Source organism: Struthio camelus, chromosome 15 (assembly GCF_040807025.1).
Source record: "Struthio camelus isolate bStrCam1 chromosome 15, bStrCam1.hap1, whole genome shotgun sequence".
Lineage (NCBI taxonomy): Eukaryota > Metazoa > Chordata > Aves > Struthioniformes > Struthionidae > Struthio > Struthio camelus.
The window spans coordinates 3,189,559-3,420,849 of record NC_090956.1 but is presented as its reverse complement, the minus strand read 5'-3'; the positions used below and the strand labels follow the sequence as shown (position 1 = coordinate 3,420,849).

The 231,291-nt window shown below is 49.7% G+C and overlaps 1 protein-coding gene across 3 annotated transcripts; it reads right to left on the bottom strand.

The window, feature by feature from the left end:
* Positions 1–3,341: 3,341 nt before the first annotated feature.
* On the bottom strand, positions 3,342–136,174 carry CACNA1H (calcium voltage-gated channel subunit alpha1 H). Of its 3 annotated transcripts, none has more exons than XM_068908216.1 (34): positions 135,982–136,174; positions 132,732–132,865; positions 128,017–128,114; positions 122,910–123,069; positions 111,601–111,916; positions 98,508–98,600; positions 95,712–96,498; positions 90,908–91,320; positions 62,255–62,406; positions 61,516–61,701; positions 60,743–60,860; positions 58,873–59,028; positions 54,039–54,129; positions 51,552–51,760; positions 49,300–49,734; positions 48,480–48,580; positions 47,926–48,049; positions 47,717–47,785; positions 47,422–47,606; positions 44,864–44,990; positions 44,143–44,268; positions 43,381–43,470; positions 42,022–42,235; positions 33,938–34,089; positions 31,798–31,907; positions 30,538–30,671; positions 29,891–29,961; positions 20,210–20,288; positions 17,914–18,035; positions 17,036–17,368; positions 15,076–15,228; positions 10,308–10,491; positions 6,985–7,163; positions 3,342–6,411 (listed from the first exon to the last, which is right to left on the bottom strand). In XM_068908216.1, exons 1-34 carry the CDS (start codon positions 136,072–136,074, stop codon positions 5,233–5,235), a joined length of 7,173 nt encoding a protein of 2,390 aa, XP_068764317.1. In that variant the 5' UTR covers positions 136,075–136,174; the 3' UTR covers positions 3,342–5,232. The 3 variants fall into 3 exon arrangements, with proteins under 3 accessions (XP_068764317.1, XP_068764318.1, XP_068764319.1); XM_068908217.1 differs by having other exon boundaries at positions 42,043–42,235; XM_068908218.1 differs by lacking the exon at positions 15,076–15,228.
* Between the last annotated feature and the right edge of the window lie 95,117 nt (positions 136,175–231,291).

Sequence of the window (231,291 nt, the reverse complement as noted above, 5' to 3'; positions counted from 1 at the left end):
CAAATATTTACGATCAAGCCCTGCTCAAACGGCCAGGGAGATACGTTTTATGGTGTCGTTAATCCGCAATAAAAAACAAAAACCACCCAACGGCTTTGTTTTCAGGCTGTTTGCACAAGGAGGCCGGTCTGAGCCATCGCCGCCTGCTTCTCCTCGAGGTGCGGCCAGCGTCCTGCCCTTCAGGCGCCTCCTGCTGCTCTTGCCGCCCGCCGCCCCCCGACCGATGGCCGGAGCGCACGGACTACTGCTCAAATTCTTGCTAAAATATACTTGCCCCGAGATTTCTTTCGCTGGGGGGGGGGGGGGGGGACCCAGCACTTCCCCCTTCATTAGGCCGGGTAATTAGCAGGTGGGCGCTGGCCGCCTGCCCTTGGCGCTCCGGCCGGCGAGCCGCGCAGCGCCCGGTCTTGCACGAAGAATTAACTCGTATGGCAACGTGTTACCGTCCGTGAGATGTATTTATTTATTTTGCTGAATGAGGAAAATTAATTAGTGCCAGGTAGAATAACTCACACGCGGGCAGGAGAGGGTGAGGAAGCCTGGGGAAGCCGGCGGGGCGATCGGGTTCGGTACGGGCGTAAGGAACGACGAGCAATGAAGTTATTCCTGGGCCGCGGCGGGATTGCAACGGAGAGACCTGTCGAGCTGCTGGAAAAAAGCCCTGAGAGGGAGATTGCAGCCGCGCAGAGCGTGCTGAATGAGGCCCTGGCGGGATGCGCACAAATGTCTAATGAAGACCCCCCCCCCCCCGGCCGCCCCCATAAAGGAGCAGACAGGGCCCAGCCATCGAGGTACAGCCGTGTACTTAAAGCTTAATAGTGAAGGTTTAATGGATAAAGTCAATTTAATTACTCATCCTGTGAAAGCTCGTACAAATATCAAGTGCTTATTAGTATTCATGCCACCTGCATGGTCGCGCAACGATGACAGGTTAAAGGTTGTGTCGAACTGCACCTGGGATGGATTCAGATTTGGGGAACGGGCATCCCTGAAAGAGGAGGAAAAGTTTGTTACGGGAAAGACCTTGGGTAGGCTTTGAAGAACGGTTCTCTCAAGGAAACCACCACGGCCACGATTAAAAAAGGGCCAGGTTACAGCGAGGGCAGAGCAGCCGGCGCCGGAGGCGCTGCCGGGGCTGCACGCAAACCCCTGGCCGCCCTCCTGCCGGCGCAGCGGCCTCGCTGAGGCCAGAGCATTCGTTAGTTCCTTATTTCGGGTGTTTTCAAGCATCCCTCCCGCCCTGGCGCTGCCTGACCCGGCTCGGCGCAGACACCGAGCGGCCAGAGCCCGGCGCTCGCGGCACCGTCGCCGCCTCCCGGGCCCCGCGCTCAAATCGCTGCTTCGTCCTCCCGCGCCAGCCTTGGCCGATGCTCTGCTGCCCGGAGCCCCCGACGGCCCTGCGACCCTCCCCGGGGCGTCGAGCCGGTGAATCAGGCGCAGCAGCTCCCTCCTGGCCCCGCTCATCTGTGCAATGGCGAAAGCAGGGCTGGGGCTGGCGACGTCCGGGCTCAGGCTTCGGTGCACCATTTGGTGGGTTGTGACCAGCTGGGAACCTTCCATTTTTTGCAGAAATGCACCGAAATGCTAAAAGCAGCGGGCGGCACTCGGGCAGCGACGCCAGCCCCTTGCACCCCTCTCTGCCGCCTGCCAATAGCGATGCCGCGGCCGACGTAACGGGGCCCGTGCTGAAACCTCCCGCCCGGAGCTCGGCTGCCCTTAGGAAACCGCCACGGTGCCAGGGCCGGGCAGAAAACCGACATCTCTGCGAGCCAGAACTGCCGGGATATCGCCCCCGTGCCGAGTCCCTGATGCCGTAACCCTAGTTCACCGCCGCATCTAGGACAGGAGCGAAAACGCTTCGCGCCCGCCCGCAGCCAGCAGCCCGGTCTGGGGCTGGCGCGCTCCGTCGGCGAGCGAGCCCGCGGCACGTTTCGGGGGCGAGGGGCCGCGCGGAGCCGGCCGGCCGCCTCTGCACGGGCCGGGCCGGCGGTGGCCTGGCGGCTGCAGCGCGCACGGCTCCGCAGTTGCAGCTCCCAGAGGATGCTGGCGGTCAAAGGCGAAGACGCGGCTTGTTTCCCACGCTCGCGTCTGTGTCCTTCGAGCTAGCTCAGTCCCCCCCCAGCCCCCCGGGAGCCGGCGCGGCGGGAGGAGGCCGGTTCCCACAGCTGCGCCCGCCAGCGGCCGCGGCCGGGAGGGTCCCGAGGCCGCGGCGGCTCCCGGCACGCCGTGGCCGCCCCAGCGTGTGCACAGCAGGCGCCAGCCCGCTCCCCGGGCCCGACGTGCGGGGAAGACAGTCACGTCGGGCGAGACGCTCCTCCACATCCTCAGCTTTTCTCCGGAAAGCAGAGTGGGGCTTTGCAGCCAATAAACTGTGAATTAATAAAACAAAAAAAAAAGGAAAATAATCCACAGGGATGATGCACCGGCCACCGGTGAGGGCGCGCGCTGCCTGGCCGAGGGCTGGCGCCGGGCGCCGGCGTCGTTTGCCCCGGGCTCGTTAGGCTGCGCAGGGAGGTGTTGCCGCGTGCGGCTCCTCCGGGAGGAGGGCGCGGGGACAGGGCCGCCTGCGAGCGGCCCCCAGGGCCAGCTGGGCACGCGGAGGGGACAGCAGCGCTTCGGAAACGCCTTGTCCGTCCCACTCCTCCTGCTTGGCGGTAAAACGGGCCGATTTAGGATTTTTTTTTTTTTTTTGAAAGCCTCATAAAGACCAAGTTTTCCCCTTTGCAGCCAAAACCTTCTAACAGCAGCGGTTCCCGCCGCACACAGGCTTCGGGGCGCGGGCGAGGGCACGGGGGCCAGGGCGGACGCAGCACGGCTAAGGAGCTACGGCGCGGAGCAGCGGCGCGGCGAGGCCTCCCCCCGCCGCCGGCGGCCACTGCGTGCCCCAAGGCAGGGTGCTGAGCAGGCCGCTGAGCACACGGCGGCTGCCTCGCCGCCGGCCCGGGTGGGAGCTGCTGCGGGACCCCGCCAGGGCTCGGGGTGCCGCTGCTGCTGCTGCCGGGGCTCAGGGTGCTGCCGCCGCCACCAAGGCTCGGGGTGCTGCTGCCGCCGGGGCTCGGGGTGCCGCCGCTGCCAGGGCTCAGGGTGCTGCGCTGCTGCTGCCGGGGCTCGGGGTGCCGCCGCCACCAGGGCTCAGGGTGCCGCTGCCGCTGGGGCTCAGGGTGCCGCCGCTGCCACCAGGACTCGGGGTGCCGCTGCCGCCGGGGCTCAGGGTGCCGCCGCTGCCACCAGGGCTCGGGGTGCCGCTGCCGCCGGGGCTCAGGGTGCCGCCGCTGCCACCAGGGCTCGGGGTGCCAGCGGTAGCTCGCGCCGCGCCAGAAAGTCAAGCCACGCTTCCAGTTTATACAGTTTAATACATGTGAAACGAGATACATTTCCTTTTGAGTACTGAAGGCATAAATAACAGAAGATATATGTGAATGCATAAATATGAGGCGGCATGGAAGGAACCAAACCAAAACGATTTGGGGGAAAAAAAAAAAAGGTTTTTTTCTTTTTTTTTTTTTTTGCGTGCGTTTTGTGTTTTGTTTCTGTCTCTTCCGCGGGGCGGGCTGGCGGGGCGGCCGCTCGCACCGGGCAGCAGCTTTCCGCGGCGGAGCCGGGATGACGAGCGGGCCGGGGGAAGGAGGTGCGAGAGCGCAAATAAACCCCAAAAGCAAGGAAGAAAGAAAAAAAAAAGAAAGAAAAAAAAACCAAAAAACCCCCAAAAAACAAAAAAAGAAAAAAAAACAAAAAGAGAAGGAGCGGTGTGGACAGGTGACCTGAATTGCTCGAGCGGCTGCTCAGGCCGGCGCGGCCGCGGGGGCCGTCGGGAAGGCGGCGCGGCCGCGGCCGGGCGCAGGCGTGCGCGCAGGGACGATGAACGGAGAGGCCGCGGATGAGACGGTGCCTGGGGCCGCCTAGTTTTCGAAGGCGTTACGCTCCGAGGAGAACAAGCCACTAGCTTCAATGCTCACAAAGAACATCACCTAAGACAGCGCTTCATACCTTTACATAGTGTATCAATAATTTACTTTGAACTGTAGTAGACAAAATACATTTCTTAAATAATTTACTATTTATTTGTTTTGTTTTTTACCGCTCTGTAATTTTTCTCCTTTTTTTAATCTTTTTTTTTTTTTTTTGGTAACACAAGAAACCTTGTTTGTGCACGTTAGTTCAGATTATTGCAACATTTAACCTGCATTTCAGTTAAAAAAGGGAAAAAAAAGAAAAGAAAAAGGACAGTTGTACAGACGAGAAGAATGAACAACTTATTATTGCACTGGCTACAATTCAGTAGTGATTTGGTTTTTTTTCTGCAGTTAGGACAACCTCTCAATTACAAAAGAAAAATGAGAGAGACATCTAAAGCATCTGCTGTGAAAAGGAGCTGGCAGGATGATGGCGGAGGAAGGAGAGAAAAGAAAAATGAAAGCAAAGAAAGTAGAGAAACATTTGGAAAACGAATGGCCGTAATAATTAGTTCCACATAAAACCCAAGGAAACACCACCCAGTTGCGGAGTCACATGTAATGCAAAAAACAGTATAGTTTCTCTATAAAAATATGTGCATTATGAAGAGAGAGTTTTTGTGGGTATTTTTTTTTGTCTTTTTCCTTGTTTTGTATTTCACAAATACATTATTTCTATTTATATAGCTGCTGATATACAGACAATGTACAGCTCCCATCTCCTGGGCACTCCCACGTAACGTGACGTCTCTAAAAGGTGCCTTTTTAAAAGTTGAGCATGTTTAAAAAAAAAAAAAAAAAAGAGAACCCAACAAACCAACCAAACCCAAAGAGAATCCCCCAAATCCCAACCGCCACCACCTCGAACCCAAATCAATGTGATTGAGGCCACATCGGGGGGGGGGAACAAAGCAACCCCCCCGAACCGAAAACACCTTCCCTCTAAAAAAGAAACCCCCAAACCGCCCGCGACCCCGCTCCCCCTGCTCCGAAACCCGCCGCCGTTTCGCTCAGTCATTTGTTTGGTTTCTTTTTTCTTTCTTTTTAATTTTTTTTCTTTTTTGTTGTTGTTGTTGTTGTTTTTTTGCAAACCTCCACAGCGCTTAAGAACAAGTGACTGCGAAAAAGGAAAAAAAAAGAAAAAAACTAACCCCCCCCCCCCCCCCCCCCAAAACACGAGCTCGGCCACGGACCCGCGGCGGCTCAGTCCCTTCGGTTTTCCAAGCCCACGTTGGTGTCAAGCCCTTGAGCCCCCCCCCCGCGCCCCCCGCCCGCAGAGCTATACCGGCTCCTCTACAGCCTCCTCTGTCGCAACAGTCACCGGGACCAAGTCCTGCCTCCGAAGGGGGCTCTTGGCAACGCCCAGGAGCTCGTTGCTTTTCTCGGGGTTGCTCCACTGAGTTTTTAAGTGATCGGGCTTTTTGAGTTCGAGGGCCGCAGGGTCGGGCCGCGAGTCCGCGGAGGACGGCGTGGACCGGCCGCTGTCCAGCAGGAGATCCGAGAGGCTGCTCAAGGAGCTGCCGTCCGACTGCTCGAAGGAGAAGTTGGGGACGGTGAGGTGCTCCCCGCGGCACGGGGGCTGGCCCCGGCGCTCCGCTTTGGAGGCCGGGTCCCCCGGCTGGCTCTCTGCGAGCTCCAGGGACTCTCTGTAGGCCGGGAACTCGCAGGACGGGGTCCTTCGTCGCAGCATGCTGTTCTCGGAGGGTTTGGCGCGGGAGGCCGCCCCGCCGTCGTCCTCCATGGGAGGATCTATAGAAATGCAGGGCGGGCTCATCTTCTTCTTCCTCCGTGCTCCGTGGATGTACTCCGACTCCGGCTGGATGTGGGCAGGCGACCGCTGCTTTTCCTCCGCAGCCTCTTCAAAGCTACAGTCTCCATCGTCAACGGAGGGGCAGATCTCGATGGAGTGCCGCCTTTGGTTGTCTGCCCAGCTGGGCTTAGCTAGGAAGCCCTTCGTATCGATGCTGTAAAACTTCTTCAAGTCCTTCCCTTTGCTGCTGCCCCCGGACAGGCTAGTTGTGCTGCAGTTCTTGAGGGGCACTGGAGATGGGGCTGGGGAGATGAAGGGCGAAGTCGAGCAGCTCCCGGCGTCCGAGTGCTCACCCCAGTCTTTGGCGGAGCTGTTGATGTGGCTAACCTCCTCATCAGCCGGGTCGGAGGACTCGAGGAGGCCGCTCTCGGGGTTGGGCGGGCTGCTGGTGGGGCTGGGCGGCCGGCTGGCGACGCTGCGCTGGCTGAAGGTGTGCTTCCGCATGGGGATGCTGGAGTGCCGGTGCGGGGAGCATGGAGGGGAGTGCGGCGGGGTGCCCGGCAGGGAGGCAGCCGCGGGATGCAGTGGGCTTGAAGGGAAGGTGCTTTGAGACTGCTTTGCCAACGGTAGTGTCTCTCCAGGCTCCGCTTGCAGGCTGTACTTGGTGTCCGGAGTCTTCCCGTCCACGGAGTCTGTTGTAACGGCCTCCTGGAAGGTGAGGAGAGAGATGGGGCGAGAGCCTGGGGATCTCCCAGGCCAGCAGCAATGTGGCACTCAGTGATGAAACACGGCATGAGGCAGAATGGCTTGTGGGTCTAACGCGTACCTGGCCAGCCCATCCCTGCCCTGTCGTGCCAGCCATGGTTACACCTTCCCTGTCTTTCTGCAGAGTCTTGCTCTTGTTCTAAATTAGTGCCAAATCCTGCCTCGGTGCATCCAGTCTAAAGTGACACAGTGTAAGGCTGACACCAGGCTTCTCGCAGCACTAGCAAAATTGAATTGGCCATCTTCTCCCTATGCTTTGGCAATTCTTTAATAAAATAGGATATGCTCAAAGGTGAAAGCAGGCAGAAATGGCCTTTTCCATGTGTGTGACTTGTTGTCACTTAAGTATATTAAACTTTATGGCACCAGAATCAGAAACATTTTGTTCTAAAGGAGGGAATTCTGCTCTCAGCTCCAAGGAAACAAATCCTGGTGATAAGAGGGGATTGGAATACGAGAAAGGGACCCAGGTGCTTACAATGGAGACTTTACCTCTGCGGGGTCTTTGCCTCCTACCTGTCTGCACAGCAGCTTGTTGAGAGTAGGAGATCGAGGGGCGACATGCGGGGAAAGGATCTTCCACCGGTGGCGGCCTTCATGGTTGCGAGAACGAGCAGCCAGTTGGAAAGACTCTGTTGGGACTCTCAGAGAGGAGCACGTTCCCACGGGCTGGGAGCGGATGGAGGTGATGGATCCTAGGAAACAGAGACAGAACAGTCACCACCACCACTTTTGTGGCAGCCGTGAAGTTTTGAGGTAGAACTGGTGGCCACAGACTCCAGCGTAAATGCAGGAGGGGAAAGGAAAAGCCTATCCAGGCTTGCTGAAATCTCACACCTCACCATAAGCCTTGGGCAGTGCCTGGATTAAAACCTCCCTTGTCCCATCTCCTACTTTAAATGCTAGGCCATATCTCATGAATGGCAGGAAGGTTAAAATAAAGTGTCCCCTGCAATTTGGCTGCTCTGCCCTCTGGCAAATTGCCCATTAAAAACCTCATACCCGTAGGAGTGTCTGTTTTCTATTTCAGATGACAGGAATCTTCTCTTGCAACTGCTACGATGTTCCGGGTGGAGAGACGGCCACTAGGAGCACACGGCAGCAAATGCGGGGCAGGAGGTGCGGTTGCATTTGAAGCCCCGTAATTGCCACTTTCCCCGTAGCATTGACTTAGGGTGGATCTGTAAAGGGATGTGGCCTCTTTGAAGAATGTGGATCAGAGGAAGTCTGGTGGCTGGGCCAGGAGCCTCTGAGTCAGGACGCCTGGGTTCTCTTTCCAGCACTGCCAGCAACTGGCTAACTGGCTTGCAACCTTACACTGCTCTGTTGCAAATACCTTGGAGGCAATAAGAGCATCACTCACCTTCCTCAGAGCCTCCAGAGCTCGACTGACAGCTCCAACCTGGAGCCTTGTAAAGGCAGTGGGCACCCTGCCATTGACTTCTCCTGGAGGACACTCACTGCTAGTATGCCCAGGGCAGCTTTCCCTTTCGACCAGTACACTACCACTGCTGTCTCTCCACGAGTCAGACCTTGGCTGAACGTGTTGTGATCAGCAGCATGGAGACCACTTCAAGCGCTTTGACAATCCCCAAGCTCATGTATCAGGCAGGAATCACTCCTTCCCGAAGGCTCTCAGTCTCCTGGCTGAGTTTAAAGGTAATCCCTCCTCCCCAGCCCCTTTGGGGTGCTGCTTTACTGCAGTTCTGCTTTGTTTGAAAGATCTCTTGGTTTTTTATTTTTTTGGCTGTAGGATTTATTGTTCTCATTAGCTTGAAACCCAACGTCTGTTTCTACATTGCTGCTCCATGTTAAAAACATAGCTATCCATCACTTTAAGAGATCTTGCCCAGAGGTCAGGGAACTTGAACCTGTGACAAAAGCCATCCAGACAGTTTGCAGTCGCATTTCAGAAAGAGATTTGTTGTAGGAAAGAGAGAAAATTTAGCGTTTAATCATTTTTCTTTTGGAGCTTTTCTCCAGAACACCAGACAAAGAGCAGAACAGCGAGGTTTCCACCCCTTACCTGCCCCACTTCTTCCTATTTCATTTCCGGGCTCTCTGATAGCCAGAGTCTCAGTTTGAGTTTGTACCATCCATGTACCAATCGAGGCTTTAGGAAATGTTTCTTATGATGCAGAAAAAATTTGTCATAAAATTTGTCACAAGCATTGTCGTAAAATCAAAGCCCTATACTCTCCTCCCCATCCTGGGCTGGAATTTCCCTCTGTTGGAAACTTTCCATCTAGCACTCATATATGAAACCAGAAAGCCCTCTAAACTGCATAGTCAGGAACACTGAAAGAAGCCAAATGCCTCAGGATTTGTATATTTTTCTCTTGCTTTTCCAATAAGTCATGGAACCGAGTCTAAGACCAAAATAATACAAGATCTGGTCATCTCACACTATTTTCACTACGTAGATACCAAAATATCGGGAGAAGACTGGACATCCTTAAATGACATTGAAAAGACCGTGAAAGTACAAATGCCAATTCTAGTCTCTATGCATACTCAGTTTTACTTTCACTGCAACTTGTCACTTAACGTCACTTAAATCGGAGCTTGGTCTGGTCAGGAATAGCACAGCTCTAGGTGATGCTGATCGAATCAGGTCAGAAAATAGTAGCCCCACCACAGCCTTTTCTCAAATGTCCTTGGAGAGAAATTTGGGAAAGATAAGAAAATTCTTGGTCAGTTCTACCCACCCCTGCCAGCATCACAGCATTTTTATACTAGTATAAATCCTGATTTACATTCACTACAGAGATGAAAATCATCCCCAGTAGCCCAGCCATGAAACTCAACCTCTGTTTTCTTTGCTTAGCAAAGAATTTGCAGGTGAAATAATAATAAATACTGAGCAGAGAACATTAACTGGTATCCAGAGAGTTTTAACAAATATAGAGTTACTTCACCCAAGGAAATCAGAGCAGATCTTGCCAGCCCCACCAGGCTTTGCAAACCCACAACTCATCTGTCCAAGCAGTTCTTGCATTTCAGACAACATTGAATCAAAGGAAACCAGGCTGGTGAGTTCTTGGGAGCCATTCAAGAAGTACATGTGCTTTAAGGAGGGAGGCAGATATTTTCTTTCTTATTGATTTCTCCTTCAAATCAACTCACACAACAAAGCAGAAAGAAAGGGGTTTTAGGTGAAATGTATTTGGATGCAGTTGTGTAAACTTATACTCAAAGCCTTTGGGTAGCATGCAATTCCCTGACTGCAGGGTCTCTCCACAAGACTCATTATAAGGCCAAGCTACAGAGGCACTGGAGAGTGGTTTCTAATCTTTATGCTCCCAAAGAAACTCCTCCGTCTGCGAACTCAACATACTGTGCTAAAAAGACACTGCTCTGAGACTGAAGACTACCTGAAACAACAGCTGTAACAGAGCTCTATCAGGAAGTAATACCAACTCCAGAATTTCTTTAGGCTGATTTTATTGATTTGTGTTCATGATGTCATGGCTGATCGCTTCAGAAAAAATGTGCAGTTAATATCCTTTTGCTTGGCTAACAGCTTGTTCTCTATGCCTCTCATATTGCTTGGGTGCCCCAACTCTCCCCAATCAAACAACCAAACCACCAGCTTTTTCCTGAGAAAATGCAGTTACGTGATGAAAACACAAAATTCTGCAGCATGTGGGAAACCACAGTCCTTTGCATGGCACCAAACCAAACAAAGCAACCCCGGCGCACCCCACGGTTGGTGTGGGCTGCATGCCTCTCCTTCCCATCTAACCGGCACGTGTGGGGGTGTGGAGCTGTTGTACCTGCTGCCCCGAGGGTTTGGCTAGTGCCGCGTGAGGAGGAAGGGGATGCTCCAGGAACGGTACCTCTTTGAGATTTGCAGGGATAGGTCTCCATCTCCACTTCGTGGAGGGGGAAAGGGGCTTTCGCTGGCATCACAGGGCGGAACATATAGCTGTCGTTGGGCAAGGAGTGCATCCGGGAAACGGAGATCTTGCGGACTGTCAGCAGGTTCTGGGAGTCCTCTGGCCGCAGACAGGCTGCACTGCCCTGCAAAGCAAGGAGAGAAGGAAATACAGGTCATTCAGCATCTTGGTGGTGAATTTACAGCAAGCTCCCTCTCGTCTGCTTTTTGCTTTAAGACCTTGTGCAGATGTTCCTCTTGGCATCTTACAGAGTTTGTAGTCCTGGTGATTGCAATAGAAAACCACGCTACCTTGCGGAAGCTCAGTAAAGAGCTACAGTTATGCACTGAGTAAAAAAATGCATCAATGACCAACCACAGAGCTGACTCTTGGACACTGCAAGCTAAAAATAAGGTCCAGGAAAATGGGGCCTACCCTCTACATACATGAGAAAGCCAGCATTTTTCAGTTACATTCTGATTTTCCAGGGGGTGTTTTCAGCGTGCAGCCTGGCCTGTGCAGCAACTAACCCTTGTCCTCAGAGCCCCTCTGGGAGAGATGGCCAAATGGCGAGTCCCAGTCCGTGCTGACTGAGGGTACCAAGTGCTTCTGAAAATTCAGGTAGTATCCCCCCCGCACACACACATACATGGGCAGACATGTAGACAGACGTACACCCACATTAAAACCTCTACAAACACCAGGACCTCTCTCCTACAACACAGAGCATTTTGGGCACCAGTGACTCCAGGAGAAGGTAGCTACATGGCAGGAGGCGGAGGGAAGAAGACACACAGCATGGCACGGCAGCACGTGTGTGGGTGTGGGATAGATAAGGGATTTTTATGTCTCTGTGTGTGGTTGTCCAGCAGGGATTGGGCTGGAAGTGGCCAGACAGAGCATGTCCCCTAGCTGCTTCTCCGAGGCCCTCCTCACTTCTGCTAGGTCACCTCGACAGCACATATCTCACAGCACATTTATCCTGGGGGCTCAGAAAGCTTTAAGGACTCAAATGATGCTTTGCTGATGGAGCAGCCGTGAGAGGAGGTACTGTGACTTGGCCAAGCGCAGGGGAGTGGGAGCCCTTGGAACAGGACCTGCAACCTGGCGCCTTGCCCCGAGGTTTTAGTCCTAGACACATTCCCCTCACAATTTACCAAGTTATCTAAAGTACGACTAATCAATCTGGTTTTCCTTTAACGTCAGCCTCCCAGTGACTGATTGAAAACATTTTCCCAGCTGTGTGTCTTAAATTATATGTATTTTGCTTTGCTCCACCAGGCTGCTTTCCCTCTGTGCTAGCAAAATCCGGGCCTGAGATCTCTAGCTGGATAGTTTGGAGGTCACCAAGGATCTGGTTAAATCTGTTTTTTCCATGTAGTCCTAACTCAAAAATTTCTCTCCTCAGACCCCTAGAGAAGCACATGCTGAGATAAATTACTTGATGCTTTTACCCTGTTGCACTTGGCTGCGAAGACAGGGGGATCAGTAGCAGTTATTTACAGGTAGATGGCATCAAGCGCTAACTTCAGACTTGCCCAGCAGACCTACGGGTCCAACCCAGACCTTCTGTCTGCCATGTGAACGTGTTAGCAACGTGGGCTGTGCCAGTTGGCCTTTGGCCATCACAGCTAATAAGCTATCAGCTTTGCAACACCTGAATACAGACGTGCAATTGCTGAAACCTTTCTGCCATGAAGAGGAAAAAAGGCCTTGCTCCCCTTTGTCAGTAGTCTTTAACAGAAGGATCACAGTATTTTTCTACCAAATCTCAGTTCTTGCTTACAGCCTTTTAAAATGCTCTTTCCTGGCTGGGACTAATGATCAAAAACCTCCTCTTGACATAAGCAATTGTGATTTTTAAGATTTCAGTTACTGAGCCCCAATTAATGTAGGGACTCGGGCAAATTTCTGACAGTTTCAAAGGCACTACTAGAAATTCTTTGAACCATGGAAATATTAAGCATGTGCAAGAAGTCTGCTGGCTCACACCTGGCGTGCTGCTCTCGACAAATCGGAGGATTTGGGGAAACACCAAAAACACCTGCTTGGTGGGAAAGGCCTGATGCGCTCAGGAGCCTGATCCTGTGCCCTTGGAAATCAACGTGGTTCCCTCAAATCCCACGAATGCCCAATCTGAACTGGCACCGCCAGGAGTGCATTTGGGGAATGCTGCATGTCGGTGCCAACCCATGTGTCCCCCCCCTATGAGAGTGGGGCATCGCAGGCACTTGACAGAGACGTGCAAGGTGGGAGTCTACTTGCTGTGGGACCCCTCTCAGGGGGAGCAGAAAGGCAATAAATTGACTGCAGATGGTCTCGGTGATGCAGCTCAGAGATCTCAGTTAAACATCTTAAATCAGTGAGCCAAGCTCTTGCGCCTGGGAATCAATAATCTATTGGAGCTCTGATTTTGCTCTAGTGCAGAGGGAACACAAGAAAAATGGTCCTGCAAATACCTCAACAGGACATGACCCTTCCTGGGTGTTTAAAAGAGTCAGAAGTTACTCTGTAGGCAAAGGAGATTTGGAGGATATTCTGGAACAGGGAATGCTGTTACTTCTCAAGAGGCCTGGAGTGAACAGGCTGCAAACAAGTCGTGGGCATAATTCCTGGAGGAAGGGCTCCTCCTGACCCCTCTCACCCACGCTTGCCAAAGGCACGCATCTCCAGCACTGTGAGTGAGCTCAGCCGCATCCCGCAGCCTCTGTGATGGGGAAAGGAGAAGGTGAACAAGGGCAGGAGTTAAGTCTTAGCTGGTGCACGTCAACGGTGTGCGTCCCTGCACAAGCCGACTCTGGTGGCATAAGGGGTCGCTTCTGTCAGTCCCCGCAGAGATAACAAGCTTTCTGCTCGGCCAGCAGAAACCTTGGGACCCCTTGCAGTTGAATTTACAAAATCCCAGTTACTGCCTGTCTCTGAAAGATGCCTTTCGCCGAGCTCTCCCTTTCAAGCTAACACGAAGCCCCTCAGTTTCCTGGCAGTCAAGCTAACAGACACCTTGCGGGGCTACAAAGGGGGACTTCTTTGTGGATTATTCCTTCATATGGCTTGCTCCCTTTCTTGCACAGGGAAAACCTGCTTGGTCATCAAGAGCTGAAACTGAGCCCAGAATTTGCTTGGACATCTTGCTAGATACTTGCCATTAGACAGTGCCTTGATATTCATGATAGAAATCAGCAATAAAGGGGAAAACAGCCCAGCTCTAAAGCAGATTAATGCTGGGTGGCTGCTGCACGTTCTCTTTGATCACAGCAAATGTGCTCCCCCTTGCAACATGCACATCTTCTTGGCAAAGTGCTAGGTTGCCTCTAGCTCGCTCTTCCAGGCTCATTCGTTAGTGTTGCCAAACGACAGTGGCCAACTCTGAAGCCTGTTAATTTAGGGTGGGCATGTTCCAAGCAGTGTCCTGAGAGCTCCCCATCAACTGAGAGCTGGGACAGCTGCTCCTGTGGGAATATGCATTTGCTTCTGCATGGCCACAGCAAGAGCAAGTTCAAGTGCTAAGAGCACCTTCATCCTGGGGAAGGGGTCTTCAGGAGGCAGGATGAGCGAAGGAAGAGATGGAAAGGAAATGTTCACCAGGCTGCTCCAAAGGGCTTTTAAGCAGTGACTGAGTTACAGGGCAGATGAAGTGCAGCAGCCAGTGCAGGCATGATGCTGTGCTGCCTTTCACATGGCAATGTGATGGGACAGCGAGAAGTGCCCCCTCAGGGCAGCTGCTGATTCACCTCAACAGGCTTCTGCAGCTGCCCTGGGCTGACTGCAGAGACCCCCGTGCTCTGAGGCTTGCATCAAGGTCTGGTCACCTGGTGGTGGCCCAAGGCTGACCCTGGTTCTGAAGGAAAAGGACTGGAAGCAAAGAACGTCAGCGCAGGAAATCGCCCGCTGTTAGCACACGCTTCAAAGGTCATTTCTTTCGCAGCAAGCAGGAGACACTGCGGCTCAATGTGATTCACTGGCCCTCCTTGGTGCCCGTCTGAGGCTGAGAGCATGTTCTCACACCCACCTGAGGACATCTGGAGCTGATTCGCCCCAAAGAGCCGCCCGACAGCAGGGTAAATCTGAGCAATACCCTTACGTGATGTGAACGGGCATCAGTCCGTGGTGCAAACAGGAGGGATTGAGCACGGGGGCTTCCAGCCCAGCTGGGTGATCTCCCCAGAGCAGCTCCTGAATCCACAGCTCTGCTACTGGCTGAAAGCCTGCCCTAAGGTTGTGTATGGTGGGTAAATCAGGATGTTGACTGTCATCTCACAGATCCGTGGGCCCTGCAGTGCCCAGGCTGTGACGACGTGTGTTGATTTACTTATGCCTTTCTGTCTCCTCAATGCTATATTACAAACAGTTCTTACAGTAACAGTAAAAAACGCAAATGGTCTGTGTTTCTACTGCAAACCAAGAGAAGACTCTGCGTGGGCCTCCAGCTCTAGCTATACCACTTGAAGACAAACTGCTTAAATATCACATTACGCTTTAAATGCAATATTACTTTTGGCTAAAAAAAGTATTATTTCACTCATGTCCCATATAAGGCTGTTGGCAGAATCATTTAGAATATCCTTTTTACCCAGCTACTGAACACGTAAAGGCAGTACGAAGGACAGAGGACGGAAATGACTGTTCTGGCTGTGAAGCGACAGTTTAGGACAATTCACACACCACTGCTAGCTGCACAGCACCAAAGCACAATGCCACAATGCAGAAGCAACGGCGCGGCGTCGTTCACCTCAGCCTCGTGGCCTGGGATTTTGTGGGAAGGTGTCAGGACATGGTGGGAAACAGAGCAGAAGGTCGAGATTTCCATCATGGGAGTCTCTCCCCCCTCCAGCGTGTCTGAGTCTGGGATGGCTAAAGACACATTCTCACAGCTCAGCGTCTCCTTCAGGTACAAAATTAGGGAGATAAATAGCATCAGTAGCAGAGCAAGGCTGGGTCTTACGCTTCAAGCCCTGTGTTTGCTCTGCTTGCCCCACTCCGCCAGAGCAGGAAGGAAGAGAAAAGGAAATGCAAGCTGCAGAAACGGCAAGAAAATACAGAGCATCTTGTAACACCTTCTAGGGTACCCATGCCCACCATCACTGGCAGGATTAGCCATACTGAGCCCTAAGTATTCACCCTCTTCAGTGCAGCTAGTGGGGACCACGCTGCTGAGCTGCCAGCCACGCAGGCCTGCCTGGAGAAACCCATGTGTCAGAGATGCATCACCGCGAGCGACCCAGCCCTACTGAGCACAGTGCCAGGCAGGATGCTCCTGCTTCGCTGCCACGTAGGGGAGGAGAAGCCCCGGCTTGTAAATCCTCACCTGGATTCAAGCAATCTCATCCTCAGTGGGAAGTCTGCAGTCAGCTGTCTGCTCACTGCGTTCTCTGTCTGAGGAGCATTACCTCTGGCCACAGGGTTTCTATGGCTAAGAGGTGGCTCTGCACACAAAGTGAACAGCCCTGTGAAGAGCTCAGGGCTTCTGATTTGCTCAGGAGATATTGGCAGATCAGGGAAACTCAAGGAGACGGAGCCTATGCAGAAAGATGTGCCCTCTCTTCCCCCAAAGAGAAAGCAACCTGGCTGTTTGTGGTGCATTTTCCTGTAGAAATTTCGATTAGAAACTACATTCAAATAGTGAATTCCCCATTGCCATGTAACTAAATTCCTTTTTACTTAACTTAATAGAGTCTGATGGATTTTACAAAAAATCTAATTTAATGTAATTTAATCTCAAATACCCCATTGATTTTGTGGTAGATTTATTTGTGATCGCAGTCACAAAGCAATTCTCTATTCACTCCTAATCATATGCTGCTGACACGAGATGAGACAATCACCTCACGCCCCTCCTTCTCCCTGACTTCTGATTGCCCTATTTTTCTAGAGGACTAACAGAAATCAGATCGCAGACAGTGTCTGGAAAATAAACCCAGGGACCTCCAGCTTCTTGCTGAGGGAGTCTTACAATTCCCAGGGTCCAAGCTGGCCAGGCCCTAAGCAGAGCAGGAGCCAACGGCGAGCTGCGTGCTTACGTCAGGGCTGGACTGCCCCTCTGAGCTGTGTGCTGGGATTTTCAACACATGCAGAATTTCAGAGTGATTTGGGCTTCTGAAATACATGGCGCTTCTCTGGAAATCCCAATGTGTGATCAAAAAGAAGCTGAGTGGGGTTACTGTGTTGGTGTGAAAGGAATTTATGCCACCTCTTGCTATGTGGGAGAGGGCTGTCAGAGCCAGGGTGCCCAGGGCTTTATGAGATGCCTCCCAAGTGCTGCGGGCTATGCTAAAATGACAAGGACTGATGTGTCGGCTGGGGAAACAGGATGGGGACGTAGGGCTGCTGTGCCTCTGAACTTACAATCCACAACCTTTGATCCCCAACTTCTATTGGAAATGGCAAGAGATAGACTTTCAACCCTCCCTCACAAGGATGGGCAGGACAGTGTTAGCCGTGCAGGGCACGTGCCATGTGGCCTCCCACTTTGGGGAGCCCTCCTGAGATGACTCAAGATACGGAGGTGATGGTGACATCCCTGCTGTGGGGGGAGCTGGGAAAGCTGTCTTCCTCCCTCCCTGCCTTGTCTCCTGTCTCTTTGGCTCTGCGTCACTCGGATCTGACTGCTGGATGATGAGACAGCAGTGAATGGCAGGAACCGGTCCCCTGCCTGAGCAGAGGAGGAGCAGACGCCTCGTGGGAACTGTTACCAGCGCTTGATGCTTCGCCTGCACTGCTGACTCCGTCTTCATGGTCTCCTGACTTCTGACCTTGCCCTCTGGGGCCGCGGCACCTCCCCTGCTCCTGCTGGTGGCCGAGGTGGCTGCTCCTCTGGACATCTCCAGCTCGATCTCAGCATCCATCTCAGCATCCTCCTTGGCCTCCTTGTTGCTCTCCTCCAAGTGTTTCATCAGCACTGCCACCACCACGTTGACCAGGACAAACTGCGCGATGAGGACGAAGGTGACGAAGTAGACAGGAGAGATGACGGGCAGGTAACTGAGGCAGTGCTTGTCTTCCCGGGTGCATTCCCGGAGAGTGTCCTGAAACAGAGAGGGAGAGGCGAGGGTTTGAAAAGAGCTGGGGCTCTGTATACAGAAACCTCACACACCACCTGCTGAGGGCTGAAAAGTATACAACAACATATCCCAGACACAATGGCTTGTGGGTACAACAACCAAAACAGAAGAAAATGTGGGCCCTATGGATTACACCATCTGCAGCACAGTTCTTTAGCTCTGGACCCAAAGAGGAGGATTGTGTTATGTTCCAAAGGCACAGAGCACACGCTTAGTCTCATCAGCCACAGCAACTGGGGCAATTTCTCAGAAATATAATTTATACGCTGCAGAAGTATAATTTGAAGGCTAAAAAAAATGATGCTTCAGGTTGGGCAAGACTTATGCCAAGTGATCCCTTGAAAATAACGCTGGAGTTTAAATGTAAGAGTTTAATTTTGATATTTTAAAAGGAAACTAACTTTGTTTTTAAAGCCCTGTTTTGACACAAGGGGTGCCTAAATCTGTTTAAAATCTGTATTTGTGTTTCCACTGACAGAGGAAAGTACCCAGGCAGAGACTGCACACACCTTCATGATACCATTCCAGTTGTCCCCTGTTGACACCCTGAAGAGGGTGAGAAAGGCCATGCCGAAGTTGGTGAAAGTTGCGTGTCGGCTCAGACCTTCGCAGGGATTTTCTTCACTGCAATCTGCAGGAGAAAGAAGTGGAAGCAGGTCAGTGAAGACAGGTTTGCCAGCTCTCATTTACTTTCGGCCTTTTGGTTCACCAGCATTACAGTACGCAGTTGGGACACCTGATATCTGGGCTTTCTCCATGGCCGTGGCATTATGGCCTGTTGTATCCAGAGCTGCCTCCCTGCATCTGCCTGCACATCCCTGTGATCCACAGCGTCAGGGAAGACCCTGGCTGCTAACAGACAATCTCACCACAGTCTGCAACTCCTGAAGCCACTACTGAAACCAAAGAGCCAAACTTTTCCCAGCGGAGGCAGACAACATCCCACCTGCAGGATGATGCAGCCCTGGGACAGATCACCAGAGAGCTGGGGGAGCTTCATCCTTGGAGGTTTTCAAGATTTGGCTAGACACAGCCACAGCTGCCCTGATCTAGCAATGAGGCCTTCAGTGGGAAGTCGAACGGGGGTCTCCAGAGGTCCTTTCCACCAACATTTCTGTGATTCTATTGACTTTGCCCCAACAGGCAGAGTGAACACAAAGAGATTTAAAAGGAGGTGGAAACAAGCAAGGTGTTGCTGCACTGTCTCAACAAATACCGCTCTACAGTGTGCTTTGTCTATTACCTTCTTGATTATGTTCCTTGTCTTGATTATTTTTTACAGACACATCTACTGTAAGGGTTATTTCACTGGAATAAAGTAGAGCAATTTGACATTTTTTTCCCCTGAGAGTTAATATACTAATGAATGTAAATTGACCACATGAAATTCCCCTCTTTCCATAAAACATGGGCTCATTAAGTTTTCATTAGGACAGGCAGCAATGCCTCTTGCAAGGGCGTTTCTCTACCAGACATTTATTTCAGATGCAAATAGGAGGGAAAAGAAAACCAATAACAACAACAAAAAAGCAAAACAAACCCCACAAATGACCAGCCTTGTGGGGAGTGAGTGATTGTGGTTCTTGTGGCTGACATAGATCAGCAGTGATTTGGAAGAGGAAGAGAAAATGTTTCCCAATCAAAGTAGGGAAGGGAGGTGGTGTGCTGATTGCCTGCAGTTTGGGTGCTCACCCCAGAGGAGACGCAGTGGCTCGCACTGGCGAGGGGTGCGTGTGGAAACACAAAAAGCATTCAGAGCAGCAGAAAGTGCCTCTGTGAATGAGACATTCTTCATCTCAGTGGACAAACAAATGCATACGTATGTATTTATATGTGCAATATAAAAAATACACAGTATTTCATTTGGGGTGGATGCAGAGCTGATTTTTTCCAGAATGTGTAGAGACTGAAAAATAATTTGTCTTGGGTTGAAAGAAATATTTTGCTTTCAGGCATTTGTAATATGAGCAGAGGGCTGAACTCATAAAGGGGATTAATGACAGCAATAAAATCGCCGTGGAGGAAAGGCCTGTCTGATGCTCTTGAAGCCCTAATTAGGATGTGAGCATTGAGAGGGCTGCAAGACGGCAGACATGTCTCCTTCAAACAGCATGCTCAATGGCAGGGACTCCCTTGGCCTGGCTAAGCTGAGCACTGTAGGGCTACAGAGCCTTTCCTCTCTGACTCCACCTGATTTTCTTTTGAACGGTGGACATGTTCATGACCAGCTCTGCAGTACCCTTGAGCAGGAGTAATAAATGATTCTGCTGGACAATCAGGAAGCCAGTGGATGCTTCCTGATTTATCAGAACGGGGAAGGTGATGCTGAGAAGTACAATGGACAGATAAGACTTGGGCAGCTGGAAGAGCAATGTCAGCCAAGTGCAGAAAACTAATGGAGTGTGGTAGAAGCTCTGAGGAGGGACATGTTTATGGTGGCATATTTCCAACATGGATCTGATTACCATCCAGCTTTGCAGACTCATGCGCTGTCTTAAGTAGCAAACTTCCATCTTTGTGAACACGTCCATGCTGGACAATTATATTTAAACAGTAAATAGTTTCTCTACAGCCAACGGTGGTGTTGGACAAATCTCTAAAAGTGTGTGCGTGCACATTAGACAGGTTCTGTATTACATCCTCGTGTCATCTGTGACCCTGAGATCAAGAGAAAGCTTTAATCTTTAGAGTGCAAGCTGTGAAGCTAAGGAAGGCCCAAAGAATGAGAGAGAAAAGAAAGGGAACAGCTAGATACCAAATAAATATAAACCGGATGAAATAAATTGTGTTAGGCACATTACTCACCTAGCTTGCCAAACAATTCCACTCCCAGGGCAGCATAGATAAAAAACAGGAGCATAAAAAGAAGGCCAAGGTTCCCTACCTACACAAGGAAAAAGCAGAACAAGGGTCAGGCAAGTTGAGGTCACAAATGAAATTGCTCTATCGCATTTTAAATACAAGTAAAAGAGAGACACTGGTGGCCAGAGGTTAATCATTGTCTCCCCTGGCTTCCAACGCCCTGGCCCCCTTTCACGGTTCTGCTTCAACAGACCCAGAGAGGAGCCTCCCCTGCGGGTGAAGGACCAAACGTTCCCAGGAGCAAAGTTGCCTCTTCTGTGCATGGTGCCTCCCCATCCCCCTTCCACTTAGAGGGACGCCGCCTTCATCTACAATTTGGCCAAGCAGTAGCTGTAGCCTCAGGGGCACTTAGCACTGCACTCGAGTGCTGTGGTCATTTGAGAGACCTGATGCTCTGGTTTGAGTTTTAAGGGCCTTTCACTTCTGCTTGCCAGGCTGCAGATGGAGGCTGAGGGTTTCAAGACCAAGACGTTGACAGGAAACGGCTCAATCCACCAGGAGGAACTGGTGGGTTTTCAAAACTCTCGGTGGCCTGGAGAGGCATTCAGAAAAGGAGCATATGCCCCAGCAAGGGGGGAGTAAAGCTCTCCTTGTCTTGCCACAAACATTTGCAGATATTTCTCAACAAGAACTACCTGAATGTTAAGGCATGCAAAGCCTTCAGCGTCTAAAAAGAAAAGCCTTATACCATGCATCAACCCTTAGATGCAGGCAGCTCGCAGTATGAACATTGCACGGGGTGCTGCTATGAGGTATTAATATGCATTTACAAAGTGGCTGGAGAGGATGGTAATGGAAGTGGAATAATGCTAAAAAGAATATAAAGCTTATTAATAACAATGACATTACTGTTACCCACACCGGAGTGAATCACTACACGAGGTCTAAGACTACACCACTTCGCAGGGCAGATGCTGTTTGCGACTCAGAGAGCACGAAGGGCAGAAAACCCTGACCGGCTAACCACGTCGATTTGACCCGTGACTCTGGCCATGTTTACCTGTCCTGCCACTTTTAAACGCCTTGGGTCTATAGCTCTATAACAGAGAGAGAGCGACCAAGCTCTCCAGGCTGACGTATTGTCACAGGCATTACTTTATCTCTACATAAAAATGAGCTAGATGGTATTAAGATTTAGGTAGCCAGGCTGGGGGATTCGAGAGGCATCTTGTAATGAAATGCTTCAGTTTGACGGAGCTTTCTCCTTTGAGGCAGCATAGCCCCAGTGTTGCAGGATATTTTGAGCATGCTGCTTAATTTCATTAGAAAGCTGACCAGTATGATACCTGCTATCATAAAATTCCTTTTTAACAAAGCTAGCACTTATGAAGTAGGGCTTTTTTTGCATTAAAGAAACGGGTATAGTCAAAGCATCCAGTGATGACTGTAATTATTATAAGGCCTAAATCGGCTGCTACGTATAGAGCTTTGCGATTCCACTAACTTCATCACTGAACTCTAGGGAAGAATAGAGATAATACAGAGATGTGAATGGCTGCTCTGGATTATTTCATTGCATGTACTATCTTCTGGAATAGTTTTTCCTAACTTATGTCTGCTGGACTGCTGACGGTTTGTAAGACATTAGAAGGTACTCTGCAAAATGACTGCAAATCAAAGAAAACCTACAGGAGAACAGGCACATGCACACAAGTGCACACACACCCTGTCAGGGAGGCAAATGAGCAAATAATTAAAGGGAAGGAAAATAAAAGTGATAAACGAGTTTTCTAAGTTGAGCGTAAATTAAAGTCTGATGCTGTAGCACTGCAGAATAGGATCTTGGTTTTTTTTTTCAAAGAAGCCTATAAACCAAATATTTTACTGCTATTTTAATACCTCATAACTTAGCCTGCAAACTTTTCACTCTGATGAAATTCCAAAGAATTTACCTTAACAGCAAAGTTATTATTAGGTTACCAGTCAAAACAGTTATCTAGCTCTCAATACATAAAGCGTAACAGCCTTGCATGTGGAAGCACTGACGACTGGTAATTTTGAACTGATGTGGCATTTGTTGATAAACAAATTGCCCACTATCTAGTGTGCATTTGTAACAACATTGTGTGTTTACGACTGTTGGCTATTTCCGTTACTGAACTGTGTCTTGTAACCAGTCCTTCAAAGACTACTTCACACTCATAGAGTTGTTGCACATGCTCAGTGTATCACAGCCATGTGCATGCTCTAAAAATGCAAAGGGCAGTGTGTTCACTAACGTGCTGCTTGCTAGTGTCTACAGTGACATCTGCCCTGGGCTGAGAGCACTTAAATGGGCAGTTTCAAAGCTCAGCTGACATGCAGGATCCCTTGGGAAGTGACTGAACATCTGACGCTGATGTGGAGACGCAGTCACATGGAAACCGGCAGAGATAAGGGGGAGACAGAGCATGGGATGGCTGATGGCACCACCTTTACTGTTAAACTCCAGCCCACCCTGTGTCTAGAAGCACAAGAGCACCCTGCTGCCCTGACTACCCCCGGCAGACGTAATGTCCACAGGGACATGCGCTGGCCGCCAGACTGGCTCCTGGCATTGGAGAGGGCAAGAGATTCTCAACAGACCGAGAACGCTTGATGCTTGAGACAGTCGCTGAGCAAAATGGCTCACCTCTTGCTTAGCTCCTTCAGCACAACCACTTTGTCTACTTGTGCAGCTTCTGGCTGTGCTGCACCAAGACAAGCGAGTGGCAGATTGAGTATGTTGTCTGTGCTAGGCCAGGGCTCACTGGGGCAAGCCCCTCATGACAGGGAAGCTATGCAGCCCATGGCCTTCACCAGGACCGGAGCACAGAGAAGGAACTAAGGCGAGTTCTCACAGATGGGCTGGGGAGCAGGCAGCAAGGTCAGCCAGGGACTGCTGAGCAGCAGAGAAAGCAGACTGCATGTGCATCTGTGACCTTGAGTGAGTCATTCCTCTCCCGTAACTCCACGTACCCATTTACAATACCCTTGCAGGGAGGTAATTAATGTCTCTAAAGCACTTTGAGATCTACTGAGACCAGACAAGGAAAAGATCATGCATGAATCATGTTGCTGTGAGAACAAGAGGGGGAAAGTGCACACCCAGGCACTTTTCCCCAGCAGCCAAAGGCTCTGCTGGACTCTCCATCAGGGACAGAGATCCAACTCTGGTCAGCAATTGCATCTTTGGCAGCTCATCACCCAGGCCAACTCTGCAGAAGTGGTTCCGCTCTAGCAGCTCTGAGCAGCTCGGCCCATTCTCTATTTATCCATAGAACTCCCCCTGACTTGGGCCGGTTGCCTTTGGCTGGGCAGAGAAAACTACAACTCCCCACTCTCCAGCAGTGGGGACCATCCATCATTTGCTGTGGCTGCAGTGTCCAGGGGAGGCTGGAGCCTGTGGAGAGCGAAGCAGAGGGGAAGAACATCCTGGAGGTGCTCTTGGTGCCCTAAGGTACCTCAGAGAAGCCACAGAAGAAGATGGAGCCACTGGTGAACGTTTGCATTTCCTGGACCTTCACATCCTTGCACCCTGGCTTCACTTCACTGCTGGCCAAAGTATCTGTGTGTCCAACGGAGAGGGGTCAAGTCCTCCACCCCACCCAGAGGAGCAGGCAGGCCTTGGGTGATGAGGCATCATCCTTCCCCACAGAACGTATGGCAGATCACAGATCTAGCTGGGATCTACCTTTGCAGATCCCTGGACTAAACCTGCTCAGCAGCAAGGAAAGCAGTACACCTCTCCACACGTGTGACAAAACCCTTCCTCCACGGCCCCTGCGTGGCTTGGGAAAGCTGTCTCTCCTTCACCTATCGCAGACATCACTGTCATTAGCACTGTGTCTAGTTTTTTGCTTCTCCCTAAGGGAAACTGTGGTAGCTAAGCACTACTGTATGTCCAGCCATTAATTAGACCTCTGATCTATGTCACTAAGGAAAAAGCCTTTATCTGCAGGCACTGAGATGTAGAGCAACTACACCAGGTTGTGTTAGCTTGATATGCAAGTTGTTGTGAGGCAAACCAATGTCAGGCTATAGGGACTGTGATGCGTGCTCCCTTCTGGACCCAGGCCAGTCATGCTGTCAAAGGGACATAATGGACGCGATCTGCACAGTCCTCCCTTTTCTCAGTTTGCCTCTGTATTAGATCATACTGCTATCAGCAAAGTCATATCTTCGGGAAACTGCTGTGCCTCTACTCCTCATCTGCACATTACACGGGGATAGTGGTTTTCACCTGTTGCGGGAATGCTGAGATGCCAACTCCCACAGGCAAGTTATTACCACACTGATCATGTGCACCAGGACACAAGCCACTTGGGCACCATCATGTCTACGCTGCACTGCTGGCCTGTGTGATCCCACCAAAATCTCTCTGAAGCCTGCTGGCCTCGGCCTCTACATCTACCTCTCCCTGCTCCGGCTGAGGCACTGATGAAAGACAAGTCTTCCGCTCTCCTGCTCCTGTGATAGCTGGCTGAAACACACTACAGCTCCTCTTGCGTGTCTTGCTGCTCTGACATCAGTTATTTCTGCATCACTGGCCCACACCTACCCTGGCATTTCAGCTGTCCATGCAGGCAATGCACATGGCTCCCTGGGATGCCTGTCAAGAGCAATTTCTCATAAAACTAAGCCTTTGCCAATCCTTTCCAAGGACATGAGTCCACCTCGTCTTCCTTCCAGCACTATCCAGCCAAAGCAATAAGCCTTGAAGCGGGAAAACACAGGCTAATTTATGCACAAGACCCAAGAGAAAACGGACACGTTTGTCAGCTTGGAAAACGGATGCCATCTGTGTGGATTCCAGGACTAGTGGAAAAGGCCAGACTGACAGCCTTGGAGGCTTATTTGTGCAACCACAAGGCCACTAGCAGAACTGCATGAGCTCCCCTTTTTGTGCATCCACTCAGTCCCACAAGGAACAGTGCTAAGAGCCAGCAGAGGGGTGGTTTCTTTGCCTGATGTTTTCTGCTTTTCTACTGACATATCTCAGGCATCTATGCAAGGTTTTCTGGTATGCAGCATAGCACACACCTACCCATCTTCCAGAATCGGTCTCATCTGCAGGACTTGCCAGTAAGACATTTCTGTTCTTGCTGTCTGTGCTTTATAATCATCGCGGGTTTTCAGCATCTGGCAAAAGCAGGCTTTTGTTTATATCCCATAACTGCTGATAGACAATGCCAAAAACATCTTCAAAAGCTGAAGCTGAGGTAAGCACAGGAATTTTAACACCAAGAAGAGTTAAACTCTGGACAGGAGCAAACTACAGACTCTGTCCTTCAGGGGACTGATGGAACGAGTTGTTCTTCACGTTTTTCTTGGCACAGACTTTATCTGGGGGGAGTTCCAAGCTTTGAAGACAAGGAGGAGGTATACTGAACAATTCTCCATTTAATTAATGTGCCTTCCACAGACCAAGTGAAAAAAAAAAGAAGGAAAAAGAACTCAGATCTTTTAGACAGATGGGGCTGGATTTCACTCTTAGTCAGAGTGGTGCAAATCAGGAGTCATTGCAACAGAATTAGAGTGGAAAAAAATGAGCGTCAGGAAAGAGAAGTAGAAAAAACAGACCATCTTGCAAAACAGGACCCTTTAGGCGCTCAACTATGTCTTATATTTCTGTAAATGTATCATTCTCTGTAGACTTAAAAAAATCCCAGGTACTTTCTAAAGTGAAATCACTGCTTGAAAAAGGACCATGGAAAACCAGTAATCTTTTCTCTTTTTGTGTCTGTCACTATTCCTGCTGATAGGATTTGCCAGGAAAGTTCCACAATTAACTACTGCTGGCCCTGCAGAGCCAAGATGGCAGGTGGACTGCATTTCACTATGCTTCTCCATCGGGAACAGCACTGGCAGGTTAGCGTTGACTCCAGGCTTTCTTACGTGCAATCGATACTAGAAGTGCTATGCAACTGAGCTAGACTGCTTGATACGGCGGAGTCACTTACACAATGACAACTTTAACACAGCCAAGCGCAACGAGTAAAGTGCAGGCCATGGTACAGAGAGGGTGAACTGTACTTGGGAAAGCAGGGCATCTGGAAAGGACTACAGGATTACCCACCAAATGGGAGTCCTAAGGAAAAAACATTGCTTACAAAACTGATGCAACCACCAGATGTGTAAGCAAGAGAATATTCAGCTGAAGTACAGCAGTGGTATAATTCCTTATATAGCCTTAGTATAATTCATTAGATAGCCTTAATGGGACCAGAGATCATAAAGATGTGGAAAAACTGGAAACAGGTCTTGAAAACCTGAGAGACTAAAGCAGCTCAATGTTCTTCTGTTTGCCAGATTGTAAGAAATTATTTTATCTCTTATCTTCTTACTACCATAAAGGAGAAATTCCAGCAGAAAAAAAAATAATGAAATACAATGGAAAACCAAACTTCGCTAATGCAGACTAAAAATAAGACTTTTTTTTTTTTAGCAAACAGCGTAAACATCTATTGGAATAACTTATTTCCTAACACTTCCCATCCTTAAAACAAGACTGGTTGGCTTTTAAAAGACATGCTAAAGTTCAGACCTGAGCTATGTGGCTTGTTTTATGTAAGAAGCCAGTCTCTGAGATCACAGGGGAGTTTTGAGCCTGTGAACTGCAGCACAGAACTGGCTGAACTGGGACTGGCAATGTCTGAGCGATGAAGTCAGTTTTGGTCATGCTAGCCCAGTTCACTGTCTGGTTTTAGCCGCTCAGTTTAAAGCAGTGGATCTATTTCAAGTTTACATCAGTGTCTCACATTTTAGCATTTGATACTTTGGAGTCCACCACAGGTTGCTTTCATCTTCCAAAAGGGTATGCCATGGCTCAGAGCTGAGGTAGGCAGTGCCTTTCTAGGTGACCCTGGCCTAACTACTAGTTCAGCCTCTTGGTCTGTGCAACTGTGAAACTGGAAAACTCAGATTCTTCTTTGAAAAGGAGGTTCTGCCTTGAGACTGTACAGTAATGGGTAAAAGAGTCACCATTGCACAAGCACAGAGGTCGCGTGCCAATATCATGATGATTGATTCAATCTAGCTCCAGTGTTTGCTGGGGCTAAGAGGGTATGGTCGTGCTATGCAAAGAAAGTACTGTTTTGAGATCGGTCCCTGACTGTTCTTTCTGTCCCTCCTGCCTCTCCTCATTTTTTTCTACTCTAAACTTCTTTTTTTTTTCAGAGATCTGGTGGAGGGGAAGATGTCTGTGAGCAGGTTATGAGACAAGGAGGCTGCAGTAGGGTAGGAATTCCTCCTGCATTGAAAACAGAAGCTCAAGGTCAGCCGGAAGTTCCAGGAGAGGAGACTAAGTCTGCATCATGACAACTTCAATCTGGGATCAAAATGCTGACATCCCCCACGTCTGGGGACAGTCGGTCCTCTACGTGTACCTTAAGTTATCTCTAATGCCGAATAAAAACAAACAGGAAGCTGATGGAAATCATCAAAAAGGGAAGGGAAAAAAGTATATTGTAATGCCAATACCTTACTGTGCTAAGGCAATAAATGGACATTCAACATATTTTAAAGAATTTTCTCCCAAAATTTCATTGAAAAACATGGAATTAATTTTTCTTGTTACTTAGCAGACACATTCAATGAGTTTTTCTAGCTATGGTTTTAGGCTGCTTAATTAACTGGGGTAGGAACTCTTCCCCTGCCTTTGAAATGAAAGCTGTAGCTTTTGCTGCGGGAGAGGTCTCCCCAAACTTTCCTCCTTATTTTTTGAATTTCACTAGAGGGCAAAATGGCATTTTCATCCACACAAGATCTGCTTGGAAGATCTCTGGAGATTTCCCTTTAAAAGAGACTTTGGTTTGAATGTTAACTGCAAAAACACCCCAAAGAAACAAAGAAACTGGCCTCTAGCCATCCTATTGTTTAGGGGGGAAAAAAACACAGGAGAGGGAGAAAACATGCTCTGTAATCACAATGCTTTCGAAAGAAAACTAATAAGACACAAACCAACTGCTTTCTTGAAATGCCAAAACAGGGGTCAGGTTGGTAAATTCCATGCTTTAGTCTGAGCCAAAATCCTTCACTGAGAAGGAAATCTGAATACCAAAGGGCAAATGTCTTAGATTAGAAACATCTTTATGGCAGTGATGAAAAGTAGATGCGCCTTTCCAAGAAAAAGAAATTCCCCTTGTTTCCCAGGCCATTTTGAATAGACTATGGTCATCTTTGCACTCAGCAATTAACTCGTAGAGGTGTGTTTAGATATTATATATATTAGCTCTACTACTTCCCATATGGTCACCCCTATTCTGGAATAGATGTCTACATGAGATGTATTTTTGGCCAAGCCAGAGTGCTACCATCATGCCCTTGCAATGTGATCTCTCTGCAGAGAGCTGCAGCTGCTCAGGACAGGTCTGCCCTGGCTCTGTGCTGCCATCTCCCAGCGCAGGCAATCGCCTGCACAGCCGAGTCGAGGAGAGGGTGGCTCGACCCCCTACTCCATCCCAGGGCACACTGGTTATGCTGGCACAGAACTGGCTTTTAGACGAAACGGAGCAGGCTCGCTCGTGCAGTCCCTTCCAGCAACTCAGCCGTGGGATGGTTCACAGGGGTTCAAAACTAAGGATTTGTCTGTCCATCTTTGCAGATCCCAGCAGTGCTACTTCTGAATTGCCAGCTCCAAGGAGAACGCTGCCGGAGATCCCCTGCACCTCGTGTTGGCGCTCACTTCTGGGCAAAGTGTGGCATTAAATGCTTCCTTTCTGATCTCAGAGCCTCTTCACCTTGTTTTATACAGGGGTGAATGAGCCTACAAGAGCCTGGGCAATGGGAAAGTAAGTCTACAGTCCCTTTCCCCACCTCCAGTACTGTCTGGCGGTTTACATGATCCTGGTGATATGAAACAGGACTATGTAGGCAGCTGAGCTACCTCTGAGCACTGAAAGATTAGGAATCAGATCACCAAATCCACAAACTAGCAGAACACAGCTCAAATATCATATGACATAAGAAAACCAGAGAAATCCTAAACTACTTGGAATTCTTCTGATATGCCTTAGATCTTTTCAGGAGAGAAGTACAAGTCAGCAAAACATTTCTTTCTTTTTTCAAATGAAGTAATTGATGCATAAGAAAACGGTCCGAGGAACTGAGCATTTGAAGGATCCTATCAAACACCATTACAACGGGCAGCATCATTGTTTCTCTTGCAGCTCATGAGAATGCAGTGACTTGAAATCCCACTTTAAGGTTTTATCTTTCAGAAATGCCTCCCCTATTTGGCTTTTAAAGTCTGCAACTCCTCTGTCAATAAGTATCAATAAAAGTAGCTGCTTCTGCCTCACAAAAGAAAACCGCTAGGCTGGATGCTGTTTACTTCCAGGGCTTTCACCAACAGCTTCCTCTCTCTATCCTGGTGTTTCCTGACCTCCCCAGTGAATTCTGTGTTTTAGAACAGGTCTGCCTACAGCACTTAGCTCTCCGTTAACTCCTAACTCCTTTTATATGATCTGTTTCTCCCATGTAACACAGACTATGTGGGCAGGATTTACCCTGCACAGCTCCTCCACCAAGGCACTGGTGGCAGTGGAGAAAACTGACATTCTCGCCAGGCGCACCGAACGCAGCGGCACAGAGCTGTCCCCAGTCCCAAAAGGCACAGTCCACCAAGAGGAACAAACTGGGCACAAATAAAGTCTGGGGGCTTACCTGGGGAAGCGCCTGCACCACTGTGTCCAGGAGAGCTCGCATCCCAGTGGCCATTTTAAGCAGTTTCAGCACTACAATGAGAACCAGAGCCTAGTCAGGGGGATGGGATACATCTCAAGCAAAACCATAAAGAAAATCTAATTTTAGTTCTTGTAGGGAGGGTTCACATTTCTCTTGCATCCATTCACACATATGGCAAGCTCACTGCATCCTGCAAGGCCCATAAACGTCTGAGTGTCCTGACTCCATCCCTCACCAGCTGATGTTAAGAACTTCAGTAAAACAGACCAAAAGCCACAAAAACTCCAGTGTGCCCTCGCAAGAAAACGGGAGAGTGGTGAGGAGACACTTCCTCAGGGAACAGCACCATCTCAGGCTCTGATCCTCCCTTCTCTACTGGTTCCTGCTCTTGTTTGGTATCATTATAAAAAGCCTGGGATCCCCGGTTTGTATTAGAAACCAATCTGAGACCACTCTCCAAACACCCATGAAATCACACCTAGCTTGTTTCTGCATCGACATTCTGCAGCCTCATCTTGTAACTATTCTCAAATCTAACTGAGACAGCGGGACTAGAAGAACAAATAGCCAAACTGTTCCCTGATGCATCTGGAGGGATGGCTGAAGACCTACAGAGCAAGCCTTACCTCTGGCTATTCTCAGTACCCGCATGATGCGTATTATTGTGGGATTGATGGGCAGTGCAGCATTCATCTCGATCTCCTCCAGCGTGATTCCCACAATTGATAAAAGAACTATGGCCAAATCCAGCTGATTCCACCTAACAGACAAAGAAAGAAAGGACAAAAAAGGAAAATCCCACATGGGTAGACAGCTTACAAAGATGCCCAGGATAGAGAACGGTCTGTTAATAACAATCACAAGCAAATCCCAAACCCTTTCCTCTCTCACACCTGGGCCAGTGTTCCTCGGTTCTAGGAGGTACAAAATCAACTCACTGCAGCTGGCACAGAGCATCTCTGAGCCACACACTGCTGTAGGCTGGCATCTTATTCTGCTTCCCTGTCCTTACTGTCCTCCCCTGGCATCCACTTAGAGCCACTCTCAGAGACAGGATACTGGGCTAGAGGGACCAGCTGCTCCCATGTTATCTTTCTCGAGTTACCCCACTTGAGTGATTTGTAGCCTAACTCTTTCAGAGGACCTTCCACACCAGCACTGGAAAGCCAATAAGGTGTGAAGAAATGGAGTGCCTTTCCTAAGCAATTTCTCCAATAAGCAATATGGCTCATGGCAGGTTCCAGCCATCCAGTTAGGAAAAAGGAGGCAAACGAGCTAGTTTCCAGGACTGTGTGGAAAAGTGTCTGACCTCACCCTGCTCTTCAGCAGGTCTCCAAACCACAATGTGCTCTCACATACATTGGCTTCCGGCTGAATGTGCAGCAGAATGAGATCTGTGGGTCTCAGAAGCTGGGATCTGAAGGCAGTGGGGCTGAACACAATTATTTCTGTCTTTGCTAGGGGATTTAAAAACCAGCAGCCTACCAAAGGACTGGTGTGGACTGTAAAGGACATTTGTTCTATGGGGCTCCATGACTTTAGTTGCCGTGACTATTCTTTTGAGGTCTGGACTGAAGCGAACAGCTTGGCCTAGACCTCTAGGCTGAGCAGGTCATGCCTGGCAGAGTGGCAATTCATGAGATAAGGAACTTATCTACAGTTTTGCAAGATTCCCCGAATACCCTCTGCAAAGCAGGAACAGCAATTCTCAGGACTTCTAGCTCCTACACTATAAAGTCTGCACCTACGGAGAGATAGCCCTTCAGTCCTTGCACACGGCATGTGGTACTACTGGTACAGTGATGCTACATATACCCAGCATCTGGCTTCTAAACTGGGTCAGTACAGCTCTATCCCAAATACAAAGGAGTTTAAAATACTCTCACCTGTCCTTAAAGAACCTTCGAAAACCAAACGCCACCAACTTCAAAACTGCCTCGAACACAAAAACTATGGTGAACACATAGTTGCAGTACTTCAGAGCTTCATCCAGGGACTGCAAAGAGAGGCCCCAGTTAGTCCAGCCCAAGCTGTAATTTCCTAGACCCACTGCAGAGGGACTGGGAGACACAGGAGTGGCATAAGCACAGAGATGTAAGAAGCAATGTCATATTAGCTTGCAGAGCTCAGTTACAAAACACTACATTAAATCACACAGCAAAACTCAAATAAAGGATTAGACACCAATGCAAACAAGAAACTCATAAGCAGTAATAACTAGTTGTGCTAAAAGCGCCAAGAGCTATCAATCCTCCAGCTTCAGTGCACAAATTGCTCAGGATCTGGGACGGAGAGAAGATTCTACCCCTTCTCCATCTAATAAAGTTTACTTTTTCTGAACTGCCTATGGTTGGGTAGAATAAAAGACTTGATGGATCAGTTCTTTATTCCAGCATGGCAATCCTTAGGACAATGGCTTTGCTTAGCACACTCAGAAAAATAAATAATGTTGGAGACAGATTAAATCTTGCCTTCTTGAAAAATGTAACATCTCTAGCGCTGGGAAAAGTATATCCATATTTGGTGCAATGTTCACTCTCTCTATAGAGCTGCTCTCGGAAGTCAGGAATCCACAGTGTTTATACTCTAAGATGATGAGTGTTTATAACGGATTTCATTGGAATTGGAGGCCAACAATAGCAAAAGAATCTTACATGGACCTTAAAATAGATGTTGCAGAGTAAAACAGCTCTTTTGATTGGGTAGGGATTTGGGGAGAGGAGGGAGGGAAATCACATTTAGTTAAAAGTAGTATAGGTCTCTTGCAAATAAAAAAACGACAACAATGAACATCAAAACAGTCATAATTGGAAATAAAAGACGACAGAGGAGGGGAAAAGGGCTTTTTTGCTTTGGTAACAGAGGACACCTCAGGCCACAGGAAAACTCTTCCCTTCACATGTGTGATGGCTGTGCTTTGTTGACCCTAGATATGCAGGGTGAACATGCACTGATATTTTTGGAACAGGAGCTGAAAGTTTTTCAGATGTTGGCATTCCTCAAGGCACTACTCTCTATTTTTGTTCTAGTGCCTAAAATAAAATGGATACCTTCAAAGAATGTGGGACAATTTACTACGTCATACAAAGCTCACTGCCTGAGCTTAAACTCTTGCATTATTTGTGATGGTTTGCATTCAGATTTACGCGGCTGTGTTTTACCTGAACATAAAATAAGTGTAAATAAGATCTAATCTGGGTAAATAACATTTACATGTGAAACAGTCTGTTACGTAAAGGAATTATGGGGGCAGAAAAGTACACAGACTGCTAGCAAAAGACATACACACGTTACCCCTGTGGCTTGCTGCCCCCGTGGCTTAGTTTCCGGGAGGCATTTGCAGGTTACCTGGCAGACCGTGAAATATTAAAAAAGCAAACACTGAGCCTAGAGCTCTGTGAATGATGATAAATCCATGGGCTATAGGATTTATGCCACAGATTTTCTTGGGAAAATTGGATTTTAAGATACATTTAAAAAAAGCACTGTTCTTGGAGTTGGTTTACTTCAAATTCATTGAGGAAAAGAAACTTTTTGCTCTACTTGCGTTAGCTTCATATTTATATCCATTAATGGAATATTCTAACGCTCTGGACTGTTTTACAGCCTGAGGATAAATCATTGCTGAGATCAGGAGAGGAAATATTTGCTCTGGTCTTTTTTCTAGTAGAAATTTATTTCACTCTCCGTGAGCCTGATGCACTGTTTGTATGCAAGAGCAAATCACTGCCTTCAGAAGCTCTGGCCTTGACCTACGTGATAGGGGAGTCAAGTTTCTGGCTGTGGCAAGTGACTCTTCCCTGCATAGTAGAGCTGGCCCTAGAGGAAGGCAGATGTGCAACACGGAGCCTGAAGTCTGCTGAGGCTCTCAAGTGACAGGGAATGCTCCTAGGGAAGTGGGGCCAGCTGCAGACCTCATCAACATCACTGATCCTGGCATCCCATGGAAACAGCGTGTGGTCCTCAAGCCCGCTGCCACCCCTGCTGCTGTGTTTCACATCCCACGAATTGATGGGTGGCTCTTACCTTCGGCTGGTTGTAGTGCTCCATTGACATAGTGATGACATTGACCCCAATGATGAACGTGATGAAGAGGTCCAGATAGTGGCTGGTGCAGAGGGTGTGAATATACTTTCGTGCTGGGGAATAGTCAGCATAGTAAGGCCTGCGCTGGGCTTCTGCAGAAAAAGACAAAGAAAGGCAAGGCAATGAATGCAGGCCCTCCGGCTTGGCTAGGCAGCACGCTGGCATTCATCACAACCACAACAGGACCTGCTGGCAGTGTCTTACACACGCCTGGATGCAGGGGCAAAGTCCTTTGGAGAACTGATTCAAGCAAGCCACGTGAAACGGCCAAGTACTTCTACCTAGAAGTAAGGCCTTCAAAAACTGCAGTTAGATCATCCGACTGAGCCAAACCTCTTGGGCCTGCAGAAGGGACCCGTATAACTTTGACAACTTTTTTCTTGCAAGCGTTCTCTGCTCTTGCCGCTTCGTCTCAGGCTAGCGAACAACCTCTTCACTTAACAGGACTCCTTTATGAACTGGGAAGGATGAGAAGCAGAATGGAAATGAGACCTGAAGCCAAGAGAAAAGCTTCAAACCAAGCAAAGCTTCAACTCTAGTTAGGTGGAAAGGCCCAGGTCAGGTCTTGCTGGTGGGGACTCTAACATGCATCTCTTCTAATCCAGCTGACATCAGGCATGTTCCACATAAATAAGAACAAAATCTGAACTCAGCTTCAGTGAGAGCGGGCTTTTGGTGTACTATAAAGTTCTAAAGAGAACACAGCAACGCCTGTGGCAAAGTAGGACGCGTGTGAGGGTTACTAGCACACAGGATAGAGCCAGTGGCAATGGAGCGGGGTGCTCAGCATCTGTCTCTACAAAGACTGGCAGCACAAGCTCCTTCGGAAATATAAGAACAAGGGCTTGACTACACCTAAAAAAACATTCAGGCCGTGAACACATCAATTTTATATCTCTGCCTCTGGTCATGACTCCTCCTTTATTTTTTTCGAAATGAGGAAATTTCTGCACATGACAAAGCCCGCGGGGATGTTCCAAAGCAAGTTTTTGGACATTGCCCCGCGACTGACTTGTATTTACTGCCTGCGGCTCTCTAAAATTAGACTGTGACCACAGGATGGCTGTGGTCACTCTGATGGAGTCTAATTCTTTTCAGACTTAAGAAATGTAAATATTCAAAGAGTGTACTTAAGGCCAAACTCAGTATTGCTGTAGATTTTGTAAGTGGAAGAGACATCCCAGGTCATACCAAGTCAGAGCAGGACGGTTCTTAATAGTGGGTTTTTTTTTTTTTTTGCAAATGTTTCAGCAAATTTTGCTTTAAATGCAGGAGGACCTGGGAAAAAAGTTGCTTAGCCTTGTAAAGTTCAAAAGCACTCAGAGTTCTCCTGAAATATATCTTTCACTCCTCTTAGCATGCTGATATCTTTCAGATGGAGTGACTCTTGAAATGGGTCTTGGTAGCACAGCTGACGCCAGATTAGAGTCCAAAACTGTACAATAAATTTGATAAAAGGAAACTGAATCTGCTGCTCTCTTTCAACTACTATTTTTTCTGGTACTTAAAAGTGAAATGGAGACATCTAAAAAATATTTCCTTCCGAGTGGGGTCACCTAGACTTCTTTTTTTCTGCTAATGGAAGTGGAAAAAACAAGATGAAAGCAAACACAGTTATTTTTGAATGCATTTTGGTGTTGCTTATGTGCCTATATCCTATCAGTCATCTTGGACTGGAATGGTTGTCTTTGCTACTGAACTTGGCTAATCCTCTGGTGTGTCTAAAAAACAATAATAAAAATATTGCAGCAAAATATTTACTTAAGTCTGTACAACGTGCTTTCATATGTATTCAGGATTATAAAATACTCTCCCTCTCTTTTTTCTTTTTTGGAAATGTCTTCTTGGGAATGCAAGAAATCACCTTTTAGAAGATCCAAGAATATCTCAAAGAGTCGACTACTATATTAAGGGTCTATTTATTAACGACAAATGGCTGATTAATGGATCTCAGAAGCACATTAGCAGTGATGGACACTGGCTATCAGCACATAAAGAAAACAGGCTGTAGGTGATTGCAATTACTCTCTTAACTGTACAAAAACAGCCACTGATTAACTATTTAATAAAAAAAGGGGTGTTTATTACATTTTTATAAACTCTTTGCATAATTCTTAACATAAAGAATAATCCCAGGAAGACACCTTCCACTGTAAAGCTGCTGAACAGAAATTCTTCTAGGCAGCCTGTTAGCAAGACAGTGTTCTCTTTGCAAGGGCTGGATATCCAAACGGCAAAGAGGAGTCCCCCAGCTGTCCTGGAGGGTATCTGCTTGATGGCACGAAAGTGTCTCAGAGGTCTGTATCCATATCCTCTGACAGCGCTCAGTGCTGCCTAAGCCTGATCAACTGGTTGCTCAGAAAACTTACGCTAGGTTTAACCTGGGCTGGGATAAGGGAGCTCTAGGAAATGCCTTAAGCAGTTAGGAGGCTCTACATCCCTGATGCCAGCTCAACGGATGAAAAAGAAACTTTTCTTGGGGATACACATACAAGGACAGTCTGGAATAAAGTTGACAACGTTTGGAAGCACATGCAACAACGCTGTCATGCTCAGTGCAGTAACCCATGCAAAGTCCATTAGAGGAGATGCTGCTCATGCAAGGCTATGGGTAGTGCGCAGGGGTGTACAGGGAGGACAGGCCAGCTTCTGCTCTCGCCTATGCCGATGTTAGGCTGGGGCAATCCCCCTGAAGGCTGAGGGGCTGCGGCAGAGTGAAAGCAGCATGAGATCAGCCGCACGGTGCTCCGAAGTGCTCGCACGCCAGCAGCCTGCCTTTTGGAGCTCTGCGGCCCCCCCAGCCCCTGATCACTGCTCATTCCTGGTCCCTTCAGGAACAGGAATTTTATTTCAATCAACAGCACAGCAAGGGACTCTTTGCGATTCTCTGACCCCGTCAGCCCAATCACAGACACACATTTGTACCTCTTAATATACCAGCTTATTCCCCCTAGTTTGGGTGTAAGAGCTCACTGCACGCTCCCACCGCTGCAGCCTGCCCAGCTCAGAGCCGCGGGGGCCGCAGGAGAGCCTGCCCGAGGAGGACAGCGGGCTGCGGATGTGGCACAGCAAAAGGGGCAAACTGAGCACGTCGTTAATCACAGGAGGCAAAACGCAACCTGTGCCAGGTTTCTCCAGGGAAATGGTTTCTGGGATGAGACTCCAGTCAGCCAACAGGCAGACATATCAAACACAGTCAGCCACCCCATCAACTGCCAACTGCTGCTGATGGTTTGAGTTGCTGGAGACATGGGAGGGAGAGGAGACACCATCAAATGCAGACAAAAGGAAAATCATGCCCCTTTCTGGCCCCTGCTTCTGGATGTTGGCTACTACTTGAATCGCACCTCCCTGAAGAACATTTAAACTTCTTCACTTGAGATTCTGCTGACATGAAAATTAATGAAGCACTGTCTCCTAGCTAAAAGGCATTTCAGTTGGCATTACAATTGCTAGCTAAAGCTCCTCCATTATTCTCCTCTGCCTGAAACATTAGAAAGCCCTAATGGGTTTATGCGTGTGCTTCGCACAGAGCAGCTCTATACCTGCAGCTGCCCGGAAAAATAAGCAAGATGGTTTGATAATTCCCTAGTGCGGAATATTAAACACTCAGATATGCAGTGCCCAAATTTTTCATTACAGCTCAAATATTTCTGCAGGATACAGGATGGCTGAGGCACTGAGAGGATGGGCTAACGTTAAATACCTCTGTGCGCTGCCCACGATTGCTCATCCCCAGAGTGAACAGCTTACAGTCAGTGCTTCGAAAGACATCTCTGTTGGGTCTTAAAACAAAACCGCCTCTTCCTTCCACAAGCTGTGATGCCTAGACGTTCGTTCAGCGCTTTGCCGGGAAATGCCTCAGTCAGAGAAACACGGCTGCGGCCGCGCTCCTCGTGTGCAGAGAGCAAATCTGGCAACGGCAGCTTTTGGTTCTTCCGAGTTCTCAGCTTTCGCGGTCTGCCCAGGGAGCAGCGCCCTGGTCGCAGCCCTGAAACGCAATCTCTTCGCACCCGTTCGGACCTCCCCGGGCTGCCTCAGACGGCCGCTGCTTCCAGCGTGGCCTGCGCCCCTTTGGGCACGCGGTGTCCTCCAGACCTCGCTCGCCGCCTCTGAGGCCCCCGGTCCTGCCTGTGTCTGACCCGACATCACGATCCGCTTGGCGGACCAAGGGCTGCTGGCTTCGCAGTGCGTACGGGCGGGCTGCGTTTGGCCCCGTGTCCTAAGCACGGAGAAGATCAAGCCGATCCATGTGGTTTTAATCAAAAACTTTAATCTGGGGAGGCTGGTTTCAGTCTGTGTCTTCTGAGAACCCCATTAAAAGGTTAGAAGCCACAGGATTATTAAATTACAGTACACTTATTTACATAGTAGATCTATCTGATGGAGGTAGTGACTGTGTCAGGGAAATATTTAAGCTTATCTTGAATTTTTACCTTCACATGAAAAAGCACGCCCTGCCATTCTGCCTTTAAAAACACGTCCAATGCATTTCTAAGGCATATCCAACCCCCATCTTCTTTTTTCATTTCATTTTGGCAAATACGCCACCTTACTTCAGTGCCGGGGTACTATTACAGGCACTTCGCACGTGGCAGGTACTGCGGCACGTGGATTTCTAAAGCGTTCGCAAAGCGATGGTCTCATTACCGCCAGCTCACTGGCGAGGAAGAGGAGGGGTGCGCAGGGAGCAAGGGCACGCGCCGCCGTGCCGCTCCCCTTCTCCCCATGCACCGCGGACGGGGGATATGGCCGCCCAGCACCGTGGCAAGAGGAACCACAGCTCAGGCCCAGCTGTCCTCCCCCAGCCACGGCTCCAAGCCACAGCTTAGCCTTGAAAGAAAGGCTCCGGCGAGGTGGTGGCAGCGTCCCAAGCTGCGGTCCGCCCTCACCGGGAAGGAGGAGGGACGCAGGCAGGAGGGTGCTATTTGGCTGCGTAACAACGCTGAGAGGGCAGCGGGAGCCAAGCAGCAGAGCAACCGGCTGCGGCGAAAGACTGCTTGGCCAGGCTTGAGGAAGGCCCAGTACAGGCCTACAGGAGAAAGGAGGCTAAGCAAGATGGCTCTGCTATTTCTAAACAGTGCATTTCTGTGTCTGTAGGTCCTACTGATGTCCAGAGACCTCACACACAGAAACACACACAGATTTATGGAAACAGGGTTGCTGCACACAGAGGACATTGCAGACAGGTGACGGCACGCAAAGACAAGATGCCAGGCAGGCAGGGTGAGTGCCCAGTTGGATGGACACTGCTCAGGCGGTACGTTTGCTAGCTATGCTGGAATTTTTTTATTGCAAACAGCCTTAACTCTTCCTTCCTTTATGCTAGAAATAGCAGCTGAAGGAAAGGGTGGCTCTCTGCTGGCTTTCCAGTGCAGCCCCCTCGCTCCTCCGCACCAACGCCGGTCTCCCGCGCACCTTCCAGCCCCCCCAGGACCGATCTCTCTCTCACCCGCCTGTCAGTGCAGAGGAGAAACCCAGTGCCACCGGCAGGCAGAAAGCAGGCCAGCTCCCCCCGCGTCACTGCGCGGTGTCCCACGCAGGCATGCGCACACCGACACTCAGCACAGCCTCTCCGCTGCACGCCGCACCCACCACACCTCCCATCTTTCTGAGTCTGCCCTTTTTTGCCAAACTCCTCATCTTCTTTCACCTTCCCAAAAGGTGAAAACTCTGCCCATTTAAACAAAAAGATCCATTAAAACGTATAACAGTGATAACCACAAAAGATGAGTATCTGTTTTTTGATTTCACTTTGTTAACAATTCAAATTTGGATGCCAAGCTCTCCATGCTGAACAGGGGCAGGTAGGTGAACTCAGAGCCAGACGGTCATGGAGTAACCTCTTGGAAGGCCTAAACATGACCAAACGTTTAGACTCTCATTTGCTATATCGGACTTGATCCCCTTCCAGAAAGCTGTCCTCCTCCCTGTGTGCTCTCAGTGAAATGTTACACTCCACATCTGTGCAGTGCCTGGGTCTGCAGTCTGAAATATCTCCTTGACTCTGTCCTTCAAGATAGCGGGATAAAGACGGGCAACGTAACAATGTCCATCACTTTGACAGGGACTGGCTCTGTTTGGTGTCTGAGCAGTGAGCCACAAACAGGCTTGTAATAAGATTTACCTACTAATCAGGAACAGCAACTGGCTGTGATTAAACTGTCCCTCCTTACCTGTGCCTCAATCTATCTTCTCTAAATATGCTTTTACTCTTTGTCTTCTTTGTCTGTGTTTGAACTTTTTTTTTTCATATAACATCCGAGTTTATCTGAGCCTCTTCTTGGGTCAGTGCATTTGGGTAGAAGTTCTGCGCAAGCAGGAGGTCTCGCAAGAGCCCAACACTTATTTGCCTTACTGTGCTGGAAATGCTGTCTTCAGGATTTTCCACTTCTAATCCTAGCCAGAAGCTCAAACTCACAAACTGAAATGGGAAAAGAGAAATGAAACTGCATCTGAACTCCTAAATCTCTGACGAGATTCAACTGCTGGTTGAGGCTGGCTAGCTTGATTTAGGCAGGGTTTATTTTAACCCAGCTGCTTAACTCATGACTTGCTAAAATGAAATGGGCTTGGCTGTAGCGTCAGGTCAATCTGGCATTAAGGCCCTGTGGAGAGCACAGTGCAGACGCATAGTGCTGAGGTCTCCTGTGACTCTAATGAAAAGGAGCAGAAGAGCAGGAGAGGAGCCATGGGGAACACAGCTGCCTGCCTTCTCCTTCAAGAGTGGATGGATGGAGGAAATTGGCTGGGGCTGAGGTTTCTGCTAGCAAAGGCTCTAATTGCTATGTCATTACAGCCAGACAAAAGACTTTGATCTAACTGCAGTTTTCCCTATGGCTTGGTTTGGGGGACAACTAGCCTTTTGTCATGACGAGATATTAAGCCGTTACAGATCACACAGAGCAGACCAACTACAGGCAAAGAGCCACAGGGCTGCTGTGGTAAGTGGGGCTGAAAACTCTGATTCAGTGGCTCAGCTCTGATCACAGTGGCCAGGCCATGTTCCTTCACTTACTTCTGAATGACGCTGGCCAACGTCTAACACAGCCTTTCCCTGTTTGCACAAAACTGGCTGGGAAGTTGATATGGCTGGGTTCCCAGCGGTATCTCAAGGATACTCACCAGAGGCAGTGCTATAAGCAGCTTGTCCCTGGTGAAGCCTGCCAAGAAGCAGCGGAGATGAGAACTAATACGTGAGGACCCCTGGGAAGGCTTGGATCAAGAAATGAGACCTGGTCTGGTTTGACTGTCCCTGATGGACCCACTAGAATCAGATTTCATCTAAAGGTTTTCTGCTGCAGCATAATGGCCCTGCATCTGGCCAGCATTTCCATCTAGCTTGTTTGCAAGGACAGACCAAGTCCCAGCACACTGCTCAGCACTAAAGGGCTCCCCCAGCACATGAAGGGGCAAGCATCTCTTGTAATGGACATCTTCCAAAGAAGACTTTTCTGAACAGCCCCATCTCGGGGCTCCATTCCTCTCCCCAGGGCTGCTGGTTTGTTCATGCCCTCATGCAGCATGGTTGTGGCATGCAGGGCCATGCGCCAGCACGCTAAAAAGCATCGCAACTACTGGGTCTAAGAAAAAAACTAATAAATCAAACCACCACCATCATCAAATGCAAGCGACATGTTAAGCCACAGGGCTACCCTTGGGACTGGCCTTTACTTGCACAACAAGCATTGCAACTGTTTACTCAGTCACACCACGAGCTTCTGTCTGGTGCCTGGGAAACTTAGGAACACCTTTGCCTTGCAGAGTGTGCTAATCACTGACAGAGGACTCTGCTTTGAGGAGTGTATGCTTCCCAGCCAAGTAAACAGGTAATGCTTAACACTAGGCTTGTAGAGGACAATTCCAGGGCGTTGGCAACCCAAGACTTAAGGTATCGCTAAAGAGGTAATGAAACAAAACAGCCTCTTGAATCCCATGGAAACACAACCAAAAGAAAATGAAAGTCTTGCTTTGGGAGCAGGCAGGGCTCAGAAAGATTTTGGTTTGTAACGCAGTCTACCGACCAGACAGGTATATCTCCTTACTCCTGCGCTTTTTCTCCAAGCGTCTCAGCCGCTTCTCCTCCCGACGCCGGGCCTCCTCCGCCTCCTGGTGCTGCCGGCACTTGTGAAAGTTCTCCACTACCACCCCCACAAACATGTTGAGCACGAAGAAGCTGACGATGAGCAGGAAGGAGATGAAGTAGAGAAGCATCCAAGGGTTATGGTTCTGGATGGGCTGGTGAAGTGAGGAAGAGAAAAAGGAGAGAGAAGTAGCATAGACGCGATGTGTATAAGCTGGAATATCTGGTACCCTGCAGCAACAAGACAGCACAGTAGATTTCTCTGGGAAGGAGGAGAGGGCTGGGAGGAGTCAGGTGATTTTTCCCAGAATATTTTCCTCTCCTTCCTTTTCTCACTTACTAGAATTTTACTTTTGTTGTGGAATGCCCCCCTCCTCCCCCGATAATTTGGCTTATGAGATTTCATTATTTTGGTGTTTATTTTCTATAGCTTAAAATAAATCCCTTACAGGATCTCAGTGGCTGTGCATCATCCCACGTGGGAGATCATTTTAGATAAAGACAGGCTCCAGTTTATTCTTCTGTGGTACGTGCCCATGGTAATGTTTATTGTTTTCAGTTCTTCAGAAGCAGCAGAAAATTAAGTGCAAAGTGTTACTGCTGCTACAGTAAGTTACTACTCATCTAAGACTCTTGACTTTCCTTTGCTAATGCCTCACACCACACAAAGTTAGCAACGCCTCTTCATATATCCCTGGCGGTTTTCCATCTCATGTCAGTTTTGCTCATATTCATTGTACCTTCCATAAAGCCGTAGTGCAAAGACCCATGCTGCAATGAGTGGCTCTGGTCTGACCACAGTCAGCCCCAGGGCATTGTCCTCTGCCTCCCTGTTCAGTTTCTGTCCAACTGGAGGGCCCAGATCCCACTCCCGCTAGCTATTTAACGTGCATGTTTTAAAAGAAGAAGGAGCGGAGGCTGAGGTAAAACTTATTCTGCCCCCTTCTTCCATCCCAATCTATGCCTGTAGCTAGTGCAGCACTTCAACAGTGCATTTTTTTTTTCCCAGTAACTGTCTCAATGCCATCCTGATGAACTTGCATAATAAAGTCCCAGAAGTCTTTCTGGGGATGTCTGCTGACCGATGTCCCATCTCAAGTACTATCACTCTAAAAACTCCATCAGTGCTTGGCTGTGTACTACGTGGGCTGCAGCCACTATAAGAGATACTCCGTGGAAGACGGAAACCCTTGCCAGCCTGATCGACCTCCTTGAGGTCCTCCCTGGGATTTCAAACACCAGAGCCATCCAGGCATGGGATTCCTGGAAGTAACACTCCTGGCCTGTGCAGTATATCTACCTGTTGGTCAATACCCACAGCATCCAGACCATCGTACATGATGTTCACCCAGCCGTCTTTGGAAGAGAGGACAAACAAGGACATGAGAGCCTGTAAGAAAAAACAAATGCTTTGGTGCTGCATTTTAATCATCAGAGAAGAAAATAATAATAGACAATGCTCAATAAAACCAGTCCACAGCTCCTAACACATTGTCTGGCCTGGAGGTGGTGGAGAAACGCAACATAATGTGGCTTCCTTTCACCTATTTGCATATATGTCTTAAAAGTAAGGAAACTATGGTGAGTAACACTTCTTTTCCCTCACATATAGGCTTAATTTTGCTCAGCCACATCAGACTATCTGGTCACCAAAGCGTGATCAAAAATCAGTACGTCAGGCTGGCCAAATAACACGAGATTTAAAAAAATAAGAGATTTTTAAAAGTTTAAATATATCCCATTTCCTTCTAATGGCTAGGAGTCAAGGGATTAAAAATGACAATTGAGGTCCATACGCAAGAAACTGCATGCAAAAGCAGTGGCATTAAGATAACACTCCCCCATAAACAAGGAATTGTATACCCGAGGCTGGCTGCAAGATATCATAAGAGGTGAGCTGGTCTGTTCCTACTCCGAGTCAGGGTCACTTCTGACAGATGAATATCTGCACTGTTCTTGGAAACTTCCTATGGTGAAGGTTCCACAGCCTCCTCAAGGAATACATTTAAAGTGCTCATCCATTAAAACCTGGTACAGAAATCCCCTGCAGTGATGACTTTACCTGTCCCAAATTGTCAAAATTGTACTTCCTCCGAACCCATCTGTAGCGTGCATTAGTGCAGTCAGTCTTTGTAGTGATGTTTTTCACATCAGGACCATCACAGTAGTAGAATTTGCCTTTAAAAAGCTGCATTTGAGAAGAAAAGACAAAAAACAAACTTTGGAAAGCCTGTCCCTGATTTATATTTCTTTTCTCCTGGTAGAGCTGTTTGCTAAGTTCAATTCCTTTTCTTGTCTCCCAGCTCAGACACCTGTCTTAACACTCAAGGCAGGAAAACCATCTCTGCTGAAAACTCAGGTCCTGGGACATAGCTGCACGTTGCCTCAGACACAGCAGGAGGAAGGGGATCCTGAAGGCCTGATCTGTCTTGCCGGCAGGACAAGAACCTTCTCTCTAGAGGAAGAGCTATCATATACATCCTAGCACACAGAGCTGGGAGGGATCTTGAGAGTCTGTCCTTTCCTTCCCCTACCCTCCAGACAGGAACAGCTCTTCCTGCGTTGTTCCTAAGGGAGGTCTAAAGACCTTCAGTGGAGTAGATGCCACCCCCACCCAGAGCATCTGTTTTAAGACCTGGCTCTTTCTTCTTAACATCTATCTGAAATCTTCCTTTGATGAGATTTAAGCTCATTACCTCCACCGTAACCCCAGGTGGTGGGAAAAACAGCTTCTCTTTTGCAGCAGTCACTTGCAGATGGCGGAGGTGAGGGAAATACTGTACCTGCACCCCTAAAATCCCAAAGATAATGAAGAAAGCACAGCAGATGAGAACGATATTTCCAATAGGCCTCAAGGAGGAGATCAAGGTTTCTACCACCAGCTTCAGACCTGGGGCTCTGCTGATGACTCTGGAAAACACGGCAGAACAATAAAGCTTTTAGTTTTTATGCGTATCTTGTTACTACATGGTTCTTTTCCTCCTCAACTTGGGCTGCAGTAAAACTAATACCACCCTCCTCTATCTGCAGGCACTGCACAGAGATGATTAGTGACTTCTTTAGACAACCAGAATATTCACAGTTACATTAGATGGAATTAAAAGTGTAAGAGGTGTAAACCCTGTTGGCAGGGTTTTGGGCAATTGCTTACAGCGAACAGTGAGGAAGGATTAACTCTCCACAGGCAGGCTATCACACAGGTTCCCGTTGCAGGGTTATTTGCACCTTGCTCCAGAAAGCTGGTCCCCTCCGAGCCATCTCTGATCCTAGTGGAGGAGCACAGGCCAGGCAGGAGCCTGCTTTTAAGCATTACATCTATAAAGAGCTTTATATTGGCACTAGAGAACATGTCTTGGCCTCATTTTATAGAGGGAGAAACACAGGCACAAGCAAAGTTCTTGAGAAGGGCTCTTTGGAAAAGCGGGTGAATGCTCATTCTGCCAAGCACCCCAGTCCCCAAAAAACAAGGCTCTAAAGCATGTGCTTACCTTGCCATCAGTGGGACTCCCTGAGCTCTCAAAGGCAACACTTAAGTGCTCACCTGCCCTACCAGCCTGGGCCCTGTGACACCTTTTCAAATGGAGTCATTTCAGTTTGTTTCCTAATTAGTTCCTGAACTGACCCTTGGCCCACAGGGACTCGGGACCAACAGCTCCACAGCCAAAGGGTCATCCCGCTAAAGAGCAACATGGATTGCTTGCTGTGAGGTGACTGAAAGGCCAGGCATGCTCTAAGCAAGGCCTAAAGCAGGTTTTGGGTATTATGGAAAGCGAGTGTTTTCTTTTCTGTTTGAGTGCCTGGAGAACAGCTCTCCCTTGGGGTCTGAAAAATGTGTTTGCACACACCAGCATAACGAGCCTGAGTGAGCTTTTCCAGGAAGCTGGGTATTTTGACTGAAGAACATCAAGGCTTTTTTAGGAGGTGCCTATAGGGAGGAGAGGGTGAGAGTCCTTGCAGGTAGCCTGAGCTTGCATGGCTAATGATGCTTTCATACCTGCCAAATGCAGAGAAAAGAGCAGAGACCTATGCTGCAAGGATGTGGTGCAGACGGCTGAGGCTGTCAGCCTGCCGGTGCCCATCACTAGGTAACATCGGGCAGCTGATCCTTCCTCTAAAAGAAAAGCATTTCAACAGGGTCTTTTTGGCAGCAAATAATGTGACAGTCTGAACTGCACCTACAAAGTGTTAGGCATGGTCCCTGGAGTACACCTAGCAGAGGCCACAGTAAGCAGAGCCAGCATAAGGGGTGATTAATTCCTCTCTGTTAACAGGCTCTGGCCTAGCTATTTTCTGAGACTAATTCCCCCTTTTCCCCTTACTTGAGCTTATAAACTGCCCATGCCCTGATTTTTGTTCCTAATTATGTTTGTCAGATAGGTACCTGCCAGGTCAGGCAAAGGTGACCCTGAGAGGGTTCCTGATGAGCCTGCACTGCAAGGGGACCATGATGCCGCCAGCAAAAGAGGGCGTGGGAGCAAGCGAGGAGACAGAAACACTACCAAAGCTACTCTTCACCAAGGAAATACAGAGCAGCAGACAAACAGCTGTTGCTCTGGCAGTCATGGGCCTAAACAAGATTGCATCTTCTCGTAAGCAAGCAGCAAGCAGCTTTTCATCAGAAAGCCCACAGGTCTCTGGAGGTGCCTATCTTATTTCTAATGAAATTTCATGAAAAAAGGCTTGTGTTTCTTGCTGAGCAGGATGGAATTGGAGCAGGAGCCGTGAGCTGATAAGAATCCCCCAAGCATTAACACTCTCCTTTTCTCTTTATGATTGCATCATCGTAAACAAAATACAAATTGTCTTTATTCCTTTTCCCAAATACTGAAAGCATCTCCCTTCTTCCTAGCTGAGAGCTAAATTGTTTTGCAGTGAGGTTAGATACGCAGACACAGGAGAGCAGGTATAGATGCTGGAGCTTATCAAATTATTGTCAGCACCTGTTCAATTGCAAATTCACTCCTAGCCAATGCAACCTCCTTGCTCGGGAATGACTGTGTGGTTGTGCAGTTTAACAAGGAGCCTGACTGATTTGTAAAATGGTGATAAAAACGCAGAGCGGAGGAGGCATTCGCTGCGCTGACTGCCTGAGTCTGATAATACTTCTTCCTCCAAACTCCATCCGCTCTTCTCCATACTGGTGGAGATGAATTACACGAGGACTAATTTCAGTGTGTTCAAACACTTTCACTAGATAAGAGCTCCTCAAAGATGGTTCTACCTCTACTGTGTTTCAGGTTTTTATGTCATAAACAAAGCCTTGATGGCTCATATGCATTTTTTTCAAACTCCTTGGTCTATCAATACAAAACAAACCCAGCCACCCTGTTGCTGAAAGTACCGGAGAGGTCTCAAGGTCCGCAGAAGTCTCAACACTCGAAGGACACCCAGGATCTTAGCTCCGCCTGCCGATGCCATGGAGACAATAATGTCAATGATAGATACAAAGACCAGGACTCCATCTAGGACATTCCAGCTGCTCTGGAGATAGGTGTTCTCCCCAGAGAAGAAGCCAAGAGCTACCACCTAGAACCAGGAGAAGAGGGACATATAAATCCGCAACCTAATCACAGCTATGTCACATCTTCAGTCTTTGCCAGGTCTCACCAAGGATCACGAAATGGAGATGTAATTACCTTAACCATCATTTCAGCCACAAAGATTGCAGTGAAAATGTAATTGGAAACACTTAGGAATATCCTTTCCTGTAAAACATAGAGCAACAGAAAGCAGCAAGTTATTTGAAGAGATTAGAAAACAAACATCTTTCATCTCGCGGGGTCTTTCCCTGACAAGACTGAGATGTGAGTGTGGAATCAAGCAATAAAACGACTCAGATGCTCACCGTGCTGTGTGGGTCTATGTCTGGTCGCTCCAGTGCTATAGTGATGCAATTGAGAAATATGAAGACCAGCACTACATGATCAAACATTTTGTGGGCAATGACCTTCTGGCACATCACTCGGAACCTGCAGAAAGGGAGGGGAGAAAAACCTCCTTCAGATGGTTGGGTCAGCAAAGGATTCCCATCCGAATGGCCTGTCCTCAAAAGCCTTCCATGGCAGCTGTGCCACCAGCATCAGCCCAGGTGGTAAGCTAGTCTATCTACAAGCACAAACTGCTGAAGCCATTATTATCAAGGTAGAAAAACAGTTGAAGTAATGGCTATTATTAATGATGGCTAAACCACTCTTCTTCCTACACAGGCATGGAAAGACTCATGCAGTGATTCTGCCTACACGTAACAGAAATGTTACCTAAATATCAAGAGTCAAATTTCTAAAATTCTCAGTGCTTTTGCATCGCAAAGGATTTTTTCCCATGGAAAGGCTAGCTAAAAATGCAGTATTCAATTACCTCAAAAACCTGGTAGGCTGGCATTTCACTAGGATTCCTTACCGATTCTGTGGGGAAAACAAGTAGAGGGACCAGTCTTCGTGATTCTTGCACCACTCTGGTTTGTAGGGCTCTAGGACTTTACGAATCCGGTAGCAGTAACTCTGGATAGAAAAGGAGAAACACCTTTTTTCCTCTTTTATTTTCCTGCCTCTTCAGCCACCACAGTTCCCCGTGAAAGGGGGCAGCACCTGGCATTTCACAGCACGTGCAAGGAGTCCCAGCGTTTGTGAGAGAGCTGGGTTAGGTATGGGGAAGGGATGCCACATTCTTCCAAAAAAACAGAGAGGAAAGGGGTGGAAGAAAGGAACGGATTTACTGTGAGATACAAATATGACAAAGCCAGACTTCTGGGCAGGTACCATTTTGAGATTCAAAGTTCTGTCAAAATCAAAAGGACCTAAAACAACCAAAAAATCAAGTAACGGAAAGAACGCTCCTCTCTCTGGGTTTTCTAGCTTTGAGATGCTGAACAGTAAGCTCTTGTGAGCAAAGACACTAGCTAACTGTTGTGAACCAAACAGCTCATTATTGGAGGCATCCTGGGCCAGAGGTACAAACTCAGTCAGTCAAAATACCGGTCAAATGTGTGCACATCCCCGTGCAGTTTTACCTTGTTGGAGACCGCTGAAATGTAACAACGCACCCCATTAGCTAACTCAGCTCTCTGGGAAATGGAGGTTCATCCCTCAACTCTTCATTCATTTTGTCTACACCAGCTATTAGGCAGCAACATATCTGAGCCCAAACTGGTTTTTTAATCAGCCTTCCTGGAGTGGAAAAGCATCTTAATGCACGAGCACCCAATTCCCCCTAAACTCACATCCTCCATGTCATCCTCGTAGTCCAATGTATCATCCTTGTGGCTGTCGATGCGCAGGAAGAACTCGCTGGGGACATGCACCATCTTGCCGTTGCAGTCTTGGTACTCCGCAGGCAGAACAGCCACAGGGCTGATACTGAGCGAGTGGCGCATGGTAGGCAGCTGGAGCAGCTCGGGCAGGTCCAGGGAGCTGCGATAGTCCAGGGACTCTGCTCGGCGGTGCAGTGAGGCCCTGCTGACCGTGCTGGACTTGGCATCATCAGAGTCATCATCCGTGCTGCCTTTCCCCTCCCCGGAGAGCAAGGACTCTCTTTCTCCTGACTGGTTCTTCTTCTTGAGGCTCGGGGCTCTGCCCAGGCTGTTCCAGCTTGAGCGTCGGCTTCCCCAGTTGCTGCTGGTCCCCCAGTTGGCACAGGGGGAACTGCGGAGGCTAGACTGAGAGAGAAGAAAAGCATTTGATGTTTCATTTGCAGGAGAATGCCAAAGGGAATGGCATTTTGCCAAGATCGGAGGACCCTTCCTGTTGCAAGTGATGTCTTCCCCTTCCAGCTTTCCTTATAGCTCTGATTTTATCGCGCCAGTGCCTCAAGAATGGAGCCAACCACCCAGCTGAGCCCACACTGAAAACACTCTTTAAACTACATCTGCAGCACACCTACCAACTCTCTATGCTGCATGATTTCCTACAGTACTGGTAACAATAATTACGCATAAAAACGGAACCCAAAGACACTCTTGACAAAGTGGCATTTTCTTTCCTCATGACAAAGTGGTTTCAGCACATATCTCCTCCAGCTTCCAAAGGGGTGCCAGTACCCAAGTCACCCAAGTGCCTGTTGGAAATTGTGCCCGCATTCCCATTACTTTCTCTTCAATTTGCTGCATAAGGAGGTGTAATGAATGTCTCCCTCACAGCAAATTTCTGCTCGCGATGGGTGTGTCACTGCACTTTGGCTAGCAGGTGGTTGCCAGGGTGAGAGCACTTAAGGTCAGAGTAGAAAAACTAGAAGAAAAACTCCTTTTCCCTCTATGGCTTCCTCCTGGCACAGAAACAAAGTAAACTATCCTCCTCTTCCTCCTCATCACTGTTGGCCAGCTCTCCTCTGACTGATTCATCTTCCTTTGGCTGGTGCCACTGACATGCTCTCAGAGAAAGGATTCAAACCATAAGCAACCTTTTCCAGCAACTCACAATCCCATGAAACCTCAAGGCAAACAACAGAGTCATCTCTATTTTCTTTTCAAAAGCATTACCTTGACTAAGCAGCTTACCAAAGGGGATAGTGGCTCTGCCTCTGTGTGAAGTGCCTTCACGGTCTGCTGCCTTGATTTGAACACGATATTGCAGTTACAGAGCAGAGGAACGGGACAGATAAGCAGCAGCAGAAATTCATTTTGTCTATTAACTCTGCTCCCTTTGTTTTCATAGACCTGCCCTCCTGCTCCCCTGTTGTAGGCAAAATGAAATCATTTGCCAAAGCAGTCAACTCCAGCCAGTTCTCTCCCCTCCGTGAGCACCCAGTTGCAATACGTCAGCTCACACCTCATTTCCTCTGTTTCCCTTCTGAAAGGGTTGCTGTACCATAACTGGAGCTCAGCTGCTGTGCTGGTGAGGACAAATGCTTCATTCCCCTTGTGCCCGAGTGAGTTCTGGCTGCAACCCTAAAACAATGTGGGGGGAACCAAGCCTCCTCCTGCTCCACAGGACCACCTGACACAGCTTCTCCAAGACACCACAGCACGACCAGTGCGGTCAGCAGAAGGCACCTGCTTCTTCTCAGAGGGGTTTGCTGGGACAATTGCATGAATGTGTCTTGTCTCAGGTCACTTTACTCCAGTGAGGCAGGCTAACATGGACTCCCAACCCAACACTGGGCAGGAAAACCCCTGAATCCCTGGACATCCGTGTTTCCCCTCTCCACATACTCGCTGTCCTTGACTGTCACGTTGTCACTGTCTTGCTATCACATACCACTCCCCTTCATTTCTCCCTCCTAAATCTGTTCTCCTCCTCCCATTCCTCATACTTGTCACCTCTCGCCACTCCTCTCCGTTTTCTAGCAATGTACGCACAGCAGGAAACACATCAGCTGGCATTGCTGAGTTGTGGCAGCACCAGAAGCACCAGGGAACAGAGACACATAACGGGAAATACCAGACAATTTTCTTCAACAAGAACTGACTATAAATACACACATCAATTGTGCTGCTTGCAAGCGCTTGAAGGAGTGCTGTTAGCACTGGGAACCTACCAAGGACTTCTGGTCATAGCTCAAGGGGTCTAGAGAAGCATTGCTCCCTCTCCTTGAGTCCATGAAAGTGTGCACCGAATCCATGTGTGGGGAACACTTCGGCGTTGGCATAGGTGTGGCAGCAGTGCGCATAATTATAGGAGGTGGCATGCTCCCCCTGCCCTCCACGTGTCCGTTTGGGGTGACAGCGAGCGAATACATCTTCATCTCTGGAACGAGAAAGAGAATACAAGGTGGCTCAGCTACAGAAATCACTATTCAAAACAGACATTGTTCCTTGGGCTTTCTACAGACTTTGCTGAATGGAGATCAAATTTTGTGTGCAATGCTGAGATCACCCACCCACTTTGACAGGAGACAACGAGGCAAATGTCAAGACCTTTTAAGAGGCCTTCAGCACTGGCTGAGCTTGGAACTCATTAGCTTCCAAAGAAGTTTCCTTTGCTCAGTGTTTCTTGAGATTTGGAGAGTGGAGTCACAATTTTTTGGTGTTGGGAGAGACCAGGGAAAAGACACTGAGGACTGCCAAAATCCAATCTGGTAAACTAATCTCTTCTCAGAGAGGTTTTTATGCGGTTCTGATCTGCTTCGAGTTCCTTCATCAGGAAGAAACTAAGCAAACATTAGTCATTGTCTTTAGTCATCTCTTTGGGGGACAGGAAATGGAAATGGCTTCTAAATATCCACACACCTGGAAGAGTAAACCTCCTGTAACAGAGAAATCTAATGACACATCTCTGTGGTAATTGTAGAAAGCATCTGTTTTAGCTGTGCAGCAAGTAAAAAGCCCTCTACAGAGAGATGTCGCAGCAACACTATGTTAGACCCATGCAGTAAGCTGTTTCATCCTCGCTACAGACTGCAGCAACCATATTCACAACGCAGACTAACCAGAGACTATATAGAACATACCGCCTCCAGCACTGCTGAGTGCAGTAACACCCAAAACCAAAAGCCATGATAAATACAAAAGTTAAGCTGAACAAACTCCTTTTTTACTGGGCTTAGTGGATTCTGGTTTAATGACTACAGAACCAGGGTGTTGGGAAGGGGGAAGAATGGGACCATCTGCCATCAGCAGGAGAGAAGGACAAGCCTGTACTTACACAGGGAGCATGGGAAGTGATCCCACCTCCTCCTTGTTTGGTTACTGCAATGAGAAATTCAAGCGACTGCATTATCCCTGCTATTTTTCCTCCACTGGCTGCTTTTGTAATGTGGTATTACTTCTTTGTATCATCTGTTTACTTGCTGGCTTGGGCACAAAGTAGTACATGGGAACTTTGTCACACCCTTTGAGGGGTGGAATATCAAAATCAAAATTTGTTAATCTGCAATACACAAGTTTCCCTTGCCGGTCCATCTGTTTACAGACCAATAGCTTTGCAATAGAATTGTTAATGTCCTTATGCTGTTTAGCCGCTGGTTGGCACCTAGAAGGCTTATAAAGATGTACAATTATTCATGGACTTTGACTGACAAAGAGTTTAGCCCTGTTTCCTGTTCCTGTATTACCTGAGAAGCAGTGACAATGTGTCCTCCGCTAGAAATCTCTTTTTACTTGACACTGCCCAGTAAACAGTTGGTGCAAAGGAAATGCAAGCTGCAGCTTCCTTGCCAATTGTTTGCAATGGAGATTCATTTGATTGCTCGGTGTTTGGAATATGTTGCTTGATCTGCAGGCCGGACAGCTCCGTCACCTCACTCTGATCCAGCTCTGTCTCCTTAGCTTCTCTGACAAACTACTTATGCTCCTTCCTCAGCTGAATTCCATCTGCTGACCACAATCAATATCATTTCCTTAGCTGAAATGAATCCTGGTTTAGAGGCATTTAAAGGAATCTTAACAAAAGCCCAAGCTGAGAATAAAAATGCAGAGGAACTAAGCCAGCTCCTGTTTACCATCATTCTATTCACTGTGCTTAAATATCTGATCCCTTCCCATCCTATCTGCAAACTCTGCAGGGTGAAGACTGTCTCCTACAATCCCATGCTTATACTGCACTAGTACAACGTAGCCTTATTTCAAATCAGTTGCAATGACCTCCTATAACACAAATAAGCAGCAACATTTCCATCAATCAAACCTCACTTAGATGCGTTTCTGTGAGAAACCAAAGAGAACAGATCAGAAGATGATTGATTTGAAAAGCTGCTGAGTAGTTTGTGAATAGTGCTGTCAGTGAACCATTCTTTGACAATGATACAGAAGAAAAGATGGCACTTAACTAAATATTCTTGTATAGTTTAGAATTAGGAATGTATCTGTTCAGAGGAAATATCAACTCTTGAGATTTTTTTTTAGCCTTCCCAACACTTTTTGCATAGTTGCCCTGTTAACATAGCTATTAGATTAATTTCCAAATAAACTAGCTACCACATAAAAGTCTTCTGCTTTTTTCCATAAATTTTGAAGTAAAGATGACTGCAGAAACAGGGCTGTAGTAGAGCTCTAATTCATCTGAAAAAATAGAAGCAAAATCCTACCTGTTGCTCGGAATTCTTTCAGCTTCTCAAAATCATCATCAAAGTTGGCAGATGTCTTGTCCTCATCTGTGTCTGACCTATTGGCATCACCCTGCAGAGAGGCGAAGGGTAATTAACAGACCTTACTGCAAAAAGTTTAGCACAAAGGCCATTTGGATTAGTTAGCAGCTCTGAGATATCTCAGCTCCTCTTGGATAGAGCTCAGCCCCAAGAACCAGGAGGGCAGAATGCCAAATTCTAGGGAATGACCCTGGGCAAGTCCCCTCTCCCCTGTTTTGATTCATTTTCTTATTACTTGGACAGAAAGGATGATGTTGTGATTGTGAATACTGTTCCTGCAGCGTCGTTGCATTTCCTACACTGTGTCCAGCCTCGCTGAACAGTGTGTCCCAGGGGAGAACATGAAATCAGAGGAGTGACTAAGAAAAATTGGCATTGTGGGGTTCCATATTTGTTCTCTCCATGATCCCAGCTGAAAGCACTTAAGTTTTAATGTCAAAGGATGTTGCAGGGTTTTTCTTTTTTATTTGACAGTGTTGTAAATTCAACCTAGATCTGAAAACCGAGCCCTGATTTGACTCCTTCACGCTGCCCGGTAGTCGAGATTGCACTGGAAAATCTCTTGGCAACGCTGAAGCTGAGGCAGGAGAAGCAGGCCAGCTTGCCTGGCAATGCAGCACCATCTCAGGACAGAGAACAGCCAAGAGCCCTCAGACCAGCTTTCCTCCTGGAAGTCTGTTTAGTGCTTCCCGTGGCTATTTTTCTCTTTTGAACATATCTGCCTCTGCTACCAAAATGACCAGTCTAAATAATGTACAAGCCCGGGGTAGAAGAGCTATTGTCAGGTTCTCCTCTGCCGCAGAGTCAGCAGAAGGGAAGGAACCCAGCTCTTAGCATGACTCTGGCTTGACCCATCAAGACTGCAGAAAAGCTGGGCAAACTGGTACCAAAAGGCTGGATTAAAGGAGCTGATCCTGGAAAAGGAGAACAGTTCCTTAATTGATGCCTGAACAAATCACTACGGTTTCTAGAGATGTGGTGTTAAAGCAGCAGTGAACTTCATTTTATCTGTGATGTATTCCTAACTGATGCAGCCAAAGACACAGGATGACTGAAAGGCTTGTTTCCCTATTCACCGTCTCTGTTTCGGAACAGGAGTAATAGTGCAGAGTAGCTGAAAGATTTGCCTAATTTTGGAAGGTTTGTCTGCTTTTCCAGAGCAGCTCGGGGTTAGATTTCAAAATGACGTGGGAATAACGTTAAGTACAAATATGCCATTACGGTTCTGCTTGTTGTCTTAAGCGTAAATGAGGAATAACCTGTACTGAACACATTTTCTTATAGCCAATTATACCTACTCTCTTCCACACAAATCTCTGTCCAGCTTGCTCCATGGACAATTCAAAACCCAAGATCAAGCTGAGATCTTTCTGTGATTCAGCAGCTCCAGCATGCACCCCTTTAGCTGCACAATTTGACCCAGAGTCACACTCAGCATCTGAGTGAAAGACAGACCTGAGTGAAGGGAGGAGAACTGCCCAACATCATCATCTACAACTTCTTAGACCCATCCTGAAGGAGGACAAGGCTGAAGAGATCAAAACAAGAATTTCTGACGTATTCCTAACATCTACTGGCAGAACCAGGGGTGACAAAAGAAAAGAAATCCCTGCTCTGCCAATGCTTCCTCCCGTGAGTTGCCCAAGGAGACTTTAACAGACTTTGGTCTACAACCAGAGCTAAGTTATTCATTTATAAGTGCAAGACTTGATTCAAGTCCTTGTAGCTTAAATACAGCCCTGAAAAGGGTTTTCTGTAGCACGGCTGATACTTTGCTATGAGACATCTGACAAGCCCGCAGGCTTAATGTCAAGATTTATAATAAATGGAAGTGGAGAGCAAAATGTGCCCCGCAAATGTCATGCCTGTGGTTGTTGGCCTTTTCTGAGGCAGCACTGAGTGAATAATACAAGCTTTGAAAACTGCTCCATATTTAAATCATGGTTCGTAACAGCTCCGAGAGGAGCCATTAAGCCTGAGCAAGAAAATGACATCCATTTGGCTAGGTCTGCAATCAGGCACTCAGAGAATATTGCACAAGGCTGCTGATTTTTGGCATCACATTAGCACATGAGCCAGTTCCAAGAGGGCAGGTAAGAAACGGGGGTCTGTACCCATACAAAGGTACCTGCAACCTGCCAGGTTGCTGAGCGGAGAAAACACTAACAAACAGAGCAAACACTAACAAAGGACGCAAATGGGACATGGGAGCTGCATGTGTAACAGCAGCAGGAGACTGTGCACGGGCTCTCTGTGTCTAAATGCAAGATTGCTCAAACTAAAAAGGAAGCCTCCACACACCAGAGGGGGACAGCCAGCCACAGGGCCAGAGGTAAACGAGAGTCCTCAGGATTCTCAAATATTTTCTCCTTGGCATGAGCATCAGCAGTGGTCGGTACTAGCATCAAGAGGAGCAGGAGCAGTTTCCAGTCGTTCAGGTCACACATGCTGGTTATCATCTGTTTGGGTTTCCCTGGCAAGGGAAATGTTCTCTTTTCCCACCCAGATTTGCTGGTTGGTTGAGTCTGAGGACATCCAACATATGTCTAGTCACTGAATAGTCCCCTCTCTGGGCTGCCATATGGCCAACTGTATCGGTTGCTTCTCCATTCAATTCAGGAAAATCTATTACTTTACCGCAGATGTTAGTCTGCTACAGCCTGTGTCATTTTCTAGCAGGACTGAGGTCCAGCACAAGCACTCTGAATACAACAAGCAACTCTCCTAGAGGAAAACCCCTCTGCGCTGGAAGAAAGCAGTTAATGCAGACTCTTGAAGAATAATGATAATTCTTTTGCTTTGGTCTTTCAAAGTTAGTGGCCAAAATGTCCATCTCTGTCTACAAGTCACAGTAGCACAGGGATATGGCAAAGGTGTTACAGTGTTATAGATCCACGGCAGAGCCAGAAGATGCTGAGATCTGTGACACAGCTTCATGAGTTTAGACATAAACAGTGCCAGCATTAACTCAAGACACTGACACATGACATACCGGCTTGCTCTTGAAAAAGGACCTTCTAGCTATTCTTAGTCAGCTGTGCTGGATCGTCAGGGCATGGCCTATGATGCACAAGCCATCAGGATGCTCACTAATGCAGTGCAGAGCTGCTTTTAAAAGCAGTGAGCTGGACGACTTGGGTCCTCTCTGTGTGCACAGGTGGCCCCCGCTGCCATCAGCAGCCATAAAACAGCCCTGAGCAATGTAGATCAGGGTTGTTTTTTTCCGAACTGGGGCTTGGCTCCTGTTGTTTCAATTAATTTTCCTCTGCTGGTGCTAGGAGAAAGCTGGAAGGGATGTTTTAATAATGAATCTATGCAGACATCCTTGAAGGACATAAATATGACTGTGCTGGCTGGTGAGAAGGGAATTGTTGGTCCATGAATATTTCAGTTATATTCCACGGTCAGTGACAGCGTGTCTAAGTGTGATGTAAACACAATAAATACGAGCATGATGCCATTTCTGGGGAGAAAATGAAAAGTTAAAAAAAATAAAAAGTTTCTTTCTCCTCTTCCCCTTGGGAGCTAAGGCGGTGAAAACCAAAGCCATTTTCTCATTTTCTTTCTGAGTCTCTGCCTCTCTGAAGTCAACCCAGTGCTAAGCTAACTTTCCCTTCTTGCATGTTGCAGAAGTAATCATTTAAAAATCCCAAAGCGTGACGCAAGTCCTTTCAATACCACTATTCTTAGCTTGAACTGCGACTGGACGATTTTCCGTAAGTCTCAAAATCATTCCCATTTTCGCTAAAACTTTGAAAAGGTTCGCTTTTTCTGAAAATATATACGTGCATACATATTATATTTACAGCTGAAGCAGGATCGTTATTCTCATTCAAAATCTCCCCCAAATGGATTTGCTCTGATCTGAAAGGACGATGGAGAAGAGCAGGATAGGGCAGAGGATTATGGCTTTCACTCGCTCAGGATGCTGAAAGCAGATTGAGAGTGGTCTTGCCAAGGGAGAGGGGAGCTTAACAGGCTGCAAGGGCCCCCTGCTCACACCAGTACTGTACCATTCGCACCAGGGCGGTATGCAGCTCCCGATCTCACGGCACAGGATTGCCCGCACAGCTGCTGAGGTTCCTGCTCAGTTCAGATCAAGGCATTGTATATCACTGTTGCCTGAGAAATAACATCATTTCTCTAATCCTCTCCATGTGAGATGCGATGCCTGCAGTTTATCAAATTCCCTGCTCATTGACCTGATACAGACATTACCTTCAGTGTAGGTAAGGATTACCGTTTATTTGTCCCACATCATCCCAAGTATCTCAATATTTAATGTTTGTAACCTTGAAACACAGCTTTTCTAACAGCTGCGCTACTAGCCCCAAATTACACGTAAGGGACAATCACAAGAAAAGGTATGGATTCAGCCAGCCCACATCCTGCCTGGTCTCCGTGACTCCTGTTGGCTAGGCATCTCCAAGGCCTGAGGCTTACCATAAAGAAACATAAAATACACGACACTGGTGGGATTTAGGCAAGTCAAATCCGTCCTAAATGATTTTCTCACGGGCACATAAGAGACATTGCAGCAGATCAATCAAAACGTTCATCTCTCAAGTCCCACGCCTAGTCCAGTAAGCCTTGTGTGCAAAGACAGACTCATGGGAGCTGGGCATGCCCTGCCCAGCCCAGCTTATCTCTATCCCCTTAAGGTTAAATTCAGGGCTGCCTGCATGCCCTGAAGTCTGCACTGATATGGACTGATCCCTACTGACACTTATGTGTGGTACTCAGTTTTCTCTCTCCCTCTGCTCAGTCCTCTTACCTCTGCTTGGAAGCCTTCTACCAGAATGGCAACGAGAAGGTTGAAAAGCACATAATTGCCGAAGGTCATCAGGGCCACAAAGTAGAGCGCTGCCCAGGAGGACGTAGAAGCCATCCCATTGTAGAGGACCACATTCCAGTCCTCTTGAGTGAGAATCTGCAGAGAGGCGGAGGGAAAGACACACCGATTACTCCACTCCTCTCATGGACAGCAGCTGCACACAAATACTCATTGACTCAGCAATTTCTGCCACTCCTCTTGACCTTTTCTGAGCGTAACCATTAGCAGGTGTCATGAGATGAGACAGCAAAACATTCCTTTATTTAGATCTCTGCATGTGAGAGCTCTCTCCCAGCCAAACCTCCACTCACTGCAGGAGTATCTAGCACACTGCTGCCCAGGGAAATGTCTCGTTCAGATCCCAGCTGTGGTAACATGAAGGCTGCGCTGGTACATGTCCCATCATTTGGTGGGGGTATTGCCTCCTTTGATAACATCAGAAGATAATAGGCCTAGGGCCGGAGCTGTTGTCTCCTTTTGGAGCTGCCCTTTCCTTTGTCCTTTATAAGTTACCTGGAGCTGAGGGAAATGGTAGGAAACATGCCATTTGACATGGTACATGACACAGGGTGGCTCAAGAAACTCAAGAAAAGAAGAAAAATAGAATCTATTGGGTAAAAGCACTTACAAATTGGGCAAAAACTTGCACATCTTTGCAAAGCCTTACTCCAAGGGACCTTCATCAGGGACTCCCACTCTCCTAGCTTTCCTGGAGCTCAAAAAACCCAGGGTATATGAAAAACAGATGACACATTCATGCTCCAGATTAATCCAGGCTTATAGCGAATATGGCCTCTATCCCCCACCCCCTTCCCCCTGAAAACAAGGTGGCTTTAGGGACAGCAATGCAGTCAGTTGCTCTGAGTCACATCACTCATTAACCTTCACCTGAGGTAGGGCCAAGCTCTTGTGCATTGTTCCAACTCTATTTGCCCATAGGACTGTTAAATGCAGACTTCTGTATTAATTTTATAGAGGACAGAGAGAAAAATATGAACTTGTGAGACTTATGCTGACTTCTCCTTGCCGTAAATTAAATCTCTCTTTATATGAAGGAAAACTTTGTAGGAGGTCATAATCTTCACAGTGAAGGCCTTGGACTGGTTTTCACCTTGAATGCTACCATAGTGAATACCTACTCTGCATTTAGAAATCTAGCTTAACATTGTCTGCACTGTGCTCCACTTGGGCTGTAAGGACTGGACTGTTAAACAGAATAAGACTAATATACTGAGAACGCCCTGGACATAGCAGCTTATTCATCCATTGTGGAACATACCAGTAATTGCAAGGTCATAACACATCTTGTATGTAGAGGAAAAACAGTTTTTACATAAAGAATGTCCCAGCATGCAGAGCCAGCCACTCCAGCTCTGATTTGTGACAGTATTTGTCACCCCCAATTAAATGAAATTGTTTGGAAAGTGCATTTTAGGGGCAGTGAAGGGTGCTGGATTGTAACTCAGGAGACAGAGATCTGCAGAATAGGAGGAAAACGGACAGGATATTTGTAATGCACTGTGGGTCTTGATGTAAGGAAAATAAAGTTGGATTTCCAGACCTTCTCAGACTTTACTTTTGCTAACAACAGATAGGAGCCATGATGCTTTTGGGTAAATTGCTTCTCCACCAGGTCTTGTAGAGACCAGCTAACTCAACTGGAAAATCACAGAGACAATCACTTTGTCCTAACAACTCTCGAGTGCTATTTCCGTCCAAGTTGGATACTTAATGGAACACTTTTTTTGAGAAGCAAAATAATTTGTCTACTTGGGCTATATTAAAACTCCTGGGAGGACCCAGATCTTACCTGAAAGACTGTCACAATGGCCCAAAGCAAGGAGTCGAAATTCTTTCTATCTGGAACTGTGTCTCCCGAATCAGTTTTCAGGCTGAACTTGCATCCAAAAAGATGCATGCCAAGAATGCTAGAGTGGGAAAGAAAGGGAAATAGAATAAATATGTTATTGTGTGAAATATGGTTGTAAGGATCACTACAGTGCTTTTTTGGGGTGCATTCTTTTTGGTGTGCTTGGAATGCCGGTGGTATTTCCCAGAGAGATGGGCTCTTGCTGTTTGGCAGTTCTGCGTCATGCTTCATTATAATTATCTACAGCAAAGTCAAATCAGGGATCTCATTTGTCTAGAAAATGATAAGTCACATTGCCAGCTGCCTGATCAATCTGATTTCCAGGAAAAGGATCTTGAGGAGCATCATAGGGTCAAACAGACAAAGGTTTTGGAGTCTATATGACCTCCCTCTCAAATATGAAGCTGGTAGAATCCAGTTACTGACAGCTTCCTGAGACACAGGTAAATGAGCCTCCCAGGAACGTCAGCCACAGCAACTGTCTGACTGTTGTTGCCTGTTTGCGTTCTTCGTTCATCTATAGAATTGTAGCATTGCCTGAAAAACTGAGACCGCAAAGAGGTAAATCGTCTGTTGAGAGTCTGCCTGTCAGTTTATTGTGAGCAATTCTGTCACGTAGGCAGCCTTGCAAATGCGCTCCGTTGTTATTCTAATCTATATGTTACTTAGACAAGTTGAACGCTTAATCGAAGAAGAACTACTGTCTCTGGTACCTGAAGATGAAGATGAAGAGCATGAGCAACATGCAGAAAGTGGCTACGTTGTCCATTGTCTTCATCAGGACCACCAGCTGGCGACGGAGGGCGGGCATGAAACGTACCAGTTTCAGCACCCTGAGCAGTCGAAAAGTTCGTAGCACGGAGAGGCCTCCATCGGACTGGCCGATGATCTCCCAGACGCTGCAGGAACACAAGAAGGGGAAGAGACAATACAACAGCAGTACTGTGCTGTGAAAACCCTGAGCAGGCTAGTTTCTTACAAGCTTCACAAGCTGTGCAGGCTTCTGCAATGCATGCTGTGCCATCCCCAGTTTAGTCAGGGATACAATGTTCCCTTGGAAGAGGACACCAGAACAGTGCCCTCTTTCATCCTCCTGCTTGCCCTGTTCTGCTCTGAGGTATGCGTTACTTTGGAGGTCGGAGGGCAGGCTGCTGGGATACAGACACTCACGGCACTCCTTTCCCAGGACCAGCCATGCTGTACTTCAGTGGAAAAGTCACCACAGCGCCAGATGTGCAGCGTAAATAGACCTTTTCTCCATCTGTCAGTTCCATTTGCTTTGGATAGGCCTTCTAAAGATAGGAATCCAAAAGGCCAGCGTAATTATAGCCCATAATTCCCAGTGAGCTCTGCAGTAACACATGCTATGTCATTCTTATTCCCTCACCCCACCCCCTAAATGGGCTAAGCCCTCAGCAGAAAAGCCACAATGGAGAAAGAGCTGGCAGGGACCTGATGACAACAATAATCCCATCAAAGATGTTGTATGGGTTCTTGATGTAGCCGAAGAGGCCAAAGGCAAGGAGTTTCAGGAGCATCTCCAGGGCAAACATGCTGGTGAAGACGATGTTACTGATCTCCAAGGCATTGGTCAACTCGTCCGGCTACAAGACAAAAAAGCAACATAGTCAAACAGATGCGCAGAGGAAACGGCCAAGTACTGGTATAATCCTCCCCCTCTGGGATTTGTGCTAATGATGCACAAATGCTGCATCTTCCTGTATTCCTCCCGAAGAAGAGCCATGGAGACAGATAAAAGTCTAAAGGGAACAGCAAACAAGCAAGAGCCTTGCAGACAGTCCCTGTGCATTTTACTGGAAAAATGGAATCCCAGCCCATTTCTGAAGCAGCAGAACAACAGTGCCAACCGGCCCAATACACTAAATTTACATGAAGGAGAGGGCTTGTGCACTTGTCTAAGACAGCTACCAGGTGAATGGGTAGTATGGCTTGTAAGGCTCATATTAAGACTTGCACTGGTCAGTAACACTGTCTTTACTACACTAAGCTAAGCAGAGCTTTCTGGGCACTGCTAGATCCAAAGCAGGAGCACTTTGTCCATACAATGGAGCTATATCCACATACAAACAAAGCACTTTTCCTGCAGATGTATCCTGAGAGAACTGGGAAAGCAAATACCAGAGAAAGTCAGTGGGATCAATAGTTTTATCCCCCTTGAGGGCCTTTGGAAATCATTCTAAAAGGCCCAAGATGATTTCTCCTTCTGAAGTCCTGTCAGTAACTTAAAGTAGATTTTGTTAAAATGTCAGCGGTATGGCCCTGGGCTCATCCCCAGTGTCAAGATTCCCTCCGTGATCAGAGTGAGTCTCTCAGAGCGCGTAGGTTTGCACACAGCTGAAACACAAAACTGATCTTTCCATTCCCCTCCTCCACCAGCACCAAAAAAATTACCCAAGACTGGGGCTACATTCTGGCTTTTCAGGTACAGCCTTAGATGTTCCTTTCCCGTGAAGCACAGCAGTGTCTGTCCAGCACCCGGGCAGGACGGTTCATGGCCAGAACGTGGTGCAAAAGTGACAAATGCAAAAGGTGATACTGGGTTTGCTCACTTACTGGAGCTATTCCCTCAAAGAGCACCAGGCTCTGCAATGTGTTTTTCTACTGCTCAAGGCCCATTCCTTTGCAAAAGAAAATGAGTCTTTTCATTCCTCACTGTAATAATATTGTCTAGAAAAAGGTGTTATTTTCATATCTGACTCATCTCCTGACTGATAATAGCTTCCTTTATTCCCCATCTGTCATTAGACACTATGTTAATAGTTGGCAGCTTCTTGGGGATGTTGTTGTGTTATCTGAGGCTCCGCAGACAGCAGACCATTGTGATACTGTGGCACAGGCATGTTTAACTCTGCAGCCTGCAAAATGAATGCTTGGCAATTGGGGGAGAGGCAGAAAGAGTTAACTCAGATCCCGGAAAAGCCCGCATATTCCCTACTATCGGCAGTGACAGTCTGTGGGCTGCTAATGAGCCATCATTCATAGGCTAAATTACTTTATGCAACAGACTGTCTTCTGCTCAACCATTTAGCCAGGAGAAAGAGCACTAAGAGCCTGAGTCCTCATGATTATAATCCATATACGCTAATCACTAATGGACACCAGGGGAAAGACCGTGCCATCTTCAGTTCTCCAGTTTCTACCAAGGGGCAGCCCAGGTGGCTGCACAGTGCAGCCCTCTGCACGCCTTCTTTGCCGCGTGCAAGGCGATTCCCTCCCCGATACGAAGCAGCGCTCGTCCACTATTCCCTCCTCTGACGATGCCAGAATGTCACAGAGAGGTCTCTTCTTTGCAAGGAAAACACAGCTGAAGATGAGGGCTGCTCGAGGATGTCATCTAACCAGCTCTGCAGTGGAGGCTGTGCCTGAAATAGCCCCGCTGGATCCCCAGTCTCTGTCTCGCTGTAAGTGGCAGGAGGGACAGGGCACCGTGCTCGCAGCTTACTTGAACTGTTTGTCAGGAGCAGCGTGCGGCTGGCACGCTCGCAGTCTCTCCTCTCGGTTGGGGTTATGCAAGCGCGCATTCTTGACAAGAAGTAAAACAACTTGCTAAATTCCTGCCTCCTTCCCAGCAGCAGGCTGAGGCCTCCTTGGGACAGGGTGTTCACTGCAGGCAGAGGATGGCTGCAGGACTTGCGAGTATGCTAAGGCTGGGAAATTAATGACATAACCACCAGCAATGAAGCTGCAGCTTGGGCAGCTTTGAAGGGATAGGACAGTTGCGTAGCACTGCATCTGCTGGGAAACACAGGGAACATGCCCATCGCTATCTACAACACCTTGGAGCCTGCAACACGTCCGTTGTCCCATGGGCTGAGGTCAAACTTAATTCAGTGGTCTCCACGTTCTCCTTGCTATTGCCAGATGTGCTGCCAAGAGTCACAAGCTTGTCATGAAAATGAAGATAGCTGGTGATCTTTTTAAAATCCGTAATCCTGGACTCATGTGAATTTGACAAGACCAACTCAGGAATCGTTACCAAAAAAGTTAGTGTCCAGCCTAGAAAGCCTGAGCTTGACAAGCTTAAAAACACCTTCAGGCAAGTGAGAAGAATTTGTCAATAGTTATAATTCCAAATCCTATGTTTTCTAAGGCAACCCCATGATTTTTTGTGGCCTGTCAAACACTTGGGATTGCAAACAGTTCATCTGCCAATACTGCTGCTTGAACTGATTTGCCAATTTCCTTCGACAGTTTGGGGTCCTTCTGGCTTGCTCTCCAGGGTCATGACTTCTGCTGCATATGAGATCAGAGAGTGCAGGAAAAAAGCTGCAGTGACCTCTCAGGAGAGAGGGAATGCCGAAGAGGGAAAAGAGAGGACAAGGAGATGGCACTGATGAGATCACAGACAGCTGTAATGAGAAGCTGATCTGGCAGATCGAGAAGGATGATGGGTGATGCCTGGGCAAGGCTGAGGGACAGCTAGCTGACACTGCAAAGCCAATCGTGCTTCAGACGAGATCTTCGTTATCTTTTATTGTTCATACTTGGTGCAAGGCAGAACTAATTTGGTGACAAGGTAGAGATGTTCAGACTGCAATCCTGCAGTGACGCGGAGGCAGGACCCACTGGGCAAAGACAAGGATGGATAGCCCTGCATGCTGGCTAAGCTGCTGATGTGAGCTCTTGTGTTATTAGAGTGGAAGCCAAACAGCAGATGAGGCAAGCATCCAGTGATACTGCCTTCAAATGTAATTATCTTCTTTCAGCGCTAACTGGAGGCTAGAAAATAGCCTGCCATAGATGTTTTTATGGCTTATGAAATGGTTCGTTGCTCAGAGCACAATTCATTTCCCACTTCTTGCACCCCGGGATGAGCAAAGATCTAAGAGGAGGGTCAAGGAAGACACACTTGAAAGCCAAGATGGATTTGGCCATCCCCTTGGAGTCAGCCACTAGGAGACACTGTTGTTGCTCAAATTCAAATCAACTCCAGAGCAGGAATTTTTCCAGAAGCCCTTGTCTCTGCGAAAAACAAAATGTTAATTTGCTGAAAACAAAACTTTTCATGACAAGGATTATTTTCATCAGATTTGCTGGCTGGAAGAAAATGAAGTTGCAACAAAGCTTTAAAATTGCTGTGATGTCTTGTTTTGACCTTCTCAGAAAAGGAAATTTCAGGTTTTTCACTTGAGATGAGGTTGTGTTGAGAAACGCAACTTCCTTTCTCGCAAAGGAAACTTAACCAACCAAAGGTTGGCATCAAAACGATGCAGAGCGTTTCCAAAGTGGTACTTTTTGCCTTTTGTCAAATGAGGGAGGGAAAATTTTTTTGTAAGTCTTAAAAACTCTGACAGACAAGGAAACTATTTCCCCCCCTTAGGGCTCAAAACTGTGTGCATTGGTGAAAAGTTCCTCTTGCAAAGCATGTCAAAGAGCAACAGCTTTGGATACCTCCACACGTGCTGCTGCTGCGATGTTAAACCTAGACCAATGTCGAGGTCAAAGAGACAGAAAAGGCCAAACAGAGCACGGCCAAATGGCAACTCCTAGCGCTGCAGGAGGCCATGAAACACCCAGGAACCCCTGCACTGGACGCAGTGCAAGGGATGGTGGGCGATGCTGTCACTCGGGCATAAGGACCCACGGTGCCATGCATGGAGGCTGGAATGGGAACTGCCATCCCAGGAGACTGTCAGCAAAAATGACCACAGAGAATGGTTTAACCCGCAAGTCCACCAACAGGTCCCAGGCAGCATACAGAAAAGGGTTCAGATCTGGATACAAATGTTATAGATTTGAGATTCAAATGAATCCTTCTACTTTGGTTGCACTAGAGACGGAAATTTTCCCCACCATTCAAGAAAAGGGCAGAAACTATAGGGGATCAATTTGCAAGATTTCAGCATCCTTGAATATGAGCTCAAAGTAGCAGTCAGTCTTTACTCTAGGCAAAACATGTCCCAGGAAAGCACGACCACCTCTGCTCACTTTGAAGACCATATTTACACTGCAGAATATTTCAGTGATTCAAAACCGTGTTTTATTAGGGACAAACCTCAAATGTCTGAGTGGTTCATTCGGAGTTCAGATAAACAGACAAAAAATCCTTTTCTAAATAGTTTGGGTCTGAAAACCTTGGAAGACTAGTCTCTTTCTGAGAACCTGTTACTTCTGGTTTCAGCAAGACAGAGCTAGTGCAACTCCAGAGCCTTCCCGGAATCAGAAAGCGCAGAGAGATTCAATAAAGAAACAACTCATAACGGTCACATTATTGACGGCTCCTACAAGCAGAAGACGAAGAATGGGACTAGGACTTTGCAGCCTTAGCTTCTCTTTGTGCAGCTGAATTACTAGATTTCTTCACTCAAGTCACTTTCTCTCTTTGTGCCCCTCTTTCTGCTCTCACCCGTTTTTCACCTTGTCTCTCCCAACTGCGACATCCACAAAGACCTGTTTTACGTAGCTTAAGTTCAGTCCCTAGCGGGACAGCACCCAGCCTTGGCTGGGGCACCTTTGTGCTCTGACGGTGAGAATAAACAATCATGCCTCCGTCACAGTGGCGAAGGCTATTAGACACCTGGTGCCTCCCACTGAACAAGCAGGAAGGATCTGGAAGGAAGGAAGTTCCTAGAGTAAAAGATGTGCTTGGCTTCAAAACTCCCCCCAAGCCCAAAGCAGCCGTTCGACTCCTCCTGAACAGGGAGAGCTGAGGCTGGCAGAGACGCAGAGGAGCAGTAAACAAATTCAGAACATTTAGTCTCATAAACATCCTTTGCACTTGTGTTGTTTTTTCTCTAGTCCTAGGCCTAAAGCTGTCAATGGGATTTTGAGCACTTGTTTATCTTGGCTTTTCTGCTTTAAATTTTAAGCTCAGTCTGCAGGGACTCTGACCAGGAAGAGGAGACACAACAAACTGTCAATTTGTGCTCTGCTTCCGGACAATCCTTATTTTCTCCCTTCTCCCCATTTTCGAGGGGTTGTCATTTTCCAGTGACCAGGTATTCCCTTGCAACACATTTCACCTGTCTACAGTCTCTAGCATCATCCTCTTTTCACAGACCTAAAAAAAGAAGGGAATGGATGCGAGAGGCAGGGAGCAGGGGAGCTGGCGTACAAGCTAATTACAATGAAGTGAAAGAGGGAGGGAAATTCCAAAACCTGCAACTGTTTGAATTAATAAACCTAAACTATGGCAATTAGTGCAACACTAGATAATCCACCCAGCATTATGCAGCTTTCTTTTTTAGTATGTTCATAATTTGCAAAGGCACTTGCAAGCTGTGCACTGGGGCTAAAGGAGGGACTGCGCAGCAGTGCCTGATACTTCCTAGCAAAGAGGCAGTAACAACCAAACACAGAAAAACACTCAGGAAGAAGAGGTCTGGCTGCAAGAACTCTTTCCCGTAGGGCATTTGTGCATCGCTTCCTTCTGAATATAAGCCCCCTCCACCCGGGGCCAGGCAGCGGCATCAACTCTGGCTCTGTGTCTGATCTATGGTAACGGGGTGGGAAGACCCTGATACACTCTATCGAAAGGAAATCTAATTTGGGGGAGTTTAAGATCCAGTTCTCTCAGTGAGCCACAGTCAGAGCCAGGACGGGAGCTCAAGGATTTCCACTTCCCTACTGGCACAACCAGACCATGGTACTGATCTAAGAGGCGTCCACACAGCCACACTGACAGTCAGTGTTCTAAGTGCCGTCTCTGCACAGCACACACGTTCACAGGTGATACTCGGTCACCAGCTGCAGAAAGCAGAGAGCCTCATAAAAATCATGCAAACGGACAGCAACCGCAGCGCATCTCCTTCTCCCACAGCCGAGGGGAGGACGGAGCCTCTCCAAAGCTCAGCCCCACGGTTCACCGTTTCACCTGGTGCTCCCTGAGCCAGGGGGAGGAGCACCGGGACACGGCGAGCAGTGACCCTCCGGGTCCGTCACCGCCAGATCTGCGATACAGAAGGAATGTGCATCAGCGGTGTGCATCCACTGCAGGCCCTGGTGCTATCCCTGAGCTGCCTTTTGCTCTAAGCAGGGGTGGTGGTGGTGGTGGTGGGGGGGGGGGATTAAAGCCTGCTCGCTTTACTCACTGCGCGATACCGCCTGCTACATAACTAATCTGTTTAACTGACGGATTACTGGGCTCCATACTATGTTTTTCGGGTTCATGTGCCACTGTGAAAGCAATCGCAAGATGAAAGCCAGTTTTCTGGGACAGATTAAAGCAATGGTTTGGGAGGGATTATAGTTTTTTAATAAGAAATATTGTTCAAAATTTGTGGAAAACAGCTTAAATGGGTTTGAAGCGCCAGCACCACAGGAGGGGAGCAAATCAATGAAATTGCTAAAGAGAGCTCAACATTACAAAATATTCCTTTAACTTCTTTTAGAAAACTAGAACATGTGCTGGATGTGTATGTATAATATTAATATTACAACCAAACTACTACTATACTAGGCGGTGAGAATCAGTCTGTGACCCTGGACACCTTCCAAACACAGGATGAGGACTTGGGTAAAACGTCACCTGCAATTGCTGGAGGCTGGGTTAACCTCGAGTAAGCACAGGGATCTCTAACCCATAGCCCCTTTCTTTCCATACCTGTCTTTGGAGGTGGCAGGTCTGTCCCAGCCCTCATGGCACCAGGTCGTTCCCTCCTCCCAGTGCACAAGAGCTCACCTGCATCCACAGTTACCCCCAAATCCTTGCACTCCTACACGTTCAAGCTTTACAGATATTTGAGACTCTCAGCTGCGTTTCCGGCACTCTCGTTCCCTCGAAATAGGGAACTGTCTTGCCTTCGTAGACTGATGCAACATAACTTCTCTTACTAGGAAAAATGGCTCAGGTGGCATTTTCAACTGCACTTGCATACATGGAAAGTTATTTCTTGGAGAGGCAACAGAGACTCGAAACAGGGTGCCCCAACTCCTTAACGACTGCCCTGTCACCAGGTTGTTTGCTATTCTCAGGTGCCATCTGCTCTGCTTTTGATAGCCAGACACTACATCCTCTCAGACTGTCCCTGCAACAAGCTCTCGGCTTTAGGTGCTGCTAACGCCTCTACAAAGAGCTGTGGCTTCAATAAGTTTGTGCTTTCTGGGGGGGGGGGAGGGGGGAAGGTGTTTTGAAAGATTCCCAAAGAGGCCCTAATTAAGAGTAGGCTGGAAAGAGGAGGAGAGAGAGAAATCCCCTCCTTGTGCCTACTGATGAATGTTCTCTCTCTGGCTTTGGAATTAAAAATGGAGAACTTACTCTCTCAGTCATCTCGACTCTCAGGTTTTATGCCTTCCTCTAAATGGGATCCGTCATGTGGAGCGGTAACAGTTTAATTGAAGATAGCTGATGGTAATTTTTCTTACTTTCAATTGACCTACTTGATCTCCTAATGGTCTGTGGAATTGCTTTTACCTCTCTGCATGAAAGTCACTGCTAATAATTACTGACCCAACTGGGTACGAACAGTGCAGCCAGGCGAATGCAAGATGTGCTGCTCCTTTATGGAGCTGCAAATAGGGCATTGGTGGCCAAATGCATCACAAGGAAACATATAAGCACAACATATCCAGACACTTTAAAAAAATGCCTTTAGAGTCAACGATATCCAGCAATGACAACATATCAAAGGCATATAGGCTCTGAAGTTTTTGTGTGAACCCTTCAAGTTCATATGGTGCTGACTTTTGACTTGGGGTCTTTGCTACGGAAGAAACATTGGCTGCCACACTTCCATCTTTTGCAACTAGAGCCATGAATCAGTGAATTTGTTTTCTAAGATAATCAGCTCCTCTCTGAAGCTTCCTAAGGAAGCTTCCCAGAGAGAAGGTCCCATGTGGCACAACATACCTGTGCTTTGCAGCATTACCTTCCCATTTCTCAGTTTCATTCAGTACAATGCAATCTCATTTCAAGTGGCATAACTGCCAACCTGGATTAGATCAATTTTTGTCTTCCCCACCCTCAGGAAGAATAGACCTGGGCAAGTAATCTGAAATGCTATCACCAGTAGCAAAACTAAAATTGCTATTCTTGAAAACTAGGCCAATCAGCCAGATTATATCTTGATAGAGGCTCACATGGTCTGACAGATGGCTGAAAAAATAAGCCTTAAAATAAAAATAAAAATAACCCTCAACACAAGGCCAAAAGTGCTCAGGTTTAGTTATTAAACAAGAAGTCTCAGGGGGAAGGAATGACGTCTCCAGATAATAACCAAGGCTGGGTGCCTGCAGCAATACTCCAAGAGCACTGCAGCAGCTCGTCTGGGGGTAGATGCCTGAGCACGTACTCCATGAACTGGTCACCTCTGTCGGTACTAATATACCGCGATTAGTTTCATGGGAAAAAAGGAGAAAAACGGAAAGAGGAGGAGAGGGGAGCGAAGGCTGAATCATTCCTACTGTGCTGGGTGCAAGCAAGGAACTGTCTGCTCAGAGTGCGCTTGGTGCCCAGGGAGCTGCAGATCAGCCCTTCACTTGCAGCCATGCCGCAAGTGAACCTCACTTGTGAGCTGGAACCTCATTTGTGAGCCCCCATTCCCATGGGCCCCCATGCCCATGTTGGCATGTGGACAACAGCGAGTCGGGCAACTGCCTGCCAGTTCAGAAAAGGACTTGTTCTTTCTCCTCTTCCCTCTTCTCTCTTTAGGGGCTGTTAAATATGAGCCAGTTTCTCCCTGTGAGCAGATTTCCATCCTACCCCACATCAGGTTAGTTCCTCTAAGAGCGCCTGGTGGAAAGCCAAGGGAATTATACAGACTGAATCATTCCCATCCATATGCTGGGTTTCTCCTTCAAAGAAGCAGCAGCTCTGTGAGGCATGACATCTTTTTGCAAGGCCTGTGTTGACTCTCATGCAATCTAGTTTGCTTATCCATTTAAAAAAAAAAAAAAAAGATAGTCACCCAAGGAGTCAGTCTTGCCCCTTGCAAAGGTTTTTTGGTCTTGACCACTGTCTGTACTGAAGTCAACATCAGCTGGTCAAAAATCAGTCTGACCCCAGAATCAGCTTTGCTGGCTAATCACAGAGTATACGTTTTTAAAAGAAAATAACACATCATGGATTCTTACTTATTTTTTCATTTTTTTTCTTGAAAATTCAGACTGAATATATCTTGCATTCTGAACCATCAACTAGAAAGAGGAGCTAGAGACTACCTTTTTCTTTTAGATGCATACTGAGTCACAGGAGTCCAGCTGGAGAATTTAAGAAAAAGCAGTGAATATTGTGAGACACACTATAAAATGATAGACAGGAAGAACACTGAAATATGTATGCTACAGCCCATTTGAGACAAAAGGAATATAGAGGCCCTGCCCAGAGTCTGCCAAATAAATCAAGGTTGATTCTCTTTGCAAAATTCTTGCAGCCAAACTATAATTGCATATGTTCATGCAAATACATGGGCCTACTACTAGCCATACAAATACACCAATATATCTACCCTGAATAAATTTGGAGTTTTAATCTGATACAACAGAAATAAATTTGGAACTGGGACACCTGATCTTTTGTAACCACAGAGGAGCAGAGAACGAACAGCAGCAAGGAAGTTCCCCAGTACAACTCTGCAATATCGTCCCTTCACTTTTCCAGATGCAGACGTAAGGCAGCTGCAGAGCCTATTTCCAACTCTGCACAGGGACTCTGCAGTCACAGGATGCCAGTCACGGGAGGATCTGGCCGTGTTCGTTAAAGGTGGCAGGAACAAGAAGAACGAGAGAATAAAGAACTGTTTCCAAACTCTCTGATTATTCTGCAAGAGGCACCTTTAGCAGTGACTACATGATCTTTTCCCACATCCAAGCAACAGGATGGCTCTCTGATAACAGAGAGATCAAAGGCCTTTGAGTTGTCATTAGCGGGCAAACTCAATAGAAGTTGTTTACTTCACCCAAGCTAATGGCACTGGAAATATTTAATCAAAAAATGGACACACAGTCTCTATTACTGCCAAGATGATTCAGAAGGGGCCACTTAAATCTATTTTGTCAAGCCATTACTCATCCCCTGCTAACAGACCTTTATGGAGAGTCCCTTTGAAAAATGTGCGTTCGTGATTTGCGGGTTATGTACTGGTATTAGGAGATGAGGCACATCAGGAAAACATGTCAGAGGGCTGCTGATGGGAAGAGCAAGATGGAGAAAAATGTTTAGTCTACAACTCACAAAAACCTTGACTTAGTCATCTTTTAAGCCCTATGAGAGAAAGCTGGAGTGGGCTGATGGGGAAATAAGCTCAAGGAGAGGATAATTCTTCAGAAAAGTTTGAGCAATCTGCTGTATTTGACCTCTGAGCGCTCAATGGAAGGAGGAAAGATGAAGATGACTTGGAGAGACTTTCTACAGATGTTCAATGATCTTGGGATAGAGAGAAGGAAACAAAAATGTAGGATGGACAGCAGGAGAGAATTTGGTGGTGCGTCTGGCACAACAGCAGGGTATTGCCTACTAGGGAGAGTCTGAGCCTTGATTCTTGGGTCACCAAGGGAAGGTTCAGTGTCTACAATGAGACACCACATGTCAGGACTCCTGAGATCTCTTCCTAACTCCTAGCTTTGTAACTGTCTAGGTTGTTACATCGTCCTCACCATGTTTCAAAAATCTGTGCACAGGCAGCTCTTGACGAGATTCCCTTTGGGATATGCAGACTTTCATTAGCCAAGGATGTCCACCTTCTATGGGTGTCTTAGAATACCGAAACCACTTATGAGCCTTTAGGAAGAGCTGATCCTGCTTTGGAGCAAGAGGACGGACTACGTTAAGTGAGCCCTCTCTGCTATGATTTTTGTGACACTGGATGGAAAGGAGCTTGTGGGTTGTTAGAATCCAGGCCACTGCTATTGCAGCCGGCTACGTATTGTCACTTCTTTCATAAACTGATCAAGTTCAATTTGCAGGGACATCTTGGGGGGACCTCCAGCCCTTTTCTCCTCCAAGACAAGATCGCACTTGGTACAGTTTCAGTTTTTACATAGTTTCTCTATAGCTTCCAGAAACACTCCTGAGGAGCTTACAGAGTTGACAGCTTCATCAGCATGGAAAGGATTATCTGCAAATCCACATCTGTAATATATGTAGCAACTCCTCTCCTCACTGTCTGTGCATCTTACAGATATAAGCTAGGAGCCAGCAGAATAAATTCAGGGGAAACCCACCTTTCCTCCTCCTCTAACAAACTCAAAGCAACCCTAGCAATCCTTACAACCCACAACCACCGTTACCCTGAGAACAGAATGCCACAAACAGCCCAGGGTGCTCTAGCCTGCAGCTGACACAGGCAGATGGTGAGCTTTAGAGCTGCGACGCTGTTCTTGGAAGTGAATTATTGATATGCTCTTCTTAGCTGTGAGCATCACATTAAAATGACAATTAAAACCATCCACAATGATCAAAAAGAAAAAGCAAAGACGAGAAGGTATAAAAACCACAGTTTGTACTTGCCACCAGCTCACAGCACTAGCTACTGTGACTGGCAAGGCAAAGCTGCCAGGTCCTGCTCTTTCAGCTGTGTCTCAGATACTGGCCTTCATTAGAGCAGGAGGAACAGGGCTGAGCAACCACAACATGGCCATTTCTGCCAGAGACAAGAGAATGGGGCTCACTGCCCCATTTTAGCTTCTGTGCATGCGCAATGTGGCCATTCAAGACAAGAAATTTAAAAATAATGACTGCAGCCCCCTTCCATTTGCTCCCTGAGGTGACGGCACTCTGTTCGGCTGTGGCAAGAAAGGATGCAAGAGGTCAGTAAAGAAAGTGCAAGCCAAAGCTACCCTTCAGTGTGGTGATGTCCCTGAGACAGGGCACAAAGTGAAAGCTGGGAATTACTGAACGTGAGCACAAACCAGTGGGAGCACTCAGCAACTCCTGCCCCTCCTCACACCAGCTGTTTGGACGTTACCAACAGCTACTAGATTTTCACCTGGGAGACCCTGACTTACCCCAGCGTTTGGAGATGGCCCAATGCTTCCGTGTTTTCAACCTCTTGACAAAAAGAGACATGAAGTGAAGTTATATAAAACCACCCCTACTATTCAGAGAGGACCAAGGAATGCAATTCACTGAAATAAACTGGGCTAGCTTTTCAATGGGTTTCTCTTGCAATATTTATATTTAATAATAGGAGAAGAACACACAAATCCAGAAAACAATACTTAAAAACAAGAAGGTGGCTTTTCATTGCATTTTCTTATTCATTTTGCATGAACCATGACTCAGCCCTAAGCATGCCCTGGATGTGCGGTACATTTATATTGGTATGGGAAGAAAATGATATAGCAGAAGAAAATTTTAATCATTCTGATTTAATATAATGAAACAAAATCACCGCTAAAATAGTGAAATAGCAGTTATAGTAGCACTAATAACAGAAGCACTAATTAAAACTATTGTAATCCACAAGTATTACAAGGCTGCTGTGCCGAGCCTCAGAAGGCGTAGGATTGCTGAGCACCTGAGACTCCCTCCCTGAGCTGGTGGAGCAGATGCATTTGGTTTGGGAGGTTGTTAGTTCAGCTTGGGCGTGTTGGGCAAAGGGGACTGTCATGCTAACACTAATTACACTGCTAATAGCAACAATAATAACACCTCTCAAACCATCAGTACTGATGCTGTGAGCGCCAAAGTGATGCAATTACGTGCTGCTGTCATTTCAAGTGGAGCTGCGAGGCAGAGAAAAGCAAAGGTAAAAGAGGCAACGCATGGCCCCTTATTTATCATCTCCCAGTGATTTTGACGTGGAAAACACCTGGTTTGGGTGTCAGAGCCCAGAGCCCATTACCCTCAGGGGAACCTGCTCTTGGCATCACAGCTGAGTTCATAGTGGGGAGCAGGTGGGTGACTAGTACTGGGGTCAAGGATGGGACCAACCACTACCTCCCTTGGGCCATATTCCAAAACTAGCTGCACACATGAATGGCAGGGTTTTATCACGAGGGCTGGGCCTGGCTCTCATGCTCTGCACAGGCCACGTTGTCTACTTTGATGTGACGCCCCTGTCCTGATCTCAGTGTCACGCGGAGGAATGAAGTCAGAAGAAACTCTCCAGGCAGAGATGAGAGGTGGCTCGCTGCATCTCCTGCTCTCCCACAACAATGCTGGGGCACTGGCTGGCTGCCCTGCAGCACTGCTAGACTGCACAGCTCTGCTATCCACCACCCACTGCCACCCATTCACCTGGAGAAAATCTGTCACAGAGAGCAAGAGTTCAAACAAAAAAAAAGATTTCATTTACAACTTTCCTCTATGCCACACGGGAGTTTTCCTCCAGGCAGCATTTCACATCTCTGCCATGCCTCTGACCAGCAGGAGCAAGGTTTCTCCTGCAGCGAGAGTCACAGGGAGCAGGAGCACAGGAAGGGCTGCAAGGCTCCCCTGCTCCGACCAGACCTCGCGGCTACATCCGCCTGTCCAGGGCTGTGACATAGCTCCCTGGCCTGGAGCAAGGCAAATCACCCCTTCAAAGAGGCAATGCCAGGAAAAAGCAACACCGATCCATATCCTCCAAAGAGCTATGCCAGTTTTCATATGAAATGAAACATGAGGTTTTATTTCCAGACAGTGGGAGTGAAAGATGCAATCTCCAGCATAGTGGCTTTAATAAACTAGCAAAGCTAAAATAACCACATGCAAACAGCAAGCACTTCAGAAAGCAACCGAGCTTGCAAATGTTTCTGCCCTGGTGGAAATTCTCCTCTTGTGTTTCCAAAACAGATGGACCAGGCTGAAAGCTGTCAAATTATTTTATTCCTTAGTCCCAACATGTGTCAAGGGGTGGGATTCACAGTGGATCTCAAGACAGTTATTTGCCAGACCTCAGGACTTGCTCAAATGCTGGTGGTTGAGAAGGTGGTGAGTGTTTCCATGGCGATGAGCGATTGCCTTGGTGACCACAGACCTGGACCGGCGCTGCTAAACCGCTGCAACCTTTGGACATCTGAGTGCAGCAAGGAGTTTCCCTCTGTGCTGTCTAATGATGTGTGTTTTTTTTTCCCCCCCATTTCTCAGAGTTCATTCTCATCTACAATTTGCCTTAGGTGGACGTGCAAAAGAAAGAGAAGCCCGAATTACTAGAGAAAGGCATCCTCTGTTCACTGGGCTCTGCTACCCAGCTACGCGAGCTGGGCTCAAAACCGCCTGTGTCAGACAGCGGGAAACCAGCCCTGGGCCCGATCCTGGCTACTTCAAAGCAGTGCTGAGCCTCTATATCCAGAGCTGGGCTGTAAAACTAAGAGAGCAGAGGAAGTTCAGGACTTCATTAGCTCACACATCAAAAGAATGCTAACCTACATGCATTTAAACCTTTTAGGAGAGGTTAAACTAAGAGGCAGTTATGTTAACAAGGTGAAAAAGTGAGTTTGCACATAAAAAAGCATCTTTGCATATAAATAGGTATCATCGGAGGAAGGGATTTTACCTAGATTTTGGTTTAAGAGCAGAAAATATGCATGTCTCCCTGCGAACAAGCTATAAACTTTGTGCTATTATAAAAGCTTTATCCTGGGCTGACATAACAGAAAATTCTGCTGCATCTCTGCCTTTGAGAACTTTCTCTGCTTTTCTCCCTGACTTAATCATTGAAACGCACCCTCCTTCCTATCGACTGTAGTCCGAAACTTGATCGAACTGAACCATTACATCAGTTTCCTCTTGAATTTGTGCAAGTCCAACACTGGGGAACTCCAAAGCGGTTTCTATGGAGATGCTTAAAAAAGGGGGTGGGGGGGACTGGCACCTTCTGGCTGCTGAATTCGGCACAGCGAGAACTCGGGTGAGCAGCAAACGTGGGGCGAGAGGAGAGTGAGAACTGAATTAGAGCCAGAGAATACAAACGCTCACTCAGAGCCATGCACACCAGGGGGAAGTTACAGCTTTGGCTGACAGGCGCTAACCGAATCGACACGCTGCACTGAGTGTCACTGAGACTTTAATTAACTGCAGGCAATGGGGCATTACAGCAGGAGAGGACAGTCTCCTCTCCTCCCCAGTTTCCTTACGGTGCAAATATGATGGGGAGAGGGAGGGATGCGAGGGCTTACCACGCAGCAGCGAGAGGTTTGCTTCGCAGAAGCGCCCTGCATTTGGCTGCCTCTCAGAGCAGCCTCTATCTCCTCAATCTGCAAAACTGGGCAGAGGAGTCCAAATCTTGCAACTTCCTACACAGTCTATTTTAGAGTCTTAAAACCAAAAACAACACACAACAGGAAGGATGTGATTACTAGAAATATGTCTGAACTCTCCCACACCCTGGCCCCATCAATCTCGACGGTTTCACCATTTGCATCGTTAGACGAAGCTTTTGCGTTACAGCCCCATCCGCGCGGTCCTGCGAGCGGAGCGCTCGGGCCCCGCTCCGCTGCCAGCCCCACCGCACGCCCCGGCGAGTGCCCGCTTGGCTCCTCTCTGCCTCTCGCAGGCAGGGAGCGTCCGACCCAGAAAGGCCTGCAGGCACGGCTTCAACTTCACTTCTCGTGCTGACACAACTACCCTGAGCCAAACATGAGCGCCGCGACCAAGGTTAGGAGACACACGGCCAGGAACCCTGAGGCTCTAACAAGAACTTCTACACCGAGTACACCATACCAAAATACACACTACACCTTTCAGGCCACAGTTCTGTTCAGAAACAGGCCAAAAGCTGTTTGCCCTTCTTTAATCAAATCTCTGTTAAAATCAACAAGCCATAGCTGCAAACTTGAGATCATCCACATACAGGAAAGGAAGTGCTCAGAAACAGTGCAACCATGTTTGCACTGGCGGGGGCGAAGGCGGGGACCGAACGGTCTTGAGAGAGAGACAGAGCAGCTCTTCCTCCACGCAGCGTAATCAGGACATCTGTTTTTAAGTGAACGCACAATAGATGGTATGGAGCGTTGTCTGCCTCCTGGAGAGGGGCTGCCCCAGGGATTTGAACATATGGCTGCATCGAGCCTGCCTAGTGCCAACCTGATTCTTCAGCTATTAAACCATCCCCTCAGGCTCTTTATCCTGTACTTTCTGTGTACGTTGTACATGGATAAAAAGAATTTGATTTGGGGTTTCGAGAATTTCAAACTAGGACATGGAATGAGGAAAGCATTTGCTTCAGACGATGATAAATAACCCCGGACTGGAGAAACTCAAAATACTGCTCTGTTCTTCACTCCCATGTGATGATACAAAGTCCTCCACTATGCTGTTTTACATGCTTTCCCGAAAGCCTAAACTTGTTAACCTTCATTTTAGTGCATGTTTTCAGAGGAGTGACAGCTGCAGCCATAAATACAGCACTCAGATTTCATGCTATAGTTAAAAAAATCAAATATGCATGAACCCCTCTGCTATTACACACTGACTAGCAGAAATGAGAGGAGAAAAAGGAGTGGGAGGAAATCCGTAACATTAAATCATTTCTGAAACACAAAAAGACTTCTGCAAGCTCAGGTAGGAAACGTCTGCTCCACTGTTAGCCGCAGGGTCAGTATCTGTCTGCTGGCCTCAGCCTGCTGGCCTATCACCCACTCCCAGGTTAAAGTCAGCCACAGGAAAAGGCAGAATCTGTGCACGAGGAAGGAAGCAGCGGAGGCACGTCCTCGGCCGATCAGACTCCCCACACTACTGCAAGGGAGCAGTTCCTGCTGCTTTGGGGGTAACTGCTGTGCTCTGGCAGCAGGGAGGAATTACACAATGTAATTACAGTCTGAACCACGGCAGATTCCAGTGGCGTTTAAAGAGGAGACCCAGCTAGGGAAAAAAAGAGAGAGGAAAAAGAGGAGGAAGGGGCGTGCTCTTTTGGATACGTTTGCAGAGTGTTTTGGTGGGCTATGCTGTCCTTGGGAAGCGGGGAGCCATCCCTGCGCTCACCTCTGAATCTATGGGCTTTCAGAAGCATCCTCAGCTCCTCATATCCCCCAGCATAAACTGCAGTTTCTGGCATTTAATCCCCCTGCACTTCCACGCTCTGCAGCCCAGTCCCTTGCACCTTGGCACGCATATCAGCCCACACCTGCCAGCACTCCAAAGGGCTGCATTAGTAGTTCTGCCTTAAGATACTCAAGATGCTGATCTCTTATCTTGGCAGCTTCAAGAGACATTAGAACAAGCAAGATATCTGGCCCCTGTAACACAGGCCGTTCACAAAGAGATAATTGCCCGGCAACCCACACTGCTTTCAGATGCTCTGGCTGAAACTAATTCACACAAATGACTCGAAACTGTTTGCACTCCCAGGCAGCAGTGACCAGAGATGAACAATGCTGACAGAGTTGATGTTTTAGCTCTGAGCCCTTCACAAGCAAAAGGAAAACGATGATTCTCTTCCATATTGGGCAGCTCTCTGTGGTTTGATTTACTTATTGACTGGATTTGGGGCAGGTTGGAGCTGTGAAGTCTCTGCCTGGCCTCTGGATAGCTCTGAGAACAAGGGGCTCCTGGGGACACAGAGCCAGAAGTTTGCTTCCCTAGTCCCACCACTAACCTCCATGGCCCTTTCTCTGATGAGAGAGTCCAGGTCAGGACAGAGGGAAGTCCTGCTGTGCCACGGGGCACATCGGTGCTGGGATCCTGCAGCTGCGGTGGCAGAGGCGTCCCCAAGCAACTGCCGGCGTGCACATGCTTGCTCCAGAATAACACCGTCGCTCAATGAAAGAACACTGTGTAGCATGAGCATGAGGGAGTTACACGATCTACCCAAGAGGACACAGACCCTTGCTGGGAATTAGCAGCTCATTTAAGCTGGAGGCTTACACGAGAAACGCAAGCACTGCCCAAAGGCTCCACAGGTAGAGTTCCTAGGAGCAGCCAGTACTCTTTTGCTTCATAAACCACCTTAATCCAAACTAACTTTAAAGCACAGACAAGTCCATGTATAGTCATGCAGAGAGAACTACAGGATCTGCCTGTAGGAAACTCAATTCCCTTTGGAGTATATTAAATAAATAGAAGTCCTTTCTTTTTGCTGCTTTCTCCAGGGGAGCCGTGGTAAAAAGTTTTGGATTCATCTGTGCATGGGGTTGGGGGAGAGGACAAGGAGAGAGGAAGTATTTATTTGTACAGGCATCAGGCAGGAGAGAAAATGACTCAGAAATGTATTCATCTGAGGAAAGAAGCCAAGTTGTCTTCCTGCCCCATCCTCCTTGGTGGCAGATTCTCTGCTCCAGCAAGGTTTACCCACCGATGCTACAAGCCCTGTGCACAGAGTGTTTTTCCCAAATTGGGAGTTAGGCTGCCTTTAAGGCTGTAAGTTCAGCAAGCAGACAGAGCAAGCAAAAATAGAGCTTTAAAAGAATGCAGGCAGGCATGCCAAATCGCCCTCATTTTTGTGCAAGAGTCTCACTCCTTTCAGATGCAGCTTTATCCCCCCCACCTCTCCAAACCATTTATAAAAAAGCATCCTGATCTTGTAACAAAAGATTCGGAAGGAGGTTTCAAGGAGACATTTAAAGGCTCATTCATAATTCTAGAAAATCTCACTGTCCCAGCTGGAGAATCCTGGTTAAAACCTGAAGAAAATTCATGACTCGGGTTGACAGCAGCAGTAAACACACCTGTTTATCTCCTTGTAGTGATTCTTCTTCTCTCGTGAAAGGAGCTAGATTGTTACCCTGGGTATCTTTAATCCTCTGGCTGTTGACGGGGATGGAGCCGGCTCTGCTCCATCGAGGTACCCAGAGAAGGGCAGTGCACAGGACACCTCAGCAATAGTGCTCAGCCTCCACCCAGAGCTCAGACTATCCAAGCTGCCATCTCGTCTTTGCAACCAGCTCAGTCCTCAACCTCTCTACAGATTCTGATCTTCCCTCCATCCTACCAAACTTTCCATGTTCTTGGAAAATACTCAGGCTCTCGCTTTCCTTTTTTCCCCCCCCTTCCAGAGTAGGGGTGTGTGAATGACATAAGAGTACCAAACAAACACCATTTCCACTCCAATAGCATCAGCAGGATTTTCTCTCAGTAAGGGCCAAGACAACTGAAGACAGCTGATCAAAGCAGTGCAGTGGTTGGATCAGGTCATGTGGATGGCTATTCTGGGGGCCTTGACTCATTTCACATGTACTGCCAAACACTAAACCCACTTCACTCTCAGGTGCTCATGACAGTCTTCTCCATACCTTCCTAACATTCACTCACTCACACCTATTTCCAACCTTCTCTGCATTTTCCAAGCCTACAGAGAAAGCAATCATCCACAGGAACTGGATGGAAAGAGATACAAATATTAAACTAAACATCACCCATTCCTTTGCCTCCTAACGTGGGGGAACCACCAACGCATACGCACTGTTAGTCCATGATACACTATCGTTGCACGCCACCCTTCCCACCCTCTTTCTCTGTGTACCCTGTCGCATTACTCTCCAGTTGCATTTGATTTGATTTTGGGCTGCAATCCTGCTTTTGCAGAGTGGAGTAAGACCTGAGCCTGCCTGCAACCTTCAGACAAACATTGGTGCCAGAAGAGGTGTGATGCTTTGTTCCCATTCCCACTGTTGTTATTACTCATAATAGCATCTAGCAGGCCCTGCCCAGGATGCCAGGGGATGCACACAGAACAAAAAGCAATCCTTGCCTTGTGGAACAAAAAAGTCATGGAAGACAAGGTGATAGATGCAGGCAGCCTGGGGAAGTGTAAGGAACCAACAAACAGCTCTGGCTAACGCAGGAGCTGATGTTCCTGCTAGCCCAGCAGTTGGATCCTCCCCAGAGCTCCCATGACAATCCGAGTCGCCCTCACTTCCTGTTACACCAGCGGCAACGTTCCCGTTCAAGCCTTGCAAACGGTGGCACAACTTGGCTTTTGCATTTTCCCCCTGCTGCTCTCCACCAACTCCGCTGCTGTTCCTGCAGCCCAGCTGCCTTTGGCAGATGCAGCTAGAAGGACGGCGAGCTGTCACCAAAGCCAGGCTGATGGGAGGGAACGGCACTGGGGCTCTGCAAGTTGCCTGCAGGCACCGCGATCTCTCTAGAGCTGCTGATCACAGCTGCCGCGAGCCATACGCTCAAGCTTCCCAGAACTTGTATCTTGTCGTCTCTCAGGCAAAGGAGTACCAGCTACGCCTGCTTTGGAGAGTGGCGTGCACTCACCCTGAGGCCTGCTTACCTGATCAAAGCCAACCTCCCTCGCACCAAACCCACTCCCAGATGACACATTGAGCTGACAGCCAGCAGGAAGGCACAGACTCTACACAATGCCACACTCTGTTTGCAAAAGCCACCTTCTTCGTTACAGGCTCTCTCTCATCATTGCTTCCTTTCGCAGAAAGCAGACACCCTGCTGTCCAACTGTGTCAAACCTCCCTGCCTTGGAGCATATTAGAGCCGTTGTCAGCGCAATATTTGAAACTGGCCGCCCAGAGCAGTGGTTTACACGCGTTTTTGTGATGAAATGCAGCTGGCAAGCGCACTCTGCTTTCATTCTTGGGGCTACATTACACTTGGTTTATTTTACCTGCCAGTTGAAACGCAAACAATCTGTCTATGTTCTATATATAACCAACCGTTGCCATCACGTACGTTTATGAAGCACGAGCATTTCATGGATTCATTCTCAAAGGCCGTGGAGGGCCCTGCGAGTGTCTCAGCTGACTTGCTGTGTGACCCAGATGGAAGAAATGCATCTGGTGGGGACACGGCATGGGTCTTACTGGCACTACGCAGAGCTCCAGGGCCTCCATCCACCAGCTTATGCTGGGAAGTACAATACTGTAATTTAGCATCCACCTGCTTAAAAAGTTTGTCTTTTAGGCAGAGAGTGGATATGATTTACACGGTCAATAAAGAATAACTGATGGTGTAAGTGAGGGGCAGAGACTGAACCATTCATTGGTGGTGCTAAAACATGCCTACAGCTCTGCAGGGAATATCCTAATACTATTCCTTGGAGTAATTAACACATCTATAGGAACCAGATCAGACTGCAAACTCCCCTTTCCATGACTAGCTCTGTTGTTCTCCTTCAGAGCTCTGACTCTCCCCTGACTGCTCACTATGTCAGCACTCAATGAGTTATTACACTCAGTTTCTGCACTGGAGAGGTGCTGCTCCTGCCTGGTAGGAGGCAGAGGAATGGAAGGATCTCTAGTATGCTTTCCCTTATATAGTAAAAAAAAATATACTAAGAACATACAATCCAACAGAGGGAAAACAGAGCAGTAGAGGAGTCAGTCATGTTATAGAAGACATTAAGAAAGAGATCGGGCTCCATCAACACAGGCAGGCTGTGTTGACGGCAGGCTCCCAAACAAAGGCTCCCAAACGAAGGAAGCAGTTTACATCTTTCACCGTGAAGGATGCTGAGGTCCAGTAGACTGTGGTCTAGCCCTGAGCCAGGACACCTGGCTTGTACTGCTAACATTTGCCATCAGTTCACGCTATGACAGTAGCGCCTCACTTCTTGTGCATCTCATCCTCAACTCCTTCTAATGAAGGAATGAAACACCACCTTGCCAGGTGTAAATGTTCTATCTACGAGAGCTGCTGCTGGCTCGGATCAGAAGCCTTGCAGTCTGCACTGTGTGGAAGGCATCCCCAAACTGCCACCGCGTTTGTTAAGCTCCACCTGATAGAATGGCCACCTGCAGAAGAGGGGGCCCAGAGAGCACTGAAAAAGGTGGTATGACCTTGATGCACAAAAGGGGATGTGAAACATCTCTCCTCCCCAAGGTCCCCACAATAAACTCCTCCTCTTCCCTGCCAAGAGGTGGAGACAGAATTCAGGTTATTGCAAGGTGTTTGCTGAACAGGCCAAATCTCCTTTGCTCAGCTCTTGCTCTGCTCAGGAGATCCAGCTCAGGTGTTTGACAGGATCAGTGTCCCTACTGAGCCAAAGCCAGGGGAACATCACCCTCCCACGCTTACTGCCAGCACTGTGGAAGGGGAGAGGGAAAGCACAGCTCTGTGTTCAGCCTGCCCTTACTCTCTTTCTGTAAGCCTTGTCCGAGACAGGACACAGGCTAGACAGTCTGACGGGACTTGCATTGTGCAGAGACCCTTCACTCTTTCTTGCAGCAAGAAACATACTTTTACTTTCAGGTTGAAAACGAAGAAGATGCTGATAGTAGCAGACCTCGCAGTCTGGAAATGGCAAGCAAAGAGTCATCACTTTATCAGATAAAGCTAACAAGGGTGAAGCAGTCCATTAAACTTTCTCCATTTTAAACTATATACATAGCAGCAAATGTAAAATATTTTATAAAAAGTAGGATTATGCTATGGAACTCTGCTGTGGGATATTACTGAGGCAAGTTGAGAGAAAAAGAAGTGGCTGACTATATAGATAAAAGGGATGCTTAAAGTGATAGTAGCTGGAATCAACTTTTCAAGGATGGTTCCTTTTTTCAGCATAAAGATTATTCAGGTAATGGGATTGAGAGGAACTTTTTGCATGGTTAGAATGAATAGATTTAATACATCAAAAAGAGAAAGAAAAACAGCTTCCAACACTGTTTTGTTGTCTTCTACTTCTAAATAACGTCATGGCAAAGACAAAGTGACGATACTTATCCCTACTTTCTTGCTGGCAAAGGTCATACCCATAGAACAAAGAACTATAACGGGCAGAATGAATCTCACCTTGCTTATGAAATAAGCACAAACACATTGGGCTGAATTTTCACATCCTGGGCAGAGCTGGGGCTGGTTTCAGAGCACAGATGAATACTGTCCCTCAATCCAATGGCCAAGCCTATAGAGGCCATGTCCCAGGAAAGCAGAGCACCAAATCCTGCTTCCTTGGAAACCAGTGCCAAGACTTGGTCTCCTTTTCCTACCCCAAGCTCTACCCTTAAAAACTCATCTCTAATTTCGTTTAGGAACAATCTGTTCGCTTCAAGCCCAGCCAGCGTGTGAGCTCTTAAGACTGAATCATACAGAAAGTTCAAAGAGTGAACAAGTTTTGCTAGCTCAAAGTCAGACTCTCAAATCAGGATAATATTTTATTGACTCGCAACTCAAAAGCAATTTAAGCAATTTGCTTCAAATACTGCTGAAAGATTCTCCTTTGCTTTCTGAGTAGGTGCTGAGTTTTCCAGGCCAAACCAATTTTTCAAGCCAAAATTGACAAATGCTGAAATAGAGCGTCACTAGAAAAACTGGTTGCTGCCTTACATCACACAGAATGACTTTTGCTCCGGAACAATAAAATGTGCTACTCAAAACCAATACTTCTCCTACCCTGATCAGCATGGACCACTAAGTTGCCCCCTAAGGTCAGCTCCAATCTACTGCAAAGACAGCTGCTCTGAATGAAACATACCACAAGTAAGGGATCAGAAAGCCAACTAAAAGCCCTTTGAACAGCAATAGCTTAGAACAAATATTAATTTGTACTTCTCTTTTGAGAAGTGAATATAAAATACCATTTCTAGTGCCATTTGATGTAAATTGAGCCTTTTATGTGGAATCATTACAATTACCAACAGCTAGTCCTTCAGACTCCTTTGGGAAGCCAAGTAGGGTCTCTCCTCCCAAACTCACAACAGTTAAAGGTCCTCAGGGATGAATTCAGAGCTCAACAGTCTGCAGGGATAATGCCAGCAGCTCTCTAGGATAAATGAACAGGACTCTGTCCTTTTCCTGGACACCTGGGGCTCTGTGAATTCAGTTCCCCTTGCAGGACTAAGTTGTTGTCTCGCCCATTCCCTAATTCACACCACAGCTCTACATCTAACTGAGCCAGGGGCACAGCCTTAGCAACAGATGAAAAAGATTTGAGTCCACTACTCTTTACCGGGGCTCAACTGGCCCTGCAGCAGAGGCAGATAGAAGGAGCAGCAATTATGATTTCAGACCAGTGCATGAATCACACACAGGAGCTGATTGTGGGGCAAAAAGGGATCAGCTTCCAGTGGCAGAGGCACTTGGAAACGCAGCTCCTGGAACAGGGCTTGCATGCACGAGACACCTCTCTACGTTGCCCCAGGGGCATGGCAGAAGTCATATTCTTGGAGTGCATTATTCTGGCTTGGCAAACCAGACAGTTTAGCTTAGTTGCTGCAGTACCATGGCCCATTCTCGGATGCTCTAGAGAGTTGTCAGCTGCAACGAATGTGGAATGAAATCATTCAGTTTATTGAAATTGCCTGGGAGAATAATGCAATGATTGCCTTCCTCTTGTACTTGGCTTTCCCCATCTGTGGGAGTGCTTATTTGTGCTGGAGATGAAAAATAAAATAAAATAAAATGCACAAAGTGGGGGAGGGGGAAGGAGAAGGAACTCCAAAGCAGCCAATTAACCTTTGAAATACAAGTCATGCTCCCACTAACAGCATCCTGTAACCTCCTAATTATCAACCATGTGCAATGTAGCAGTTGAAGACAGGGCTGGCTGCTAACCCCATGGATGTGCTATGTGGGAGGATCCAACTGCTGCTAATGACTGAAGTCCCAAAGAAACACACTTTCCATCATCAGCTGCCTCCTGGTACCTGGATGTCCTGCCACAAAGTGGCTATGCTGCCATGAAATCTTCAATCTGTCTCTGAGAAGAGCAGGACTATTAAAAGGGCATCTCTGTGCAATGCACCTCTAGCATGTCCTTTCCTTCCCCATGAGTAACCTGTTGCTATGGTCATTCGTTTAGCTGCAAGGCAAGATTCCTGCCTTAAAAGGGCACATGGGCTGCAGGCACTAAATGGGGTGATCCCAGCTATGCTGGCCAAAAAAGCAGCCAGAGCAACCATGTGAGCAGACTGCCCTGCACTTCAAATCCTCATAAAAACCCTTGTTCGAGCCTCAAGGGATTTGGGTTTGAACGGGTTGCTATTATTCATCCTGAGGTAGCATCTGCGACTGCAGCAGTACAGGCACAAAACAAGTCAGCTTCCCGTCTTGTCAAAGGGTGCTACCAAAATGCTATTATGGCCCAGGTACCACCCTGTCCTGCAGTTACAATGATGGCCAGCAGTGAAAACCATGCGGTTTTGCCTCCAGCCTGGCACCTCGTAACCTCTGCGGGTCCAAATTTCCACGTCCAGAAGATAGTGACAATAATACTTGCTTGCCTCAAGAGGGCTCCGTGAGACTTCTCCACAAAGCCATATCCCAGGATGAAAGGCAAGATAATGCACCAAGGACTAGTATTGCTCTATCTTCCATTGTCATATGTTGTTCAGTACCCTCCACCCCTCCCACATGCACACGCGATTGATGCTTTGGCTTTGAATAACACTCTGAAATAAAAATGAATACAGTGTGCCCATCTATCTCCAAAGCTACTGATGACTGTATTAAATCTGAGAAGCCAGAAAAGAAAAGCAAGCAGCTGTTTAATGATTTCTTTTAAAGGGAACGGGCATTTCCTTACAGGCAGTGAGGTATGGGGAGGGCTCCCCCATGGCTGTTGCACTGATTTTAGCCCAGTGTGATGCAGCCAGTTGCTGGCTGTTCAGCAGAACAAGTAGGGAGAGTTTAGGCCAGGGAATCTGCTTAAACTCTTCCACCCAGAGCAAACGTCTCCACAGTGGGTGATGTTTTGCAGGGCTTCAGGGCTGAGGAGCACCCCGCTGATGCTGCTGTCGGCACACACAGACCACAGGAGGTGTCCCCCAAGGGAGCTCACCGATTCCCGCTCTCTCAGTAGCGCTGAACAGCTTGGAGGAGGCAAGGAGGGTGGAGGAGAGCCAGGAGAACAATGCAAAGTAGCTGTCCTTGTAGGCAGCTCCTAAAGCCTTAGGACTCAGGGCTTGGCCTCCAGGTTTGACCTTGGGAAGATGGAGGAGGTGGCAATGGTAATACCTGGGGCTGGTTTAACAGCCCGGGGAAGGCTCACACCTCGCCTGCATAATACCTGCTCTGAGTGGAGGTGCAGAGCGGCTGGGCCTCATCCATCACTCAGTAACTCGAAAGTTATGTTTAAACTGTTTTTTCTGGCAATGAGCATGGCATACCCAACAACACACCGTGGGTTCGTGACAGCTTCGTTCAGGCAACCACTCTGCGTCTCTGCACAAATCCAGACCCCCACCTCGAGTCTCGCAGCCAATTCTCCCATGAGGGGGGCCTTCAGGTTCTGAAATCACCCCGCTTTGCTCACAGAAGCCCCAAACTTTCCTGCCAAACTTTCTCTGCTCCTCTGGGAGCCCAGAGTCATTTTTCTATTGCTTTAGGAGTGTGTAATGGCCTCAGGCAATGCCCTGGAGGTGGTTCTGCCGATACCAGACGGCTTGGGCGAGGTGCTCAGAAGCTGGGCTCTGACAGCTCCCCCGCTTGCTATCCCTGCTGCGTACCAGAGACACCTTGCAGTGAGGCACGTGGAGAAACTTTTACAGGTTTCACTTCAAAATTCTTCCCTTTTTATTGGGCCCAAGCTGGGCAGTGCCTGTGAGCAAAGCTGGCAGGAAGCTGATGATCTTTAGCCAAAAGCTTCAGAATCTTTATTGCCATTGGCTTTGCGATGGTTTAAAACAAATCTTTTACAAGGTAAAACCCAATGTAAACCTGCAGGCTAGACTTTTACTCTGTCAGGAACAAGGATGCAATTATCACAATTTACCTTTGTACGTGTGATTGTGGACAGACTCCATGCGATCCCTGGCTTTTCTCACGGCAGCCTGTCTAAGGTTTCCCCCCAGCACCCATCATGGGAATATCCAAGGACTGACAAAGCCATATCCGTCTGACAAAGAGTATCCGTGCAGAAACACAGCTGCCGCGAGGAACGAACGCTTCTACTCAAGGGCGACTGACAAGGTGTATTTCCTCGTTTTAAGAGTTACTGTGGAACAACTAGCCAGACAAAGCTGAGAGCGACAGTTATTTCTGCGTTGGGCTTGGACCCTCTCTACTTCACGCGCAAACTAGTTTACTCTTGCAAGGCTGTCGATCATGCGTTTCGCTGAGTATTTGCTTTTCTGAAAGAAAATATACCTCACACAGCAAAGACTATGGGGGTTACAAGCAGGTAGGTGGGGAGAAAATGAAGTAGCAGCACTTTGGGGGATTGTTTTGCTACCTACTGAGCGGAAACTGTGAATCCTGGGAAAATCATGGAGAAGAAAATGCAAAGCATCACATCCTGCCTTTGGACATACTATGCTGCTCTGCCTGCTTCTCCTCACCTCTGATGGCACAGACTGCAGCAGAGAGGAGGATTATTCCGTAAACAGATGTGACCCATTCCTGATTCTGTGCTGGAGATCTGAGGAGAAAACTGGATGAACCTGTCACCACCTGCGTCATAGAAAATTAGTACGAGGACCTCCTGGTCTCATGGGGGAGCTTTTTCTGCATCTCCTGCAGGGACAGCATGCAAAATTCCAGAGCACATCTTCAGACAACAGTTGAAAGTAATCAGTTTTTCCAAGAAAGACAAGCACAGAAAAGCAAAGCTCCCCATAGAGTGACCAACTGGAAACCTTCGGATGACTCAACGTCCCTCTCCCATCGTGCAGCCCTTCAGCTCCAATCAGCCAGCAAGGACGAGCCGTCCCCAGCTGCCAATACTGCTTGCTGCCATCATGATGTTCAGACTAATGCTGGGAACAGCATGATTTTTCTTTCCTCCCTCCAAACACTTAGAAGAAAGATCTACTTGCACCCTACAAGATCAAATTACACATTTGGGGCTAAGCATGGAGCCCTCTACTTAAGGGAAAAACTGACTTTTTTTTTTTTGTTTTTAGCCTGACAGTTTAAGTCTTCATTTGAAGGTCCAGACTCAAAACATCAAGAAGAAACTTCTCAACGGGTTATTTGCATTATGAGGTGGAGGTCTTGAGGAAATCAGCTTCATACGCACATGTCGCAGTGCACCATCAACCACAACCATCAACAACAGTGAATAAAAGGGGCCGTTTCCAGCAGAACAGTTCCCGCTCCTCCAAATAATTCACAGCAAATAACTCACTCGGTACAGCCAGGCTCTGAGCCTTCGGGTCCTAACGCACCCCGTTAAACTCTCCACCCCTCGGGACTCTGGAGAGCAACCTGCCAGGCTTTCCGCCCCCAGCAAGATGCTCGCATTCATCACAAATCCGCGGGATCACCTCACGCGGTGTCGCAGGCTTGCTGAGAAACCGCCGGCTCTTCCCCCCGATGCCCAAATCGCCCCTTTGCCACCGCGCCAGGGCCCTCCCGGCGCTCGGGCGAGCCGCTGCACCGCAACCAGAAACCCTCAGGTTTGCGCGCAGGGAAAAGCAAGGCGGCGCTTGGCCGGCCAGCTCGGCACTCACCTGCTCGTGGTACTCGATGCCCATGCTCAGCGTGTTGATCAGAATGGCTATCATGATCCCGCGGTTGAAATACTTGCTCTCCACGATCCTTTTCAGCTTGTTGCCGAACGCTTTCCAGAGCCGGGTGACTCTGTTCCTCTCCTTGGGCTTCTTCTTCCTCCTCCTCCTCCTGCCCCGCTGCTGCTGGAGCTGGTCCCGCTGGTCGCCGTGCCGCAGGTCCTGGGTGAACTCGTAGACGCCGTTGCTGTCCGAGTCGTAGCTGTCGGACTCGCTGAAGGCGAACTCGGGGTCCTCCAGGATGGTGGCGCAGAAGGGGCAGTTCTGGAGCTCGCAGGTCAGCGTGCCGCCCGGGGGGCCGGGCAGCGGGCAGGCCGCGCTCAGCCCCGAGAGCCGGCTGGGCGTCCGCCGCAGACCTGCAAGGCGGGGGGACACACGCCGTGAGCTGCCGCAGCAGAGCCACCGCTCCCCTCTTCCCAGCCCCTCCGCCCGCCCCTCGCCCCCTCCGTGGGCGCGGCGGCCATTTTGTGCTCTGCCACTGGCGGAGCAGGCCGACTGGCACACCACTCAGTTTCAACTAGTTTTGATTGAATCTGACCAGTCTACCATCACCAGCAGTGAGCTGAGCCCTATCAAGCCGTCACGCCCGATTTAGACAGCGCTTCCACTGAGATACTAGTGAGGCGGGAGAGGGGAAAAATGGACCAGAGTGGCTGCAGCCGGAGGACTCGGCTCAGGGAGCCGCAGTCCCTTCAGTCTCCTTCACCTTCTTCTGGATTCCAGCCTTCAATAACGCTCAGGTGAGCCCGTGCTTCAGGCACAGGATTTGGCGTCCAGGGTATTTTAAAATCAAACACGTTGCCACGTATGTTCTGTGGTGCGGCTGCCCTCACAGAGTCGGGGTGCGGAGACGGCGTGGCCGAGCCAGCCCGGCCGCAACGGGGGCTATTCAGGTGGTCTTTGGGGACCAAATTAACGGCAGATGAACCAACAGGACTGCCATACACCACGCACGCGAGCCTGCCTACAAAATGCCACATAAGCGTCCCCAAAAGCCTTCCCTGAGGTTCAGAGAAATAAAGCGCAGGTGAGATTCCCCCCTTCACCCCTCTCCCTCCCCCCAGAAGCGGCCGCTGCCCTGCAGTGGGCCGGGGGCGCCCAGGTGCGTTTTGGGGAGACCAGGCTCAAGGCAGCGGATGCGCCTGGCACCGAGCCCAGGCATTTGGCGCTTGCCCAGCAGCAACAGGGCTGATTTCAGCCACTCCTGGCTGACACTGGAGGACCTCCAATTTAAAGAGAAGGCAGCAGAAAGCAAAATAAAACGCTGGTTTGCCCACGCACTTGAACACAGCGCTGTGACAAGGATCAAAATATACTTTACTTTCCTGAATGTCATGCAGATACCACTGGCCTTCGAAACAAGGCTGACAGGCTTGTGCGAGGGGACTGTCGTTATGTCAAAGATGCCGGGAGGATCAGAAATATTTGCCCTCTTAATCAACCTGCAAGCAGTACCGGTAGCGCACAGCACGTTAGCGCTGTATTCCCGAACAAGACCAGGCTGAGGAGAAAAGACCACGAAGCGGCCACAGTAGCACGGATGGCAGAGGCCGTGGGCTCGCCAGACATCCCGAATGCTATCAAAGTGTTAAAAACTATATGAAAAACACTGGCGCCACAGATGTCTTCAAAATACCAGAGTCTCCTTGGCTGCCTGCTAAAATAACCTCACAGCATTGCAGGGCACGAGAACTCGGAGGAACAGGCTGTACTTTGGGCTGTTCAATTCCACAACAAAAGAAGGGGAGAGAATACTCTCCGCCACAATCGCATCGCTCCCAGCAGACACCAACCTTGTCTCCAGCTGGGGCTGTGAGTGCCCTGGCTGCTAATGCCTTGTTAATGCTCTCAATTATCACTCGTGCGCTCCCATCGCACAAGCCTCACAGTGAACAGACTCTGCCTGTTGCCTTATGGGAGCGGAGGGGGAATTCAGGGAAACAGCCCTGTTTGCACAGAGGCAGAGGCCAGGAGAGTCGGAGGGAGCTTGCGAGCCCCCCTCACCTTCCATGCCTGGCACAGGGCCATCCGGGATGTAATGTGGCTCCTTTGCTAAGCTCAGGCTGGGATGTAGAAGCATCATTTGGGAGCTCTGCCTACCACTGCTACACACTCTGGAGCTAGTCTATAGGGCATTTAAAGATCCTTGTGAAGCCTGGGCAATCAAGTCCATCCACAGCTGTACAAAGAGGGATGCTGTGAGCAAATGACTCCATCCCAATGGTGTGGCAGGGGGGGAGAGCTTGGAGGAGCTCGAGGCTTGGGGGGGACATGTCTGGACACAGACATGTCTCATAACAGAGTCTCCTGCTGGACCCTGGCTGATGTGCTTCCCCTCCCAGCCCCTGCACTCTTTGAGGTGCCAGAAAACCTGCCCTTCACCTACAAAGAGCTGCCATGTCCACCCACTTCACCTAGATAGGATCGAACTTCTGTGAGACACAAAGCAATTACAGGGGACTTATTTAAAGCATTTTGGCATCCTCAGGGCTGAAATGCCTCCATAAGAAGGGGCTATTTTTGCATTCTTAATAACAACCGCATCTAACCTCAGGTTTTTGAAGAACCACCACAGGCCACATGAAAATCTCCTAAATCGTTGGAGTGGTCCTGGGCTGTCGCAGATGTGACTGAGATTTGGTGCTTCCCTCTCTCAGAAAGAGTCCAGGCAACAGAGCCCCTTGTGAGCACAGAAGACCAAGCCTCTGCCTTCAGCAAGTGCCTTCCAAGCAACGGCTCTTCTGCTCGTCCTTGGTTTCCCAGTTCCAGACTTCTGTTGTGCCTGGGCTTTTATCTCAAGGTAAATACACATTCTCATAATAACCTTCATTAACTTGCATTGTTAAAGACGTACCAGTGATTCATATAAAGCCCTTGCTTAACAACGGAAGAACATTGCAACTAACCTTGCCCCCTTCTGCCCTCCTGTTAAGCTCCAAAAAGTACAGAAATGTCTGCTGAAGGCAATTTCTATAAACAATCCACTTTACCCTTTTGTATGGTCACTTAGAAAACAATATTAACAAAGACAAGCCACACAACCTATTTGGCAAGCAACCTTTACCGTGACCCCCCCCCACCCCCCAAGCTAGGCTTGGTATTTTTTCAACACATACATCACTAGGAGAAATATTTGTATTTGTGCACATGCAGATAAACAGTTTTGGAAAACACAGGCTCTTAAAAAAATAGAGAGAGAGAGAGAGAGAGAGAGAGAGAGAGAGAGAATGAGAATGAGCTTGGCTTAAAGAGATTGAAGAAAAAAAAAGAAACTAGATCTTTTTGACTTTGTATTGTTTGAGTGCTTAAGATTCCTCTTTTTCAGCATTTAGCTCCAGCCACGAGAGCTGGAAACATTTTGCAAAATGGAAAGATAAGTGTTGCATGTAATCATGACTCCAGCAGCAGATGATTTCTATGAGAATGGAGATAAAACTACAATATCTAAAAACAACAGCATGACTGCAGTCTGCGCAGATAGGTATGTGACAGTGGTACAAAACAGTTCCTAAGATCTAGGTATGTTTCTCCTTCATTTAGATCGAAGGGAGCTCCAAGTCTGCAATAACACTCAGCCCTACCTTTCTTCTGCATTTGGGGAAAGAGAAGAGGGGAAGCCCAGTGGCCTGCAGCTCTGCTACACTGCTGCTCTCACGTGCATTCTCTGAGGACTAGCACAGAGCAGGACCCTGAAGTGCCTGTGACCCTTCCTCCAAACTTCATGCTCCTTCTTGTCAAAGAGAAATCCAGAGGCTCAGGAGCCCATCAGAGCAGACCTAGGTGTTACTAGAAGCCTCTGTTGTGAGTTCCTTCTGTTCCACCCTGTTTTATATATCTTCTACTTTCTATACCTCCTCTTTCTCCACCAGCTTCCACCTGCTCTTCCCTCTCAAGATACCATCTCCCAGCAACTGGGGCTCATCTGCTGCAGGATTGCAGCCAGCAGATCTGTCATTCATCATAGATGAAATGCCAGGGGCTGCACTGGTCTGTGCTTGGGTGGGAACAGAGGGAGAGCCTCCAGGGTATCACTAGGCACATGAAAAAAGTTCAAAAATATATGCTTTGTGACCATGGGAAAGAGATTTCCAGCAGTGGCCTGAACTCACTGCCTGGACCATCCCATACTTTGCTTTACCCAATCATTGCAAATAGAGGGCTAGAAGGAACAGAGCTCCAAACCCCTTAACCTGTCTTACTTGTGGCTTCCCTGCTCAGCTCTGACAGCTTTCACAATACAGCCTCCACCTCCAGCACCCTCTTTGGCTACCATTAACACCCTAGCCTCTTGAATACTTTTGTCTGAGGATCACTTTTTTGGAAGACTGCATCTTTCCGGTCCCATGTTATGATTCAGGGCTCACTGGAACAACCCACTAACTGCAGGTTTTTAGGGATTTCAGGTTCTTGCCTAGCAGGGTAGGCAGGATGACAGGAAAAATAATGACTCAAAGAACTTAAACCAGGGAGCTGAAAGTACACTCTATCCTGATAGCCAGACGTTACAGGGTACCACGATCAGCATCTTGCAGATAAGAAAAATGGAGCAAAAGAGAACTTTCCCTAAACCACTGGCAAGTCAATGGCACAATCAATAATGGAACCCAGGTAGGATTCCTATCTGCTTCCTGGAACAGCCATAGAGAGGAGAACATTAGCCTGCGCCAGCTCTTTGTATTAATTGCATCAAAGTATTTTCCCTCTGCCCGGTTTTCCTAAGCAAGAACATGAATTCCTTTGCCCTTACCATGCTCTCCTACCAGCTGCTGCAGCTTCCCATAAGGATCTGTGCCCAAATTTACTGGGCTATTAACCATGGCCACAGGTGAATTACCATTCTTCTTTCCTTTGGGAACTGGAACTGAACTGGCTTTACTAGTTGGAGAAGGCAGGATGGTAGGATAGTTCATGTTGCCATGGTTGGAGAGTCCAGCAGTCAGTTTAATGCTTGCAGGGGCATTGGAAGACTTACAGTTCACCTGTGGTCCTTCAACATGACAGTCAGCATGGTAAATGCTGTGCACGGACTCTGAATCTGGAGGAGGAGCGGGGCTTTGCAAGTTGGGTGATGGAGAGGGAAGCATCAGTTGGCCTCCAGGTTTCATGACCTTGAGTTCCAAGTCACAGATCTCAGGGTTGGAGCGTGGCCCCCGAGGGCTCCCATTGCTGATGTGATAGTGGTGGTGATGGTGGTGGTGGTGGTGGATGAGGTGATGAATGGAGGTGATACGCTTTTTGCCTCGGCGGCTTTGTCCATTTGTGGTGCTGTTCGGGTTAACTTTTTTCCGGCGCTTGCTCTGCCAGTTGTTGTACAGACGTATCGTCCGCCGTTTCACCTTCCTGAAGATGTGGCAGATGTATTTGAGCAGCTCTTCATAGCAGCTACCTGGCTCTGAGAAGCTGGCAATTGTGCTGTCATTGGAGAGATAACGGGCCCGCTGCTCCTGCATCAGCTGGTTCTCCCGCTGCTTTGTTTCAGAAAACTGTGTTGCTATCACAACCAGGCACAAGTTAATCATGAAGAAGGAACCAACCTGGAGAAGACACAGGGAAAGGAATTAACAGTGATTTTACAAAGCAACACACGCACTTTGCTACCACATGAGCTGATGAGGTGTCTGAGCTGAAGTGCGGCTCTTAGAAACCTTGAGATTTCCAAACATGCCAAATCCCAGAGTCTGTTCACCAAACGTTATATTAACATGTGCTTGAGCTCCTAAATTTGCTCTTAAACTGTGTCAAGTTATTTTGGCAATGGCAAAGCTGTTAACAATAGCTTTCACCACTTTCCTTCCCCCAACAATGACGACATTTGCTACTAATGCAGGGTGTATGAAACAGTGTAATCTAGCACCACTGCAAAACAGACTACTAGGGAACACCCAGCCAACCCACAAGGAAAGATGTTGGAAATCCAATTTGTGCTGTACTGGAACTGCCTCTTCTCTTCCTCCGTCACTTCGTGCCCTGGCATAGCATACCCTGGTTTCTAGAATGCCAGTCAGGGTCCATATGCCTGTGAAGTCACCTTTCTCTTGTAGCTCTTTGCGACATAGAGGAACATTCTCCAGGAAGTTTGGTGCTCCTAGAAAGGCCTGATTAATTGCCTGGCTTGAGCTGAAATGATCTTGGGTGATATGTGGTTTTGGAAACGTAGTCCCGAGGATAAGAATGTAAAGTGACCTAAGGCTGCGTCCTCTCAGCTGGTGAGTCCACACACTAGCTTTTCACCACTTGAATTCATAAATCAGCCAAAGGAAAACGTCAAATATTCCCATCAGAGAAACAGTGCTCTTAGGCGTGAAAGGGACTGACGTCAAGACAGTGCCACTGCCTACACAGCCAAACCTCTATGCTGGGCTCAGTAGGAAATGTATGGATTTAATCTAGGCCATTGTCTGATGAATCCCCAGGGGAAGCCAGCAGGAGATGCAGTCTGTAGTGTTATTCTCCAATCTGTAATATCAGCCTGGATACCGTTTGGAAAGCAGCAAGGGTGCCATTCCCAACTCCAAGTGACTTGAGGATTAGTCAACTTCTGGCTTTTCTGCAAGGATCCATATGTAGAGAAGGGCTCAAGAGGGTGGAGAGAAAATCTCTACTATGCATGGCCCATTGCTAAAGGCTCAAAAATCACTGGCTTCAGAATGTTGTCCATTACAGGGGAACACTCAGCGGTCAGATCTACACCTTTTCCATTGCTGGTGGGGGCCGTGGTGCTTTGACTTCACAATCCAGAGTTTCCAAGGGCTTCAAAAGCACAGAGATAACGACGGAGTTGTATGTAAAGAATATCCATCCACAGCAATACTTTGAAGTGCCTCTGTCCCATGTCTTACCTGACATACACATGGTACTTCTCCCTCTGCCATCTGTGCCCTCTGCCCTCCTGACTTAAATGGTTGACTTTTCCACAAGTGTAGCCCCCTGGAGAAGGTTGTACCCCCACTTCCATCCTAAAAAAAGAACCTTGCTAATGTGGGATGAAAGCTTCTGAAGATAACCTCAAACTCCTCCATGGAATAATACTTTTTTTTTTTTTTAAAAGGAATGACAGCAGTGTAAGACCTCAGAAAGGTGCGCTGCTATTACTACCATTATTTAAAATGCTCAGGTGAAGTTTAGCAGCTCTCTGAGGGTCCTTCACTGAAATGAGCTGTCCTCTGGCATGTCGACGAGGCTAAAGGAAGAAAGATTATTGCCTCTCTGCTCTTTGTTCTCATTAGCAGTCGCTTGGCCAAGGCACAATAGTTAGGACACATCAAGGTGATAAGACCAAAACTGGGAGAGTAAAGGGGAGAAGACCACCATATGGCTTGACAAGCTGTGACTATACATCACATGTGATACTAAGAAGGACAGAGCCTGCTGCAGCCAGTAACCTGTCCCTGCAGCAGTAATCACAACCTGCATGATTACACTTTACAGTGGAAGGGAGGTTTCCCGTTCTGAATCCCAGCTGGCTCTCCTCTCTGAAAAGGCCAGGGAACAGCTTTACCCCACAAGGAGAGGGAATGGGGGGTATCTCACAATTCATACTTACTATTATAAGCAATATAAAATATATAAAATTGTAAAAAGAATGTGCATCCATCACATAATACATGATGTCAACCCATCCTTCCAGGGTTATAACCTACAAGAAGACAGAGAAAGAAAGTGTAAGAACAAGAGTCAACCACAAAGTTAGTAAACATCAGTCCTACGCTAATGCCTGATACTCATCACTCCACAGCATCTCTCAGGCTCCATCTAGACCTGCTGCACCTTTCCCAGTTGGATTAGGATAGCAACAATATGCGATCAACAGACTGGTCTGAAACTTTTATAGGAACCTAGCAGGATTAAAATGATAAAGCAATACAACAGAACATCTGAAATGCTGATTCTGAGCCACCACAAAGAATTTCCAAGGAGGAGTTTTAACAAAGAAAAGCCTCTCTGTGCAGATATTGGCTTTTATCTTAGCCTCCTGGTTTTGCAACGCTACCTGTAAAATTTCTAAGTTTTACACTATATTTCCATAAAACCCAGATCTTTGTGATACCTACTGGCTAACCATTACAACTGCATCACTAACATCACAGTGGAAAAGTAACTGAATGGAAAGAGTTACTTTAATTAAATGGAGAATTGATTTCAGACTTGTTTTCTCAATCTTCCTTCCACTAAAAAAGAAGCTGAGGATTTAATTAACACCACACAGGCTATGTGCAGAGCAAAGTGAATGCTGCCATGCAATTTACACTTTTTATTTAGTTAAAACATATCACACACTTCTAGTGTCATCTTGCTACTAGTGTTGAAGCTGAAACTCCAGCACAACTTCCAACAAAATCAAAGCTCCTGTCTCTGAATTTGCTTGCACTGGCGTGCCCTAATCGCTATGCCCAGTGCCAGCCTTGGAAGTCCTAGCATAAAGTCAGGATTGTCCCCTGCCTCCAGTTTCAATGGCATTGTTCCTGATTTGAATCATGTTTGCAATGATCACAGAATCACACAGAGTCACAGAATGGTTGAAGTTGGAAGGCACTTCTGGAGATCATCTAGTCCAACCCCCCTGCTCAAGCAGGGTCTCCTAGAGCATATTACAGCGCGGAACTGAAATGCTGGTCTGCTCCAACACCACATGTGAATTAGCTTGCCACAGATAAGAAAAGGCTCAAGCTTAAATAGTGACAAGGACTGTCTGTATGGCAAGTAAAGCAGATCAATAAACTGCTGGCTGTTGAGGCAGTGAATGGATGAGTTTCTTTTCACACCTGGAGCATCAGAGGAAAACACTTGCAGAGAAGGCAGCCATGAATCCACATCTGCAAGGGGAGAGCACTGCTGTGCCCACAAGCTTCAGTGCTCATGGCCACCTTGAGACCGTCAGAACACCTTGCACCAGCACACAGCTCATGGTTGCTGTGGGAGAGATGCCTCTAATTCCTGGGTCCTCTCACCCTAAAGCCAATTGGGGTGATGCCTACAGAGAGACACCACCAAGCTCTCAAACCAACTTCCCACGTTCAAGCATGTCTAACTTAACACCCACGATGCAGCTTGGCGGGCAGGAGCCCATCTTCAGTGCTGACGCCACCTCTGCTGCAAACTGGCGCACACAGTCCCATGCTAAAACCAATAAACAAACTCTGCCAAGGAGCAGGTAAAAATTGTCTCTGCAGCTGTTACACTGTCAGCTGTGCTAGTGACTTTGAGCAATCAGGTCTGAGGACATGCTGGCTGCATGTACACAAATTGCATCCACCTCATGTTCCTCATCACACACATTAAATAACCTTCCATATCACATCCTCACTGCTGGCTGGTGATGTACTGATGTCAGAATAATGGTTTCCCCAGCATGCATTTAACAAAAATGAAGGCATTGCTTTTGGTCAACACGAATCCCATAGATCAATCTGTGATAGAAAGTTTTCAGCAGGAAACGTATACTATGTAGGTGCAAGCGATGCTATTCACTCCTGAATCTGAGAACAGGCTAGGCTGTCTGGGCAGGCACAGGCAACGATTGTTCTGTTCAGTGGTGCGAAACGGACAGTCAGTCGAACCCAAACTGCTATTTTCTGCCTTTTGTTTTAACACTGTTGAAACATTATAGAGACCAAAGCTTTTCATCCATGTCCCTTGCACGTGTGGGCTATGCATGGCAAATAAACGTCTCTTGTACTCGGTGCTCGTGCTGTTCGTGGGGAAACTGGGGAAATCAAGTTGGCAGGTGACACAATGCTAAACCGAATCACTGCTAGCTACCTAAGAAATTGCTTTTTCTGTGCTGTTCAAAGTTTCCGTCTGTCTTCCACCTTACCCTGCTCTGTTCAGATGGGCCTTTTAAAGTCAGGCTGCAACAGCTGCCGTAACAGGTGCTCCATTCATTTACACTTGGTGATGAAAAATGAGCCCAGGGACTCAAAACATATTGGATACACCTCTTCACTGAATTTGCGTTTGGCTGGCAATCCTCAAATTGAATGTATTAAAACGATTAAACATAGAGCCCTCTCTGCAAAAGGAGTTACCTGAGGGCTGCCCTGCTGTTGGGCTTCTGCAGGCACTATCAGCACCTGCCTGGGAAACAGCTGCGGAGCCAAGAGTGAGGGCCAAGCAAACATTTATAGAAGGTTTTTTCTCGCATGCTCGACAGCGTTTTCAGCAAGAATCAATCAATATACTACATTCCTCCTCTGGAGAGCTGAAAATGCTCATCCAGCTCCCCAGAAATTTAAGATGTAATTAGAATTTGCATTATTTGCTACTCACTTGTAAACCAAAGGGACACAGGAGGAATAAACAGACCACCAGGCTTTTGTTCTCACGTTTGACATCTTTGTGGATTCCTTCTTGGACTCATCATCCAGTGTAAATGAAAGATTCCTGAACTGCTGAGGATTAGAGAACACTAGCAGTCCTGTAAGAGAGTGGGCTCACAGACATCTGTCATCTTTTTTTAATCAAATAGCTCTAGAGAAATGCAGGATGACACACATGCATGACCACCTGCCTGAAACGAAACCATCTCTATGACTTTTCAGCCTATTTTTGCTATGCTGGGGACTCCTTTCATGCTGTCCTCTAAAGTGCTGCAAATGACCTTAAATGTGTATTTTTGCCCAATTTAAGATCCCACTGTGCACCTCCAGTAAGGCCTTGGTATAAATAGGAATTAGATCATTTGAATTTGCCAACAGCTGGTCTAAACACAATGAACTTAGTTCAACTTTTCTGAAACAAAGTCAAAGGCAATTGCACTGGTGCAAGATTCACTGCTGCAGTACACAGTTTGATCCTAGGCATTTATTTTCAGATCAGATAAACTCAGAGAGAAAGCTAACAACTCTATTTTCCCCAAGAACACTGATGTATTTTTTTCAGTGCTGTTTTCCTACTGTTCCTCCTTTGGGGCGCCCTGAATGTAATATCACCTACTTCACTAAGCAGAAACAACTTGCTCTTCTCTTCAGTTTCCAATCTGATTAATCCAGTTGACTGCAGCTCCAGCATTTGGCCCTCCAAGCCCTCTACAGATGTCTTCCAAGGACCTGGAGCACCTTTCTCGTGCTTTCCAATCTCAGCAACCCATTCTCAGTAATTAAATTCTGTTCAAGTCACGGTTGTTCAGACAGACACATTAAACAGCCCCTCCAAACATACCAGTTCAAAGCTTCCAATATGCAACATACAATTATTTATCAACAGAGATAAGGCAGCAAGAAGCATGTTTTTTAATTCTGCTCTGATGAAAAAGATGTGCAAGATACATGGTACACTAAAATCAGCAGCTGCAAGGAAAGAGCTGAAAGATTCAATTAAGATGACTGGCAAGGTTGTCCTACAGGGTGCTGCCAACTGTAATCACATGCCACAGACCCACAGGGAAAGGAGTCGTCGCCCTTCTAGCACACGAAAAGGTTATTTTGTCTTCGAAGGACTGAGGTTCTGCGCAGACAGAGCTGTAGTTCTAATCAACGAGGGATCCTCCATGATGCTCAATGCAATTCTCCTTGGCTGCTCATTCAGTCCTTTACCTCTTGCACAGAATGGGAATGGACAGGATAAATTATTCAGCTTCCATCAATACCTATGGTGGCTCAGTACTAAAGCCCCGAGTCTTGTGTCTGATCCTCTCCCCTATCAGGGCAAAGGCTTCAATGAAAGCTCACTCAGGTGAATGGAAAGAGATTTTGACTTCATTGATCTCTGGCTCAGACACCATCCATGCATTCCCCAATCATCACATTAATATGAGCAGGATGAGAGTAGACAATTAGAATTTTTTTGTTATTTTAATCTTCTGTTCTGTGATTCTGATTCTTTTGGTTTGCTCATGCCACAATAATCTCATCTGCTCTAACAAAGATGCTCCTCTAACTTATAGTAGCAAAACTGGGGACAGAATCAGGTTTTCTAGTCAAGCTACTCAGAGTCAATCTAAAACTCTAGAATGAAAATCACAAGGGAGATGCAGATTAAAGACATTGGCAATTAACTTAGACCTCCTCATTGTTCCCAGGGAGACAGGCAGTTTACATTGTTTTTTCTGGGGTCACTTGAAAGGTCTCTGCAGAACAATTTCTTTTACAATGTCAAGAAGCTTTCACCATGAAAATCCTTGTCTTCGCACTCAGCCAAAATTTTTGCAAGTTCTTGGCTATAATCCATTCAAGAGCAGGTTATTTTTTGCTTTAGTGTCAGTTGAGAAAGAAGAAAAAAGAATCACCCAGGGGAAAAAAAAGGCAAAAAACCAAACTCCAACCCAAACTACTCTAGTTAGTAAAGTCAAACACTGAATTATTTGCTATATAATATATAGCACTAATGGTTAGTGCCAGATGGACTACTGCAGATAGAAATCAACTTGGAGGTGTCACTAATCAATGGAAGAAAGTTTGGAAAGTTACTGTGTGAAGTGAAGCTGAAAAGATAAGAGCTGAATGCACAGCACACTAAACTGCAGCTTAGCCTTGAGGCCAGATTTTTCTCACGGCAAGATTTCATTGCCACGATTACTTGAACAAACTTCACTTGTAGAGACATCCTTCCTAAGCACGGGAACCAAAATCTTCCCCCACTCTGCTCAAAAACCCTGAAAAGCCTAGCTCTGGCAGCTTGAGAGGTTTCCTTGGTGGTTGATTTCAGACTTGCAGGTCCTCAAGCAGACATTTGCTTGGCTGAATCAGGAGATGATGTAGAGGACCCCAAGTTTTTCCAAAGCATTTTGAGACCTGCATAACTGTTCATCTTAACTGACATATAAAATTAGCACTCAAGTCTTTTTGTTTTGGTCTAAGTTGGGTCCTTTCAGGACAAGGTGAACATTATCTGCCTCAAAATCAATTAACTGAATTGAACAGCAACGGAGAACTGCCACAATTTTCTCATTTTTGTTTATTTTTTTTCCACCTTTTAATCTCATTTCCCTGGCTCTGCTGCAATTTTTTTTTTTTTTTTAAATAAACCTTGTCAAGACAAGTTCCAATGATACTATAAATTGTGAAAGTTCATTAATTACTGTGATGGTCCCAGTAAGTTTTATAAGGCCTTCAGGATGCCTTTCTGAAGGCCTTTTATCTGGGTATTTTGGCCTTTCAGGGACATACTGATTTGGCTAACTGACCAGTGAATAACAGAGTATTCCTTTTCCACATGCAGAGTGCTTGGCAGCTAATCAAATCACTAACTGCATTTTTGAAGTCAATTTCATAATTTTAATTATTTCCTTGTGATACATGTTGTTAAGTAACCTCTGTGGTTAGAAAAACAGGTTTTATTATTTTCTGAGTAATATCCTTTGAACAGATGTTTCTCCTTTCACTTTGGGGGCCTGCTCATTTTGCCAAGCAATTTTAGCCATTTCTTTACAACTTGCGTCTTGCAAAGTGTGCATCTGCTCTGAAAAGTGACCCTGCAAAATGGAAAATAAAAGGGAAGTGTGAAACCTTGCATTTGTCTCGAATTAGGGACAACCTCTTGAATTTTTTCAATCTAAAAGTGATCATTTTCAGCATTGCCAATTCACAGTGGATCCTGAAAAGCAGCACACAGCCAGTCTGTGATAAAGTTGGACATGTCACTGATGCTGATACTGGTGGCCCAGGACCTCTTAAAAAGGAACGTCCAAGAGTTAAAAATTGCATCAAAACTCAACAATTTTTGCTGCAAAGGAAAGGTTAGCTGCTCCCTTCCATTTCACACTAAATAATGCAAGATCCTCATCCGACAGCAAAAACATCACTGATTTCAGACGACTGCTGCTTATAACAAATCACCTCTCAGTTCATATTCATGAGGTTTGATTTACTGTGATAATTATCCTGTCTTCATTGTTTGTGTAAAGTATCTTATGCACAGGGAATGTATTTAACTGTTTAACTTCAGCAGTAATGAGTCCATTATCATAGAGCGAGCCATAAATCAGAGTTTTATAGCAGAGCAAAACTGAAAGGCGAAGCATCTGCAATGAGAAGAAGGGAACCTAAGCCAAAGTGAGATCCCTGCTTACTGATGAGTGTGCCATATAGCAATTATAGATGACTGACAGCTCTCCCCCAGCCATCACTGTCTGGAACACAAAAGCGGTCTGGAGTACTGCCCAAACGCAAAAAAATAAGGATTTTTCTTATTCCTATCATTACACCTTGCTTCAAAGTATACTAGAGGCAAGCAGGGACAACAGAAGCACAGCTTCAAGCACAAATAGCCCTCTACGCAGAAATACAACACAACCAACATGTTCTGTGCAGTTGTCCAAGTGTCTGAGCTCTAGGCACAACCACTGATTGGAGTGGGGGGTCTCGTTCTCCAGGATGGATCTGTCGGCTCACCACAGTCTGCAGGCAAATGTGTGGGACTTGGAAACAAAGAATATGCATAGTCTGTGGGGATAAGGGAGCTGAACCCATGCTTTAGCTCCAGGGAGACGTGTATGCTACGTACAACTCACTGCAAGGTTCAGCGGAACAACTGATCACAAAGCAGCTTTGGGGCAATCAGATGACATTGAAATTTCCCTATAGTATTGTTGACATCCTGCAAAAAAACAGTAGCTTTTCCTCACCTAACTGCATTCCAGGTTAAGGCATGGCTTTCTGAAGGCACCTGTCTCCTTTCTACTCAGAGCACAGGGATTTGCAATTCTGAGGTAGGATGAAACCCTTCCAAAGGCACAGGGTTTGCAGCACGTTTCTGTGCAACACTGGGGTCCCCCCAGGACCTCCCACAGGTTCATGCGTCCAGTCCTGGAGTCAGGATGGACTCTCCAGTTTGTACTCTACAGGGCAATTCCTTCAACAGAGAAGATTTTTCAAAAGCAATCCTTTTGGACCCACGCTCTGAGATGCTTTAAAGGGCCTGGATATTTTTAGATTGGGTATTCAGCATGAAAGCTCTTCAAATGCAGCAAATGATGTTTAGATGGCTGGCCAAATTAAAAAAAGAAAACACTACCAACAAACTTAAATCTCATCATTTAGAATGAAATATTTTTGGTGCTCCAAAACAAATTCAATTCTAGTGACAAAGCATCATCTTGAAGCAGTGGAAATGAAAACCTTAGAACTCTTTTTTCCTTCTGCACCTCTCCCCCCACCCCGCCAAAACTTCTTGCTAAATTCAGCACAGATAAGCATTCTTGAGACACATCTCCAGTTCAAAGAATGAACCACTTGACCAAAAATGTAAAGTTAACTACTCAAACTCTGAAAACATGGGCACCCAATGACAGCTGCTTCTGGGAAGCCTGGCCCACAAAGCTACATTGCACACAGAAATACAACTGCAATTAGAAGTCTCATGCCCCTTTGCTCCCTTCTGCTTTACTATGCCTTTTCAACTGCTCCCTCAAATATCTGAAAATTTTGAAAGAGCGGTGACAGCAGATAGGCAAGCAAGGATATCAATAGCATCCCAGGTACAACAGTCTCTTGAGACTTTGGGGTAACCCTTCCCGAGCTGTCATTCGGTAAGGAACTTGGCTGAAGTATCCTGACATATAATCCAAGTGTCCCAGCAACAAAGCAAGAAAAACAGGCCCCAGAGCGAATCACATTTATACTAATGTCAGTGACAGCCCTGCTAACAGGAACACACGCGAAGGGAACCAAGAGGAATGAACCTGCCAGTTTTGTCCCACCAGTAGGTTCCAGGGTGGCCTTTTATGCTTACTCTAAGGGAAAGCAATGTTAGAGCTTAGTGTCTCATCTCCTCAGAGGATCTCTTCTTGACTGACTGAGATTAGTATAAGCTAGGAGGGACTCCAGGCTCATTTTTGCGCTTGGCCATAGCAGAACTGCATTGAAGCGCCTGTAATTTTTCCTTTAATATGAATAGAAGATGTGGTTCCCATTACAGATTTAGCTGAAGGATTTTCAGGCGAGGGAGAATTCCTCAGGGAAGAATTTCAATCATCACAAACAAAAGCTGAAACAATGTGATGTGGATAATGGCTGTGGAGCAGATCAGGGCACTAACAATGGTTTCCACAGGAATGGGACAAATGAATCTTCCCCTTTCCAGACCTGAAGTCCGACCCTAAGGTCTGAATCTCCTTGACTAACCCATTTACAGGTACAGCTAGCAGGGGTGCAGACCCCTGCAGAAGCAGGGTCAGCAACATGGACACAAAATGAGCTCCTCGTGTGCACATAGCACATGGTCAAATTTAATAAATCATGAATTAGACTGAGATAACTCCTGGAAGCTCTCAGGGGCTTCTTTGACATGATGGAGCACAGAAGAGGGTGGCATTTGGCTCTGCTACCTATCATACCTGCGGAGGCAGCCTGCCTAGGAGGAAAGTATCCAGAAGGACAAATAAAGGAGAAAATGGGTGGCATCAATCCCCCTTGCTCTCTCATTCCAAATTTTTTTTTCCCCTGACCAGTGCAATTTTTGTCATCTGTACCTTCATGGCTGTAACATACTCCTGGCTTCAGTGAGACCAGGTGCAACCAGAAGTTCTCCATCTAAGCAAGCAATCGAGATCACATAGCAAACTCTTGTTGCTGCTGACAGTTCCTTTAATGCTTCTGTATTCTGAGACATCTTTCTTTGAGAAGGTGATTCAGCTTTTCCTTTCTTGGGCATTCTCATCATGTCGTGTGCCTGCTGGGCTGTCTTCAGCTCTTGCAAACACAACTAGCTTTTTTTTTTTTTTTTTTGACAGCAGCAAGGGGGCTGCTGAATGCAAAACAGTCTCCTCTGAGAATTCCCTCACGGGGGCCTTCTGATGATGGGCCAGAGATGTGTTACTTGTATGACTTGATTAACTTGTTAACTGAAATGTCTTCTTACAGCAACGCCTCACAGAAGCAATATGCACTCAAAAAAGCATAAGCCAAAAAGAGTTACGGATCTGAGAGCTGCATCCAAGGAGAGTTTCCAGAGAGTCTTTCATTAAGGAAGACTCTTAGAAAACGTAGCCACTTCTGGAACACAACACATGAGAAAGAAGCCATTGAAAAGGTAACTCTATCATCAGGTGCATCTTCCTACCAACCTCAAATTGCCAGACAAACCTGTCCCTTGAAGGATGCACATTTTCTGCAAGTCCTTCTATATTTGCCCTCTAAGTTCAATTTATCCAAATACATCCTGGAAGGAGGTATAGCAGTGGTTTATTTTCTAGACCTCTCTTTACTTCTGGCTAATAGATGATTACGGCTTGATGATTTCAACTTCGCCTCACTAGTTTTGCCTCCTGATGTAAGGTGTTTTGTAGGTCTTTTGTTTCTGCAAGTCAAACGTGAAATCATCCAAGCAATGGTTCTGCAGTTTGCAAAGTAGTCTAAATCATTTCTTTTCTTCGCAAACCGTGCATCTCAGCATCATCCAACCTCCCTTTTTTACAATACTGTTTCTGCAGCCAAAGTGGGCCATACTGAGACCGCTGGACAGGAAGGTAGCAGTGTTTCGGTTGCCCCAGTGAGACACTGTTGGTAATTCACATTAAATTGGACTTTGGTTAGGTGGGTAATTCATCATTTGCAGTGTGACAACAGTACCTGTAATTAACGCTCTTATTGTTGCTGCTGAAATTCATGTGCAATAAAGGGATCTTAATATCATGCCAAACCTCACAGTTAATTTAGGTTCTATCTCCTTTCATTTATTCTGCAATAAGCTAATTAGTTCATATAATTTGCCATTGAACATGCCTTTGTAACAAATATACACATGAATTAGCCTATTACACAACAAATGAGGGGAATTGGAACATGAATCATTTGCAGGATTACATAAGGAATTATTATCCTTTCAAACACCCATGGATACAGTCGTCCTTATTAGTTTAAGACTATTATTTGCGCTGACTTAGGTCTCCTGTTTAGCGCCTCCGACTCACTCTTCTCCTCAATAGGTCAACACCACATTTCACTTTGTTTGGTGGGCCCCACTGCCACATGCCAGGTTACTTGCAAATTTAGAATTACTATCATGAAGTTAAAGGCCTCATAGCTTCCCTTCCTTCCTATTCTGAATTCAGTGGGGTCTCTAAGACTCCTTTTAAGGACCTTACAAAATGACACAGGGGAGGAATTTTCATTACATTCATTCATGTGTGTTCCTGAAAGCCTTCACCTATCCTCAGGATGGCTTGCGTTTTGTTCCCTCTCTTGTCTTGGCCATACTGCTAGCCTCCTGCCTTGACATACCATTCACACGGACGCTTTGGAATAAAGGTGTTCAGATCTCCCTGTCAAAGTCTGCTTTGGTTTTGTGCAGTCTGCACAGCATAAGACTATACCCTTGGAAACTCTTGGGCATGGGTTGCAGTCACTGCACTTACAAGCTTCCTGTCCAGTCTCACTTGTGGGGCTCATTTGTCCAGCCTCCTTTCTGATAGCTCTTAAATCATGCATGGTTTTCAGCTCATTTGGGATAAATCATGAATGATGCTCTATCCAGCTGAGTCCTAAGATTGCCATTATGCAAACTGGAGGCTTGCCAGACCATGAGGTTCAGTCCTCCATTATAACTCTTGCAAACAAATACTGCATATTCATTATTCCCCGGAAGGGATCAGGGCAATTGGATCAATCTCATCCAGAAGACAGCAGAATGCTTTCTGCCCAGTAATTCAATACCAATTTACAGGGAAGTTCCTGGACTACTAAAACCATTGGTTCTAGTTTCTGCATTACTTCCTCATCTCACTGCTGACCTGTGCTACCCATCTTCAAATATTAAATGCAATGATAGCACAACTCAATAGGTTTATTTGTTAAATGCTCTCTGCTTACAGCAATTGTTTTGATTTAGTATCTAAGTTCTTGCTGTAATACTCTTTCCATAGCATAGTTAAGTAATTACTTTACTCCCAACAGCTACTTCTTTACCTGGAGTACTATTGTTTTCAGTTTCTAAAAACTTAGAGTGAAAACATTCAATGGAATAAAGATGTAAGAGCCTTTGGCTAGAAATGCTTTTTAGTATTTAGATGGCCCAAGCAGCATTAAAACCAAGCATAAACCTCCTGGCATCCGCAAGCAGGATGTCAAGTGATCTTTGGATACAATATCCAACTTCGCCACACCTGCTGTTCTTGCCAGAGCAATCGGTTCAAACATTTGCCATGGCTGGTGAGTTCTTCCTGGGTTAAACTGTACACTTCCAGATGACACATGCCCACGCAATGAAATCTCTACATGAAATGAAAGCTTACCACCTGCAGAGACACTTTGGAAATAAAATGGGAAGCAGGACCCCTAAAGATGCACCTCTTGAGCTTACCCATCAAGCTCTGTCAGATATATGCAAACAAAAAAAAAAAAATCAAAAAACAAACAAAAGAATGCAAATGCAGCTGCAGACTACTATTCTCACTTTGATTTCCCTCTTTACTTTATGCAGTGCTCACTACCAGTCAGGAATATTCAAAATTACCACAGCAGCTCCCTTCTCGAGGCATTAATTCTAAGCAGATACCAAAGCATTTTTAAAAACTTAGCCTAGTAGAGGCCTGGGATCCATTTGAACCTTTCTGGATTTGGCTGTGAGCCTCTGACATCAACAACAGTGTGATTCAGTTTGCGCTATTGTGGCAACATGAGAGAACAAACAAAATGCTCAGAGCAAGCAATTGTCCCCTTATAACTCCCAGATGAAAGTTAAAAGTTGTTAAGTTCACAATATAATATGGAACTAGAAAGAAATTCAGAAAAGTAAGTTAGACCTGTGAATGGGTAATTTATTAGTCATTAACAAAACTAAAAGGAGATTGTTTCTCTCATCTGGGAACAGATGTCACCTACACTTCAAGATGACTAAATAAAACAAGGCATCTAGCTGAAAGCGTAAAAATTCATATTAAAATAACAGAAAGTGTCAATTAAAAATGGAAGATGGTATACAGATCATTTTAAATAGGCTAGCCCTAAGAGACCATAGCCCCTGGACTCTGTATATTATCTGTCTAATGTTCCAGAGCTACAAATACTTTGGACATGCTTCAGTCCACTAGAGTGGTTTTGTTACCTGTGATCTGTAAAGATTCCCCAATCGGACCCAGAAGCATGTCGAACTTGAGTGACAGACTGACTGCATAGGTGCGGATCAACAAAGACTCAAGCCTCACACAAGTAGGTACCTCTTCACACGTACTCTAGCCAGAACGGTCTACTAGGATTACCTATTCCTACCTCCAGCATACCACACTAAGCAGTATAAACCAGTAATTCTAGCATCAAGGCCAAACCACATCATTGAGCCAGACCCTGTGTTTCAGGATGATATTGAGTCTTGCTTCAAGAACTTTTGACAACACCCTCCATTTCTTGATACTACAGCAATGGATGATGACTGCAACCCTCAAAAACCCATGCCTTGTTTCCACCCTGACATTCCTCTGGGTCCGGTTGGCAGCACTAGAACCTGCTATACTTTTGTCTGTCAGATTAAGTAGTATTTTCCCTCTCCTCTAAAATGCACTGAAAAATGGCTATTCTTTTCCTCTCTCCAAATGCTCTCTTGGAGCATTTCTGCAGGTTATTGTCTGATTCATTTATTTGATGTGTCTTTAGCTACAGTTTCATGCTAGTGCAAGCAAATTCCTTTCACCACTGATGCATCCATCAAAATCCTTCCAAGCAAAGGATGACAAAACAAAAAAAGAAAAATCTTTAGGAAAACCCTACCTGAAAAATAGCTATCCAAGCGTAGCCAATGTTATCAAAATTGATAGCTCCGTTATGTGGGTTTACATCCCCTGCCATGCATACATTGTAATACTGGTTCCAGTTTATGCAGGCATTCCTGCTGCTGAAGTCAGGGTTGTATAAACTCGGGGAGTAGGAGTCCATGCTCAAGGTGCACTCCACCTTGTACTCCTTCCTGTTTGGGATGTTGGAGCATTTCTGCATGCCGTTTTCACGATGGGATGAGCAGATGAACGGATTCTCCTCCGCTTCGTCTGTCCGGTAGTACGGATGCAGGAAGGTAAGGTTGTATGTCCTGGAGAAGAAAGAAAGAAGGGTGAAAATGAATGAGGCACCCCCTGTTCCACCAACAGCAAAAGGTGCCACTTCCTGCCCCTGGTTCAGGTGCAGCAGGCATCCTGCAGCACAAGTCCGAAACCCACAGCTCAGGACATGAAGCAGCTTAAGAGCAAGACACTAGCAAACGCTTCTAAATGTACACCATTTGGGACTCGCCCATCGGGTGCACTGCAGACACACCTGGAAAGTCTGAAGGCTCACATACAGTTGACAGAATTAGCATCAAGGAAGAAACTTAGGGGGAGGTCACTGAAAAAGACACTTCTCCCTGGCTTCCTCACCTGGAAGTCTTCACTTACTCTCCTGTTTCCTTCAGAGCATTAGCCAGCAAAACTTCACTGCTGCTGCCTCTTCCCATCGCCAAAATAAGGCCCTTGTTTTGTCAGTAGATGGACAAGGCTCCTGTGGCTCCCTTCTGCCACGAAACCCCAGCCCCTCTTTGCAGATTCCCCTCTCATTTTGCCCCATCAGACTGGGGACAGTAAGTCACAGCTGAGACTTCAGCCCCTACCTTTGCCTATGCAGCTTTTTGCTTACTGCACCCTATAGGGCTCCAGTGACCTTTCAGTTACAGCAGCCTGAGTTTTCCAAGTCAGCAGATGAGGCAAGATGGGTGAAGATGAAATAAAGAGGTATAGAGAAGAGGGGAAGGGAAGAAACAACTATAAAAAGCAACCTGGGTGCTTCCGAAGAATCTAGAACTGGTAACTTTTTGTTCCCAACTCAGGAGCCTAGGATAGTTCCCCTGATGCTCAGGACATGCTTCAGACAAGCAGAAAGCAAAGCAGCTCTCCAATAACTTTGCTCCTCAGCACATCTCCAGGATGAGTGAGCTGAACTTTAACAAGGAGACTCCCAGCCAAAGGCCATGTCAAATTCTTCCTATACTTACATAAGAAAAGAAAGAGTCCACATTAATGGGAACTGTATGCTTATTGTGGATCTGATTTAATTGGCCTGGATAAAGTTTATGGCTCTGTATGGCTAAGATAAGCAAGTGCTCTAATTGCAGCATGTCAGGGATGTGCATTTTCCCAAGCAGTGTTCTGGGGCAGAACAGCGAACAAATGGAGCCCAGGACTTCTCAGGCTGTTTGATTAGCATTCACGCAGATCCCCCAGCACTCACACTGCACCTCTTTTTGAGCAGCTCTTCAGCAAAGTCCTAGAGCAGACTTTATCTGCTATGTTCAGAGCTGCAGGGATCTAAGATGCTATATAATCAGACAGGAGATAAGGGAAAAGGCAACACAGAAATTATATGACCAAGCAAGATGTGGGTAAAAGATAGGCAGGTAATTCTTCAAGACAGGACAGCTGTATCTTTAGCTGTTTCTGAATGTTCCTGACTACTGAATAAATTTGGCTCTAATGATTGCCAGACCGCTGTTATTCTGTACAATTGTTTGAGATTGCTTTCTCCTTAAAGTGCGGTTACTGAGTGACTGCTGCTTTGCTCAGAAGGGTTTAGGGGAGCAAATACAGCAGGGCAGAGCTGAAGGGAAAATTAACCCTGAACAATCTTTCCTGGGCAATTTGATTCTTCCTCCATCAAGGAATTGCTTGAGATGGGTTTTGACCATTCATCCTGCTTCAGGAATACACAAGTCAGTCAGATGAATTAGGCACTGCTCACTGGTGACGAAACTTGCCAGTTATTCCCCTATCGCACAGGGGTCCAACACCTTTAGACAAAACTGTCAGATCTGCTTCTCAGTTTCTATGTCTTAGATCCAAGAGATAGTGAAGTAACACTTAAAAAAAAGTTTTTCCTCCAGGACTGCCTAAAATCCCTCTCCTTCCCCTCCCACAAACTGGTTTTGCTCGGAGGAAGATTTCCATATAAAACAAGCTGAAGAAAAGGCCGAGTACTGTGCTAGTGACATGTTTGCTAGAGGATAAGATACTACGACTGCTGGAGTGTGTTGCACAGAGGGGGGGCTTGTAAAGCATTAAAATGCACGGAGGCGCAGGGATGCATCTGGGAGCACTACAGACTGTGTGCAAAGATAGCTGGGGGACTCGAGAAGAAAAAGAGGGAGGAGACACACACACAGGAAGCAACTTCTCTTGGCTCAGGAGCAGCAGGCAGAGCCCTGGCATCTGCACTTTGGCCCGAGTGGAGCAAGGTGCACAGCTGCCTGGCGCCCCGCACCACGTGGGTGGCAGCTGTGTGGGAGCAGCGGGTCTCAAGCCAGTTACCGCCTCCGTAGGTCCTGCTCCAGCAGCCTGATTTCCATCCGCCGGGAACAACGCGGGGGAGACCGCCTCTCCTGCGCAACGCAGCAGGGAGAAGGCAGACAGCTCTGGGGGCTGAGAGCAAGAGGCTCGGTGCAGATGTGAAGGGCTCCTGCTGCCTCAAACATGGTGGGGCTGCGCCTCTCAGCATGATGGGACCCCAGGTGCACCACGATGGCTCTGCTCTCAGCCACACTCGCGAGGGCCTGGCTGACCCTGCTGTGGCTCTTCTCACCCAGCCCACTAGGGAGGAGAGCCTGGACCAGCCCCAGCCCAGGGAGGTGCAGAGACCCCCAGCCAGCCTCCCCACCAACGCTGCAGCGTGCCGAGGAGCAGAGTCTGCAACACAGCCCCTGTCAAACCCTGAGATGGATAACCACTGCTCACAGGCAACAAGGCATCTGGATGTAGGTGCTCAGCATGGGGCCCACTCCTCTCCCAGCATGGGCAGGCTGCTGCCATATAAATCATGGCCTGCCTTCCCTGCCTATACCTCTTTGCTGTGGCATAATCCATAAAAACCCCCATACAGACAAACCTCTGTAAGTACAGCTACTGCAGAGGCATCGCCTGCTCAAGGGCCACATCTGGCAGGGCTCTGTGCCTCCATGTGAGGCATCGCAACCCTGGGCAAAGCAGTTCCAGCCCCACCATCCTCAGGAGGGACTTCTCTGAAACCTGCAGGTTTGAGAGGCCATGTATACAAGTCCCACAAGCCACCTCCTCCCAAGGAGCTCAGCAGGTGCTCAGCAGCTCTAAAGTCTTTCAATAGGAGAGTGAGATGAGAGCTCCCTGTACTCTGTGGTGGTGAGAGGGATCCACCACCCCACAGAGAAAGGCCAAGCTGACTGCACTGTGCATTGCCTCAAACAGCAAAGCAACACTGGTCTATGACCTGCTTCCCAGGGGGATTGACTTCACCACTCTTGAAACCAGGGCTCTCATGGGTTACAGCTAAAGAGCTATTTTATGAGTCATTAAGGTGATGGCAGGAGATGTGTCTGTCTTTTGGTACTTTCTCATCAAAGCAGCTGGAGGTCCAGCTTAGGCACTGCAGGTCTCCACAATACTCATCGAATCCCAGTGTGATATGATACAAAAACCCAAGGCTTTGCCTCCGAGTGGGCAGCTCAGTGCACAAACCTGGCACTTTCAGGAGGGAGAGCCAAGGAGGCCAGTCTTAGACCCTGGATAACCTGCTGCCCTGAAACTATGCAAACCCTCATGATCTGGGCACATCACTTGCTCCAGTTTCCTTTAAAGCAATGCTGGCCAAAGCTTTGATCTGGAAGCACCACTCCAGATGACATACTGTTTTATAAATGATCATCCAGGAAAACCTACTCCAGCACCAGGTAGAGCTGTGAAACTCAACAAAAACTTATTTCCTTTGCTGGCATGGAAGCAACATCCTACCGCAACACCGACAGCAGGAATTTCCTGATCGCTAATGGCTTTCAGCAGTGGGAAGGGAAGGGAAAGGAAAGGAAGGCTCAGCATGCCATAACTCATGGGCTGGGGTAATTAGCCCATGAGCAAATCTACCCAGAGCAAAGCTGGACTTGCAGAGGGAGCAGGACCATCTGGAGGGATGACTGGATAATTAGCAGCTACAGCTACACAAGCTCCTTTCCCAGGAGCAGTTTCATGTTTAGATGCAGACACACACCCCCATGCCAAACACACTGACCATGGAAAAAGTGCTCAGACAAAAAGGCTGATACGTAAGCATGATGCTCCGCTCAGCCCCTGGACTCGAGCTGCCCCGAGAGTAGTCTCTCCCACTATGGCATAATACGCAGAGACCCAGCATGCAGCACAACACACGAGTCTGCAGCTGCCTGCCCTCCCAGCTGCCCGACCCTTAATACAGATTCATTGTCCCAGATTAATCATCTTAATTTCAGCCCTCAAAGGCAATCACTAATCTCTCAATATGCCCACTCCAGCTGGGCAGGCAGGCTGGGGATGCAGCTAGCTGGAGAGCAGCATGCCAGCCAGGGTACCCAGAGTACCGTTTGAGGAAGGGCACGCCGCCAGGCTGGGGAGCGATGGGACCCACTTCCTTCCCACGCAACACTTCTGTTCGCTAGACATTGCAATTGAAAGGCCCTTTATGAGCCACATACACAGATTTTAGAGGCTGCATGTTACCCATGAGTCACAGTTTAGGAAGCCTTGGGCTAAAGGAGAAGTGCTGCCTGCAGACACTCTGCCTTGGGCTGTGATCTAACAGGCTGCGTAGGGAAGATCTGGGCACAGACCCTCTGGGAAAAGCCAAGGGAACAACACACTTCAGTAACTGTGGGAGGAAAATAAAACTAGCAAAATAAAGCACAGCTTGACTGATGAGGCCTGGTTCAGTTCTGCTGCTGCCTGACTGGTTTTATCCTCCCTGCTTTTTGCTTTGCTTGTTTTTGCACTTGCTGTCCCCTTTTCCCCCCTCCCCCCCCCCCCCCCCCCCCCCAAATCAAACTAAAAGTCAGTCCTCCCCTTAACAGGCCAAAAAATCAACCCTCTTGTGCCTGATCAGATCAGGGCTGATCTGCCTAGCCCTTTTCAAGTCCTTGCACCTTTCTTTTCTGCCCTGGGCACAGAGAGACACCACGAGCACCTGTCCTTCCAGAAGGGAGTCCGTGCTGGCACAGCGCTCTGCTTTCCCCAAATGTAGTGGGGAAGGACACACAAACTGACCCAAGTACAGCGAATTTAAGACCTTTTTCTGTTTCTCCGTTGGAAGACCCTGCTGGCAAAAAATCAGAAAAGGAAGGGAGGAAAGGAAGGAAGGAAGGAAGGAAGACAAGGATGAGAAGCAAAAAGCATCGCCAAATGAGCGAGAACCCCTAACGTCCACAAAATAAATGAACGCTACTCTGCCAAGACCACCTAGCTCCACGTGCAGGAAAGGCCAATCTGACTTCCTTGTTACTTGCCAACAGGCATAGTCTGAGTAACTTATTAGTGATAATAAATCCACTAATTGTGAAACCCTTGTGCTCAGGGGAAAAGACATGAGAAACTAAGCCCCAGAATGGATCCTGTTATCATATTAGAAAGGATTAACACCCCTTTCTCGGCCAGCTGCCCAGCACACTTCTTTCTCTGCTCGCAGCAGCTTTGCGATGTATTTCCCTTCCTCAGTTGTGATCCCAGTCCCTGGGCACGTTCATGTGCAGGAAAGACAACGCTGGAGCAGGAAAGCCCGTTCTCTCCTGTGCAAAAGGCACTGAAAAATTTCCTGCCCTGTCTGCCCCCAAGGCTCAGGCCTGACCCAGCACAACCACCCCACGTAGGATGGCACTCGCAAGCCAAGCACAGTGCCTGCTCTGAGCACAATCCTGCCCTGTGCTGAGAGCCTTCAGCTTCCTGAGGAGCAAAGAGAAAGAGGAAAGGTAGGAAAAGGCAGGGAAAACTCAGTACCAAGCAGCACCAGTTCCCTCAGAGGAGGCTCCTCTCTAGAGGAGATCCTGCTGACAAACCAACCAGCACAGAGTGATGCCACAAGGAGCAATTAAACAACACTCAGAAGTACCTTTCAGACAAACTCAGAGCTGTTTGCCTTGGCTGTATGTACCTTCTCGCAGCTCTACAAAAGCCAAGGAGCCAAAGGTGGTACAGTGCCAAGCAGGTACAGAGTTAATCAAGACTGAAGTGCTCACATAACTGTCCTGCAGCATTAGAGAAATACAAAACACTTCACAGCTCTCTCCCCTCTCCTGCTTCCAACCCTCTGAGTTCCTTGAAAAGCTCCGACGAGAAGCACAACGCTCCTCTGCGTAACAGCACACAAGCAAAGAGCGGCCTCAGCAGCAACAACCCAGACAAGCTAGGGGCGACCCAATTGCTTTATTTACAGTGATAGCAGCTCTCGCTGGCAGCAGGGAGCCAGAGGGGCTGCGCGGGGAAGACAAATGTCCTGGAGATCTTACAGATAAACTGCTGGTCACGCTCACTCTTCTCACGCACACATGCGGAGCCTTCCTCTGGCAGATCAGACCGACCAAAGAGCCCTTGTGAAACTCCCCCTCCAGTTCCCGCTGTCAGGGATCTCCCATGCTCACTCACAGAGCAACAGAGACCATCCTGGTACTGCTGTTCCCTGCTGCTTTACTCTGCTCCTATTGGGGAAAGGAAACTAACGCTGCCTGCATGAAGGACCTCAGCCCCCATCTCGGTGGGATGTACCACTGCACACAAATGAGCTTCCAGTCTGAAGGAGATGCAAGTCCCAGGAGCAGTCAAAGCAGGATACCTTCAGTGGAGGATCAAAAAGGGTTCTTTGACCTCTGCTGTGGCAGAAAACTGAGCTTTTAACTAAACTGATTACTTAGGGCATTTTCTTGCCTCCAAACAGACTTTTCCTGATACAGGAAATGCTGCGCATCCCCACTGTGCTGCGGCAGCACCTCCCAGAAGCTGCACTTTGGCATCTTGTGCCCGAAGTGCCTCCTTCCTGACCTGGGTTCCCTGGCATTTCCCAAAAGGCACCATGACTTTATGCAGTACCAAATCGCTATGACCCATCACGGGAGCCTTTGGCTGTGCGACACTGTGGGAAACATGGTCTGGCCAGTGAACTCCTGGGGGGTTGAAGAGGTGCCTGAACCGCAGGAGCCCTCCGAGGCACCACCTCTGACCTCCACGGCTGGCCAGCGAGCTGACAGCTTCAAGTGTGCTGAACAGCAACGACCCACTCCACTTTGTTGCCTTTCAACTCATTATGGTTCAAGATCCCAATAACTGCCTGCAACTCTTTCAAAGACACTGCTAAAAGAGCCCATAATAAAACAACCTCTTTCCGACATGATGGCGCATCGCAACAATACAATTCTCAGAGAGTGAGAAAGCAGATTATTTCTAGTGCATCTTCAAAGAGAAGCCCCCACTTCTCTATCAGGAGGTACTATATTTAAATATACTTTCTTTACTCAAAGCAGCCACCTTGCAAGGGGGATATAAAAAAAAGTTTCACTGGAACAAAAATGATGGCAGAATCAAAGTCACTTCTGCAATCTGATGCCTGCTGTGAAGCTGAACAGCCCAGAAACCTGCTGGCAGCAAGCGTGCAAGGAAGCACGCACCAGATCAAAAGCTGGACTCAAAGCTCGCTTATGCTTGCCTTTCTCCAGAAAGGCTTCAGGGATATGACCCTTCCTTGCCTGGCCCCCTGGATTTTGTCCAGCTGTTCACTCTCACTTCTGAGCACTTCCATTTTCCTTTGGGAGGATTTGGCACTATGCCAAGGTAAGCCTTCCCAGTGAACCCAGTGCCCTGGTCTTTCACCCTCCAGGGCTGTAAGGAAATCTTAACTAGGACTATTGTCTACACAGGCCCCCTGGGCGCAGGGCGCCAGCCTGTCCTCCAGCCCCTCATGGCCTGCTGAAGGGCTGGTGAATGTTTTGAGGCTGAGGACAACGCCGGGATTTAGCAGGACTTGGCAAACAGAAGCAGCTGACCAGCATCTCATTCCCACTTCCCCACAGAGCTCTGCTGTTTACTTCTGTCCAAAGCCAGAGCTTAACTTTAATCCTACATCCACTGCGCAAAGGGCTTGTTGTTGTTTTTGTTCTCGTTGGCGGCTCTCCCTGGAACGAGCTGGGTGATGGATGGCCGGGACCATGGAGCACTGCTGCCAAGCCCAGCAGCCCAGCGCAGGGGAGGAGGACAAGCACACCCAGGGGCGTACCTTCTCCCACCTGTCCCAGGGCTGGTTTGGTCTGTGTTTCCTGCTGTCTCATGGGCAGGTGACATTATTGCTGCCTGGCAGGAACCACTAGTTTGGGTCCTGTGCTGTGAATTTTGGCCTGTCCACATAGTGGCAGGTAGATGCAACCCTGAAGTGCTTTCCCCATTTCTGACATACTCAGGTCACTCCTTGTGCTTTCCCTACGCCACTTGCTTGCAGGGGTGAACCTTATTCCAAGGAATTACAGACTCGGGAAAATTAATCAGGAAGGACAGAAAAGATGGGAATGATTTCATCTGGATTCCCCCAAACTTTCAAACTAAGCTCCAAACCTCAGCTCGAGATAGCTTAGAGCAGGAAATACAAGGACTGCTGTATTGCAGCCAGTGCCCAGCACGATACACGCTGCAGCAGGGCTTGGGTGCAGGCCAGCCCACAGCCTCCCAGGTTCACCCACCAGCACCCGCTGCCAGAGGGGCCCCAGAGCTGCTGCAAAGCAGGGAAGAAAAATCTCTCCTGCCCAACAAGACCTCACAAACCACCTGCCTCTTCAAATATAGCTCCTGAGGCTCCATACAGGGAGCCTGGCCTAGCCTTTAGTGACCAGGACCAAGACCTTGATAAGAAAACCCTGCAATGCCTTTGATGCTCCTAATGGGCGTTACATAATAGTCTGGCTTCTCAGAGCTGGTTAATATCTGTACTTAGCAAATACTTCCCCTATAGTTAATTTTCAAGGCTTCATTTTGCAGGATATCACATAGCATTTTAGCAGCGTAGTCAAAGACATGAGGGGGACCCCCCCACCCCAAAACTAATTACAGCCCTGCACTCTGCATACTCAAATCACTGCCCTCACGCTGTGCCTGCTCACCATGCACTGGCAACATGACCACCCCATCATGGCTTTAACTCTGCTCTTTGGGCTGTTACATGACAGCATGGTGATTATTCCATGAGCGATGGATGGTCTCAACAACCAGTGAACTACCATCATTGGTGCAGGAGAAAGCACACCAGGTCACAGCACTAGGGTGGGAGGTGAAAGCATGCTCAAATAGCAGACTTTCATTTTCTGCCTTTCAGCATCTCTGATGGGATGAGCAAGTACCATCAGGGACAGTCTGTAGCACAGACAAAGGCCCAGAGCACCAAAGGCCACAGGACTAATCAGCAAGAGGCAGGAACAGGACCTGCACTACAGCCTGAAGATAATCTCTACTCTTCTTTAAGACCCAGCACAAGTTATAGCTAGAAGGTGATTGCAAACAGATCTAAATAGAAGCTGTATCTTCTGCTACAGAGTTAGAGCCACTCTGATTAGATGCTCTCAGGCATTTCCTCACCTCTGAGACTCTGATCTCTTCACTATTCTCCAACATGAGCCTTTCTGGAAGGATTTTCTCCATCAAACAGAGCTCCTTTTTTCCCTGGTAGTTTGCAGAGATGATGATAGCCTGTATTTGGTTTTGATCTTGGCTGTGCTGATGGGCTTTTAAGGTGTGCTCTTACACCAGACCTCTGAAGAGGCACAGAAAACAAGAGACCCACAAACAAGTGCCAAGCAGCCTCAGCCCAGCATCACAGGACAGGATTGCTGGGGAGCAACAAACCAGGTCCAGGAGCCAGAGCCAGGAACGGAGACAAGGCTACAAAGCAGGTCCAAAATCCATCCAGGAGAAAAGGCCAGAGCCAGGATTGAAGATACATACACCTACACTCTAGCTCAAACCAGCCTGAAGGCACAGGGCTGGGCTTAAATGGAGCTCCTGGGCCACGTGCAAAGGTGGGGGCCCCAGGTGAGGCTCATCAGGGCAATCAAGGCCTATTAGCACCCAGCAGAGGAGCTGGTGCATGGGATGATTGCCTGGCTTGAAAGAACCAAAACTAAAGGCTGAGGCTGCGTGAGGCAGGGCAGCCACTGACTGCGCTGCACCTCCCTGACACCGGTCCCAGGCCGAGAGTGATGGCCAAACATCCTCAACGCCTTTCACGTCACACCTCTTACCTTGATACGCTTACAAAGATGCACTGCTGCATTTCCACAGCATTTCTATGTCGCTGCAGGAAAGAGAGCGCTGTTTGCAACAGTGCGCAAACTCCACCCCATTAAAACCCCATGCGGGCAGGCCGGCGTGCTCAACGCCCTCCCAGAGCTGTACAGTTGGGGACAGGGTAGAAAAAGGACTCACAAGCGACTTTTCTCCTAGGTCACACCGTTTCCTTTTTCTTCAGCCTCTGAAACCTGTATTTCCAGCCATGTACAGTAACCTGCGAGTGCCGTGCCCGATCCTACGCCATCTCCCACTGTCCCCAGTCCAGCACAGCCGGGTCCCCGCTGGGGCGCTGGGCGGCTGCAGCGACGAGAGAGCTAACACAGCCTGTCCTCACTATGCCACCAACCAGCTCAAGAAAGATTCACCTTAAAACCAGCTGGGTTTCTCATCCCCTGTTGCGCGTGAGAGGTGACAGCTCCAGACTTGCTGCTCAGAGCACCAAGGGCCTCCCGCTCACTCACTTCCCCCAGTTCGTGGTTGGTTTCCATCTGTCTGTTCATGTATCAACCCCGTCCCTGAGCGTCTGCGGCATTTTCGTATCTTCGACGATACGTCAGTGCCAAAAAGCAAGGGTGAATCTGGCAGCAGTCAATCGTTCAAATATCGTATGGGAATATCCCGGGGGCTGTTAGAGCGGCTCCTTGGAGATTTAAATAGATAGTGAACACGGCAATCGGAAAAGAAGGGCTGCAGGCCACGAGGACGGAGCTGCTCGTGCAAGAGTTAAAGTTTAATGCTACAGAAAGAAAATGGCTAAACATCTCTGCTTTGCTGTAGGAGGGGGACTCAGACCTGCTCCAGGGCCACCGAGACCCCGCCGGCAGCGGAGGGAAGAGCGCTCTCGCCGCGGCGCGCTGGGTCTGGCCCCGGCTGCGCCCTGCCGCAGGCTCTCCCCACTGCGCGTGGGGGTTTCTCTGGCAGTGGGGAGGGAGGAAGGAAGAAAAGGTGGTGATTTTTGGCTGTACTTACATTGCAAAATTCCTGTCTAGGAAACACCTGTTTCTCAGCAGCCCTGCCCAGAGCTGCACACCGACAATCCCAAAGATGAAGAAGACAAAGAAGCACAAGAGGAGGACGTTGCCTAACATAGGCAGAGTATCTAACAGCAGGGTGACGAGTATTCGCATACCTGTGGGGAGAAGGAGAAAACAGGTTAGAGGAGCCCTCCGATGGGGCAACAGCAAGTGCCACCGGCTCCCACGCGCCTCTCGTCACACCGGCCTATGGCTCGGTCTCTGCAGCTGGGCATCCTGGGCAGAGGAACGGGGCTGCATAAATCAGCTCCTTGTGAATTTTTCTTTGAAATTAGTGGGCTCGTGTCCCACTTTGAGAGGTTACTACGTGCATGGCAGAGAGGGGCCAAAGCCACAGCCGGTGCAATCAGGGCTCCCAAGTCCCCGCACGCTGCTGGCATGGCCACTGCGGTGTCAAGGCTTTGAGCTCTGTCTTCTCCCCTAAGCTTTAAGGCTGAGAAGGACGGTAAAGAGCACAAAAAGTCTTAGCAGCAAAGGGGAACAAACTGCATCCAAAGCATACTTCCAAAGGGTGAATTTTGGGGTGAGATTTTCAGACGTTCTCAGTGACACAGCGCTCAACCACATGCCACCATGGGCAAAACTGCAAGACCGTCTTTCCCTTAGAAACACCCCTGCAAGCTGTCAGCCTCCTGAGACATTGTCAAAATATATATTTAGAAACATAGCGAAGGTCTCACTTCAATCACACAAATTGTTCCCCTAAACAATACAGAGCCTAGTGTAGGATTTTAACTGCAGTTGCTCTCCCGGCCTTCTCTGCAGACTATTCCTCTTCCAAGAAGGAGTTATCTCCTGCCCACCTCCAACATCACCAGCAGACGAGGGCAGCCCATGCTCCATGGCTTCTGGCACTGGTGCCAAAGCAACGTCCTCCCAGCACCCAGAGAAAACATCGATTTCTGTGCACCCTTTTTCATCTTTAATTCCCAAAGAAGATCAAGGCACGAGCAAACCTTGCAGGATGGCCCCGTCTTGCAAGACCCGGCGAGACGGGGCAGGGAGGCAGGGCCTGGGCTCGGCCGCCCGCTCGCAGGTCAGGGCACCTCCAAACCCAAAGATAAAACAGGAGTGAAATGGGATTAATGACTTGCAGCTCAGCAGTTCAATAGAGGTTAAACGGGCCTCTGGGACACCAACCAGCCATCATCTACAGCTGACAACTGGTGAGAGACGGAGAAATAATGGAAAGAGGGAGAGACGAAGGCCAATGCAAAAATCACAGAACAGAATAAAAGCAGAAACAGCCTCGGGAGCCCAGCGCTCAGCAGAGAGCGGGGCTCGCGTTTGCGGCACCGTGGCAATCACTGCGTCTGCTGGCAAAGCCGGCGGCACCGCAGGCTCTGGAGGCGTTTTATCCCCCTCAGATGCTGCTCTGCAAACTACTTTCCCTGCCTGTACGGGGCCGTTTCTCCCTTCGTTTCCCCTAGCAGGATGCTGCACGCCACCAGTTGTCCCGTTGGAACGGAGAGCAGCTCCGACGCGCTGGTGCACTCTCCCTCCCTCGCCCTCCTGATTTCCAGCTCGCTGCCAAGTCACGGCTCATGCTTCGCCTAGTAATTCAGTGCCAACGCCGACACCCGCCAGCTGCCAGGGGAGGGCTGCGTGCCGCGGCCTGGGGAGCAGCAGGTCTCCCGGGGTCTCCCAGCGCCCGACGGAGCCGGCACCTCCCGAGGACGGCGGCAGCCCCGTGCCGGGACGCCCTCCCGCTGCCAGCGTCGCTCCGCAGCGGAAACGCAAACCGGCCAGAGCCCGCGCTACCTCGTCAGCACGGCACGCGTGCATCAACCGCCCCGGCCAAGAGGCCGGCGCTAATAAATAATTAGGTATGAGTAACACCCTCTGCCTCCCAGGGCAAGAGCCCTGCGAGGTCTCCGTGCCCCGCGCTGCAGCTTGGCTGCTGGAGCCCGCAGCGGCTGCCTTCCTCCCGGGGCGCGATCCCGGCCTCCAGCCCCGTGCCAACCCTGCCGGCTGCCCGTCACAACCTGTCCCGGGGCCACCTCGGCGCCTGGGCTGGCCCGACCGGGCAGCCAAACCGAGGAAGCCCAAGCGGGAGGTGCAGGGGTTCGATTCGCTAACGCTCACCCCCACCGTGCGCCCCCCCGGAGCCTGGTGCACGGCGCTGCCCTTCGGGCTTTCCTTCCAAATCTATCTTCGGAAAAGCAGAAAAGACTCACTTTATTCCCACTGGAAAAAGGAAGCTGGCCTTTTTTTCCTTTTTTTTTTCCTTTTTTTTTTTCCACCCTCACTAAAACCCTCAGCCTCTTTTACCCAAAAATGGTTAAAATTTCTCTCCCTATGCCAGACAATTTTTTTCCACTCAGCTACTTCTGGTATTTGGGGTTGTTTAGTGGCACCGTTCTCGAGATTGAATCCATCTGTTAGCGATGTGCGCAGGGTGCTTCGGACTCCCAGCCGAATGTCAAGTGTGCCATGGGAAAGGATTATTAGCTTCGGCTAGGCTGAAACAAGGATCAGGATTTCTTTTCTTGCTCATTCCATGTGATGCCTGTTTTAAACCACATAGTAAAAAAAAAAGAAAATAAAGCAGGGAAATGGGCTTGAAAAAAAAAAGTGACCGCTACTAACCCTCCCCCTAAAAAACTACAGTCCTTGCCAACAATATAAATTACAGGAATTATATTTTTCCTGACATTTGCAAGGAATAATTTCTAATAGAGATGATGTTTTTATTGGCTGGTGTTCCCCTTGCTTTTCTTAACAAATAAAAGAAAAATGAAATAATCTTGTGGGTGAATTTATTGTGCCTGGAAGCTAAGAGCTAATAGCGCTGGCTGGAGCCCAGGAAAATGCCCAGGCATCGCGGGGATGAAGCGCCACGCCGCTCCCCGCAGGCCCAGCGTCTCCCGCGCCTGCGGCCAAGCCGCAGGCTTGTCCCTCCTGATCCGGCCGCGACTCCCATCTCCCTGCCCCGTCACGGGCGACGGACAGATGGGTTTCAACCCCAGACGGCACGGACGGGGCTGCTCAGCACCAGCTGCTACGTGGCCGTTTGGGGTGAGGTGGATTTCGGAGGTGATTTCCACGCTAAGCTGTAGCATCCCCACGGATGAAAGACTAGACAGTGTTATCGCCCAGACGCTCCAAAAATACAATAAAATAGAGGGTTATCGCTATCCATTCTTGCAGCTCCTGGATTATATCAGGCATCAGACTGAAACAGTAGAAGTACCCAAGTTAAAAGTGGATGGAGCTAGCATCTCATAAAGAAGGGAAGGCTGTGATTACCCACCCTCCAGGAAGCGAGGTACTTCGCAGAACACTAATCCCGCCCTGGCCCTCGTTCAAGCTGCTGGTAATGTTATAAGCCCAGCCTAGCTGTTCATCAAGCCGGATAACTCCGAACACAGATTTAGCTCTTTGGATTTAATCTCACGTACTCTTAACGAAAAATTGAAGATTTTCTATTACCTGTCTTCTAGGAGAAAAAAAAAAAAATCCAAGTGGCAAGGGTAGCAGAAGACAGCCTAAATGCCTTCCTTCACAGCTTTAGTATCGGGTTCATAAAGCACAAAAAGGCAGGCTGGACATCCCTCCGAGCCTCTCCTCTGCCGAGCGGCGGCACCCAAAACCCCAGAGGGAAACTTGGTGTTGTGCTTTTGGGCTGCTCGGAAACCCTGGCAACAAAACCTCCTTAGGAAACCAAAGCTCCAGAGGGTTTCGCGGTCCCTTTTAGGCTCTCGTTTCTTTTCATCGTTTTTAACTCCTAATGATTGTCACTGTCGAATTTACAGATTTTTTTTTTTTTGGTAGAAAATCCTAGCGAATATGAGTTCAGAGAGAAACTTCAAAGATTCCTGTGCGTAAACATCCATCTGTTCCCTTGCATGTTCATCTACGGTACGGGAAGCAAAACTGTTCTGGGGGAGTTTGTTTTGCTGTCGGTAGATGTGCCGACATTATGGGCAATTAATCTAGGCAGGATGTTCAGCGAGAACCGGTGGGGCCGTGTAATTCAGCGTGCTTTGCAAAGAAGCTGGAAATGTCCTTTTTGCAGAGGACACTGCCATACAACGTACGATTTCCGTACAATGCTGCTGCATTCTGAATGGAGAGGATTTTGGTTAAAATGTGATGGAAGAGCTATGAAATTAGTACATCGCAAAGGATTGCTCAGCAGAGGGCTGGTACTGGCAGGAAATTATTTCAACTTGTTGGTTGATCTTTCAAATTGGATTTAGAAGACAAGCAGCTGACTCCACTTGAAAATGGATTTAGGGGCCACTTGAACTTCCCATTGTTCCTGAACCCAATTTTGTTCTACATGATAGCAAAGCCTCTGTGTTATTTTACCAACAACGGAGGCTGCTGCACTTCTAATCCCGAGGACAAAGAGATGGAAAGACCCTCAATAGCTGAGAAAGAAAAAATGAACCTAACTGAGGCAAGAAGATCTTTCTTAGCCTTGGTCTTTCCCCCTTCTTTATAGGAATTTTGTTATTTACTTTGCACAAGGAGCAGGCCAGGAAGGACCAGATACAGAGTTACTTGCCTCAGAGAATTCACAAAAATGGTGGAAAACAACTACAAAAATTTGGCATCCCAGGTACAAAATCTACTCGCTTACCCTTTACTAACACCGATGATAATAACAAATGATCTCTTACTTGCCGTCAAAAATTAAAATAAATGAACTTGCTCTCAGCAGGCAGGAGAGCAGACTACTGCAAGACTTAGCAAGCATATAATCCGCTCGGGCGGTTTTAAATCTCTGTTTTTCCTGGGGATTGGTCAGTCAGAGCCCTTAGCCTGCAGAGATTTACACCGAGCGCGTGACCGCAGCGCGGTCAAGTGTTTTGGGCAGCGGCCCTGACCCCTTCAGCGCCCACGGGCGTTGCTGCAAGCCCAGCCGAATGCTCCAGGACCTTGCGCCCCACCAGCTTAGCGACAACCAAGGACCAAAATCGCTCGGGCGGGAGCTCTCTGCTTCCTCGGGAGCGCGGGATTCCCAGCCGGCTGCTCGGAGCCGGCGGCGAGCGCCCGGCGGGGGCTGCAGGCAGGGACAGAACGATTGCACTTACTTGGGACCCTGTTAATGGCTCGCAGCGGCCTGAGTACCCGGACGGTGCGGATCGCAGACAGACTGACGTTGTGTCCATCCAGAGAGTACTCCATCATGCTGAGGAGGAAAGAGAGAAGAAATCAGGTCGTGGGACGCTCGCTCTTTGCGCTGGACGGCGCTGGGGCCGCCCCGGCTTGGGGCAGTCCCTGCGCGGCCGGCCAGGGAGCCGCACGCGGCGCGCGTGAAACCGGCCGGCTCCGGGGCCGGAGCGCGTTGCCCGCTGGCTGCAGGGCCGATGGGGCGCAGGAACTCATGTTCCTGAGATCATCCCCCCTACTAGCATCCCGGCATATTTTCACGCCATTTTTCTCCTATAACAAAAACGCGAATAACTGCGCTGACAAATGACGGCTGAGGTAGTTTGCTCTCCATTTTATTATTGAGAATAGGGAACATTTTCTTTTTCATGCTCCGTCTCCATTTCACATAAACATTTCTCTCGCGGCCTGGGAAGGACGTTAGCTTTAGTCAGTTTTCTTGCTCTTTTATAGCAATGAGTGGCAAACGTGTGTAGCGCAGTTTTTTTAATGGGGTTATGGCTAGTTAGCGTGGCTGTAATTACAATTTATGAGTTTGACTACAGGGAAGCACTTGTAAATATGTCACAAGTCTCTCACCACGCCTGTTCAAATAACGTAACAGCATCAAAAGCAACTCTGCAAGTAAGCTGCTGGCCCCCATGGAGAAAGGGCTTTTGTTTTTTCTTGAAAGAAACAAACAGATATGGAAGGAAGAAGGCAAATATGAGCAGAGCCGCTGTAACCTCAGAAACTGCAGTGCGCAACGGGAGATTTTTCTGTTTAAGCATCCTACAGCCAGGATGTACCCAAAATGGTTAAGTGCCACCAAGAAGCAACAATCAAGCTGTCCTTCTCCCTTGCTTTTGAGGTGTAACCCCACCATATCACTGGTATTGCAGTGGGGGGACTTCGGCCCTTTAACCCTAATTCCCCTGCGGAGGCCATGGCAGTTCTGAGCTGTTTTTAGCAATAACCTTCCAAAGGCTTTTTTTTTTTTTTCTGCTGTAGTTAGTGAGGCTTTATAAATCAAAACCACCTTAAAGCTTGTATGTAGGAACTGAGCCGAACTTGATGAATAGCTTTAAAACTCAGCACGGCCTGAAAACAGGTTTTAAATCTAACGCGTGTTCATTAGGCAGCCGTAGCAGAGCGGCGGGGAAGCAGCACGGAGCCGCGTGGAGGACCACACAGCGGGAGAGCCATTGGAAATGCCCGTTCGCGCCTGTGCCAAGGGGGCTGGAGCCAGCACCAGGTGCGTGCTTTAAACAGACCTTGCAGGAATAGGCAAACCATTGTTTAAAGTCCCCCAAACTAATAGTGCTGAAGACTGAGTCTGTTCGCTGGCTTGGTCCCAATATGGCACACTCACAATTTATCGGGTGGCTGAGTAAGTGGATTTTACTGTAACTGATACAGTTTTTAAACTTCTAATAGCATGTAAAAGGAGTATGAAATGCACCAGTGGGAGCTGGTTTTTACTCCAGAGGGTGCGTGCAACTATTAGCGTGTTAAATGCCAACTCCCAGGGCATTACCTTGCTTCAGGTTGGCCCTTTTGTCAGCGACCTTCTTGGGAGTTTTAGCAGAGCTGATAAAAGGTGAATAAGGATCTAAGATTTGGCCTAGGCAACAGACTTTCTGCCTCTGGTGTTTTGGACTTCTGTGATATACCACTAACTAAACTGCAGAGGATCTATATCGCCTACCGAAGGCAACCTGCACCGCTTCACTGACTGCAATGGATTCCAGACTGGACATTTTACAAGCATCGAAACCAATTGAAACCTTCATATAAAACTCAGATGTTTCTTTGTCAAGAAGAACGCTGGGGTCTTATTCTCATACCACACTTAGAAGCCAAGAATACCCTGGAAATCCCCCACGGAAACCTGCTGGAGCTGGGAATTTTGGATATGCAGGGTCTGGAGGTCAGAATGGACTGGCACGTGGTAGGTGATTCCTCATAGCCCCTGCACATGGGAAAAAGGAGGTACAAGCCTTTGCAATATCTTCTGCCAACAACGGCTTCCACTCCTTGTGCTGTCAAGTTGAGGCTGTCCAAAGCGTGTCTTATGGGCCTGCAACGTCTCCAGGGACTGGATGCACAAGCAATCTCTCTGGTTTCCGCTCTTGTGGATAACATTTCTGATACTTGGGAAATGCTTTCAACTTGGCTGCTCGTCAGACTGAAAGGTTGTAAGCTCCGTTCGGTCTGAAATTTTCCAGGGTACATTTCTTAGGCAAGCAGAACATGAAAGGGCTTCAGTGCTGGAACAAACTTCAGAGACAATCTGTTGCTAAAGGCAGAAGATATGTTTATTTTGTAGTTTCCCCGCTTACCCTCAGTTTTCTTTGGTACATTTGCTAGTAAGCCAGCTCAGCTTACTTGAGGAGACCAAATAGGACAAACAAAGCAGGCAGCACTGCATATCACTTGTTTCCCTTCTTATTAGAAAAGCTTTGTATTAACTTCATCACATCCCTCCACTTGCTGGAAAAAGCAACTGAGTTATTCCAGTAGTTTACTCGCTGCTAAAACTGCCTCTGGTTTTAGGAACAAAGATAGGATTGGGTGGTTGTGGTAGAAGAAGCGAATAGCCCCAGCCCATCCGCATGGCTTCGCCCTGCCCTCCGCCAGTGTTGCCTAGCGGCCACCCTGGCCCCAAACCAGCCTTTCTTTTGGGAGCTGGAGGCAATGCCATCACAGGCATGGCCTCATCAGCTGGAAAAGGCCAGGATCAGCCAGCAAAAGGGGTTGTCCTGCTTCTCATCTCCAGCCTTAGTAACGCTGCATGGGCAGAAGGTCTTCCTATAGGGGTTTCCTGGCGTTTCTGCTGTTTTCGTTCTTCTCAAATGTACGCTTGCCACTTAGGGTTAGAAATGGCCTGGAAAACTATCAAACTGACTCACCAGCCATCTTCCTTGTCTAAGCGAACAAAGATCCTGGTGCCAAAATCTGCCTTGGAAGTATGAGTGGAGGGCTCTGCCTCTGTGCTTGCATGTGATACTTTATTATAGTCTTTGCTGTGAAGACCTGTTTGATGACACCGGGAACCTCCACTCAGCCATTAGGAGAGCCAATCCTACAGGTTCGGCATGGGGAAACACCGCCAGCACCTTTGGTTATGTAAGCCAGATTTCTGATCCTGAGACTCCCAAGGAAACCACAACCCTGCTCTGGTCCTGGATTCATCACTGCAGCAGCTTTGGAGAAAAAATCCTCAATGGCCTCTGTTGTAGTTCTTGCTGTTCCTCCTAGCTGTAACCACACGCGAGTCCAAAGGAAGCTCTGCTCAGGATGGCTCAAGTTTTATTCAAAGTGGTCAGGCCGTTCCTAATTGTATTCCAGACACGGGGCAAAACAAAACTCCTTTATTAGTGGAGTTAAGATTGAACATCACTAATGCAAGGGTAAAAATCCCCCAACATATTACAGGAATGTTCTAATTAACCCCAGACTGGTCTCTATAAACCCAGGAATTCAGAAAGAAGGCAGTGCTCTGTAATTAAACCAGTCTATCCCTTTCTGTGGGGTGCCAGGCACGTAAAAGAGGCTGGGGTTTCTAACTTTGTTCATAGAAAAAAAGTTTTAGACTTGCCAAGTAACTCATGCAGCCTTCCCCTAGGAGTGTAAGGGAGCTGGTGGCAGAAGAACCCAGATCTTCCTGGGGTGATTCAGCAAATAATTTAAACCTGTTTATTAACACATCCTACAGAAATAACCAGCTGTGGGAGACAGTGTTAAAACGTAACCAGCAAAGTCTGCAGGAGAAATTCGCAGGCGCTTGTCATTTAGGAGGATCAGCAAAGGCAGCTGATGATCAGCTTCTGTCTAGCTTTTTCCACTGGGATATCTATCTTCTGAACCAGATTTTTGGGCTGGATTCTCCCTGTTTGGCTGAGTTCTGCCTTCCTGCTTTGCTCTAATGGTGCTACTACAGCTGTCAGGTTCACACAGAACAGTGATTTTCCTGCCAAGTTGAAGAGCTCACTTTCTTAATTAAATCCCTTAATGCAGGTTGCTAAGTACACTACTCTCTATTAAAACAGACGTGAGTTTTTGGGAAGCAATTTCTTTTATCCTTTATTTGCATCTCTCTCAGCTTTCTGCCTCTCTCAGACCTTTGGCAATGACAAAACTAGCTAGTTTCATTGCTGCTTCCAGCCATATTCTAGGGAATGTCAACCTCAGTTGCTCAACTCGTTGTCTATGGTGGTGGTATTCGAGCGTTGCACGGGATGCAACCCAGCCCCAAGCCCACATGGCCTGAACTTCAGCTGTGGCTTCAGCAGAAGCAGGGCTGAACTGCCATGTGCTTTACCCACCCGTTGTCGAGGTGGTGATCTCAGCCACAAGCTCTGGGACATGCTGGCTATCATAAGGATGGCATCAGTAGGCCTTTGATTTGACAAGGATCACTCTGGCAAAAGGATCGCTATCGAAAACCAGATGGCTTTTGCCCTGACACTCACATTCTTCCCCATAACCTGGCGTGGCTGCCAGAGACTTAACCCAATGAAATTTTGGTTTGGCTCAAGTTTGGCAGCTTCCACAATCTGTTATGAAAACCAGCCAGGACAACCTGCAGATTCGGTTCTCTGGGGTTTTCTTGCTTTCACCACAAATAGCAAATTTATGAGGTTTGGTTACTGACCCTGCCATCACGATGAAGAAGTCCAGGCGATTCCACGTATCTCCAAGGTAACACTTCTGCCCGAAGATCCCCAGAGCCACCATCTTGATGACCATCTCCACCGCAAAGAAAGCGAAAATGAAGTCGTCAAATGCCTGGAGATCAGTAAAAGATTATTACAGTCAGTTCTGCTGTGCTCTCTTATCAGGGAAAGGGAAAGCACAGACATGAGCGCTCCTCCTGCAAAGGCACTCTGTACATCCTGCTGACAGACTCTGCAAGGCAAAGTAGTAGTGCCCAAGTGCCATCTCCTGAAGTTAAAATAAAACCTGCAATATTTGCTGGGTGATGGCAATTCTTGAGTGCAGCTCCTGGGTTAGTTTATTGCTTGGGGGACATTGGCAGCATCTGTTAATCTACTGACAAAGATACATGGCCATAACTGTTGTAGGGGCTGGGATTATCTCGGCATTTAGAGCCAGAATTGCATTCAGCATCAGCTTGTGGTTGGCTCCTGGAGGGTCTCAGCAACCTGCAGTGGAAGCTGAGTCTCCAAGCTGAGGCAGCCCAAACCCACTAGAAGGAATCTGTCTCATCTAACATAGAGGCATCTGCTTCACCTCTGATGCTTTCACGGGCTCCAGGAGGGACTGGGTTCGTGTTCAGGCACCCAGACATAGCTGGGTGACTGTGCACATCAAGTACAGGTGGAAGCAATAGCTATAAAGGGCAGTTCTGCTGCAGGTGAGGAACGACTGCTGCAGTATCACATGGGGTGAAGGCTCAGCGCATCCCACTGGCCAAGTGCAGCATGCCCCTTCACGAGGGTTAAGACCATGGTTTTTAAACTACGATGGGAACAAGAGAGGAAAATAAGGATGAGCAAATTAATCCAGTGCCGCCTTACAGAATATGCCTCAGCCTTTACTTGAAGGAACCACTTTGGCAGAGTAGCAGGGAGCCGGACAGCAGGGACGTGCAAGGGCTGACGGCTCCATCTGTCCTGGTGACCACATATACGTGCATGAAATGCGGAAGCATTTGAAGATGCCACAAAATGGTCTCTTTTGTAAATACTCTTGCGAAAGTTGCCTGTAAAATTGAACATCAGGAGGTATAGATTGCTTTTAAATCACGCGCAAAGGCTTTGTTCTTTTGCATAACAGCCTCACTGAAGGACAGCAATTTCTTGATCCACAGACATGTTGCTGAACAGAACTATCTACTCGCTTAATGATCACACTGTTTGGTACTGTGTCTCTGACACTTTCATTTTGAGGCCAGAATGGATTAATGGCTAACTTAACAGAACATCCACATGGAAGCCAAGTTCCCATTGCGTGTCCATGTACCTCTGCGTGGTTGGGTGTGAGAATGATCTTGTCTAGCTGTTGGCTTTATCAAGCAACGTTCCCCTTGATAAACTCCACTGAAATTTTGCTCCATTATTTCAGTTCATTTAATAACTGGCATCTGAACGCCTCCATAAAGAAGTTCAGGTTTTTCTACCTCATGTTCTGGCTTCCGTTTCCTCCTGCAAGCTGTGACAGGGCGATGGATAAAGATGGTTTTACTTGTAGCCCTTTTCTGCCTGCAAACCCATTAGGATAACACTTTGGTTTTTACAAATATACTCAACATGTTGCAATTATTCAGCAATTATTAGAAACTAAATTCAGTGCCTGGGCTCCTTGCAGACTGTACACGTGTTTATTCTAGGGAGAACAGACCGCTGTGTGTTTTGCAAGCTGTGTGATTGCGACCTGATTAAACTACATTGTTATGAAAAAAAAGGAAGCAAATAACAAGCATTCATTAATGTCACCTTCTTGTCCAGGCAGGATTCCCTTTGTCTGCCTGGACGTTTTGGCAGGGACGAGGATCCTCCAAACAAAGTCCCACATGGGTGAGTATATGCAAATAAACTGCAGGCGCAAGGAGGGTAACCCTTCTATTTCGGGACAGATAAGACACTCTCTGACGGGCTTTCTGGGGGTGAGACCTCAGCTGCCTGCAGGGTGCAGCCTTCCTCGGAAGCAGCTGTACTAGCCACCTTTGGGTGCCACTTTGCGCCTGACTGCCAGTTCTGCGCCTGACCCTTTGGAGAAATTCCTACGCTGGATACCTCTCGTGCAATAGTTTCTCCAAACTTTATCTTATTCCTTAACAAACCCCTAAGTGGCTTCTCTGTTCATCTGGTTTACTTGGCTCCACATTTAACAGGTCCTCCTTTTGGACTGAAGGAGGTTTCCATGCCATTCCTGCATTTGCAGGCAAGTCTGGACCAAGCTTTGAAAGGGGCAGGAGAGGTTGGTTGGAAGCATCCCAATGGCCTTCCTTTAATGCTGAAAAGCTCAAAGGGAGGTAAAACAGCAGATATGTGAAGGATTCAAATGAACCAAGAGTGTTATACTGCCACGTGTCCCTGCCTTGCTTGATGTAATGCGTTAGAAAGACTGAATAGTTCGTTTCAAGCCTCAGAAATGAGTTGTTGCAGGAAGCCTCGCGCCAAGGTGCAGCCCACACACCAGATGCTGCCAGGCTGTGCTTCCAAAACGAACCCTGCGGGCATATGGCAGCGAGGGGATTGCCAGGACTCAGCGAGGGATGACAGGACAGACACGAAGCCCCACTAGGGCTGGGGTGGCCAGAGGCTGGCGCTTACGGTCTGGGAGGGAGTTTCATGTTGGCACGCATTTCCCAACGGTCAGTTATCCTGGTACTTGGCCATGTGACAGCTGAGGGACTCAGTTGTGGAGCACAGCAGGTGTGGACCCATCCCATGTTTTAGCCTCTTCTTCCAGAGAGGGCAAAGTCACCAGTGCCTGACTGCACAGACCACACCGCAGCAACCCAAGAGACGCCAGCAGTGACCTGGCTGGAGTGAAAGCTGCTGCGTGTGAGCAAAAGGTTCCCTGCGGCATCTTGTAATTAAAAAGTGCTCAACACCAGATGATGCCCAGTTCTGAGACTCCCACCCTTACCGGCTGTGTAGAGAAATGATCTTGCTGTGGTGAGTTCCAACCAGTCAGCCCTTGGGTTCCACATAAGGTTGCAGCAGCATGTCCCCGTCTCCCCTGAAGCCAGAAGACCAGGCCAGACTTGGCAGACTCATTGGCCGTCATTGTAAAAACCATCCCTATACAAAGGGTTTTCATGACAGGATCCTGGGGCAGAGGGACACAATGGTCCCAGCTCTTGGGACAGCCACCCGCCCCGCGCGCCGTTCAGCGATGCATGCCCAGGAAGTGTGGCAGGTCTGTGCTCTTACCTCCAGGATGGTGCACCGCTCCGACTGGCACTCCACATCCTCGCAGGGCTGGAACATGCCCAGGGTGACGCAGTTCAGGAGGATGACCAGCATGCTGACATGCTCGAACCAAGTGAGAGGAGGGCGTTAAGGAGAGCACACGCTTTGTCAGCCATCGCCAGGATGCAGGGGAAGGGGACGCCAAAGCTGAGACACTGCACGATTTACACAGCAAAAAGCCTTCACTCCTGGCACAAGCAACAAAGAAAACACCTCAAAATATCCCAGATTTACTAAGATTTGAAGTTTTTAGTAATTGATGGGAAAGGGCCTTGGAAAGGGTACTCCTATTGAGACGAAGGGACAAAGGATGCCTTTTTTATTTCCTACAGAGAAGCAAAGTTGGGGAAGTGCAACAAGGGACATTGCTGTGTTTTCCACCTGGAGGCCCCCGTGCTGTCATTCACTGCTGTATTTCATCTCCGCACAGGAGACGCCAAGAGCCCAAAAGTCTCTGTCCTTCCCCTGGGGCAACTTTCATCTCCAGATCTCAAAGATTTTTACCACTTAATCACCCACAATGTCCACTAGCACTCACTCCTTCACTGCCATGATAAAGAAACCAAGACAAAGAAAGATGAATTGATTCAGGCACCATTACAAGTCACACCAGATCTCAGGTGGGCTCTCCAGGTCCTTCCTTGCTCCAGCCAGGAAGGTTGCCCTCCTGGTTTCCATCGCAAGTCAGAGAGTGGTTGCCAAATACAGCTTATCTCCTTCCTTGGTGTCTGAGTCTCAAGGAGCTAAGGAGGCCAGATAAGGCTCTACATCATGACCAGAGATATAAAAGCAAAATGAAGCCAAGCCAGCAGCACAAGCTAGTAGGGCCAAGGATGATGGCATGTTGGGATATGGGATGTAAATCACAGAGTGATGCCTGGGAATGAATAGTTCAGCTGGACCTGCTCCTTCTCAGAGCTGGCTCAGCAAACTCCAGGTTTCCTCTGGGATACAGGATTCACAGCACGGCTTTGAAAGCAAAGGGAAAGGTTCAAGGTTGGACATCTCCATTGTCACCAAAAAAAGACCCAATTCTCCTACAGGACCCACCAATGTACAGCTACAGTAACATTAAAAGTTTTGAAGTAGTAAGTGCTGATTCTCATCAGTGCAAAATAGGCTCAGAGCTTATGATTACTGCTGCTGGTATGACCATTAAAAGTAATAAAAAAAGATTTGGGGGAACTGAACAGGAGTTTCACAAATTAAGCATGAATGAGGGAACTGTTCTTAAGAAAATAATTAGAAACATCTGTGTATGAATAAACCTTTCTGCTTTTAAACACATATGAGTGTGTGTGTGAGCAAGGGACCATGGAGAAAGAATATAGACATTGTCTCATTTCTGATAATAAAAATTCTCCCACTTCAGAAAACCAAACAAAAATCCCACCATATTTACCCTTTCTTGTGGAAGGGAGAGGGCTCAATCTCACCGCCCAGGGCAGAAGGATGGCCAGGGAATGCCTCTGTCCTTCTCTGGGCTCCCAGCGGTCTAGTTTCAACTGAGCAGTTCCAGGAGTGACGGTTCCTCGTCCCTGGGCAGGAGGAGGAGGAGGAGGGGTCCACAGAGCACCTCTGTTTTGGCAGATGGCAGGTGGGTCTTACTTGCCGCCGAAGGCACTCCTTGCTGCTGCACCATGTGGTTGTCTGAGTTCCCGGCAGGTCACTCGAATCTTGATCCCTGAACTTTACTGCCATTCCTTTTAAATCTAAGGATAACCCCTTCCACTCACTCTGCAGGGAATGGCTGACTTTCTCCATCAGCTTTGACAAGAGGCACCCCGAGGCAGAGGTGCCCAGGCGGAAGGGAGATTTCACCAAATGGTCCCCAAACTTTTGGTTTTAGAGAGTGATTTAATTTGAAAATTCAGAACTAAGAATGCCTTGGAGTCCATGCGGGGGTCCAAACACATTGGACTTGCAAGCACACTTGTCTAAAATGGAAATGCTCTACAGAAATAAACAACTGAAAGAAATAAAAACCCAGGTCCCTCTGTTGGCGATGCAGAAGGAGCTGGGAGAGGCCAAGCCCCTGGCCGCAGACCCAGAGAACCTTTGCATTGCTGAAGCATCATCAGCCTCGATTTATTTTAATTTCTCCCTCTTTTCAATGACTTCTTTCTGATTTTTGACATGTGTAGGGGCTGTTTGGCTCCCCCTGCCTTTTGACTAATTAGAAGCAGAGTGGTAATCCTGTTCCGTAGAGAAAACAGACGGCAGCAGACCCAAACAAAGCCTAACCCACGGCCACATCCTACTTACAATATTTGCGTTGCTTGATGGGTTTCATGTGGAGCTCCCTGCAAACACAGCTCCCGGGCTATTCCCAGGATGCCTGCAATTGCATTCATTTCACGTATCATAACTGGGCAATTTTTTCCCCTTAAAGTAAAAAAAAAAAAAAAAAGCATGAGAGGTCAATCTCCAGCGAAGGAGAGCAGAGAGGAGCTCGGCCTTGGGCTGGCTTCATCCCCTGCTACACAGGAAGTTTCCAGGCCGGGGAAACCTTCGCAGCTTTTCTAACCTAGACTTTCCCCCATGGCAAGCATGAATAAGGCTTGAATCCCGTGATGACGTCTCTTCTCTGTCCTGCTGTCTGTGGACAGTGGCCAACACAAACGCACAGAGGTTGGTCCTCCTGCCCCCTTGCCTTGCCCCTGCCTGGCCTTGGGGGCAGAGCAGCTCTCAGCACAGCCAGGTCATAGTGACATCGGCTCAATTCTCTTAAACCTGCTGAAAGACCCCGATTTACCTCTCACTAGCATCTGCTCCAAGGAAAGGAACATGCTTCCTGCCTGCTAAGCATTTGCAAACTTCTGTACCCCTCTGTTTCAAGCTGAGATGATCAAGAATTAGGCCTTGGTTTCCACTAGAAAGCACTGATTTGTCAAAAGGGAGCCACTGATGTGGACCAGTTTGGACAGCAGTATTCTTTCAAGAGGGACTTTTTCAGTTTAAATATAGAGGAGCTCCAGATAGGCCGAGGCCTTGGGCATTGCTCAAGGGAGCCCTCAGGAATACGGAAAACACGGATGGGTGTCTGGGTTCCCCCACACCCTGGGCTCAAACCCCAGTTGCTGCGTTAGTGTGTGTTTGGTGCTCAGATCCTTCTCAACCTGATGCGGAATTGGAAGCATTTACAAAAATCTTTGGGAACAGAAAACCTGCCATCTAGATCCAGCATTTGCCCAGGATTTTTGATTTCAGTGCAGTGCCTGAAATCGAAGGATGAAGATGTTTGCAGGGTAAAAGCCCAGTTATGCTGAGACCTATGGGAATTTTACCAATAGCTTCAGTGGACATGAAACTTGGCCCATGAGATGCAGAGAGACTTTCTGCTTTTCAGAGGTCCTGGCTCCCCAAGGCGCCTTTTCCCTGGTGCTCTGCTCTCAGGAACTCTAAACACTTCTTTCATTCCTCCAAATGCTCTAAGTGCAGTTTTATAGTGATATGGTTAAATAATCACCTGCACTAAAAGAATTGTTACTAGAGCTGCCTCAGTTCCTCAGACAGACGCACTGTTGTCCCCTGTCCATCTTAGACCAAAGCTGAGTTTGGTGCCTTTCACTAAGACAGAAGAGCTGTTTTAATTTTCTAACAACAAAAAAGCAAAGCTCTGCCATAACTCCGTGGTAGAAGATGTTCAGGAGCCAGCAGCAAAGGTCAGAAACAGCTGAGAGATGGAAACGGCAAAACTGCAGCATTTAGAAAGAAAAAAGACCCCAAAAAACTTATGCCACCTTTGAAGAAAAGTCTGTAGCCAGCCTGAAAAGGCAAAAAAAAAAATACGCTGGTGGGAGCAGTCCTGCTTTGGCAACAGAGCGGATGGGAGGACGGTGGAGGGACCCGCACCGTCAGGGCTCGGATCCTTCCCCGGGAGCACGGTCCTCTCCTGCCCCTTCTCCTGCCTCCCCGTGACCTTTCTTGATGGGGCCCGAGCCGAGACGCCAGCCCGGCCGCACTCGGCCCCGCTGCCGCTCCGCGCCGGGGGTTTGCTACCACCGCACTAAGTGCCTGCCCTATTTCTTTTCACATCAGATTAATGGCAGTGATTAGTTCCCTAACTGGAAAGCAGGATTACCCGGCAAGCCCTGGCCTAGCAGCACTAATCCTCCGTCCCTCCGGTGCCCAGAAACGCCAGGCAGAAGCAATTCCAGTTCGTTCCCTTCCTGGCCGGGGGTGCCCCAAAAGCTGGGATTTACCCCATGGCCAGCTGGTTCCCTCAAGCGTCCCCGTGGCCCATGCAGCGGTGCATGGAGATGCCCCACAGAAACGCTCCCCGGTGCCAGGAGCAGATGCTGCTTTGCAGGTGGGATTAGAAAAGCATCTTTTTGCAGCAGCCTCCCCACGCTGCAACCAAGCCAAGAGGGGCAAGTCCAATCCTAGGGGGGAAAAGGTGAAAAAAATCCCACCGATATCCACAGCCTCAGCTTGCCTCAGATTCATTAAAGGAGAAAGTAGCTCACTAATGAAATAGGTCGTTTATTTTTTTTTAGCCAAGCAGTTGCCGCAGCCAGCAGTGCCCATGCACGAGCGGCGCCTTTCAGCCGCGATTTTGGTGCCGGTCCAAGCGTACCTCGGCAGTCCGGACCCAGCCTGCAAAGCCTCCCTGCAGCCAAGGGGTCGAGGAGGGCCAAACCCTGCAATACCGAACTCGACCACCATGTCCTTCTGGAGTGGATGAGAGCTGTGGGCAAGCAGCGTTCAACTTTAGGGGTTGCAAAAGAGCTGTGAGAGAGGAAAAAAGCAGGCTCTGGCAAAAAACTACCCTCCGAGCACAACGGTCCTAGGGGACATTAGTTTTTTTACCTGCCGGCCAGCTAGAGCCGGCGTTTTGGGATTACCGCATGGGTACCCGCACGGGTTGCCAGCTCCCTCCATCATCAGCCCAAGAGCATTGCTGGGTTTGCATTGGATTTACCGGGCATCCTCCGGCCTCCGGGTCCTGCTGCGCGCGGCGCCTGCCGACCCGTTAACACCGTGACTGTGCAAAAACCGGCACATCTGAGTTACCATGGAAACCGCTGCTCCGGGAGGCCGCTCAACCACCACCCAACCGGGCGCCGGAGCAGGGGCGCGAAAGGAGACCGACGCAAAGGGCAGATGCGGGCAAAGCACCGGCGGGGACGATGGTTACAAAAGAGCTGCTTAATATTTCTGGCTTAGCCACAGATTCCGGGTAATGACATCTCAAGCGGGACCGCGAGAAGGCTGCGGGTCGGGCCGCGAGCCCCGGGGCGCAGCGCGTCGCCCAACCTCGCCACGGCTTCCCCACCGCTGCTCCCCGGCGAGCCCCGAGCTGCCCGGTTAACATCAAAGCCTGCAGGTGACACTGAGCTTTTTGGCCGAGCATCAGGTGGAAACGCCCGCGGGACCGGGGAGCCCGACGAGGTGAAGCCACGGCGAGACAAGGCGGGAGGCAAGACCCAGCTCCGCGCCCATCCTCCAGCCAGCAGCTTCTGCTGGCGGCCCCCCATTCCCCAGGGTCCGAGTTTCACCATTTTAACTAAAATGGGGCCCCAGTGTAGAAGAGGCGTATGCAGAAACCAGGCCATCCCTCAAAACCGTGCCGGTCCCACCTGCTGGTAGGGCAACGGCCAACACCGATGCTCCCAGGCAGCTTTTAACACCATTTAACTGAAATGGCCTTGGGGTAAAGACATGTGGCTTGAAGATAAAGAGATCTGGTAGCCCGAACATCCCAATGCACGGCCAAGACCCTCTTTCCACGCGGACTTCTGCCTTGCTAGTTGAGCTGGGAGGGTCCTGACTTCATTTAAAAAGCAAAAGAGACGGGAGCTTCAGGGTGTGCTGAACTAGCTGCCCAAGACAGCTCTAGCGTTTCCAGCAGGGAACCTAAGTGGACGGAGCCAAAAGAAGAGTTTGGTTTGGAGAGCCGATCGTCCGTACCCCATCATTTGACGTGAGCGGCAACGCACGTGCTGGAGGAACAGGCCGGCCAGAGCGAGCGGCAGGAGCTGCGACGGGGCTCATCCGTCGCAACGGCAGCGCCACGGCAAGGCTCTCCAGTCTCCTGGGGACATTAGCAATTAATTAAGGAATCAGGCTAACAAACATAGAAAACATTTTTGTTTTTGAAACTGCTCCGCACTGGGTCTGAGGCAGAATGGGACATCGCAGACGCCTGGCACCTGACGATGCCCGACAGACCGAGGCAGCCGGCAGCGGGAAGGTGTTTCATAGTGGCGCGCGAACCATTTTTCTCAATGCAGTAAGTGCTGCCTGAAGACACGTTTGCTTTGGGTCCGTAATTTAACTTTTCTGTTTTTAAAGCAGTGCATTTGTGACTTTGGGCTTTGCTGGACCCCAGGTACCAAACCAAGCGCAGAGGAGGCTGGGCAGCCCTCGGGCGCTCCTGCTCTGCCCCCGTGAAACAGCCGCCAGGATGACACCCAGATGGAGACTTAACACCGTGGCATCCTAGGCAGACCCCCTTATTTCACTTTAAAAGAGCCTTAATTCCATTGAGTTTATGGCAACATAAAAAACTTAAGCAAAACCAGAAATAAGTGGTGTCCTCACCCAGCTCCCAGCGCTCACGCTGTGCTTTGCGCTCGTTTAGCTCAACTGGTTCAGACACAGAGCTAATTAAACCGGAGCACCAGCCCCATCCCGCCCTGACCACTTCATCTCCTCCAGAGACGGCTCGTGCTATTTTACATTAGGACATCGAAGGCTGCAGGTAGAAGAAAGGAGTTATTCTGCTTAATTAAAAAAACCCTAGCCCCAAAATTGCATCCCCCAGTTCTCATCCCCCATAAACCTCTCATTCTTGGCACAAAAAGAAATGTCAAATTAACTGCAATGATGCAACTCAGATCTCTGTTTCACACATTTTGGCCAGCGAAATGATGTGGATAGTTCCAATTTCTAGAAGACTTTCAGATCCTTATGCTTTCATGCAGTGTTATAAGGAGATTTCTTGGCTTGCTGCTAAAAGTCTAATATTTTCTTTAAAATTCTGAAGGCCTTCCTAACTGTAAGATACGTAAGACAAAAAAACAATGCTTTTCTTGTTAGGATGCTAGACTTTCAATATATGTTTGTAAACTGCACAGGTATAGGGTAGACAGCCACGTCTGCAGTCCTGTTTTTTGTCTTTTTTTAACTTTGCACCAATAACGAGCACAGAAAACTCCGGTGAAGAGAAAACGGGGAAGGCTCAGACATACCCAGTGCAACTGAGTCGGCTCCCCTATGCGATGCAGCCAGCCTGCGCTTCAGCATTTTCACGGCGCTAATCTCTCCCATCCATCATTCCGATTCTAAAAATACTTCTGCGATAAACACACTAAAAATGCCGGGGCCGTGTTACTGCCGTGTCGCAAACTCCCTTGCTTTCATCCCATGCCTCGTGACGAAGGACAAGCTGCTAAAAACCCCGCGTCCTTGTGATGGACCAGTCTCAGCTTCATTTACAACTTCCCCACGCGGCCCAAGCCCCCGCATCTCTCCCCGTGCCTGCCGGAGACGGGAGGGTGGAGGAACCGAAGCCGAAACACCCAGCAACCGAAAAACAGCGCTTCAAGATCACGGTGCTTACTATTTTCAAATAATCTTATTATTTCGAAGCCAGTCAGGGGATTTTGGAGACTGAACCGCTTATTTTAAATGCTTGGATTTGGCAGTATTGCTATTATTACTGCTATCGTATCTGCATGCATTGCGCACGACTCGGAGGAGGAAAGCAGAGTAATAAAAGCCAAGTTATAGCTACAAGTAGAACATATGTTTACAGAAGAAGCAGCCAACTGAAGTTTCAGTTTTTATAGTCGAAGAAGTGACTAATGCACTAAATATACACACACATATATATGTGTATATATAGATATATATACACGCGCGCACACACACACACATTTGAGAGACGGGGACCGCAGAGAGGTGAGTTGGGTATGGTGCTTCTCAGCGAAAGACAGGAGGGCTCGGGCATGTAAATCCCACCGGTTCCCCTTGGAAGAATCACAGCCTTGCTGTCCCGTCGGAAACGCCGCCGGCTCGGGAGGCGGGAGAGGGGTCCCGGCGCCCCGCGGCCCCCAGGGACAGAGCAGGGGCAGGGGGAACCGCAACCCCCCCCCCCCCCAAGTGCCACCAGCGAGGTGACACGCAGAAAGCCTGCCTTAAAAATCTGCTGCATGCGCCTCATCCTGCATGTGACTCAACGAAAAACAGTCCAAACTCGACGATAAATAGGAGCAGGAAAAAAAAAGAAAAGAAAAGAAAAAAAAGAAAAGAAAAGGAAAAGAAAGAACTGCAGGGAAAATGAGTCAGAGCAAAGTTCCCAGGAGGCAGCGCTGACCGACGTGCTGGCATCGTTGCAAGGAACGCTCTTATTTTTAAAAAGTTGATTGATTAAAGCTATTTTTAGTCCCCATGCTGCACTGGATCATTCGGGTTCGTTTGCTTATGAATCGTAAAACAAAATGAGGCAGCTGCACTTCAGAAATCTCTGCCTCCCCAAGCGCACCGCAAACACCCAGCCCAGAAGCAATATTTCAGCCCGGAAGACACCAAGCTGGCACCCGCCTTCGCAGAGCGGCCGGCTGCAGCGGATTCCTGTTCGAGAAAGGATTACCCGGCGTGGCTGCAAGAACTGCGTCCCGCTGGTTTGTTACCAAAGAGCCAGAATGAGCCTCGGGCTGCCGTGACCCCCCTTCGCGGGCAGGACCTCGCCGGCAGCCCCTCGAATGCCTCCGCCGGGTCTTCAGGCCGCTCCGGACCTGCCGGCAGAAGCGTTGCGCACCAAAGCTGTTGGCTCGCAAAGTGCCACCGAGGTGGCGTTTGCGCCGGGAGGAGAAGCCCGCCAGCACGCAACCGAGCCTGCAGAGCCGCCGCCGCCGCCGATCAGCCGGAGCCCAAAGGCGGAGAACTGCGGCTCCCGGCCGCGGGCCATCCGTCACCCCGCCGGCGCCAGGACACCGAGGGGATCCAAATCACTGCTACGCCCAGCCCGCCGCGGACCGGGCGACGCGCGGGTGAAGCCTCTCCGGGCCGGGAAGGGGACGAGGGAGGATGAGCTCTTCCTCGACCACCTTTGCCGGCTGGGACTGACGCGTTAACGCAAAGCACTGGGGTGACGCTTCCGGCTGTTGCCGTCAGTGGGTAAATGCAAACGTGCTTTTCCCGCTCCGTCCGCCTAGTGCCGCTCGTTAAATCTGGGGGCCAAGTGCTCAACTCGTCACACGGGACCTGCCCGTTTGCAGCCGTCTCTTTCTGTCCCCGCAGCACCTCGAGCGGTTTCGGCCAGGGAGACCCGCGCTCCCGCCGCTCCTTGCGAGGCTGGAGCAGCTCCTGTGGAAACCCATCACCTCTGCACCCCCCTTTTCCCTGCGCGTCCCCCTAGCAAAGCGCACGCGGCTCCCGGCCTGAATTCGGCCACGTTGCTCCACCAGCTCCCTGCCTAAAACCAGCTTCCCTAGGGAAGCTGAAGTCAGCTGCAATGACGAAAATAAAGAGAAGATGACAACTTTGCTTTCTCTGTGTCATCTATCCAGCCGGGGGAAAAATGCTTTACAACAAAAAGAAAACAAATACATTAAACTTTGCAGAAGTGCTGGGTAAGAAAAATCCCCTTTTCCAGATGGCAACAATCAGCACAGAAAGCGGTTGGGGGGATGGCTTTTGAGGCCCATCATTCCTGACTGCAAGCCCAGTTTGCACTCATGAGACGAACTAAAAGTTGGCATTCAAGGAGATGAAATACCACCCTGCTCCCACCTGCTGCCCAGAGGGCCGAGCTGCTCAGCTGCATGTCCGTACAGGTCCCTGGCAGGTGAGAAAAGGTGTTGATCGCACAGGCAGAAAGCGAGGCTGCCGACGCCAAGCTGCCGTGCCGCACGGGTCCACGTGATTTAGCAAGGCCAGGAGAGAAGTGCTGTGTTGCACAAAGCTGCTGGGAAGCTCCCATCCTTCACGCTGTCTCACTGAGTTTCCCCCTTCTCCCCGAGGAAGGGAAACGGCGCCTTGCACCAGTCTGAGCCAAGCTCCCGGGGACCCAGGGCGGCGCAGTCTGCGGCTGTATCTCGGTGGGATTCGAGGAACATTCCTCGGCAAGGCTCTGCCTGCAAAGCAGATGCTAAAGCTGCCAGGGGGCTGCAAGCGATGGAGACAAACCCCCGGATGCCGATTTGTCGGACGTCAGGAGCAGAGCGCACCAGGTCCCCACCACGCGCTCGCGGCGCTGCCTGCTGCGAGCATCCTTCCGGCGAGAATTTTTAACAAGATTCTCAGGCAAGAGAAAAACTAGATTTTTTTTTTTTTGCCTGTGTCAGATGCTGCAGGAGATGGTGGAGTGGGGTGGGGGGGCAATGCGCCAGCCTCACCGCCAGCCGGCAACGCGGGCGCCCCGGGGGATTCCCGCTGCCGCCCTGCCCTCCTCCGTGGCGAAGGGCAATTTAGCTCCAGGTAAGTGCAGGAGATGAGAAAGAGGAGGAAAAAAAAAAAAAAAGCCTCGTTTGGAGAAGCGTGCTCCTCGTTCCTCGCCCACCGCATAACGGGGAGCACACGATGTACCGCGCGAGCCGACAGCGCGGACCCCCCGCAAGGGATCAAGCGGAGGCCGCGTTCCTGCTGAACGCTGGCAGGCTGCGCCACGTGCACGCTCGGCTGGAAATCTGCATTGCAACCCTTCCTCCCTCCGGCAAGTTGGAAACTTGGAGGCGCTCAGCGCCGCGAGGCTGGTTCCCCGCAGGATGCTCCGGCGCGCGGCGCTCGGCCCCGCGGAGGCGACGTGAGCGCGGCTCCAGCGCCACCGGCTTCCCGCGCAGCCCGGCTCTCGCTGGCGCTCCTCCGCCCAGCCTCACCGGGAGCGCAGGCAGACACCGAGCCAAACCGGGCTCCGTCCCACAAACCTCAGCCGAGCTGGTTTCGCTCGAGACGCCCAACCGCAGCTCGGAGCCAGACTCGGCTCCGGCGGCACAGAGCCTCGTCCGTCGCGGGAGCCGCCGCCTGCCCGCCTCCCGGGACCCGACCGCGGGAAAAGCCCTTCGGCGGCACCGACTGCACCCGGGGCTCCCAAAAATCAAGAGACTCGGAGATTTGCAAGCACACACTCCCGTGCCGCAGAAACAGCCTGGTATCTCACCGAGCGATCACAGCGGCCGCCTCTCCGTTAACAAGCCAGCATCGGCCCCCGCTGCCGCTTTTGCCAGCGGCGTCACGGCTGACAAGTGACGACACCGCCAGCGGATGAGCTGGCCTCTCATCCCGGCTGCCGGCAGTCGGAAATGATCTGGTCACAGCTTAAAAATAGCCTGAGGTGGTTTCAAAAGTCTTAAACATTTCATTTCTCATCGGCATTGATCCCCCTTCTAATGAGCGGCGCTGCACACAGAGAGAGGGAAGTTTCCATCCACCTGATTTTATCTCACTCCATTCGGGGGTTTCGCGTAGAAACTGGGTCACGCAGATTTACAGTTTGTTGCCTGTTAAAACTCAGCGTGCTCCCTAGCTTTTACGCAGGATTTCTAAATATGTGCAGTCAAACAAAATTGGTCCTGATGATACAAGGAATGACTCGACAGGTGATTTCTTGGCCAATACCCAGGCTCAAACCTGCCCCATCTCTGCCCGTTTCGACAGCGTTGTTGACAAATGAAGAGCATCCCTTAAATCACAGCAATTCGCCATCTCTTGACCCAAACGCCCAGCCTTATCCGTAGGGATACCGCCAAACCGTTTGGCTGCGGAAAGGATTCTCCGAGGTTCGGGCTCCCTCTTGGGATGCTGAAAGCTTTGCAGCTTGTTGGCTAAACGGCAGGTACCAGGCAGAAGAGGCAGCTGCCCTTAAAAGTAGTGACTGCTCCTAAGGCAAATTAGGCAGAAACTCAGGGTATGAACTACACAAGCGCTGGGGCTCTCCCTTCCAGCCGGCACGAAGTACTGAACAGCTCAGGAGAGATGTTGCTGCCCGATTACCTGCTAATTTCGGTGCACGTTTACATCCTCATCCTGCGGCGATGGGACACATCTCCCTTGGCCTCTGCTTAAACGGGATCGTGGCTCCCAGCGCTGCTGAGCTGTTTTGGGCTTTGAGTATGAAGAGAGAAGTAATAATAACAGTAATAATAATAAACAAAGCAGATGGTCTGCGAAGCAGAGTGAGCAAAGTGCAAATGCAGCAAGCGTCCCGCGGAAAGGGACCGCCACCCGTTACGGCCGGGGGATCAACACGACGCCGAGCGCCCAAGCCTGCGGCGAGGGCTGTAGCGGGATGAGCCACCTAACGAACAGCATTAACCACCCGTGAGCGGCTGAGGCGCCCGGCAAACACCCTGCTCCGCCACTAATGCACCATGAAAATCAATTCAGTCAACATCGGCGGGTAGGAGGATCTCAAATAAATAGAGGCATCAAGCCCGGCTGGGTCGGCTCCGGCGCGTTTGCAGTTGCGGGACCGCCGGGCTCGTCTCCCTCCGGCTCGGCAAGGCCACGTCGCACGGCCCAGCAACGAGTCCGCTAGGAAGAGGGTCAGCAGAGCCCAAGAGTGGCGGTGTCTGGTTAAAGCGCGTTAGCACTGATAACAGAAGGGGCCTTTCTTGCCTCGCACGGTTAATGCTGTGTCACACGCTGGGCTCCCGTTACTGATAGCAATATGACGCTGGTGTCTGTGTAAATGTCACTTCCTAGCAATAACGCCAACGCCAACGGTCCCCAGGGTCAATAAACAGCGATACCAAATGTCATCCTGCCGGAAAGCATTGAGTAATTGGGAAATGCTAATAGATAGGTTAAAATCAGGGATACACACGGGGCATAAAGTTTGATTAGGGGAGAAAACTAATTTCACTGCAGTCCAGAGCCTTGACAGCTTCTGGATTTTGTTCGAGGCCCGTCTCTGCCTCCCGCGACGACCCGGAGGTAGTCGTGCAGCCGGGCAGGTCCGCGCGCGAGGAATTCAGGCGGCCCCGGCCCAGGCACCCTGCTGCCGCCTCCGGCTCCCCGGTCCCGCTGCAGCATCTGCTCCTGGACAGATTTCAGACCGGACATTTCTACTGCTCTTCCCAGGGGAATACTTGGGGAGCAGAGGGGAGAAAACATTTTGCAACTCCAAGTGAATTAAAAGAAGATGTAGCCGCTCTCTGGCACTGGATTTAGTGCATCGGGGCTGCAAAACAGGTAATTCACTGGAGGAGCTGGCAGGCTGCAGCATCCACCAGCTCAGGGCTTGAAGGATGGCACAGCAGAATGTTTCTCACTTACTGTCTACAACATCCACTCCTGCAACGTGCTACGCTGCAGGAAGGCTAATAGGTCCAAGAAGTGTGGCTGATCAGTGCAAGAAACAGCCTTTTAACCCAACAGATGACATTCAGATGTTTTTACTGCAACGCCACTCATGCTGGAGCTCAGCTACGTGAGCACGGTTATCTCAGCTTAATACATTTCTGCACGGGCGCTGGGCAGCCGTACGCCTTGGGAATGCTTTTAGCCTCTGGCAAACGCTCAACGCATCCCAGGCAACAGAAGTTCAGTTTAATTGCGAGTCACCCACTCAAAGAGCACGGACAGGCACTTGCCGTGGTTTGGCCAGCTCTGTGTAACGGGGGTCACCTCGGTCCTCACCGTCCCTGCGACGGGAACTGGCCGCGGCACAACAGCAAGCTCTGCCAAGAGCCGTGCGGGTAACCAGGAGAGGAGGCACGGCGAAGGCGGCGGGCGCTAACTCACAACCGCTCGGGGCTCGCTCTCTGCTCTACCCGTGGACCCAAACACGCAGCGAACTCACCAAGGCGGCAAGGGGCAGAAATGAAAGGCAGGAACAATCAATCACAGCCGTTGTAGGCGCACGGGTTTTCGCCACATCCCGTTCGCTGCCAGTTTATCCTCTTCAGCCAGGAGAAGTACCTGCTCCAACACCGAGTTTTAGGAACGGCAGTACCGGCGCTCTGAACACTGGCTGCCCCCCAGGGTCTGCCCCCCTCCTGACTTCGCTCATTCGGGACAGTCGCACGTTTCAGTGCCTCTGCAGGAGGCTGAAGCTGCATTCGCAGAGGGCTAGGCGCTGCTGCAACCAGGCCGTCGGGAGAGATTTGCATAAGCAGCAACATCCATCACCGGCAGATAAAACTTACCTATCTCAATACTGTGCTTTGATGGATTGACCCCCTTTGTTAAAAGAAAGTATTACTGGGATACCAAAGAAGGTTTTTTCTGAATGCAAAATTAAAGAAAAGGGGAAAAATAAAATAAAATCCCCAACCAAACACTTCATGTTATACTTGGAGGCACGGCACATTCTTCTGATGAATAGAGGCAATTATTTTTCAGAATAATTTAAGCAGCTTTGATTCAAGGGGCAGTTTAGACTGACATTTAAATGAGCTCGAATTTCAGCCAAGCTGTATTATCAGCCAGCGATTTTCTACTTACTGCTTTAAATGACTCCGTGTCCCACGTCCACAATGTAATAACTGCCCAAATTACAATAATCTCAGGAGGCAGCGGACCTGAATGATGGCGCGACCCACGTTGTCACCGGCTACGGAGTGACTGGCCCGGAGCAAGGACAACCAGGAATCCCATGCGAGGGCTTGTGCCTGGCAAAGGAGCCATGTTTGTCCGTGTTGCAGGTTGGGGATGCTCAGACAAGCAACCCCAGGTGCCACCTCGGTCCTTTCGGACCTCCCTCGCCTGACGCGGGCGGACGCGCCACTCCCGGCAGCTGAACTCACCCGAGAGCTTCAACCCATCCTCTGCTCTCTCTGTAGTTTAAACGTTATATGCAAATATAAATGCATTTTCCCCCTCATGGAGATGTTCTCTGTGGCTTTGCTACCCGGGGACGCGCGAACCCGGCTGCCGCATATCCGAGCGCCTCCCAGGCTTCCGCCGCCCCTTTGCACGTGCATCTCACCCAGGATGCTCCTTCCTCCGTGTCGCGGGCCTTTTCTCTCCAGCACAACTCTCCAGTTTCATGCTGGAGCTGAGCTCTAGTCTGTGCTGGGATGACAGCTATGCCAGAGGAAACGAGGCACGTTTCCAGCGCGGGGTATCGAGATAACAACTGATCCCGGATGCACCCAAACCGAAGAGCGGGGACCTGTCGCCGCCTCTCCATCCCGGGAGCCGGCGGGATGCTCCTCGGGAGCTACGAAGCGCAGGCGGCGGCGCAGCGGGGCTTCCCGGCTGCTTTCAGTGCCCTGGACCTCACCACAGCTCGTTGGAGCTGAACCCAGCGCTTCAGCAGACTTTCTCTAGCCGAACAACAGGTTAGTGCAGGAAACTGAGTGTGATGATTTTACAGCAAACCTCTTGAGGTTACGGGAGACAGAGCATCGGCCTCCAGCTCTGCATCCTCCAGCCCCGGTATCTCCAGCTATGCAATACGCATTCAGTCACTACACCAACGTGCAAAGTCTATCCATCTCCCCACTTCTCTGCTCTGCCGAGTCTGCGCTGGGGAAAGAGTTTCACTAATTGCATTTTGGCAAGGCTCGCTGGTCCTCTCCAAGCTCAATGGGAAAATAACCTCTTCAGTGTCTCTCTCTCGTTTTTTTTTTTTTTTTAATCATCCTCAGCTATCACAGAGCAGATGGAAGAAGGGAATAGGAAGAAATCCAGCTACGCTGCTCTGACACGACGTATGCATTGCATCAGCAGCAGGCAGAAGTTAAGACACATGCACGTGACTCGTTATTAGCTGAGTAGCAGTGCCCAGACCTTGGCACCCGCACCCAGCCCAGCGTCCCTCCACGCGGCACCCACTGCGCACAGGCGAACCACCAGGGCTCGCTCTAGCTGAGGCCAGACCTACTCGACACCTGCGTGAGGGGTCTCTAAAAAACCCAGATGACGCAGAAACCAGTGGCTGTGTGCTACTGGGGCCTCTCACTCGGCTTGAACTATTGCTTGAGCTGATGTTAAAAAAAAGCCTTGTCGTCTCTGGGGAGTCAGAAACCAGCCGCACTGGGGGGGTTGGAGTATTAATCCCCCCCTTTCTTTTTAAAAAAACTGCAGAAAGTGTCTGGTTATGGGGGTGAATCTCCAGGCTAGAAGCTGATTCCCAGGCACCTCTGCGAATCATGTATCCGCCCCTCGGACAGTCCAGGATGACCAGGAAGGCGGCATCCGAACCCCATCCGAGCACCAGCCTAACAGCCTGGCACGGGCTGCGCTTCCCGCTGACTCCCTGAAACCCGGGCGATGCTGGAAAAAGGCTGAAAACAGCAACAGCACTCAACTGCAAGAGTGAATAAGCCACATCTTGGGCGCCTCGAGCCATCTCCCCCTGCAGTGACACGCACGGTCCCAGTGTGGGACCACGGGGGTGCTGGGACGGGAAGGGGCAAAGGGTCCCGCGGGTGACTTTGCAGCTGCTCTGCAACCAGCACGGCCAGGCTTTTGCAAGCCACAAAAAGCCACCAACAGCCCCTTCCCTCCTTTTTTTTGGTCTCCACTTGCCTCCGCTATATCTTACTTCTTCCTTCTACTGGAATATTATCAAAATAAATAAATAGAGATCTGACAGAAGAAAGAACGAACTGGCCATTTCTTTTGGACCAAGACAACATGAGCCAATTCTTACGAGGTTTTCAGGCCATGCAAGGTTCAAGCACGCCGTCCCTAACCCCGACCTTTGCAAAGTTTGCTGTGCATCTAGTAGAGCTTTGATGCAGAGCCAAATCTGTTTGCCCTCTCCAATTGTTACCTTTCTTTTTTTGGTAGAAAATAGTTTCAGTCTTGTGAGTTTGGTTTTCAGGGGTATTTTTTTTTCCTCCTTACTCCCGGTGTTGATCAGCAAAGCCTGTTACCACGTTTGGTAATTCCCACTCCGCGCCGCGAAATCCCGCGGGGAGACGCGCGGCGCGCTCGGTCGGTCTGGGGATCTGGGGGCTGCCGGGATCGCTGAACGCGCTCTTTAGCCAGGCTGCTCGTTAAGGTCACGCTGATTAACACTGCTAATGAAAGAAGAGGGTCACGAGGAGCAGAGGGAAAGAGAGCGGCAGGGAGAAGGAAGCAGATCCTACGGGAAACGGGGGCAGGCCGGGGGGAGGGATGGGACCTGCGCCGCCCCACGGCCAGCGGGAGAACCAAGCTTTGATTAAAGCACCAGGTGCATTTAAGTGAACTCTTTCCTTTACAGCTTTAGCACCTTGCGACCCCCAAATATCCGCGCTGTGCCTTCAGACAGACAGCGATAGCACTGCACGTAAGGAGTTTGCTCAGTGCATAACATAAATCATCCAGGTTCCCAACAAGGTTCTTCCTTCTGCATTATTTTTTCATTTAAAACCCATCATCCCCATCTGATCCTCACCGCTAAACACCGTCAAACGCTAAGAGGAAGGAATCGAAGCCAAGCCGCGTCCCGGCTACCAGCCGGAGAACGGTCCCATCCGTCTCCTGCTCCCAGCTGACAAGCAAAATTGCTTCATATCCTGCCCAAAATGTGTGGAATGAAACCGAGATCTATTTTAACACATATTCAAAGGGACAGTGTCGGGTAGTTTATACCCAAAATGAGGGATTTGGTAAACAGACCAAGCAAACAAAAGACTTACAAAGTCTGATATTAATAGAAAAGTTATTGGGCTTTTTCTTTTTTTTTTTTTTTTTTAAGCATAGCAATAAAAGAAAATCTTTTTAAAAATTCCCCCTGCAGTTGTTTGCAATCCAAACAAAACAGCACTATTCTGACGCATGAGAAGTGAGCCCAGGGAGGAGCAGCAGCCGAGGACGAGGACGGGAGCCACCGAGGAGGATGCAAACGCTGCGCGGCCTGGGGCAGTGCCGAGGAAGGAAATTGGGGTTTGCAATAGTGGGGAAACACCGGGGCGCTTCCCCTCTCTCGCTCCTAAGCGGCGGGCAGGCTGCACAGGAGCCCGCTCCCTCACGCTTCGTTAGCCCCCGGATCGGTAGCGCCGGGAAGCGAGAGCTGCAGATTGCAGAGAGGTTCAGCCCAGGGGCTGCTGATTTATTTACTCGCTGCTGCTCCGCAGCCGCCGCGATGCTCGAGGGATGCCGGCGGGGCCGTCCGGGCTGGCGGGCTCGGCACCCGGCGCGCGTTTCCAGCCCGTCCTCCTAGCAAGGGCCGAAGTAGCATCAGCTCCTTGCAGAACCGCGCTGGTCAGCCGAGGAACAAAAAAAGGCAAAACACTGAAAAAACCTCAGCAAAGTTACAGCTGTTTGATGAAACGCAGGGTGTCTGCAGCCTTTATTTTGCAAGGCGGCCAGCGCACCTCTTAGAGCCTCGCTTTCCAAAATCTCACCGGGGGAACAAAAAACGCTCTGAGCAGAGGGTGTTGCAGCAGCCACACTGTTATTACGCTTTCTTAATTTCCCAGAACTGCAATAAAACGACTACCAGGTCTTCACTCAGCTATCTCGACGGCTGTCGGCACGGCCCTGCACAGCCCCGGCACAGCCCTCGCTGCTCAGGAAAACATCTTGCGAACGTCCACAATAAATGCTGACCACGGGGGCGCGGGCGAGAACAACCCCTGGGGTTCACGCACGGGGCTGGGGGCTCCCCCACGCACCGGCGACGCCTTGAGATGCATGCACGAGATACCATTTTCCGCGAGAAAGTCCTTCGCGGTCCCCAAAGCCTTACTTACCTGCAAGGCTAAAGGGAAAATCCTGCAGAGCTCACAGCGTGCAACGCTACGGCAGAAAGCGGCGCCAAGAGCGGGAGCCTTTCTGCAGAGGAGACACAGCAGCGGGTTTCCAGCGAGGCTTCCTGGTGGGACAAAGCTACCCAGGTAACACGCTTAGACGCCGCTCCGCGCGCGCCGGAGCCGGCTTTCAGCGCCCCGGCTCCTTCGCGAATCCAGAGAAAGGACGGGCGAAGCGAGCGTTTCCCGCGGCCGGCGAAGCCGGGCCCTCCGCGCCGCCCCTGCCCTGAGCGTGGGGACCCCCATCGCCGCGTTGACCCCGGGCGTCCCCGGCGCTTCGCCGAGTTGGCTGCCAAGGGTTAACGCAGGCGCTCGGGACTCGCCGCGAAGGGTTGGGGTTTTATTAAAACCAGGCTTGTTTTTCATAAAATTGGAGATTAAACTAATCATAATGCTCTGTTGCTGTATAAACTCTTACGTCCTTGGGCTTTAATAAGTTTTGCGAAGGAGGGGAAGATTAGCAGCCGTATTTGGCAGCGAGGCACTTGCACGCAGCGGCCCGGGGAAGACCAAGTCGCCGGTGCAGAAGAAGGAGCCGCGGAGGGGGCTGCCGAGCCGTCCCGAGGCCTGTCCCCCGCCACGTCAGTTCGCCCCAACTCGGTTCCCACTGACGCCAAGGATGGCCAGGCCACCAGCACGCTTGCATCTCCGCCGCTCTCCGAGAGCCAAACCAGCGGTCCGGACGGGGCACCGGCGCTGGAGAAGCATCGAGACACGCACCTCAGAGGTCTCTCGCCTGAATTTCCTCTTCTTGACTGGACTGCGCTACACGGCTTAATTCCTTTCGCCCTTCAAATATCTTCTGAGCTGCTGCAGAGGTGTTGCACCAAGAGCTTCCTCCGCAGCGGAGGTTTCCTGCAGGCGCGAGCAGCCGGTCAGGCCTGCGGAGAGCCGGTGCCCGCTCGGCGCGGGGCTGTCCTGACCTTCCCTTGGATTTGCTTGCTGTTTTTGCATTTCACGGGCTGAATCAGGCACGCAAAGAGGAGAGCGCAACCACCGGACTCTGCTCCGGCGAGACGAGCCTCATCCGTGGCCAAACGCAGCCACAGGGCAACGGTCTCCTGCAAAACGGACGCGTGGCCTGCGGTGCACCCGTAACGCCCCAGGGCGGGTTGTACTTGCCCCGAAACAACCCAGCCGGCGCTGGATTTTGCTCAGCCAGCTCGCACGTTTTCCCCGCAGTTGGAGGTGGCAGGAGCACGGGGCTGCCGCACACCCTCGCCAGGCTGCAAAGGAGCTGCAGAGGTCCGGCTGGTCCCGCTCCCGTCCCACGGCACCACCGCCTCCGCCACGGTCTCACTTCCAACCTGTCCTTGAAGGGCTCAGCCTCCTCCCCAGGCAAGCTGCTTCGGGGCTTTGCTCCGCTCATTGCGCCCATCGCATCCTACCCCACCTTCGGCCTTTTCGGTACCGCGTAGAGCTGGGACCATCAGCAATTTCTTCAGAAACGGGGAAGCTCTGCTGTCCGTGGCAGCCCCACCGGGCGACCCCCCGAGGTGGCACAAGCCTGGGAGCCGCTCAAGGAGCCCAGAGCAAAGGCGAGAGCATGGCCGTAAGCTTGGCTTAGCCAGGTCTCGGGTGGGAAAATGGAAAAAAAAAAAAACCCAAACAGTTACAATTTACACTTTAAGTGAGTTAATGTTTATGAAGTGCTCTTGTATCGGTGCAGGCGGTTGTCAGAGCCAAAGCAACAAAATGCTAATTCAGCTCCGCAATCAATGGTGCCTTTCTTAGAAGTGGCTGGGTAATTATGTCTAAACAGAAGCGAGTTTTTTAAAGAGGTAAACAGCTGAAATTCATTACCTCTCTCTCCAGCTATCTAGAGTAAATTGGCGACATTGGCAAACGCAGGAAGTTTCTGAGCGTTGCAAAATTTCCATAGGTGCTCAAGTTCAATGGGAAGAGAGGCCCAGGCTCTCGCTGGACTCTCTACCAGACGGATCAGACCAGAGTTATCTGAAATCACGGCAGCAAGAGAGGAAAGCACAGGGGCAGAGTACAGACCTGCGGCAGAGACATCGGGGTCGAGCAGCAGTGCCGGCCCTCCCAAAGCGTGGCGAGGAGGGCTCCGAAACACGGCAGGGAAAAGTGACAAACCCCGGCTCCCTGAGGATTCGCCAGGGTGACGCAGATTAAAATGAGAACCGGGAGAAAATTCATCTCCTTGCGCTGCTGTTCTGCAAGGTGTCTAAAAAGCCAAAAAAAGCCCCTCTCCCCCACATTTGTCCTTGAAGCTACTGAACAGCGCGGGAGAGGGATGCCCATCCCGCGCAGGGGCAAGCCCAGGCGGTGCTGGTAACGCCGCGGGAAAGCCAGGAGGGTGCAACGCCACCGCTCTCCACGCTGCAGTTCGCCGGTGCGAAGAAGACGTGCAGCACCAGAGGGGATGCAGTTGTAACTACAGGCTCACTGGACGCAGGTCAGACCTGAGTCAGGATTAGGACAGCGTTGTGTCCCCAGCGCGGAGCCGTTCAAAACCGCGTGGACGCACGCACCTTCGCGAGACCACGGAGCTTGGGCCAAGGAGCTGGGCACCACGGCCAAGCCGTCACACGCGATGAATTAACAGTTATCAGTTGGAGACGGACACAGAACCAGATCTAAATCTCCTCTTTTCTGACCGCCCTGTAGAGCCCTCCAGCCTTGTGATTTAACGGGACGCACTACCACAACCTCACTCGTTCCCTGCCAGACAGGATCTGCACCGCTTCCGCACCACCCGTCAGCAGAGTTGAGCCGGGAACCTCCCAGTATTTACCAGTATCTTGCTAATTAAAAAAAAAAAAAAAATCAGTTAAAGCTATTTGAAAAGACTACAGCAAACTGAGGTCTTTCCATCACAGCAACTTAACTCATCTGGTTTCCTAGTTTAATAAGCACACCTTAGTATTAACGAGGGCTCTCCTCTCTACCACTTACAGCTGCGGAAGGAGCGGTTGGAAGGCAAACCATCAGGAAAAAGCCATCACAGCCCTTGAGATGTACACAGATGTTAGCACAGCTTTGGGGAAAACATGGCATAAAGCTCTTAACCTCTAGATTTTTTGCACCGTGCACGGAGAGAAGCGCTGCGGGAGGACGAGCCCCAGCGAGGCCAGCGATGACCAGCCAGGCGAAACGCCCAGGTGCCGTCACAGACTAGCATCGGCTCTGCCCGTATTTACTGCATCGGTGCTAGCCTGAGAGGGAAGACTCAATGGAGCAGAAAATCCAAATCGTACTTTGCTGAGAGTGCACGTGCCAAAACCCGGCTCTTGGCACGTATTACTGTTAGTAGAGCAAAACAGCTTGATTGCTCAGAGAAAGCAAGGCTGGAACGGGCACTCGGAGGTCAGACTTGTGTTCACGTCCACACGAGAGAGCACCGGCAGGTAACGATCACCCGTTATCTCTCCAGGGCTGGTCCCCCAGGCACCAGGACTGGAAGGAAACCTTAGCAAAAGGCAAGATGTTCCCAAATACCTGGTGAACTCAGAGCTGGGAGACCCGCGGTCCATGCCCAGCCTGCCCCGGCTCCGCTCAGCGGCTCTGGGCAAAGCCACATCACTGCCCTGCACCTTGTTCTCACCCATCCAGATTAACATACTGCTCTTTTTCCTTATTTCCTATGAAACAGGGCAGAAAGGCAGGTACTGCGATTACCTCCCCAGCAGGGCTCCAGCTGGCCCCGTTGCAAACTGGGGTAATGGCAAACAAGCAGCGCTAACCCCAAAACGGGGCTTTGGCTGCTAACAGCTCTTTACTCAGGCTATAACCTTCAGTCGATGTTTGCAACTCAGAGCTAAGAGCAACTACTAAAAACCAGGGCGAGGTAACTGCTGCAGCGTTTCTGTGAGTAACCTGGCCTTAAATGTCGGCCGGGTTTGGACCCAAGGCTGTTCCCGTTTGCTTCCTGAGGGTGCTGGAGAGGAGAGGCTTTTCGCTCGGACCGCTCACGGACATTTTAGTGTTAAGCTGCAACAATGATCCTCTGCTTGTAAGGTTTAGTACTTGGTCGAGCACATCTGCAAACTCCACTGGCTTTGGCCCCATCCCAGCAAAGCACTTACACATGCATTCTCCTGCAGATTTCTCCCAGGCTTAAAGATAGTCACTTGCTTAAGTGCTTTGTGGTTGTCGAGCCTGCATGTCCGTAAATGGGAGGGTGAGCCTGGCACAGCAAGAGGGGAGGGAGCACGGATGCCCACTGGCGAGGAAGAGGAGGGGGACGGCAGTGAGCAACGGGATTTGGGGAATCCCAAGGGACTGCAAGTGTTATTATTCACAAGTCTTGCGGAGGGAAGTTGGGACCGAGGAAGCATATAACGCTGCCGTGGGTGGCGCACATTAACCTACCGAGCTGCACAACTTCTACCAGTGCAATTTTCTTCGCCTCGATTTTCTTCTCCCAAAAATACTACCTTCGCTTTAATTTCTAAGAGCAGATGAGCCCAGGTCTTCCAGCTTTAATTGGGCAATTCTGCACAAATGAAGAGAAGTAGGCACACTGCGAAGCAGGACGGCGGGGCTGAGCGGAGAACAACGCACATCTGGCGTTTCCTTCATTCAGTACCAGAACAAAGATGAAACACAGCGCTCAAACGAAAGCTAAAGGCATCACATGAATCGCACAGATGCAGAAAGGTTTCCTAGGCCTAGCACGTAAACTGGAAAGCAATAAATAAAAGCCCCAGGGGGTGATGCTCACCCTGGGCCAGAGCAGGCTGCCTGGTCTTTCCTGGGGGCGTTCAGGGCTGTTTACACCGACCGCCTTTTCCTGCGTGAGGGTAAGCCTGTCCATCACGACGTGGATATAAAACCCAACAATAAGATAGGCAGCAATTCATTTGCAAACACCAACAGGCTGGAAAAATGGGAAAAGAAACATGAGTGAAGCAACATGGGAAATTCTTCAAAGATTATCTTTTTAAAGGACCTCACGGCGCCACCAGGCTCTGGGTTTCACTGTCCAAGATTAAGCCTGAAGGAAGCAGGTCTTTATCGGTACTGTCCTGGCTACTGCTGTTGCTGCAGAGCAATTCAGACGGAGTAAGGCGGCTTCCCCAAGTCACACGGTTTGGGTTCGTTCAGATGCTTCCAGCACGAAGAGGAAGGCTCGCTGAGCAACGCTGGCTAGCTGGACTCCCTGCGAGCACGATCACACAACAAATCCTCTGAGAGATGTTCTCATGGATTTAGTATTGGCGTACCCGATGTTCCAGTCGTTAAACGTGCATGATAATTCCAGAGAAGTCTCTAAAAGCATTTCCCTAGGTTAATTCTGGGCCTCTTTAACCTTCTGAGTGGTTGAAGGGGTCAAAGTTTTCGAGAGCGCCAGCAGAGAGACCTAGTGCTTGAGCTCTTGCTTGAGGAGTTAATGCAACCACTGACCTCCAGGCCAGGAGTCAGCCAGCCTATTTCCTGACACACACAGAGCAGCTTTTACTGTCATGTTTTTTCCCATAAAGGAAGATATTCAGAAGCGCTGACCCTGGCACTTGATGCTCTTCCTAACTTTGCCTTGTGGGAGCGTCTCCAGCGAGAAGGCAAGCACCCCGGATATTGTCCGGGAAGCTTTCATCACACATCCAGCCTTGTTCAGATACCAAGCTACAACGCACTGGATCTGATGAAAAACCTTAAGATCTCGTGGTACCAAAATTCATTTAATGTAGCTAATTGCAGCCCTGATGAATACAGATCTTGCACCTTGTGTGGCTTTGCCTCGCCTGCTTTTTCCACCTGTTTTCATCAAGAGACTTTGGCAAAGATGCTCCAGGCTCGCTCCGTGTCATCTCTGAGAGCAAGAGACTCTCCCTGCCGCAGGACGCGATGCTGCGAAGTGAGCTCCTAGCCCTCGCTCGCCTGGAGCGGTCGTTCTCACGGGTGTTAGATGAGAAGGGCACAGTGCTTCGCATCTCTCATCCTCCTCACAGGCGACGCATTTCCAACTTCTCCATCGCCCAGCACGGCTGTGGCTCAACAGTGACAGTTTTGCATTGTAGATCCCAGTTTGGGGGCAGGGAGTTCAACAACTCCCTTGAATTTCAGTCTCTCAGCAGCCTCAACTCACCGGCTGGTTGTGTTCGGCTGTCCTACAGCCTCCTGCCTTGCGTGGGATGCCGCTGAAGACTGGTGCTCTTGCTAAACTCATTTTTCACCATGAACCTATCAGAAAGTTTGCAGTTTCTTTGCAAAGAAAACATCAAATATACAATAATACTGCTTTCCCCAAACAAGAAAAGGAAGTGACTTTTCTTACAAAAAATGCTCATATCTAGTTCTAAGCAGCAGAAATTCCTCAGCCTCCTGAGGGAGCTCACTGCCGCCTTCACCTATCCAAGAGTTTGATCCAATAATCCAGTTTTCTGTGTCCAAGATGCTGCACTATAACACGGCACTTTCCAGCATCAGGATGCTGAACATAACAGACTGCACATGGTCCTATATCCTCTTGGTGATGGCTGCAGGGGAAAACCTAACGTTTCCTAACTGATGGAAACGGTATCTTTCCCCTGGGGTAGAAGGGCATGTTTTGGTGCTGAGAACTCTAAGTTTTGCCAAAACGTGCATCTAACTGAGCCTTCTTTGCCCCAAATCACTTTTCTGCCCAAGAAAACGGCTCAGTCCCCGCCAGCCGCCTGGTGCCATGGAGGCACCACGTTGGGAGCCTCAGAGGATGCGAACTGATGACAGGATGGAAAAGCTGGCATAAAAGAGGGCCTGGAGGTGAGAAGACAAAAAGAGTAAAATAAAAGGGGGGGAAGGAGCTGGCAGTGGCGGGGAAGGGAAAGCTGAGGGACGCGGTGTGGCCGGCGGGTCCTGCAGCACCAAAGGGGCTCGTGGCTACGCTCGCTGCCACAGCAGAGCGACCAACGGGCCATTTGGACTAGATTTAAAATTCAGAAGATGCTCTAGCTCTAAGACATGTGAAGAAAAGTATTTAACTTAAAAAAAAAAAAAAACCCTCACTCTTGGACCTGAACGCATTAATTGCAACTGGGACGAACGCAGGCTTAGCGCTTTGCTGGCCAATGAGCTGCGCCGCAAAACATCCAACTAATGGATGGGGAAAGCGTTTGATGCCCGTCGTGGGAAGGCCGGCACACGCTGCGCCCCGGCAGGCAGCAGGTCTACCAGCACGGCTCCCTGGTAGCCGCGTCCCGCCGGCTTCCCGCAGCTGCGCGGAGGCCCCTCCGGAGACCCACGGCACCGCGCACAGCGCCCTAGGGCAGCGTGCGCTCTTAGGCTCCCTGGCTGTCGCCTCACTTTTTTCTTTCTGGGCGATGAAGAATGAGGATAAAAATGAGAAAGAAAGCGGTATGACAGTCAATTACTGCCTCTGTGATTAACCGCCCGAGAGGAGCCGCTGCTCAAGACGGCGCTCGCTTTTAAGTGAAACCATTCCACCGCATCCCTCGATGGACGTTTAACCGGGAAGATCAAGTGGCTGCTGATTTACTTTCTTGTTTCCTTACGCAATCACAGTTTCCTAAATGTTAATGACCTCCGCGCTGTACAACCGCCGACAATATTTGCACCCAGGCCTTGCTTCTGCACGCGGGAACGCGCTTTGCCCCTGCTGCCGGGAGGAGGGCTGCTCTGCAAAGCGCTGCTGCCTTCAGGGCTCCCTGCGCAGAGCGAAGCGGCCGCGGCGCCTCGCAGACGCGGGCGAGAAGTTCAGCCCCGAGGGGCTCAGCGCGGGGAGACAAAGCTGGGACAAAAGGCAAAATTCTGTGCATTTATATAGGGTTCTGTGCATTTATATAGGTGTTATAGAATGACATCTGCGAGATGTCACCCTAGCCTAGACCGAAAGACCCAAATCGAAAGAAATTGCCGCTTTCCGCAGCAAGAAGGACAAAACCAGCTTTTTCGGGAAGAGGCAAGAGCGCCAAGGACAAATCCTTCCCCGGAATTCAATTAAAGCTTTTGTTATTCCTCATTAGCACATCGGGAAGAGAGCAGGGTATCCAAGCAAAGAGAAAGGTCGCCCCATAGATGGAGGCTAGAGATTATATACATTGAAACCACATGGCGAAATTACACAAAGCTAAGGAAATTACCCACCCACACGCTAATCAAGCGGGTCGGCCGCAGCGCTGCGCCCGGATTCAAAAAGGAAGATGCAGGATCTCGGCTCGAGGCGAGCAAAGTACTAAACCCTGATTCCTTTCTCCTTCTCTCTTCATTCATTTGATAAAGAACCGCAATTTCTATCAACTTAGTTTTTAACCAGACCCCAGGTCTAGGAATGTGAGCCTATATATTCGGCCCGGTACAGCCCTGGAGCTTGCATTTGTATGGAGAATCGGTGTCGGCGGGTCGCAGAGCTGGGATCGCCCCTGCAGCAGCGTTTGGAAAACATCACGTCCCCATCGTGCGTCTCAGTTTCCCCATCTTTAAAACCAGGGGGAAACGAATCACCTCTTTTCTCAGAATACCTTGAAACCAGCTGATGAACACCAGCAGGCAAGAGCTAGGTAGCATCCCCGTCGAACCTGCACCAGTTTGCCCCCAGCCGTTGCGGCTTCCCCCAGAAACGCACACGCCTGGATTTATCAGCTAAGCAGCCTGAGACGGGACCAGCACAGTCGTTTCAGCCAGGTTGAGCTTGCGGTAAAACCTCCTGATGCCGAGCCGCAATCGTGGCCAGGCCCCGGGCCGGTCCCCCTCGCCGCCGTTCAGCTGTCCCCAATTGCCGGGGAAAGGAAGGGCGGAAGCTGCCTCGCTCCCAAAGCGCTTGATAAAGCTCCTGATAAAATATTTGCAGTGACGGTCCCATTTAGAAATGCTTTATGAATACGTATTAAACGATTATTAGCAGCAATGACTGCACGTCCTTTAAGAGCTTATTGCAAAACGTCACGCGATAAAATACACCAGAAATAAACTCTTGGCCGCCGCTGCCGCTCTAATAAGCTGCGATAAAAACACGTCGCAGAGCTCGCAACGAGGCTACGCGCAGGCACGCGCGGCTTTAGTGAACCCATCGAAGTCAGCGCAGCCCCCGTCGAGCGGCCGCGACGCTGTCCCTGCTGAGCCAGCCCGCGTTTCGGGGGGCCGGGAAAAGCCGAGCCGCTCGTCAGCCGAGCGGCAGGGAGCGGAGTCCCGCTCCGGAGCGAAACGCTCGGGAAGCGCCGCCGCATCCCGCCGGCGGCGAGCAGGGTCGGGGCAGGGGCTGAGCAATCCGGGATGCGACGTGGGAGGACGGACCCGTCCCCCGCCAGTGCACGACTGCCCCGCTCGCCCGGCTCCGGCGCTTCTTGCTTTGCTGGGGACAAATAGCTGCCGTTCTGCAGCATCTTTTCCTTTTTTTTTTTTTTTCCCGCTTCCTCAGGCTTGCTATTAATAAAAAAAAAAAAAAAAAGAAATCACTTGATTTTACTTAAAAGATCTGCTGTGCCTTTTTATCGGAGAAAGCAGGGCTGCCCACTGTGAGCCTGAAAGACCTGGCGGCTGCATCTTCCGCCCTCGGCCGAGCCGAGGAAGGGGCGCCTGCGTCGGGACGCGCCGTACGCCGCCTCCTTGGGCGGGCGTATGTTCCGAACCCGCATAGCCCGCCGCGAGGTTCATTTTTTTATTATTTTTCATTATTTTTTTACTTCCTTCGGGGAAATCACACTCGGGTCGGCATGCTTGAAATCGAGGACTGGGAGCCGCGGTCCGCAGGGAAGGCTGAACCCGCCTCCGAGAGCGGCGCAAGACAAGCCGCAGGGCGCCCTGGAAGGCGAAGCGCCGAGGCTCGAGTCCCTCTGCCGAAGCTGCCCTCCGCCGGGGAAAGGACGGCTGCTCCCGCCGCGGCTGCTGCGGCAGGGCCCGCCGGCAGGCACCCGCTCCCCCGAAAGTTTCCCGATTCAGGAAAAGTTTCCCGATTTCCTCCGTCGCTGCCTGACGGGTAGGTCCAAAGGAGAGCGCCCGGTAGGAGAAGGGCTCGAAGCGAAGGCAGAGCCCGGCGCAGGACAGGGCAGCTCCTCTGAGCTCAGACCGGCGTCCCGGGCCAGGGTCACCCAGGAAAGCCCCGGCCCTCGGGTCATCTGCCATTCAATTGTCTGCAGAGTCTTCCTTTGGCTGGAGTGAGAGATGAACAAGCCAAATTTCTAGATATTTTGCAATCCTAGTTTTTATGCCTCTTTATTGAGCCCTCCTCTGCAAACAAACAAACAAACAATTTGTAGGAGCAGAGGAGCTGGCCGAAATGCCGACAGCTGCCCTCAGCGTTAAACAGAAAAGAGAAATACCTGCACACTGTAGCAATTGGCTCCAAGTAATTTAAACGAGAGGCAGAGAGAGGCTTCAGCAAAGCCAAGGGAAATTCAAGGCAGGTGGCTCATCAGAGCTGCTTTTATGTTGCAAAACTACTTTCCCTCAATCACTGCTCTGAATACGGGATCTCCCCAGGCAGGGAGGAGCGGACTGTGTCTTAGCAAGGATGCCAAATTGGATTTTGATTATACCTTTAGTTCCCCAAATGAAAAGGCCTGAAGCAGCGCCTGTAATTTGGGCCTAACCGCAGAGCGCAGCTGGCAGACTCTGCAGCCCTGGCCCCGCGGCCCGGCCCGGCCCGGCCCCACGCAACGCGCTGGGGAGCACCCGAGCTGTCGGCCAGGAGCTTGCACAGATTTGGGGCTTTCGATGGAGAGCTGTTGTCTGGAGAAAAATGGGTTTTTGCTTATACACGGATAAGCCTGGCAGAGGAAGGGGAAGATACTGCCGTGCGTTGCTGCTTGCTGAACCTGCACGTACAGCTTTTCCTTTCTGGAAAAAGCTCGTTTCTGCAGGAGCATCGGCTCCAGCCTCACGTGCATCAGGGTGAGCAATGAGCAGCACAGCAGATAACGACCCGCTGCTCCACGAAGCTCCCACCAGACAGCACCAACCACCACCTGACAGAGCTTGAGGTCTCCTCACCTGGTGACAGCTTTCACTTCTCATTTTCTAGAGGGCTACTGTGAAAAGAAGGTCTCTGCCTCTTACCATGGCGATCATACGGTCTCTCGGTTATTGCATGCAAACACCTGCCCAGCTCATCTGCAACCAAACAACTTGTGATGCACAAAGAGGAGCCCTGGGTGCCGACACACAGGCTGCGCTGTTGCAAGAGCCTTCTCCAAATCAAACGGAAAAACACTCATTAAGACGACAGGGTTATTCTTCCCGAGCAGCAGCCCTCTGTTGACCTCCCAGGCATGCGAGCAGCCAAGCAGATGTGTCCGCGCAGTGCAGCCCGGAGTTCAGACAGATACCAGTGCCCTCTCTGCGAGCCCCAGCCTCTGCTTGGAGAGCCTCGTTCCTTGTTCCTGCTCTTTTCTTTCCTTTAGAGGAAAGGTTTCTACAAAGGGAAACAAGTCAGGGAAGGAAAAGACATAAAAATTATGCAAGTAGCTTGCAGAGCTCAGAAGAGCAGCCAGATGTTAACAGTGAAACCTTTAACCAAGAAGTGATCATAGCACAGCACAGGATCTGCTGAATGGGAGTCTCGGACCACTTTGAGGAAGGAAGTAAGACTGAAAGATCATATGGTCCCTCCAGGACTTAAAAAATGATCTAGGAAGTATTGCAGCACGTTGCTTCCCCCGCTGCATTTGGGAACTAAAAGTCAAGCGTTCTCCGCCTCGGAAACAGGTCTGCCAGTGAGCGTTGCTTCAGCAAACAGCACCGCAGCAACGCGCATGTTGGAGACAGGATTTTAATGGCACACCTGGGTGGCACTGATTTACGCAGGAGGAATTGCTGTTAATGCACAGCATTAGAGAGCTTTTAGTTTTATGGAAGTGCTGCCTTCACCAATTAGCACTCTGGTAATTGGTTAGGAAAGTATCTAGTACCAGCAGGCTGATCTTACATTCATATGGCCAGGAATGGGAGGATGCAGACTCTTCAGAAGACCCATTAAAGAGATTGCCTGCCACAGCTTTTCTAACAGACAGAGCCCATCACCCGAGCAGCAATCACAAGCAGACGTGCTTTGAAAGAAGTCTGTCTTGCCCTTGATAGTGGATTCAACTGCACTTTAAATACCAGCACTCTTTTGCACATCCTCTGCTCCCAGCTGCAGGAAACCTCTCAGCACTGCTGTATTTATTCCATGGCTAACACGGTATCACCCTCGGCCTGTTTGCTACACCGGCTAATGAAAACGAGGTCCTTGACACGCTGTCAGGCATCTGCTCAAAGGTAACGCAGTCGGCTATCAGTGTCTCCATCAATGCAGCAAGCGCAAAGGAAGAGCAACCACCGCAACCCAGGGAGAACGTTTACTTTGGTGGAAAGTAGCAGCAGACGGTAATTCGGATGCCGAGGAGAACAGTAATAAGCAGCAGGCTGGAAGGACAAGTCCCAGAGCCTGCGAGAGACGAGCAGTGATACCAGCTGTAGTGCAGTGATATAATAGACATAATTGACTCCAGCTCCTGCCTGCAGTTGTGGCGCTGACAGTTGTGGGGAGACGCGGCGGCACCCGGTGTCAGCCCCTGGCAGGGCAGGAGCTGCAAGGGATGAAGGACCCAATTAAGCAGTGCTAATGCACCGTGCACCACGGCACTGGGGCCTGCTCTGTGCGGGAGGGTTAGAAGGATGGATGCACTTTCACGGCTGCTTTTCATCTTAAAACGCTGCTGAAAATGCAATGCCGTACATGCACATTGGGAGGAGGCTCTTCCGCAGGACGGCCTGGAAATTTTGCTAAGCCGCTGCAGCTGAAAATCTCCTGACTTTCAGCATGTGCTGGAAATGTTCCCGAGTTTCTTGTCTGTGTGACAAGAGGGGCTGGGGAGGTTGGAGTGGCTGTGATGGACAGTCCCAGGTTAACTGGACAAAAGAGGCCGCTTTTGCGCATTACGTCCCATTTGCCCTGCATGCACTTTGCTGAAAGGTGGCACCACGTCAAAGGGCTGGGGATAGCCAAAGACAGTAAAAGATCCCGATATAAAAATCATACAGAAAACTAACCCCCCCCCAAAACCCATGTGCACTTAATTCTACATATTTATATAAACTGAGTGAAGTGAAGTGATGAACCAAGTTAAGGTTATGAGCGCAGGCTTGCAGGAGCAGGACCTTCTCGCCCATCAGCTTTCCAGCCCAATTTTGCAGACTCAAGGAGGATGGACGGCTTTGACAAACATTCAGATTTCAGGGTTTTATCCAAAGGGAACAACCTGATCCCCTCCAATAACGTCGTCAAAAGCAGCATATTTACCCCATGTGATTCCAGTAAGCTGGCGTAAGCGTGAATCAGATTTCCCAGCTTTCCGAAACCAAACGCAGCGGGAGGCTGCAAACCGAGGGCTGTGGAGAGCTGATAGAGAAGCACCGTTTCCCTCCCGTTCACAGCAAAGCCCATCAATCCTGCGGACCGGCACACGCAGAACTACCTCCAAATCTCTATTAACCTGCATTAGCAGTGCAGGCCTGGACAGCAGTGGCGAACAGCTCAATCAAAGTGTCAGAACATGAATGAAATCAGGATTTGATGGAATTGCATTTATAGCCTAGTAGCGACAGCAAGGGCATGTGCATATGTATCCTTTTCTCATTCCCCATGCCTCACTATAACAGTCTGAGATAAATTTATCAAAGGCTCCAGGAGCTGAGCGGTAACAATAGATCTCTCTCTTCCATATTTTATAAGGACAGGCTGGTGGCTAGCAGAGGAGGAGCTTTGAAGATAGCCAGGGTCAATTAAACCTAAATATCTGCTTATGCTTCTTGAACCCCTGGAGATTACCAAGGGAAGAGGACAGAGGAAGGGCAAACCTCTCGATTCCTGCATCTTGTAAGGGCTACGGTCCCAGCCCTGCAGGTCATGCCGCCCCACTGCCTTTACTAGGATGGTGCCGATTTACATCAGCTAAGTCATCAACAACCCTGGTGAGGGACTGCTAAGAATATATACATTTTTACTAGATTAAAGTATTTTAAAGCAGAAATGGAGGGCTGGCTCTTTTCATACCGGTTCAGACTCATGAGAAGGAGAAACGCTTGCATCCCTCTGGTGCTCCTGCGGCAACGGGCTCGCAGAAAACCCCAAATCGCCTCCTCCCGCAGCTAGTAAATCCACCCTCCAGCAGCAACCCGAACAGCAGCCTTCAGACCAGACTCAGGCTGCAAGCCAGGCTTGCCTGGACCTCACCAAAGCTGCAGACAAGCCACGAGTCCTGCATGGATCCCACCTCGCTCCCTCTGCGCTGCCCCTCTCCTTCCCCACGCGAAGCAGTGCGCGGTGCCCGGCACGGCCGGCTCGGCCAGCTGCCTCCTGATGCAACTGCTGTCCGAGCGACCCAGCCCGGGGAGATTACCCCGCGTCTCCCACCCAGCTCCTGCATAAATAGTAAGGACACAGTCACACCCAGGAATTTGCCCAGCCAAAACCCAGGCCCGTGCAGCAGAGCGAGCGGGAGCTGTCGCTTCCAAGCGTGGATACGCCCGGCGGATGACTCCTGCCTTCAGGTCTTTCGCCCAGGGATGCGTCGGGCGGTGCAGGTGTGCCTGAAATCTCAGTGACAAGCTCAAGTTCTCCTTAGCTCTCATGAAAAGCTTCAAGTTCGATTTGTCGACACGCGTTTCATCAGCCGGACGACGTTCCAGACCGGGCCTCATCCCACGCTGGCTTCTCCGCCTGCGGAGGCGCACACGGCAAAATGCGAGCTTTGGCACCGCGCGGTCTGCGGGGAGCGAGCAGAAAGCTGCGTACCCTGCCGAGAGAAACACGCGGCGCAGAACTCTCCAAAGTCACCGTAAACTCTTTGGAAATAGTAATATTAATAATTAACAATGTTCCACTGCATTATCTCTTCTCATCCCCATCAATGCAACTTCCTTGTCTCTCAGATTTGAAAGTAAATGTGAGCGGCATAAAATGTTAATACTTAGGGACAACATCTAAGTGAATAGATAAAAGCATCCCACCCCTTCCTTTATCCTTCTCATGATTTATTCCATTTCTACATTTGCCCTACAGTTGTATTGCAATGACAAAAGTTGTGTCTTCCAGAAAACACTGCAATACAGGTCCACTGTACAGCTTTACTAAACAGCTCACTGAAGGATTAAAAACACGGGAGAAGCCTCAGATTTTCCCCACTGAGCAAATCCAGCATATTAAATTTGAGACCAAGGCCGCAGTGGAGAGGAGCGTTTTGAAGTTTCAGAAAACACATGCCAAAGGAGATGTGGCAGTTTTGGGGCACGGGGCAGTCTAGGGTTTGGAGACTTTTTGCTGCTCTCCTGCTGTTTGAAGAAGTAGCTCAAACCTGCAAGAACAGACTCCGACTAAATCACTGCGAGGCAGTCCAGGGAGACGAGCTTGCTCTCCTACCTGAATGAGTTGGCTTCCCTCCTTCCACGTGCTGGAAAACCTGGGCTATTCCCTGGAGTGGCCAGATGAAGGAATCTCCTGCACCTGTCTCCCCTGTTTTCCAGGGGAAAAACTTTGGAAGCCAATAAAAATCATTGCTCGCTTTCCTTCCAGCGAAGGATAAAAACTGCTCGAATCGCACAAACCACCCCGGGATGAGAGGACAAGTCTCCGTCCAGCTCTGCTTTTAAACCTAACCAAGCTGTCAGTGAGGTGCCAACTTAATGACGCTCTTTTCTCGCCCATTGTCCCAAACAGCGCCGTTTCCTCCCAGAGGCACTGTCACACGCCGTTCCCGCGCCGGGGACACCACGCACGAGGCTGCCGCTGAGCTGAGCGTGCAGAAGGTCTCCTGACGTGGCAGATACCTGCACGCATGGGCCTTGCACAAGGCCAGCGTCAGAGATGCTCGAACTTTGACTGTACCGCTTTGCTCCAAACCTGGCTGGCCGAACCTCTCTCTGGCCCCAAACTGACAACGGCCCAGACGACACCTGCAGACCATCAGCAAGATTATTCTTCCAAGCAGAAAGCCAGCAAAATCTAGCCACAAGAAGGGGAAAAGCCAGCCTGCAAAACCCGAAAAGCATAGAGCGGCTACAGTTCGCTGAAGCTGATACTACCAAGTCATCAAGTCAGTCTACTGCTGATACTTTATCATCATCAGGAGGGAACGACGTTGGTCTCTCCCTCTCCACAGCTCTTATCTGCCCTTTTGATTGCTTTAATCTGTTTGTTTGCTTGTTTTCTCTTTCTCACCAGCTGGAGACTGAGAGTGAATTGAAGAGTATTTGCATTCCAGTTCAAAGCCAGTACAAGGGCCTCCGGACCTTTTGGTCCTGGCTGAATGGAAAATCTTTGCATTTAAAATCTGTCCAGCTGAAGAAAAAACTAACCCCTCGCTCCCAGCCACTTGTCAGTGGTGCTGCCTGGCTCACCCATGGGGCATGAGGAAAAGCGCTCCTCAGCCCTGTTCTCCTCCCAGCAGCCGGCTCCTGAATTTGGCTCATGGGGATTCACGTGGTCAAGGCGTAAGCAAGAAAGAAACCAGAAGAGCTGGCACGACGCGTCGCTCTAACTCTCCTCCCCATTATGTGGTCATCATGCATGGCTCAAGAGTGATATGTTTCTGCCAGGACAGGGCCACCCTTTCCCCAGCGATTCAGCCCCTTACTGTGCCCCGTGCTTGGCCTCCGTAAACCGACGGACCAGGAAGATGGAGTTGAGTTTGGCTCCTGCTGCACTGGAACAACTTGGTTCTGAATCTGCAGCTCCACCTTGGTCATTTCTTTAATTCAAGTGGGATTGAGCCATTGGGGTGAGATCCGAAGCAGGAGCCCGATACCCTTTCAAGGAATTCCAAGAATATTTGCAAGGGAGCTCTGTTTTTCATTGGTTTGCAAGAAGCTCGTGTCTACTGAGCAGCTGTACTAAAAATACGGAGAGTGTTTTGACATTGGATGGTGCCAGAAATACACCCAGTCCGTAGCGTAATAAGGGAAGCATATGCTATGCTCCATTTCAGGGCCTTATCCAAAAGCTGGGCTGGGAGGTTGGGGGTGGAGAAGACGCTTTAAAATAGTGTTTTGCAAAGTTCTGAGGAGGTTATTGGCAATAGAACATGTAATTCTGGAAACATCTCCGCAATTAAAAGTGACTAACTGCAAGCGAAGGATTTCCCCTGTTACCTCATTTGGGTTTATAAATGCAGCGTCTTCTCCAGTCTATATATACCCTGCCCGGCTTCCCGAGGCTTGTGGCTCCGTGCGTGTGCCTGCACTTGTGTGCGGTACAGTCAATCTTTTGCCTAATTGCTTTTGACAATCTCCCCGTCACTGCCTCATCACTTGTCATCTTTAAGTGACAATTTTCTCTCTCCTCCTTTTTTTTTTTTCCTGGTGCGCCACCACCTTGATTAAAGCTCAGCTGTTTTGCTTGTAAAAATTAGCACCCGCGCAGCTCTGGCGACGGAGAGTTGCGCCCAGCCAAGGGGCTTTGATCCCAGCTCTGCTGAGCAAGGCTCTGCCGCGCACCTGGAGAGCGCTGATGTGCTCTTGGTCTTCCCTAGGTATGTCATTAAAAGCAGCTGATTTTCTTTTTGTGAAAACAGAAAGTGCTCCCACTGAGAAAACCTCTCAGACATAGTTTGCAGCATTACACCAAGCGAGCGCCTTTCCTGCGGCTGCAAATTATAAGGGCACAAAGCGCTCTTGCAGACGAGTAGGGGCTCACGTGAAGGCAGGTGGAGCGGAGGCGACCAACAGCTTTCCTTGTAATTAGGAGATGAGACAATAAACAACTAGCAGAGGTCAGCGGAGATGGGAAGGAGGGTTTCAAGGCAGAGCGTGTGGAGGGGGGATAACAGCACCGTCCGCGGTCTCACTGCTTCGGGGTCTTTAGGATTTGTGTAGCAACCGCTGCTCTTTGGGCAACACCGGGGAGGGCGAGCAAGACACTGAGAAGAAGGGGACTTCCACACTGAAGGTACAGGCTGACAGCTCCAAGGGAGGGATTGCCAGATGTTAGCCTCCTCGTTGGCAGAGCCTAAGAAAACCTGACAGCAGCAGTGGGGTGAATTTTAACTTTTTATTCTGCCTAGTCTTGGGAAAACTTTGCTAGTTTGCATGTAAAGTTCCTTATGCCTTTACATTTTTTTTCCAAAGAGGAACATCTGGGGTGTCACAATAGTTGTTCTAATTTTTTAAGGCACCTCTGAATCAAGGGAGTGGACACAGAGCCTCGCTGGCAAACCGAAATAGCAAACGCCCTCCTTGCACCCCAAAATCTGCTATCCTCACCCTTTGTGGAGCACAGTTCAAATGTCATTCACGGGAATGTCAGGAACTGAAGCCCTACTGAAACCCAAGAGCTCCAAGTGCTTTAGGAAAACCGAATAAAGCTCGGCAGGATGTACTCGGTAGGGCATACTCTCCTTCTTTCACAAAGTCACACACGTTTTATTTTTCAAGCCGCTGTTTAGTTGTAGGAAGCAGGTCTCGTAGCTCAGTCAATACCCTCAGCAGCTTATCAGCCCTGTGCCTTAGCCCGTTGTGAAGTTTAATTACATGGATGGATTTCCTGTGCCAAGTTGCTTGAACTGCAGGGCTTCAAAATTCATTAAAGTTTTCAAACCGCTCCAGCAAAATCGGAATAAATTTACATTTCAGTCTTACACAGGACAAAGGTAACAAGCGGTCTGAATTGCAGCCCCTATATCCAAGCGCATTGCCAAGGCTCAGGCTTTCCGGAGAGCTTCCCCGCGTCTCGCCCTCCGGAGAGCCGCCGGCGCTCCCGCGGGCGCGGGGCCGGGCAGAGCGCTTCGCGGGGCGGCAGCTCGGCCTCCCGGCGATTTTGGCAAGGGAACGGTTCATTGCAGGCATCGTTTAGACAACCGTCACTGCAGCGTGTCATCAGCGGCAACGCGTTTCTCGCGCCAACCCTGTTACGTACAGAAGGGCTGCGAACGCGGAGCCTCCGCTGAATCGCGCCAGCTCTGCCCCCGCAAAATTGCATCTGAACCACAGAACGGGGGCTGCTAGTTTCCCTCCAAGGCCCATATATCAAAAATAATCACCATGTACATCTTCCGGCTACATCTAACCAACTTACTCAGAAAGAAACGATGCCTCGTCTCTGAAACCGCCGCGATCACCTGGGCACAACGAGCTTTTTCTAGCAGGGCCAAACATGTCTTGCACAGATCGATGCAAATTCAGCAACAAACTCATCGGCTTCCAAACGAATCTGGGCGGCCGCTGCGTGAACGAGGGTGAAGCTGCACCATTTCTGCAAGAACTGCTCCACTGTGCCCTTGAAACGCGCCCTCCACTTCTGCTCCCAGCTCTCAGTAAGAGGCTCGTCCCGGACTCCACGAGATTCGAAGCCTCCATGAAACGCTCATGTTGCCAATATGACTGCACCGCTTTACCAAACAGCTTTTCTCTACTGATATTTTATTTTCGAGTTTCCCAAGCCCATTTACAAAATCCATTGCCTTGGGCAAAGGGGAACAGAAGTGTTCACGGAAGAGGAAAATCCAGGGAGGCTTAGGCAAGGCACCGAAAGCACGTCTGGCTCAAGAAGCCCCTAAGCTGCCAGCGGCTGGAGTCAGGGCTGGCATTTGGGCTAACACCATTACACGCTCACTCTCTCCTTCAGCCATTTGGTTTTGGCCACTGCTAGAGAAAGTCCAGCCTTGCTGGACATTTTGCCTTGCTTAATACTGCTGTTCTTTTGAATTTTAAATCAAGCAGAAGCAAGAAAAAACAGTAATATACAAGCTGAAGAAATATGTCCAAGGAGATATGCTCAAGAAGTTTCTAAAAAAAAATGCAGCAGTTTCAAGCCTTCCTGTGGCACATCAACCATGTGTAATCTGCTGCTTGAGGGGTTTAGGAGAGAAAACCTGAAACGATCACAAAAACGGCAGTTTATTCTCATGTATTTCCGCACAGGGATTTTCCTAGGTCTCCTGTCATGTCCACAGGACAGTAACTAATTTCCCCAGATTTTATCAACCTGTGAAATTTTGAGATACACAAAACAAGTCCTCTCTGGTGGGGAGTCCCTGCCCCAGCAAGAGGCCGTGGAGCAGCAGCCCCATGCTGGGCTGGACCGTGGGCACAGAGCTGCCGTGCTGCCCGCGGCTCTCCACCATCGGCTTCTCACCAGCTTTTTCCTCCTCTCTAAAACTGCTATGGTTTTTTGACGCCTCAGCTCAGGAAACTGCAACCCTAATAGCCCTTCAGAAGCCACCTGATTTGGAAGGATGAGATGTGGGAAAAAAGCAATCAAGGCCATACCAATGGCCGCAGAGTGCGTGGAGGGTACTCTGACTTGGAGGGCCAGAAAAACTTTGCGTGCAGCCACGCGAATCCCTCCATGCAAAGCATCCGGAGCCTTGACGAAAACCTGGCGAGCAACCGAAAGCGGGAGCCCCCTCGAACAATCCCCCCCCGGGAGCGAGGAGTGGAGACGGGCAACGCTCCGGGAGGCTGGAGGCAACTTCTCTGGACCTGGTCTGAGCAGGCACAAGTTTTCAGGGAGAAAAAGCAAATACAGAGATGTGCAAGGGAAAGCACACATTTATTATTGTGACAAAACCATAGGGTTCACAGCTTCCTTCTAGAGGCTGTTACTCCGCTATCTGCAGCTGGAGAGAACAACTAACCAAAAAATTAGGAATGTTTCACTTAGTGCACCCCTGGCTCGGTGGCCGTCCAGGGTGTTGGAGGCGTTACGCCGGTTAATGCCCTTTTCACCAAAGTTGAGCAAGCAAAGGAAGAAATTCTGCCGTGAGGCAAGTAATGGCAAGCACCTTTGGGACCCATTCCTCGTTCTTTGCTGTTTATACCAACGCATTAAATGCATCCCCTGTCCACGCACCGCTTTCGGAAGGAGCAAGCAGCTGTTTCCTCCATCGTGTCAAGATGACTATTTTCTCCCTTTAATGTCCTTCTCTTTTCCATGGTATTTCCTTTTTCTGGGTTAAGATTCAATGCTACCGAATGAAAAAGCAGCAGCCAGGTCTAATTTATTGAACCAGCTCATTTCCATGGCTCTCACTGTGCACTCTGTTTCGGATGAACAATGAATAAGCTTAAAGAACAATACTCACTCTTAATTAAATGGCGCTGCAAAAAATATGCATTGGAGTTGGCCTGTGGCCACGCTGCTTAAGATTTATTAAATTTGACAGTTTAATATGCTCTGAATATCCTTGCTCCTTCATAAGCAGTGCTCAGAAAACAGTTTAAATATGCTTTCAATTTAATTATACTTCAAGCATACTTCCCCCATTGTCAGCAGACTAGTGTGCTGAGCATTGGCCTCGGTGGCAAGGTCGCCCCGGCGCAGGACGCGTCTCCCACGGCGCCTGAGCGCGGCGCAGGGTCCCTGCAGTGCCAGGACCAGGACCGAGCTGTTGAACTCGGTCCAGCCCTCCCTGTCGCCACGCGCTTGGCAGCCCTCAGTGTTTTTGCCGGTGCTCCGATGGGAAATGCCAGGATACGAGCAAGTGCGGAGACGCCTGTGCCCACCACCTCGCTAGGTGAAGGCACTCCTACGTTTTGGTCACAAAGGACACTTGCTTTTCATGCCTCACTATAATACCTACGATACCAGTTAAAAAAAAACATTCTACTGTCCAGGCCCATCAACCATGATATGTGGTCTTGTTTCAGCAAAATACCAGACATATGCTTCACTTCAGCACCTAATCAGCAATCCACCTGATTGCAAGTTAAGACAAGGCTTCAGAAATTAAACATATGTTTAAGCAGCGTACAGAAAGGAAGCCCCAGTGAGCAGTCACAGAATTCACCAAAACGAGGATTTTCAAGCAAGTCCTGCCTTCCCCCACTCCTTAGAAATGTGTTTAAAAGTTCACGGTGAAGTCACAAAGTTCCCAGCACTCAAGTTACTGGTAGAGTAATTATTTCTACTTTTGGCAGAGGGATATCTAATTTAATCCAATACACTTCAAAAAGCACTAATTGCTGTGGAAGAGACTACCCTTTACCTAAAGGGCAACTATGTTCTCAAAAGCAAAAGATGTGGCTTTGCCTTCCTCCCCCAACCGTCATGTCCCATTATTTTTGACAGGTATTAATGACACTGTGGACACAGAGAAGCTGCTCCATAATTAGGAACCATCTTCCAGGAAGCCAGGACAAGGCAAATACAAAACTGAAGACATCCCATAATATTGCCCTTTGGCTTTGTAAGCTAGTAGCAGACGTGGCAATGACACCCAGGTTGATTTGAGTCGCGTCTCCCTTTTCAGTGAAGGCCGGATCGGCCAAGGGAAGAACCTTTGGGGCTCAGGTAGGAAAGTTCTCTGTCCACCCTGTAGGACCCATCACTGTCCTCCAATTCCTTGCAGCTTACGACAAGTGCCATTTTGGGGGAGATTGACAGGATTGGGGAAAAATAAAGACCTGATGAATTGGGTGTGCACATTTTTACAGATGTATGAGGAATTCAGATTTGAAGAGCTGTATGACTGTATCATAAATTCATAAATTTATGAAAGAAGGCCCACTTCCTAGATTACTTTATACCAGTAGAGGATTTTGGCCTGCGGCTTTCCTTTGTCTATGAATTGCTACTTACTTTTATAGAGTTCTGCTATTACGAGGAGTGGCAATAAGAATAATAAGTAGGTATTTTATTTTTCCAAGAAACTTCTTTCCTCTGCTGTACTTTCAGGCTTCTGCAATGCTCAGCTGATTCATCACCTACCTCTTCTATGTCCCATCCATGCCATTTCTATGCTTATCTGCCCAGCAACCCCGAAGCACGATGTCTTCGAGCACCTTGGAGACCTGAATGGGTTTATCCTTACAACACCTTCCTGAAAGCCACTTTGCGAGAGATTATCCTCCAGTTAAGCACACAGCAAAAGGGACGTGATGAGGTGACGTGACTGCCATAAGATCACACAAGGAACTAATCACTCTTGGGTCCTGGCTCGGTGCTTGAGCGTCTCCCTTGCACACTCAGCCCCGGTGCAGCGGGCAGAGGAGCGCGATGGAGGGGAGGAACAGAGACATGATGGTGCTGGCCGCATCATCCCGGAAGAGCTCAGCAGTGCGGCTGTTTAACAGCAGGTGAGCCTGTGGCTTGGGTGATGCAGAAGTCACCCAACTCCTTCTCCTCACATTGGTCACCAGCGAGCTTTTAGGCAAGGAAATCCTGCCATGTCACAAGTTCATGCATCAAGGGTCAGGAATACAGCGCAGCTGAGCGTAACAGGTCCAGATACGGGGCTAAAAATGACTGAAAAAGGCTCTCCTTTAGCACCCTTATTATGCAGTACTTGCACTGCAATGACCTTCAGGGCAAACAGGAGTTGAACTAAGGACTGCCCGAACCAGACCACCAAAATTTTTCCTTTTATGGCCCAGCAGCCTTACTTAGTACTAAATCCAATGCACTTTGGGAAACTGAATGGCCCGGTGTCGTCACAGGCTGTCCTTATTTAATCACGTTAAAAGCTGTAGAGATAGTATTAGTTTGGATTAGAGATGAATAAGGCTTTTAAAAACAAACTCAAACCAAACCAATCTGCTTACAAAAAAGCATTACAATAAGTAAAAAACAAACTGTTGCTAACAAAAGCACTCTAAACCAATAAAACTTGTAAATGCAGAACCATCAGCCTGTGGTAAAGCTGCTGGAAGGCATGATCCTTCCCTGAGCTGCAGCGTTTCTAATCACTTATAGGCCAGATAACAGATAACTTTGTCAACACTTAAGACATTAAACCATTACTACAAACCTTTGGCTTTAACACGCTTTATGACTTAGCAAGCACAAGAGAAACCAGCTGAAGTTGATGTACTTCCCAGGACATTTGTCTCCCCATACAATGAGATGCCGAGTTACACCCCAGAGAGTCTTGTAACATGGCAGCTTTCGGCCCCCTTCTCACCAGCGCCTGGTGAAATGAATCTTGATGAACAGGGCAAAGACGAAGGGTGGTACCTGCAAACTGACATCGGGATTTAGGGCCAACCTAAGTCTCCTTGGAGGTGACTTACGCACTTATGAATGATGCATCAGCCTATCTCAGCGGTCCTGAAATCGTCTCCCCTCAGCCGCCCTCATTTCATGGAGATCGGCTTACTCAGGAATGCTCCTGCCTGAGCCTGCTCGACACAGTGAGGCCAGCAGGTTTGCTTTTTCTGCATATCCGAATGAATAAACTACCCAGAGCAACGTATCCCTTGAATCGCATCCCCGTGCTGGATTCTTTAGTGAAACAAAAAAAAAAAAAAAAAGGGGAAAAAAAGCACCCTAATTTGTGGGTTTCACACATTATCTCAGACCCCAGAACAAAATCACAGGGTTAAAGAGAAAATGTCATGTCTCAAAAGGGCCATTCGGGGAGGAGTGTGGGAGAGAAACGAGGTTTTGTTCAGTGTGGTTTTGTGTGCTGCACTGGGTGCTCTCTCTGCTGCTACAAGCGGTGGCCCAGGGGCCTCCACACAACACTAGGAAGCTCAGAGTTGCTTCAGAAATTTTCTTTGGGTGACTGTTTCCATTCCAGCAGTGCCACCCATGAAAGGGCTTTCCAGCACTGAAGGAAAAAAGAGGAGGCTGTTCTCTGCCACGTCCGGGTGCCCAGGGAAATTTAAAGGGTCTCTTTCGACCATTTCCTCCACCTTTGTGAAAGCAACGTCTGCTGAGTTCACAGACAGATCCATGCCGCAAAGGGACCTCCCTCGCGAGCTCAGCTGCGAGAAGCCCCTGACTCCCCAACCAGGGAGGGTGAAGCACCAACCACTTTGCAGAAGACGTTGGGCACGAACGCCCCAGGGATGGCAGAGTCTCCCCGGCGGCGTGCGCTGCCCCGTCCCCTCCAGCGCCCGCGCTCCCAGGGTTCCGCGGGAGAGAGACGTGGATGTGGCCCCGGGGCGGCCCGTGCTCCCGAGGGCACCTGCCTCTCCTCGCAGAGCGGCCCTCGCATGACCGCAAGCATTAGCTGTGATCAAAACGGATCCCGTTATTTCTGAAATCCGGCTACAGCATGTGTCTGACAAGAGACATTAGACTGCTTACGGGAGAGGAGACTCTTCCTCTCTCAGCATCCTACCACAAAGCCCTTCGGCGGGGAAACAGATACTCTAAATAATACACCGCAGAGTTTGCCTAACAGTTTTGGGTGTGCATCATCCCTGTTCGTAAGCAGCAAAGCAATGTCCCTTGCCTCCTTTTACAAACCTGGAGCACGGCTCAGCCTCGGTGGGCTCTCCGGGAAGCCGGACCCTCCCCAGAAGCCTTGACACAGGAACTTCACCCACCGGGGCCTCTGGCCGTGGATGGCGCTGGTGGATGCAGAGACGCTGCGGTAGGGTTCAGTACAAACCAGTGGATTCCTGCTTGCAGATGAGCAGAAGGGACTAAGCCTTCCCTAGCTTGACCCACGTGGGACGCGCGCGGCTGCCTGACCAGACAGAGGACTTCTTCCAGCCCCGTCACCATGAGCGAGGAGGAGCTCATCCCAGGAACCTGGCGCACTAGTTCACAGCACATATATAAAAGTTATTTTAGATGCTAAAACATAATAGGCTTGTGTTTGCATTTAATATTAGAGGATAATAGAACTATTAACTCCATATTTTCGTAACAATTCCCTTGCACAATCCTGTGAAAGCTAATGCATCAATATTGGTTTTAATCTTCATTAAAACATTTTGTACTCTGTGTTTCTCAGGCCTCCCTGTGCCCTAGCACATTTGAAGATTTTGCTTTATTATTTTTTATTTGATGCAAAATCTAAATCACAGATTTTCCTTGCTAGGAAGAGAGGCTCATTCTGTCACATCTGCCGACTTTAGGGACAAAGAAAAACATCAATTTTTCTCTTGCTCATCCTCCAGAGTCAGCAGAGCCACAGAGAAGGGAGGCGATGTCTCTTCTCACCTCTGTCACCTCTGCTTGTCCCACAGTTACATCCAGCTCACGTCAAGCGAATTTGTGCCTACGTGATGAAGACCAGGGGGATGCTCATTCGGCCTTTTGAAAACAATAGCGACTTCTCACTTGCACCAGAGCTTAAAAGTCTGATGTGGAAAAGTGGAATTTCCTATTCTCTTGCCAGGGGCCAAGTTTGCCAGGTCCAGACGCCCCGTGCAACGAGCAAGCGGCAGAAACAGCGGAGCCGTGTACGCTTTACGTTTTGGCCGCACTTGGGTTTCCACTTATGTCCCTCCCTCGCCGTGAACGATTTAGCCTGCCCTGCTCCTGACAGGCATGCAAGGTTTGTATGGCCGTTTCCGTACAAACCCTCTGACCATCTGCATGCAAGCACTGGAGATCATTAGATTATAAAATTATTAGAGAAACAACCTGTCCATCCCAGAAACCCCTCACTGGGGGTAAAAGGAGCTGTTGTGGATGCGCAGCATCCCTCCCTGCGGCCCTGCCCAGCCTCATCTTTGTGTCATAGTAAGACCGTTCAGCTCTGGGCTCTGCCACGCTATGAAATAGCATAAAGAAATGCATGGAAAAAATCCTCGATGTAAAGTTCCCAACAAAAATACTTTGAATTCATAAATGAAAGTTCTGAAACGCTCAGCAAAACCAAATTCAGAAAAGAAAAAGTGTTTATTTCATTAGTGTCCTTCAGGATTTTCTTAACTGACATGTTCGGGAAAAGCCCTTCTACTACCTGAATGCAAACAGAACAACTTTGTTCAGAAGTTGATGAAAAAATTCTTACCAGCCCTGCAATCGCTAAAATTCGCTTTTGCCTTCATATCTTGGCTCAATCTGTGCCTGAAATACTGCAGAGCAGCAACGCTTTGGTTTTACTACCAACGCTTGTTTTGATGCTCTGATGCTCAGACCATCAGCTTAAAATCACTTTAAGACTGTCAGATGATCTACATTCATATTGTTATATTACTCTTATCAGTAATGAATATAACGAAACTGAAAGTCTCATGCAATTGTAAAACCAATACAAGTGACACACCAAACAAGGCCATCTGCAGAAAAATTAGAGGACAGAAAGACCTTTGGATCTGCACTTGGTGACGTTCTTTAATGTACGGCTGAAATAAATAAAAGCCCAAGCCTGAAGCCTGGAGAAGGCCCAACGCCGTTAGCGTTCAACACAACCACTTCCAGCTGCTTGCGCTGGGCACCGGCACCAGGAGCTTCCCCGGGTGCAGAGCTCACCCCGAATTATTATAGCACAGGCCACCAGCCAGCATCACGCCAAAGGCCAGACCTGCTCCTCTGAATGCTGCTAAATGATGGAAACTAGAAGATAGAGGGTTTTTGTTTTTTTTTAATTCTTCAGCGCAGAAAGAGAAGGTATTAAACTCCTTCCTGTAAATGCTTCTGATCTTATGCTTTACTTCCCTGTGCCTCACATGGCCTTTGCTCTGATGGGAGGAGCACATAGTGGAGCTACGCTGATTTAATGGCATGCCCTTTCCACTGTGACCGTGGCAGAGGGGTGGACATGGTGCAAACAACAAGGGGAGCAGCTCTGGCTTCATAAAAACTCCTGATATTTGTTTGCTCACGATGGGCCAGTCACCCAGGCGTTCACGAGGAGCCCCCACGTTTCCAAAGCTGGTTTCCCACCAGAGAAACAAGAATCCCAAAGTGGAGCCAAGACCTCTGGCCGGCAGATGTGCATGTGTCAGAGGCCGCACAGCAGAGCACCTTTTGCCACCGCTGCGCTCAAAAGCCATTTATTTTCGAGACGGCTCAGAAGGGATCCTCACGGCCCCATCTCTTTTCCATTCCTGCTGCCTGGAAACTAACTACAGTGCCAAGGACAGAGCTTCCGCGTAACAACCTCCTCTTCAGCCACTCCAACGCGCCTTAAACCACGCCACGGGGCCCAAGCCAGACACATCGGCAGTGCCGGCACAGCCGTTCAAATGACATTTACTCCCACTAATAGGCAGCAACAACGAGGGTTTGGGGATCTGTCAGAGCTTGGGATCATTTCTACCTGAAACATGTCTTTACTTACACGCTCCTATAGGTCCTGGCTCAGCAAAGCACTTAAGCACGTGCTCAGCGTTAAGCAGTTTCTGCTAAATTTTGTCGGACTGCGCGAGTGATAAGCTATGTGCTTTCTGAAACCATAACAGCGCCACGCTGTAGCAACCGAGATACAGGGACGCTTTTCAATGAAGCAGATACGGCGGCGCTCAGCTACCTTCTCTGCTCCATGAATAAGCAATGCCGAGGGAGTCACCAAGTTGGGAAATCACATTTGTGAGCCACAAAGTGAGTTCTCGCCTGGAAGGAGCATCGCACACGCAGCTGCGCTCCCAAATTTGCCACGAGCAGGACCTGGAGCAGCTTCTGTTTCCCAGACTTTGCTGGGGGAGCCCAGGGCTGCGACCTGCTCAGAGCTTTGTCACTCGTCTGCAGAAACCACAAGGTTTCTAGAGGTAATAGAAACCTTCTTCTGGACCGGGCTTCTCCAGCAAGGTCTGTTAGCCACCAGCGTGCAGCAAGAGCGAAGCCGTTCCAAAGCCGGAGCTGGTCAGGAGCCCGCAGTGGCAGCAAGGGCAGCCGTCCCCTGCTCCAGCTGGAGGACTCCCCCGGGCCCCAAGGTGCGACGCAGCCGAGGAGGAGGAGGAAGAGGACCAGCAAGGTGCCCTTCCATGTTTCCAAGTCCCGCTAGCATAAACCCCCTGCTACCAGTTTCCACCCTTGCACCAAATTTTGTCATGGGAGAGCCACACGCAGCGCTGGGTGCAGGCCGGTGCCTCCTGGCTGTTCCTCGCGGTGGGATCTCGCAGGGAGCAGGAGGCGCAGGACCCTTGGGAAGGGTGCGCTGGTGCCGCCGGACGCCGCATCCCAGGGGAAGCTGCCGGGGAGCGGGCAGGTCCGGCGGAGCTCAGCCGCCTTCCCCCGGCCCGTGAGCCTCGCCTGCCGGCCGGGCTCTTCCCCTTCCCAAAATCTGCTTCTTCCTGGCGGGAGCCAGCAACAGCCCAAGGCAAAACGCTGTACCGAGCAGGTTGTCCCCTTAGGCAGATGTGCACTTCTGTTGCACACCAGCCTCTTTGCAAAACCAGGGAAACAAGACAACACAGAAAGCAGGCAAGTGCGATGCAGAGTCTCCCCATCACGGATCGGGGACCCTGCTCCGTCCGAGCAGACGTGGTTTTGTTTCCTAGCTGGAGAAAACATTTCTGGCTGCTTTCTGGCTTGCTTCTGCAAGCGGCTCCCAACGGCCGGGAGATGGAGGTGCTGGTGACGTCCTGCCGCTTTGTCCCCTGTGTCCCCTCGAGGGCCGCAGGACACGGCGAGTCCGCCGCCGTGGCACGGGATCGGGCTGCCGTGAACCGCCGGTGCCCCTGCCTGGGAGACAACCGCATCTTTCGCTGCCGCCCAGCCTTCTCCAGCGTGCCCGCAGCAGCCACCACAAAGAGCTCCTCTCATACTATAAAGCACATTATGAAGCATCACGACCAATATCGAAGCTGACTTTAAACACATATATTTACCGTGCCAAATATCGAGCAACCTACTGGTGGACTAGCAATAACACTGCCACCTTGTGAGACCTCGCAGGGATGACACAGACTTTGGGGGAAAGAGGAGAAAATCCACATTTTAGGTTTAAAGCAAGATTTGGAGAGAAAGGCCGAACTGATGCAAGAGAGGGCATGGAGCGACATGCAGCGCACGAGGGCTCCACATCTGTCTGTCCCGGGAGAAACCGTGAACGGCCGCTCATCACTGCGGATACACCTCCAAACGTCCCGCACGCCCCGGCAGCCGGGACTGGAAGAGTTTGGGGCTACTGGCGGGTGACTAAAACTACTTAGAGGAAGGGAGAGGTTGCAAGCAGTGCAAGAGACTGTGGGGAGCGAGTTTGCATCAAAGCAGCGAGTTCTGGGGATGCCGGCAGCGAAATCGAGAGCGAAGGGCCATGTCGGAGCCTCTGTCAGCTCAGGTATGGAGGCCAAAAACCTGCTCATACAGGCCCTTCAACTTACTGATGCTTTTATCCTAAAAATCAGGGTGCTACCGGGGCAGTGGTGGGCGCAGGAGCTGGCTCGGAGCCCGCCACGCTGCTCCCGGAGGAGGCGGCAGGGGAGCGAGAGCCCAAGGCCTCCCTGCGATGCTCGACAGGCGTTTCCAGCGAAGTATCGAGGGTGGGCAGCTCAGGGCAAGGCAGAGCACCCGGCCAAGCCGCCTTCCCGCAGCGCCCTGCCCTCCCGCCCGCTCCGTCCCCTCCGCAACGCTACGACAGCGAGGAAAAAGGACAAACGCCCCAGATAAAGCCCTTTTATGCACAACTGGCTGCTGCAGAACTATATCATCAGCACACTCTGCTTTCATCTCCCCTCGGCACCTGGTTGGTCCAGATGACCGAATAAAATAAAATCAAAACAAACTCAACAGGGTGAGACCGAGGAAGAAATGGCCACTTCCGAATCCGCCCAGCTTGCCACAATAGACTGCCCTAGATTTCCAAGACGATCTCTTCGCCCGCTTCCCGGGCTGAAAAAAGAAAGCGAACCTCCCCCCCCAGGACCATTTCTCTCACTTTCCCTCAAAGCAGATGGACAAAATAACAAAACGAGCGGCTGATAGAAAGAGGACAGCGCTGCCAGGAAGATATAACAAACCCAGACTGCCAGGGATCGAGCCTGAGGTTTATCCCCCCCCCCCCCCCAACTTTTAAACTCTTCTGCCTCTTCTCTCTCGGCACGGATTTTTGCATTGGGATAGCTGGTGCACGTGCCACTGTCCCAGCACAGCCGGAGCTGGGACAAAAGCAGGTTGCAACGCCGGCGGCCAGCACAGGCGCAGCCGAACACCGCAGGCAGCACAAGCAAAGTTTCCCGCAAGCCTGAGAAAGCCATCGGCCGGGAAAGCCGCTCTCGCTGCCAGCAGCCGGGGCAGATCTTAACTCACATGGTAACTCCCAAGGGTTTCCCCGGGGAATTCCTGGGAACCCCCCCCCAGCAAGTACATGATCCGGCAGATTACTTGATACTTGCAACGTGTCAGAGCTAAAAATAATGGCCGCGTAACCCGCTCTCACGTTTGGGAAATGGAAAAAGCCATGGCTTTAACGTGACAACGGGACAGTGCTCGCCGTGTAATTAAAAGACTGGATGCAGAGTTCAGTACTTCTCCTAGGCGCTTTGCGATCCGCATCTGACCGTGTCACCAAGGGAACGCTGCCGCCGAAGCGCTTAAAAGGTACCTGCCAGCTGCCGAAGTGGAAAGGGCAACCCGCGCACGTGGGAGAGATTAGGTGGCTGCTGCCATCGGCTTCCCGGCCTCTCCTGCGGCGCGCCATCCAACGCCAGCACCCGGCGACATCTGGCAACCTTGCAGGTGAGCCTCCCCGAGCCCCACCGCACGCTCGCAGCGCCCGGTCGCTCCGCGCGCGGCCAGTCTCTGCACAGCGGAAACGACGGAGGAGCTGGTTCCCGGGCTTGGAAAGTGGCCGCTCTGCACATTCCCTCTTGGCTCCGGACAGTGCTTTTAATCTCACACTTTTCTAATCATTAAACTAAATGCACAATAGGGCTTGCTGCACACTTGCACAGCGACAAATGAGCTATTGATTGCACAGGCAGCAAGCGCAGAGAACGAGCCCAAATACAATTTCTTCCACTCAGAGATAGTCCCTTTTTTATTTCTTAAATGCGAACCAAACTCATTCACTGTCGCCCATCCCCCGAATTCTCTTCTCTTTCTACCTGGTCCTACTGGGGAGCCCAGCCAAAAGCAGCAGACATATATATGTACCCTTAAATCATTCAATTAACATCTCCTGCTCAATTCTATCCATTGCAAAAATGAAGATAAATGATATGGACTTCCTTTGTAAAGCACTCCGAGATCTAAAGCTGAAAGCGCTCCATAAAACCTGCTTACTGTTGTCAGATGTACCCATTCACCAGCCATGTTTCTCCATCCAAGTTCACCAGTCGACAGATTTTCCTTGCAACTGCTGCAGTGAAACACGGCTCCCATCCCGTCCTGTCCTTGCACAGCCGTCTCTGAATAATTCTGCAACCTATTGGCCCAGCTTAAAAACAGTCTTCCAGAGCTGGCAAAACTTTCAAGGTTGGCAGCCACACAGAGCAGGGACTTGAAATGCCCTTGCTAATTCAAGAATGTCACCATCACAAATGGAGCGAAAGCTGGCTTTCCCGTTCCCTCCCTCTGGAGCAGACACTGCCCTGTGCATCGGGGAGCAGTTTCCTTCCGCGCCCTTCCACCGTGCCGCGTGGATTCAAAGCCTGCAGGGAAGTCGCTCTCCAAGAAGCGCTTCAGCGATAGCAGGAGTTGCGTTGCCAATCTCGGAAAGGGCAGTAACTTTGAGCAGAGACACTTCTGAATACTACCGGGTCTCACTACAGGAAGGGAAGTCCAGCATCTATAGCCCAAGCTGGTTTTTGACTTCTCACATCCGTTACAGGAGAGCTAATGAGCATGATGGGTTTGTGCAGCAGGTACTGGTCTGTGAAGGCTGGACGAGGCCACCAGTTCACCGTCAGCTGATAGTTCAGGCTACCAGAAAGGTGTCAGAGGGTGAAGGCTGGATGCTACCAGCGAGAACAAACTCGAGCAAGAAACATCAGCAGTGCCAAGCTCTTAACCCTGCTCCATCAACAGTCCGCTGGGGATCCAAGTCCTCCATACATACTGGGACGAAAAAACCAAAACGCGTGCTTCTCCAGTCACTGGGGGCTCCGTAACTTCCTCCAAACCGCAGGGTCACAGGGCTGATGGCAGTGGGTGCCAGGGGTTTCTGGGCTTGGTGCAGCAGAGCGGCCGTGGGCCCTTGAGAGCCAGCGGGATGGCTCCTCCAGCAGAGTCGCTGCAGCCGGCTGGCACATTCGTCTCTCTCGATTATCACATTTCTGGGATAGCGGTGTTGTGAGGCAACTCCATCATTCTGGGTGACATGCTTTAGAGTGGGCTGCACTCTTCATAATAAGCCACTCTTTAGGACTTGGACACACAACTCTCATTAGTGTTAAAATGACTAATGGACAGAAACCTCCCTGGGCATAAAGATAGGAATTATCTGCTCTTGTAGTATCGCTCCCCATCCCAGGCTGTCAGTCGTTGTCTTTTCTCATTGCTTCACCTTTCCTTCTCACTGTCACATTCGTATTATATTATCTTCCTCGCCTCGGCTGAGTTTCCAAAAGGGGCCCTGGTATCTACCCAGATAGCAGCCAGCCCAGGTCAGCGGCATTCCTCCCACCGCGCTTGGTGCGTGTGTCCCCGGGAATGCGGCTGCGGCCCGTCCTCTGCCCTGTGGCTGCGGAGAGCGGTGGGCATCTGGGCACGGTCCTGGCGGATGTCTCTGCACGTGTGGTCCCTGCCCAGCTGCGTCTCTGGCTGCCCGCGGCTGCAGCCGCCCGCAGCCCTGCTTCACCGGACAAGCAGAGCTCGGCTCCTGCCAACACCACCGTATTCAAGGTAAAAACGATGCTCGCCTTTGATTTGGGTCTTTAGGCAGACACACTTCTCACGGCTATTGAGAAGGGAGAAGAGGGAAGCAAAAAAGCCTGATATCATACCCTTATCTCAACAACAAGGGTCAGCAATTCTTTATATTTGACTGGTGACATGACTTTTCCTTAATGGCTGAAGAAGATATAATTTCATTTTGCTAAACGAGCCCAGAACAGCTTTGCAGTTATCTCTGTGGGTGACACTTGCAACGTGAATTTGCTCGATGGCACAAAAGCGGCGGCAGCAACGGAGAAATGATTTAACCAGAGTTTCCCCCTTCGAAACGTCAGCCTAGGAAAACTTGGAGCAGGTGCAGGATAGGGACTCGCTTTATGAGTCTGCGTTTTACTTAGAGTCACTCCTGTGGGCCGTGAACCGAAATTATATATATCATGCACATATATATCTCTCTCTCTATATCTATCTATCTATCTATCTCTCTCAATCTTGAAAAGGGACTTCTTCCAGCTGTCCTAATTTTATGAAATAACTCACATATTTTCTTGTTTGCCTCCTTATTTGCCCTCTTTCCCTATTATGAGAAGACTGTCCTTTGGCAGCGCAGCTCCCCTTGTAGGAAGGGTCATAAATTTTCCGAGGAATCTTTTATCCAAATGAGGGAAAAGTGGGTTTGTCAATGAAATAAAAACAGTCACAAAGAGTCTGCTCTGCAGAAAACATCACCATTTCTCCTTTAAAATGTGAGGCCATTTTCAATAGCTTTTCTGTGACATCTGGGGGCTCAAATTCCTCATGGTCAACATTTTTTCCTGAAACATTAAAATACACACTGCATTGGCTTCTTTCCTTTTAGTCACAATTTTCTACAAGAAGAGAGTAATTACAACCAGCCCTGTCCCATCCGAAGTCTCTGTGACGGGACCTACTCAGAGTTTGCCTAGGAGCAGGGTGACTTGATGAGTTGATACATGCTTTCTATGCAAACAAAGAAAAACCAGACTTAAGCAGCTTCGAAAAACCAAACACAACATAAAAACGTAGTGTGCTGGGGGAAAAAAAAAAAAAGAGCAAGCACAACTCTTGCAGCAGCTGCGGATGTGGGAAAGAAACTGCAGTTGAGGGGACAGTGTGGATTACACGGGCCGCGCCACTAAATCACAGCGCCGAGGCTGGCACCAGCAGCAGGTGCTGTTTTAATGAGCTCGATGAGCTATTTATCTTGGGTTTTTCAGATGCTGAGCTCATTTCCACTGGCTCTTTCCCAGTGCTGGTTCGTGGCTGGAGCGTGGTTAGGGTGATAGGACAAGGGGGGACCTCTTGGGTCAGGAAGCCCAGCCCAACCAAAGGCCAACACGCCATGCAGCCCTCTGCAGGGGTGTCCTGCACTTCTTTCTTTACAACCCCCAGAAAAAAAGACATCTCTTGTCTTAAGCCAGGGCGAGACAAAACTGGGAGGACCCCTGCGACATGGTATGGGAGCAGCTCCTTGCACTGTCTCAGCTTTGCCCCCGCCGAGGGTGAGAGCGTTACGGCGCAGTGCACAACGCGCGCTCCGTTTGCTCCCCAAACTCAACGTGTAACAGCGAGGTAGCAGCTAGCTCCTGTGATAATCAGCAGACAGCTCGATCTGTGAGACGCACACGGCACGCCAGGGGCATGAGGCTGGGTCCTCCCTCCTTACACACACACACACACACAACCACGCAACCACGCAACACAGCTGAAGCCGAGGCAGGCTGCACGGTCCACGTTTGGAAACATGTACAAACACAACGTATCTTCCCAAACCAATGTGTTGTCTCGCAATCCCACCCATACTTTTCCAGGGCTCCCCTCAGCACCACCTTTTCCTGCAGAGAAGCTCTACGGGCTGTTTGGGAAATTATTCAGGGCCCAAATGTCTCCCCCAAAGCCTGGGAGAAGCCCAGGCTACGGCGGGGAGCTGCGATTAGCCACGTAGCACAGCGCAGGGAAGAGCATAACTCTGGGGACAGGAGAAACACTGAAAAGGATCCAATAAGCAAGATTAGGAAATGGCAGAAAATTATTAACACATTACTTTCCTGTTGTTTCCTTAGGTCCCACAGCTGCTGAGGATATTACGTGACTCCAGACTTCTTGGCCGAGCTCAGGTTTTAGGTATTAATCTCCCATCCCTTGTCCCAGTACAGGCCCAAGGACGCGTAGCTGTGGGGCTATCTATGAAGGCTTTGCGTCTCAGCGGTCTCCAGGCCAGTGTTGCTCGGGAAAAGGGGCTGCACGAGGACCACTCGGAGACCCCAGGGAGAGCACAGGGGTTCGTGGCTGGAAGACATCACGGACTCCTCTCCCAAAGGACACCGGAGCACCAACGCAACCTCGAAAGCGGAGGAGTTGGGCCAACATCCGCCCTGGGGACCCTTCCCAACCCCTCTGCACGACCGGGTATTTTAATCTAAACCTCACACACTGCCAGGTGACAATGATTATTATGGCTGCTTTTCTTTCTCTAGTTAAATAAGCCGTTACTGCTTCAAAAATCAAGAGAAGCGGCCGTTTCAGAAACGTGCCCGAGCGACACAAATCTCCTTACCGCGGCAGTGCCTCCAGGAGGATCGCCTCGCCCCCGCGCCGCGGTTCGTCTCCCCATCGCCCTGCCGAGGATCGCGAGAGGGCAGGTTTGTGGTTTCTGGCAAACTTTGTGGACAATATAAAGAATCGCCTCCGCGAAACGGAGGCCATTTTCCGCCGGGGAAAGCAAAGCGTCGGCTCGCGGAGCCGGAGGGGCACGGTGCGAGAAGCACCGCTGGTGCCGGGCCGCGAGCACGTGCGGCCGAGAGCCCCGTGCTCTCCACAGGGAGATGAGAAAAGCCAGATCTTAAAAACAGATCTCCCGGGAAGGGCAAACGGGCTTCGCAGGAGGTGAGGAGGGAGCAGGGCGAGGAGGAGGAAGGCAGGCTGGTCCATCAGCCCCAGGGTGGCCATCGCACAAAGTGCAGGCCGCCGCTCGGGGAGCCTACGGACTTCGGCCGCGAGCCGAGCGAGATCACTTGTACGTTACGGGCCCTTCGTCCCGCCATCGCTCGACTCCAAAACCCCGCTGCCTCCATTTCGTACGGCTTGCGGATCAGTCTCCAGAAAGCACGGAAGAAGGCAAGCTAGCGAAACGCAAATAGCCGCCGCGAGCCGCCGCGGAGCGCTCCCTCCCGACCCCGGCGCTGTTATGCCAGGCACTCGGCTCTCCCCAGCCACAGCTGTTCCAGCTTATCCCAGCCATAAAAAAGGAAAAGGGGAAAAAAAAAAACAAACCCGTGACGTGATACCTCTACTTGCAGCGCTGCGCGACTGCCCTCTCATCCCAAGAAACAGCTGAGAAACAGCTGAGTAATTGCCTGAAGGCGGGAGGCAGAGAGGGGCCGGGGCAGAGCCGGCCGCCCGGCCCGGGGCTCGCCGCTTCCAGAGCGATGAGAGCGGCGCTTCCACTAAATCACTCAAAATTATGAGTTTCCAGCACCTACTTTGCACATCTCCATAGCCTGACTCGCACTGAATAGAGCATTATTATTCTCTAATAGCAAATTATTCTGAAAGCGGCTCCAGTGAAACGAAGCCCCACGGAGCAGGGTGCTGCAAACCCACCAGCGAGCTCACCAGGACCAGCCCGTTGTTACGATGTTGGCCATCCAGGGACGCACACCACGGTTTTTTTTTTTACCTCCTTGCTTAATACCTGCTGAGATTTTAAAGAGCCCTCTTGTTTGCCAGCTTGCCCGAAGAGACCCCAGAGCTTCTGCCATAGCCAAGTGGTTTTTAAATGATATCCAGTTGCGTGCAGCGACTGCAGGTGATGGAGAATCCAGTACGGATTTATTTAAAGGGGGGAAAAAATATACCCTTTCCTCTAACTAAGCCACTCCTCAATTCTTCAGGGTACCCCCAGTGTCTTTGCCAAGACACAAAACAAAACCCCGAGGAAAAAAAACCTTTCTGCCTCCAAAAAGCAAACGCACAGCCTTGAACGTTGACTGCCGTTTGGAACATGGCCCCACCTTTTAGACAGTTTTACTATTTTATCTGCTAGTCATGCACCCTATGCCCATATCTTAACTTCAGCCAGTTAAGCTCATCCTTGCGAACCACGCACACAAGACCCCCACCTCTCTTTACCAGCACTATGAAGGTTTTTCCCATGTGTTTGTACCCTTAGATATGGTCCTTGCCACCACTCTGGCAAGCGCGCTGTGACTAGCTCCTGCGCCTTCCCAACACGACTTCGTGAACTTTCTCATCTATCGATATCTGTTGGTAATGGGAACCCGCCGCGCGCGAGCCCTCGCTCAAGTCAGCCAGACGAGCTGCCGGCGCCGCGGAGCAGCAGCTCCCCGAGGGTGCCGCGACGCGCGGGGCCGCAGGCGCGCGCGGGACAGCCAGGAAGCAGCATGAGCGGCTGAGCGAGCAGCCCGGGGACACCGGGGCCGTCTCGCCTGCTCTGCCTGACCGTACCAGCTCGCCAAAGGTCGGCCTCTGGGCTGAGCTCGCGCTCTTTGCTACCTTGTTTTGCAGATAGCCTCCAGCAACCGTGTTCTGCAATAATTAAAACTGTTGAAGGCTGCTGCATTGATGTTTGATGCCAATTATCTCACAAAGCATTCTTTAATTAATGTTCCTTCCACGCTGCTCCTGCCGCTTACCCTCTGTAGAGCTGCGAGGGCCACTGCCTTCGACAGGCTCCTCCTCGTGCAGAGCTACACGGGCTAATTTTGGTCGCTGCTGGAATCGAAAGCTTTGGGAAGTAATCTAAGGCATGCGTACTGGAAGGCAACGCTGTGGTCCTGATATTTTTCCAGGTGCTTTGTAGTGGACTGTAATGAACAATATAATCATTACCTTCCTGTGTTCTGAATCGCAAGCTCTGTTTTTCCATTCCAGGTATCATAAGCATCATCCATCTTCATTAGAGGACCTCATAAATAAGTTCCCAACTAAAGACCATGCTCCCACTGAGCCAAATGAGCTTTCTCATCATTTGATCAATTGTATAACAGCTTCTGAGAAAAAGCAGAATGTGAGCATATTAGCTATTTTTCTGTTCAATCAAGGGATGATTAAACATCATTTCCTTTAGCACGGCATCTGCATCAGAAAGGAACACCCGACAGGAGAAACACGAGGAGATTCAAACTGCTGGTTTTCAATTTGCAACTCAGACCGAAGGGTGATCGCAGACGGGCAATAGCACAGGAGGACCTAGAGCTTACGGTGGGTTTTTTGCCAGGGAACCCCTGGTTGGTGGGGCTTGGTGGAAAACGTCCTTGACAGGGACCATGTCAAGGAAGCAAGGCACGGTGGAAAGGGTAGGAAAACACAAGGGTGATCCAAGTAACACGAGGATTACAGGCTGAGCAAGAAGAGCCAAAACAGCTTAGGCTGGTCTCACCGCATGCCGAAGACTTGAGATGCAGCAGCTCAAGCAGGCGGCTTGTGGAGGTCCCCCACAGCCGAGGAGCTGCGAATCACTGCAGGTTAGTTAGTGGGTGGCTGCCATGAACTTTAGCAGGCACAGTGATTCAGGAAAGGAATGCAATGCTTATTTAGAAATACAGCCAAATTCTTTGTGGGAAGTAAGTGGATTTGCAGCCACATACACCAGAGAAAAATTTGGCCCTTCATGTGTTATTCTGTTGTTTAAACTCATTTTGACATTTACTCTCTCTAATGTCAGTTCTTTAAATCTAAACACTCCAACAAGATTATTTCCCAGCCTTTCATTTGCCTTCCTTGATTAAGGTTAACTGGTCCCCCTGGTATGGACCAAACAAACACATGTGAGCCGTGTCAAACGATGAAGAAATTCAAAGGGAAGAAGAGCTGCTGGTCTATCAGCCAGGCAATCAGCAGCTAGAGAAAGCTAGCTTTCCTCCGAGGAGACCTGCACTTCAAGCGGTGCACAAAGAGTTGGGAAAAGCACACTGGAGGAAGAGGTTAGAAAATGCGCTTGACAGCCGGCCTGCGCCCGAGCCGGAGAGACCCTGGGACGACTCGAGGGAGGGAGGGCTGCACAAAAGAATTTGTGCTTCCACTTCTCTGACAATGCAACGGGAACAGATGGCCTTTCCACTGATAACGTTTTATCATCTCTGGTTATTTAAAGAAACTGCCCAAAAGCATTTACTGAGACTTTGAAAACCGTGTTTCACAAGAATACAAATATATAAAAGGTAATGGAGTTAACCTCAGGCCAACCACTGCCAAGGAGATCCTAAATACCTCTGGCAGGTCTGCTAACAGGTACCACAGGAAAAGCCCTTTCAAAACTATAATTATATACCAAAGGACCCCCAAATTGCCCATAACTTTGTGTAAGTGTCCAAAGAGAAAAGGCATGAGCAAGTGACAGACCCATCTCTGCCTGTTAAGCAGCCAGCGAATATTAACATCTTGGCAGCCCACTGCCGCGTTAGAGCGAAGACCACAGTCACCTGGGACGAAACTGCAGCCTGGCTTCAAGCAGAGTAAAATTTAAGTAACCCGAGTGAAGTTTTACAGGAGCACCACGCAATCATACAGAATATCTAGGCTTTCACTTTTGGGTAATTAAAACAAAAAACCAAAACCCTCCTCATAGCTGCTCTTTGTGCCAAAATTTGCTTTCTTTATTAAAGAATCAACAACAAAATGCAACCCTGAGAACTCGGGAAGAGAAATCAGTATCGCTGCTGCAACGGGCCGAGCTCTTGCAGCACAGCCCGTTCCCCTTGAACGTCTAACGGCAGCGCAGATATCCCAGGAGGCAGCTCAGCAGTATGCAAATTCCCCTCCCACATGCCACGAACGCCTTCCCTTTCAAATGATATTTGCCTAGCCTGAACGTCAGGTTTTCCTTTCCTGTTTCTTCCAGCACTGCAGACGTTATGCACATCGCTGAACCACGGCCTGGGGCTAGAGGGCCCAGCCCCAGGTTAAGGCTACCTTGATGACCTATCTCAACAGCTTTCCAGGGGACTTTGGTCCCCAAGTCATTTCATTCTTCGCAAAATTGCTTCCAGTGTGTAGCAAAATGGCTATGAGCAGTGGTGGGGGGGCCGAAGAAAGGCTGCCTGGTTGCGGGGGCAGGCGAGGGAGCACGGTGCGACCGGGAATAGGGTCAGCAAGGATCTCCTCCTCCCTATGCTCACGCAACAGAGGAGGACTTCTACATCTGAGCAGGAAAAAGCAGAAGAGGAGATGCTGGTTGAGTTTACTCCTGGGAGATGGAGCAGTAGAGGCCAGGAGTGAAATTTGCTGCTGGCAATTTTTAAATAGGCAATTTTGGGAACTGCCTGTGATTTTACCAGCTGATTCTACCAAAGAGGAACAAACTGTCTCCAGCACAACGCTGAGAAGGAGCCTTCCCACGGCTTACAATGGAGCTCAAACGAGGAACCACATCCCAGGGACACTGACACGATTTACAAGTGTGCTTTCAATTTGGGGGCCCCAGTTCGGTCTGCTGCTAGCGAGTGAGAAATCTGCTTCTCGGCACTTCTTATTTAGCCTCCCAGTAGAAATAGAGCAGGAATTACACTCATCCAAGACTCTCTATTACTCGCGTTGCTGAGGCTCCCTTCCAGTTGCATACCCTTGTCAGTTCAAATTTCCCCACGAAAATAATTAAACCAAGTCAAAATTAGTTTGCGCACTACAAAACCCCTTGTGTTTATTTTAAGGTTCACAAACTCCGCTGCCTCGCTGCGCTCGTCAGTCCTTCGGGCCGTATCCTGCATTCCTGCGGCACCAGCGCATGCTCGCCAGCACGGCGCGGGGCTCGCTCGCTAGATTTATCCTTCCCCTCTCCCACCGCCGAGGCCGCGAGCACGCGAGGAATGCTGCCCCGGCTCCCGCTCCCGCCTTCCTCCCGCAGCATTTATTCCCCGGCAGCCTGGGAAACTCAGGCCTTCTCAAAGCCTGTTTTTGCAAATTAAAAGCGAGGTTTAAGATGCCAGTAATTGTTTATGCATGCCAGCGGGATGGGAAGCAGAGTTCCCAACGCAATTCCCGTTTCGATCCCGAGCTGCTGGCTGGAGCCGGGATGACACCGTCATCTGCACGGCCAGGCACCCCAGGGTGCACCCAGAGCCCCGGCGGCCCCACCGCCCCGGCCCCGCGCCGCCTCCAGCAGTAACACTATTACCCACCCGGAGGAACGGGGGTCACCGTCGCCGTCTCGGGAATGAGCATCGCTCCACCCTGCAAGGCTCTTATGGGGCTGAATTTGTGCTTTTAAAGCACTTTGAGCTCCCTGCACAAACACGGTAGGGAAATAAATTATATAGGGTGAACGCAGCTGCCAAGGGCTGTCTGGCGATTTCAGGATCTAAAACTCCCTGTAGAAAGACCTGGTACAAAGTCCTGCGTGTATCTCCTTGCACAGGTGGAGCTTTGGGAAATTGCTTTCAAGACCACAGTCTAGTTTCCCCAGCAAGAAGCACCCATCTCATTTTTCTTCTCTACCCTGTAACTTTGAAAGCATGCAAAATATTGCAATTTAAATGACAAGATCAATTTTATTACAAAGGGAGGGAAAAAAGGAAAAAGGAGGAGTTGAAAAAATGAATACAGTGATCCCAATGATTTGGCATGGAAAAAAACCCCTTCAGTCTAGCTCAATCTAGTTTTTCAGCAGTTTTTCTATTGGGGGGGGTGAAGCAGCACAGTATATACTAGGTGCTTGTCTGATGTATTGATTTAATCAGTTTCTGTTTCATCTGCGTTGTTTCCATAGTTGCAAGGTATAAAGGGGGGGGGGGGGAATCACATATGCATAGCCATCTATAAAGTTCCCATTTTATGGTTTAGAGCTCAATTAAATATGTCTCCAGAAGGTTTCTAGGGAAGCTGGTTTCTAATCACTCTGCAAGCAAGGTACAAACTTGTTCCCAACCTGGCAACAAAGGCAAGTGAAGTGCAATTGCTAGAGCACTGCAAAAAAACAGAGAGGCAGGCTCAAAACCGAGGCTCCTGCTACCTCTTCTGATTCACCAGAAACCGCTGCATCTTTGTGTTGATCTACATGCTGCTCCATGGCAATGATCTACAAGCAAAGCTTAAAAATAAAGTCACAGCCCTGGCTTGCCTTTTGCGTTATTTGTGGCTCTCTGCCTAAAACATCCTGCTGTCTCCAAGAGGAATGCCAAATCCACTGGGGAAAAAGGCATGGCATTTTGAACTCAGAGTCCAATATAGTTTTGATCCAGCTTATGGGTGAGGGGGAAATGTATACTTAGCACTTGCATATATAAACACACACGCACATATAGGTACATACATGCATATGTAGCTATATGCACACAGATATAGGTATACGTAACTATGGACTGTATTTCTTAAAAAAATGAAAAAGCAAGTAGAAAAGTAGGAGGAAAGATCTAAAAATGCAAGCGAGGTGCATTTTTGTAGTTGCAGCATCACCATCACCTCCACTCTACTAATATGAAAATCAAGGCAAAGAAAGGTCATCGAGAGCGCAGAGGGAGTTGCATACAGTTTATGCGAGCCATATATTAGTCCCCTGACTTGATGTTCCTGCAAAGCTGCAGCCCTGCTCCTTCGCAGACTCACATCTGCGCCTCGCCATCACATCTGTCCAGTCGCTCTGAATCCTGCAGGGCTATTTATGGGTTGAGACGCAAGCATGAATTAATCTTAACAGGATGGGGAGCGCAAGCACTGGCTCCGATTAAAACATTTTGGGGCTTGCTTTGTTTGCGCCAACGCGATCCCCGCTGGGAAACGCAAATTTAATGAGATCTTGTCATGGGAGGCGTCCTATTTCGACGGAACGCCTTGGCGAGGAGGGCGGCCGCAGCAAGGCGAGGGAGGCTGCCGGGGCGCGGGCTGCCCGCCGGCGCCGGGCTCGGCGCGACGGCCCCGGGAGCCGGACGGGCTCCCCTCCGCCCCGGCGCCCGCAGCTCGGAGCCTTGGCAGAGGCGAATTCCTGTTCTCCATCCAGGCTAGACCCGACCGGGGGACGCCCGGCTCTGACTCGCCTCTCTCCTCGCCGCCTCCCGTCCTCAAGCCGCGTCCCCGGGGGCTCCTCTCCGCCACGCCGCTCCGCAGGGACGCGGGTGGCAACGACTCTCCGTGGCAGGCGTGCGCCCAGCTCGGGGCCCCTCCAAACGCCGGCTCGAGCATCCTTACGCACGCGCCGAAGCGGCTTGCTGACGCGAGCCCAGGCAGATCAAAAGGAAGCGAAGGACTTGTTTCCCTGCGTGTCAGCTTTTGACAGCGGAGGTATCCCTACAGTCAGTTTGCGGAGCCAGGCAAGCAATCAGCGCACGCAGGGGAACGGCCGAGGCCAGAGCCCCCCCCCACAGCTGCACTAGTTCAAAGACCGGCAGTGGATGCGATGCCAGTATTTTAGCACGGAGCTCACGTATCTTGAGGTCCCCACGCGCAGCTCCTTGCCGACGCACGTGCAAGCCTTCCTGCAACGGCACCGTGGCTCCCTAGAGCTGCGAGAGCCCGGGCGAAGCGCCCGCGTGGAAAATCCCTCCCGTGACAGCGCCTTCGCCGGGAGCGCCTTCGCCAGCAACGAACACAGCGATCCGACTAAGCATCCACGCGCACGCTCCCTACGGACCGCGCGCTTACCCGTTCGCTGAGCGCAGAATTCATTGCGGTTCCTCCCGGCTGCCTGCAAGGCGTTCTCCCCGCGCGCTCGCGCTCGGCTAATCCAGGTTTTTGTGCTGGCATACGGCGGGCTCGCCTCGCCTCCGGCTTCCCTTCCCCTCGCCTCGAGGTCACCGCTGACACGCTTGCAGCCCTGCCAGGCGAAACCTAGAAATCATCAAATGCTAGAAAAACAAGTGACTGCTAACAAGCCCATCAGTGATCCCTGCAGGTGCCTCTGGCAAACCCCTTGCGGCCCCGAAGCTCGGGACCGGGCGTACATTCACCATCAGGTCTGCATCACGCTCTCCTGCTCAGCCTGTTGTAGATGTGGCGCTGAGTTTCTCTCCCAAAGTTAAACGTTAGCCTCGCAAGCCTAAACATGAGTCAAATCCAGGATAAAAACGTCGCTATCGCACACAGGAAATGGAGGCAGTTTCATGCGCTTTTTGCAAAGCTATTTATTTGACGTCCAGCTTTGCAATGGCCCGTACTGGAAGCTGAGATCTCGCAGGCGATGCCCGAGCTCTCCAGGTGCAGCTGAAGAGCTCAGCGTCAGCACTCACTAAAGAACTGCCAAAACCCAGAAACAATGAATACAAAACTGTTTCATTTAAAGGTCTTTCCCAAACCGTTTGTAACTAGAGCGCTCAAGTGTACATACACATTTCCTTTCGTCCTGTGTCTCTAGCCAGTCAATAGATTTTAACTTCATGTTAGGGGAAAACACTGAATTTTAATCTAAAGGATTTATAAGGCAATTAAGGACAAAGCTGGCAGCTGGAACCTTTGGATGTTACATTGTTTTCAAATAAATTAAGAAAGAAAAATAAGCCATGGTACAAGCCGCCCAGCCTTTATTTCTTTCTTCCCTTTTAAACTCTTTCTTCTTCCTGGATATTTTCCAATGAGCAGAAAAGTACTAAAATTACTTTCTGGGCCAGTGCTCCGAACACGTGCACGCGGGTTTGTGCAAAACACCCAGAAAAAGAAGGAGAGAGAAACGCCAGTTTTCTAGGCAGGCTGCAAACGCCAGATTCGCGGAGGAGACCGGCGCACGCGCGCGTCGCTGCACGGACGGGGCCAACGGCTGGAAACCAAACCCGGCCGGCGGCACGTCGCGATTACGGCTCGCTGCGGCCTGTTGTTGGCTAACGAGGTGCAAACCCCCCCCCCCCGAAAGGAGTTTTTTTCACTTGGAACTGTTAGTTTTCTAACAAAACGTCCTTAGGGCATGAATCGGGAGGGAGACGGAGGGGAGAAGAGGGAAGAGCTCTCACTTGTGACAAAACTGAGGGCGTACTGCGCGCGCCCAGGAGGATAACAGATCGGTGCTATCACCGCGGGCCCTGTCACCTTTGGCGACTTTTATCAAAAAGCAAATAGGTCTGGGGAACCCTCCCCGCCGCCCGCGCTTTGCCGTGCTGGATTGCATCGCAGCACGCTGCTGTCAAGGTTGGACTAAACTAACAGCGCTTCCCCTCGAAACGGTTCTCGCTGCAGTCCTAAACGTCAGATTTTTCCGATGCTTCGCACGTGAATAACTTAATTAAGTCCACTGCTGGAGGAAACGCAGCCTCGTCGCTGCTGGGCTGTCATCAATCCGCTTCTCCTTTTTTGGAGGAGCGAAGAAGGAGTTATAGAGATGGAGTTGACTGATTCTGTCCCCTTTGATGTACTGGAGCGTGTAGATTTGTAGCTATCGATCGCCGGAGGAAGAGCTTTCTGCAGGCTGCGACGTGGAAAGGCTCACATCCAGAGCAGCCCGTTGCACTGCTGCGCCGCTATAATTACACCTTTACAGTTATCCCTCCTCCAACTGCAACGTTGCCTTAATTAAAGCGCCTCGGCGTCAAGAGCCTCAACTGGGTTTTATTCCCAGCCGGCTGCCCAGGAGGATCAGAGCCGTGAGCTCCCGCCGACGCCGGAGCCCGCAGGCGCGCAGGAGAGGGGCAGCCCGGCGGCGAGCAAATATATCCCCCTTTTGCCTCGGGCTGGGTTTAAGGAGCTCTCGGGGGGTTGGTGGGGGGGGGAAAGGCCCGTCGCCAAACGCCGCTGCGGGAGCCGGGGTGCGTCCCCGGCCGCTCGTGCAGCCGGAGCGGCGGCGAAGCCCAAGGAGCAGGAGGAAGGCAAAAAAGTCACGGCAGACCCCCCCGCCCCCCCGGTTTCCCCCAAAAGCCAAGCACAAAACACACCCAGGCAGATCCTTCCACCTGCCCGAGGCAACGCCTTGCCCCGGATTTCCGCCGCCGACCAGCGCCGGGGCGCAACTCCTTGCACCGGGAAAGCCGAAGGTTTCGGGAGCCCCGGGAGAAGCCCTTCGCCGGGGGGGGGGGCTGTGGGGGCGGCGCGAGCCCGGAGCCTCGCATCCGCCGCCGCGGCTCAGCCCGGCCTTCCTGCTGGTAGCGAAGGGATGGGGATGAGTCACCACCAGCGAAAGTTCAGGCGGCCAGGACGGGGGCCGGGGGGGGGGCCGGGGGGGGGAGCGACAGGGAGATTTCCAAACATGGCAATGTTTATTTGAAATTCAGGCTGAAGTAGATTTTCTGAAAGATCTATAGAAAACATCTTCTTGTGATTAAGCTCGCTGGCTACTGGATGTCACCGGCAGTCCAAGGAAGCAGAACGGAGACGGCTGCGAAGGCCAAGCACACGCAGGCACAGAAACAACCCCGGCAAAATTCTGCCTTCGATAAGGAGCATTCTCCCGACACAAGCAGGTATTTTGCAGGTTGTCCAACTACAACACGATTATTTGCTCTGCTTAACCGCACCAGGCGTTGCGCATCCCTGAAACGTCTCCCCAGCTAAAGGCAGGCTAAAGCCCGCGCTTGGCTGCACCCGGGCTTGGACCCGCCTGCCCGTTCCTTCGCGTCCCAGCGGCGCGGTTTAAGTGCACGGCAGCGCACAAACGCAACGCGAGCGCGACGAAGCCTGCAAACACCCGCGGGGTATTTTTTTTTGCCCGAGGCAGCGGTAAGGCCCGTGGGCATCCCAGCGACCCCGTTTCGGAGGTCGGCGGATAGGGAGAGGCAGACGGGCGCGAGGCCAGCGCGGAGCAGAAACAGGCCCAAAGGCGGAAGATTTGCCAGGACGGAAACTCTTGCAAAAGTCTATATCGCTGCCGTAACAGCGAATCGATACGCTGCAGGCGTCACTGTCGCCGGCGCTCCCCGGCGCCAGCCCTGCCGCTCTGCCTAGCGGGATTTCCCAAGTCCCATCTTGACCCCTGTCGCTGTGTGCACGCACGGCAGAGTCACGTCACGGGCTCCTGTAATTAGTCATCCTGCAAACAGTCCTCACATGGCAATTACGCTATGATACCTGCAATTACTACTAATTCATTCAGCCAGGAAGCTCACTACCTGATGCAGAATAATTACACGTCAGTGCAGCGTGGGTATCATACCTGGACGCGAACTACAACCAAGGGGGTCAAGCAGGAGAATCTCTTTATGTCACTAACCGCTATTCTGACTGTTGGCAAACACATATAGAAAAGCCAAATTTTAGGGAGTGGAAATCCTTTGGTCTGCTCCGGTTTTATCCTGGGGGCTCCCGTGCAGCCAGCCCGAAGGCTTTTCCTTCTCCGCTGCAGCGGCAGCCTGGCCGAAGGCTGGGCTCTCTCTTCCCCGAGGGCATCGCTTTCGGGGGCACCGGCCTACCTGGCACGGGCACCTCACTTCCAGACTGCCCGTATTGCAGCTGCCAACGCGAGCCTCACGCTCTGCACCCGCTTCCCGCCGCCCCGCCGTATCACCGCTGGTCCACTGCCTGGCAAACCCACTGACATAAGTTTGCTAAATAAAATCTCCTCCAGCTTAATATCAATAGATTTCCCACCCACCGGTACACAGACACGCTCTCCGCTGCCTTCCTAAACCCTATTAAGTTACACATGTATTTGGCTTGTTCCACCAGTGGAAAAGCCCAATTCCGGGGAGTTAATAAGGACGCGGGGAGCGCGGGAACGCTGGGGCGGGAGCGCGGGGCTGTGATGGAGCTGATCTCCCTTTAGCCGCCGGTCTGACCCGACACGTCCGCCGTGCTTCGGCTGGGAGGGCACCGGGCTGGCACCAGGCTTGGCAGCAGCAGCACAGCGTGTTACAGGTGTGCTCCGAAAAGGAGACTTTTTTGTCCGTTCAAACCCCTACCTAAGAACGCAAAAAACCCCAAAAGGCCAAACACCGCCCAGCTCCTCCTCTCTGACCACAGGAGGTCAAGATTAACAACGTCACCTGGTATAAAACCTCCGCTTTCAACATCAGGTGTGATTCCCAAAGGGCTCGGAAGGAAGCACTCTGAGAGGGCGGGTGTGCGCGTGGGTCTGCGGAGGGGAAGACCCGTCGTCCCACCGCGTGCTATCAGCTGGCCGCGGGGGCACAGAGCAGCTCGAAGCAGTAAGCGTGGATGGGACAACCCCAGGGCTCAGCTGGTCGGGGGGGTGACAGGGACATGCCAAACTGCCTATCTCGCGGCTGTCCCCAGGCAATACGCCCTCCTGTCCGCAACACAGCACGGGGGCAACGCACACGGAGTTAGGCAAAGAGGTGGCTGTTAAATGCTCGCTTGCAAGGCAACATGGCCCGTTTCTGCTTCTCAACATCTGCGCTTGGCAGGAGCCACCCAGACAATTTCAGAATTGTCCATTGTTGCTGGCCATGATTGAATCCAGCTGGGATACCCCGGGACTCGTGGTCCCTCATGCTCCCGTTGCTCTGGAGGAGCATGTTCCTGCGGGGAAGAAGAAAGGCAGTTTCATGGTGCTCAGCCATAACACACGCACGCAGGTACGGACGGGATAAAAACCATCAGCCAAGCCCTGTCAGCTGGAGGAGAGTCATGTTGACATATGTATCTCATATAAAAGGAAAGGTTGTATGGGCGTGGGGGAAAACCAAACCTTCATGATGGTGCACGTTGGACCTTGATACGTGCACGGTCGCAGCCGAGGATTAAACTGTCCTATTGTGTTCCTCTGCCTGGGAAAGTTTTGGTGTCTTGAGTTCTAGCTGTGTCAGGGTGTAGGATGTCCATGCGCATGTCATCTCCGGCTATCGAGCTTTCAGCAAACACCAGTGATTGTCCAACAACTCCTCTGGTGCCCGGGGGAAGGGGAGAAAAACCTCTCCGAGCCACGATCCCAAAAGAGCCCTGCTATAAGCTCCCATTTTGAGAGGATGCTGCCTTCTGCATCACCTTCAGCACATCACCTTGTCATGACAGCACTTTGGGCAGGTGGAACCATGGTGGCTTTCTGAGTACCTGGCATCTCCCCAAGCTCAGCCTGCTTCCCGGAGTGACCATCTCCCCAGCCATCACTGGGAATTTTATTCAAGAAAGTGCTTCCTGTTGCAGGGACTTTGCCGGTAGTGGACACCTCCTGTGGCACGCTGAGGCTGACGCCTGATGGCTCGAGGCCTTACGGACGTCAGAGGGAGCTGGACATGCCACAGATGTGTCAAAAGAAGCAAAGTGCAAATGCTCCAACCACAAGGCCGGTTCAGGCCCAGCTTCTATCAAGCCACAGGATTTCCAGTGACGGCTTCATCACCCACGGCTTCAGAGCGGCTTTCCCTCTGCGCAACGTTCACGTCTCTGCATCTGCCTCCAGCAACCCCCCGGTTGTGCTGGTGCGTCACAGCGCAACAGGAGAGCTGCTGTACAATGCAGTTACTGCAAGAGACTTCTTTCTCCCCCAGGAAGAGCTCTTTTGAGAAGTCAACTCAAAAAAAGACACTTTAGATATTGTAAAACTCTGGGCACCTGTGATCCGCGCGCAGCTTTGAGTGTGCTTTCCGCGCAGAACGGCTCTGCAAGTTTTGTCTCAAAAAGGAAGACCTAAATGATATACTGCAAATCATAGCAGTCAGTTCTCCAATGTTTTATAAAACTCGTGCTTCGCCTCCTTGTTTAGAGCAAGGTTTGGAAATAATCCTAGAAAGAAGTTGAGGAAAACTGCAGCACCACACGACAGGCGCGCGCGGGATGCCACAAGCCAGGTCAGGTGGGACTACGCTGATGCAGCACCCTCGCGTTTCATCAGTGGCCAAGCTGCTGCTGGTCAGCTGGCTGACCTCAAGCAGGAGGATTTGGGGATTGCTCAAACCAGCACCACGTGAGGGTGGGCAAAGGGCATCTCCAGCCCAGCTTTCCTGCCCGGGAAAGCCCCTTTCCTCGGAGAGCCTTCCTCAGCCGGGGCCGGGTTTGCCAACCCCCCGGGCATACCCAAACACCCATCTGCGTGCAGAGTTTTTGTTGGCGATTGCTAATTGATTCCAGTTAATTACTGCTTTGCTAATCCTAAGCCTAACAATTCCATAAATGGCTGAGATTTTTCTAGGAGAAGGGGAAAGGAATCCTGCAGAGCGTTTCCAGGCAAACTTCTGCCTCTTGGACAAAACCTGAGATGTTTCCTCGGGCGCTTCCAAGGGAAAGGGGGCACTCGCTGCCAGGGAAGCTGCTTGACGGAGCAATCTGGCTGGCTTCTGCCGCCTGGGATCGGGCAAAAGACGGCGTCTTTTCTGGAAGGTCTATAGGTAAAATCCTTGCTCTGCCTATAGTTTATTTAATCCATTCTGGGTTTTATGTAAATCCCATACTGCATGCAGGCTCCAGCTCAGCCTGAGTCCTTATTTAGGGAAACACTTAAGGGTGTTGGTGGGAGTCATACATGTACTTAACTTTAAGCATATGCTTAAGTTCCTTCTCACTGAGCCAGAGCAGCGCAGTTAATACACATTCATTAATAAAATACACCTGCATCCCTGAGCACTGACTGAGGAAGACGCAGAAAGCAAGGAGCAACCCTTACGCCGCTTGCTCCCCTTTTGAAAGTCCCTTTGCAGCCACGTTTGACGTTCAGTACACGGAGCAACTGTAAGAGATACGGAAAAAGACAGCATGCTACCGAGGGCTACGGGGTTCGTTCCCCGTTAATTCCCCGGCTGCGAAACGCCGATCGAAGGCTCGGCCGCCAGCCCGCGCGCCGCAGCCTTGCCCCTTTCGCGCCTCTCCGCTCCCGCCTGTTTTCCGGGAAGGTGCAAACCCAGGAATTTGCAGCAGATAGCTGCCGAAACGGGGGGCCCGCCACTGAAAAGGATCATTCTCCAAATACTTTTCTTTTTGCTCCCTTTCGCACAAGGGAAGTTCTCGCCTCTAAATTTATTTTCCAATAGACCACCCTCCCCCCCATTAATGCCACATGGCTCAAAAAGAGATTCTCTTAAGCGTTGCCTTATAAGTCCGTATTTCCACGAAGTTTACAGCTCGGCAGTGAACGCGCACACTCAGCTGAGATTTTCTCTCCCTTTCCCCCAACCTTTGCATTAACCGCTTCTAAGCTGCGTGGGAGGCACGTCCGAGGCACCGTCCGTCCGCTCCGGTCCGCGGCCTCGGTCCGCTGCCCTTCCCAGCTCTCCACTCGGAAAGGAAAGACGGAAGATATCAGCTGGACAGCCTCGGAAACCGTCATACAGTAAATCTGGTTTTAGGGCTTTGCGTATCGCAGGAATGCTGGAGCAGGCATTTTCGGACCTCCACGGTCTGCCTAATGCCAGCATAAAAGTCTAAAGCGGACATAAACTGCCTATCGCAGGCTCCGTTTGGTTGGACAGACATCCCTCCACGTGGGCACGCCGGGCCCAGGTCGGGTTTGAACTGCCGGCTGATCTGGCAGCGCACCGAGCCGGCATTAACCCTCCTTAAATCACGGCCCAGAGCAATCTTCATCCCCATGGGGCACCCGGAGACGTGGCAGGGCAGGAAGCAGCCGGTCCAAATAACTCCTCCAAATCACGTCTCGAGCCTGGAAAAGCACGGCCGCCGGCCGGGACGCCCAGCCAGGGGCCGAGCGGGGCTCCCGCGGGAGGGATGCGGGGACGCGCCGGCAGCTGCCGGGTTCCTGGCTGCCACAGCCGTCGGTCCCTCCTGGCTTAACCTGCAACCAAAGGCCGCTGCGCTCCCCAGCCCACCCCACGTCCCCTCCTTAGCTTGAAATTCGCCCCAAAGCTCAGATGATTCCCAACCACCGTTAGCCAGAAAGCGGGCTTTAGAGCCGGTAGCGACACTGGCCTCGGCACGTAGGCTCCCGAGTTACTCGTTGCAATATCCATGTTCACATCAGCACAGAGGGGCCCCTGCATGACTCACTGACGTGATAAATAATATGTAAAAGCACCAAAGGAGACATTCCTGACTGCTGAGTACCTGATTTGTCTCTGAAAATGTAAAAAGATGTTCTTCTACAATAAAACGTGGCTATGGAGCAATGTCTCAGACCTATCCGAGGAGAGACTGTATTGCCTTTGGCTTCATACCTAATGCCGAGTGACATTATAAGTGTATTTTTCAGCATCTTCTAATGAGGACTGAGCGGATCTGTCTGACCTAATTTCAATCTCATTCAAACATGACTGCAGCTAGGTTTGAACTCAGAGGGTCGGCGAAAAACGGAGCAGGGTGAAAGACAAAAGAGGAGATAAAGAACATAAAGAGGAAGGGAAAAAATGGGCGAAACTGCCACGGCTGTTCAATGAGACGAGTTTGGCTGGGGCCTTGATAGACACAAATGAGGAAAAGGACTGCAGCAAAGCAAAGGGAGGGCACGCAGCTACCCGCAGCAGCAGCCTGCAGCCGACCGCCCGGCTCCGGCCCCGGACACCCGGCCCTGCCATGGGAAAGCTTTCAGGCCCACGGGCGACCAGGGCTTATCTTCCAAGGTAAATACCACCTTTTAGAGGGACACATCCAAACGCAGCATCTAAATGGTCAAAGTCATTTTACTACCATGTATCAACTTAATCCTTTTATTCCAGCTTCCCGAGAGTGAGTTACCCCGAAAGCCTGATACCAAGTTCAAGCTCCTAAAAACAGTCAAAATTGCAAACAGCACCACAGGCTTTGGTGTGCGGACATCCATCCAGCTGTAACCAAAATGTCCCGTGAGTCACCAATTAACACTGGTGATGCAGCTAAGGTGAAACGTTTCACATTCCCGAACGTATCCCCTTTGAGATGGGTTCTACAAAGGCCAAAGCCTCGCTCGTGCCCCCAAATGACAGCGAGAAGGGAACCAAACTGTGTCTTCCAGGCAGCACAGCCCGGTATCTTTTCCAATGTAACCCAACGTGGGGCTTTGGTAATATGATGAGTCAATGGATTGTGATTAAAAGATTAATATTGGAGAATGGGCTCGTTAACCCTGCTGCTCACAATGACAGGATGTGGTGCCAACTTTCTGACAAAGACAGACAGGACTTAATTTAGCGACTAACTACATGGAGAACCGCATCGCCCCGGTATTCCCCCTCTATCGCAGCGTATCAGCTCCTCTAATAGCTCAAGAATTCTCCTTCTGCAATAGGCATAAAATCAACCAGTTGCACCATTTGCTTCTTGAAATATTTTCCTCTCGTTGCTTTTCCTTTTCAAAAGCAGTTACTAGACAACTCCTAATAGCTTTACCCCAAACCAGCACAAATACGCCATCATGAACCTGGGCCCAAATATGGGGATCGGAAAGCCTTGCAGATGCTTTTGGGTGCTGGACACCTAGCAGCCTGAACTCATGGTCAAACCCATGTCCAACCGGTAGGTATACAGAAGGACTTGCAAAGACACCAGCAAAATACCTTATTTAACCTGATGTCCTTCATCTCCAATGCCTGAGCACCACCACGTAAAACAAAACAAAACCAAAACAAACAAAATCCACCACTTTTCAAGGATCACTGGGATTTCAGGAATCAGTTCCAGTACCACACCTGGCTTGCATGCGTTCTCGGCCGAGGTGGTGGCAGGGATGGGGGGGGATGAAGGAAGGAGGACGCTCAGACCCCACGTCAGATCCCACAGCCACAGCGCATCTCCAAGCCGTCACTTCGGCAAACTCCCGAGAGGCAGACTGCAGGCGTTAGGGCTGTCTCCCACCCTCGCCTCTCGCTGCGTCTCGCCGGCCCAGGGCACGGGCCGCTTTAGACTTTGATGTTGGCATTAGGCAGACCGTGGAGGACCGAAAATGCCTGCTCCAGCATTCCTGCGATATGCAGGGTGGGGGCAGCCCCGGAGAAACGGCATGCTGGGCACCGAGGGGGAATTCCCGCAGCTCCTCTCTCCCCTCGGTTCGCTCTAATAGATGACGTTATGCTTATAATAATAATGACTATTATTATCAATGCTATATGCGCACGCAAGGGGTATAGCTTTTCTTCGCAGCTCTGTCCTGGAGCCTGTCGACTGCGACGGGCTCGCTCTGCTCTTCCTCCGGGCTTGCATTTCATCTGAAATCCCCCCGCCGTGCCCACCTGCCAAGCCACCAGCTCCTCTGCCGGGACGGAGACGCTAGTCCTGCTCGTCCGCGCCTGTCTCACGGCGCGTGACCTCACGGTGCGTTAGCAGAAGATCTGCTCTGGCGGCGGCATCTCCGCGCTGGCCAGGGGGCTGCCAGGTCAGCGCGGGCGCGCAGCCGCGCGAGGCTCTCCCTCTGCAGCACATCGCTCACAAGCGACGCAAAGCTGCGACGAGCTCTGATGCAACGGCATCGCTCCGCACCGTTCATCCCGCTGTCCTGGGGTTAACTTCCCGGGGAGTTTATTTTGAGTTCCTGCTCCTGACTGAACGGCGTGTCATTTCTCTGAGCCGTACGGAAGAGCCAAGGCGCTCCACCCCAGCGCCAGCGCGGCTGAGGACTCCGGAAAGCGATGTGACGCTGCCCGGGAGAGGGGGCTCTGGGCAGAGAGCCTGCAGGGCCGCTGTTAATAATAAATGTAACGTCGGTACCAGTGATCGATATAAAACTGACCGACTTAACACAGGTGGCTTGGTTTTCAGCCGCCATAGGAAACAGGAGAGAAAATCCGATTGCACCGGAACAGATTGCTTGTGTCAGAGTCACCTTTTAAAGTGGCAATTTACTTTTTCTTGCCTGTTCTTTTTAATTCGCAGGTACCCTGGCAAGCCAGTAGTTCAAAGCTGCAAAGTAAGTTGCTCCCAGTCAAATATTCAATTGTTATTAGATAACTTTGCCTCTGTTCTCCCGCAGCGTGTAGGTGGGTTGCCAGGTTATGCGCTGCACATAACATCTGAAATTACATTTCACATGGCTGAGAAAACTCTCCACTACAGATAGCCAGGAAGCAGATTTATGGCTTTGGCTGTAGGATATTACCAGTCTGCGAAGACAGAGAGAGAAATCAGAATACAAGAGCGCTTGTTTTGACCCTTCTCTTCCAGCTTTTCATCTTCCTCCTCAGGACACTAGTAGCAGATGTTAAGGAGCTGAGCACGGGCCCATCCAATACAGTATCCTGCCCGTAGCCGTCGTAAATCGGCCAGGTACCAACCCACCGCACACGAGATAATCTCATTCGAACTAGGGAACTTTTCGCGGTACCATTTCTCTCCGCTAATGAACACCGTAGCTGGAGCTGGCCGCGTTCCCAGGGTCTCCCTCACACGCAAGATCTTTGCTTGTACTTGCTCTGTGTCTAATTATTGGTAAAAAAAAAAATATATATATATATATAACGGCTTAATACCTCAGCCCCAATGATTTAGGATAACTAAGGGGTAGCCCTAAATACCTCTAGCAGGCACAGTATGTCTTTAGGGAGCAGCAAGCTACAAGAAATTGTTTCCTACGGCAGGACAGAGCCCGGTGGGGACATCAGCCCAAGTGAAGTCAATGTTGGTTTTGTTCCCTGAAAATTAAAACAGGCTCCCCTGTAACCCCGCTGTGCTACCTTGCTTTCTCGGTCCGAGGCGACAAGCAGCGAACTACCGCGGGCGAGAGCGTAGCGCCAAGCTGAGCCCGCGGACGGGACTCGGCACGGGAATGCACGCCCAGCCTGCAACGTCTGGGCCAGCGTGGTGGGCTCGCGCTTGCGGAGGCAATTCGTTGCAGCGCATTTTAATAAAATCAGTGAAGAAGAAATGACTATCGCGGCTATTCCCCCGGCACTGAGGAAGGCAAAGAGGAAATAAGAATCTTTTAAGGAGCCTGTCCTAGGAAATTATAGAACACACAATCGCTTGTGGTAAGCAAAAAATAGGTAGAAATTAATTGAGCAATCTGCAGAAACAAAACCAAAAGAGTCCCAGGCCTCCCCCAACCCCAACAAAAAGTCCCGAGTATATGCACAGTATCATTTCAATTAATTTGTTTTTATCATCTGAATAGAGAACAAAAAGTGCTCAGGCAACAGTTGCTATCTGTTCCAGGGGCAAAGAAAACGTGGCAGTTCAAGTTTTGGGCTGATGAAACCTATTGGAGAGGAACTCATCTTTGGAAAGCCCCCATCGTCCCTGCACAGCAGGAGCAATAAGGACTATTTACACAGCCATCGCATCTAGTGACCCTCGTCACCCTCAGCACGGCCCCCAGGAGTCAGGGGCTCTGCAAACACGCAGCCAAATTGCACTGTTGAGTTTCAGGAACCGTAAAGGGCATTTCAAATTACCACTCTCTGCTAGACATCAAAAAAACAGAGGTTGGGAGAACAAAGGGTGACCTGGAGCTGGTCACTCTGCACCAGAGGAAGCCGTGCTTCTCCCTGCCACATGAGACGGCTCTTTCTGTACTCTGAGAAATCACACTACTTTTCTTGGCTTTCTTTTCAAAATTGAAATGCAAGAGTGTTTTCCAGGGAAGGTGGGTTTTTGCACCTCCCAGCAATCCAGGCTGCTGCTGCAGGGTTTTCCAGAGCTCTTTGCTCCATTTGCTGCCAGAAGGGGACACAACTTACCGATACCGACACTGCTGAGCAAGACTGAGATTCACCCACCTATATTTTGGGAGGGCGTTGAGCTCCTCAGGGTGCAAGGCAGCTGATCACCCAGCAGCTGCACGGGAGCGGCGGGACTTTACCAGCCTCTTTGCTCTTTCATTAAGGGTTTTTATGGCATTACAAACACTAAAATTGCACTTTGCTCCCATCATTTCTTTTAAGTAAGGCAGATACTAGGCAAAGATGTTATTCCAAACCTTCTGCAAGCCAGTTTAGGTCTCAGTGCTGACTTCAACCACTTTTGGACTGAGCCCATATGATGCTTTTCATTTCCAAGTTCCTCACTCATGTTAACAAAGTAATCTCCCCTCGAAGCTGCAGACAAGAGTAGCAGACGTTTGCCCGTATCTCGCCGACCTCGAGAGGTGCCAAACGCCAGCTGCATTGTCAACACGTCCTCTAATGCTCCCAGTCACGCTCTCCCCGGGCTGCAAAGAATTGGGGTTGAATGTGTTTGCTTATATACTTATTTTTCCTAACGTATACGACGCTGCACATTTTATAATGCCAGCTAGCGTGAAAATTGTTTACTTTAGTCGAAAGCGCAGCCCGACTAACCTCAACAGACCAAAGGAATAGCTCGTTCTTTACGGCGGGTTGAGAAGGTCCATTCACTGCGCAGAGCAGCTGGCTGAAGGAAAGCACCCATTAGGAAAAAAAAGAAGAAAAAAAAAAGAAAACTCATTTATCCAAGCTCTACAGCTATTATTTTGGACTTTCTTCCAGCTGCACAGAACAGATTATTTTTACTGGGGGGACAAAAGGTAACAAGACATGCACCAGTGCGGAATAAGTGGCATTTCTGCTTAAAACCGCAGTAAGCTTAAGATCACTGTCACCTTACCTTACAGTATGTTCCCTCAACCCCTCACCCCAGGTCCTCATAAATTGCTTAGTGACTGCACACAGAAAGAGAGAGAACAGGAAAGAAAGGGAGATAAAGAAAGGAGGGAATTGCTGCTCTCCAGAGCAATCCTAACGCGGCTCACTCAGAGAATTTCGTATCTGTCAGGCAACATAGTTCAATAAACAACAAATTCATCTCGCTTGCTGCTGCTGCCTGGCAATACTTGCACTAAGCTGTTGCGTTTTCCCCTCCTCCTTACTCCCTTAAGTAATAAGGGCAACAGCTCTTTGCTCCAGCCCCAAGGAGAGTCACCAGCTAAATAAAATCCACTCATTTCAAAAAAACCACCCCGAGGATCCTCGTTTTCATATGTGCCCTGCAAAGAGGCAGCTGACTGCCCAAAGTCTAGGCAGTAGCTTCCAAGCTTCCCTAATCCGCTGACACTTAGTGCATTTTCATATCAAATCACCCCTTGCCTTTGATGCCTGCTCTTGGTCCTTAATCACTTTGTGGGTCAACCCAAAGTCTCGTGAAGACAAAGTCTCATTAATTGCTATGGTGTTGGCATAAGACCAGACTTCTTCCAAAAAGCATGATCTTATAACCGGGGAAAATGATATAATGAGAATAAATGAGAGCACAGTGACCTGGAGGCAAAGCGGAGCAGGAGCTGGGGAGCTCCAGGTTCCCATCCCGGCCCTGGACTCTGCTGCTCTCCTAAAGCAAACGGGGAAGTTTTACTGCTCCTATTATGTCTGGTACATTAATATCTTCTTTGTTCAGGTGGCAAGTAGAGGGTCTGTAGCAACAGCAGTTTGTATTAAAGGTTTATACAAATATTTCTTAAAGCAAAGAAGAAAAAAATCTTAAGGAAATACTTTTTAAAACACATTATGAACGGGAAATTTGCTAGCTGGCTGGCTGCAATGGGAAAGAAAATAATCTTTATGCCAAAAGCAGGACAGTATTTTCATTAGCCCGTTATTAAGTAAAAGGCTGTGTGTAAGTGCTTCCCTGCTGTTCAGCTCCCCCGTCCAAACCAAAATCCTCCTTGACATCAGCTGCACAGAAGGAACCGCGAACTCTTCTCGCCACGGTCACGAAGTGAAGTCTGAAGCCACAAACCCCGGACTACGACATCGCTGACCCAGCCGAGGCTACGAGAAAGCCGTCATCTCCATGACTCCCCACCAGCTTTATCTGCTACGTTAATTAATACTCAACAACAGGAAGACGAGGGAACAGAGCAAACATTGTCTCCTCGCTGGATTTTTCTTCCTCCCATTTTTGTGCACTGGCCGCTGAAGATTTTCCTCCTGTTCACTGCACAGCCCAATTTTAAGCCTGCTCTGCTCTCTCGCCGTCCCTTGGGAGATGCTCAAACCGAAGCGTCTCTGAACTCCCCCAGGGCTGCAACCAGCCCGTTTTGTGCTCTCCCACCCAAAACGAGTGCAGCTTTCTCCAACTAAAACGCAACTTCAGTACAGGGAGCCAAGAGCAGCTCAGTCCCTCCGCTCCTCGCAAAAGGGATGAAGTCGGCTCTGCTCCACTTCCTACGGCGACAGACCTGAAATATTCCCAGCAGTATCCATACAGGAAGAAAACTTGCATCATCTAATATTATTTATCAAAAGACGTCCCCAGGTGGGGGATACGACAGCAGCGGGGAGGGCTCCAGAGATGTGAGTCCGGTTCCCGCGGCAGCCCGAGCCATCTGCCCCGGCAGCTCCGAGCTGTCCCCAGGGCATCGGCTCCTTCGCCCTGGCCCGGCGCGTCCGCCCCAGCAGCTCTGCCGTGTGAAACCGCTCAGGTTTGCACCTCTAAGGAGGCGTTTTCCAGCCTTTCCAGCCATAATTTACACGCGCACATACATGCCGACACATCTCCCCCCCACCGCACAGCCAAAGCAAGGGTGCGATTTTTCCAGGCAGCCAGGGGGAAGAGGCGAGATGATGCAGAGCGCGTGTCTGATCCGAATGTGGCTCTCTCGCAGAAAGGGGCTCAGATGCTTGCAGAGAAAAAGAAAATAGTTAGGCTGTATTGCAAGGGGTGCAACTGTGCAGAGGCCCCCCCGGTCCCGCAGGGGAGGGCGGCGAGTCTGCCTGCTGCTGATGCGGTGAGAAAACGCACCCTCGAGGACGAGCAACGGGTCAAACCCTGTGCGGTGCATTAAGAAGGCGACACGGATCGGGGGCGCACATGGCTGAGAAAAACTGGCCCTGCCCGTACAGTTAGTTTGGCATTGACTATTGCAAGAAAGACCTTATTCTAGCACTGCCAACCGCTTGAATCCGAAACAGGCTGTCCCCAGGGACGTCCCTGATACGCGCACAGCAGACTACAGCGATGCCTAGCCTTCTCTTCGCTATAAGCGTTAAAGCTATTGCTCTTGTCTCATTGCCCTGCAGTACTCGTGCCACTCAGAGACATGTTGGCAGCTACGGAGCCAATTTAATTGCTGCCGTCAACTCATTTCCAGACAAGCGAATTCATTCATGGCCCACATAGGCTGCAAGCATACGAAACATCCCGAAGTTCTCACGGCAAAGCACAAAACCGTCACTGCCTCCAGAGATGGGTGGAGGGTGCTGTGATTTTTCGAATGACAATTTTCCAGGGTTGATCAAAAACTTCCCATCAAGTGTTACAGATGCAAAGCAGGGGTGGGAGCAGGGGTTGAAAAACGAAAGTATTCATGCAAAGGGCCTGCTTTTCTCTACAGTTGCCGCTGTTTCACCCTAAAAGCACAGCCCCCAAAACAAAGCAAAAGAAATAACAGTTTTGGTGAAGTCAAAAAGCTGTTGCAGTAATACACTCTGTTTAAATATAACTGCCTTCGACGGACACGAATTGGAGTTGTGCGTTCATCCCACTGTGAAACTGCCGCCTATCTCCAAACACCACTTCTCGGATTATTCGCGCTAGGCGACGCCAGCTGCGTTTCCTCTGCCTGGGAAAACCGCAGAAGCGCACGCTTCAGACCGAGCCCTTTGCAGGTACCCCGAGTTTAGTGGGAAGCTCGTGCCGAGAGAGACTACATAAATGTCATCTCTGCAGGTGCCCGATGCTGGCTGCACTGCATATAACTAAATATGGAGAGCTAGCTTCATTTACTGGAGGGGGAAGCAGGGCTTTGTACAACAAAGAAAAAGAGATAAACCCCTTAAAAATTAATGTGCAGGGTATTAGCTCAAGCTCTATCAGCTCCTGCATTTCAAGTAGCCAGAGTTTTCTTCCTTTCAGATTTCTAATAATGTCACAGCTACTTAAAACTCAGCTTCCAAGAGAGCTTTTATATGAAACAGTACTGCTTGTTATTCCTAATCACCTCTGAATTTCAGACAGAGCCTGGTCGCTGCTGCTGTGTGAGTAGTTTGTCCTTGCACGTTCATGCAGAAGTGCTGGGATGCTGCCACTGTTTGGATTAGCGTCCCGCTGGGAGGTTTCTTCTGGAAACACCCCATATATGGATTTTGCAAGGAGAACAAAAAGGAAGCCCGCGGGATTTTGGGCTCAGCAGCCACAACAGGGTCGCTGTAACCGCCGCCTGGGTTTGCTGCCCAGGGGTGTCCTGTGCTCGGTCCCCGGGGTTCCTCGAGCTGGGGGCGACGAGAGCCCGGACAGGAGGACGAGCACGCTGAAAGGTGGCACCAGCGCCAACTGCAAAGGAAGAAGCAGGAGAGAAAGCAGGGCCGTCCTCTGATATTCTCTAGGAAATCTCCCCTGCGATGTCTGAGGCATCCTAACAAGCGTAGCTGGGAAGAGTCAGAGGGCTCAAGTGTGTTTTGATGACGCCTTTCCTCTCTCTCCCCGGGTCGTCACTGCATTACATAGCAGCAGCACAACAAAACATGCAGAGACCATGCAACATGTTGGACCGCACTACTTAAATCTCCTCATCTTGCCACTTTTACTCTGCCTGCTAGAAGGAAACACTATTCTATCCAATGAAAACTTGTAAACTGTCCTTTTTTTTTTCTCACTATATTAAAAAAGCTTGATGCCTATAAATTGAGTTTGTTCTTAAAAGTCAAGACTCAGAACATGCAACTGCCTGGGCGGCATTTACATAGTTTGCCCCTCGCTGCTATCCTGCACAGTTCTGTGCTGCATCTCTGAACGGCGAAGTCAACACTTGCTGCTCTGGTTTTTAAACCAACCCTTACACGCATGAACAGATGTTGCCCTTTTCCGCTTGACATTCATTTGAAAACAGCACGAACGGGAGGGTACAAACCCTCGCACTCGCCAGGCGCGGGAGCCGAGGCAGCCCAGAGCCAAAGCCCACGCTGGCACCCCCAACGCGTGCCCGTTACTATCGAAAGACCCGCTCTGCCAAGCCCCGGGCGTGCAGCTCGACCCCTGACAGCTCCCTCGTTACCTGACTTTGGACCCTTTGGCAGAACGTTGTTTTAATGTCTATTACCCAACCCACCCTAAGGCCGAGGCCATTGCAGATTCCTGCCAAGAACAGACTTACCATCAAATTGATTGACTAGGTCAAATGCTTTTGAGTACTTGGGATTCACGGTGGCTCCTCCTCAGCCTGAAAAGCCTGAGAGATGCCAGGCAAGGCCTGTTTTCCGACTGGAAATGCAGTGATTTTCCCAAACAAGCCCTCGGTAATCCTCCTCTCCAAGGCAGCAGGAGAAAGGATGCGCCTGCTTGTCCTAAATGCCATCGGGGCTCTGGTGCGCTCGTCGCTGTAACAGCGCACCCAGGAGATGCCCTGGCCCTTCACTTCAGCCAACGGACGGGAGGGAAGACGGGCACCAGGTCTCTCGCTGGCAGCCCACACCGACGCTTCCCTTCGGTCCCCTGCCGAAATCAACCCCTCCCACGAAGACGTGCGCTGGGGGAGAGCAACCCGCGTGGCTTTGCCCGCACGAGGGACTAGTGACGCTAAGCCTGATAGCCGAATCCTGAAAACCGCTGTTGACGTGAATGGCGGCTGGAAAGCGCCTCGGCTTTCAGACTCCATACCAAAATCACAGCGTGGCTGCTCTCAGAATAATGCCAATTTGTGGCTTTCTGACTTTCAGTACGAATGAGCACATTTGAGAGAGCAGCCGCCGAGGGAGAACAACAAGGAGCCCTGCAAAGCTAATCATATTTTCCCACCTATAAGGAACTACCAGGTGCTCTCCGTTTAAAACGCCTCCAATCAGAAAAACTACAACAAAAATTAGCACCAAGCCAGGTCTGAACCCAGCTCTGAACATCTCCCAGCGCGCTGCAGCACTTGCAAGGGAACAAAACGCTGTCGTCTCTGCGTGGGGACGGTGTTCCCAGCGGCACGGGGACCTCATGTTTGAAAAGGCAATCCAGCTTTGGTGCTGCTCACGCCAGATTCACTCCTGCAGAGCCCCTTTGCTGGTATGTGGCCTCTGAGCAGTTTTGGAGGCATCTCAGCCGCAGTCACCGGAGCCAGCCAGCACCTCTGCAGGGCAGGGAAGCAGCACAGATGCCTGAAGCCATTGCTTTGCCCGGGTCGTTTTTAAAACTCCAGGGAAAGGAAAACAAAACGAACATACTTTTTTTCTCCTCTCTTTCCCAAAGAGGTATATTTATCGGTGGAGAAACAGTCTAGATCGACAGTAATGACATCAATCTATGTATTCCCAGAGCTGATTAAAATATAGCCCAGCCTTCGCTCCCTTGATGCTCACAGCTGACCTGAAAACGGGCGGTAGAGCCACGTGCTGCTGCTGAAGAAGGTCCCGGCACTGCACTTCTTGCGCCGCTACAGCCGCGCTCTCTTACCCCTTTTTCAGCCGGCGCCAGGAACATTGCTGGGAGGGAAGTGGATCTGCCTCTTCGCCCACCACCAGCCCGTCCAAGCAGCACCAGAACCAAACGGAGACCTGGGAACGGGGGGATCCTTCCCCCGCTTAACCGGGGACGGGAGGGAAACGCAGCACCAGCCCTGGTGCACCTCGAAAGCGCAGGGCTTTTAAAACACAACCTCTCACCTAGGTAAGTCGTATCGCGGCCTGCTGCAGGGTAAGTGGATTCTGCCTCTTGCAGATTGTATTCGGATAACAAGCCGTTGAAACACGAAAGTTTTCTAAACCTTTCCTCTATCCCTTCCCTCCACTCGCGCTATAAATAGCTCTGGCATTTATAGCGGTACAGCCTGCCTTGTTGAAATTTGATTTAAAAGTAAAATTGGCCGGACTCCTTGTTAAATTATCATTGTTATTCATCTTTACAGATGTCCTCCCCTCTAAACACGGTACCAGCCACGCTTCAAGCTGAGAGCAAAGACGTGGAGCGAAGCCATTAGAAAAAACTTCCTGACAAACCTCAGGCGCGCTGAACGGTTTGGTGCATTTTTCGCCCTGGGTAAGAGCAAGCCCTGACGTCCCGCCGCCCAGCCTTTACCAACGCTCGTCCTAGCGGGTCCTGCTCTGCCCCAGCGCAAAACCTGCGGCGACTCGCCACCTTGCACGGAGGGCAAGGCCCGACGGTTTGCACCTAGGCATGGCGCTTTCTTAGAGAGCCATTAGATTTTGGAGAACTTTTACTGAAGAGGGAGGGGAAAACGAAACTCTCATTTGAACCTTTTTTTTCCCCCCTGAACGCTTACACAAAGCTTTCTCCCTCCTGCTCTTGCAGCTAACAGTTTCAAGTGGAAGGATTTGCGCATCTACCACCAGCCCTCTCAACGCAGCCGTCACTGCTACAAACTTTTCCAGCTAACGCTACTGCTTTATTTATTATTTCCCGGAGACAAGGGGTGTCAGGTAGCTCCCGTGCGCGTTTCCAGCTCTTGTTTCAGCTCCCCTCTTCCTAAGAGCATCACCCGCTCGCGTGCCTTCCTGAGCGAGCCCACACCACCCTCCTTTCTGGCCGAATTTATCCGCGGGAAAAGCCGACGGAGGGACTTCCCAGCGCAGCGCGAGAGCGGCAAGGCGGCCGCGCTGGGTCATGCCTCTGCCCCGACAGACGGCGAGACGCAGCGCGCCCGGCGACGCGTTTGAGGGCTCAGCCCGGCTCCGGGACCATCGTGCTTTGGTCGCTCTTGTTCCAGCCCAAAAGCGGGCAGGAAAGCCGGCGTTAATGGCCATACCTGCAATCGGAAGGTGCGCCCGTTAGCGCCCCGCCGTCTGTCTTCACGTTGGGTGGCTCCCTGTAAAATCAGACCCTCCAAAGGCGGAAACGAAGACAGGATTCATCAAATCCTGCCGGCTAACAGCAAAGAGCAAGGAGGACATCGCTGTCGCCGTTCCCGGGGATGCCCAAGGGGCGAGCACCTCTGTGCTCCTGCTCCGCGGGGTCTCGGCCACCCCTTCCGAGAGCCGGCGTGGGGCGGGATGTCCCTGCACCTGCAGGAAAACCTGCAGTTTTACAGCCCAGCCGCCCTCTGCTTTGATCCTGATTAGCCAGGAGACGAGACAGAGCCGCCCGAGCCGCATCCTTGGCAGCCGTCACAGCGCACGGCGCGACGTGGACCACAACGGCCTTAAATGGTTTTGCACGTGCTGAGGGCAGGGCTGAGTTTCCTGATTTTCCCTTACACTGGACAAACCTCTCCCGAGCAAACGACAGCTCGGGTAGCCGCCGGCGCGTATTTACCCGTGTTGCACAGCGAGCCGTTTCCAGGCTGGGGAATCGCCCGGGGGCTGAAGGCAAGGCAAGGCTGCTGCAGGGCCGTCCTCGCTCCGGGCAAAGCCTCCGGGAGCCTAGCAAAGGCAAATCCAGGTGCAGAACTGATTTCCCTCTCCTTTTCCCAAAATACTTGCAGACGGCAATGCCAAAGAGCAATTCCTGTTTCAGAGGCATCGCTAGAGGAGCGGTAACCACCGAGGCGGCTCCACCACGCCAGGTCCTGCGACGGGGAACGGGACCGTTATGACTCTTCTCGCCCTCAGCCCGGACACCTCGTGTTACTCGAAATGCTGCACGGAGCCTTTCCGGCCAGCCGGGTTGCAAATAAGTGCTGGGGGACCAAGGGTATCAAAAGTGTCCATGACACCTTGAGGCAGTCGAAGCTCCATCTATACACGGGGTAACCTTCGCTTAAGAGAGGAAAAGCAGGGAGTGGTGATTAGTGCATTCGCCCGGCACCTGAGAGACCACAGCTCAGCTCTCTGCACGGCTCCGTTTGACCCCAGATAAATTACTTACGCTCTCAAGGCTCCAACCTGTCAAGAAGGGACGGCAAGACTCCTCCTCCCCGGGGTGTTGGGAAGATAAATACATTAAAAATTATGAGAAACAGTGTCAGTGGGGATTATATAAATAGCTTTCAGGCCCTTTTCCACTCAAAACTTGACCTCAAGACAGAATAACTGTAGTCAGTGCATGTTGTTACCGACACGGGGAGAGCTGAGCGCGTTCATTTTAAAGGACTTTCCAGGCTTTAAATTGCAGCCTCTGCTCCTCGCGTATGGAAAAGCCACATCTCTTGGCTGCAGAGGGTAAGCGGCATCACGGAAAGCCCATATCCCTTCTCTCTCTGTAGGTCAGCCCTCACCGTACCCCCCTCTGCACGCGAGCACGCACACATGCACGACCGTGCAGTCAAGCATCCCTACAACTGCCTGGGCCGCTGCCTGTATTTATATAATTTGCTCAGCAAGAGAAGGTTAAGGACACGAATCGCCACTCCGCTTCCTCCTTCGAGCACTCTTAAGAGCGACGCGCTTCCAAAGGGTGCACGCGATCTTCCTGGCGCGCACCCTGGAGAAGCGAGCGCGCATCGCTCTGTTTCGGTACCGGGGCGCAAGCCCGGCACCGGGGCACCTCCGAGCCCCGGGAGGCTTCCTCTCCTCTCTCAATTCATCAGCACCTGCCGGTGGGAGGCCGTAGGGGCTGCGCGAGGAGCGGCGCTGGGGCCCCGCGTCGGCCAGCGGGCCGGGGCGGCTGTCGGGCTGCTGCGGTCTCCGGGCACCGGCAAGCAGATCGGCCCTTCCAGCACCTCGGCAGAGGAGGTGGATTTTCCCAGCGCCGGTTCTTCCTCATGTCCTTCCCTCCCGCTGCCGTTCGCTCAGCGCCGTTCTCAAACTCCTGGCTCAACAAGTGCGTGTTTAATGAACAAACAAAATTGTATAATGGTTTTGCTTATGCAGCTTTTTTTTTTTTTTTGGTTAAATCTCAGGGTAACAAAATACTTTGTAAATGCCAAGGTTTTTGCCATCCCCGAGGTTCTGCAAACGCCTAACGTTTTACTGCGAGCCATGATATGTGGGGTAATCACACCTTAAAGCCCAGCTCCTGACAGCCAGCCGACGATGCCAAAACCTCTGCTTTTCTTCCCTTTTTCCCCCCCTGTAAGAAACAGCTTCCAGGAGGCCAATGCTCTCGAACCGGCAGCGGACAACATTGCCAAGGGGCTCCGTGCGGAGGCGTCGCGAGCTGAAAGCCTGGCGGTGACCCCATCCGCCATCGTGGTTTGGATACGCGGGGCAGCAAAGTCACCCAAACCATTTGAGAGATTAGTTTAAAATAGAGTGTAGCATGATACATACGTATACACACGTACGTTTCTGCATGTGGTCGCGGGCAAGCGCGTTCCCGTGCGCGCCCCACGCTTTGCAGGAGACCCCGGCAGGTCCAGCGCGGGCGCTGGGTGATGGGGCAGGTGAGGTGGGAGCCGCGCGGTGACCGCAGCCCCGGGCCGGGTGCCGGAGCCGCGGGCTGCTGGCCGAGGCCGTCAATCCCGCGGCCCCGCTGCCAACGCCGTACGCCCGCCGGATATCATCCGGAGGCCACAGCCGTGCGCTAGGGAAACCTGCTGCACACAGGAGCTGCGCAGCCGAAGTTGCACACCATGAACCGGGATTCAGCTAGTTCTGTATCACAGGGATAGTGCAGGGAAAAAAGTCCTGATTTTGGGATTTTTCATACACACACACAAATCCTGTTCCCCAGATATTCTGTATAATCTAACTCCTCTCCCACCAGAAATATCAGTGAAGTATTTCACTGCTTGCTTCCACAGTCAATGGAGGCAAATTAAGCTGAAGTTAGATTAATTCTACTGGTTTTTTTGGAGGGGACAGGGGGCCCCTTCAAACAGGCTGCCGGTGCAAAGATATACCAATGCAGAGAACAACTTCTACCCCAACCGCAGGACTAGAATAAGCCCAAATGAAGGAATTGCTCCACCAAATCCCCGGAGAATTCAAAGTGCTTTCTCTAGCAGAGTGGAAACTCGCAGGAACTGGCCTAGATAGACCCATATATGGCCATTACAAAAAGTGGCAGCCGTTTCAGGATTTTGGGGGCTGGCAGAGGTCCAGTTATCTAGGATGAACGACATGCTAGGCATCCCTCATCATTTTACATTGTATCAACTGCCTGAAACCAGGCCAGCTCATGCTGTCGGGTCCAAAACAGGTACCACCAGCCCTGGTGCACCAGCCAGAACAGCCACGGCAGCCCAGCTGAGGAGGAAAATAAATAACTTCTACTTCTACACGAGCTATCTCACTTCCAGTGCAGAGGTATGGAGAGGGGACAAAACCTAGAGATATTTTAGATCCTGCAGAGCAGGAGACAGCAAAGAGACCCCAGACTGACAACAACCCGGTGTAAGAGGGAGGTAGAGGAGGAACGCTCTGAACCCCCGCGCCTGGATTGCTCCTTGTTCTTCCCTATCCACAGCTCAATAATCTTCCAATTCACACCAGAACAGAGGAAAAAGGAATTCTTAGCACATTATTACTAAACTACTGGGTAAAAATCTAGAGGACGTAAGGCCACGTCTAAGTACTGCACTGACCACAGAGAGGCACAAGCCCATTGCCCGTCCCGACACGTCACGGAGACGGGAACCTCCGCGCGGCACTGCCGGACGCAACCGAAGTTAACGGGGAACGTCCTTCCGCCTGAAATCATTGTGAAAGGCATCCCAGAGAGTCGATTCCTCGCCAACATAAGAACAAAGGAAAATTCAAAACTAATTACCACGCTATTTTACAGTGGAGGGGGTTTTCCCCACCTTTGAGAAAAGCTGCCTGGTTTGCAGAGGTGAAGCATTCATGCCACGCTGGATGCAGCTGCGGCGACTGCTTCGTTCACCCTTGCACAACTCACAGTACTGTTTTTAATTAAAAAAGGGAAACGGGGATTTAGAAGCCTAGGTTACCACCTGATCGGATCTGGATTTAGAGTGAAGCAGCTAAAAAAAATATTTCAATTGTACATGCTCAGGATTTTACAGAATAAGGAAAAACATTTTAGGTTATCTTGCCTACCAAGGTCACCACAAACTTGTTCTCTGCCGTGTTTTTCTCACCCATGAGGAATATACACAGCCAACTGGATGTGATCAGGTTGGTGCATTTGATGATGCTACTGCCTTTGAATTTATAATTAACTGGTATCTCCCTGTACTCTGCGTGAACACGAAGGAATATGGACTGGCTGAGACCACTCTCCCCGGTGCTTTGCCCCGCAGTGCCTGCACTTCGCATTGGCAACCAAGGAAGAGCGCTGAAGCAACGACCATCCCCAGCTGAGGGCTGCTAACGTGCTAACTGGATCCCATCTGGTCTCCCTCTCACTTCATAACTGATTCTAGTTCAAAGCGTTTCCAGAAAGGAGTTTTTCCCCCATCGCTTTGGTGGCACTACGGCAATTTTGCTCTGTGTTCCTCTTTTGGGCAATTTCTCTTCCACCAGGTCCATTTACATCCTCTGATGTCACTGTATTTCTTTTAAATGTTCAGTGGCTCTTCAATTCCCTCTTGACAATATGCCTCAATCGCAGTCATTCACTGGGGCTCTACATATCAGTTTTAATTTTTCCATTAAAATCCGTAGGTGTTTTCATGAGTGCATAATTTAATTAATTAATATGAAATAAGAGATCACAGCATGCACTGGATCTGCTCTCGATAACAAGCATTAGCTGGGCAAAGCGGAAGGGGGTGACCAGGTACCGCTGGAACAGAGTTTGGTTTGTTCTTTCTCTGATGCCCATGCAGTTACTTTTAATTATCTCCATGGAGCTTAAAAAGAGTAATTTGTACAGCCACTGTATGTATGCCAAATCGATCCATTTACTCCAACATAAATCTTTCATGCCTGCTACACAAGAGAAAGTATCTTCCAATCATAAAAATTCATGAACCAAAAAATACAGATCTGTCAATTAAATTAATGCAGTGAAGAAAAGGGCAACTGATGCTGTCACAAAATACAACCAATACAAAAGTCTTTTGATAGTCAAAATCAACGCCTCCGCAGGCCTGGAGGATATCCAAGACATTATGAGCTGGTACCTATGTGTAATAGTGAGCAGCGTTGGCCTCATGCTTTGGCGCTCCAAACAATTACCAAGTGATCTCAATCAACGTTAATTTATTGATGGGAATTGATGCTGCAACAGATTACATACCGTGGTTGTGCTCACCCTCTGCTGCTGCACCACAAATGGAGAATTGCAGCCTCAGACGACCGGAGGGTGACAGAAATATTGTGTTTGCTAATGGCAGCCGCTGCACACCTTTGATTTCTTTCTTTTTTTTTTTTTTTCTGCCTCCTTTCAGGATGTAAAAGAAATTGTTCCAATGACACATTGTGCCCAGTGCGAGTTTGGACTGTTTGTTCACTCTCAAACTAGCAGAAAAGAGAAATGTGAGTCCTCTGCAGTCCATTAAGCTTATGTAAGCATTTATATGGGATGTCATGCCTGTGATAGGAGGGGACTGGGGACAACCCAGGAGACTACTCCCAGTCCTCTGTTTTTTAAGGACTGGTAATTTTTAATCCTTAGGTAAGTAAGTTGGGAGAAGGATGGTAGAAGGGGAGAAAAAGTCCAACTTCAATGAAAACAAATAATTACAATGAAGTCACAGGGCAAGGAAAGATAAGGAGATATCTCCATGGAGGATGCCGCCTGGCTCACGAGGGAGCCCGGGAAGTGTTACTGGTCGCTGGCTCTCCAGACAAGCCAGCGGCACTTCCCAGCCCTTCCCAGCGGAGGCTGCCAGCCTCGAGCCAGCCTACAGCCCTCTGAACGGCGCAACGTGCCACAAAAAAGTTTTAAGACCAAGGCTTATTTTCCTTATTGAATGCAAAAGCCAAACAATAGGTAATTAGTATGTGAAATAGCAAAGCATCAATTTAAACCTCTCAAAGGGGAGGAAGCAACAAACAGTAGTTCCATCAGAGCGCTACGTACATCAGCATATATTTATTTTCCCTCTTGCTTTGATCTCGCTCCCTTGCTCGAGTGAGGACATCATCTACAAAAACGGAACAACTGACGGTAGCAAAAAATGAAGCAAAGATCAGCTGCTTCGCTTAACGTCCCCTCCTGCAACCCTCCCTTCTCATCCCCCTCCTTCCCCGCGCCCAGAAAGCAAGTTAAACAGACAAAACCAAAATTGTAGATCAAAAGGTCTGTTTGGTTCTGGCGGACAACAGTGCACCAACTACAGCAAGATATTTTACAAAGTAAATGATGAGGTACAAATAACGAATCAGAGACTGGGCTGGAGTAAATAGATTTATACCCCCTACAACATGCAGAGTCTGAGAGTGCTGGGAACTCTCGATAATTAGCATTTAGGGTTCAGACACAGCAGGAAACCCCAAATCTCCATATAATCCCTGTTATCCAGCAGGAACCTTTGCCTCCTTGCACTGGCTGGGCCATATAAGAGATTTTTGACTACTCCCTGCCTCGTTTCTTAGCTGCAACAAGGTCTAAGCCCAGGGGTTGCCCCAAGAGAAGGGGCTGAACGTGCCTTGTATCGGGGTTACAAAACAGGAGATTTTCCAGGGACAGCAAAAGGATGCGAGGTCCTGGGATCCAAACTCGGTATTTTTTGGCTCCTGCCTCTTCGACAGCTCCCCTAAGCCAGAGGGCTGCCCGGGGCTCGGCAGAGCCGCTTGCCGCTGCGGTAGTGGGACATGGCCGAGGACGCACGAGCTCCTCTGCGGAGGGTTTAGTTCCACTTGCAGCAATCGCAAAAAGGGGCCTGAGATGGGGTAAAAACATCAGCCCCCCAACTGAGGCATGGGATGAGCTGAGCAATCATCAGCTCTGCAGTTCAGCTAAGTACCTGCCGCATGTCTGGGCAGCTTAAAAACTTTTTTTGAGTCTTGAGTTTGAGCCAAAAATCTCAAAAGACCAGGCCCTTGCCTGAAACCTCGATGCAGGCCAGAAACCTCCCCCCCCGCCAAGAAAATCTATACGAGCACATCCAAACCTAGCACTTGCCCAGACCAAGATGAGCCAACCGGCACCAAATTAATAACTAAAAGGTGGCAGGACTCCTGGAAACAACTCATCTATTCTCACCAAAAAGGGACTATGTAAGTTAGACATTCAGAGCTGGGTCAGTTCTGAGCCCTCTCCAAGCTGAGGTAATGGCGCTTCTGATTTATGAAGCCACTTCTCAAAACTGGTGCTGGTTGAAAGCCAGGTAGATATATGGAGAAAAGCTTTGGGACAGTGACACGCTGATGGTGGGCTTGGCTCTCTGTTGTTTTGCACTGCCTGATCACGTAGTCTTGCAGGAGTTGCTGAGAGTGCTGGGGTCTCTGCGTCCCCCAGGACCTCACCACTAGATGGGCATCCATCCATCAGCAAGAGCAAGAAGCAGCCCTCGGCTGGGAAGGTGACCTGCATTTCAGATACCACATAAATAAGCATGTGCGAGATGCAAAGCACGATACCAACTGATTGCTAAACCTAGATGTATGAGGAACTTGATTTTCAGTCTGAAGGCTCTTGAATCAAATATTTTTAATCAGGCACCGAGGTGGCACGTGACGAGTGGCAGCGGTGTCCCCCAGCCTCCTGCCAGTGGAGACGCATGACTCCGCAAAAACCTCCCTGGCAGAAAGTAAAAAAAAGTGAACAAACGGAGAGCAGTGACAGGTGGGGGACTGGTTTGGCAGCCGGTGCCTGTCACATCTACTCTTAAAATGTCAATTAGAAAAATCAATGGTGCCATCAATTAAACAGCAGCCATAGCATTTCTCTTGCCTTTCCTCCCCTATTAGCTCTGCAGCCAAGAGCTTAGCATGGTACTGGGGATGGTCTTGGCTGCGGCTGTGACAAAGTCCCCACCAGGACGTTGCCCACTGCAGGTACCAATCCAGAGATGCGCTTCAAATCCTCACCTACATGGTGTTGAAAAGACGCCACACGGCATACACGTAGCCAGAACGCGTCTTCATCGCCTGCTGTCTTAGGAGCCCTCCCACCTTTTTGGTTGCCATCCGCAGCAGGGCCGACGCGGAAGAGCGAGCTCGGCAAACCCAGCGGATCTACTGCACCTATTACAGAATTTAATGTTCACACTGCGATAGCTGAGCGAGCTCAGCCGGGCTCGCTGGTCGAGACGCTTCGAGATGCCAGCACAGGCGGACGGATGGGGGCGGCTCTGCCGTGCCTGCACCAGAGCCAGGACACAGAGAGTCCCAAGCCAATCTGGGCTGTGAAACAACACATTCGTGCTAATCCAGTGCTGTGCCCAAATTATTAAAACCTTCTGAAAATTCATCCAGGTGGAGAGCCAAGCAAGCTGCTGGACTGCGGCCAGGCCTGAGCACAGATATCTCTGCATCGTGTACTATTTTATACTAAGGATGTGCCATTAATGGTCCTAATGAACACAACTGCCATGGACCTTAGCAAGTCTAATTGCATGGGCCAGGAAAACTGGGTTGTTTCCATAAAGCGCCATCTATTTGTATAGTACTTTACTGAAAAAGGTAGTGTGGCAATAGAGCAGGCAAAGGCCTGGCAAGAAACAGCAAACACCCGCCATTCGCAACCGAGCAGGAATTATCTGAGGTTAGCACTGAAGGCACAAGAGGATACACAGGAATTACCAACTGTACTAAAGCTACAACATCCTACATAATATCTTGCCTGTAAGACCGGCCAGCAGCAGATCCGCAAGGTCACTCAGTGGACAAATATGAAATAACCTCCTCCTCTATTAAATTCTCTTCCTAAGCCCTGTCAGGGAGTAGTCTATGCTTGGCTGCACCTATCTCATCCTCTCTTTTGAAAATCAAGGGTTTTGTCCAAGGGTTTTTTCCTCCTCACAAAGTTTTATAGCTCCTCGTCATCCATAAGTGATCCAGAATTCTCCTTTGAATTCTAGGGTTTGATCAAGCCTGAAATTTAGATTTTGAAGATAAAGCGTGAATATGAAGTTCACTACTCCTGAGCAATTCAAGTATCTGGATGTATTTGCTTCAGAATAAACCATTCAATTCCTGTTTCTGTTGACCTTATTTTAAGGTAGGTCCCTGAGAGGCAAACCCCCAATAAATTTGTGGCTTCAAAGGCATCCTACAGCCAACATTAACCAGGCTGGAATTCAACTCGAGTGATTAGCAAGAGCCAAAAGAGATTCGGGTCCAGTGAGCTCTCCGACCTCAGAAAAACTTCCTATGGTGATGTAAGAGCACCTGGTACCAGAGAGGACATCTAATCCCAGTGGGAGACAACCCTGCAATGACAAGGGCTTGCAATGGTGGGGGAGGAGGTCCCGCGCAACGTGTGTGTTTGCGTGTGTGTTTGCTATCTCCGACCGCTCTGCCGCGTGCACGTTGCTTTACCAAGCCCAACAGGCCAGCCAGGATCCGCTTCGTTCCAGCTGCATCCAAACCCAGAACTCCACAAGAGATGCAAAGAAAAGCGGTGCCAGGAGATGCAGTAAATGGCACTATTTCACACAGCAAAGAGGTTGTTGATGCACTTCCCAGCGAGGGTTCAGCTCTTTCAGCAAACCACTATCGAGCTTTTCTTCTTCACCCTCTGCTAGCTGGGGTCCACAGTGAGCCCCTCAGGATGCAACTGCTGAGTTAGGAAGCCCAAGTGGCTTCGGTGACAGCAGACACCGACCCCCTCCTCCTCCTCCTCCTCAGCCCCCTCCCAGAGCAGCCAGGTGGCTTTTCTCGAGGGGGCTCCACTGGCCCCTGGGCTTCCCGCCCGCTCCCCCTGCACACACCCAACACGAACGAGCCCCTCACTTTCTATCACAGTCTTTCTGGCCAGAAATAAAGCTCCCAAGCATTGCACACGCCATTACTAACCAATCAATAGCATTGATTAAGTTATAAGGGCAACTGTCAGGACAAAGAGGCAGCAGGAATTGCTAATCTAATTTTGAAGCAAGCTATAAAACTTTACCACCTTTTTTGCTGCTTATGAGCATGCTGATGGCTTCCTGTCTCTTCTGCTGGCTAGCTCCATGCAATTCAATCAGATAACTGCTTACTGTCAAAAATAAGGGATATAAAGATTTTTCTCCCTTGACTCAGGGAGACTCCTTGTCAGGACGCAATTGCTGGGGAAGGAGGCGGGCAGCACACACCAGCACGGCCAGGGCTCTGGGAAGGCATCAAAACTTTCTTGGGATTCATAATGGGATCAACTGTCCTTAGAAACATCAAAATATCAACAGCTGCCCTCAGGACAAAAGTCTATATCTAGTCAAGAGGATATAAAAGAGTTAAGCTGAAGAGTTAACCTAGGGGAAAAGAAAATACTAAAAACCTAAAAACTCAAAAAACAAACCCAGTCTCTCAGGCTCTGGCAAGCAAAATTCCCGACTGAGCCTCCCCTGCACAGAAAACTAGATCTTCATTAGCTTCATGTCACACGGGAGCTACGGATCAGGGCTGAACCATGCAAAGCCTTTCTAATAGGGAGGAAACAGCATTTCTTGGTTAATTTAGCAAGGGTTAAAGAAAAGCTGACACAGAGTTAGTACAAATGGGGCTGGACGCCCTGATTTTGCCAGAGGTGCACCCAAGCCTTCCCCGTCCCCATGTGGGAGGTCAGCTGGAAAAACCACCAGCATCACTGTGCGAGGCAAGCGAAGGCATTAACAGATTTCATCTGATTATTTAGCAGTTTTACGTTCTACTTTTTGCTTTCTTCTGATGGCGAATAATAATAGCAGACGGCTCGATCGGCCTTGCTCCGACCCACTTCCAGCAGCTGGTCCCAGTGTCCCTGCATGGCGCTGCGATGTGCGAGTGCCGCAGACCACCCCCAAAAGCCAAAAAAAGGGCAAAATCCATTATTGTAGCCGAAGGCAAGGTCTGCATGAAATTAATACTCAATGAAAACTCTTACCAACATTAGTTTTATGGTTTCTCTGTCTCATTAAAGAACAAATGCTGGGTCTATAACACCTGAGGATGTGCTGCTAATTCAAACACTGATTGCACAGAAATTTGTTAAAGGCTTTTCCAGTTACTTTTGTTTGATTAGAAAAACTACAATATAGTAATCAATTTATGAAGCTCATTAACATGTTCACCCCCATCAAAGAATTAAAAAGTCCACATTCTTCATCTCATCAGTGCAGCACTATTAAATTTGAAATGAAAGACTGACAAACCTGCACTTAAATGTTTCCTGAAATACCTGCAAAGTCCCTTTTTAATTATATTTCCTGCATTTTGGAGACAGGCTTTGACTTCCAACTCATTTCTATGTTTTGGCAGAAGAGAAAAATTGGTAAAATATGGATTATGCCTGTCAATATTGGCTCTACTAATCTCATTGACCAGCAGACTGAACCGGGCAAAGCCGTAGGGGGATATTTTTTCTAGGGTGAGCAACCAAAAAACCTGATCAAATGGGGCCCAGATCACTAGTCCTGCAGCCTCGCGCAAGTCTAGAGGCCAAGGGTGGGGCTGAGGCCTCCAAAAGCTTCACTGTGATTTCTGCCCCAAAGCCTACAACTGGGACCTCCTCTTCGTCCAAGATCACGTGCCAACTCTGCAGCAAAGGCAGGATTCAAAATTCAAGGCTTTTGACACCCCAGGCCGTTATTCCTAATACATGATCTTTGGAGATCTTTTGATTCGGTTTCTTTTTTTTATCTTCCTTGATTTGTTTCAGGTCAAAGTACACTGTTATTGGCTCAGCGCTGCAAAAAAAAAAATCAAAATTAAGGAAAAAAACTCCATTCTAGGAAACGTTTGATGGAAATTTTAAAACCCAAAGTAGAGGTAAAGAAAAGAAATCACAACGTTCTATTCTGAGATGCCTGAACTGGAAACGTGGTTATCTTCTGTTCTCTCCCATCCAAATTGCTCAGAAACACCAAGGCAAAGCCACAGACTATTTCAACATTGCCAATCCTATATTCTTTGCTTTAAG

Bases quoted from the DNA above. Each gene is read 5' to 3' on its own strand.
- CACNA1H (XM_068908216.1), bottom strand. From the start codon at position 136,074: ATGCTGGTCATCCTCCTGAACTGCGTCACCCTGGGCATGTTCCAGCCC. The intron at 42,236-43,380 runs GTAGATATACTG...TCACTTCACCAG, and splicing joins CTGTGGGTATTGACCAACAG to CCCATCCAGAACCATAACCC. The intron at 7,164-10,307 runs GTACCGTTCCTG...TCTGTTTCCTAG, and splicing joins TCCCTGCAAATCTCAAAGAG to GATCCATCACCTCCATCCGC.